Raw genomic sequence first — 287,385 nt, 5'->3', positions numbered from 1 at the left:
AGTATTTTTAAGGCAAAATTGATGAACAAAAGAGAGGTGCCAAAGCACTATCCTCGCCGCCAGTGCAGTGGCGGGGCTCCAAGGCAGACGATCGGCGCTATCGGCGTATGTGGACGGCGGAGGAGCGCTGCTGGTGAATCCCGCACGGGGGACGTCGGCGATACCGCGGCTGTCGGTCAGACCGGTCACTCGGTGACCGAGGGCCGTCGGTCACAGCGGTCACTGCCCGCCGGTCACTGTGGTCACTGCCCCCGCCCCCAGTCACTCGGTCTCGGTCACTCGGTGACCCAGATCGAGACTCGGTGACCAGACCCAGACAGCTCGGTCACTCGGTGACCCAGACCCGCCGGCCACAGCAGTCACTGCCCGCCGGTCACTGTGGTCACTGTTAGCCGGTCACAGTGGTCACTCAGTAACTGAGGCCCGTCAGTCACTGTGGTCACTGCCCGCCGGTCACTGTGGTCACTGTTCGCCGGTCACAGCGGTCACTCAGTAACTGAGGCCCGTCAGTCACTGTGGGGGCATTCCACGATAGATCGTACCACTTTTTTCCAATTTGACACCCTCATCTCTCGGAATTTGACGAGAATTGGTCTCAATGGTAATCAGGGGCTCTGAATCCACCTGTAACAATTTCAGGCTAATCAGATAAGTATTTTTTGAGTTATAGGGTACCTATAACATTTTTTGGATCTTGCTTTGCAGCGCTAAGTTTGGCGTGCTGTAATTCTAAGACGGATTATTCAAATGCCAAATGTTATACCTATAACATTGAACTTGCAATGAAACAGAGATTAATATGTATTTTTGAAATTTCGAAAAATACGCTATTTTTGATATATGACATATCGAGTTTTCTTTCATTTGTATTTTTTGGACTTTGGGAACAAATTTTTTTGAATTTTTATTTCTTTAAAAGAATATTTGGCTCATTGTTAAGAAGTATGCAAAAAATTAGGAAGGTGTTCTTTCTATAAATGTATTTATTTTACGTCACGATAACGGTTTCGAATAGTGATTTCGGGAGGGAGCTTACAAATGGCGTGGTAAAGCTGCCTAGTGACATCACGGGTTACTGAAATTTCAATTGAAGTCTGAGTCATCTGAAAAAAAGTGAAAAGAGGGTTCATCCAACCCTCTTTCCTATAAGCGCGAGGGTGAAAAGGGCTGTTTGGTTCTGACATTGTTTTGAAAGCCAATGACCATAGCTGTCCGAGATGAAAGTTACAGGACGCATCCATGGTATCCTCCAGAGGTCTCACAACTTGTATACCTATCTGGGAATTTTTTTTAAGGTTACATGAGGTCAGGTCGGTCACGTGACATCATTGTTATAAGTCAATGGGGAAATATAAAAAACTGTTATTTTGGCGCCGAGAATGATCTAAAACTATCTCACGTACATGGTATCGTGATTTCATGCACTCCTTGCAAAGTCCAATGCTTCACTTTTGCATTGTTAACCTTGCGTGACGTCATTTATGACGTCACTAGGGTGGTACGAGTTTTTCATCAATAACTCCCGATCAAATGGAGCTAGAGAGTCGCGGAAGCCACCAATGGACTCGGGAAGACCTTCCGAATCGAATGATATGCCATATGATACCCTTTGCCCAGCTTCGTGACCTGAGGGGCTCTGACCTGACCTTGACCCGAGGTCAACTACTTAAGTTGACCTCACCCTAGCAAAAAGTATACCATTCGATGCACCTGAGCTAGGCGAACACAATGATGCCAAAATCGCGGCTCTGCGGCCATTTTTTGCGAAATTATTTACTAAAAACCGAACCCGTAACTTCAGTCACTTGACCTGACCTCAGACCCTACCGGTTAACCTGAGACCTTAAAATCGGGTATCAATCGCTGCGACTTGTAATGGCACACACGCTCGTTTTTTCCACGAGGCTCTAGCTCTATTAGAAGCGAAACGGCGTGCTGGGGTCGTATCGACCCCTCCGAAACCCATTTTGTTTGCGGGAAAATGAGGAACTTATAGAAAGAACACCTTTCTAATTTTTTGCGTGTCGATTTGCAATGACATGAAGTTTATTTTGAAAAAATAAAAATGTGAAAAATTTTGGTCCCAAAAGTCATTAGAGGCTGATTCATTGCAAGCTTAGTGTTGTTTACTGTTTGTTGGTTGCTCAACCCGTTCTTGAGTTATAGGCCATCAAACTCACCGTTACAAACCGAAGTTAAAAAAATGTAATGCAATATAACTCAAAAAGTTTTGATCTGAGAAGTCTGATATTTTGCCAGGCGTCTTTGGGGCCTATGATTACCCCTAGGACCGATTTTCATTAAAATCTGAGAGATGAGGGTGACGGGCCTGGTACGATCTATCGTGGAATGCCCCAGCGGTCACTCAGTAACTGAGGCTCGTCAGTCACTCGGTAACTGAGACGCAGTGATCATTCAGTGGCGAAGACTATTTCCTCCTACCCAGAGGCCACCAGTTCCTCAAACACCCTGATAAGACATGTTCCTGTTCGACCCCACATGCTTTAGAAGCAGGTGTTGTACCGCACTAAGGACAAAGTGCCAAGAGGCTCCTCGACGTCCATTCAATCTCGTTGGAGATGTTTCACCACGATAAAGACGACTATCCGATTCTGGTCTGTATTGAGCATTGCATGATTAAATACAACAATAAATACCAGTAAATATTAAACTATGACCATGGCCGGCAGTCAAGTCATGGAATCGCTTGCTCCATTCTATTTACATCGCACAGTTGTACACTCGCATCAGACGCATATAAATACCTCTCACAGTACCAAAACTCTTATCAACATGCACACGGAAGCGCCGAACACCGCAAAACAGACCACACATTGCAGGCCTTCTACATCTTAAAGCACATCATCGCCTGTGGAATTCTACGCTGCGGGGTTCTCGCGAGTGGTCCATGTGACCCGACGGCGATGGCAGAACATCTCTTGACATTATGTACATTTTTCAACAACCCTCTTGTCTGGTAGCCTCTCGGGCGAGACGGGACATATGGTCAGGTACGAGACCAGGCCGCGGGAACGGAGCGGCCTGGCCAACTCCGCCCTACAGACAGCGCCGAACGCTGCAGCAAGACAGCCCTGCAGACAGGGGAGAGACGGCCTGCAGACAGCGCCGAGCGCGGCCGTGGCTCTTCGTGACCGTCCAGCCGGCAGCTACAAGCACACTTGCACATGCAGGCCGGCGTCGCCGGTTGTGAAAGCGTCGAACACAGCCTACATCTGTATCAGTTGCATGTGCGGCCGCATGGTGGCGAGTGGCCCCGGCCCGCCGAACGGCCACTCCCAGAAAACCCGTTAGACCGTGTGCTGTGCCCCTGATAGCCTGCAGTTGTGTCACGCGACGACCGCCGCCGATCCGAGGGCCGATCTGGCGAGCGGCGTGCCCGTCAGGCGAGCGGCCGGTCGGCCGGGGCCCACCACCCCGCTGCCAAGTTCAAACAGCGTCCTCGGTGCCCGGCACGGGCCCACGGAGCGGCGCAGCGCACCGGTCGGTACCGTCGGCAAGTTCTGCCCGAAAAGCTCGTGCGCTCGGTGGGCCGCAAGTGGCCCTGTTTGCCGGCGGCCCACACGAACGGCGTCTCCTGAAATCAGCAGCGCCGCCGCCGCCGCCGCCGCTGCACGGCCGGCACGCCGCGGCGTGACGCGCCACGCCAAAAATCCCCGGACCACCGCCCGCATCGCCGCCGCCGGCTCCCGCGCCACGTGGGGGGGGGGGGGGCGCGGGAGAGTTCGGAACAGGACTTCCTCGTCCCCCCAGGAGTAGGTGACGGCGCGGCACGCGACCCCGCAGTGTCCGCAGCTGGTACAGCTCCGGGAGCACATCTGGAGCAGCCCCCTGCGGCCCACGAGCGGCGGGTCGGAGACCGCGGGTGCGGTGGTCGGACCGGGGGTGACAGAGGCGCCGGAAGCGGCAGGCCGTCCCGGACACTGCGGCTGGTCGTGGGGTGGGTGGGGATGGGCGGCGGAACACCACGGGGCACGTCCCGGAGGTGGGGCTCCAAAGACAGGCACGTGGGGCGCAGTGGAATGCCTGGCACGGAGCGCGCCAGTCGGGTCAGTGCCCAACAGCCACCGATGTGGCATTGCTTTGAAAGGCTGCGTTGAACGCAAGTTTGTTGACAATAACGTTACCATATTTGACAATGAACATTTAAAACGCTAGCGCAACGTCTTGGGAATATCAAACTCTCCCAGTTTGTCACACATGTCTACAAAAGTACACGTTTCATGCAACACCTACACAAAAGTTGCGAAAAATCAATTACAAGCGCGTCCACGTTTAGCGTGTGGAAGTTTCCTCCACACGTGCGTTGCTGAGATCGGACGCGTTTCCGAGCGGCGGCGGCGGTACCGCTGTTTGCCGGCGCGCGTGGCGTTCGCACGCTGTTGATGACGTTGTGCTGCAGCGTATGTCGGGAAAACAGCGGGGTCGGCGGCCCTGCTCGCTCGGTCCGGTCGTGACGGCGCTGATAGAGCAGCGGCTCACACTGTCCCGACTCGAACCACAGCCACCGCGGCAGCATTGACGGCCTCCGGCGGAAGCGGCCTGCTCTGGACCACTCAGCGGGCACGCGACCTGCCCTCCAGGCACTAAAAAGGCACGGGATAAGATACCGGCTGTCCACGGCCTGAAGCTGCGTCCGCGTACAGCAAGAGCGAGCCATGGCGACTCCATTTTCAGTTTGTCCGAGTGCCAGTCGCTGCCTCCGCAGTCGCTCTGTTTTGGTCGGTCGCTGGTTTGCGCTGAGTCCACCGCAGATTCCGGTGCCGGACGCGCGAGTCCAGAGTTCAGCTGCGGCGGCCGACCGGGAGTCCCTGAACGACTCCGACTCCGACTCGGCTCGTTCAGACGAGGGACACATCCGGGGGCGTCTTCCAGTCGGCGTTGGGCCCGAAGGCGTAGACCAGACGGCGGCCGACCACTGGCTCCAGGATGCCCGGCTTGTAGTAGTATCTGCAACGGACGCCTCCGGTCAGAAACGGTCACTGTACCCACAATGACCAGCGGACCGCGTCAGTGCGCGGCATGTGTTTCAGCTCGCTCTATACACAGTGACTCAGCACTTCGACTGCAGTAATGCTGCAGGTGTCTGCACATGAAACGAACACGAAAGTAAATAATGCAAACGAACGGCAGGGAACGCTTAGTTCTGAACACGATGAGGGCTGCAGAGCATGTCATAAAAGTGACAAAATCTTAGCAGGTCTGACGTCCATTAGCCTCTGCACTCATAGTGGCGTTCACGTGTTTCTTGCTCTGCTCCAGTTATCTGGTTTTTCTAATTTCCAATAGATAAGAGTTCGAAATCAATTCGACGAAAAGAAACCCCACCCAGCCGGTGCAACACACCCGGTCCCTTCTCAATAGCTTCTCCACTGACCACTACCGAACGGCGATCGCAAGAAAACGAAACGCAGACCGGGCCACTTAGGAGCGAGAACTGGATCATTTCTTCTCAAACTGTCGCAACTTTCGCTATTCACAGGTGACGGTTGCAGAGCACGGTGCAATGCCGAGCACCGACCGGACCCCAGTGCACGTGCACAACTAGACAAACCAAACTGGTCGCTGGGCCCGTGTCAGTCCTGTCCTAACATCGGGTCGGATGTTGCGGCGGCCCGACCGAGACGTCCGGTCCACGTCGCTCGCACCGCGGCCCGGTTGCGTGTTGCATGCTGGCTCATGCGCAGGGTGATTATCATGTTCGGAAATGCCATAATGTAAGTGGCATAGAGCGTGGTTACGGAAAACGCACACCTATTTATCGAAAAGGCGTTAGGCTAGTGCGAAATCTGACTGACTCGCCTCGCCGCCAAGAGTCGGGTTGGCCAGGCCAAGGCCGGGCAATGTGGGCGCCGCTGAGCGGTACCTGGCGGCGCGTGCCGGCCTATCTGCGGGTCGAACGGAGCCTCTCATGGCCCCCTCTGTTTGCCGGGCCGGTTCTCGGTGCAGTGTGCATGCTGCGGTTCGGAGTGACCACCTGTGGTCGGCCGACAGCCAGGGGCCGCAGAGCGGTGAGCGGGGGGCGCACGGCGCGGCCTGCTGGGAGCCGAGCCGCCACCGCGGCCCGCTGCAGGCGCGCCGATAAAAAACCTGGCCGGTGCGGGCGCCGCCTTTCTCCGTCTGCTCGCGATGGACACAATGGCGGTCCTCGAGCAGCGGCCGGCGACCGGCCGGCCGCCGCGAGACGCCCGCGTCCACCACCCTATCTGATCTAGTTGCATAAATCGCCTTTTTGCGGCCGGCGGACAATGACGTTAAAACTGGAGCAGCGGCAGCAGCAGCAGTGCCGGCTGGTATGAGCGGCTATCGCGCCGCAGTTGCAACATGAACTTTTTGGAAGCACGCTGGAGCTCGGTCGTGTCAACGGCGCGGAATGCACCGACAGGACCGGCGGGCGGACACGCAAGGACACTGCACGGTGCCAGGCGGGCAGGCCGGTCCACCGGCAGCTTTCACGGCCCGTCAAGGCTGAGGCGCCGGCTAAGGAGTGAGCTGACGCCGCCCCAGTTCGCTGCTACAGACGCCTTGGCGGCCACAGCAGACCAGCCCAATCGGGACCACGATGCCGTGAAAAAAGCCGGCATCAAATAACAGTTGACTCATGAGCAGTGCGGCGTCATATTCGATGGGTTTTCCATTGCCCTGGAGCTGATGAGTAATAATGATGTGGGAGGCTTTACCGTCGGCAGACCGTCTTTAGTGGCACGGAACCGGAAGACTTCTTAGTCAAATGGAAGCGTTGTATGCAAAACGGAGTCTTAGCGATGTGACAGAGGCTGACGTAACGTAAGCTGAACTACCTGCTCTTGGGAATTCATGTGTAAATCCTGAAGGGCCTGAATTACACGGCGGCCACAGCTCAGTCGTGATGGGCAAACCATAGCCTATCAGATAGTTGCGTGCTGCTGCCCTTCTTGGAGCAGCCTGATCCCGCTAGACTTAAAATAAACGGTGCTTCCCTTCACCGATTAAATCATCGCCCGTTCACGGTACAGCTGTCGGCGCCAGGGCCGCCCTTTGTTTTTCGGGTGATCCCTCTCATGATCGCCAGGATGAATATCGCAGCACACACAGCACACTCAGACTCAGCGTCATCCTACGACAATCTGCAACGGCAATGCGATACCTATCGCCTGAGAGCTAGACGAATAATTGGGTAGTTACCATCGTCCCGAAATAGTGTCATCTGCTGTTATGTGCCATGTGAGTCAACCGTCACTGAAGTGAAGCCGCACTATCTCTGTGAAACGTTTACACGGAACCGCTGCCCGCACCCCCGCACTCATCTGAACTGATAGGCACCGGTGAGGCACCAAGGATTTACCCGCCCCAGGTCAGGGACAGGGGAGGCATGGGGAGGAGGGGGGCCGAGGAGACTATCAAACCCGACTACACCTGAGCCTCCACACAGGGCTAGTACCCGCAGACTCAGACACTTGGCCGAGCCGACAGAGCTCATACAACGAGCACCTCAGGGTACTACCCGATAGACGAAGTTTACCAGTTCGAAAGGCGTCGCTGAGGTTCTCTTCGCACCAAGGTAGCCAGGGGATCCCCAGCCGTCAATGCAGAGTACACACAATGACTGAGCACTCCAACAGCACCGAAACCCCCTTCCACCCGCCGCCCACCGCCACCACCGCTAGTCACGTGGCACGAGGAAGACCCTCGCAGGAGGCGCGCCGACCAGCCAGCAGCAACCAAATGAGACTGACGGCGACCGTTTCCTCATAGGAAAACCTAGCCGTTCGCGTGAGTGCCATGGTGCTCCCTCACTAAAGGGGTTGGTTGAGGTAGGTCGGCAGCTTGGCGTTTTCCTTGTAAGCTTCACAAATAAACAGTGCGCAGCACGTGGCCTTACCTCATCGCCCTGGAGAGCTTTTCGTAGGTCATGTTGGTCTCATAGCCCTTCCTGCTTCCCCAGAGGCGCGCCACGGCCTCGCTCTGGACGAACTTGAAGCGTCCCTGCTCGAAGTCGTCCCACTTGATCATGGAGGGGTTGTGGGACTTGTCGTGAAGCAGCGCCAGCAGAAATTGCCACAGCTTTCCGATCTTCGGCTGACCTGTCAGAGGGAGCAGAGGGGTCAGGTTTGGAGAAGGCCACCAGCCGTTACACATTCAGGTATTGAAACTATAATTTCTAACCAAACTGCGATGACTACCAATTTGCCTGCCGTAGACAGCTAGAGATTATGTAAGGCTAGTTGTACCTATACAACTGTCGACTTGATTCCAGGTCAGACCCAGTTCTCACGCGGATGATTGACAAAGGTAATAGGTATTGAAATTCTGGAATCTTGCGTGGCCTGCGGTTCTGCGCGGCTCCAGGTTGCAGCGCCTCAGACATGTGTCTGTTGTTGCGTCACCTTTCACCCGACTTCCGCCGCGCACAGGCCGGATTATTACACCACGCACCCCAGCCACGCCGGTGCACGCGCACGCAACGCACCACCCGGCACTTACACGTAAAAATGCGGTAATTAAAAGCTCACAGATTCGACGCAAACAGATTCTGAGGCGGTGCATGGTAGCCGGGAGATAGGGTCACGCTGTTTTGCTTCATCGGTATTAATCACGAGAAATGCCCGAAGCAACTGGCGAAAAACGCTTTGTGTGGGCAGGCACGCTTGATAGTGGTAGCCGCTTTAATCTGCCATGTCAATGTCAAGTCAAGTTATATGAACATGACACAATCTGTGTTAAGAGATATTGGAGACTAATGTCATCAACTCATTCGGTAAGAACGATAAGAAAGAGCGCCGTCACATGTCAGACCCATCAGCAGTTTTGCGACCAATACCACAGCAGTAAGAAAATCCCTTCTAGCGAGATGTGTGGTTAACCTCAGAATCTCACAATGGTTAGAGGAGATCATTTTTAAAAGAGACATCTCAAGCGTTAATCGGCTTACAGCGTAACGCGTGTAGTACATTAAGATCTTATCTTGAGTGATGTGATCTCAGCTTTAGTTAATGTCGTTACAAAAGGCAACACGCGCCAGGCTTCTTCTGCAGGAGAGAACAACCAAGGATTTTGAAAGAAGACGCACAAGTCATTCATGGCTCCCAGTACCACTACGCTTTTTGGCGTGAGAACCATCACATTCCTTATATACAGTGAATGAGTGAATGAGTGTCGCTCGTGGATATACACAAAGCTAAAACTAGCAGAGTCAGTTTCATTTTCAGTCAAGTCTCTTGACCTTCAAAACGCTGACCCAATTATCCCTTACACGGATCTACCCACTCCGAAAGTGAAAGAGCTTCAGCATAACATACTCAACACTTTCTACTGACTACTGCCGTGCCTTTTCAGAATGCCCGATCCGATTCGCCGCCATTCGCGATTCGCGGGTAAAGCCTAAAACGTTCACAGGCCACGCTATTGAACAACATTAACTATATAAGCAGCCGAGGTGCCATAGCCCTTGACACGAGTGAGTTAGCCACCTAAATCAATATCTGACTCTGACGGTACTCATCCGCTGCCGAGGCAGACGTAACCCTGTTATTCATATAATAAATGCGAACTTCGGTTATTGTCGCCATGATGCCCGATTGCCTATTGTAGTCTGTACTGTATCACCCATGCCTAAAGCGCCCTCTGACCCGTGAGACCTCATACGCCGGCCAAGCTTCACGGGGCTTCCCGTCGGCCGGGCGAGCTGTTGACTTTCGCCGAGCTGTATGTTTGTGTGTGTTGACTGAGCCGACTAAGAGCTTTGGGACGCTGGTGCGGGCACTCGGAGCCCGATAGATGTGCTAAGCCCAGACGGGACAGACATTTCGGGACTCAGATCCCATATCCTAGACAGCACAGACATTCATGGTTCCGACAGCAGACATACTGTCCTACAATGACCCCGCGACACCACTGTCGTTCATGTAACACGATATCGGGACAATTACACACAAATACACATTACACGGCAGGATTGCTCAGATTTTGGGACCCAGGTAGCAAACGACAGATGAATTGGACCCAGCTAGAACGGACATAGTAAAGTCTAAACGCGAGAAGCACGGATCCCAAACCGCGTGGACGATCATGGGTTGACAGTTCTATTAGCGTTCTCCGCTATACTCTTTAGTGACTTCACCGACTCTGTTCTGTGGCTGAAGTGAGCTAATTGTATACTGATCTGGTCAGGGCGGATTGGAGGGAGGGGTGTTTGGATGACAGCTCTCTCGGTACTCGAGCCGACCCCGCGGGCACAGTCGCGCACGGGCGGTGACTTGCGGTTACGTCCGGCGTCCTCAGCTCGGCTGACGTAACGGGCGGAATGACACGTGCGGCCGAGGAGCTACGAGTTACGACGCGATGAAATAATACTGAGGTTTACATCACGTCATAAACCTCTATGTACAGAGATCTGTGATCACGCATATGACAGAAGAGGTGAGTTCAGCTGTCATTTATCACTTCACTAACAAGAGACCCCCTGCAGGTTAGATGACCTAGGCTATGAGCCAAACAGCAAACTACAAATGAATCCAAATACCTCAGGGAAATTGTAAAATTTTCATTGGTCTTCTACGAAATCACTTTTCCAGGCTCTCAATTATAGGGCAGGCTCAAGTATGCAAATGACCACCTGACCACCAATTGACCACTTGGCCACGCTTATCACGCGTGCAGGATGGATCACACCAAGAGAGAGCTGCTAAACAACTCGGCGCAGGTCTTCCCAAATCCCATTATAGTCTGAGGCCGTAGCCGACCCTCCAATGACCGTGGCCGTGCCCACCTCTATGACCGTGGCCGTGCCCGCCGTGCCCGTCCGCCGCGGCGAGACGGTGGTTCCCGGCCACACCAGACCAAACACAGTGAAGGAGAGGCCTGGCGGGCGGGTGGGCCGGGCCGCGTCCCTGTCCCGGGACGGTACCGACTTCACTCCAACCTGGAGTGGTCGACACAAGAGCCGACTCGAGCACGGAACGTACCGGGAAGGGTTATAGAGGTCCGGCATGGGCCGGAATGGGAAGCGGACTGAGTGTTGTTGGACAAAAGAGATAGGGAGGGAAACTACCCCGACGTCTGGCATTAGCTGTTTGCTGATTGTTGTCAACTTTGCTGGCTATCGTATGATTTGTCAATATTTGAGCCAGAGAAAATAGAACAAGCAATGTTAACACAGCAAGGTTTAAAGCTTGCGGGTGAATCCCAGTTTCAATTCAGTGCCAACGTGTCTGGGACATTTTTTCACTTGTCTTTTTTCAAACCCCCAACCCGTCTCTCTCTCTCTCTCTCTCTCTCTCTCTCTCTCTCTCTCTCTCTCTCTCTCTCTCTCTCTCTCTCTCTCACCTTTCTGTCTCCGGTTCCTGCGTCGGCTGCCACCGGCCTCAGCTCCGGCGAACGGCGCGCGGCCCGGTCTCTGGACCCGCACATCGGTGAGGGTGTAGCGCGCGCCCGGCGACCTCAGCGGCCCCGGGAAGAAGGCCGGGCTGGTGGCGCGCGGGTCGCGGCCGCTGGTGGCCGGCGGGCTCCAGTACTGCTGCGGCGGTGTGACCGACTCGGCGCCCAGCGGCCGCGGCGGACTGGGCTCCCGTCCGTCGCCCCAGGCCGGCGGGCTGGGGTCGCGGCCGTCCGCCCAGCCGGCCGGCGGCGGCTGGCTGTAGTCGGTCTGGGCGGCACCAAGCAGCGGCCGGCCGGCCGGCTCCGGCGCCGGCGACCACAGCAGCGGCGCCGCGCCCGGCGGCGGCAGCGCCCAGCTCTCGGCCGCGTACGAGTACGACTCGGCGTAGCTCGGCTGGTGGCCGTAGTAGATGGGCGGGCTCTGGTAGGGCTCGACGTAGCCGGCCGACGTAGTCCAGGGGGTGTCGTGCCGCTCCGGCGGCGCCGCCGAAGGCTCGCACGTCTGTGGCTCCAGGCGCGAGTCGTCCAGATTTGTGACTGCACCAGAGGGAAAGGAGACAGTGGGTTAGACGGGAGCATTTCAATGTCAGCCACCTGAGCTTTGCTGGTTCCGTTCCTTGTGCGAAGTAAATACAAATACAAATACCTATCTGAATAGGGATCGCCATCAAACTGATCTTTGAAAATACGTGTATGTATGTTCAAGGCAGCGCGAAACAAATGCCATAAAATCAAACGTTTTAAGAGTGTGACTCACTCGAATGACTGGCGGTGAAGCGCGCTGGAGCATCCAGAGTTGTTGTAGCCTCCACTGGTGTTAGGTCTGAAAGAAAGACATTTGTTAAATGGTGCAATTAGGAACCACTTAGCTTCGGAACGAAAAAGGAACAGACAAGTTATTCCTCATACATGTCAATACAATTTATTTGCCGCAATTGAAAGGACTGGAGAAAGAGGGCGAACGACAAAAGGGAATCACGGAAGAGAGAGAGAGAGAGAGAGAGAGAGAGAGAGAGAGAGAGAGAGAGAGAGAGAGAGAGAGAGGGAGAGAGAGAAGAGGAAAGGGAAGAGAGATAAACAATCATTTCAATAATAAGTTATGCAGCCGGCGTCTCAGCGGGTACTCACAGTGGGGCTGGGAGTGGCCTGGAAAGTACTCAATGTTGACGTCCTGGAGATCCGCTGGCAGCATCATCAGGTCATCTGCAACACACAGAGGCACCGGACCAGTCAGCAGAGTCAACAGCGGGGCTAGTCAGCGCCGCTCCCCGCCGGCTCGCTTCATCTACCCCAAACAGGGTGGCATCGGGACTGGAGAGACACTGTGGGACATAACGGCAGTGGTTCACGCCCTACCACATCCCGATAACGCACGAGTGAAGCGACTCTGCCCCCTACAAATCGGTGTGGTCGGATGAGAGGATTAGCGACTTGCGGAGAGCCGCAGACGCCGCCAAGTGCCCCCACCGTCCCGTCCTGCTGTCGCGGCCGGCGCGTGCTCCCGGCGGGTTATAAGATTTATGGTCGGCATCCCGTCTGGGACAGGTGGTCCGGTCGGGTCGGGTGCTGACTCGCGTGGGAGACCGTGCTGGTGGTGTAATCTTCCGGTACTTCCGGGCGGTAGACCAAGAGGTGTCACTCGCGATGGAAAGAACGGCTCTTTTGAAAGAGTACCGAAGTGAGGAGCGGTCGTCAGAACATTGGAAGCGGACGTGCTATGATTAAATTTAATTTGAAGCTGAATAATATTTTAAACTTGCATGCATGCCCCAGTGACTCACGTATGCCATACTCGTTAATATAACAAGCGCTGACTCGTAGACATCATTCAGCGGTACGTTGTACCCCGTTCAGCTCGGTACATACAGGACGAACAGGGTGGGAACGGTGGGCGCCGCCAACGACTCTTGTTCCTCCCTGTAGCAACACCGGCAACAGAATTTCCCGAGTTAACCGGCCATTTTTTATCATTTTCCCGGCAGTTTTTCTTGTCCGGCCTTGCTATCTTGTCTGTCCTGCGATGTAGCGCCCGCAAACAAATGACCGAGCATCTGGTGACGATTGTGTAGCATATGCAACTCATTACTTGTACCGGGAACACAGCGCCTGACAAAGGGACACGTTTTTGTCGCAGGCTTCATGAAACGGCTCGTTTTTACGCGATGGTCGGCCTGATATCGTGTTCTCCACGGAGCGGCCGCTGGGAACGGCGGCAGAGGTTGCAGATCGGACCGACCGGCCCCAGTCTGACCTTCGCCGTGACTGACTGTTTGCCAATGTTCCACCGCCAACACCGGCCCAGCCGCGGCGCCGAGCGAAAACGGCTCTCTGCCGGCGCTGCAGTGACTGACAACTTAAACAAACTAGGTACACATAAAACACCGCATTTTTCAATAATATGCAAAAGTTGCTGATCAATGATGGCAACTTTGCCTAAAGCGCCTACTAAAAGCCTCGAACAAAACTTATTCAAATTTCACTATGAAATCAGTGATTCAGTATAGGAAGAACAACTGAACACTTTAACCCGCGAGTTGCTGGGGGGGGGGGGGCGTTAAACGCCCCCACTTTGTTCGCCGGGCCATAGCATAAAAACGGCGCGCCGCAGGCGCGCCAAATTTTGGGTACCTGTAGGGAATTGATTAAAGTTTATTGTGACAAAGTTTCAAAAAAATCAGTCGGGAAATTTTTGAGATATCGAGGTTTTAGTGACGTCATGATTTCTGAGTTTTCGACCAAAAACGGCATATGTTCAAAAAATCATATAAAATCACAGAATAGACATACAGACATGCCGTAAACGCCATTAGACTGCCAATACCATGAACAATCAAATGGCAATCTTCGATTATTGATTATCGTTCCGCATTTTCCAAAATCTTGAACTGAATCTTGGCAATTTCTCGTGACTACTTCATGACCATGATACATGTATTTCTTAAATTGAACTTTTTTAGCCAAACACGTTCACATATGATACAATGAATGCCACCATCGTGTTCTACGCCCCAAATTACCCATAAAACACGCGTCACAGGCTGCGAATATCAGTTTTGATTTTCGGGGATATGTGCCTGCCCGGTTGACCTGACCTTGACCCTGACCTATGCTTGACTGACCCCTACATGGAGCTGACACTCTTGTAGGCCTTATATGATGGATTGTGCACCGTTTTGACAGAGTTTATGACGAGAGGCGCCCATTGCGAAGTCCTGAAGTCCATGCTACTGAAAGCCCGATTTTAGGTGTTTGACCTGACCTTGACCCGACCTGTGACCTCAGAATTCAACTTTAAAGTACTCATCTGAAGCGTCTCGTCGCGTTCTTTCGTTTGCCGCCTCGTGCGTTTCGCTGCACCTATTGGTTCTCGAGTTATCGGCTGGGGGCGTTTAACGCCCCCCCCCCCCCCAGCAAACGGTGGGTGGCGAAATACCCCAGCAACTGCCGGGTTAAGGCATCTTTGTTTCCAACTAGACTTCCGAAATGCGGTTTGTGCGAGCATCCAACCACAGCAGCCGAATGACTACCGCTAAACCAGACAAAAGCAAACATCAGTGTTCTTTTAATAGACCATGGGCTCCTGTAACAATCGTGCACCGCAGGGTGCCAAAACGGTCATCGGAACTTCTCTGTATGCACAAAGGCCTCCTTAATGCAAATGCCGGCTAGTCAACAGGCTGCCGAGAACGGGCGAGGCTCGATGTGTCAGCCAAACTTGAGCCGTGCCCGCCGAGATACAGCGGTGACCACAGGCCAGACCTGCTGATTGTAAACACCCCGAGGCACAGAGGTGCCAACCGTGCCAGTGCGGCACACAATGCACAGAGTCGAACCCTTTTGCAGCAGTCAGAGATCAAAGACACTAGGCAAGTTACATTTGTGCAGTAACTATGGCTTCCAAAAAGGGATCTAGAGAAGAGACAAATTGACTAGGTGAGTGTAAAAATGGATCAATTAACATCAGCCACTGACCCTAAGAACGTGTGTCTGTTTGGTGGAGTTATTCACCTCTGCTGACCGCAGCGGCGGCAGCTGGCCGGCCGGCACCGGCTCACACCTCTCGCTGTCCCGCTGGACGTTGGCCGGCACCCCGCTCTCCCGCTGGCCGCGCTCGCAGAGTCCACTCTCACAGACAGCGTCCGCACCCGCAGACGGAGCTCACGCTCACGGTAGTCGTGCACGACCAGAGAGCTGCAACTGACCCCGAGCCAACACCGTCGACACGATTTCAGCTATCGGTAAAATTCCGCCCCTGGCCGGAGCCCAATTTCCGTGTCTCTCAGGGAAAGGCCGCCGCGGTGATGAGCTGAACGCGGCATTTACCTCTGTTCATTGACAACTGTTGTCAAGTTGTCTGCGAAACAGTGCCATAATCGCACCACACCTTGGTTAGTTTATTTTGTGCATTTCCGGCCAAGTTTGTGACGTTCAGACGAACGGATTTGAAGTCATTTCCGTTCAGCCCTGAAGTTGGAGGTCACAGTTGGGTGAAAATGTTTCATCTGCTCAGCTCTGAGACGTGCGTGCCGAAGGGCGGGGCCATGCGAAGGCCTTCAAGAGAACATTGAAGGAGCCCGACACGCAGTTAATCAGCTAACCCGTCATTTTTGCCGCACACGCGCCGAGTTCGTGGCTCCGTGGTGGGACGGTCGTGCCGCGCTGCAGTAGAGCCAGCAGATGTAATGGATCAGGGATCGGGGTCGGCCAGCCGGAAATTGATGACGTCATCGGGGTGCAGTGATCCCTGAATCACACTGGCCTCGTGAAACAAGCTTAGCGTTTCACTTGCTCAAATAATTATACGGTTTGTTCTGAGATCTGAAGAGGTTATGCTTTAAAATAGGACAACCAATCGGGCCAAACATAGAAGCCCACTCGCCGCAACAAAGACATTGTTTGGTAAAAATGTGGCATAAATGAAGCAGAACTAGAGCACACAGCTTTCAAGAAGAAATGAATTGCATCGCACAATGGAAGAGCCACTGTTGTCTGAATAAAAATCACCATTGAACACATCAAAACGTGGGCATTGTGAGTCGAAATTCACACACTCGCTCGGCGCTCCCCGTTGTATTTCAGTGGTTACTGGGAAATCGGCACCGTTACCGTTTTCAGACGGTCGGCAGTGGGCCTTTGGACGACTCAGGGCGCCGCTGCGGCCCGCTAGATCCCTCCTCCCTCCCCCTAACAACCTCCGACACCCGGCGAGCTACCGCCGACCGGTCAGCCACCCAGCGGCTTGCATCAGTCGGATTGCGGAGAGTTGATCCGAGCATCGCCGCCATAAGTCGAGCGGATATCCCATTACGGAGGATCACCATCGTACCAAGAGGGTATCCCGAGGTGGTGAATCGCTGCCGTACCGAGTGGATATCCCAAGGCGGTGGATAGCCGACGGATCCGGCCGATATTCCATTATGGGCAGCGTAAACAGAGCAGCGTGGTGTGGTTGCGTGGCTGTTATTGAGAAATGGTGAAAATCGGTAAAACTCGCCTTAAATATTAAACCAGCTGTATTAATGCGTCATAAAAGTGGAAAATTTAACAGTCGCATGACTAGATCCCCTTTGATCAGCAGTATTTCACGATGCAGAATCCTCTTTGATCAACGCTGTTCCGCGATGCAGCATGTCAACTTTAGAGCGACATGATCTCTCATGAGCCCAGCTCTGCTGGGGCTGATCCTCGGTGTCCTGAAGTCACCATCTGATGCACCTGCGCCCGCTGACACAGCCGCTGACACGGCGCCGCCGGGCCGGTGCCTGTCGCCGACTGTCCCCGGCCGGCCGCCATTGTGGGCCGTTTTTCGCGCGGCGTCCCAGCTCGACGGCCGGCCATGATGTCGTGGCAGCGAGCGTGTCGCCGCGGAACCGGTCCCCGCCGCTCGAATCTGGGGCTGGGAATCGGTGTCGGCGCAGCTCCCAGGCGGGCGGGCGGGCCTGACTCACAGCCCGCCGCCCTAATGGCGGAGCGGCCGCGCTCTAATGGCCGTCACGACCCGGCGCTCCGTGCCGGCCGCTCGGCGCCGCACTTTTGACAGCGCCTTTTGGGGCCGGATCAGCGGCCGATTTTTGCGCATCTGAGGCCTGAGCCGCCGGTATGCCGGTGACAATGTCGGGCTTTAGTCATAATCCGGCGAGCGCTCCAGTTGCACGACTGTGGGCCGGCCGGCGGCCATAGTTCCCAGCCTCGGCGGACGCCATCCCGGCCGGGGGCCTGACGTCAGTGGCTGCGGAGGCTCCACACAGGGCAGCATCGTGCAGTCACCGACCGCATCACATCTGCACCGAATTGTTACATCATGATTGTACATTGTGTGGCTGCTTTTGTGACTGCTTGCAACAAAATGGTTGGTTAATCAATATGCAAACGCATCTTATTCAACAAAAGAAAGTCTCATTCCTTTTAGCCGTCACCGGGTTCAGCATTGGTGCCATAGGTAGGTAGTTAATTTGGGTACTTCTGTCTGATTGATATCAATAATCGATCGACAGAAATGAGACAGATATGATACAATTTTCATTTAATATTGCAAGTTGACAGCGTTTGGATGGCTGCTTCGAAGTTGTTTTTGCCGTCATATGTGTTTCGTATGTAAAATGGGACTTCCAAAATGTAAAGTGTCCCTTTTCCTAATATCTTGCACTTTATTTTTAACTTCAACAGCTGAAGATCGGAGTGCTTTGCGGCTTGGATATCTTGTGAGAAAATAAAATCGAGGAAAATGAATGCAAGTGGTAAACGCATAATAATCATGAATTTTACGCAACATAAACATCATTGAAATATCTATAAGTTTATTTTTCAGGGATACCTCGCCAAAACCATGCCTGCTCATTGCTCGATCATGTTTTCATCGAGAAACAAAAAATTAGCGTGCCAAGGTTTGGGAGAGCTGAGCCCAGTCCAGTTTTCTGCAGCTCTTGTCATGCTCTAGGTCTGCACCGTGTGATTAAGCAGTCGGCATTCCCAGTCCACTGGCTTTGTCACCGCGCTTGCGTGCCACCCTTTGGGTACCATGCTGCATGTCGGTGACACAAAAACCTTTCAGACGGCACGCAACCATTTTCTGGGCCCGAGCCGCCGGCTGAGGACCGAAGGCATTCCTGCTGCGGGATTTCGAGAACAATGATTGTATATCTTGCCTGCAGTGGACAGGTCTGTTTTTACGTTTGACATTTCCGGGCGCGGCTGACGCCGCGACATGACCGGCCGCCACAAAAGTCCTGAGATCTGGAGCGGGCGCGGGGCGTGCACGGGCGGCCGGCCGGACGCGGCGGCAGGGTGCGGCTCGCCGGAGACGCCGATATCTCGCTGACAGCTAATGTCACACGACAGAGCTGTACCGCCAGGCACGTGTTTACCCGGATGCAGAGCAGAGATAATTGGACCATTTTAGGCGCCGCCAGATGCGGAGATAGCTGGCTGGTCGGTCGCCGGGGAGAGCTCATTGGCAGTTTGTATTGCAATGGGTATTGCTTTCATTAAAAAACTCATAATCAGCATTGAGCCAGCATCCAGCAACATGATTTATCATTCGGCATGGAACGGCACTACTTCAAAAGGGCTATGTCATAATAATTTGTTTGATGTCGTCGATTTAGAACAATTGGTACCTGAAGGAAGCCGTCAACAATACTTTTTGGAAGCTTGGGAGAAGAAAATATGAAAAGCGCTTTCTGAGAGTAAATTTACGAAATTCGAAGCTAATTGGTGAAGATGGAGAACTTATTAGGATGTTATTGGAACAAGCGGTCAATTTCGTCGCTGCTCTCAATTATCAGAGCTTGTGTCTGGCGTGGTAGGCTGCACCGCACAACATATATGTAGGCCGGCACAGCCTACCACCTGCAGTTTTCTTGGATTCAGGAAAGCGCCATGCGGTAGGTGGCACACATCATGAATAATGAATCTCATGAAGTTCCTTATCGTCTTGAATCGCAGTCATCGTTGCATCCAAACGTCATCTAGATTGGAAATCGCATTCTGCAAATTGTTCGACCGCTATGCAGGTCGCCAGGTGAGAGTACGCTACCAGCATACCAAATACTTTTCATGATCGGAACCGACAAAGCAGAGTTGATCAACCATTGAAAGTCCTTGTGAAATACCTACAAAATGACAAAATGCAAAATTCGATTGCGCCGTCCTGAGTCGACCGTTCTTTGTCCGCCCGTTGACCGTGTGAACGTCCGATAGACAGTGCATGACGTGGCAAGGGCATTGGCGTTGGGTAACGGTCGGACGGTCTACTGACACCCGCAGCCGAGTCCCGGCCCGCCCGGCCCAATATGGCCACTCAAAGAGTGAATGTCTGTGGCCGTCCTGCACGCAAGACCACCCGCCGGTGACGTCATTGGGATGGGACCAATCAGCGGCGCGCTCTGGAGCTGACGACACGGCCGGCGGCGCATCACCGACGGCCTTTCCCAGAACACGCACTGAAATGACCAATGGGCTCGGATCCTGGGACACTGTGGGAAATTTCACGCTGCCTGACCGTGGGATTTGAGATGGCGGCGGATGACAGGGGGCCGATAAGCCATCCAGCAAATGTCAAGCGAGTACTGCTCACTAAGACAACTAATTCAGTTGACAATTGACAGAGCATCAGTTGACAGTTTGTTTTACACTTAAATATTTCTGTCAAACCTCTGCAAGTGAAAGGCATGCAAATTACGCAGATTTGGCAGAGCGCAATGATATATTGAAAAAGGAGCCTGAGTTTGTGCTCCCAATTGACCAGGGGTAGGCTCGATTTATAAGGAAACGTCTTAAATACAGGTTGTTCATTAGAGAATGACGTAAAGTTAGGCCTCGAGGGGAGGGGGGGGGGGGGCACATAATATACATTTTAACCCATAAACAGCACATACTGTTTGCTAGCAGTATATGTTGGTCAAATCGTGCACCGCAAACAATGCCTATCAATCAACCCAAAACGAGGCAGTTACATAATCACGCTGCCACCGAGCACTCCAGTTTAATAAGCTGGATCAGCACTGAGCAAGTTGAAACGAAACCCCCATTTCTACAGAGTTGTATGAAGGGTAGCTGGATTGCGAAAGGAGGGGGATTTTATCAACTCAGAGGTGAGTCAGAGAGAATACGGAGGTCACGAAGGGGCATGAACCGCTCTGTCTTTGCCAGCTCACCTCTTTGGCCGGGGTAATTCCAAATCAATGGTTATTAGTACAGATTTGGCCGGTTTATTACACAATGTACAACGTCAAAGCTTATGGTAATTTAATGCACGGAAAGGTCGGAGCGGTCTCTTGTGAGGTCTCTTTTTACTGCGCATCTATTTGAAAACATAAAGGAACTGAACTGCGATAAAAATACATTGTGCTGGATTGTTATATTAAAGAACTGGGAATAAAACCGTTTTTAAACATGGTAACTAATGTATTATACCGGGCCACTACTTTTCATTTTGCAAAACCAAAAGTGAAAATTTATATGAAGGTTTATATAAGTTTCCAGTTCTAAGCTGTTAAAATATGAACATATGTATGCCGATCACTAAATTCTTTACTCAATAAGACAGTGGCAAAGTCTAACACTTTGTTTTATTCGCAGTCCGTAAAATCACATATTTCTTCCCCTATCTGGGCGCAAGAAGTACGTGAGACACCGAAATTTTTTGAAGCAAGCCCGGAGCGTTAGGAAATAAATGCAGTAGGTACCTTGTGTTCAGACTATTAAAAGCTATTCTGTAAAATAAATGCATGCTCGGAGATGAGCTAAAAGTAAGTGACATTGAAAGATGAGTTCCTACAAAAATTGCAATCGAATAAAACGAGTTAGCTCATCAAAATAACTAACAATGCGAATAAAGGAAACAGCAGCAGGACTGAGACATAATAGCCGTTTTCACGACGGGTTATCCGGCGAATGCACCTGATTTGACCAAATCTGCACCAAATTTCTTTAACAGCAAATATCTTCATTTTATGAATTTATTTCAGTGTTTTAATCGATGATGCTCTCTGATAATATGACAAAGCAGGCATATAAGCAATTAGTGCAACCCTAGCTGATAGCTGCTAAGAGATACACTGAACCTGATTTGACCAGATCTGCACCTAATCTGTACCAGATGTGCACCAAATGTGTACCAGATGGCCGTCGTGAAAACGGCTAATGTGTAGCCGTCTAGCAAATAAAAAAGTGATATCCAGCAACACACATTGGCACATTTGTAGGTAAGTGTCATAGTGATGTCATGTCATAAGTCAAATTATTGAGATGACTTATTAAGATGGATACATGTGTCAAAGGTATTACAAATATATCGGTCAATTCTTGTGGTAAAATACATTATACAAATACACTCGCCTAAAAATTGTTTAACAAACAATTTAAATCGCTTATTAGTAATAGATATATATTCAAATTTCATCCTCTAAGCCATAAAATTTCACCACTTAAGTAGCAGAATTTGATAATACCAGTAAAACGCCTTTTGGGCGAAGAACGAGCGAGCGAGATAGTGAGCCCTGCACGTGCGGAAGGGCGAGAGGGTACTTCCAACGGACTTGTGCAAAACACCCTTCTAACCGGTCGCTAGCGGTGTGCCAAATTTGAACGCAATCGGCCCAGCCGTTCCCGAGATCTGGAAGCGGCATTCTGCACGTGCGCACGTGCAAACGGGGTCCAAAATGACTTTTGCACGGCACCCTACTGACCGGTCCCCAACCGTGTACCAAATTTGAGCGCAATCGGCCCAGCCGTTCTCGAGATCTGGAAATGCCCCCTGCACGTGCGCACGTGCAGTAGCACCCGAACCGCAACACATGGAATGCATTGCCTGGTGGGTGCCTACCTGTATGCCAAGTTTCAGCGAAATCGCCCCAGTAATTACCGAGTTACTGAAATGGGAACAAATTTGGCACCTCTTCTTTTTTATTTTGCACGTGCAGTGGGGGTCACTCACATAGATCAATAGTATCAGACCTTTGGTAGAAGGGATGCAGCTACCCTATAAAAATTACCGCAAGACAATCGCTCATGCCGCTGCTGAGATATGGGCCTCTCAAAATCATTACTTTTGCAAAACTGCTTGAACACCCTTGACTTTTCACGTGGCACGTGCCACGACGGTCACTGAGATGTATCAAAAGTAGTCAATTACGGGGTAGAAGGGATGGGGCTACCCAGCAAAAAAGACCGCAGGCCAATCGGTCCAGCGGTTGCTGAGATATAAGCCTCTCAAAAGCGTTACAGGCCGGGCCGGGCCGGGCCGCTCATACTGAGATTTTTCCGTTATATCGAAAAGACTTCGCTTCGCTCGCTGCGCTCGCTCGCTCGTAATAAAAAAGGATTTCGAAAATTCAATAAATGATAAAACTGAGCATGCACATCATATCTGATGCACATCACATCATTCCTGCCCAGATATGGTGCACAATGCACATCATATCACATCATATCTGGGCAGGAAACCAGATATGATGTTAGCTAATCAAAAAACAAAAACATTTAGATTCATCTCCAGTTTTTCACCACGCAATGCCTAACACCTACAATTACCAGGTGTAGAAGACATCAAACATCAAGCAGCATTCAACATTAGCTGGCATAGCAGCTTGATTATAATTGACATATTTCCAATAAAATAAAATGTAAGGTCATGACTAGCCAAAATTTATACCATTTGCACCCAGTGCCGAATTATTTTACCTGAAGTTTACTCCAGAAAGACTACAAATACTGACTGAAGCATCAGCTTCTAAGATCAAAGGGCGACCGGCACTAGCTCCGCGAATACCTGAGCAGACCCACAAACCTTGTGATCACCTGTTTCAAAGCGAGCGGCCACACTTCCACTTTTGTGTGAAAACACGTGTGCGTGTGCGTTGCACAAGTCGCCGGCGCACGCGCGAGGCTGCAGCGGCAACCGAGTGCACGTCTTTGCCGACTCCGGCTTGCTCGGAAACAAATAATTGCCGATTTTGCGGCGTGCAAGTCTGCCGGTCGGGGGACCGGCGGTCGGTGTCTGAATAATGACAGGGATCGAGAGGAAGTGGCGCACGCCCCGGGGTCCCTCCCCTCTCAGAGTCGCACGCCGTTCGTCACACGTGCCCGAGGGTGTGACGCTTCCTCGTGAGGTTGTATCGCACCAGCCGGGAAAACGTAGCACACAAGTCTTGATGTGACACCTTCCTTGTCACGGTAAGTGGCCACCTCACGAACCTACACTGGGGCGTCGGCGACAGGGCCCCCGATGACCCAGACTAGTCACTGACCCCACCCGGGTCGCGTCACAATAACCGCTCGGGATCGTGTCAGCGTCACGTCACGAGACGCTCGTCTTACCTGCCAGTTCCGGACGACGCAGCACCGTCAGCGTCATGTGGTGACTGGCGGGGTCGGTCGGCGGCGGCGGCGGCGGCGGCGGCGGGCGCGCGGCGCGGTCAGGCGGGCTCGGCCGCAGCAAGGCGTCTGAGCGGCCGCCGCGCCGCCGCCGGCCGCCAGCCGGGCCGGGGGCGGCGGCGGGGGCGGGGCCTGCGCCGCCCGGCGCTCAATCAGAGCAGCCGCCGCCGCCGGATCAGGTCGGGCCGGTGTCGGGCCGTGGCGACACTCGCCGCCGACAGACGCACTCGCCGGCTCGTTAGCGCCGAAAATAAACAGTGCGTGTCGATAGATAGCCTTCATGGTGACCGCTCCAGTAAACGAACACGCGCCGGGCTGAAACCTGAGCGGCGCAGCGCGACGCGGTGGGGAGACCGGCCGGACGCCGCGGCCATTTTGTTTGTGGAGAGGATGCGCGGGCGGCGCACTATCGGCGTAATCAGAGCTTTGTGATAACGCCGCAAACAGACCGCTGGCGCCGGCCAAGACGAGGGCGACAAGGGTCCGTGTTAGTGAAGGGGGTGATGAAAGGGTGAGAGGTCTGTTCAGACCGCGAATCTCTCCTTGATTAGAGCACCGACGGAGAATGGCGTGAGCCGTGAACTCTTGGTTTCCCATCAAACGATGAAGGTAGATCACTGGCGGATCCAGAAAGGGAACATCGAACGATGTGATGTAGGGGAGCGGGCACGCATAACTGCTCCAGTCTCCTTGTGTATAGGGGAGATTGGGGCAAAGCGGCCACCCGGGACAAAGCGACTTCCCGTCGTCTCAGCCCTGCACAACAGGCGTCAGCTCCAGTTTACGGGTCTCAATTATGCTTCTCTTCGCGGTAGTTCGAATGAGCCAGACCGGGGTTTTCGACTCGTCGCCATTTTTCCGTCTGAAAGGCATATTTTTCCAGGATACATTTGCATTTATTATCCCTATATTCTTGCGCTTTTTAAATGCTATACCTATTCTTCCGTAACCGTTTGGAAGTTTATTAATTCTCATTCCTGCATTGAGTGGTCATCGTACATGTTCTCTGCCAATTTTAATGCGTTTTGCCCCACTAAAAACAGAACTGGAAGGTTTTTGTCTCGGATGGTAGACGCGGGGCAAAGTGGACGGGGCAAAGTATAGACAGCTTCTAATTCCAAACTTAGGCAACAAACGTTTTTGATGCTGAAATGTATCGTCATGCGTTCACCTTGGCCACTTTTCGGTTATATAGCAAGGTTACCCAAATAATGCAATTCAATGTTTTTCCATTAATGTCCTTGCATTGTTTGCACCTACAGGTGAACGAGGGCAAAATTAACATCTTTAAAACCTTTTTTTACCATTAAAAACTTAAACCCACATGAGGCAGCTATCCTGCATCTCATATTGGGGCAAGGAAGTCGCCGGTGTCCGCTTTGCCCCGGGGTCTGAGGCAAAGTGGCTAAAATGCATAGGCTTATCCCTCGCATGTGTGCGGCGTTTGCCGGCGTCTAATGTGTATGGGGGGGGGGAAGGGGGTCGGCTGGACCCCCTGCCGTTCGGCCCCTGATTGAGCTAGAGTCTCGCAGAAAAAGCTAGCGCGTTGCCCGTGACGAGAGGAAGCCGATGATACCCAAATGTAAGGTCCTAAGTCATTGGTTGACCTTCCAGGTCAGGTCAATGACCCAAAGTCGGGAAAATCGGGAGCTGCTAGAACTTCGTAAAGGGAATCTGTTGAGGGGTTTTCGGGGCGCTGATCACGAATTTCATGTTAGTTTTGATCACAGATGATGTCTTCATGCATTTAGGCCAAGTTGGGTCAGGTCAGGTCAACCAGTAGGCGTCCTGCCGGCTATCCATAGTAGGTGTCAACTACCACTAACGGCGTCGTAACATGTTACGAAGGTACTAAAACTACTTCGTAAATGTTCAAATGGATGCTTAATACGAAATCAGCCCGAAAAACTACTCTAGAAACATGTAAAATTCGAAAAAGTGACCCGAGGTCATCAAGGTCAATGACCTGACCTGACTTTCAGGTGGCCTTGACACCCACCGTAATGCGTGGGACGAACATCATAGGTATCACATGTTTGAACACTAGAAACCACGAAAAGACTGCTGACGTTTATAATAAAAAAGACTGGAAACGCGCGGCAAATGCGAGCCGACATACGCCGAATCGCGATTCCGTCCAAAAATAGTCTCGAGAAGTAGGTCACAGGTCAAAGGCCATTTGGGTCAGGGTCATGAAATTTTCAGGGTAGGTGTAACGATTTATATACTCTGGGTGTAATATTGATTAACGCGAGGGTACTGAAAGTTTCGTCACAATCAGCCGCTTTTTACGCGAGTTATTCGCGGAAAGCCGAACGGGGTCAGTGTGATCCCCTATGTATACGGGCGAGGGTTAAATTGAATCACCACCACTTTTGCTGAACAGTGAACACTGCTACGTGGGAGTGCTATAAGAGTTTTGCGAAAGATGTGGGGTAACCCGGGGCATGACAACTGCCGGAACGCTGCAGACATGCCGCCTGAAGTAGGATGGGTCTCAAGCCCACACTTCGAAAAGTGCACCCCGCAGCCTAGAATATGCTAGTCCGCGAGTTGCTTGGGGAGGGGGGGGGGGCGTTAAAAGTCCCTACTTTTTCGCCGCGCTTTAGCTAAAAAATGGCGTGCCGCAGGCGTGTTAACCTGCGCCCTGGTGGGGGCTATTTTTGCCCCCCCCCCCTCCAGTCTTCTTTCGTTATCTCTAAAACTACTGCACGATCATCGCGAAAATTTCAGTACCTTCCCGTACATCATTTTCACACATTGCGTCCAAAAGTTTTCCAGAGCCCATGATAGGTTGGCCACAAATGATGTCAAAGTGATGTCATGTTCGGCAATTGTCGACCCCCCCCCCCAAAAAAAAAATGCGGGAAGAGGTATCACGCCTATAGCTTGGAAGATAGAGAAAAAAGAATTAAATCAAAAAGATGTGAAATTAATAATAGTTAGAGCCAAAAAGCAGACTGAGCCGTAATGAATAGGAACATTAGGGCCTAAGAGGAGAGGCGGGAGAATTGGGACGCAGGAGAATAGGGACACGCTAATATCTTTAAAAAATGGTCTGCATCCTTTCACAATTTTCGCCTTTGCCACTTGAATGTGTCGTGCAACATTTGAAAGTTTCATCAACCCTTTCCTGGCCGTCGATTGCGCTGTGCGGGTTGAGCAAAAAAAAAAACTGCTTTTTAAGTGTTATTCTGAGTTGTCTGTGTATTTCATATGACAAATTATCTTTCTTTCAACATGTCACGTTGTGAGCTTAACACCGTCTTTATGCGATGCTAGTTTGCATGCTCACGCTACGTAACTGAGGAATGACGAAAAATGCGTGACTTAATATGCCGGTGTTGTGAGAGAATTGGGACACTAGTCCCAAATGGTGCAAATGGTGCAAATGGTAAAGGGGTGCAAAAAGATGTGTTTGCACCTCATTTTTTTGGATAGGGCTGCAGCTGCATCCCTTGTTCACAAATACAGCAAAGCGAAGACCAGAAAGTCTTGCTCCTGTTAGGAGAATGTGCATTCTATGGGAACACCGTCACCGTCTGGCCTTTAACGAAACGGATTGTGTGAAGATAAGTTCTAATGTATCAAATGATTGCCTAGGCATAGACACGACAAATAAAGTTCAATATAGAATCATTGTTCCAATACCAAATTTTTATGCATAGGCGTAGGAACAGGGGGGGCCGGGGGGGCCAAGGCCCCCCACTTTTTAGCCATTTTTTAAAGTAAAATCTTTATTTTTTATTTAAATACAAAACTAAGAGGAGGAAATGATTCAGCAAGGTGAGATGAGCAACTGCAAAGAATTTCTTCATAGGGGTATTGGGGCTCCCACAAAGTGACATTGAAGTTTCGCTGCCCCCCCCCCCCACTTTTCGTGAGGTTCCTACGCCCATGTTTTTATGTGTCCCATTTCAGCCTCGTGCCTGTCCCTTTTCTACTGCGTGTGTCCTACATATTCTCCTCAAAATGAATGGTTTTGTTTTTGTCCACATATGTATAGCCACATCATTCCAGAGACTCGGTATTTCATGATGGCATGGTGCAGAAAAATCACCGACCTTTGAGTTGGTGCTGCACAAAACAGCTTGGCTACAATGTTTTTCAAATAATATGGTACTGGTAGGGTTGCTTATAAGTGGCCCTTTCCTAATTGCGACCTACCTCCCTACAGCCAAAAAAAAAGCTGGTAAGAGAATTCGGGGAGAAAACAATGTCAAAAGGACTGCCATACATTGCTTAGCAATCGCAATCCTTTTCCGGTTATCGGTGCCTTTGTTGAGACGTTTTAGGTGAGTTTAACTAAAAAGGCCATTTCGGCACCCTTAGCCGGCCCCGTAGCTCAGTTGGTATAGAGCGTTGGACTCAGCATGGTGAGAGCAAGCGTTCCCGGTTATAACAGTCCGGGTTCGAAGCACGACGGGCGCTTAACGTTTATGGGCTTCCTGATAGGTATGGTTGCGGTTGGTGGCAGGCCGTAGCCAGGCGAAGTCAGCGAGGGGACCGGCCGTGCGCGGCTATGTGCGCATGTTAAACTTTGGATTCCAAATTCTGCCATAGAACCGGAATCGCGCGATCGAAGGGTTAGAGGGCATTGTCACCGCAGCAAGCTTCGCTCAGCAGCGGTTCTGTCCTTGTGAATCCTTCCTAGCAAAAGATTCCGACTAAATCTATTTGAAAAAGGAGCATTTTTCACCATTACTATGGGGGAACCCATACACCTATTAACGACCCTCCCCGGTCGCTAATCGTTACGAGTTCTATATTAGTGTTTTTGCAATGGTTTGCCAAAATGCTCACAATAAATAAATTTGTGGATATTGGGACAGAAAATGAATAGATTGTGATAGGAAAATGAACAATTTCTCCGAAAATCAATCCAGTAATACAGTGGTACCCATAAAGCGTGAGCAGCGACGATTCAAATCCAGGGGGTCGCTAATAAGGCATCTTCCCCTACCTCAATAAAACTTACGAGAAATTAGTCCCAATTCTCCCGCCTTTCCCTAATTATAAAATGATCTGCTCAGCTTTTGTTCTGTCCACTAGCTTCATCCAAACAAGTGCATTGCACAGTTGGATCTAACTTTGTAGAAATATCAAACGAAAGGAAAGTGTGCTCACCTGGTTGGTGTATTTTCACGCGGGTTGTAAAAAACCGCAGCACCACTTATAAGGCTCCGCTTATAAAGCTCGCGGCCGTCTTTCAACTGCCTGCACCGGACGTCTCTTCTCCAAGATGCTCTCTCTCGGGTGAGCCGCCTCTCGACTGGCCTGACGACAGCCGCCTCACTCTGCACAGATCAACACAGGCCGAGCTACAAACACCACCGCACGCCGTCCGGGGCCGTCAATGAGTGAGTGGCCTCCTATCGGTGCTCGGCAAACATGGCTCGGCTCGACACAGGAACCTCCCGGCCAGCGCAGCCGCACGGCACAGCAGCACAGGTAATTTCCGCATGTAAATTGGCCGAGATACAGACTGAGAACGGACTGTTTCCGACAGAGCGTCCGCAGCCCGGGGAGCGCCTGGACATCCAGAGGCTTTTCCGGCGCCACTTTCCGCCAGGACCACCCTCGAAAATCATCGAGTGTGACAATATTTGAACTAAGTACCACTTCATTTCTATACATTAATTGTTTGACAGCTAGTGTTGGAGCTATCAGCAGAAGATGTGATGGCATTAGCCGTTTTCACGACGGCCATCTGGTACACATTTGGTGCACATCTGGTGCAGATCAGGTGCAGATTTGGTCAAATCAGGTGCATTCGCCGGATAGTCCGTCGTGAAAACGGCTAATATGGATTACTGTTGCCTATGAGAGATGTCAATCGTCATTTTAGGTTAGCACTAGTAAAACTGATCTAATCGACTTCCCCATTCAACATGGTACGTAGCTGACGCCACATCTATCCACACACGAGTGTATTCAGTTGATAGTGATTCGTAAGTACTAGCTGACCTCGGTCCTCTGCAGGACAGAGATCAGATATCATTTCATTTATCATAAGTTGTTTGTTTTTTGACAGCTCACGACTCACGTCAGAGCTACAATGGGTGTTGACAGTAATTACAAATTACAGCGGATGTTGACAGCTGTAAAATAAATCGTTAGTGCTTATCAAATATAACAGTAACACAAACATTGATGATATTCAGTTTATATTGAGTCACCATCCTCCGAACTCTTCTCTCGGGAGCTATCCGAGCTGCAAAACAGCATGGTTTGACTTTCGATTGCGCTGTAAATCATTAGGGTGCGTCAAACGCTGGGTCTTGTTGAAAACGCTGAATACGGCGCGCAACTTCCATTTGAGGCCAAAGAGGAGAAACCTTTCATCGGTTTCTCCACTTCAAACGCGAACGATTACAAACTTTGTAGTTTTTACGAGCGAGCGAGCGCAGCGAGCGAAGTGAGTCTTTTCAATATAACGGAAAAATCTCAGTATGAGCGGCCCGGCCCGGCCTGTAACGCTTTTGAGAGGCTTATATCTCAGCAACCGCTGGACCGATTGGCCTGCGGTCTTTTTTGTTGGGTAGCCCCATCCCTTCTACCCCGTAATTGACTACTTTTGATACATCTCAGTGACCGTCGTGGCACGTGCCACGTGAAAAGTCAAGGGTGTTCAAGCTGTTTTGCAAAAGTAGTGATTTTGAGAGGCTCATATCTCAGCAGCCGCTTGGGCGATTGGCTTGCGGTAATTTTTGTAGGGTAGCTGCATCCCTTCTACCAAAAATAGGATACTCTCGATGCATGTGGGTCACCCCCAGTGCACGTGCAAAATACAACAATAAGAGGTGTCAAATTTGTTCCCATTTTAATAACTCGGTAATCACTGGGGCGATTTCGCTGAAACTTGGCATACAGGTAGGCACCCACCAGACAATGCATTCCCATGTGTTGCGGTTAAGGTGCTACTGCACGTGCGCACGTGCAGGGGGCGCTTCCAGATCTCGAGAACGGCTGGGCCGATTGCACTCAAATTTGGTACACGGTTGGGGACCAATTAGTAGGGTGCCGTGCAAAAGTCAGTTTGGACCCCGTTTGCACGTGCGCACGTGCAGAATGCCGCTTCCAGATCTCAGGAACGGCTGGGCCGATTGCGTTCAAATTTGGTACACCGCTGGCGACCGGTTAGAAGGGTGCTTTGCGCAAGCCCGTTGGAAGTACCCTCTCGCCCTTCCGCACGTGCAGGGCTCACTATCTCGCTCGCTCGTTCTTCGCCCAAAAGGCGTTTTACTGGTTTAGGTAAAGATCGCACAAAGACAGCTAATAAGCAAATACTGACGTAATTATTGATGAGTTGGGGTCGGAAAAGGCGCACAAGTTCATGAGGCAGGGTCATAGAATGTTCATGCTGTCCGCTGTCCAGCCTCGAGAGGCGAGTTGTAAACCTCGTGAGAGTCGGTAGCGCCCTTTGTACATAGTTCAAACCCATAGCTTTCAGACTGGTTTTTGATTCACCTTTTTTGGATCGATTCAATCATTGATTCATTTGATTTTTGTTTGATTCAATCACCGTTTGATTCCTTCAAAAATTTGGTGAATCGATTCCTTTTGATTCAGAGAATCAAAAAACAATAAAAGGAATGATTCACGTTTGATTCAGCCAAATTTTTTCTGAATGATTCTTTTTTGATTCAATTAAAAAATAAAATATACAAAATATCAGGGATAGTATTGTATTTGTTGTGTTCTTTTTCTTGTCATGTAATGGTAGTAGTGTTAATATTTGTTGATAATGAACTATGTTCGTTCACTTCAATTTTTTTTAAGTTCATGAATCATTAATTTTTTTTTGATTCAATCAACCGCGGGCCTGAATGATTATCTCAATTCCGCTGATTACCTGCTGCTCAAACTGGGGCACGAGTCGTATAGACAACAGAATTGTTAACCCGCACCGGGCCGGTGCTCACTGCTCCGCGACTTCCGCGCCGGACAGGGAGGGGGGGGGGGGGTCTGAACACCCTCTTTCCCGTCTAACTCGGCATAGGCTCGAAAGTCTTTTGAGGGCTCTCAGAAACCGGCATCGGACCCCAAAAAAACCAGTATGGAGGCCCTCCAAAGCCGGGATGGAGGACACAGGAGCCGATGTTTAGCCTAAAGAGCCGGAGAGCCGGTATGGAGGACTGAATAGAGTAAAGGGGTCTCAGTGGGGCCTTCAGGGGCAAGCGTTTGAGCCCCAAAAGTATGTGTGGGGTCTTAGAGGCATGTAGACCCCTGGGGTATGCACGGGGTCCCAGGAGCTCGCGTGTGAGCCCAAATAGGTATTCGGCTGGCGGCTATACTAGAACCAGCATGGGGATTCTTAGAAGCCGCTTAGACCCACATTTCATGGGTCATGAGTCCCAAGAGTCGATGTAGGGGCCATAAAAGCCGGTGTAAGGCCCATGGCCAAACAAGTTCCGACATTGAGACACTCAGAGGCCGGTGACGGGGCACCAAGAGCAGATAAAGTGCCTCAACAAGCCGACATGGGGCCTGAGAATCATTGTGGAATTCCAAGAGCCTGCGTGAGCTCTCGGAGACCTTCGTATTTCGTAAGGTCCACAAAGGTCGCTGGATCCTCTAAATCTGAACTCTGCGGGGCCCTCAGACACCAGCATGTCTCCTGGCACCTGCCTGCGTTGAGTTGAGACCCTCCGAGGCCGTCGTAGGGTTCTTCAGAGGCCAGCGTTGGCCCTAGAGGCGTTCGTTAGGCCCTAGAAGCCGTCAAGAGAGCCCTCAGAGGTCAGCATGGCCCCTGGAGCCTGCCTGCGTCGAGGTCCTCAGAGGCCGTCGTGGGGCCCTCAGACGCCAGCGTGGGCCTTTGGAGCTTGCGTTGGGTCTTAGAGACCATCTTGAGGGTCCAGAGAGGTCATCGTCAGGGCCCTCAGCCCCTCAGGGGCCGTCCTGGGTCCTCAGAAGTTGTTGTGAGGGCCCTTAGAAGCATTCGAGAGATCATCGGAGGTTGTCATGAGGGTCCTTGGCCATAGTGAGCGGGTCTTCATGGGCCATCAGATACCTTTGCAGGGCTCTCAGAGGCCTTGGTAAGACCGCTAGAGGCCATCGTTAGGGCCCTCAATAGACCGTTGCAGGGCCCTCAGATGCCAGCATAGCATCAGATGCCTGGTTGTGTTGGGGCCCTCAGAGGCCGTCGCTGGGCCGTCTGAAGCCAAATGGGCCCTCAGACTTTAGTTGGGTCTAGGGTCGTCACGAGGGCCCTCAGAGACCGTCGTAGAGGCCCTCAGAGGCCAGCGGGGCCCCTGGAGTCCTGTGGGACCCTCAGCGGTCGTCATGAGGGCCCTTAGTGGTCGTTATAGGGCCCCAGGGGACAGAGGTCGTCGTGAGAGCCCTCAGAGATTATCGTAAGGGCCCTCAGAGGCCGTCATAGGGGCCCTCAGGGGCCAGCGTGGCCCCTGAAGTCTCTTCGGGCCCTGGAGTCTCTGTGGGACCCTCAGCGGTCGTCATGAGGACCCTTAGTGGCTGTTGTAGGGCCCCAGGGGACAGAGGTCGTCGTGGGAGCCCTCAGAGATCGTCATAAAAGGGCCCTCTGAGGCCGTCGTGGGGGCCCTCACAAACGCGGCTCGGCACACTTCTAGCCGGTGTGGGGGCCCCAAAGACTAGCATGGGGCGCTCCTGACCATAATTGGACATCCCGGATGATTCCACATCAGTTTTCGTTTCCCGATCACTGGTTTTCAGGAGAAAATGTATTGGATGGTGCGACGGGCCCCTTGTACGGATTTTGGGGGTGCAAAAAGATATGTTTGTACCGTACCCCCATGTTTTTGATGGGGGTGCAGCTGCACCCTCTGCACCCCCTATTCCGCCGCCACTGGTAGGGGCTAGAGCTGTCACTGGAACAGGGAAGCAACCTTGGAGGTGTTAAGAGGTGTTAGGAAGTGCGACTGGAACAGATCCTATGACGCGTTAATATATTTGTAGTTTTACACGGTTTATAAAACATGCATTTTTTGTTTTTTACTACCAATATTGCGGTATCGGTTATTTTGTATTTTTTGTTGATTTCTGTTTGATTTGAAAACACCCTGATTTAATTTTACAAATATTTCCAATTCAATTATTCCAAAAAAACCGCATCTTAGAACTCAAAGGACAAACAATGACCCCTTTAATTATTTGACGTCATTTCACAACAAAATTCGAGTATCCATGGTTGCTCAATATCGAAACCTTGACTGAATATTAGAGCGGAAACAAGTAGCGCCCTCTTTCCTGCGTACCTTTGTGGCGCAAGCGTTTCCAAGTGAGATACTATGGCTATTATTTATTTATTTGCCAATGATATCCCACTTCTTTGTTATTCGTATAATTTCGCTGATGTTACTTGACGGTGTTCTGTTCCTAATATTTGTTTTGCACCCCGTTAATCCTAAAACTTGAACAAGAACGCGTGTTGTTTTGTGGCGATTGTGGCTTGCGTTTCCTTCATTGATGGATGGCTATTCTCCTTAGAAGCGTGTAGTTTGATGCCAGCAAAATGTTTCAAAATTTATATTTGAACATAAAATATCTAGGAAGGCATGCATCAATGTGCTATTTTCATCCCCATTATATTTAAAATAAAATATAGCCAGAGTGAGAGGGCTGTTCATAGGCCTTGCGCATGGTAGGACCACACACAGGCTCTAAGCTCAGCCCACTGCCGCCTGAAGTTATTCTTCCGTCAACTTTCACAGCAGCTGCTGTGGTCTGGTGGGACTGGCCACTGCATGCAGCAGTGTGACCATTGGTGGATTTAAGGGGGGGGGGGGGCAACCGGGCCAAAGTCGGGGCCAGGGTGCTAAAACATGATTTGCCCCCTTTCCAAATCAAATTCCCCCTTTAGAATCTTTTCAGGACTGCAATTCACAAAAATGATGACATGCATGAAGCTAAGTCTGTATTCTCTTAGCAGACGTCGCCCGAGCTGCCATATCCAGTTAGGTAGGTTGGTAGGTTGTAGGTTGGTAGGTTAGGTTGTAGGTAAGGTTAGGTCAGGTTAGAATATGTTTTGTTACATATTTAAACGTGAAAAGACAATTGTTGCGCATGTGAGGCGTAGTTATGGCAGCTTGGGTTACGTCTGCTAAGAGATGACCGCAAAGTCAATAAATCCTCACTCCCTATTCTACTTAATCAAGTATATGAAAAGCTGGAAATTTGGTTATCGATACCTTATGAGGCCCGACCTTTTGGCCGACTTTGGCCCCTCCCTTTGAAAACGGCTGGATCCGCCAGTGAGTGACATCGTGCTGTCTACCCATCCCCTACCCCCATGCCTGCTGCACACAGCACTCGGCAGGTTACGGTGCCCATGCTCAGTCCCCAGGTTTTGGAGACTGCTTAAGTTGCCTTTTAAGAATGATAATTAAAATGCCACATTTGCAATGTGCATTTATATCAATTAAAGCATCATTGCATGCTCAAATAAAAAAGGAATCATGGTAAACACTTACCAACACTTACTTAACATGCTAAAAAAATCTAAGATTATTTTAGCCAGCGTACCATACCATCACTCCCACTCCTCCCTCGCCATGGGAGGCTTTCTTCTTGAACCACTATAATTCAGTTTTAATTTCAGAGGATATCAAGGACTGTAACAATGTTCCACCTTGTTAAACTGACACCGCATGCTTAGATATACTAAGTAAGATTTGTTAAGTAAGCATGGTGTTTTGTTAAGATTTGTCCTCCCCGTGGCCTAGTGGATAAGGCGTCCGTCTCCTAACTCGGTGGCAGCGAGCTCGCGGCCGGGAAGCTCCACGCCGTTTGACCCGCGTTCCTATATTAAGCCAGCTGGCAACTGGCGAGACAGGGCCACGCTAGACCCGGGAGGACCGTGCCGCCATCTACCTGCGGCACGTTAAACTTTCGATCCAAATTATCAACGGTGAACCGGGCGCGGGCAAGGCGGGGTGGACGTGGGTCCGTGGTGTCATTCGCAACAAGCACTGCTTAGCGGGGCACCCGGACCCATAGCCACCCATTCATCCATTCGGACAAAATTTCTAAAAAAAAGATCTAGCAAGTTTTTCGGTAATAAAATGATGCTAACCGTACCTAACAAAACATAACCAAACCTAATGAAACCTATCCAAACATTATCTGACCTACAGCACCATTACAGCAAGTGATGTCATCAGATACATTGGTATCAAATTTATCAATGCCTCTGCATTCATTGATTTATTATTCAAAGCTGGGCCCTGTTTCACCGGTGATAGCAGCACGCTACTATCAAATTGCGCGAGCTGACGTAATGTGATGACGTCACACTAATGACGTTTCGTGTACCGTAAAACGGGGCTATAAGGGACAGTGGGGTTATAGGGGACAAATTTCGGGAAAAAGTTTTGAGGGATCTGGGTAATACAGTGAACGAGAAACAAAAGGAAATAGATATATAATATGAAACACTGATGTCTGGACATGCATGCCACATCACCATTTCCAAGATGCTTGTTGTTGTTCTCATGCTATGAGCTTTTGAAAAAAGTGCCAAATTCGCAACAAAATTGTAACCCCAAAAACTTTGCTTGTGGAAACACAACCACGGACTCTGGGACCTTCACAAAGGTATAGTCAATGACCACATGTATCCTGAAGATGCCCATGAAATTACATCCATGTACCCTCCTTGCCTCATCCTCATTTCCACTTTTTTTCTGTTTCAGGTAGATTTTGATGTCAAAAAGGGGCTTTAAGGGACACCGTCATTACCAGTCAAAGCGAGGAGTTAAAACAAGGAAAACATATTCGAAAGATGTAATCATGAAAGCTGTGGATGCAGTGAACAGAGGGATGCCTTTCAGGGTAGCTGAGCAGAAGTTTAGGATCCCAAAAAGTGTCATGTAGGCACAATAAGGCACCTGCTACCTGAAAACCGGGCCATCCCACATTCCTTGGAGAGGACAGAGGATGTCCTGTGGTGTACCCCTTCTCAGACATTGTGCAAAAGATCCAAGAACCCAAATACCTCACCAGGGGAATCATGGAAATCAAAGAGGTCAAGGAATACAATGAGTGAGCTGATATCAAACACCTCCAGCTCCAAGGAGCTGCCAGAGACTCTCTGCAGTCTTCTGGTGGATGGTGTTCTGGAGTTCAGAATGGCAGGAGAATGCCTCATTATCAAGTGGTTGTACTCATATCATTTGTGTTTTGATAATAACACATTATTATGTTTCCATATTTGAGTTTCCTTTATGGTATTTATGTTGAAAAAGGAAGTTACCTTTTCCGTCCTCCATTGGAAACTTTGATGGATGCCAATCCATTGTATGTGCACTTAAAAAACAAATATTTTGCACAGGAAAGCAGTAAACATTTTTAAAAACATAGTCTGTGTCCCTTAAAGCCCATTTGATGGTGCTACTAGAGTTTAAAAGGCCATAACAGTGCTCGTCCCTTAAAACCCCGGTGCGGGGCTATAAGGGACAAGCAACAAAAATAAAAAAAAATCATACATCTATGATACCAATAAAATGCATATTATGCCAAAAGACAGACCTAGTCAAGACCTGAAAAGTGACAAAGTTTGAAGCCTGTGTAAGCAATAACCTTTGAATGACAGGTTGTCAAAGTCAAAACCTGTCCCTTATAGCCCCGTTTTACGGTAATCCGTGAGCTTTTTCATAGCTACGTTTGGAACAGAGTTGCTGTCTCGTTGAATGCGTTTGATACATTCGCACGGCCGTGAAGATGTTAGCAGCAATATTTGATGACATCACACAGATTGACGACGGCATGGTTTATTGATGTTTCCATGGAAACCCAATTTGACACGTGTGATAGCAGCGTGCTGCTATCACCGGTGAAACAGGGCCCTGATTGCATGAAAGCATAAACAGCTTGGGTGACTAAGCGGCAGTGCGAATGGTAGTTTGATTCCAAATTGATTGACGTCAAAATATTGTAAGCAGGTAATGATTGTTTGTCATTCTTCACCAACCAAAAATAGTGTTCATCATATGCTGCTATTTTTGAATTAAATGCAGGATTGCTGGGGTAATTATAGTACTTGTAACCAGAATGATGCTTTTCTGTGACAGTACAGCTCAGACTAGTTCTACTTACAGGAAATTTGACAGCTGCCACACTTGCCAATTTTAGACTTTTTAGCCACATATGCTTAATTTCAACCACATGTAAAAATAATCCCTGCGAAAATTCCAAGGCAAGCATGGTAACATTTCTCATACACATTTTTTTGTGCCAAGTAAGACAGCACAGCCTAGACTTAAAATAATTGCCGCAGGTGATTTTTGTACGCTTAGAGTCGCACTATTTTGTTTTGTTAAAAACTAGGTACCTACTAACTAAGTTCATAACATTAGTGCATAACATTAAATGTTATGAACTTGCATGGAGCTGTCTTAGTGCTGTCTTGAGTATGGTAATATTTCTGAGTACTGTAACATTTAATATTCAATGTGAGCTAAATATTTCAGATTCAGAGCTTTGTCCGGCCATGATCTTCAATCAACATGCTGACAATTTTCCCTATAATATAAGGAATATTCTTGCTGGCATATCTCAGCCTCACATTAGTCAACCGCACATACTATTAAATTTGACTGATAAGCCAAGAAATGCCAGCATGCCCTCAGCCTGCTGATCAAAAATGGCGACTGAACAGTGCCCAGTTTGGGGTGCAGCAATTTTTCACCCCATTTTACTCAGCAGCTCAATTTCCTACGTTTCAGTACCTAGTGCAGGCATTTCACGCACCGCATTTGTGGTTGCATAGCAGCTGAATTGAGCTCAATTTATCACTAATTTACAATACCATTAGACACAAATCTGCCATGAAGCAGGCATGGTGGCAAGCCTGTCCAGGTCCACACACCTATCTACCTTATTCATTTATCAATAAATTTAATAGAGGCACGCTGTAGCTTCTTCTCTGGTTTCACTAACGTTTTTTTTTTTTGCAGGATGTTGATGCCCAAGAAGGACCGTGTGAAGATCTATGAGTACCTCTTCAAGGAGGGGGTCATGGTGGCCCAGAAGAACCCCCACCGGCCCAGGCATCCCAATGTGCCCGTGCCCAACCTGTATGTGATGAAGGCCCTCCAGGTATGTGATGTAGACAGACTGCATTCTTTCACACGATTCTAGATGTAATTGACGAGTGTTTAACTTAAAATGATTTATGCATAAAGCATTGCTTATCGTAATGTGCAAAGTTTGAACGTCTGTTGGCATGGCTTTTCTCTCTGGGGTGTGTCTGTGTACCGTAAGCGATACTTTTTCCAGTGCGTTGAGTACGGCTCGTCGCATTCTCGACGGGGCGATAATTAAAGCCTGGAACAGAATTACGGCTGCTGCCGGCACCCGATGGGAGTCGTGTTCGTAGCGACTCCCGCTGGCCGGCGCTACCGACACCCGACAATCGTACCGCGCAGATGTCGCCTCTGCTGACGCTCCGCCGAGGCCCGGCTGACGGTTTGGTGTTGTGTCGACAGAGCCTGAAGTCGCGCGGCTACGTGAGTGAGCAGTTCGCGTGGCGCCACTACTACTGGACCCTGACCAACGAGGGCATCACCTACCTGCGCGACTTCCTCCACCTGCCCTCGGAGGTGAGAGGTCGCAGACGGCCGCTCGACGGCAGACTGGCTATTGGGGTTGTGTGACTGTGTAGTGCGAAATGCTAGGAGATTTCATTTGCTTTGCATACGATCCATTGACGTTAATTTCTGGGGAACTTACACATGATGTTTGAAAAGTAGTGGACTGATCCGAATGAAGTCAACTCACATCTGAAAGCTCCGTTCACAGTCGCGTTTTGTGCCTCCTCGGCGCCCGATCTGATCCGCTGTCCCCCACTCACCCTCAGATCGTGCCCGCCACCCTGAAGCGGCCGACGCGCGCCGAGACGGCGCGGCCACGCGCTGCCGCCCCCCGCCCCGACGGCGGCAAGATGGAGGGCGACCGCGCCGCGTACCGGCGCGTCGGCGAGGGCGGCCCCGACAAGAAGGGCGAGGCCGGCGCCGGTGCCGGCCAGATGGAGTTCCGCGGCGGCTTCGGCCGCGGCCGGGGCATGCCTCAGTGAGGGGGGACGCGGGGACAAAATACACAGCCAGACGGACCATTGAGCGCAGTGTTTCGGAGGGGGGTGGAAAGGAGTGGACCGTGGTGTGGGCCGTGAGGGATCGGTGACGATTGGTGGAAGCTAGAGAGGGCTGTGGCCTGGGGGGACAGATGTGACTTGTGGGACAGGGTCGAGGGCGGAGGTTTACAGCACCGGGACCAACACAGGATAGGGGCTGGATATCGACTAATGCTGTTTGCTGCCTGCTAGGAACATGGAGCTTTTTGTTAAGATACGCATAAAAGCGACGGTTTTGGGTGGTCGCAGTGGCTACGATAACTTCATCTTGGATCCAGAATGCCTACGTCCATGTCCCGACTCGGCAATGGGGTTTTGGCTGGGAATCTCTGCGATCTTCCTGCTAAATTAGTGACGAAGAGCGAACACGACATGGGAATGTCAGCCCCAGGTAAAATTGCTGAATACGTTACACGTCCATGCGAGTTTCCTACATGCAACGTTTTGTTTCCTGGGTGCAATTTTTCGGGTGGAAAACTCGAGCTGTGATTCCCCATCCTGAGACGTTGGCGGTATATACCCTGGTTGGCGGGGCGGATGGGAGTATCCTCGCACTGGCAGTGGCCACTGGTCAGGGATGAAAATGCGGTAACAATTAAGTTACGTTGTCCAAATATGAATATAATACCCAGCGACAGCTAACCGATTCAGCTGCGAGAGCGTGAGTGCGTGTATCATCTCTGTTACTTGACACTCGCCCAGGCGATGGCTTCGTCACCATCACACTCGCACTCGCGGTTTTCCATGACGCGTCACCGCTCCAGTGTGCGAATCTCACCATCGCGTGATCGCCACCGACGCGTCCGTCTTTGATGGCACCGACGGTCGCGACGGGGAGCCGGGAAATCAGGGCGGGCGCCACTGAGGTGTCGTCCTAGTGCCTCCTCCCCTCCCCCCCCCAAGACACAGTGCAAAGCGTCTTGCTGTGCTGAGCAGTCAGTCTCATGTGCGTGCTAGGCCGATTGTCAGTCTCGTTTAACAGCGATCACATATCGGAGAGCAATAACTTTCTGGATTACACAACCCAAATGCAGGGTTGGTATAAACATGCACTTACGCTTCTCAGCTCAATGAACACACCCATTTGCATATGTACAGTTTTATTATCCAAACAACTCGTTTGCAGAGACCTAGCAGAAATTCAGGCAATGAGAACGTTGTCAACATGAAAAGGCAAGACCGCCTGCGATCGAGACCAGAGTGCCTGAAGAAGGACCCTCCTCCCAGCGTTGAAACACATGCGAATACCCATTCCTCGCCAGACATTCATATTGATCCCTCACTGGAATTTCACGTGATTCCATACACCTCATTCACACAAAAAATAAATACTGGTCCGACCTCGAGCGTGATTTGTTCGCCAAAGTGATTGTCTGCGAGCGGGTAACCAGTCAGCAGCAAGATCATCTACTAAACTACACAACAGGTAGAAACGCGCGGCTACTCTATTCGATCATATGGCGTACAACTATGAACACACCTCTGGACGTCCGCAGGAGCATTGTCACGTCGACAGCAAGTCAGCCTCTCCCTCGAAACGATGAGATCAATAGGAGACTTGCTCACCGACCGTGCGGCAAGCTCGCGCGCGCAGCGAACGAAACAAGGCGCGCACGAGAGCGCGGACCGCGAATTGCCGAGAAGCGGCGGGGTGGCACTGAGTCGCGCCAACCCGCCGCCAGTAGAGCCCTGGACCAACCCGGAAGCGCGCCCTCCCCGGCACGTCTGAACACAGTCTGCAAAAGCAGCGGTATGCACAGCGGAGGTATACACGACCGCGCGGCCCGCCCGGCGAGCGCGGCCGCGCGGCAGAGGTATTCCATTGTTGTACTGAGGCTAGGGAATGACCTTCCGCGCCCGCGGCGACGCGCGACGTCAGCCCAGCACCTGGATGATGTCGAAGTCGACGGGCAGCCGGCGGCGGGGCTTTTTGCTAGTGACGCGGCGCGGCCGCCGCCAGCCGCCGCTGCCGCCGTCCAGCCGCACCAGCTGGTAGCGCAGGTCGCCGCTAGAGGCGCTGTCGTCGCTGGACGGACTGCTGCCGGCTGGCTCGTCTGGCTCGTACCGGAGCAGGCGGGGCGGCGGCCGCGGGCACTGCGGACTGGCGCGGATCCGCGCCGGCAGCCGGCGGGTGCGCGCGCGCGGCCGGGTGCACGGGCCGCCCGGAGGCTCCGGGTCGCGCAGCCGCAGCCGCTGTTCGGCGATGATGCGCGCGTCGTAGCGCGTCATGCCGCGCTGTCGAAGCTGGTGGACTGTCGCCTGGAGCCGGTCGCCGCCCGTCGGTGACGTGCTGCCCTCCTGGCGTCGACTCGAGTGGCGCAGCCGGTACCCGTCCGAGGGGGGTGTCGAGCCCGCCGCCGGCGCGAACGCCCCCATCTGCCGCCTGCGGGTGGTCGGACGAATCAGTCACAAGTCTGATGTGTACTATGGGAACGATCTGAGTTTAAAAACGATACTTAGCAGTTGATGCACACAAGAAATAGAAACATTTAAACCGTAAAAGGTAACCCAACGAGCGTTCAAACCTCGCAGCCATACGCTAGAACACAGATAACAGTAGTACTACTGTTATCTGTGGCTAGAGTAATAAACATTAACGTGACAGTGTAAATAGAATACAAGTCTCGCCGTTGCTCACCTCTCGCACGTTTCGCACTCGCAGTAGCAGTTGTTGTCGCCGAAGAAGTCGCTGCCGTAGAAGCAGGTGATCTCCTCGCCGAGTTTGATCTCGCGGACGGTACGGACCGTGGCCGTGTTCCGACCAGTGGCCACAAACTGACGGGCAGCCGGGGGGACACACGCGGTCATGCATCGGAAACACAGGGAGCCAATACAAAACACATGACACCATTATCAGCGATCGGGAAGAGCGACACATATACGGTCAAATGTCAGCCAAAGCGAGAATGTGAACAACACACATGGCAGCCAAGCGAATGGACAGGTCTCACGATTGCCCACCGGATAGATCGTCAGGAAAAAGGTCAACTATCGGCCAGGCAGAGTAGATTAGACACGGTCAGCTTTATCGGTCAGAGATCGGTCAGATAATTAAAAGGGAGTTGTACGGAATGCGGATGCTTTAGTTCCGGTCCATGTATGAAGCAACTCTGATTGAAATCCCACTTCCAATGAAGATACACATAATCATGCCGAACCAGGCTGATAGCTGCAACGACGGAATGGGGTTCAAATCAACTCACCGTGCAGTTGGCGTTGCAGTCGTGGTTGATGAAGGCGGCCGGTCCCAGCCACAGCTGACCGCACTTTTTCCTGGTGCTGAACATGACGCTGAAGTCGTTTTTGCCCGGCTGGAGGAAGTGGTTCTCCTCCTCCTCGGACAGCTCGGCGATACAGCCCACCAGGTACTGGATCTCCTTGTTTCGACTCCTGACAGTGGACAGAACACGTCCAATTTCACAATGTGGTCTGCTACCACAAGCACTCACGGTAGAAACAAATCCTGCACCATATGACGTGAACACCAAACAGCCACCATAACATGCGCTTCAATGGCTAGGATGGGGACAAAACACGTCATATTCTACTGACCAGGGTCGTGTGGCGCAGACCCGCGCGCCGGCGTTGTCCTCCATTGAGTACCGGGTGCAAACCTCCAGGGCCACGCCCGAGTCCTCGCTCAGCACCGCCAGAAACTTGAGCACCTGGCGAAACCAAAACCATTCCAGTTATCGGTGGCGTAAGAACGAAAGATAGATCAAAACATAGGGCACATAATATGTAATGCCGTTTTCACTGTAGAATGGGATAGAGGGTTCCAGAAGCTTGGACGTTAGCACGCACCACACGATATTGATACGAAACTCCGGTTGTAGATGGCAGCACCATCGCCCGAAACGTGTCTACCAGTATGGAATCCGTCTTTAAAGGGACCCTCCCACCTTCAAAAAAGTTAATGAATTGGCATGAAAGTGATGTCGCTCGGTTCAGAAAGAGCGAAAACGAATATGTACCAAATTTCATCGAAAAATATTCACCGGTTTTCAAGATATTAGACTTTTACTTTTGTTTACTTTTTGGGATCTCCGCTGTTCCTAGCGACTTTATTTGAAAGTGCGGCATTTGTTGCGCGCAAAGCAGCATATGGGTACCCGTCAAAATTCGTGGAGATTTGGGTCGATATTTGTCCCACAACTGATTTTCTAGAAATCATTGCCTTTTCATAAACCATGCACCCTAGGCTGTTCACAGTTGAAATGATTCAAAAATGCCATTGCGCATGCGCGTAAAATGGTCCGTGACCCAGAAAAAAATAAAATTTTCTTCTGGGTCACGCATTATCAAACCAGATACATTCACTCACCTCTTGCGCGATATATCCCCCTTATCGGCAATGACCTTCTCCACACGTAGGCGGAAAGACTTGCATGTCTTGATGATGTAGGTGGGCAGAATTTCTCTTCTGGGTCACGATTTTTTTCCTGGGTCACGCTAAAATTCGTGACCCAGAATAAAAAAATGCGTGACCCAGGGGAATGGTTTTTACAGTTTTCCGAATATGGCAAGTTTGTTATCGAATACTAATCTCCAAGTACATCTTATCTGGAGTCGTGTTGCACGCAGCAACACGACACTGTGATTCTTTTCGACACTTACCAGCGACAAGCCACAAGGGCGTGTGACCCAGAATAAAGAACTCTTATGGCACGCAGGAGATGATTTCCCCTGGGTTCGCCCAGCCCAACTGACAGTTTTCAGTTTCCGCCCCCGCTCTCTGCGCCTTCGCGGGATAGGACCATATGCAAGTCTGCAGACCCTGCTTACCCGGTCCGTAATGCTTTGAATGAGGAGCTAAGTACCGTGACCCAGAAACAAACGTGACCCAGAAAAAAAGTTTGCCAAAAACCGTGGGACAGACGTTTTTGCGTTGTGCAGTTTTGCTAAATTGTATAACCAAAAAATAAGAACCATGAAGAGAAATTTCAATGTTTTTGCTATTCACAACGCTCAATCGCGCTCAGTTATCTCTAAAAATAACTACACAGCAGCTCTGTAGATTTTTTTCGCAGGTTGTGGGACAAGCTAAAATACATAGGCACACAAAAGCACGGTTTTGGAAAGATGTCCAATTTTTTTTTTTATGCCACTTGGCGTTGCCTTTTCAACGATTTTTTTCTTCAATCAAATGTCCAAATCTCGCGTACGAACCCGTGTTACGCTGAAATAAGCTCATTTATTGACGTGAGGCATTATTGAAATCGTGGGACAGCATATCTCCACGAATTTTGACGGACACCCATATACCACCGCGTGCTACCAAACGTTTTAGTAAAAGATTTAAAAACTGTTAGACCTCCGCTGACGTCACAAATTCTAAGGGGGCATACCAATGCATTAGCCCCTTAGAATCCGAAAACTGCAAGTTTGAAATTCCATATCTCCGAATTAAAGCATTTTTCGATGTTGTGAGTGCCCAAACCGGTATTTTCAGGCCATGGCCACCAATTTGGCTATCTCAACTCAAAACTAATGTTAAGGTGGGATGGTCACTTTAATGCAATTCCCCTGAAAGCCCCGAACATGCCGATCGATCCTTTACAGCATTCCGTGTCGATCCGTAGCTGCTAAATTCAAAAGAGGTGATTTAGCCAATCAAATGACAGCACGAAAGCACTAACTACAGTTCGGTCAGGCAAATGTATGTAACTGACGGCACAGACAATTAGTTGTTACATCGGCTCAGTACGCACATGTTCTCTGAGGTCGTCCATGTTGACGCGGTGGTTGTAGAAGGCCAGCAGCTGCTGCAGCGCGTTCGACCGGAACAGCCGCTTGTGCGCGAGCTGATAGTCCTGGTCGCTGCAGAACGCGTCGATGATGGTGCGCAGCTCGCTGGTGTTGAGCCGCGGCGGCTGGTACCTGAGAAAGGGAATGTTACGTGAGTTCCATTGGCCTCCTGAATCCTATACCCATCCTAAAGGAGTGAAATTTATCGTATGAATCGTAAATATTTTTTTTTTAGATAGCATAACTATAAATGTTAAACAATATTTCTAATACAGAGCCCCGGTTGCTTGCACACCACACATCTGAGCTCCAAACTATACCGCCCGGTATACCTCCGGTGACTCACGTGGTGCACATTTTGTGCGTGATGAAGCCCAGGTAGGGGTCGATGGTGAGCGCCGTGGCGATGTCGTCACAGTCGGACAGCTCCTGCGGCGTCAGCGTCTTGTTGAGGGCGCCGCCGGCCAGTCGCCGCTCCGGTTTCCGAACCACCATCGTCTCAGCTGCCTGCCGCGGAGAGAGACCGGCTAAATCGGGAGGTTCAACTAGTACTAGACCTACGACGACGTACAACTACAGCAATGAAAACATCTTGGATGTGCTCAGCTCAGATCGAATGATTGCAACGTGATGGCTTGACCGCGGGTCCAATTTATCGTTCGAATTTCGAAGCGTTTCCACGAGAACAAACGTGATGCTGGTCAAAGCAGTATTGCCAAAAGCTTTGTGTCACAAGAATAATACAAAATGTCCTAATAAACCTCATAATCGTTTTTTTCTGGGGGGGGGGGGGACAATTTTCACCCTCACAAGGCCAGGTCACTGACCGATGAGCAAATCTAAAAGCAAATAAGTCAAAAAGTTATTTGACAAGTTCTGAGTGTCGCTACATGGCCCAGGAGGCAGGTTAGGGAGGGTGTTTTTACATCACTGCATAGATGTAGCTATTATGATCAGATCACTGCCTTGACTTGGGTTGAAGCTTGTTTGTATGGTTGACAACATTCACAAACTGTTTCAAGCATTAGCATTGCAGACAGCTTTTTCATAGATAACTTTCCTTTTCAATTATTTGCTTTCACCCTGAGCTCTCAGGTAATTTGCACACAGGAATCAGAAAAATGGGTGCCTATTTCATAATGCCTGTTTTACATGGTAGGTAGCTACCTGTTCCTCAGCATCTATCTAATGTTCAGGGATGTTTTAAAACTTCCATGTGATAAATTCAGAATATGTGCAGCCAAGACAATTTTTTATTTCCTGTTCCTCTAGTTTTCAAATACTTATTTCAGTACCTTACTGGTCATCTTCATTAGTAATTGCAATGCCACTGATAAATGATGTTCTTGACTTGTCTGTCAGTGTAAGGTGCAGTGCGAATTTACCACAGTGGTGTAGAATTTGCATTGGTCAGTGCACACTTTTAGAAGTACCATGCTGAAATGCTGTGCTGTTGCAGCATTGTCTGAAGAAATGATGGAGGGACACAATACCTAGGAGACACAATGCTAACAAGGTTGGCCAAAGCAAAATGGACTTTTTATTGCAATCTTGTCTTGTAAAAGCAAACTTATAAACTCTGTAGCAAAAGTTCAAGGATTTTTTTATGGTGCAGAAGATGCAAATTTCCAGCCTGCTTGGTGCAGGCTGGTGTGGATTGGTCAAACTAGCTGGTGTGTCTCATTGACCGTGTTAGCCATGCTTTGCAGTCTGGTCACCCGTCACAGCCTGTCATGACAACAAATCAAATGATTTTTGAAAGGTACTTATTGAATAAGGATTTATTATCTAGTAATTTGGGTCATTATTCCCAACATTCATACATAAATGTTCAGTTCACTTACAAAAGAAAATATATGCAACGCAATAAGAAAACATGCCAAATATTCAGTTGGTATCCCACAGATATTTAAAAACTATTCCACTAAAGAATATTCTTGACAGATAAACAAACAGTATAAGAGCAAGAACTTGAGCACTAATCCGCAGAATTCAAAATGGCCCGTGATGTAAAATGTTCGGACGGTTAAGGTTCCGGAATCCGAACTAAAACCCAGTGGACCGAAACACGAGGAACAGATTTATCATTTTCACCTAATAGACGTGTGAGGAATGATTATCATACAGCGAAGTAAAGTATTAAAATCATGCCTACCTAAGATTCCACGGCCAACGGTTTTCTCGCAGCGGCACCGTTTGAATTTTTTTTTTTTTTTTTTTTTTTTTTTTTTTTTTTTAGTGGCCCTAACTTACGTTACCGGCCTCGCTGATTTGTATACGGACATGCGTCAGTCGTGTTCACATTTACGATGGTGACTAATTTGCTGCCAAAAAATAAATAGCACGTTATTTTACGCAGTTAATGACACACGTGACCGCAATTTGCATTGAAATGAGAGCATAATGATGTAAATGTCAAACAAGGAATAAAAAAGGAAATAGGCCGACGAATAATCATCAACGAGTTTCTTGCAGCCGCGCCGTTTTTACTCTCTGTTCACATTTGACCATAACGCACTAATTTGCTGTCAAAAGCCAAATGAGAGCTATGCTATGTTGATTTTACGTAGCCGCTATGGCTGACCTCAGCTGCACGATGGCGTAGTCTGCTTTTTGTCTTCGGAGAGGCGCTTAGTTCCGGATCCAACATTGCCCATGTTAAAAAACTTTTCTCTGTGTTACACACAATTAGGCTGACCGCTGAACTGACTTGAATGGCTCAGTGAACGATAGCGGCTTACATAAAAAGGTAAATGCATGCTGATGCTTCGTAGAGTGCGTATTAATTCAACAATCAACTGCTCAATGAAGCCATCGTTAACCCGGTTTACATAGCATATTTGACGAGGCTCTAGCTCGTTAATTTGGCGATAATTTCGATGCAGTGGTCTTCAAATATTTAGAGTGGATCATTTTGTAAATTGTTCAGCACAATTGGCTTCTTTTGCAACATCACGGACGGAGATATAAGCTTGCAACAAACCCTATGTAAACGCGTCTAATGAGTGTCGACGCAACAGCAAAGACGTATCGACATGCTACCAGCCTCGCCCTGGCTCAGCCATATGGCGCGCCCGCGGCCCAGACTAACCCCGACCTGACAGTCATGTGGTCGCGTTAGGGCAGCCGCCACGTGGCCGCCGCTGCCCGTCTGCTCGCGACCCTTTCCGTCTGCCCGCCTGCCCCCCGGGCTGTTGCCGACCGGCCGGTCAAGGTCAGCCAGCTGACCTGCACGTCTCCCCCGGGAGGTAGGCTAGCCCGCTGGGCTGTCACCCGGGGCGGCGCGGCGGTCCGCGCCCCCGGCGGTCGGCTGGGTCGGGCAGAGAGCGGCAGCGCCGCGGCGCCTGGCCCGTTCAGGAACCGGGTGGCAAACTCAACCCGACCCGCCCTGACCCGAGCCGTCCTGATTATAGCCTGAGATGTCGAATCGGTTTCAGTTTTACCATTCAGTTTCATTTTAATGCATTTTTGGTGTAAAACGTTTGTTGGTTCACGTATTGATTGAGCTACCTACTATTCCGTTCAACATGGAAATGCGAGGTAGACGGCGCTTCATAAGTCGGAACGTTTGATGCATTATTATTGTTCGGAGACTGAAAGACCCGACAAATCACAGTCGTTCTGGCAAAATCGACCGATTCGACAGTGTAGTGCCCGTGTTTACCGTTTATATACCCGCATATCGTATACCACTTACGTTTACCGTTATAATGCATTCTTCTCCCGGCCAGAACATCGTGTAGTCAATAGCCGCGTTTACATAGGGCTAGTTGCCAGATAGTGGAATTCCGATACCGAGACATTTCCACTAACGAGACATTTCAGGCAATTTCCGGTGGTTCTACTAGCGGAATGTGCCTGAAACGTCTCGTTAGTGGAATAAATGTCTCGGTATCGGAATTCCACTATCTGGCAACTAGCCCTATGTAAACGCGGCTAATGCTCGGAAACTGATTGGCCCAATCCCATCACCGTCTTATCACCACCGTTTGTGCTTATTTATAGTGTATTATATCCCACTCTCAGCCAGGCAGCATCTACTTGACACTATGACCGTCTATAGACCGTCTATATAGGTATACACTGTATATCCCTCTCTCAGCCAGGATGGTGCTGTGCTGTGAACGTTAACCGCTCCGGAGACCGGTGTGCTATCATGAGCACAACAATTGAGCAGCCCGCGCCCCCCCCCCCCGGTCGGTCAGCCCCTGGCCGGTCAGACCCGGCGGCCTGTCAGAGCGGTCACATCAGCAGCGGGCGCCTCCCTGTTGTCCGATGCCCGGCACGTGGAGCCGGAGGGATAGGGCGGGCATCGCCTTGGACAGCAGTCAGGCCGACAGAGCGCAAAACTGTGCAAAATATTTTACAATAAAACAACGACTATTACATTACATTACGCTGGATACACTAACAGATGTATCGAGTTATAAAATTGATACGAAAATGGCTGAAACTCTTATCGGTGACTGACGGCTGTCCAAAACCCATGATACGATGCTATTTTTAAGCATTATGGCCTAAGCAGTATGCACTATATAAGGTCATGGCTTCTAAGCTATCATTTACGTACGAAACCTATCCACGCGTAATTGCCCTACCTATCTAGTATCTACCACCAATTATTTCACTGCCAGAGTAAAATAAGCAAAACCATTTAGCATTTAGTCTTACCAAGATTTGCCACTGACGAATTTCGAATCCCGCATTTATTGCTACCGACTCATTTTCGCAACATTATTTGAAGACCATACAAAAATGAAAATTGAACTACTACCATATTTTAATGACAAAATTACCAAAACAAATATACCTACATTTTTTTAAGCGGGGATATTCGTCATTGGAGAACGATCGCATGAAGCTAATGAACAGAACCTGTGATTTACCCAAGGCTATAGAACTCCGATTTACCTATCTCATATCCCCTGTGAACGAACCACCCACCTAACGAAACTGCAGGCAGTGAGTTCTGAGCATCTATCCTAACAAATACTCCAGAGTCGCTTACATTATTAGGCAATGTTGTCATATGTTCTACTTACATCAGGTACCTACATATTTTTGCATGTTACTTAGTGTGATTGGCCAATAGGCAATAAATTATCAAATGTTTCTTTACGAAAGGTAAGGCTAATCCTCTGTTTCAAAATATGAAATGAATGAAAAGAAAGTTATGAATTCAAACCATTCAATAAAAACAACTTACAAAACATGTTAACATACTAGGCTTACCAATGCACATTGCACATTGTAGGCACCCAAATGACGCAAGACTCGCACACTGTTAGAACAATACGAGATTGAGGTGGTCGAACACAAAATATAAATGCATACGCCTTACACATCGCACAACATGGGTCACACAAATCTTAAACATTCCACAGAGGCAGCAAAATACACGAAAACGTCATCTGAAGTCAAACTATCTGCTATCAAACACATGAGCACATCGAAGAGGCAACACCTGGCGTGGCAACTAATCAATCGAACACGCACGCAAAAGTATACACAAGATGAATACATGGAAAAATGGAAACGACTTACGAGTTCCATTTACCGTACCTTTGGTTCGTTGTTGATACATCTTGCTATTTTAAATCAATGCACGAAACCACTAAATATAGAAATGTGCGACGCACACAAAAACGACCGTTTGCAAAAAGAGCTGCGCGGAAATACCGAAATAGATACCACATACCGGAAATACGCGCGGTATGTGGTTACTGGCTCGATGTGACGCAACTATCAGCCAAAGAAAAAGCCACAGCAAAAACGAAAGACGGAAAACGGTTTTCCCTAAATCAGGAAGCCGCAACATGTTTGAAACGCTTCTTTTCAATGCTTACGATTTCATTTTTGGCTTCTTACATGGGTCACGCATTCAATAAAATTACGACATTGACCTCTGTATGCCCAAGTCTATATATGGTAGGAGGTAGGTATACAGATGCAGAGGTCTACGGTCACTAATACCTAAACCTATAACTAATGCCAAACTTTGTACCTACTATTTTGCAGAAGCATCGTATGCAATGCTTCTGCTTTAAATTCATCGTAATACAAGATATCACCTAACTCTCTAAGCACAAAACAACGTATAAAACATACAAATGAATTCTTAACCATAAAAAAATACTTAAGAGCATTCAAATAAAAGCTTCCATGCACCATGCCAACACGTCAATATACAAATCAAATATACCTACTTCTCGCACATATTTTAATAATTCTTAAAGGTACTTACCAAGAAGTCGCTATTTTCACAATCACTCTGCATTCCTTGTTTGATCAGAGCACACACGAATCACACAAAAACATTGCTTAGGAAACGTTGTCACGGCTTCTTCAAAATCTTCACCGTAAAGTAAATTGTCGCAGAAAATAAATAGCAACGTAAATGCGACGGAGTTTACGTACGCTGCGACGGAATATGTCAAAAAGTAGAAAAAACGTATTAGCATGTGTAAATGCGAAGGTTTATTTTGTTTCCTTTTGAGGATCAGCAGATCCAAAAATAACACATCCTTCGGCTTAAAATGAAGCTGAAATTGCATTTTTATACTTCATAAATCGGCGCTGTCTGTGCGATTTCTACCGTCACTCAACTATATACTTACGTAAGTCTGTGTTTGTTGTTTGTCTGTTTCTATAGGCAGCGTGCGTAGCGCATCATTTATAGTGTTATATGTCAATTGAATGAACGTCGGTGTACGTGCGTTTTATTCTGGCGTTGTATTGTGATGACAATATTAAATCTAAACCAATTAGAGCTGGTAGGAACCCCGGTGATACGATAGGATTGAAACGAAAGGCATTAATGCTGAGGATATAGGATTTTCACTTACTTACCGATGTAAGATTATACACACCGCATCCGGAAGTCGCTTCTTCAGTAGTCTTGTAGGCATTACCAAAAAGACTCGTTTTAAAATGAAGCCAAAGATACGCGCATCAGCCGTCATAAATGAAATAAAAATGAGTTACACAAAAAAGGTACGTTTAACTTCAAAACATGGCCGAGACAAAACTAGGTTGAAAGAAATTCAATCGTTAAGAAAATGCTAAAAGATCATACAGGTTTTCTCAGTAACCTTCCATAATTGGCACACAGTCAACGAATTAGCACCAGTACCTACAATTATAAAAAATGGTGACAAATAGGTGTAAAAAAGCGCCGAACCCATTCCTTCAAACACAAACTACGTCTCAGTACCTACAAATAATTATAAAAAATGGTGACAAATTGGTGTAAAAAGCGCCGAACTCATTCCTTGAAACACAAACTACGTCTAACTTTGCTTGGATGACGACAAACCCGTAAATTTTAACTGTGCTGAGTAGACTAAATGTCAGTCCATATTTTGATTGCGATGAGATAAACGACCCGAGGCTAGCAAAAATTAGACATCTAAGAGAAAAGGTAGTTGGAATTAGCGGTAGCCGGAGTTGCAATGCTTCAATGCCGCTTGGTGCTCAGCGTAAACCAAGTCTAACCCAAAACTTCTTTTGTGATCACTAACGGATAGTGCCACATCAGATCACCCCACAGTGATCTTCCCTATTGGCATAACACTCTGGAGTAATTGGATTTGTAGACGCAACGGATTTGATAATAATAGAACACAGATTATAAAGACGTCGTTAGCATACTACATACAGGACACGATCAATTTCATGCAAAAGACGAGATGCCAGCTCAATACATCTTTCCAAATTCATCATAAGTTAAGCTGATCATACGAGCAGAAGCAGTATGTGCTACGATATAAAAATTACTTGAATGAAACAAGGCCTTAGCTCAGAGCAACTGGTGGTTGGCAACATTGGAAATATGCGGGCGAGCTGACACCCATGCATGTTGACTGGCTGGTGATAAAAAGTTGAACAGCAGACCAGCCCACTAGGTAAAAATGTACCGATTTAAATAGGCCTGCCTGCTTACGAGACATTGAGACAAGATAGAGGACTAGCTGGTGAAGTGATATGACGACAGGAGACTTGCTAGTGGCGAGGTGTGACGACTTAAAACAAACAAAGACGAGATGTGACCACAGAAGGCTAGCTGGTAACGAGACGTGGCGATTAAAGACCAGTTAGTAGCGAGCTGTGGCGAGATGTGAAGACATAGGACAAATAGACTGCTAGTGACGAGATGATACGACAGTAGACTGGTTGGTGTCGATCATGTGACGAAGAACATGAGTAGATTGGCTGGAGAAAAGATGAGATAGATGGCCATAAGATGTGACGACAAAAGACTAGTTGGTGAGCAGATGAGACAACAGCAGACTAGTAGACTAGCTGGTGACGAGATGTGACGACAGTAGACTGGCTGGTGACAAGATGTGACGACCGTTTACTGGCTGGTGACGAGACGAGACAGCACAGGACTGGTAGAATGGCTAATGACGAGACGTGACGAAAGAAGACCAGCTGGCGACGCGGTGTGACGACAAAACTAGTACACTGGATGGGAACGAGATGTGACGACAGCAGGATAGGTGGTGACGAGATATGACGACAGAAGGATAGAAGACTGTCTGTTGACGAAAAAATTATAACAGAAGACTACCAGGTGACGAGAGATGACTGGCAGGTGACGAGCTGTCCTGGATGGTGACGAGATAAGACGACGGAAGACTAGAAGGCTGGCTGCTGACGAGTTGGGACGAAAGTGTCTTGCTGATGACGAGATGTACTGGATGGTGATGAAAGGCTACGATAGTAGACTTGCTGGTGACGAGATGTGACGACAAAGATAAGCAGACTGGCTGGTAACGAGATGCAACGACAGAAGAGTAGACGGTGACGATATGCAACGACAAGACAGAACACCAGTATGACTGGCTGGTGACGCAATGTGACGACAAAAAACAAATAGACTGGCTGGTGACAAGATGTGGCGACAGAAGACTGGCTGGTGACGAGACGTGATGACAAAAAACTAGCTGGTGACGAGATGTCACTAGAGAAGACTAGACGGTGACGAGATGTGACGATAGAAGACTAGTGGACTGGGTGGTGACGAGATGCGATGACCAAAGACCAGCAGAATGGCTGGTGACGGGATGTGACGACAAAAGACTAGACCGAGACGAGATGTGACGGCAGAAGTCTAGTAGGCTGGCTGGCGACGACAGAAGACTGGGTGGTGACGACATGTCACGACAGAAGACTAGAAGACTGGCTGGTGACGAGATGTAACGACAGTAGACTAATATATACTAGATGATGACGAGATGTGACGACGGAAGGCTAGTAGGCTGGCTGGTGACGAAATGTGACGACAGAAGACTGGCTGGTGACGAGATGTAACGACAGTAGACTAATATATACTAGATGGTGACGAGATGTGACGACGGAAGGCTAGTAGGCTGGCTATTGACGAAATGTGACGACAGAAGACTGACTGGTGACGAGATGTGACGGCAGCAGACTAGCTGTTGACGAGATATGACGACAAAAAACTGGTTGATGACAAGATGCAAGGACCGAAGACAACCTGGTGACGCGATGTGAAGACAGAAGACTAAACGGTGACGAGACTTGGAAGGTGTAGAGTACTAGTAAATTGACTGGTGACGACGCGTAAAAACAGGAGGCCAAGTGGTGACGAGATGTGCGCGACACAGAAGACTAGCTGGTGACGAGATGTGACCACAGTTGAGTAGCTGGTGATGAGATGTGACGACAGAAGACTAGCTGGTGACGAGATGTGGCGAGAAATGATTAAACGGTGACGACATGGTAGTTCATGTTATCTGTGGTTGGTGACGAGCAAATGACAACAGAAGACAAGCTGGTGTCAAGATGTAACGACAAAACAGTTGCCGGGGGCGACTGTTTCGAGGTGGTGACGTTCGAGGTGGTGACGAGATGTGACGACAGCAGGCTGGATGAGATGTGACCACAGAAGACTAGCAGACTGGCCAATGACGCGATGTGACAACAGCAAATTGACCGATGACGCGATGTGACGCCAGCGAGTTGGAGGGTAACGAGATGTGACGACAGAAGACTGGAAATTGGAAGCCTGGCTGATGACGAGATGTGATGACAAGAGACTAGTAGACAAGCTGGCAGGTGACAATATGCGACGACACTTTACTAGCTGGTGACTAGACGTGACGACAGAAGACGAGTAGACGGTCCGATGACGGGATGTGACGACAGAAGATTTGACAGTGACGAGACGTGACGACAGAAATCTAGGCAGTGACGAGATGCGACGACGGGAGATTGGCTGATGGCAAGATGAAAGGACAGAAGACTAGATAATGACGAAATTTGACGACAGAAGACTAGCTGGCGACGATATGCGACGACAGAAGACTTGACCGTGACGAAATGTGACGACAGGAGACTAGTAGACTGGCTGACGACGAGATGTGACGATTGAAGACTAGGAGACTAGACAGTGAACGAGATGTGACGACAGAGACTAGTAGACTGGCTGGTAACGAGACAGGAGGACAGTTTACGGCTGGTGACGAGACGTGGCGACAGAAGACTAGTTGGTGACGAGATGTGACAACAGACCAGAAGCTGATGAAGAGATGTGGCGAAAGAAGTCTGGTATACTGGCTGGTGACGAAATGTGAGGAGACGACTAGCTGGTGGCGAGATGTGACGACATAAGACTAGCTAGCGAAGATATGTGACGACAGAAGACTTGACAGTGACAAGACGTGACTACAGGATTCAAGGTAGTGACGAGATGTGACGACGGGAGACTAGTAGACTGTCTTGTGACGAGGTATGACGACAGAACGTAAGCTGGTGACGAGATGTGACGACAGAAGACTAGCTGCTGACCATATGTGACGACAAAAGACTGGTAGACTGGCTGGTGACGAGATGTGACGACACTATACTAGCTGATGACGAAATGTGACGACAGAAGTAGCCGACCCGATAACGGGATGTGACGACAGAAGACTGACTGGTAACGAGATGTGATGACAGAAGACTTGACGGTGACGAGACGTGACGACAGAAGTCTAGGGTAGTGACGAGATGTGACGACAGGAGACTGGCTAATGACAAAATGCAAGGACAGAAAACAATATAATGACGAGATGTGACGGCAGACGACTAGTAGACTCGCTGATGACGAGATGTGACGATTGAAGACTAGGAGACTAGATAGTGAACGAGATGTGACGAGAGGTGACGAGATGGGAGGACAGTTACTGGCTGGTGACTTGACGTGGCGACAGAAGACTAGTTGGTGACGAGATATGACAACAGAACACAAGCTGGTGACGAGATGTGACGACAAAAGTCTAGTATACTGGCTGGTGACGAAATGTGACGACAGACGACTAGCTGGTGACGAGATGTGACGATAGAAGACTAGTTGGTGACGAGATTTGACCACAGAAGACTAGCTGGTGACGATATGTGACGATAGAAGACTGGTAGATATGCTGGTGACGAGATGTGACGACAGAAGACGAGTAGACGGCCTGATGACGGGATGTGATGACAGAAGACTGGCTGGTGAGGGGACGTGAAGACAGAAGTCTTGACGGTGATAAGACGTGACGACAGAAGTCTAGGTATTGACGAGATGTGACGACGGGGGACTAGTTGATAACAAGATGGACAGAAGACTAGATAATGACGACATGTGACGACAGAAGACTATTAGACTGGCTGATGACCGGATGTGACGATTGAAGACTAGGAGACTATATAGTAAACGAGATGTGACGACAGACCACTGGTAGACTGGCTGGTGACGAGATGGGACGACAGTTACTGGCTGGTGACGTGACGTCGCGACAGAAGACTAGTTGGTGACGAGATGTGTCGAGAGAAGATTAGTTGGTAACGAGATGTGACAACAGAACACAAGCTGATGACGAAATGTGACGACAGACGACTAGCTGGTGACGAGATGTGACGATAGAAGACTAGTTGGTGACGGGATGTGACCACAGAGGACTAGCTGGTGACGATATGTGACGACAGAAGACGAGTAGACGGCCTGATGACGGGATGTGATGACAGAAGACTGGCTGGTGAGGAGACGTGAAGAAAGAAGTCTTGACGGTGAATAGACGTGTCGACAGAAGTCTAGGTATTGACGAGATGTGACGACGGGAGACTGGTTGATGACAAAATGGACAGAAGACTAGATAATGACGAGATGTGACGCCAGAAGACTAGTAGACTGGATGATGACGAAATGTAACGATTGAAGACTACTAGAAAAATAGATAGCAAACGACATGTGACGACACACTACTAGTAGACTGGCTGGTGACGAGATGGGAAGACAGTCTACTGGCTGGTGACGAGATGTGGCGACAGACGACTAGTTGGTGACGAGATGTGACGAGAGAAGACTAGTTGGTGATGTGATGTGACAACAAAACACAAGCTGGTGGCAAGATGTGCCGACAGAAGACTAGTATACTGGCTGCTGAGCATATGTGTCGATAGAAGACTAGCTGGTGACGATATGAGACGACAGAAGACTGGTTGGTGACGAGATGTGACGGCAGAATAATGGTTGGTGACGAGATGTGACGACAAAAGACTAGCTGGTGACGAGATTTCACGACAGAAGACTAGCGGGTGACGAGATGTTACCACAGTAGACTGGCTGGTGATGAGATTTGACGACAGTAGACTAGCTTGTGACGAGATGTGTCGACAAAGGACTAGCTGGTGACGAGATGTGACGACAGAAGACTAGTAGACTGGTTGATGACGTGCTTTGACGATTGAAGACTAGGAGACCAGATATTGAACGAGATGTGACGACAGATCACTAGTAGACTGGCTGGTGACGAGATGGGAGGACAGTTTACTGGCTGGTGACGAGACGTGGCGACAGAAGACTAGTTGGTGACGAGATGTGACCACAGATTACAAGCTGGTGACGAGATGTGACGACAGAAAACGAGTAGACGGTCCGAAGACGGGATGTGACGACAGAAGACCTGACAGTGACGAGAAGTGACGACAGAAGCAAGTCTAGGTAGTGACGAGACGTGACAACGGGAGACTGGCTGATGACAAGAGGCAAGAACAGAAGACTAGATAATAACGAAATCTGACGACAGAAGACTAGCTGACGACGAGATGCGACGACAGATGACAAGTAGATAGTAAACAGGATGTGACGACAGACCAATAGTAGACTGGCTAGTGACGAGATGGGAGGACAGTCTACTGGCGGGTGACGAGATGTGGCGACAGACGACTAGTTGGTGACGAGATGTGTCGAGAGAAGATTAGTTGGTGACGAGATTTGACAACAGAATACAAGCTGGTGGTAAGATGTGCCGACAGAAGACTAGTATACTGGCTGGTGACGAGATGTGACAACAGTTGACTAGAAAACTGACTGGTGAGGACATGTGACGATAGAAGACTAGCTGGTGACGATATGAGACGACAGAAGACTGGTTGGTGACGAGATGTGACGACAGAATAATGGCTGGTGACGAGATGTGACGACAGAAGACTAGCTGGGACGAGATTTGACAACAGAAGACTAGCTGGTGAGATGTGACGACGGAAGACTAATAGACTGGCTGGTGACGAGATGTGACGACAGAAGACTAGCTGGTGACGAGATTTGACAACAGAAGACTAGCTGGTGAGATGTGACGACGGAAGACTAATAGACTGGCTGGTGACGAGATGTGACGACAGAAAACTAGCTGGTGATGAGATATGACGACAGAAGACTAGCTGGTGACGAGATGGTACCACAGTAGACTGGCTGGTGACAAGGTTTGACGACAGTAGACTAGCTTGTGACGAGATATGTCGACAAAAGACTAGTCGGTGACGAGATGTGACGACAGAAGACTAGTAGACTGGTTGATGACGAGATGTGACGACAGAAGACTAGTAGACTGGTTGATGACGAGATGTGACGAATGAAGACTAGGAGACCAGATAGTGAACGAGATGTGACGACAAACCACTAGTGGACTGGCTGGTGACGAGATGGGCGGACAGTTTACTAGCTGGTGACGAGATGTGACGACAGAAGACTAGCTGGTGACGAGATGTTACCACAGTACACTGGCTGGTGATTAGATGTGACGACAGTAGACTAGCTTGTGACGAGATGTGACGACAAAAGACTAGCCGGTGACGAGGACGATATGATAGACGGTGACGATATGACTGTGACGATATGATCTGGCTGGTGACAAGATGCGACGACACTTTACTAGCTGGTGACGAGATGTGACGACAGAAGACGAGTAGACGGTTCGGTGACGGGATGTGACGACAGAAGACTTGACAGTGTCGAGAGGTGACGACAGAAGTCTAGATAGTGACGAGACGTGACGACGGGAGACTGGTTGATGACAAGATGCAAGGACAGAAGACTAGATAACGAAGAAATCTGACGACAGAAGGCTAGCTGGAGACGAGATGCGACGACAGAAGATTTGACCGTGACGAGATTTGAAGACAGACGACTAGTAGACTCGCTGATGACGAGATGTGACGATTGAAGACTAGGAGACTAGATAGTGAACGAGATGTGACGACAGACGACTCGTAGACTGGCTGGTGACGAGATGGGAAGACAGTTTACTGGCTGGTGACGAGACGTGACAACTGAACATAAGCTGGTGACGCGACGTGACGACAGAAGTCTAGTATACTGGCTGGTGACGAGATGTGACGACAGACGACTAGCTGGTGACGAGATGTGACGACAGAAGTCTAGGTAGTGACGAGATGTGAAGACGGAAGACTGGCTGATGACAAGATGCAAGGACAGAAGACTTGATAATGACGAGATCTGACTACAGAAGACTAGCTGGCGACGAGATGTGACGACAGAAGACTAGTAGACTCGCTGATGACGTGATGCGACGATTGAAGACTGGGAGACTAGATAGTGAACGAAATGTGACGACAGACTAGTAGGTACACTGGCTGGTGACGAGACGTGGCGACAGAAGACCAGTTGGTGACGAGATGTGACATTAGAACACAAGCTGGTGACGAGATACGACGAAAAAAAGTCAAGTATACTGGCTGGTGACGGGATGTGACGACAGACGACTAGTTGGTGACGAGATGTGCCACGACAGAAAACTAGCTAGCGACGAGATGTGACGACAGAAGACTTGACGGTGACGAGACGTGACGACAGAAGTCTAGTTAGTGACGAGATGTGATGACGGGAGACTAGAAGTACTGGCTGGTGTCGAGATGTGACGACAGAACACAAGCTGTTGACGAGATGTGACGACAGATAACTAGCTGGTGACGATATGTGACGAGAGGACTGGTAGCCTGGCTTGTGATGAGATGTGACGACACTATACTAGCTGGTGAAGAGATATGACGACAGAAGGCGAGTAGACGGCCCGACGACGGGATGTGACGATAGAAGACTGGCTGGTGACGAGATGTGACGACAGATAACTTGACGGTGACGACACGGGACGACATAAGTCTACAGGGTGTTTCCCTAAAAGTGCCAAAAAGGGTAGGTACTGGTGATGCAACCCGCTTAAACCCATGCCGGCTTTGTATACCCGCTCATTGCGGGCTGGCGGGTCGAAAAAAAGAGCACCGCTATGTTACCAGCTCAGACGAGCATGATTTGATTTTTGACGGACTGATGAAGACAACTGATGGCGAAAAAAAAATGAAATAAGCATAAATAATATTTGATGAAATGGATAGGTGACCTTCCTTCATAATTTACAACATTTTGTCAATTTCATTAGCATAAATTATGCATAGTTATTTAGTTACGGTTTTTAATTTAACGAAGGAATTGTTCGGCGCCGTTCTATTCCTCTTAAAATTTCCATTTGTCTATTGAGCATAAAATGTGTTATGAAGTAACTTTAGGATTAAAACGTCTTCAACTGGTAGTTTGCGTAAAAAGGTGGACCGCAATACACGCCCCAGAAAGCAAATAGTTCTGCAAAAATCAGTTTTGTCTCGGCCACGCAAATATCGCGGTAGATCGGAACACTCGGGAAAAATAGATCGGGTGCACTTCAAGAGGAAACAAAACCACAACGTTCAGTAATGCACGTCTCCTACACCGAAAAAAAACATTTATTGATGACTTTAATCTAACTTTTTAGGATGGTTATCTCTCGTTTAATTCTGAGCCCATGCACCCTTATTAAAAGCAAATTTTTATACTCTAGACTGGATTTGTAAGCATGATGGCCGACGGCAAATTGGCACGCGTGGGTACCAAAAGTCCTGTCATTTCGCTTTAAAATGGTTATATATAGCCCAAAAAAGTGGTTGGGGATGCTGACAGGAGAGGTGCATTACCGAACTATACAAAACGGAGAATCCCAGACTACAGCGCATAGGACATATCTTTTTTAATAAAAAAATATGTTAGTGACTCAAGTAAGTAGTACAAGTAACCTTATGTTAATTACTTGACTCGTGACCGGTCAGATATTGGTACCTATACAGCTTCATATTGATTTCCATACCGTTCATACTTACTAGTGGTGTCAATCGGAACTTGAATCTTCGGAATTCCGATTTTGTCCAATGTCCAATTCGGAATTCGGTTGGACAATGACAGCAGGCTTTGGACAACTTTAGACAATCGCTTGCTACACCTCAACATTTGTATAAAGTAATTGTGTTTAACATTGATTGGCTATTAGAAAGCTCAGCTTTCTAACACTTTTGAGCTGGTAACGATACATTAAAAGCAAATTAAATAACGGTGTTGAGTGTAAACTATTGCGTAGATGTCGGACATCTTTGGACAAATGGCTGGCTTGGACATTTTTGGACGGACAGTCGACGTAAGTATTGGACATTGGACGGACATTGGACATACGTTTTCTGAAATTGACACCACTAATACTTAGGTACTATAAAAGTATCTTAAATCGATCATGTGTTATAAGTTTAAAACGTTATTGTTATTCCCAAATCACATACTGATATGCATCGAACTATATTACCTGAGTTGAAATCACACCTTGTGAGTTATTATCATTCACCAATCACCGAATTTAACCCGCGCCCCACTGGGGTCTGTGTAAAACACGCCCCACTGGCGGGGGGGGGGGTCTATTCATAGCCCCCTCCTAACTCCGAAAATACTGGGCCGATCGTCAAAATTCAAACAACATCTGATAGCCCCGGAAAAACTGTCGAGCGAAACCTAATTTCATTGACCTCAAGGTCATCCATGACGCCACAGGTCAGGTCAAAGTAAAAAATAACGATATTTGGCTTGTTCACTTTTTGGGCTCTGGCCGCCGTCTTACAAGTCATATCAGGCTGATTTTTGGTTTACACACTCGTGAACAGATGCTTTAGATACCCTGAGGGTACGAAACTTGTACTTTGATTTTCAGGTCAGGGTCAGGTCATCATAGGTCACGGAAATCTTATGTCATAAGTCGTTTTTGTTTATGGTCCGACTAATGTTTTATGGTCCATTTAGGCCATAGATTTCGAATTCGGTGTCGCCTGTGTCATTTGAGGCCATTTTCATCTGAATATAGCTGAGGTCAGGTCACTTTCAGGTCAAAGAAGGTCAAATTTCAATGTTGAAATTTTTCAACAAAAAAAATGTCTTATCAGATGCAGTTTGAGCTCAGGAACACGATGGTGCTATTTATATTGGTGTACGATGTCAAATTCGTACAGAAAAATTGATTTGAAAAATTTAAAATTATGAAATTTTTGCTATAATGCGTATAACTTGGCCATTTTTGAAGCTATCTGGCTAAAACTTGCTCGAGTAAGTTACAAGCATGTGTTCTATCATATATACCGTTTTTTTCGAAAAGTCAAAAAGTTTTTGACAAATTACAAATTTTACAAATTTTGAATTTTAATGTATATAATTTTCGAAATTTTCAAAATTTTGAAAATTCGAGATAACAGTTTGATAACGCAGCTCATTCTGAGTCCTCTCATGCAAAGAAATTGGATTTAGCTAAAAAAACTGAGCTCTTGGGAGCGATTCCCGTGGTTCAATGTTTTGCGTCGAAATCGGCCAAACATGACGTCACTCTCACGTCATTTCCGGCCGACCTATGATAGATACGAAGTTCAAATTTTGGTCAAATTGATGCAGCTGAAGGTACTGAAAGTTTGGCGGCAATACGGTCAAGCGGTTTAGAAGTTATTGCAGAAAAACCGGCGGGGGCTATGAATAGCCTCCCCCCAGTGGGGCGCGGGTTAAATTATGGTTGCCCTCTGGACCGGTCTGGATCCACCGTTGCATGCATGCAGGACAATAAAACGATATCGAAATAACCGCCCCGACAATGGTCGGGACGGACTGACCGCTTCATGATCCGACGACTCCCTGGATCCAGTCGTGGCCAGTGCCGGCACCTCATCCAGCCGTAGGATCTTCGGCCAGCGGTCTCAGCGCGGCCCGTCACACTCACCACACCAACACGACACTGCACTGGTCAGTGGTCACTGATGAACACTGACCCACCGCACTCCACGTCCACCCAACCCGCCCAGTCACTCCGAAGTAACTTGAACACAAACACAGACACGAATCAACACCCCATTTACGAAAATGCCGCGCCTCGAACCCAATTTTTGCCAGCAGAGCTTCGGTGACCCGACCTCAACGGCCTCTAGCAGACAACAGGGGCGATTTTCCCGCCCGCAGGCGTACCTCGCCGGCCGGCCGCTAGAGGCGCTGCGCTCGCATGCGAGGTTGTAGGCTTGGTTATCGGCCTTCCATTCATCTTAGGACAAAAAGCTTCCATTCCTACTTGCGAAATACGATTCATGTTTCGGCTAAAGGTAAGAGAGGTTCCCAGCATTTCGTTCTATGCGTATATTGTTGCTCGAAAAGGTGCAGCTACGCAGTGCCGCTTATCTTACGTCAGGAAGCAGAAGTGCACGCCCTAGGGGTGGGGGTGGGGGTGAGCGAGGGGGTGGCAGCCGTGCCGGGTGGCGTGATCCCCCCGCCCTCTTCTCTCCTCCCGGGCTCTGCCAGCATTGGGCGTCCAGCTTCTCCAGCAGTACCTATGTCTATGGCTAATACGGGCGGAATCGATGATAAGCTTATGTAGTTAGAATTCACTTTTTTAATGATCAATATGGCATTGATATTGCGTCGTACATGTTAAATAGAGTAGTTCAGCCAAACATTGATGATCGATTTCTTATTTCCACCATGTAGGTAGAACTTACATACGTGACCCTGTAGGTATAGTGCGACCACAAACCCAATACCTATCCTCTCCCCCATGGCCGAATTTAATGTGTATTGTGTAGTTTACCGTCTGATCCTCGGCGAACTTCTCCAGTAAATTTTCTGAGTTAAATGTCTGGACACTGTATGGTTAAATTGTCTAAAATTGTATGGGCACGCTGAGTAGGCTTAATAAATGCTAATAATAATAATAACCCTGCTTACTGTCAATTACCTATACGTTCGTTGACAGCAATGCTGCCATCCTCTCATTCTATGGATATTTAAGCAGTAGGTAATTAGTTTTCTCACCGGTCACTCTGGTGGCTGATCAGTTAGCTTGCTGTTATTAGATAAAGGAGCACTCCCACTCTTACCTCATACCTCCACCGCTGTCTAGAAAAATAGCTATCTTCTAATGTTTACGTTCGATGGTCGCTTCATCGCCCCACTGTCGAATAAATCGAACTTTTCCTCCAGACCGGATTAATTACACACACACTGATGTGCACGTATATAAACCTGCGTCGGCATGCGGGCCGGTATGCCGTGAGGCACCACGCCGTAAGGATGCTCCCAGATGGATGAAGACATTTACACACAACTATTTAAAACGTGTTTTCAATGACGTTCTTCACACCAAACATGCTGTTATTAAGTGCTGATATCATTTATTGCTTCTACCAACATTTTGAAAACAGCACACGGAGCAAAGCAGTCCATATCGTGGCAAATTGCACAGTATAGCGACAGGAAGACATAGATACTGCAAACAGTTATTCCCTTATAACAAACAACCACCATGATGCAAAACGCACATACACCGACCACATCAACAGTCTGGAGGCATCAAAAGGTCGGCCGTACATATAAACCGCATCATAAGTCGCAGTTTCACGAGCTTCTACATCGTCTGCCGTGATTTATTGGCAAAATGCACGAAACCACGGTTTCGGGATTGCAGAGTTACTCCTCCCCCCCCCCCCCCCCAGTGGCACTTGGATAACTAGACGCTCGTGCTGTATTTACTTTACAATAGTGGAAATTAAAACTAACTAGTTAAAAGAGGAATGTATCGAATAAAGCTTACACTTATCCCACAAGCAAACAGTTGATAACAAAGTGTTGCTATAAAACGAAAACGCAGTAAATCACAGCTTGACCCCTCCGGAGAAGTTACTTGACTCTCCATAGATTTCACAATCATTTCGACTCCCATTCATATCTCACTCTCCTCTCCTTCTGTTCGTCTTGTCTAGAGAACCACCAAAAGTCAATATCAATATGCATGTAAAATCGCACACAGTATCATCGACGCATCATTCGATATCACTGTAGGCTGGGCCATGATCGCTCTGCCCAGTGCCCATACTTCTTCCGCCACACGATCTCTCAGATTCTCGACGTCTCTCTCCCTCACGCGGTGGTCGGGTCAAACGCAGCTGCGCCGTGTCGCCGCCAGGCGGCTCTGGTGACTGCGCGTTGCTGGAACCGGTCCGAGGCGGCCAGTACCCCGGCGCCGAGGTACGCGGCGTGGCACCGGTACGCCGACGCGTGTACCTGACAGAACATAGACGGACAAACGTCAGTCAGATGAATGGCAATTGTGTGAAAGCTACGTAAATTATGAAAGATATAACGATATTGTAGCCAGATTTAAAGATTTTGTTACGATGCTCTGCATAATTATCTATCAAACAAGGAACGAAACACGACATTTTTAGACACTATGTCGGTACCGGCTCGTGGCTATATTTTTAAGCAATGTAGAAATATCGCATTGTATCCATGTTACCAAATCATAAGGTGATGATACCGGCTTCGGACTCTTTGTTGATTTGTACTGACCCGCGGTGTGAACGGTCCGGTGGCGAGCTGGTCGAGCTCCAGCTGCAGTCTCTCGGCCAGTCCAGGCAGCTGGGTCACCCCTCCGGACAGACAGACGGTGCGCAGCAGCTCCCGGCGACTCTCCACCGGACACGCCTGGGGGCACAGGTCATAGGTCATTAATCGCAGGTCGGGTCACAGGACAGGTCGCATGTGAGGTCAAAGGTCAGGTCAGGCCACAGGTGAGGTAAAAAAGTCAAATGATTGTAGGTTAGATGCATCTACCGCTTAAAACCGACGAGGAGAGTAAACATAATTTTAACTTTACATGCGCACCAGAGTAGCAAATGGGGCGTTTTCGAACGCCTGGCCGTACCTCGATGGCTTTGTGGACCAGCTCGTGAAGTCCTGGCTGATCCAGACCCCAGATGTGCGGGCTAAACAGGCTCTCCGGTGCCTGGAACCTGCCAACGCCAAGCTCGATCTCCCTGTAAAAGAGGCAAGCGGCGTGTTAGATACTTACGATTGAGCAGCGCGACAAATAAAAAGGTTATCTTCTAATTTCCCGAGACTGCTGAATTAAAACACCATCCAGTATCCACGTCCAATCAAGCATCCAATGAATGTCGCGGAGCTGGCACATCCGACCGCTATCACGACCACACCACAATGAATGTCCTTAATCCACTCCCCATTCACTCCAGCTGGCCCCCATCCTGTACCCAAACGGCCACACCATTAGCACACTCGGCACTCCCACCCCGTTCCCAATGCTCTCTCCCAGCTCCTGCACGCTCCGCCCGCCCCTCTGACCTCCAGTCGGAGCTGTCTCCCAGCAGCTGGCTGACCGGCAGTGTCCTCTCGAACGGCGCCGGGTTGGCCGCACACCGACGCACGTCCTCCTCGTACCGCTCCGAGACGAAACAGAGCCGCTCGAAGGCGTGTCGCAACAGCAGGGACTCGACCGAGCCGGTGAGAGAGCGCCTCCTCTGCAGGAGGAACGGCCGCAGCTGGTCCCGCAGAGCCGAGCCGCCGTGAGGGAGACGAGTCACGCCGGCGGGAACGACCGCGCCTGGGGACAGATTTGAGGCTATATAACGGTATTGGAATAGAATGGGATCATTGTCGCAGATGAAAATATCTCTTACGCACCTCGTCAAATTAAATTATTTTTTATTAGAATAGCGTAATATTTTTATTTCTTTTCTTTTTCCGCGTACCTGGTCGCCTTACGCAAGTATTGTAGTCCCTATAAGTTTTAGCAATGCCTCCTGACTCCCGCTTGATAACTCACCGTCTATGATGGGCACCACGTCAGTGCTCTCCCCCACGTTGACCACCAGACCGGTGGTGACGCCGTACGCCGCCAGCGCCGCCTCGCTCTGTTCCACCACCGCCAGGGCGCGCACACCGAGCTCCTCCAGCAGCAGCGGCGCCAGCTGAGCGGTCACTGCCGACCTCAGTCCGTGCGGCACGCTGAGCACCATGGTGACCTCCCCGGAGAGCTGCAGCCGCCGCAGGGCGAGGTGGACCAGCGCCGCGGCGGCCGGGACGTCCAGCCTCCTCCGGCCGGCCGCCGCCGAGCGGACTGGGAACCAGAGGCGGCCGGCAGCGCGCGCCGCGGGCCGCAGCGCCGCTGAGCCCACCGCCAACGGCCGGCCGTCACCGGAGCTCACCACGGCAGCCGGGAAGAACAGCTGTGGCAGCGTGGCTGCGGGAGAGAGATGCAGAGAGCAAGGTGAGACAGAGCTTACGCTAAGAGGCCAGACGGGAGTATGATGAGCGAACCCGGCTGGTCACATTAATTATTTAATTGGACAATAGATTACCACAATACGTGACAGATTATGTTTATTTATGCAAATAAGTCCTAAATAGCGCACATCAATCACAGCCCGGTTCGTTTCCCACTCACGCTGGTCCAGTAGCAGGCCCGCCCGGACGGCCGTGCTGCCAAGGTCGATGATGACCCTCCGCTGGGCCGACACGGGGTTCGGCGGCACCCGCACGGGCTGGACGTAGGTGGCGCTGGCGTCGTCGGTGGTGTGGGTGAGCAGGGCGCGGTGCCAACGGTCGGCCTCCTTCCCGCGGGCGCAGCGCACCACCATGAAACGGTCCACCTGTGCAGAGATGGGATGGTTAGATATGTCACACAGAGTAGCGATAGGAAAGGAACGGGTGCACGGCTACAGAATTCCTCGCATTGTAATCGTACTCTTTTTTCACATAGGGAATTAAGTTTTTAATTCATCTCTGCACATGTCCAACTGTTTCGGCTGCTTTGTGATAGACATCGGTATGGATGTATTTCACTTACCCCGTCGTACAAGCTGAATACGGTTTGCGGTACCTGGAACGAGAAAAAACATCAAATCAGCATTTTCTCGGGAGATTAGCACTGCCTGGAGAGATCCGAAATAATGCTGATTTTTTTGTACTACCATCAGATAATTAAAACAGATGCTAGTTATGTGTTCTAAAAGTAAACTGTAAAATGCATTGCAGTCCGGGTCTTACCCCGTCGTTGGTGCCGAACGAGGAGCAGTCCATGAGCTCGACTCGGCCTCCCATCAGCCGCAGCACCAGACTCGGCTTCTCCGTGACGTTGTTCTGAAAATAAAATAAAATAAACTTAAACTGAGCGCACGCCTGAGCCTCTGCTGAGAAGGTCATGTCATCATTTGTGGCTGATATGGTGTTGACTGTTGATCAGTGTTCCTGGTGGTGCCTTCCTATTGCTGATCTGTCGTTTATTTTATTGCGGCGTCAGTTGTCTGATATCCAGCATTTTTGTCTGAATCAATATTTTATTTTCCTTAATCCTGATAAATCTAATAAAAAACATACGAATCCCAAGCGAAAATGTTTAAATTCATAACAGTCAACAGTCTAGTAGCCGTTCAAACCTGATAGTAGTAGAGGAAGCCGTCCTTGGCCTTGAAGTAGCGTCGTTTCCATGCGTTCCAGAAGGTGGCCTTCGTCATGCCGGACGGCAGCTTCTCCAGCCAGCCCTCGATGTTGGTGAAGCGCAGCTTGGAGTGGGAGCGGCCGCTCGGCTGCGGCACCTCATACAGCACCTTCAGCAGCTCGCTCTGGTTGAGAAGCCAGGTGGAAGAAGGACGACTTTGTTAGAAACGTAAAGAACAACACCCCACCTGCAGTCGGCATGTTTGATCAATCAGTTTGAATGACGTTGCCTGAAAACATTCTATACGATCAGGAGAGATATCTCGAACTCTATCGTAACAGTCATTTAATACAGCGTCCAACCAATGGCCCTTGACTTACCGGGTCCCAGACGTCGGTAGCGATTCCCGGCTTCACAGTACGTTCGTCCACCAGCGGGAACTTATCGAACACGGTCTCCAGCGGTCGGCGATGGGTGCCGCCGGAACGACTGAGCTCCCCGAGGGCGGCCGACAGCACGTCCAGGGCCAGCGGGTCGCCGGCGGGACGGGGCCGGCCGGCGCGCCGACCGATCGACCCCGACGGGTTCCCGGCCGACCGCTCGAACTTGCTCTTGAGCGCCTTCACGGACGGCAGGAGACCCTCCAGGGGCGACGAGCGGCTCTCCGGCGGATCGGTGCTCGCTGATAGCGTCTGCTCGCTCTTCATACTGTCGCTGTCATCGCTCGTCTGAAAAAAAATCCAGAAATATAAGCTAAATATGTTTGTCGAAAGGCTAGCATAATTTGCTTGTGACCCATAAATAAGAACTTCGTACATTTACCTATTAATCTGACACTTAAATTTTCACGCGACATACATCGTGCATGGATATGTGTTTATCACTGCTCTAACAAAGCAATACCGCTATGAGGAAATAAACTACAAACTTGTCATGCTGTTCATACCTGCGACCGTCTCTTGTGTTTGCGCTGCCGCATAGTTTCTGGGTAAATATCGATGGAGCAGTCCTTCTGAAGCGGTCCTTCGGGGTCATCGTCTTGCATCAGACTCCGATGGCCACCTGCAATGCGAGAGGGCCGTAGGTGCGTTTTCCTCTGGAGAGCTTAGGATTGTGTTACATATTATAATGCAATTCGAAGACGCTACACTTCACGTCTTAGCCCCATCTACTCGTACGGCTAGCCAATGGGTGTGTGCGACGTGCATATTTTATTGCTCGCCAGTGCATTCCACCTAACCCAGACACACCAGCCATCCATCAGCGCTTCGGTTCAGTAGCTCCGTGACACTTCCCAAATTATTCGGTCGTTACGACACGCCCGTGGCGGAGGATCCCGCAGCAGATAGCGATTTGTCAGTCACTCCGAGTGACACACTTGTCCGGGGCGTCTGGCGGCGCCCGTGCCCCGGGGGCGACCGGCGCACCAGGGCGGAACAGGACTCCTAATCTGGTCTGATCCGAGAGCACGGAGAGGTTGAAATGGTCCCATCCATTGTGGATGGGACGCGCACTGCGTGCAGATGCGGCAGCTGTGCTCAGATTTGAGATACTCAGCTGTTAAATGGAATGCATATGGATAGGCAGACCATTGGGCGGAAACAGCGATTAGTGATTGACGCATTGGTCTTTATTTGTCATGCTTCAATAGTTTGTTCGTCACGCACACAACTTTGCGTTTAGAGTGCAGGGCTGTTGCACTGTCAGGGGTTGTTGCCCCGATCAAACACCGATGTCGAAATGACATTGCCATACCTAGTTTCGCTCCTTTCTTTGACATTGGGGCGATAATAAAATAAAAATAAGACATTTTTATATCTATTCTAGCCAAGAAGAAATAATCCTAGATCAGCTTTGCTTGGGGTTTCTACTAAGAGCGTTGGTGGGTGCACCAGTCTCGAGACCAGCGGTTCCGAGTCCCCATCATGTCCCGCCGTCTGACCCACCTGAGCTGGACAAGGTGCTGCAGCGCTCCAGTGACCCGTTGGAGCGCAGGTCGCCCTCCGCCGAGCCGATGCCTTCGGAGCCCTCCATGGAGGCGAGCGAGGCGGCCGGCTCGGCGTCCTCATCCTCCTCCTCCGAGGTGGTGACGTAGTCCTCCTCAGCCTCCTCGACAATCACCTCCAAACCTGAGGACAATTCACATACTTAATTATCACCCCCAGACCTAGGGATAACACACGGTATACACTACACACCATGGGCCTCCTCGACAATTATCTCCAGACTTGCGGACAACACACAGTAAATCCCATCAGACAATAAAGACAATTGTCCAGCTGACTTTTGGATATGGGCTAACTTGAACATGCCTGTTTTCCCTTGCCATGCTTCGCTCTAAGTTTCAACTGCTTTCGAATTCCATTAATTAAGCATCAAGTAATAACGCAATTTTCCCTGCCAAGTATCAAATACTTGGAGAGGTGTTCGTCAGATTATCAAATACAAACGAGCAAATGATACTGAAAGTCGAGTTCATACAAAATAGCGCCGTACAATTTTAACGGTAGTGGGACCGGCATTTTCAGTTATACGGCGCCACAAAATTAATGGCGTTATATGTGACCACAACCAGTCAATAAATAGCTACAGAGGCCCTTCCTTGACCTATAATGGAATCCCTGTCGGCCTCTTTGTTCTCTCGAGTAGAGCGGGATATCAAGGAAATCAACTCTGAATAGCTGGCGGTCGCTCGCTGCTCAGCGTTCTTTGAGGCTGGAGGACGATTCCAAAGAAGTCATTAGTTAACGTCACCGTTCATTTTTACTTGCCATGCTGAATTTATCAAGGAATCATTTATCACGGAGTGGAACTACCGACAGGTGTGACGTTAAGCACCGTTCACCTCGACGACTTCACGGTTACACTTTTGTCGTGTGGATGTGTCTTTCACGTAGATGGGCACATTGGGCAGGCACTAATCTACTTAATCACTAAACACGAAGTAAGGTTACGGTACCTACGGCTTTAGCAGATACAGAATCCCCAATGGAGTTTTTTGGTCGGCAGCGCCTCGGCCCCGCCTACTAGGATTTGTATGATGTTTAGGTATATGGAATAAAGCGAAAGCACCCATTTCACACATGTCCTTAGTTATTTGTCTACAAACATCAGTATGGCAAATCACCGGCCCATACTCCCAGAACGCACCTGGCTCCTCGTTGTAGTGGCTGCGGCCGTCTGACTCGCCGAGCCCCTCGTCCAGCTGTTCGTCCAGCTGCTGGTCCGCCTGCTGGTCCACCTGTTGGTCCGCCTGTTGGTCCAGCCGGTGGTCGGCGCCGGCGCCCGGTGCGCGGGTCTGGCCGAGCGAGGTCTGCTCCGGTAGAGGGCTGACAGACAGACCCGGCGCGCGGTACGGACCGCCGCCGTGGGTCCCGTGCCCCCCGCCCCGCAGACCGTCACCATCGCGGTCTGTCGGGTGGTGACGGAGGGTTAGGTGGTGGTCAGGTGAGGTTGGGTAATGAAGTGTGAAGGAAGTACCAGTGATATCGAAGACATAAGCTGAAGTGTACAGTTCGGGAAAAAACTCACGTCCAAAAAGATATAACCCTTACGTCACATTGTGGCGTCATTTGGCTTGCGTTTTGTCGAATCATCTGACCTGTACTTGTCTTGTCGGATCATTTTGAGATCTCAAGGGGATGAATTTGGTCTTATTTCGCTGCAGTCGAGATATAACGTCCCCTCATCTGACATCATGCATGACGAAGTCACTGCCACCATACCATGAGCTGGGCTCTTGTCTATTGTCTCGTGGACGAGTGCCCATCTTTACCCTTCACACTGAGACCCGCCTCATCCCTGCACTGCATCCCTGCACTGCACTTAGTCATGGTAGCTGACCGTGAACAGCGTCTGTTCACCGACCGGCAGACGAACTGACCATAATTGCATAACCTTGTCGGTCGGTCAAACAGCTGTGTAATAGGAAAATTAAATAGCGTGAAATTATGCATGCCCCTGAGCCATCAATTTTTCTGCGGAATAAATCATGCATGGTTTGATGCACCGAGGAAGTTCCAGTGTCGCTGGGATTTTGGTGCGCTATCATAGCCGATAAAAGTCTAATAGGTGTATTGAAATGTACGTAGGTACCAGACGTTGCCAACAATGTACGAGTGGATTCCAGCGAATGCGTCGCTTGCATAAAACTATGGAACAGTCTTAAGTTCAGATTCTGGTTTCAATTTAGCCTTGTATACCTGATATGGTTTAAATGGAAATGATACGGCAGGATCAGTACTTCCAATAAAAAAACCAAAAACTATGTAATAACAATAGCAATAACGACCAATTAGACCTGCAAGCAATCGCACAAATTCAGTTCCCATTGTAAGCTCACCATTGCACTCATAAAGCAAAGCTAATTAGTAGCAAATAACCAGTCAGCATTGGCCATTAACCCGCGCCCCGTAGGGGGGGCCGAAACGGCCCCTCCCTGTCCTTTTCCGTCGATATCTCCTAAATGGCTGGAGATATCGCCACTAAACTTTCAGGACTCCTCCGGGCATCAATTTTACACATTGTGACCAAATTTTTTTCAGAGGCTATAATAGGGTGGCCACAAATGACGTCAGAATGACGTCATGTTCTGCCATTTTCGACCGAAAACAGACCTTCGCGAGAAGACCTGTCAGGCCTACAGCTTTGAAGATACAGGAAAATGATCAATACATAAAAGGTGTAGAATTGACAGGGCTACAAAACTGTTATCTCGGATTTTTGAGATTTTTGAGTTTTGACCCCCAAAAATCAAAAAAGCATTTTTTTATATATATTAGCCAAAAAATCCAAAAAGTTTTTTGAGTTTCGAAAAAACCGGAACAAATGTGATAGTACCTACCGTCTTCTATCTACATACTAAATTTCAGATCGATACCTCCTTTTTTAGCCAAGTTATAGCGAAAAAAACTGTTCAAAAATGATGACGTCAAATTTTCAAACTCAATTTTTGGCAATTCTAGACCTCGTAGAGCAGAAAAAAGACCACCATTAGACTCCCCGTGACGAGCTGCATCGAATCGATACCCATTTTATGCAAAAATATCAACTTTGAAATTTGACCTAATTTGACCTGACCTTGACCTGACCTTCACCAAAATGTGACCCAGGCTGGCCCCAAAGGCTGCCTAACCCACATAATCGCATTTGTCATGTAAAATGGACCATAAAACATGTATCACACGACACTTTCATATTGTGACCCCCGGTGACCTGACCTCGCTGTGACCTGACCTGGTATCAGTGACCTCAGATAGTAAAGTATGTGTTTGACGAACAATTTACCATCGATGGTTTTCAATAAATTACCAATTTACTCGATTTCACAACACATTTCTTGAAATGCCTGTGAACGGTGAAAATCCGACCTTTGACCTGACCTGTGACGTCATCGGTTTGACCTAGGTCAATGAAGTTTAGTCACAAGGTAGTTCCCCGGTGGGGCTATCGAACACCGTTTGAATTTTGAAAATCGGCCGGTAAATTTCCGAGATCTTAGGGGGGGGGGGGCCGAAACGGCCCCTCCCCTACGGGTGGTAGGGTCCGCCGATAGCCCTACGGGGCGCGGGTTAAATGTTCCAAATCCACAAAAGCGTGACGGGTCTGGGGTGCTGGACCGGAGAGCAATGACCCTAGAATACCCTCAGTCTCGTGATAGAGAATACATAACCCATGAAGACCAGTATGGTTTCGTCTCGTCGAGGAAAGTAATCCCGGGAGCACCGTTCCATATCGGATATCGAACTCAGGAGCACCGTCGCATCACCAGCCACGTGAACACCGCTCTGTAAGAGCTGCATGGGGCACCGACCCCAGGAGCACCCTCGCATCATCAGTGACGGAGTGCGCGGGGTGCCGCCGTCCATACCCGAGACCCGCTGTTCGCCATCCGGCCGGCGCCGCGCGTGCGCGCCCAATCAGCCATCGTGCGTCACCGGCCGCACGGCGGCACGCTCTGATGTGCGTTGGGAGCTGTGGCGACAATCGGAGCGTGCAGAGCGATGTTGGCACTTTGTGTTTCCGCTAGGAGATGACCGCAAAGCAAATGGAGCGGATCTAGCTCCGCACCATTCAGGGCAAAGATACTATTCGTACCGTAAAGTGGGGCTATTTGAGACAGTGGGGCTATTTGAGACAGTATTTAGAATCGCTATAAAATGAAGACCGTTTGATTTTTATGTGATATTTTTGCTCAGGAAGGTGTGGAATCGAGCAGTAAATCGCCTGAGCAAAAATTAGGCATAAATTTCAAACGGGTTTTATTTTATTACAATTTTAAATACTGTCTCAAATAGCCCCACTGTCTCAAATAGCCCCACCTTACGGTACGTTCACCTTTTTTTCGTGCTGTCGGCTGCTGATAAATGCAGGAATTCATAAACATCTTCCCGCCGACCGCCGTACTAGACAATAGGCAATAGAAATGGTCTGTTATAGTCACCATGGGAAACATGGAATCCTGGTACGGCGATATGCCTGAAATAATCCCAACGCAGCCGTGCACATGCACGCGTGCAGGGACGCAGCTTTGCACCGGTGCATCATCACAAAGGCGTCCAATTATTCACGTCGGAACGGCCTCCGGTGGGTCATAATCCGGCGACTGGTGAGGTCTGACCGCGGGCCGGCGAAATGGCCGTAACGGTCCGGTGGCCTGGGGTGCCCCAGGGCACGGTCTCCTCTCCACACTGAGCCGTCGAGGGGTGTGGGAGGCAGGCTGGGATCCAAACTACCGGCCGAGGCAGAGCCTAAACGAGGCAGAACGAGCGGGAATAACGGTGGACTTTGGATGGACGGCAGGGCGAGGAACTGGAAAAATCGATGGTTTCGCAGATATTTCGAGCTGTCAGAGGTTCGATCCTACGGTCCGATCTGATATATGATTGATGAGTATTTGATCGGCTAGTGAACTGTGGTTTTCTATTATGGCGACTTTACACACACTTTACAAGCATCATTTTAAATGTGAATAAAGATGAAACAAGTTCTGTGTTATTAATGCTGAGTGAGTTAGGACCAGCATAAAATGCAGTATCGCGGGTCATTGAACTATACGTCTCATCTGTGAAAGATCCCGCAGGGCGCGGCATTTACGTCCTGTGCCTTTAGAGCCCGAACTGTCATGGGATCGTCAAAAAGGTAGCTTTTGCTGACTGTGACGTGGTGTGGAGTCCAGCTCGTATGATCACAGTCGACTCACATATACCCGACACACGCCCTGGTAAGACCAGCCCGGCACTGGAATTTACGGTGAAAGGGTTCGCTGTTTGACGCTACAGCAAAAGGACATGTCGATGACACGTCCGATGAGAAAGCCGTTTTGCCGCTCAACCTGTCACGAGCTGATGTGTGAGTATCATTAAAAATAAGTCAAGCAGCACTTTGTTCTTTCGATGGACACTAAACTAGCCCAAGGTACTTTGTTGAAACTGTCTCGGCCCGATCTTTCATTATTATAGAGCTTTTAGTTACATGTACATTTTATGAATTGTAAATGATGAAAATAATTGTGTTCCCTGTCGGTATCTCACCTGGGGAGTTGTCCCTCCGGCCGCCGAGGTCTCCATCCAGCGAGTCCTCGTCCCAGTCCGAGTCCGTGTCCGCTGAGCGGGAGGTCCCGTCACTCGTCGGCACCGCCCTCGGAGTGTCGTACACTCGCGACTTCCGCGGTACGTCGTACTCGGGGGCGACCTCAGCCGGGGTCACACCGTCGGTCAGCGCTATATTCTCGTACGTCGGCGCGCCCGACCAGTGGACGTTCTCGTAAAGCTGGTCGTGTTCGGCAGGGCGGATCTTGCGACTGGGGTTCGCTGGGTGGTCGTAGATGACCTCACAGGGGCCGTGCGGGTCGACGGGGCCGACCCAGACGTTCTGGTAGCAGCCGGGACCTGTCTCTGGAGGGCCTCGGCGGCGGGATGGTGGGTTCCCTGAGCTCCCGATGGATATTTTCGTACCGAGGGATCTGTTGGATTGAAAGGTTGGTTGAAAGGCTGATGACAAGAGCACATTCTGGTAGTTGGCCTCGGGGAGGCGCGACGAGGATTGTTGATCACGTTCCATTCTTAAACTGCTTCGTCGGCCCACACGGAGCTCTTTGACTGACTCGAGAACCTCCTCTGCTGAAGGAGCTCGCCGAAGGATGTACTGGCCTCTCTGCTCTCCGTTGGGGCCTGTGACCAGAGCAGAGACACTGGCTGTCCTCAGGGGCGGCGCGGAGAACGACGACCGGTCCAGGCCGTTCTCACAGCTCCTCGCTCGGGTCAGTCCCTCACCACGGACTCCGACTCTGCTGGAGTACAGCGGCCGACTCGGCCGGCCAAACGCGCTCAGGTCCTCGCAGCTGCGTCTCTGGTCCACAGGGAGCTGCAGGTGCGGCCGGCGCGGTGGCGGCACCAGACCCGTGTCGCTGGAGCGGCGCTCGAACAGCGGCGGCCGCTCGTCCTCCCAGTCGTCTGCTCCCCACCGGGGCGGCTCCTCCCAGCGCAGCTCCCTGCTCCGGAGCGACTGGCGGATCCTGGCGGCTGCCGTACCGCCCAGCCTCCCACCTCCGCTCGTCCCGGGCGCCGCGCTCCCTCCCGCTCCACCTCCGCCCGGCCGCTGACCGGCTCTGAACAGGGCTCCTCCGCCGTCCGCCGCGCCGCTCCCGATCGGCGCCGCTCGGGCCGGCTCTGACGTCACTCGGGCCGACGGTGACGTCACACCGCCGAATCGGCCGGAGCCGAACGAGGCGGTACGGTCGGAGGAGGAGGAGGCGCCCGAGATGCTGCCGTCGGAGTCGACGCTGCTGGTCCGTCGGGCCGCCGCCGCCGCCGACTGGCTCATGCGCGCGTTCAGACCGTGCGCGGCGCGCTGGAAGAACGAGAGATTGCGCTTGAAGGCGTCTCCGGTCTCGGCCTGTGGCTGTTTCGGAGCAAGGTCCGAGAGTGATTGACTTCTTGATGCTGGCTGCTGACGGCGACTTTCATACAGTGTGTATTTGGAGTGAGAGTCTGTAGGTGTCTTGGACGTTGAAACAGACGTTGACTCGTGGGATATTGTGGATCGTCGTTGCGGAACATGCTGAGGTGCGGGAGGAGTGGGCTCGTAGCCTTGTGACGGCCTGCGCTGCCGCCTGTGCTCTGTAGAGGAGACCGCCTCCCCGGGTGTCCTTTGCTGGCTGTGTTCAGACGTCTGCGAGGCTGATCCGTTGACAGGCGCATTCTGTTGTCTGCTGTTATCTGGGGTAGAGTCGGAGGCGCCTTCATTTTGGAATTGCTGACGGGATCGCAGAGCTTGCTGAAACAGAAAAGGGAAACGTGTGTTACGTTTTATAATTAGTTGGTTTCGTTCATGTGAATTGTCGATAAAAAACGGCGTGAATAAATTCGACAGTTCCCAGCATGAGCATCCTAAGTGTCAAATTTTCGAAATTGAGTTTTTGTAACATTCGACTCAGCTCGTCGAGCTGAGTCGAATGGTATAAAAATCTCAATTTCGAAAAGTTGACACTTGATGTTCTTGCTGGGAACTGTCGATTAATTATCAATCATCCTTTCACGTCGATAACTAAGACTTACGGCCATAACAAAACACCCGACTGCACCTCCGCCCGGTCTCGGGCTGCGGCCTGAGTTTGACCAGGATTCAGGATCTCGAGGCGAGGAGTGGTCTGGCTGGCTGTGAATAATGCTACAGGCCCCAAACTTCAAAACAAAGTAGGTTACCATCAGATATACAGCTAACACCGCTAGCTGCACTTACACTGACCACTGTCGCTACTCGGTATGCATGCGGCGACTGGCTCGAAATGGATACTGGATGTGAACACCTGAGTTCACTGCACCCTTCCCTCCGGTGACGTCATTGGTACAGAGGGGCGCCTCTGCCCACCGGCCCCCGGCGGCATTTAATGGGGACTTCAACGCGGCAGAGGATCGCACCACCGTCAGCTGGCGTACATATAACACCGCGCGGTGATCGGTTAGAGTAGGCGATATGACCGCATCGGTCCTCCCGGGTGATTACGGCCAGACCCATTACTCGTAATGTGGTCGTCACGCCTCGCTGACCTCCGAGGATCGTTCGAACTAATTGACGAACAGGTTAGAGGTGGCAGCCCTAGACCGTTGTCAATGACACGATGTGTCGATAGAATCCAGGAAGATAAGACAACAGTCAACGAATAGGTTTGTTCTTTGCCCTTTTTATGGCAAAGAGCGAAAGAAAAATAACATGAAGTAGCCGTCATTCGCCTAAGTATCATAGACAGCCTCATGCTGGTGACTTCGGCATCAAAGCAATGACATACGGGCGTCGCTTTCCGAATTTATTGGTAGGGCTTTCATGGTTAACTTCAGGATACCAAAGCCATTCGTTCGTACCATGCACCGCCATGGTTAATGTTAAAATTATGAAATTATTGATAGGGATCGGGCTCTAGCAAGTCTATACAAAGCGACACCCATGCAATGACACCTTCCTACTGGGATTGTGAGTAGTGACTACCAAAACGACCACCTGACGCCTTATATCCCGGCGAACAAAGGGTGGCGGACCGCCGCCGCTGATGACGCCTGGCGTCACGGAGCGTCACGAGGCGTCACGGAGCGTCACGGGGTGCCACACGATGTCAAAAGGAGTCCGGGATGGCCGACGGGACGTCACGGTGACCGTCACGACCGACTGTCACGGATTCCGTGACTGATGGTGACGGAAGTCGAGCGGAATTCGAAGTGGGATTGTCAAATGGTACTGTTTGATTTTGAAGTCCGGAACTAGTATACTTTATTAGAAAGAGTTGGAGCGGCAAAAGATGAAAAACGGTAGGGATTGAAAAATAGATTTGGAGTTACTGGACGATACTGGTGTGCGATTCAATGACGGACGGAACAGAGAGAAAGTTAAATCATGCGATCAATGGACGACTCCTGCGCCGGATTGAATTTTCATGTTTCGGAATCAAGTGACGTAAATATATACCGCATCCAAAATTACTTTGCAGGGCGTCCGGATTTAAAGAAAAGAAACTCAATCGATTGCTGAAAATGATTTGGTGGAGATTCACTTCATGGAAGATTGAATAAATCCATGTTATTGACCATTTCACGTTATCTTACGCTGCATTCATTAAAGCATGGAGTTAATCTGAATGAAGGACGTGACGTTATAAGAAGAAATTGATCTTTACGTGAGCCGCTATGAGCGTGAGCTGATGCGCCATGAGATGAGGCTATGATGCGACCTCGTCACATCGAGTGACATAGCGTTATTTCCCTGCCGCGCTGTTCCAAACAAAACGGCGACGCCTAATCACAAGACGATGACTAGCGGTATTGAAAAGTGTCGGTTGAAGCAATGTCACTGTAACCCGAGCGCTGTAATCATTAGTTTTCGTGACACTTCAAACAAATGATACAATGCGAAGTTCATTATACCCTGCTAATACATGCAATGAACAGTGAACACCGAATGTCACCGTCAGGAATACTCGTAGACGATCATTATTAGATTCTAAACAAGATGCTATTACAATGGTGAGGAAAATCATAGAAAATTAGTTCCAGGAGCATGCTAATGCCGCTTGTGATAGCTTCCAGTACTACGGTTTGGCCTGTGCCAACCGGTAAGAAGTCTGCATCTCAAATTCCGCAAGCTCAAATGTTACGAATATAACAGTTTGGCAGCATATCGAAATGTTCATTATTCACATCTAAAAAAGAGAATCTGGTGATAGGAAGCTCCCCTGCGACACACCATTCCCTGCACCGTTCCGGTCTGAGCATTTGGCCCGGCTGGACAGTGGCCCGGGTGCCGCTGCGACCCCTCCTCCGGTGCTCAGTGATCCGGAACGGCCGGACGACCCGGCACACCGGTCCGACGCCGGCTCCAACATCGGCCTCATCAAGTCGGTCACCGGCGCGGTGGGAGGGAGGGGAGGGGAGGGGAGGGGAGGGCTGCAGCGTCCCGTCCGTACCGGACCCACCGCCGAGCGGCGCGTGAAGTCAGCGGTGACGGCGGAATCGTGGGCGGTTTGCATATCGTGTCACGAGTGGTCAGCGCAAATGTCGAGGCTCATTAAAGAAAGAACAGTTGCAAGTAAGAGGCAGAAGCCTTACGGCCCTATTATACGGCCTTGGACAAAACCAAAAGGAGCCGTAAAAAGTCTTGGAATACTATATCCGGAATGGGATTTAATAAATTACTGGTCGCTCACCTTTATGATGAAACATGAAAATACGAAAAATGCGTGTAAGTTAGCTGGAATCGGAAATTGCACTATTAGCAAATGACATGGCAGGTGTAGTTTACTAGCGCTCCCAGATGCTCACAAAAGTAAATAGGTTGAGTGATATGTTGGCAAAGTTACATTGATAAAGTATATGGGCTTACAGCTGCTGGTCGGTTATTAGCAGCCATTAATATCAATAGACGATGACATTAAATGCCTCCAGCTACATAACAGCAGAGCTGATATACCTACATAAGAAACATCATAATCGCCTCACTGGATGGCTTTAGTAGCACAAAGATGCACCATGCTGCACAGTGCACAGCTGTAAGAAGTAAGAACACACATCAGGGCTCAAGCACAATTCTCAGAAACTGCAATAGAGAACACAACAGTAACCAATCACCGTGGTGCTGCCTTTGTGTGCGCGGCTGCAGTCTCCCCGCAGGAGTGATGTTGTTATGTGAGCCGTTGCAGTCTTTCAGGGCTGAACCTTTTCTTACGAATGCGTGTTGTTATCTTTCAACATGACGGCTCTGTTTTGTCGGCCATTACAGCATTTCGGCATGTCTGTTTTGCTTTGAGTGTTCTCTTTCAGGATGACGCCTCTGTTGCGCACACTCGGACATTCGTCTAGCGCAGTCAACTTCTTGTATGCGCTATCGTCATCATCTGCTGTGGTAATTCCTGTGTCCTAAAAAGTATCAACACTCTCCAAAGCAAAACGTTGCGCTGTTTGCATACTGCTTGTCTCTGACACATACTTCTCCCATCGTTTCCTGCCTAAAACGACCGCATGTCTTCTTGTATTTTGTTTTTGCAGAGCGATGCCAGACTGCCATCCTTCATCCCATCTCTTTGGGCCGGTGCACAGAGCTGCTGCCATCTATATCACGGCTACTGGTAGCCAGCAGTGTTAGTAACTAGTAATTGTCCGTGTGCAGCGCTGGCCTCTGTCATGTGGAAGACGAGATTCACTGATACACCATCGGCCAGCAGGTCAATTTTCACCGGCGATATAAAAATGTGGGCCAGATGAAGCGACTAGCCGCCGTTTTACGGTGGTGTAATGAAGCCGCGAACCTGGCAAGGAAAGCTCTGTGAATGTCGTGACACGCCGACGTTATGTCCGGAACTGCGGCAAATATCGGCACTTCCGTCCACCCTAAGCCGGCCGATAAGCCGTCAAAAGTGCTCTTTGGGAGGCGTTGAACCCATGTTTTACTGCCACTGTGCAGATGTGGAGATAGACTTCGAATTGGTGTTGGTATAGAGTTAAGAGGGTGGAAGGTGAGGCGCTGAATGAGCAAATTTCGTTACCAAGGGACATCGGCCACCAGAGTGCCTATCACAGGTGTGCTTCAAGATTGTCTGATCATTTGTATGAGTCTTCGTAGCTTTTAGATGATTTTGATGGCCACTTATCTTATGTTCTAAAAAGGAAAAAGCAGCTGAAAAAGTGCATGCTTAGCCATGTGCGTGACATGCTGCGATAAATGGTCCAACTCTTTCCAGGTAATGACGGGACAATTTTTCGACAAATGACACAACCCGCGAATGACGTCACCCACCAATCGCATCCGAGCGCGATGGCACGTGATAACGCGATGACGTGATGACTTGATCACGTGATCGTCGGCGCGGCGGCCGGGCCGAAGCACGCGCGCTATAATTTGCTGAGAACACGTGCCGGGAGCATTCTGAGTAATGACTCCGCCTTCCGCTGCGCCGCGAAATCGAACGGAAGCGGCGTGACCTGTGCGGCGCATGATAGTGACCTTACGCAGTCCCGTGTCAAACCAGGTCACCGCCGCTGAAAGGAATGTCTCGCAATGGCTGGGCGCAGTGGCGCTGAATGTGGGGTGGCGTGCCGCGAACCGCATCCGCAGCCAACAACAAAGACGTCCCAGTGTGAAAACGAACGCGATTAGGCAACCACAGGGACGGTGCAGCACTGATGGCCCGATAGTGCTGCCGAGACCAACAGGCATGAAAATAAACCGCAATGTATTTGCTACCGTTTTTTGCACGCTATTTCGCAAACCCAAGCTGAAGTGCAATTATTGTTTTCCTGAGTAGTTTCATCATGTGATAATGAAATATGCTAAGTTGGGTTACCTAAATGGGCATGTGTGGTCCTGTGTTGCCAATGATGGCACTAAATAAAAGCCATCAGCTCAATATCAATGTTAAGCAAGCGGCAAGCTTCGATATAATTACTACAGAATGGCATGGCTATAAATATTGAGCAGGTTTCAGGAGATGATGCTTTAATAGCACAAACATTTCGGCTCTTGATAGGTGTTAGGTGTAACGGAACCATACCATTACTCTCGTAATGCAATTAATTTTGTAGCAAGCCACAGACTTCTCCAATATAGAGAACAGTTCATATATAGAAATGTGAGTAAGAAATGTGTTGCAAAACATGAAACATAGCATTTACAGTTTAATCTGATCCCATCAGTGTCATTCATACAATTTGACCGTGGTCAACTGCCCAAGTCCATTTCCACAGGACATGAAGAAATCCTTTGCATACGAGAGTCCCGTACCTACATCGCATGCAATCGCGTTAAGCAAGAGCGACGCCCTTGAAACGATACCAGTGTCCAGTTACGCACTGTTGTGTACGTAGTTATGCAAAGCATAATCACTTGCTGCGTTTATAACGTTTTACTAAAAACGATATGATGTTAAATGAATTCACATTCATGTTACCGATCCTATGTCAGAAGCTTTCTGTAGAAAAGTAAATATATATCGCGAACTCGTGCCCCACGCACTGGGGGGGGGGGGGGCTATTCATAGCCCCCTCCTGTTTTTCTGCAATAACTTCTAAACCCCTTGACGTATTAACGCCAAACTTTCAGTACCTTCGGCTGCATCAATTTGACACCTTGTACCAAAATATGAACTTCGTAGCTGGCATAGATCGGCCGAAAACGACGTCAGATAACGTCATGTTCGGCCGATTTCGACGCAAAACATTGAACCACGGCAATCGCTCCCAAGAGCTCAGTTTTTAAGCTAGATCCAATTTATTTGCATGAGAGGACTCAGAATAGACTGCCCTATCAAACTGCTATCTCAGAAATTCAAAATTTTGAATGTTTTGAAAATAATACATATTAATTTTAAAAATTATGTTTTTACCTTTTTTCAAAAAGTTTTTGAATTTTCAAAAAACCGGAATAAATGTGATAGAACACATGCTTAGAACCTACTCTTGCATGTTTTAGCAGGTATCTTAAAAATGGTCAAGTTATACGCATTATAGCAAAAATGTCACAATTATAAATATTTTCAAATCAATTTTTCAGTACGTATTTGACGTCGTACGCCAATATGAATAGCACCATCGTGTTTTTGAGCTCAAACTGCATCCGATAGACACCTTTTTGATTAACTTCAAAATTTGACCTTTTTTCCCTGAAAGTGACCTGACCTAAGCTAAATTCAACTCAAAATGACCTCGAATGACACAAAAGACATCAAATTCGAAATACATGGCCAACATAGACCATAAAACATGTGTCACGTGACCGACGCATGATATAATATTTCCGTGACCTGTGATGACCTGACCCTGACCTGAAAATTAAAGGACAAGTTTGGTACCCTCAGGGTATCTAAAGCATCTGTTCACGAGTGTGTAAACCGAAAATGAGCCTGATCTGACTTGTTAGACGGCGTCCAGAGCCCAAAATGTGAACAAGCCAAACATTTACTTTGACCTGACCTGTGGTCATCGGTGACCTCGAGGTCAATAAAATTTGGTTTCGCTCGAGTTTTTTTCCGGGGCTATCAGAGGGGGGTTATGAATAGCCCCCCAGTAGGGCGTGTTATACGCAGACCCCAGTGGGGCGCGAATTAACTACTCCGGCGTGAGTTAGCCCTCTCCCGTATTGGTGTTTTTCCAGCCGCGAACGTATAAGGGGGGGGTCCGTTGGACCCCCCCCTTGCCGTTTCGCCCCTGATCGAGCTAGAGCTTCGCGGGAAAAACGAGCGTGTTGCCCGTGACGAGAGGAAGCCAATGATACCCAATTTTAAGGTCCTAGGTCATTGGTTGACCTTACAGGTCAGGTCAATGACCCCAAAGGCGGGAAAATCGGGACCTGTTAGAACGTCGTAAAGTGTGGCTGCTATGGGGTTTTTCGGGGTGCTGATCACGAATATCATGTTAGTTTTGATCACAGATGATGTCTTCATGTATTTAGGCCAGGTCGGGTCAGGTCAGGTCAGGTCAACCAGTAAGGGTATTCGTAGTAGGTGGCAACCGCCTCTGACAGCTTCGTAACATGTTACGAAGGCACCTAAACTACTTCGTAAATGTTCATATGGTTGCTAAATTCGAATTCAGCTCCAAAAACTGGCCTAGAAACATGTAAAACTCGAAAAAGTGAACCGAGGTCATCAAAGGTCAATGACCTGACCTGACCTTCAGGTGACCTTGACACCCACCCTAATGCATGGGGGCAACATCATATCACATGTTTGAACGCTTGAAACCACGAAAAGACTGCAAACGCGCCTCTAATGCGAGGCGACATACGCCGAATCGCGATTCCAGCCAAACATGGTCTCGAAAAGTAGGTCACAGGTCAAAGGTCATTTGGGTCAGGGTCATGAAATTTTCAGGGTAGGTGTGAAATTGATGAACGCGAGGGTGCTGAAAGTTTCGTCGCGATCGGCCGCTTTTTACGCGAGTTATTCGCGAAAAACCATGGGGGGGTCCGTTCGACCCCCCCCCCCCTATACGGGCGAGGGTTAGTACGCACCGTCGTCATTTTTTTCTGTATCACGGAATGTATGTAAATACGGTGATCATTCACTACGTTTCCATGACACGTCTAAATCGATTTAGCGAAATTTCACGTGCGTTTTTCTCGGAAACTATTTACCTTATGCAAAAAATGAGCGTATATATCGTTTTAGCTAGCACCTAATCCTATATTTACATTTTTAAATTACAAATGCTATGATGGAGCAAATCCATTTTTCAAAATCGGCTTAGATTGTGCCATGGAAACGTAGCCATTGTTGCGATTTGTGGGCTTTCGACATTCGGTCGACTGGATTGTGGTCGTGTTTATAGTTGTTTTTTTTTGGGGGGGGGACTCATTGTGAATGCTTTTGGAAATATAACACAGGGACCTGGGGACTTTTAATAGCTCTGAGAATTAGGTGACAAAAAGTTCACTTAATTGCGAAGCGCTGATCATCCGTAGAGTTATTGTCTTTTTAATGACAAAATGTCGAAGGAACACAATAACGTAATCAATAATCATGCTCTCATTTCCGCTACCATCGTTTCGTTTCGTGTGTTATGCGTAGCCAATACATATATACGCAAAAGTACAAATATATCACGTACAAGTCCCATCGACTAGTTGTAGTTGCTGCCGAAAAAAGTCGCTAAAATCCTTAATACTAAAAAGGTTGAATCGAGAATAGAATGAATAGAATAGCATAGCAATATAGCAATAGAATAATAGCAATAGAATAGCATGAATAGAAGAGCTGAGACCAAGCTAAAGTGATTTCTAAAATTAAGCAAGTTAGAAAACTTCGACAGTTAGAAAACAAATACATTTCAAGCAAGCAAGTGAGCATGGAACCATTGATCATAATAATAACACAACTTCACAAGTATTAAACAACATTTTGATAGTTTGTTATCGTATCATGTGTTGCTTACCGATTTTTGGAACGGTGAGTATGCACACGCGTAGTACATAACTGAGAGCCGATGCAGAGCAGCTGCACAGTGTAGATATGTGCCTTCTAATCCTCACGACAAACAAACGCCCTCACAGAAGCACCACTGCCAGCACCGGCCACCTCGGGCGGCGCCGTAGGTCACCGAGAGCGTCGTTTTGCACCGGTATCACCCGCCACCGCACTGACCCGACTGGCACACCCGCCACCGCCGCCACCCGCAGCTGTGTTGAAACACCGCCACAGAGCCAGGGAAGCGAGGGGATGTGGAGGGCTTTCTAACACTCAAAGAGTTTCTCGGATGTCCGTAAGTGATTGCAAGCCGCAAATAGCCGTTCTTCAATTCCTCTCACCGTATTAGAGCTATAAACTGAAACATGAGGTAGGTATGGTGATGTGCTTGCTGTAGGTCAATGTGTCATTTCATGCATGTCAAGTGTTTTTATGTTACTTTTGACTTCTCTGTGCCAAGCAGACAGAAGTTTCGCACACACAAACGACAATTGTTCACAGCCCTTGGTCACGTTTTGCGAATTTATCAAACCGGCGTCAATTTTCTAGATGACTGCATAATTTCAACCTTAGGTATGTTCGAGTGATATTAGCGATTATGTAAGTTATGGACGAGCCGCAGGCTAAACCATGAAATGAGTCGTTGACACCACGACGATATAAAACGATTTAGCAAACGCATGGCCATTTTGCAGTCCTGATTAAATTTGCAGCCTGCTTTCCAAGCGGACGACGGAGACGTGTGAAATTGAACGTCTTGATTGCCCACATACTCGGACACGGCTCTAAAATTCAGTCATGAATTCACTCTTTCACTCCACCTCCTATACAACGATTATTGCCACTTGCAGCATGTCATTTCTTGCTACTCGTTTGGAGCAAAGGGAGTGCACACGAATAACTATAAATGGACTGTAACTGCCCCCCCCCCCCCCCCTGCCGGCTCATCTCATCAGGAAGATGTTCTTGTCACATGCAATGGCGAGTGGCGACAGACAAAGCGCTCTTGCAAACGTGAAATCGGAAAGCGAAAGCAGGAAAAAAGACGACGGTGTTTGGTTCTGCCAAGAGTGCGGCGTAATGTAACAAATATGGTCGATAGCTTTATATCTAGGTGTTATCAGAAATATAATTTAGTACTTTTTGCACGAATTATTTTCTGCAATACCTTAGACCCGAAGTGTTAGAAGTTTTTGTAATGCCATCGATTTTCTATCAGCATGACAACTGAATGCAAGCTTAATGAGCTACATCTAGTTTGGATGTAGTTGTGTCGAGCAGAAGCATCAGCATCATGAAGCGGTGAATATGATAGGTAACCAGTGCTGGCAAGGTACTGGAAGTGGTGTTATGAGGGCAGGGATGTGACGTGTTGCCAGCTGTGAGAACGGGAATGTCTTGGAAAATAGCAGCACGATTTCGATGAGAATGTAGGGAAACACAGGGCGACACGGCCACTGGTGACCGACGACAAAGGACGACATGAGCTGCACGAGCAGAGGACGGCGCGGTCGGTACAGGACGGCACGGACGACCAGTGTCCAGTGGCACAGGACGGCTCGGGACGGCACGAGTGGCACAGGGCGGTACAGGATAGTATGCGTTCCGCATGGGTCCACCAGCGGCAGAGGGCGGCACGGGCGGCGCGGCCGACCCACCTGTGAGAAGCAGCGCATGCTGCGTCCGCAGAGGCGCGTCAGGCGGGCCTGCGACGTGCAGAGGGCGGCACTGAGTCGGTGCCGGTGCTGGTCTGTGGCCGCTGACGAGTCCAGCTGCTGCTGCAGACTGTCGAACGTCGCCTGCTCCAGCAGCATCGCGTCCTGCAGCAGCTGAATCAGCTCCAGAAGACCCTGAAGGCAGGGATACAGGGATAGTAAATACACTGACCCTGATGGCAGAGGATACAAGGTTATCAAAAACACTGACCCCGACAGTACCGTCAGTACCTATACTTGGACAGTGGACACGAAGCCAACAGCTACAGAGACCAACATAGCAGCTACGTGCCCGGCGCTACATACAGATAGCACCGGGCGCGTAGCTCAGTAGATCTGTTGCAGACTCCGGTGGTTAGAAAATGGAGCCACCGGGTGTATTACAGACTCCGGCGGGACGGAGCCGCTTTGGTAATCCTGCTATCAGGCAGCGCAGAAAACAAAACTGCTGAATATCCAGCTGCGGTAAATGGGGAACGGATCGAGTGTCTTTTCGAAGGGTATAACGAGCCAACACTATTTTACGCTATAACTATCACTTGAAAGGCGATCCGTCATAGATAAATAAAGCCATTGTCAAACTTGTGCATCATTTTTAACTTTAAGCGATGTAATGCAGATAGGAACATGCGCAAGCACCTCAACAGCCGGAATCAAGTTACCCTGAGCCAGCTTACGAAACGACTCATTCACGTGATCCATTCGTGTGATGAGCAATGCATCAGCCATGCAGTAAAATCAACGGGCAATTTTCCTTATTACAGCAGATAGACCAACCAAATACAAACAATGTAATTACGTTTACCTCTGAGGTGGTTAGCATTTCCTTGTTTATTCGTATTTCTATCGAAACTGGCAATGAAAAACGTTGGCTTATTATCATTGAATATTTTGTTTTATATAAAACATATGCTTTCATAACGAGGACGAAACATGGACAGTAGTTATTAGGCAGATATACACAGGTGATACTACTGGACTACAGTAAATACGCTGCATATACTACAGGAAATTATATACTGCAGTGCATACTGTCGTCAATGTAGTAAATCAATATGCAAGTAAGCGAACGCCACACCATCGCATATTGACAACAGCGTGACGCGAAATTCATGGAAGAAATCGTCAAACAATGACCCGTCTCTCCGTTTGTTGGTGGACGGCCCCTCACGACACGTTCCATTCGGGGGCACGGCTCTGGAGCTGAAAGTCCGCGGCTAACGGATGGACCTCATTGTTCCTCACGCTCTCGGACCTCCTGAGGAGTGGTGGTCCGATCTGCATATAAAAGAGTGTTTTTAACAGCTTAACGGGTGTGAATACCTGTCGTGCCTTTGGTAGGTGATGCTGAAGCGAAGCACTGACTGATATGAATGCGGGAACGGGAGCCATGCGACATGTCACGCTGTTTGCGCTGCAGACTGCACCTCAATTTGCAAATGCGATGCTGTTAAGGCTTGCATTTTTGGTGAACAACCATCAGCTAAAGGACTAATCGTACCGAGTAAGATGAATGAGAAATTGGTAGTTGCTATGCAAATTTGTCTAGGTGAAATGCGGTTTTGGCGTACTGTAGCTTGTTCATGGGTAAGGCGTAGCTGCATAACGTCTTTATTGAATCGTTACCACTGAATATTCGCTTCCAAGATCTACATGGCTTTGGCAGGCAAAATCACATTGTTAAATTGATAGCTGATGCAGCTCAAAGTGCCCTTTCTCCAGTGTAGTTTCCTAAGGGTGGTTTCTTGCCTGTTTTCATGTTGCTTATTTCCAATTCAAGTCACCCATAAAAAGCACATCCCGTTCTTTTTGCCGTTCGTTCTGCATACATTTCCCGGTTGACTCACCCTGGGTGACAGCTGCTGAAGCACGTGATCGAACTGCTGCTCGGTACACCACATCAGGTGCTCCTTTCCATAGTCCGGCAGTTCGTACGTGGAAGAGCTCTGGAACCACAACACAGCCGTCAGACAGGCGATAACTAATGGCGTGATATCGCGGTAAAAGTAGGATGGTGATTGCGTGTCTGCGTGCTTCATACGATAAAATAAAACTCGTCTTACATCACATGCACGTTTTGAAAAGAAGCGTGAAATGGGAAAGAAAACGAGACATCCACATAAAACGTCACCTGAAGATAGCATTGCTGATTGCGGCGATGCAATGTCGCTCGGCCCCACTTCAAAGCCGTTTAACCAGCTTGTGTTATCAGGAAATCAGTAGGTACTTAGCATTGTATGCTGCGACCAGGTACGCTCCCAACCATACTCAAATGAGCCAACACTTTGTTACTGTCGTTTCTAATTGTGTCTGCCTGTTTGTCAGGCTTCTCGCGGCACAGTAGGTAAGTGAGTAGATGAAAAGATAACGCTGACAGGGAAATGAACGAGCAGTTGGAAAGACAGGTGGGAAAGTGGTCCCGGAAGATGGGAAAGTGAATAGGGAAAAATAGGGAGGTGGATGAGTGAAATGGACAAACGAAGAATGTCACGAAGAAGGGATGAAAACTGACAATGGCCGTCTAAGGAAGACCATATCAACATTTTTTCATTACAGCGCTGACTGCCATTGTTAGTTCTCAGGTGAGACAACTTTGGAGAAAAGGCACACAAACATATACCTACCTATGTAAATTTTCTGTCTGATGGGTGGAACGAATCCGACAAGAAGGCCGCAGATAGTTAGGTAAATGCGGAAGGAAATATGTGCTAAATATTGTAATTTTCGAGCCAAATTTAGCAATCACTGTAGTTATGAAAAAACGACTGTAGTCTTCGATTGGACAACCTGGCATTAAAAGGCTTCATGTCAGCATTTCAGTGCCATATTCAGCTATTAACCCTCGCTGGCCGAGCGGGGAGGGGGGGGGGGGGGGGTGGCGGGTGCCGCCCCCAATAGGGATTTTTTTCGCGATAGCTCCGAACACTCTGGCGATAGAAAGCTGAAACTTGGCATACCTGACCTTTGATTCAAGCCAAACCTTTTGGCACCAACCGCATTTTTAGGTCAGGTCAGGTCACTGACCTATGACGTCATAAGTGAACCTCTGCAAGGTCTTCAGATGTCGCAACTTCGCAACGCCCTCACTGCCAGAGGAGATGTCACAGGGAAATAAAACTTGCAGGATCTAGTATCCATTATGGTTCTCACAACTTGTATATCTCGGATTTTTCCTAAAGGTCATATGAGGTCAGGTCATTTTCGTGACCTCACCATAATAAGTCAATGAGGAAAAATGAAAACCGCTATTCTGGCACTGGGAACGATCTCCAACTATCTCAAGCACACAGAATCGTGATTTGATGCACTCCTTGCAAGGTTAGATGCGTCACTTTTGCAATGTTGACCTTGCGTGACGTCATTTATGACGTCATCAAGGTCATATTTGTTTTTCGTCAATAACTCCCGATCAAATTGAGCTAGCGATTCGGGAAAGCCACCAATAGACTCAGGAAGACCTGCCGAATCGAATGATATGCAACATGACCTCTTTCGACCAGCTTCGTGACCTGGGGGTGCTGACCTGACCTTGACCTGAGGTCAACACCCTAAGTTGACCTGACCCGAACAAAAAGTATATCATTCGACGCGCCTGAGCAAGGCGAACACGATGCTGCCAAAATCGCGGCTCTGCGGCCGTTTTTTGCGAAGTTATTCACCAAAAACTGAACCGTACCTTGGGGCACTTGACCTGACCTCAGAGGTCACCGGTTGACCTAGGACCTTAAAATCGGGTATCAATCTCTGCGTCTCGTAACGGCGCACACGCTCGTTTTTTCCGCGACGCGCTAGCTCCACCAGGGGCGAAACGGTGAGGGGGGGGGGGTCGTAGCCCACCCCCGCCCCTCGGCCGGCGCGTATGTAGAAAACCAATAGGTCCGGCGAGGGTTAAGTTACAGTAAGCTTTATGTTGCTGTACAGCAATTAGGTGCTATAAATATCTAATAAGTGATTCCAAAAAATATATCCCGATAAAAAGTATCGGAGGAGCTAGACAAGACGAGCTGTGATTAAACAACCAAGGCGGATTATATGTCAGCCAAAAGGGTGGGGAGACAGCGAAAGGAGAGAGGAGAGGCGGTGACAAACGAGCAGCACGTGAAGCAGCGGTGCTGCGTCAGCAATGACCCACGGCTACAACCCTCGCTGTCCTCCCGCAGTCCTATAGCTCGCTCTGCGGCAGTGTCTTGCCCCGCACAGCCCCGCTCTCTCCCCTGCAGTCCTCGCTCTCCCCCACAGCCCACTCGTCGCACCTTGTCTCCTCGCAGTCGGTATAGGTATGCATGCATTGCACCAGTCCAGCAACACGGCCGTTCGAACCGTTACGCGGAGGGAGGTGAGCGGGTGGTCCCAGACTCCCCTGTCCGAGTTTTCCCTGCACACAGCCGAGGCGCAGGGTTCGCGCTGCACAACATAACGGGCGTAAACGTGCCGCGAGGGTTCCTTATCGTCGGGAATGGCTATGCTAATATGCACTGGAAGGGGAGAAATGAATGCTGTTTGACTAGTGAGTGTGAGCTCTGACCTGGTATTTGCATGCGGTGTGTGGGAGGTGAGTGAACAGACACGTGCACGAGAAACAATGCGTTACGTGGGGGTGAATATCCAAGATCTATGTTACTTGCAACACCAGCGAATCCTATCCGTTGTGAGCACTCAAAATATTGATACCACGTTGAAGGAAGATATGCCATGGATAGATAACTATTTGGAAAGCACAGGCCTAGAAGTTGGTACCTAAACAACAATAATAATAGGAGCGTCATCATTCGACCATGATAGCAAAATAAATCTTAGCTTGTATTCTAAAGAGAAAACCGGCGCTAAGCTACCTAATGATTAGGTATTATGTGTTTAACGAAAATCCTAAGCATCTTTTCCGTTCAGCGCAGAGCTGGGTTAAGGACTGGACTTTCGAGAGTCTCCAGACCGGGCGACATTCCTGGTCGGCCTCAGGTCAGTGGTCACTCACCGACTCAGAAAGCCGGCCGTCCAGGCCGGGGTAGAGGCCGGCCATGGCGAGCGAGGGGTCACCCGTGACGCAGAAGTGTCACCGGTGATGCAGAGGGGTCACCGGTGACACTCAGGGGCCAGCAGTAACACCCAGTGGCCGAGAGGCGTGCCGTGCGCTCGAAGGGCTGCTTCAGAGGTTGAAGGGTGCTACGCAGATAAAGAGGCAGCTACTGGTCTTGGCACTGTCGAGTGAGATCCGATACTGAGCTAAAGACAACCTGGATTGAGAGCCGTCTGCATATAATGAGTCAGTCTTGAGGAGTAATCCTGATCCAAGAGCTTGCAAACGTAAACAGCCTTCAAATCAGCGCTCGGTTGGCTATTCTAGGCCACTTCGTGCTTGATTTTTAGTGTCCAGGCTCACCGATGATATTTACCGGGAACAAAGCTGCATTTGCCGACGCTAATGAGGTCCATTGTCCTGTTTATAGGATGCACTGCGACACTGAGCCACGGCTTGACACAAACACGCGAAGCTTGTCCCTGCTTATCCTGTTGTTCTTGCTTGTCCAGTTGTTTGGTATTCCACAATGTTGATTTGTTGAGTGTCGTTTGTTGATTTGTTTTAAGCTGATCACTATGCAGTCGATACATCTCTGTCCATATTACGAGTTCTTATTCAACACACCACTTCTCTTTGTCACCACACCGGTTCAGCATCACCGAATCACCACCTCCGGCACTAATCGCTTCCAGGTCACCGAGTTTCGTCAGTAACTCATCACAGGTCCTGTCGGCTGTCACTGTGTCACTGACATGTCACCGAATTGTCACCGCGCCGTCACCGCACCTCACCCGGTCACCGCAGCTCACGGGCCAGCCACCCGACCCACTGTCCGTCTGCCTGCCAGCCGCTCCGCGGCTGCGCCGGGCCGGCCCAGGTGATCCGGTCGGTCACGTGACCGGCCGTCAGCTCCGGCTCCGACCGACCAGGCCGGTCACGTGACTCACTCTGCAATGCAGACGGACCGGCCGCTCCGGGCTGGTTTGTTCGACTATCGGGCCGGCGAGCGAGGTGGGTCACCGACAGCCGGGGGGGGGGGGGTCAGCTGTCATCTGCATGTGATGACACTTGGGAGAAACTCGTCCGGCCGACGGGTCTGGTCCGGAAGCATACTAAAACCTTGGTATGAAAGGTGTCGGGTTGAATTAGCTCGGCGCGTTGAACCAGGCGAGCGACAACGGTACCTGACTGACTCGGGGCCAGAGCAGCACGGCTCAGGGTATCAGTAGAATATCTAGGGTCAGCATTGTTCAACCATGACGGGTAGATCGGGTATCTGAGGACGCTTCATTGTTATTATACGACAGGGGTTAGTATGGATTGGATACTCGAGTATGCGCATACGCGAGCTTCCGTGAATTTAGAGGGAATGATTGAGAGCGCGCAGACATGAAATTCATTGGAAATTCTCAAATGTTCTATAGTATAGCGGTGTGGAAAAACATGACGAAAAGTGAGCTTCTGTTGGAATTTGAGGAGGCTCCCATTCCTTTATATGCTAGAAATTGAGCCGAAGCCCATGCGCAAAGCCAAACAGATCCTGCCGATCAGCGATGGACCGATACGACGTTTTCTTGTTAGCTAATATCCCCTTGCATATTTTACATATCCAACTCATTGTAGGTATAGGTAAAAACGGACTCGGCGCTCCCCTGTCCTTATTTATCCTGCGACTCGCTGCTTCCATAACAACAGAGGCTGGTATGTGGAAACGGGACTGTATTTTCTGTGTACACACGTCACATTTTTACCGATACGTGATCTGACGTTGGTGAGGTGCAACGCCCAAAATACAGTCCATAAGAACTTATGTCAACCTTCCAGACAAGGTGTAGTGAACTGCTATCAATGAAAACAAAGTAGGTACATACATTCCTAAACCGGGTTTTATAAACAGCATTCACGAGTCACGAGTCATACCATTGTACAGTACCATTTTCACCGATTTTCACACGCACAGATAATACGTAGGAGGCAGCAGGGGTGGCGGTGGGGATGCGCGCGCTCCGTCCACCACTGTGACCGGTCACCGAATAGGCAGTCTGCCGCGCTCCGACCCGCGAGGTCGGGCGCGTGACGTCATAACACAATCCCGCGCAGCGGGCCGCCCGATAAAGCCATTTTGTGCGAGGCCCATGGCCTCGCACGAAATAAGCATTTATCCTGCGACTCGCTGCTTCCATAACAACAGAGGCTGGTATGTGGAAACGGGACTGTATTTTCTGTGTACACACGTCACATTTTTACCGATACGTGATCCGACGTTGGTGAGGTGCAACGCCCAGCCCCCCACACCGAAACACCGAAGGAGCACAAAATAAACCGCAGCACAGTGCGTCGAAAACGCTGACAAATATAGGAACACAAAGCACGCTGCTACATGCGGAAAAGGGGAATCACACATGTTACAGGCTGGCATTGCGACGTGTCGGAAAGCACCCAGAGTCGGAAAAAAAACTCCGCGGCTACTGGAATACTGTCAGCAGCCGTGTCGAGAGCTCTGCCCGTCGGCGGTGTTGCCAACGGCGGCAACACTGTGATAACTGTGGGCAGCCAGCCGACAGCCGGACGTGGGTGCTTTTCCAAAAGTGAATCAATGACATAGAAATGCGTGGCACATGCAGACTGTCTGTTATTCAGAGAGGAATTAGAAGAAAAAAAATACTGCCTACTGGTGAACCTGACTTACCCATAAGGGCAATACCCAGGCCAATGGGCCGTGTCGGTATCTCGCAACGAATGACACCGCGACCGAACGGGTCGTGTCGGCATCCCGCACTACCTACTGGTGAACCTTCGTTTCGTTTCGTGTATTGTTGAGACCATCCCACCGCGGCTATTCGAGTCTCCCGTCATACATGTGTAAAAGCAAAGTGACGCTAAAATATCGACAAGTTGTGCATACACATAATGCCACGTTACACACGATAAAACATATACTGCGATAAAAACATGATAAGAAAAGTGGGATGAGCTAAGCGTGAGCACATGACTAGGTGATGCATTCCCTTACTGCCAGTTTGAAAGCACGGTAGGTAACCTGACTTATCTAAATCTAAGGCCGATACCGCGGCCAATGGGCTGTGATGGTATCTCACAACTAGAGTGATACCGCGACCGAACGGGTCGTTACGGCATCTCGCAACTATAGAGTGATACCGCGGCCAACGGGCCGTGTCGGTATCTCGCAAATGGAGAAATGACAAACCTGCGGACGTGCGACCAAAACGACATTAATCGTGCCGGTGGTCGCTGCAGTTCAGGTCCAGAAGAGCTAAGGTGACGCCGCATTCGGACGTCTCCGGGCAGGCCGTGCTAGAGGACGGTATGGCCTCCAGCACGGGTTTCTTAGCGAGCTACACAGCTGAACTGCGTCGAGCGTGACGGCTGGGGCTGCGCTGGGGCCGCCTGTGGCAGCAGGCGAGCTAACGTGATTCCCGCTGCCAGGCGAGGTGAAGGTGTCCCAGAAGTTGTAGCCGGAAGTGAGGACCGACGGGCTGCTGTGATCTGCGCAGGAGGCAGCCCGACGGCCGGGGTCCGGAATGTCGGCGCGCGGGTGTTGCTGGCAAGTGTCGGCGAGCCGGGGTGCTGGTGACGTTCGAGCGGCCTCTCGTGCCTGGGCCGCTGCTTTGTGAACAATCGTCGCCGCTGGCTGCCAGGCGGAGAGGGCTGCCTCGGCGCACGGGTTGCGAAGCGTGCCACTGCCGCCCGGAGACGTCCGCCTCCAGCTCCGTGCTCGCTGGGCCGTTCCGGCGTGGGTCCACAGCCTCGTGCTCGGCATGATCGGCGTATGAAAAGGAACAGACGTAATGAGCACACATTTATGCTGAGAAGGCAAGCAAAGAGCCTCGCATGCCACATCGCGATGAGCTGTATACTTCAGATATAACAGAGAAACGTGCAAGTTAACTGTGCACTGATACTGAGATTTTATCCGCCAAACTGAACGATGAAACCAAAAACAACAGTCCGTTTTACGGACTACGGTACGAGACAAGCAGACCTGGGAGCCCTAGGGATACAGGCAGGGGGCCGCTAGTATCCACAGTTATATGGCAGCGATATGGTTAATGAGGGCTTGCAGGCGACGCCAGCCGTCCCTTGACGGGTGGACGCCATCCCTACCCATGAAAAAAACAGCGCCCATGGGAGCTCACGCATTGCGATGAGAACGTCTGCCGGGCAAATGGGATAGGCAACGACTACCAAGTGTTACAAGGTCATCGTAAAAACTGGCAGCGGCAAGTTAGCATATAAGGGCGGCGGGACGATCAGGGCCATCTATAGAAAATACCCTCCTAACAAGAAAACAGAGGCGGATAGCAAGTGGCGATGGCTTTTGCCCACGTAACAGAAAGGTAATACCAGTCCAAACACCCAAAAATTTGTTACTTTCATTTGAAGATTTGTGAAACATGCAATATGCAGTTATATTAATCAACGGCAGAGGACACTTAGGCAAACACGTTCTGGCGACAAAAAGACGCCGAACTGCTAAGCAATGGATGATTTCGAAGATGTACATAGCCTTCAAAAACCCGCAGTACTAACAGCGAACTGATGCTTAAAAAGGGTTTATTCATTTACTTTGATCTTTTTATGCATTGCATACTTTATTATCTGTCAATAAGGTCTTCGATTTGATATCGATGCCGATAGCCAAATTACATTATTATTTTTTTTTTTTTTGGGCTGCCAGGGGTTAAGGCAACCGCTAACGAAGGGCAACACTAGTCCAACACTAGTCCAGAGTACCGATCACCAAAACTGCTCAGGAATGAGACAGCGATTGTGGCGCAATTCACACGCCTATTAATATCCTTAGGCCTCTTTACGATGTGCTCAAAAGTGGAGTGACATGTCCCTGGGGACGAACTCAATGGGCAAAGCTAGCCGCGAGCACGAGAAGCACAGGGCTGAAAAGTAAGGAGAGGACGGATCTCAGATGTCGCCTCGGCCGTTCCCTTTATAATGAGGCTAAACGTTGCTGAGATAAGCGGCGAAATAGACCAAAGAAGGATTGGAGACAAATATGCAATATTAAGCAGACAGCGAACGCTGATGTGTGCAGTATCGATAACAGGAGCGAGGCCACCCAGGAGGTGGCGGGCAAATAGAAAAACTAGCAGACAGCGCACTGAAGCCTGCGCTACGACGACACATGCCGTCAGACCGAAACGTCGGCAGCCGGCCGGAGGGGCAACATGCTAAAGGCTAGGCAGTGCACGGCCGAAACAGCGACGCCAACCGGGGAAATACCCATAATTGACGTATTCAGCGACTAGCACTGACGAAAGCTTAGTTGGCTAGCCGATAGCCCCGTATTGTCCCAGTGGCCAGAACATAAACCGCCCTTCCTCAGATAAGAAGGCAATGGCGGCATAGCCGTACGACCGGCTCACGGGCCGAACGGTCAAATTAAGACGGCGCAAGTCATACAGCGCACTGAAGTCTGCGCTACGGTCAGAGACACATGCCGTCAGACCGAAACGTCGGCAGCCTGCCGGAGGGGCAACATGCTAAAGGCTAGGCAGTGCACGGCCGAAACAGCGACGCCAACCGGGGAAATACCCATAATTGACGTATTCAGCGACTAGCACTGAAGAAAGCTTAGTTAGCTAGCCGATAGCCCGAATTGTCCCAGTGGCCAGAACATAACAGTCCATTCGATGTCGCCGGTGTTGTTATCGCCGCTACAATCCGTCGACAAATCGACGCGGACACACTGCCGGCACGCACTGCCACCCGCGGAGGTATGGGCAGGATATGCACCGTCTCGGCACCGGCGGCAGCTATGCCGAGGACCAGGTCCTCGAAATACAGGCTGAGAAGCCTAGGGCTGAACTGTGGGCTGGCCACATCATTGCCTCCGACATTGACCAGGACGTCCCAAGGCTGCCTCAGGTGCACTGTTCTGATCGCCCAGCGTCGAAAGTCCTCGTTGCTAAGCCGCGCACCTCTTCAGCCAATGGCCTGGACGTCAGAGTCCAGGTCGCACAGATATCGCGCCCAGTGCGCGTAACTGTCTCCGAGCACCAGTAGCATGCTCCTGAAAATAGCATTGTTGTAAGGAAGAATGTTTACGTTAATACTTGGCCGCAAAGATCGGATCATTGAAATAAGCGGTATCACCAATGTGGGCACCGCCAGCCTGGGTGAGGTGCCACCGATATTAAATCCGGAGTGAGCAACTGGGTGTCTCAGACCTCGTCGCGACGGTGAATACCGACTGGGCGCACAACCACAGACGACACTATCTTAGTGTACAACAGTCCGGGTAAAAGCAAAGCACCAGCCAACCCCCCATATAGGGGAAGCACACTCGGTACGTACAAATGCCAGACGACACTAGTATAGTGAACAACAGTCTGGGTAAAAATGTAATACCATGATCGGAGAGGTGAAGGGCCAGTGGGATATACCAATGCCAGACGACACTATTATCGTGAACAACAGTCTGGGCAAAATCCTCGGCCATTACCGTAGAAGTGTAACACCGGTCAGTACAGACCAATGCCAGACGACACTATCATAGTGAACAACAGTCTGGGTAAAATGTAATACCATCATCGGAGAGGTGAAGGGCCAGTTGGGATATACCAATGCCAGACGACACTATTATCATGAACAACAGTCTGGGCAAAATCCCCGGCCATTACCGTAGAAGTGAAACACCGGTCAGTACAGACAAATGCCAGACGACACTATCATAGTGAACAACAGTCTGGGTAAAATGTAATACCATCATCGGAGAGGTGAAGGGCCAGTTGGGATATACCAATGCCAGACGACACTATTATCGTGAACACCAGTCTGGGCAAAATCCCCGGCTATTACCGTAGAAGTGAAACACCGGTCAGTACAGACCAATGCCAGACGACACTATCATAGTGAACAACAGTCTGGGTAAAATGTAATACCATCATCGGAGAGGTGAAGGGCCAGTTGGGATATACCAATGCCAGATCGTGAACACCAGTCTGGGCAAAATCCCCGGCTATTACCGTAGAAGTGAAACACCGGTCAGTACAGACCAATGCCAGATGACACTATCATAGTGAACAACAGTCTGGGTAAAATGTAATACCATCATCGGAGAGGTGAAGGGCCAGATGGGATATACCAATGCCAGACGACACTATTATCGTGAACAACAGTCTGGGCAAAATCCCCGGCCATTACCGTAGAAGTGAAACACCGGTAAGTACAGACCAATGCCAGACGACACTATCATAGTGAACAACAGTCTGGGTAAAAGGTAATACCATCATCGGAGAGGTGAAGGGCCAGTTGGGATATACCAATGCCAGACGACACTATTATCGTGAACACCAGTCTGGGCAAAATCCCCGGCCATTACCGTAGAAGTGAAACACCGGTCAGTACAGACCAATGCCAGACGACACTATCATAGTGAACAACAGTGTGGTTAAAATCCCACAGGCATTATAGTAGAAGTGACGCACCTGCCTGGATATAGACTAAGTCCAGACGGCACAGTTATTGAACAACGGTCATGGTAAAATCCCAAAGACATTACCGTAGAAGCGAAGCTACTATCGGCAGAGAATTGCCAACGATATTAGGTATCGTACTTCAATTTCATATATGAATATGTTCTGGTATATATGGGTATCATTATCACATATTAACAATTATCAAGATTACCTATTACTGTAAAATTATTGCTAATAGCATCGCAATTGCTTTAAACATTCAATGGATATGGTCACGCTGTGGCCTAACCGCCTGGCCTCTGCGCCACCCGCCCCACACCAGCCGCCGGCCCACCGCTGGGCCTGGGCCGGCTGGGCCCTCCGGCGATGTCTGGGCGGTGGCTATCAGCCGATGCGCCCGAGGGCAAACAGCCCGGGCGTCTGGCGGGAAGTGCGCATGGTCCATGGACCATGCACCGTTTGTGAAAACAATATATCATTAAACAATGGAGTGTGAATTGGATTAGCAGCTCTGTAGCGTGAGCTGATACCAGCACACAGCAGCATTTCATGAAACTGCATAAAACTATGGCAAAATAAAACTGATATTAGGAAATCGAAACTTTTCGTTTTACAGTTCCGCTATGTAATACCATTCGAGGCGGTGGAAAAAAAACTCATGATATTAATCCGTACACCGCTATTCCGACAGCCAATATCCGTGGTCATGGGAAAACAGCTAAACAGAACAGAAAACAGTATGGGCTAGCCATGGCCACGGCATACACAAAAATTGGTTGAATGAAAGCTTGGGTGACCTAGGAGGGACGAAAAATTGACCGAACAGGAATATCTATTATAACATACCGCGTGTCGCGCACAAATCATTTCCCTCGCTATGATGAGCCGGTAATTGCTTCAAGCCATTAAAACACCACTCTGGCTCTCACCTTTGCTCGTCGGACGCGAGGTCGGTCCTGCTCCGATGCGCGCGCTCCGTCCACCACTGTGACCGGTCACCGAATAGGCAGTCTGCCGCGCTCCGACCCGCGAGGTCGGGCGCGTGACGTCATAACACAATCCCGCGCAGCGGGCCGCCCGATAAAGCCATTTTGTGCGAGGCCCATGGCCTCGCACGAAATAAGCATTTATATGCTGGCCATGCGGCAAAGGGGAACATCATCTGCATTGGAGTGGGTGCCTGGTGGTTTTGTGGGCTAGAGCAAGCCGCAGGAGGAAAGAAAAGTGGAAGGAAAAAACGTCCGACCGATGAAGCCATTACCGGTCTGACCATGTCTGCCGCCACGCCGGCCGGCCGGCTAGTCAAGACATATTTGAATGCTTTTGCGATAACTGCTTAGGTCTGGGACAGATTCACACAACCAGAATGAATTTCGATGTGCTTACTAAGAGTTGGCATATTTATACATTCGCCCGTCTTTCGCCCATTTGTTTGTCGTCTTAAAACAAACATAGACTTTAATTCGTATGCAAGTATGCAATGATGCGATCATCATGTGTTTCAACATATATAGCATGATTCATGTTATCTATGGTTTCAACAATCAACAATAGCAGGTAAATGTGCATTGTGCAACAGCACACATCTGGAAAAGAGAAATTGCCTCACCAAACATTGTGCCGAAAGGTGGCGATGAATTTTCGGATGACACGCGCCGCCAATAAACCGGGGGAATTTTAATTTCTATTGATCTATTCGTGGAGGAAAGTAATTGTGCAAAAGAGAGCTCAGAGGTGAAACAGGCATTGATGGTCGGCTAATAATGCTTACAAATGAATGGTTTTAGCGCATATTTTCGATGTACGGTAGAAGGCAATGGCCTCTCATCCCCTCCTCCTTCTTCACGTTCCTATACTTATGTATTTCCAGTGCTCAGATGGTATCTGTTACGTGATCGGAAGGATCCCTAACGCATTCAGAGGTCCATGCCAGGCGCTCAGAGAGCCTGACTGCCACGCTATCAAGGGTATACATCGGTAGCTCAGGGAATTACTCAGTACCTAACTCAGGAACCTCGTGGTAGCTGGAGAGGGGGAGGGGGAGCTCATGGGCCCCTCGGCAGCTTAGGGGCCTGCAACTCAAGGCACTCAATGACTGCTCGGTAGCTCAGCTGATGACCCTCGTTTGCTCTAAGGTTCCCTTGTTACCTCAGGTGGCCCCTGCCACGCGCTCAGGTCAGGGTAGCTCAGCAGACCCCTCGGTAGCTCAACGGACGATCGGTAGCTAAGAGGACCCTTCAGTAGATTAGGCAGCCCCTGGATGGCGCTGGGTTCCGTGGTCACAGTTCGAGGGAGCTATAGACACGTGAGGTTGCTGTCCGTTCCGTCCACACCCCCAGCTCTCACTACCAGACACACTACCAGAGCGCCACCTGCCGCGGCGCCCGACTGTGCCACCATCTAGTGGAGCGCTGAAGCATTAGACAGTCGCATCTAGCGTCTGCATTTCTTCAGTCGGATCAATTTGGAGTGCATACGGTATGTACTACCATTCTTACCGTAACATTAAAATGGAATATCACCGGAACGCTTCGAGACATGACTGCCTAGAAAAGACCGAAAAACGCACTTCATAACACTTATAATTTTACAGCGAAATACCTACCTACATATCAGCCACTGGCGTTACTTTCCCAAATTAATTTTAGGATATCGAAACGGCTCACTTCACAATGCGACAGCTTATGATGAGCTACCAAAATCATTTCTTAAAACAACCGCCAGCCTTTTGAAAAAAAACATAAACCACCATCCCATAGCTTCTCAGTGGTTCCACTCAACAGAAATGATTGATGGGGCAGAGAGAAGCTGGCCACTACTGCAGATTAGATAACAGTCGTCACAGAAAAATGTCCGCTATTAGTCTCTTCTAGTTAAAGCCACGAAAAACTGATGCCGACACAGAATACAAGCACCAAACAGATTAGCAATTGTAGGTAGGCATCATGACATGAAAAGGCTTATGTTTCTCCATGACACCCGAGACACTTGCCTTCATCCTTACCTAAGTATTGCATCGGCTGAATTGGTGCGTGGCAATATTCATCATGGGGTCTAAATACCCCTTATGCAACAACCCTAAAAACTGCCAACAAAGCATTTCGGCAACTGGGCCAGCTGGGATACCGGCCGTAACAGCCCGGATCAAGGTAACCCCACTGGCCCCTGTCCGCCGGCGCTGGACCGGGGCTCACTAATTGGACACGTCCAGTGGGCGCTGCAACCGCCGCCGGGGTGGAGGTACACCTTCACTAACTACCCGCGCCGACACGGAGCCGGCGCCCTGTCGGCAGACCGCCGCTCACCGCCGCGGGGCACCGGAGGTCAGTCGGGGTCCGCTGAAGGTCGGCCGGGGTCAGCGGGGTCAGTCGGCGCCGGGCCGGCCGGCCGCCGGGCCCTCTCCCACGCCGGGGTAGCGCCGGGCGCTCTACCCGTGGGAGACGGGCGCGGCAGGTCCGGGCGAGTCATGTGCGACAGATGTCCCCTGATGGGCTCTCCAGGTGACGCCGTGCCAAAGGACCTGTTCCAGGACGTGAAGCCTAATTGTGGGATTGTAAGGCTCGCGCGAAGGCTAATTTTAAAGTCGATGGCTATATCTGCAAGTTAAATAGCCATCCAAAAACTGAGGATGGGAATATTCTGTCGGACAATTTACGCAGTCTGCCTTCCTCCTAAAAGCTCTAATAGTGCTTTTGAAGCTCCGTAGGTGTCTTCGGTGTAGGGGTGTTCGACCGATGTCTTCATGTCATTACACATCACGATCACTACTAGACCCCTCACATGATGTGACTAGTGGGAGTTACTTCAGTTACTGATGATCTCCTTCTTCTATTCTCCACGCAACCTCAGTGTATTGGTGCTACTGTTTTGTGCGCCGCTGGAGTCTCTCGCCGAATGCCGCACGGCTATGGTTGCCTGCTGTATCTCGACACGAAAGCATAAATTTTTCAACCCATGGAATAGGTATCATAATAAATGTGATTATGGATGATGATGGGTGAGATCCTGAAACAGACGTTTATGGTCCGCATTCAAAGTGTCACCAAGTGGGCGCTCTGCCCTTGAGTTAAAAATGGCCTATTTCTTGCCGCTTCAGCAAAGCACATAGTCATCCCAAGCAGACTGAGCGAGCTACATTTTCCTGAGATGCTGGCCTGTTTTTCACAGTCGGTTGCTATCACGGCAATCACATAATTTTTAAAAGATGTAGCTGGTTTGTTACGGCCCTTCCTGGTCACCGACTCGTGGCCCTGTGTCATTGTTTTCGTCACGGCACAGCGCACTGAAGCGGCGCCCGCCCGCGAGCCACCCAGGATGACACGCTCCGAGTCGGTCACCGTCGCATCGCCTGGACTCGCCATCTCAATACGCGGGCCGACAGATATAAAATGTCGGAGGTTTGAGGGATTTTCTTTTAATTTCACTAAAGCAGGTGGTCCTCCACTCGTGTGTAACCAATGAAGAGGAAATAGGCCTCAATTTGTCAAAAATGAACGCATGCGTCTAACTTGAGGGCGATGAAGCATTCACCCATGACCTTTCGTGTTTATTACATTCCGTTACGAGGAGCGACCAAAGCATGGACTGTGACAGAGGTCAGCCACCCGTTCCACGCAAGCCAAGACACATGTGACCGCAGGGTGGTCGTAGTCGGTCGGAAGCCAAACGACAATATAAGTGGAAGTTCGAAAGGGTGCGTGCTCACGGAAATGTGCGGCTTACCACGGAATGGTTGATTTATAGCGGATCGTGTTACTTATGGCTGTCTGATGATATCAAACGTTAGGCTCAAAACCAAATTATCAAAAGAAGCATTAGAAAAGAGTAGCCCTTACCTGAACCTGATGTGATGATGCCAGGATCTCTGACAGTCCGCCGAGCAGCCCCTGGGGAACTTCGGTTTCAGAGTCTCCTTGATGATGATAATGCCTCTCATGAAGAAGCTGTTCGTTTCTCCTCCTGGATGTCGTGCTCTGAAGTCCGTCTAAGCCGTTTGTCTGTCTTTCATATCGAACCTTGAGGCGATGACCGTGACGACCCAACTGTTGGAGTTGAGTGTAACTCAGAGCACTCCACTCGGAGTTATCGTCCACCGATGTCTCCGGTTCGGTCACTCCCCAAGATGTCACCGCTGACTCGTTCCTGTCAGTACCGCGCTTGGATTCCGACCAGCCACTGGGAGACGTAGTCAGTGAGCCATCCCAGGAGTCCCACGAGTCCTCGCATTCTTTCTCACTTTCAGCTGCTGATGTTCTTTCCCCATGCGTGCGATTTTGCAGCCGAGGCCAGCCTGTTACATTAGAGGCGGCTGCATCAGGGAACATTCTCACGCCGTGCATTGTTTGCGATGACTCATGAGCCTTGTTATCGCTCTGAATTACTCTATTTGAGGCTGAGTCAGCGGAATCTGCTGAGTTAGACCTGTCTTCAGCCATGTGGTTCCGTGTCTCTGTCTGTGATCGGCATGGAGAGCTGCTGCTCGCCCTCGGCAGGACGGTCACACGTTTAGCGTCGGCAGCTAAACACCAAGTGGGCGTGACCAGGCAGCTGGCGCTCCGCCGCAGCTGTCGGCTGCTGGGTCGGCTGCTGTCTCCGGCAGCTGCCGTCGACTGCTGCTGCTGCTGCTGCTGTTGTAGTTGTTGCTTCTGCTGCTGCTGTTGCTGCTGCTGCTGTGGAGGCGGCGGCGGCGGCGGGCTGAAGACCGGACGCCTTCCGTCACAGAACACAGCAGTCTGGCCGCCGAGAGCTACCGTCGTCTGCCTCCGTCGCGGCGGGCTCAGACTCCGGGATCTCCTCTGGACTGACTGTCGGACTGACCAGTCCCAGTCGTCTAGTGAGCTTTGCATGCTGTCCGAAGACTGCTGGCTCGAGTCTTCTGTGCCCAGAGAGTCTGAAGCTCCTGTCGCCACCAAGCTGTCCGTCGAGAGGTCCGCGGTATCTTCTCTGACGTTCTGCGAACTGTCCTGAGAAGGATCTGTCCCACGCACCTGCCGCTGATAGAGAGCGGCGGCTGCGGAGACGTGGGTTGGTGTCACTTCGGTAGTGTGTCGCCTCGCCAGCCGCCTCCCCGCCCGTCGGCCGTGGAGTCCGACCCGGGGTAGTGACACGGTGAGTCGGGTCACACCCGTGTCCTCTGCAATCACACTCGACCATCGGCGCAGCGCCCGCTCGCGGTCCGTCTCCCTTACAGCAACAGAACTGTTACCTTCTCCTATCGATTCATGTCTCGGTCCGTCTACGGCATCACTTGTCCTCAGCCTTCCGAGATCAACGCTCTCAAACTCCCTGCTATCTTGCGACTTGACTAGGTCACCACCACCTCCGTTTGTCAGCTCACCAAGAGGTCGACCCAAAGAGTCACTACCTGTCGATCCCATCGCTCGCGCAAACAAATCGGGAGCGCGTGGGTCGACCGGGAAGCGTGTCAGACACGGCACCCCCTGCGGAGCGCAGTTCGCAGCCGTGGGCTGCAGTTCGTGTCGAACGCGGGTTTTCTCCAATAATGAGCTCCCGGCGGCGGCCGATGAGCGTGTTCTGCGTGCTTTATGCCGTGGGCGTTCACTTTCGCCCAGTGTCGACGCCGAGCGGCGAACGCGGCGCGCCCGGGGGTCGGCGGTGTCGGCAGTGGAGGAAGACAGGCTGGGAGAGAACTGAGCGGGGGAGAACAGTCCGGAGTCCAGCCGGCGCCGGAGCTGCACCAGAACAGGCCGCCGCCCGTGGCCGGGCTGCTCGGACGGGTCCGGACTCACGGAGCTCACCACATGGCTCAGAGGCGTGACCTCCGACGGCGATACGGTGACCTCGGACGGCGCCGTGACCGGGGAGCGACCCCGCCTGACCTCCGTGGCCCAGCTGTCGATACTGGGAGTCCGGCGGACGCAGGCACCTTTCAGACGAGCCTCCAGCGTTCCGAGGATGTTTTCCCTTCTTAGAGGTGTCGGCTCTTCACGTTCGTCCCAGTCGGACCCGTCAGTGCCGGACCCGGTCACTCCAGAGGAGCAGAGGCAGCAGGGGAGACGCGAGCCGCCGGGCGTGGTCGTTCGGGTCTTCATCGCACGTGCCGGCCGCGTGCCAGCCTCGGTCGTGACGGCGCGCGCTGTCTGAGGTGGATTGTCACCTCTTCCGTCCACGTATTGGGAAAGGGACAGCCACTTGAGCATGGTTGGTGAAAGGGGCGTCAGTAGTGGAAACTGGTGCGCGATCCTCAGCACAGTTTAGCTGGCTCTGTCCCTTCCATTGGCTTTTGCTCGGCGTTAATTAACTAACACGAGTACAGCCTGGTTGCGCGCCCCGAGCCCTTTCACTAGCGAGCACGACCGCAGGCCCGGCAGAACGGCCGAGCGCGTGCACTTTGACCTCTGACCTCGGTGTCAGACACCCGTCAGCGCGGCGTTCGGTCGCTCTCCACCGCTGTCGGTCTCCGCTGGCGCATCAGCTGGTGACGTGTCAGGCACGCTTGTGACTGACACAGTGTCCATAGGCACGTGCCATCACCACGTGACGACACGCGCAGACCACATGCGAAGGCGGTGAAGGGTGACCAGCAGCAGAAGCTGGCTGCAATGACGGACGCTGGCGATCGGACTGCGGTGGAGAGGTATGCCAATGTCGAGTGTCCTTGGCAGTTCACGTCACTGCTTCGTGTAGTGATGTCCTGTAAACATGAAGAGAGGAATGTTAATTGCTTGTTGCAGTCAGTGTGTGGTTAAAATTAGCAAGAAATCAGCTGAACCACGTACCATGACAACATAGTCCTAACTGGAATTAAACAAGAACCAACGGCTATGTTATCACGCTGTTGATCTGCTTTGAATGCATTCTGCTATATTCATGTCCCTTGTCCAGTATACTCGGTGTGGATTACTAGTGAGAGGCTTGTAACCCGGAAAGTCATCGTTGGAGTTTTCAGACACGGTACCATGCTAAATCACGGCAATGTTGTCTCACAATTTACTAAATAAACGTCTCCGGCGGCTACTGCGTGGGACATTTCTGACACCCGTGGAGACACCGCTCGATTTCCATATCCGCAGGCTCCTTTTCGCTGAGTGTTGGGTAAACTGTTTTCCGTGACAAGTGGCGGCGACCACACGGTTCGCACAATTTCGGCGCGCCATTTTCGGCTATTACCGAACAGCTTGGCAGCGCGGCGGCGGAAGTGGCGCTTTATAGTGCGCGAGACGCCTTATAAGAGTGATAGGGTTCAGAGGGCGGTTTTGCATGGTTAGAGTGAACTTCAACTACCTGGCTCAACATCGCTTTTGTTTCGATAGGTATTATATTTCGATATGCATTTATTCATGTAGGGAATTCATTGAAGCTGCTAAAATCAAAATCCACTAGCTGCAGCTAAAACTAAAAAGCATTCGACTGATTTATAAAGCAAAACACCATAAAATCCACGCTTCGGCGATTGCTATCTTCGTAGGTACCGATATGGTATGCCATTTAAGCTGAAAGTAGGAACGAATGAAGCAGAGTGAACCTATTACCTGCACGCTTATCAGACAGATAGTTCACACCGCTGTCAAAATAATCTTGCATGACATACGACCATGTTATCACCCAGCCTACTTGAAGCATACATAATTGAAAAGTAAGCGTCCATGAGCCCATATCTCCCAACAATTACACATGCATCTAAGCCGCCATTGTATGCAGTAAAATATGAGTGACCATGCAGACATTTGTTTCCCAACGGCAGCCTGCAGTAGCAATGTAGGTACTAACAAACTACGGCTTGATTTTACCTTTTAGATTCGCTGCGCGCACTGCGCAATCAAATCTGATTGCACATAATGGTAGCGTTGACTATATAACAGTTGTTCAGTGCTGAACGTTGTCGTCTTTGCGTGGAAGCGAAACTATATTGAAGCAATCTGCTTTGTTTTATGCGACGCAATGCTAGTGCAAAATAGAAATATTTCTGCGAAGCGATAGTTTACTAATTCTGTCTTTCTTCTTGAATATTTGGGATATCTGGCGCATCCGTCTAAAAAAAAATATAGGTTGAAATGACGCCGTTCGACGAATCATGCTGGGAAACTTCACAGAACACTTTTGAATGCGACTGTTAATACCAATTGGCGGACTCAGTCCACCAAGCTAATAAAAATGATTCAGGATTCAATCGAGACTTTCGAACCAAAGATCTATCATCAAAAAAGTCGTTGAAACCGTGTAGGTGAAGCGCAGGTTTGTCGGTAGGTCGGTAGGTAGGTCCGTCACACAGATATGAGCCAGTACCTACATATTTTACTGGCATTTTGTTATTTGTTGTTTCGCGGTGCAAAAAAGTGTTTGGCAACTTTCCGTATAGTCCTTTAGCTTAACGTTTAGTGTAACGTAAGTACACTAACCCTCGGTTTTTCGCGAATAACTCGCGTAAAAAGCAGCCCATCGCAACGAAACGTTCAGTACCCTCGCTTTAATCAATTTTACACCTACCCTGAAAATTTCATGACCCTGACCAAAATGACCTTTGACCTGCAGACCTACTTTTCGAGACCATGGCCTCGTTTCATAAAGCGAGTCCGTAACTTACGCCGGTTTTTGGGCTTATATTGCAAGTGCATGTGAAGCGATAAATTTATTTCCCCTTTTCCCTTCTGTTCTTGCTTGCAAGACAAATAAACTCAACGATTCAAATTATCGTCATCGCTTCACATGCACTTGCAATACAAGACCAAAAACCGGCGTAAGTTACGGACTCGCTTTATGAAACGAGGCCCATGTTTGGCCGGAATCGTGATTCGGCGTAACGTCGGCTTGCATTAGCAGCGCGTTTGCAGTTCTTTCGTGGTTTCAAGCGTTCAAACATGTGAAATGATGTTGGTCCCATGCATAAGGGTGGGTGTCAAGGTCACCTGAGGGTCAGGTCAGGTCATTGACCTTTGGTGACCCCGGTTCACTTTTTCGAGTTTTACATGTTCTAGGCCAGTTTTTCGAGCTGAATTCGAATTTAGCAACCATATGAACGTTTACGAAGTAGTTTTGGTGCCTTCGTAACATATTACGAAGCTGTCAGAGGCGGTTGACACCTACTACGAATACCTGGCAGGACCCCTACTGGTTGACTTGACCTGACCCGACCTGGCTTAACTGCATGAAGACATCATCTGTGATCAAAACTAGCATGATATTCGTGATCAGCACCCAAAAAAAAAAAACCATAGCAGCCACATTTTACGACGTTCTAACAGGTCCCTATTTTCCCGAATTTTGGGTCATTGACCTGACCTGGAAGGTCAACCAATGACCTAGGACCTTAAAATTGGGTATCATCGGCTTCCTCTCGTCATGGGCAACACGCTTGTTTTTTCCGCGAATCTCTAACTCGATCATGGGCGAAACGGCAAGGGGGGGGGGATCCAACGGACCCCTTCCCCCCTATACGTTCGCGGCTGGAAAAACACAGTACGGGCGAGGGTTAACCCTCGCGGACCCGGGGGGGCTTTTTTTCGCCCCCCCCCCCGGCGAATATTTGCGATAGCTCCTGAATGCTTAGGGATAGAAAAGCGAAGCTTTCAGCACCTCTTCTCCCATCAATTTGACATCTTATGAAGTAAACAATTTGGACCTTGCTTCATTGATGACGTCACAGGGTCGATTTTTCTACACCCCAGCGCGGCAAACTTCGGCTTCACAGACGTAACCTTCAAATAGCTGCTAAAAATAGAGTTTTAGAGATAAAGACAAATTACGAGCACGGTTGTGTAGCGTTTGACCTAGAGAAAAATCGAAAAATAGTTTTTTGTGACCTGAGGTCAGAGGTCAGGTCAACGACCCCGAGCTGTGGTTTTAGTTTTTCGCAAATAACTTTCACAAAACTGGTCCTAGAGCTACGGCAGTGGTACACTCGGGGGCAGATTGATGTTCTACAACTCTTTATCCACCGGGTTCCTATGGCTCAGCATTGGCAGCAGCCGCCTGGTACCGGTAGACTGTGCCGCTTCACTTACTTGTCAAGCGGCACAGCCTACCCACACCGTATGACACCGGTCTGGGTCGGTGGTTGGAAGGCGATGTGGGCCGCCTGTGACGTCAGCGCAGCGGTGAGGGCCGAGCCCGGATGCATGGCTCGGGTCGGCGCGGCGCGGCGGCTGGCGAGGGCTGGGGAGTGGGGAGTGAGGTGGGGTGGGAGCACGGACCATCGCGCGGCTGAGCGAGTGTAGTTAACTTTCGCGTCTCAAGGCGCCAATTATTCTACCTAACAATTGTGCTAAAGCAGTTGTTAAAATGTCCTATCCCCAAGACAGCGCCTATCATCATACTTGCCATGCACATTACGACACACTTAAACGTGGCATTGGGACAGCCGATAGAATTTATATCACACGTGCATCGAGTTGCGGAGCTGCATTGTTTTTAACAGATAAGTATTAAGGCCTTGATTGAGCTCATTGGTGTCTATTATTTCGCACAGCAATCGTCCAGACACGTGGGAAATGGGGTTTTTTGGATAGCGCGGCGTCCCGACTTTAAGCAACTCTTACTGTTCCTCTAATGTGTGGTCGCAGCCACCAATAGCAAACCGTTCCATCTAGCAACAAATAAGTCGCGCACCTGGGACGGTTCGAACCGGGTTTCTCCAGCCGGTCACCCTACGACGCTAGCGTGTATCCACTGAGCTGCCGAAACCAACGACCACCCGCCGCGGTCAAACGCGATCAAATGTCACAATGCTGTCATTGGCGGTCAGCGGGTGAATGTCATTTTGTTTTGTGCAGATAAGGACCATTTTCGGTAGCTCAGTGGATGAACGCTCGCGTTGTGATTTGGCCGGTAGGGGAAGCCCGGTTCGAAACCCCCTGAGTGGCCGAATCTTTGGCTCCTAGTTGGAACGGTTTGCTACTGGGGGCTGCGACCACATATAAGAGCAACAGTGATAATCGCTTTAAATTTGGGCGTTGGCTGCTAAGCTACTCATAACCCAGTTCCCACGTCTCTGGACGATTGCCGTGCGAAACAATAGACACTAATCTGCTCAATCAAGGCCTTAATACTAATATGTTATACAAAATATAGCTCCGCACCTTGATGCACGAGTGACATAAGTTCTATCGGCTGTCCCATTGCCACGCTTAAGTGTGTCGTAATGTGCATTGCAAGTATGATGATAGGCACTGTCTTGGGGATAGGACATTTTAACAACTGCTTTAGCACAATTGTTAGGTAGAATAATTGGCGCCTTGAGACGCGAAAGTTAACTATACTCGCTCAGCCGCGCGATGTCCGTGCTCCCACCCCACCTCACTCCCCACTCCCCAGCCCTCGCCAGCCGCCGCGCCGCACCGACCCGAGCCATGCTTCCGGGCTCGGCCCTCACCGCTGCGCTGACGTCACAGGCGGCCCACATCACCTTCCAGCTACCGACCGAGACCGGTGTCATACGGGTGGGTAGGCTGTGCCGCTTGACAAGTAAGTGAAGCGGCACAGTCTACCGGTACCAGGCGGCTGCTGCCAATGCTGAGCCATAGGAACCCGGTGGATAAAGAGTTGTAGAACATCAATCTGCCCCCGAGTGTACCATAGCATTCGCCTTGTCAAGCCACGTCGAATGATAGATATTCTGTTTAGAAAAGGTCAAGCTTTATGTTGACCTCATGTGACCTCGAATGACCTTTGGTTGACCTTGATACATGAAAGGTCGTTGATGATGGATTCGTACCCGCTGATCACGAATCTGGCATCTATTTTCCTCTAAGTCTTTATTTAGAGCCTCCGGATGGTAAATAGGTATGTCTTATTTATTATTACTAACTTGAATCAGTGAAATAGCCTCTAGCAAGGACAGTCTTCTGTGACCTTGACCTTTGAGCAGCCTTGTATCGTAAGATGAACCACAAATAGGGACCTGATAAGCCTCAAAACATTTCAAAACATCTTGGAAGTTATTTAGCACGCAAGATGTACGAAAAAGCGCAAAGTTTGAGGTCAATTTTGAGCATGACCTTGACTTTGACCTTTGATGTTGAGCACATTTTCGGAATCCTCAGATTCTTTTCCTTCGTTTGACACCCAATTTTGCCGGTTTGATGCATCCTGCCGTCCTCTAGAACGCTTACTTTGAGATCACTACACATGTGCCGGTTTTTGTCTTTGACCTTGACCTCTGACCTTGAAAATTGACCTGAGGTATTTTGGGTGCTTTAGAATCGTCCCGTAAGGACCTTTCGTTTGGTATCGCTTTTGTTTGCGTAGCTCCCTTATTTACGGAGTTAGACAGGGGGCGAAAAACGCCCCCGGGCTGCGGTGGTTGGTATTACCCCCCGGGCCCGGCCGGGTTAATGTAAAACGGTTCAGTATATTCTAGGTACCTATCTATCACAATCTTTCACGTCTTGAGCCCTAAAAGCGTGATTTTAATTGAGGATTTCAAAAATTAAACACGTACCTAGTTTTTAAAACACTTGCTCGCATTACCGAATTGTAAAAAGGCTAAGAAAAGGAAAGTCTGTGGCCAACAGTATTTTACACTCAACTCAATCAGTACTGCGAATGTTGCAGCGATATTTTAAGCTTTCTCACTGTTACCTCTGCAATTGCAACACACGTACAAATGCCGACACACCGGAAGAGCCCATGCCATCCCCACGCCGGCACCCATTAGTGGCTCGTGAAAACGGGTGGCGTGCTATTCGCTGGTTATCTTTCAACTAACCGTTGCGTATGTTGGTCTCCCGACCATGGTCTGTGTTATATCACAATACGCGTCCAGTTGGGGCTTTCTGTGCGCCCGCCCACGGGTCGGTAAAATCTGAGTCACGTCCTGCGCCCGGCCTTTCACACGAGCTAGCTCACCGACTTCACACCATAAACAGACGACACATGACAGACCGCGGACCAAACTGCAGGGACACGGGACGGAAATTGTCGCTTAGAGAGGGAAACTGGTTCGGCCGCGGCTTCCTCACCAATACGGAACTGAACCCACCTTACAAAGCGGGTCTTTTATACTTACTAATGGAGTTATCTTTTATCCTCCTTCGTCAAGTCTTATTATCCTGATCTCCATATCTTATCCTCCAACAATCCTCCAAGGCTCTAAAGCGGTGAATAATTTGGAACGCGCATTATATGTATCTGGATCTAGAGCACCTATAGGTATTATGTTCATGTGCATTTTGGAATAGCTTGAACTGGTGTGCTTCTTTATGCATTCTTATAGAGTTATCGTGGTTAAACAGCACGGCTAACAAACAGTGTATGATACTACCGGTAATTGCACTGAACACTATACCGGGTTGATGGCTTTATTTATTGTTGTTCCTACAAGTGTAACTTTTAAAGTTCTTAAAAAATGGATAATTATTTCACTCACGTCTCAGTTATGCTCCGTCCCTCCGTTGTCCGCAGAGTCACCTGAGTCGCCGTCCGCCTCCGCCCCCACCTCTCACACCCCTCTCCGCCTTCCGCCGCCGGCCGGACACCGATGCACACTGACCAAGTCGGCTGCGTCGGCGCCGTCGCCGAGTGCTTTCTCAACTGGAGCGGCGCGCGTGCAGGGAGCGGACCGTCCGAGCGGGGGAAGGGGGGGGGGGAGTCGGAGCGACCGCCGGCCGGGCACCGCACCGGTTCCCGTGCCGCGTGCCGCGCCGCTGCCCGTCGGCTCCCAATCGACGACTATTGTTCGCTGCGTCGAGAGCGGCGACGTCAGATCGCCGGCGATTAGCGTTCCGTTTGCAGTCGGGATGAATCGGTGCACCGTTCAGGAGACAGGCTGTGTGCCTCGGCCGAGACGACATTGTTATGGAAGAGTCGGTCAGCGCGGCAGCGTTTCGCTTTTACAGGTTTGCAGCTGGTAATGAGTGTTGCAGCGACCCCGAGAATGCAGGCCGGCTTCGGTGAGTGGACATACAGATTTTCTCAATTAGCATTGAATGGAAAACTAGCACTAACTGAACTGTAATCAAGTCTCGATGAATGACCTCTATCAGATGCGGATAAGCTACATTGCTTATGCATGCCCATTGCCCATTGTTCGTGTTATTATGCCATGCGCCAAGTTACGTCTGTGATGCATGGTAGTCGGTTACCCGTCCATCGACCTCGATGCGTCATGATACTGATAAAATCGGCTTGGCTTGTTGCGAAATATGTCATAACTCAAACTGATGTGAGCAAACAAACGGCTTGAGCGAGTACCTTGGACAAGGACAGCTTTGACATCAAGTGATGAAAGTTGAACATACCTATGTTATAAGTATATTGATAGAGACCAGTATAACGCCTTTTGGGGCGACTAACGGAGCGAGCGAGAGGGTGAGCCTTGCACGTGCGAAATTTCGAGGGGTACCTCCATCTGACTTGTGCACGGCACCCTACTAACCGGTCTCTAGCTATGTGCCAAATTTGAGCACAATCGGCCCAGCCGTTCTCGAGATCTGGAAGCGGCACCCTGCACGTGCGCACGTGCAAAATGGGTCCCAACTGACTTTTGCACGGCACCCTACTAACCGGTCCCTAACCATGTACCAAATTTGAGCGCCATCGGTCCAGCCGTTCTCGAGATCTGGAATCGACCCCTGCACGTGCGCACGTGCAGCAGCACCCCAACTCTGGCACATGGATATGCAGTGCCTAGTGGGTGCCTACCTACATGCCAACTTTCAACGCAATCGGCCAAGTAGTTACCGAGATATTGCAACAATTACAAAAGTGACACCTCTTCGTTTTGCACGTGGCACGTGCATAAGGGGTCACCCACATGCATCGGGAATAGTCCAATACTTGGTAGAAGGAATGAAGCTACCCTACAAAAATTACCGCGTGTAAATCGGTCAAGTGGTTGCTGAGATATAAGCGTCACAAAATCGTGACCATGGCCGGCCGGCCGGCCGGCCGGCCGCTCATACTCAGAAATTTCCGTTAATCTAAGGAAAGACTACGCTCGCTTCGCTCGCTCCGTAACAAGCACCACTTGTCTCTATCAATATATGCCATGGTGTGTTGTATGTGCCATGCCATTGTGTTTTAGAAAAACACGGAACTTTGTTCCGTGTTTTTCTATACGCTATAATAGTGCTACTTCCATAAAAAAGTTTTATACTATATTTGCAGATAATGCTTTTAAGCTGCCGCCCACAAAGTACCTACAGCGGTTAGCGACTTTTTTAACAAAAAAAAAAGAAGAAGAAGAAGAAGAAATGGGGGAAAGTGGGCATCCACCGTCTAATAAGCACATGCCACATGTGCGATGTGATGTATATAATCAGTTATCAGGGATCGTTGCTCATCATTCAAGTCCTGATAACCATTGATGCCCCTTACATTCGCCTTTGGCCAATTATCATCTAACTCGTCAACTAATAAAACGAGTGCTACTTTCATATGGCCCTTTGTCATTGACCTCGTATACCTACAACATAGATAAAACATTTTTTGATAAACTTTGTTTCGAGAACAATTGCAATAAACGGTTATTCATATAATCTTTATAACTGCGGCAGCTATTGCTAATTCGCCTTTTTAATCGCACTTTCATCACAAACGAGCTGACGCGTTTATCACTCGGCCAATCGCTACCGTTTGTGTTAGACGACTACCACATGCGGAACTTTATATACCGTGGTGGTTGTAGCTATAGTCTGTTTTTTGTATCTTCTACCTTCACTCAAAGATGTTTTGCTCCTCCAGCACGTTTTTAGGGTATAGTTTTCAAATCTCGACCGCATGGCCCACCACTCATTGCAGGAGTTTGTTGCTCGTGTTGGAGTTCGCCTTCGCTGCGCAGTTAAAATCGGAAAAGAAACCTTTACTAAGCTAGAGTATCGCTTGTATTATCGTTACCACGGTTTATTGGTACTGACTACCTTGCTGACTACCGACCTATACACAAGGACGTTTTGCTGTTCATAGGTACTTGCATTGTGCAAAGCGCTCTTGCTAAGAACATTTAAAGAATAGTTTAAAGCTTGCACTTCCTTTTCATTGGGCAAAAGAAACTAAATGTGTTTATGTTCTGCCATATTTTTTTCATATGCTTAATTTATGTTTTGCTTTATTTACGTTGCGATAACTTTTACACCGACGAATAACAAAATTTTCTTAATTGTCTTCTATCTCGCACTCTTCTGAGATGCAAAGATAAGGTCTCGAGTGTTCATAGCTAAAAATCAAGAGTTCAAGTTATGATGGGTCAATAATCGAACCATTTTTAATGGTTGTATGTGTATGAAACTTATAAAATATTAAAACAAAGTACTCTTAATCTAATTTTCCATAAATGAGAACATTTAAATATTATGTTTAATTAATTAAGAATAAACCTCAACGTAGAAAGAAATAGGACTCATCATGCCTCACTAATGGAAGATCGGATATCTTTTCCTCGCGTGTTCCAGAAAAACTTCGCTCCTTCGTCGCTCGGTTTTTCTGTAGCACGCGTGGAAAAGATATCCGATCTTCCACGAGTGAGCCATGAGGAATCCTATATCTTTCTATGTTGAGGTTTATTCTTAATTGATGAAATATTATATTTTAATGCATTCATATATGTAAAAAGAGATTCAGAGTAGTTTGTTCTTATTTGTTAAGTTTCATCCATAAACAATGTCGTTCGGTTATTGACCCATCAGCACTTGAATTGAACTCTTGATTTTTTGCTATGAACCCTCGAGACCTTATCTTTGCATCTCAGAGGGATGCAGAGATAACAAATTCTTGTCTTTGCATTTCAGAGGAGTGCGAGATAGAAATATCCCTGCACTGTAGACCCAATGGCAAATAAACCTCAACTAGAAAGATATCCTTATCTTCCACTCGGAGTCATGAAGAATCCTCTATATCATCTGACATGACTTTTTGAGTGACCGCTGGCATTCACCAACGCCTTAGGGCTTATATTATGATACACAAATGCAAGTAATAACAACAATAACACCCACGTATGCATTTTTCGTATTAAGTATATTGCGCTGAAAGCATGACGGAGTTGAACTGTGCCACCACCGTCGGTGTTTCTCCGCGCCTTCAATACTTTTCTTTCTGGTATCCAAGGAAGTAAGTTCTTTATTCTGGCGATATTCTTTGGTTGTGCTCCTTCTTCACCGACTTATTTCAGTCACCTAACCCACATTTCTTTTCCTGTGAAACGTTGAAAGAAAACGTTACGATCATTTTGTCTTGTCTGAGACCAAGGCTATTGCCCTTCTGTTGTTTGAAAACATAACTAAATTATAAAGGGATAATTTTGCCCGAATGAAAATATGATGTCACGTTTTTATGCAAATGCATTCCACTTGACAAAGAACATCGCATTTTGATTAACGGGATAGGCCAAGGGGACAGACGTTCGATCTTGCGTTCGAGATAAAAATTGATTTGTCAGCGGTGTTGATTTAATTAGATGTTCGCTGGAGCACGTGATTAGAGAGTTTACCGTCTTTGAGTGAAGGTAGAAGATACGAAAAACAGACTATACAACCCCAATTTTTAAAAGTACAACCCCAATGGCAAAACTACAACCCCAACATTGGAAAATTAAGAATCAGCCTGAAACACATGAAAATGAACAAAATATGTATTCCTACAGAAGCAGATAATTGAGATATATCAAGAAAGTGAAGATATCAATAAATTAGGACATCTTTTTGAATTCCAGATGCTAAAAACATTGAAAGTGCTCTGTTAACCCGCGCCCTGGTGTGGGTCTGAGCCACCTTCGCCCTGGTGGGGGGGGGCCAAAATGACCCCCCCCGTCTAACTCGAAAACGAAGAGGGCTAGGAAGACGCGGAAAAAAGCAAACGAAAGCCCATAACAAGTACGTTCGAAAGTATTTCGGTCATTTTTTCGCTAAGGTCAATATTGAGGTCGCTAGAGGTCATCATAGGTCAAATTTCAGTGTTTTCGGTGTTGCCGGACATATTCCGCTGTAGCTCGGAAACTAGAAGAGCTAGAGAGCCGCGGAAAAAAGCAATCGATAGCTCTTTTCAAGCTCTTTCGCCAAGGTTCGTCAGATTTGACCTCAGCTCAACGGTTTGGCCTACAGAGGTCATGCAAGGTCAACTTGGCAAATTTCGTTGAAAATGTTTTTAACTATAGCATGCATTCACGAGAAAATAGAGAAACGATTCATGCACCATCGTGCTTGGCTCGTCGAGACGCGTCGAATGATATATAGTTTGACCTCGAAAGGTCATTTTGAAAATTTGACCTCAGGTCAAGGTCATGACCTTACCGAAATAGGTCATGCTGCATATCATTCGATCCGCATTGACGAGACAAACACGATAAACGTCGAACGGAGTCTCTATCTCTATTCAATAACAAGTAAGTGCAGAAAAACCGCTGGTGACCTCTGGTGACCAGGGAGATGACCTAGCGTGACCTCAGCGAGGTCACAAGCAAATGGTTTCACATGGGCTGTGATTTGCTGACCCAAGACACTTCAATAACGAAATATAGGAACAATCACGCCCGATTTAGCTGAAAAACAACTACTTTTCGATTCTCCCGTTGACTTATAATGGGGAGCAGCGATGACCTGACCTGACCTTAGGTCACATTTATAAAAAATCCGAGATAGCCATTTTGTAGAGCTGGGTGACATCTTCAAGTACTGTAAATTTTACATCGATCGGATAAAAGCTGTGCCTTTGAGAGAGCTTTGAACTTTTTTAGAGGTGGTGTCAGTTTTGGTGACCTTGTGACCTGACCTGACCTGACCCGAACCCCCCAAAAAAGGATATGATGTAAAAATGTTGAATAAACAGCTATACAAAGTTTCAGGGCGCTAACTCAAGTGGTTTCTGAGTTATCGCTGAAAAACCACAGGGGGGGGCCAAAATGGCCCCCCCCCCACCAGGGCGAAGGTTAAGAACATATTATTCCGCTGAGATAGTGAGCAGAGCATGACATGAAAGTTAATCACTTCACACTTCTTAAGCATACTAAGTGAATCATATTGAAAGTGTTCCAAAAAATCTTGGTATATGTCAAGTTTAGGTCCTAACTACAATTGTGGCGCTTTTGATACGAATATGAAACAGCAAAAATTTTAGGTTTTAGGTTAGGTTAGGTTGTAGGTTTGTAGGTTTTAGGTTGTAGGTAGGTAGGTTTGTAGGTTAGGTTAGGTTAGGGTAGGTTTGTAGGTTGTAGGTTGGTAGGTTATAGGTAAGTAGGTAAGGTTAGGTCAGGTTTGATTATGTTTTTTTCTTTTATTTGCGAGACAAATGAGTATCATTTTTGGATTCAGGATGTCAAATAATGTAAAAATATGAAAAATTTATCAATGAAATCTTCTTAGGACTTAAACTTGACATTTACCAAAATCTTAACATGTAACATGAAAGTGTGAAGCAAAAAAAAAACCATAACATTCATCATCCTTTTGCAGTGGCGGATCCAGCTTAGAGTTTGGGGGGGGGGGCAAACCATAACAATTTATCGATTCTTTCCATGCCTCGTCCATAGGCGTAATATTAAAATTATGCCGTTTGGGAGGGGCAAATGCCCATTTCGCCCCCCCCCTGGATCCTGATCCGCCACTGTACTTTTGGGTTTTCTCACTAAATATTTCATACCTGTGGGCTGTGCTTATCAAATAGATAAGCATAGATGAAAAGTTTGACACAAAACAGTAAGCCTCAGAAATAAATTAACCTAACCTAATCTCCCACCCTATGTAGCATTCAATCACGATAATCATAATATCAAATACATTTCTTAAGTGAAATATCACTCTGTTCGCAATTTTGTCAGTTGGCACAATACCACCAATCAGCACGAATATTTGGCTAAAATGACGACACTTAAAGCCAACGTTGACGACCATAAAAAGTAAAAACCAAATGTAACGGAAGTTGGCACAGATTCAGCACAGATTCAGCACAGCACAGATTCGGTAGGGGGAAAAAAGGCCCCGGTAGAGGGAAACCTTTATGACCCGTTTTTCCCTAGAAATGACGTCACAAACGGGTAAAAAACCACACCAATCGAAAGCTCTCGTTTACCCAGACCCAGTCCTGCAGGAAAATTTCACTTTTTTCCCATAGGGAAGTTTTTACGGGAAAATCAAAATTTTGGGTCAATGGGGGGTCCCCTCCAATTTCGTTCAAAATCGGCACACGGGTGCCCCACCACCAGACGAGAAACTTTCCCCAAAACGGTCCCCGTTGCATCGACGTTTAAGGCCCGTAAAGCCCCCTAGACTCGTAAAATATCCGTAAAATCGCCTTTGTACGGACAAAAAAGTGGTGCTGTGGTAAAAATGGGTATCAATCGAAAGCTCTCGTTTACCCAGACACAGTCCTGCAGGAAAATTTCACTTTTTCCCCATAGGAAAGTTTTTACGGGAAAATCAAAATTTTCGGTCAATGGGGGTCCCCTCCGATTTCGTTCAAAATCGGCACACGGGTGCCCCACCACCAGACGAGAAACTTTCCCCAAAACGGTCCCCGTTGCATTGACGTTTAAGGCCCGTTAAGCCCCCTAGACTCGTAAAATATCCGTAAAATCGCCTTTGTACGGACCAAAAAGTGGTGCTATGGTAAAAATGGGTATCAATCGAAAGCTCTCGTTTACCCAGACACAGTCCTGCAGGTAAATTTCACTTTTTCCCCATAGGAAAGTTTTTACGGGAAAATCAAAATTTTGGGTCAATGGGGGGTCCCCTCCGATTTCGTTCAAAATCGGCACACGGGTGCCCCACCACCAGACGAGAAACTTTCCCCAAAACGGTCCCCGTTGCATTGACGTTTAAGGCCCGTAAAGCCCCCTAGACTCGTAAAATATCCGTAAAATCGCCTTTGTACGGACAAAAAAGTGGTGCTGTGGTAAAAATGGGTATCAATCAAAAGCTCTCGTTTACCCAGACACAGTCCTGCAGGAAAATTTCACTTTTTCCCCATAGGAAAGTTTTTACGGGAAAATCAAAATTTTGGGTCAATGGGGGGTCCCCTCCGATTTCGTTCAAAATCGGCACACGGGTGCCCCACCACCAAACGAGAAACTTTCCCCAAAACGGTCCCCGTTGCATCGACGTTTAAGGCCCGTAAAGCCCCCTAGACTCGTAAAATATCCGTAAAATCGCCTTTGTACGGACAAAAAAGTGGTGCTGTGGTAAAAATGGGTATCAATCGAAAGCTCTCGTTTACCCAGACACAGTCCTGCAGGAAAATTTCACTTTTTCCCCATAGGAAAGTTTTTACGGGAAAATCAAAATTTTGGGTCAATGGGGGGTCCCCTCCGATTTCGTTCAAAATCGGCACACGGGTGCCCCACCACCAGACGAGAAACTTTCCCCAAAACGGTCCCGTTGCATTGACGTTTAAGGCCCGTAAAGCCCCCTAGACTCGTAAAATATCCGTAAAATCGCCTTTGCACGGACAAAAAAGTGGTGCTGTGGTAAAAATGGGTATCAATCGAAAGCTCTCGTTTACCCAGACACAATCCTGCAGGAAACTTTCACTTTTTCCCCATAGGAAAGTTTTTACGGGAAAATCAAAATTTTGGGTCAATGGGGGGGTCCCCTCCGATTTCGTTCAAAATCGGCACACGGGTGCCCCACCACCAGACGAGAAACTTTCCCCAAAACGGTCCCCGTTGCATTGACGTTTAAGGCCCGTAAAGCCCCCTAGACTCGTAAAATATCCGTAAAATCACCTTTGTACGGACCAAAAAGTGGTGCTATGGTAAAAATGGGTATCAATCGAAAGCTCTCGTTTACCCAGACACAGTCCTGCAGGTAAATTTCACTTTTTCCCCATAGGAAAGTTTTTACGGGAAAATCAAAATTTTGGGTCAATGGGGGGTCCCCTCCGATTTCGTTCAAAATCGGCACACGGGTGCCCCACCACCAGACGAGAAACTTTCCCCAAAACGGTCCCCGTTGCATTGACGTTTAAGGCCCGTAAAGCCCCCTAGACTCGTAAAATATCCGTAAAATCGCCTTTGTACGCACCAAAAAGTGGTGCTGTGGTAAAAATGGGTATCAAGCGAAAGCCGTTTTGGGAAAAGTTTCTCGTCTGGTGGTGGGGAACCCGTGTGCCGATTTTGAACGAAATCGGAGGGGACCCCCCATTGACCCAAAATTTTCATTTTCCCGTAAAAACTTTCCTATGGGGAAAAAGTGAAATTTTCCTGCAGGACTGTGTCTGGGTAAACGAGAGCTTTCGATTGATACCCATTTTTACCACAGCACCACTTTTTTGTCCGTACAAAGGCGATTTTACGGATATTTTACGAGTCTAGGGGGTTTTACGGGCCTTAAACGTCCATGCAACGGGGACCGTTTTGGGGAAAGTTTCTCGTCTGGTGGTGCGGCACCCGTGTGCCGATTTTGAACGAAATCGGAGGGGACCCCCCATTGACCCAAAATTTTGATTTTCCCGTAAAAACTTCCCTATGGGAAAAAAGTGAAATTTTCCTGCAGGACTGGGTCTGGGTAAACGAGAGCTTTCGATTGGTGTGGTTTTTTACCCGTTTGTGACGTCATTTCTAGGGAAAAACGGGTCATAAAGGTTTCCCTCTACCGGGGCCTTTTTTCCCCCTACCGAATCTGTGCTGTGCTGAATCTGTGCTGAATCTGTGCCAACTTCCGTTACATAAAAACCAATCCTGTGCGACAATTAGTGCTGATAATCTTACTGACAGGTTCGCGAACAGTGCAAACTAAGTCACATGTAAGCCAACATGACGCATTTGATACAAACGCAAGGTTTTGGCGACGTCTGTCAATTCAGCAGCAATGAATATCAGCCTCACAGCAGCATATTTCGGGGTCTTTCGATTTGGCTGAAAATCGGTATCCAGGGCCTCCTCGATGCGCTGATTCCGAAAATAAGCCTCTTTGGGGTGGTATTTTGCACCGTTAACGAGTTAATGACCAATTAACATTTTAAAGGAAAAGGGCCACCTTTAACATGGGGATTGAAACTGAGATAGCCATCTTGTAGCCCGTGTCCGAAAACCTAACTGTCTACTTCCTTACGGCCGATTTCGGCCTCCATTCGTAGTTATCGGCAATTTTAAAAGAAAATACGCCAGGAATGCGTCCTTATCCCAGGAATGCGTTCTTATCCGACAATACAGCCACCCGCGGCGAGGCTTTGGTTTTTTACCAATCAGCTCCAACCAGCTCAGCTTTAACCAATCAGCTTATTTGACACAATCCGACGAGTCTGTCTTCTGAACGCTGATTGGCTGGAGTGTGACGTCATCGCTATGCCATCATACAGTAGGTGCCGTAGAGAGTATCAACATAGTACCAATATGTTAAATAGTTTTAAATACTTTTTAGCGAATTGTGCACTTCTGGCACCAGTTTTAAAAAGAAAAAGAAAAATAATAATGTCAAAATGAAAAACAACGATATCTTCATATTTCACGAAGGTGGCCCTTTTCCTTTAATGGGAAACGGCGGGGTCTTTCGATTTAGCTGAAAATCGGTATACAGGGCCTCCTCGATGCGCTGATTCCGAAAATGTACCTCTTTGGGGCAGTATTTTGCACCGTTAACGAGTTAACGGCTAATTAACATTTTAACTGGAAACGGCGGGGTCTTTCGATTTAGCTGAAAATTGGTATACAGGGCCAGGCACGTAGCTAGGATTTGGCCAAGGGAGGGGCGGAGGAATCCCGGGGGCCTCCTTTCTACAGAGGGCCTCCTCCCTAAAGGGGCCTCCTTTCTACAGAGGGTCTCATGCCTACATAATTACATACAACATAATGCATTCACTTTTGTTCAGCTTTCATATGGCCAGCGCACTGGTATGTTTCTTACCGCACTGGTACTGGTATGTTTCTTGTGATATGCGTAAGAAACATACGCAAATCACAAGTCACCGAGTGGCATGGTAACTGGCAAAAAAAAATCTCGGGCGCCGGCGGCGGCGGCGGTGGCGGCCGGACCGCAGCAGGAGGGGGAGGATCTGCGAGGAATGGGTGGATGACGGTCAGAGTAACACTTGGTTTATAATCAAATATCGTTCAAGCGCTTAACCGTATTCCGGGAGGGCTCTGAAAGACTCTAAATCAGGCGGGGGCCTTTTTGGCCCCCGTCAGAACTCGAAAAGCACGAATCGTAGCGACAAACGGCAACGGCGTTTGATAGTCCGTTGAACGACTTACAACTTTTGTAAACAACTTTTTTGGGTCAGGTCAATATTGAGGTCGCCAGAGGTCATAACAAATAACATGGTTTATAATGGCATACATAGATAGGTCAACTTCAAAATCTGACCTAGGAAGGTCACACTGGGTACCAATCGACGCGTCATGACCAGGAGAACAGTTTGGTACACTAACAACTAGTTAGCCCCATCATGTCGTGATTTATTGGCTAAAAACTGTTGATGACCTCACCTCACCTCAGATGATCCTTCCCGGTGCCCCTGTCAGTAAATGCCACCTGGGTGCTTACAGATCAGATAATCTGACGTAATTCAGAAAGAATTGGGTGGTTTTGACTCGTTTTCTCGAAGCAGGACACAGTTCATTATATTTTCCAATAGGCTTGTCACGATTCTGACATGACTGACGTCTGCAAGATTGAAACTATACGGTTATCAATTATTTCTGTGTGAATGATGCCACGTTTACTTGCTGTAAGTAAAAGATGGTTTCGTTAGTAAATTTTAATAGGTCCAGGTGGTTTGCTTCATTTACGCCGTAGATGAAACAAACAATCGATGGATATATATTGATTTCCCGGTCAAATAAATTATTATGAGTTGTGCGAAGCATGGCTATGGGAATATCACCACGATCTGATAAATGGTTTGGGTAATTGCATCCATCGTAAAAATACCAACACAGCCACAGGCATATATTACAGAAATGGGCTGCTGTGTTCATGCATTAACCCACGCCCTGCCGGGGGGGGGGGGGGGGTTTAAACAACCCCCCTGCAGTTTTCCGTGAATATCTAAAAAAGAGGCGGTGCGGCACACTTTATCCTACATCATTTCTACATATGTTGTGAAAATTTCAGACCCTGGTCACTTAAGGTCAGGTCAACAGGTGACCAAATGACCTCACTACATAAAAAGTTTCAATGTCTGCCAAAGCTACACGGAGTGACCAAACGCTTTGAAACTTTTAGAGATGCAAATGCACAAGAGCGACAAAATGCACAAAATGTATGTCTTGGAATTTGATATCGATGACATAAGGTCAGGTCAATTTTGCGACCTGAAATTGAAAGTCGCCTTTTTAGACGGAAGTCATTATAAACACTCTAAAACACTGAATTACTAGTATCTTTGACACATTGAACATGAAAATGGCACCCGTGACTCCTTTTTATAACCCTGATGTCATCTCAGGTCACCAATGGTATCTGACTGTTTTTCGCGAATAACGTTTGATAGAGGCATGCTAGAGCGATGAAAACACCTTAGTTGTGTTTGGCTTGACGATACGGATGGACTGATATGGAACTTAGCCCTTATCGGTCAGGTCATGACCTTGAACTGAGGCCAAATTTTCAAGTTGACCTTTCAAGGTCAATTGATAGGTAGTTCATTCCACACGCCTTGACGAGAGGAACACGATGCTGGTAAAGGGAAGTTCGCGCAAATTTTGAGACAAAAGTTATTGCCGAAAACTGGTTTCCGAAAATATCGGCTATTTTGGCAGTTTTTGCCCACTGCAGGTAAAACCGCTGACGGCAAAACCGTTGACGGCACCCGGCATGATTTCTCTGAGCGCATTTATACAACTAATTTGTCTACATAGGATAGGGCCTTCTGTTTACAGAGGACCTCCTCCTTACAGAGCCCCTGTCCCTTCCTACAGTGGGCGGCGACGCGGTTGGGAGTCTATTCTGTACAGTTTCCTGAGTTCTCAGTTCTCACTATAGTGAGAACTGAGAACTCTCTATGTATAGAGAGTAGCAGGGACCAGAATCCAGAAGGTAATTTGCTTACAGTGGGCCCCCACTCCATGTACTTAATATACGACGCTGTCTGACTACCGGGGGCCTCCTGCCCACAGAGGGCCTCTTATCTACAGAGGGCCTTCTCTCTAGTCTCTACAGGGACCTCCTCTCTACAGAGGGCTTCCTATCTATATAGGGCCTCCTCTCTTCAAAGAGTCTCGTCTCTACACAGGACCTCCTCTATACAGAGGACCTCATCTCTGCAAAGGGCCTCCTCTCTTCAGAGGGCCTTCACTCTACAGAGGGCCTCCTACCTACAGAGGACCCCCTTTCTACTGAGGGAGTCCTCCTCTACAGAGGGCCTCCTCTCTTCAGACGATCTCCTCTCTACAGAGGGCCTCCTCTCTTCAAAGGGCCTTCTGATTTCAGACGGTTTCCTCTTTACAGAGGGCCTGCTCTCTACAGAGGGCCTCCTTTTTACAGAGGGCCTCTTTTTTACAGAGGGCCTCCTTTTTGCAGAGGGCCTCCTCTCTACAGGGGGTCTCCTCTCTAAGGGGGCCTCCTCTCTACAGAGGGCCTCCTAACCACAGAGGGCCTCCTAACCACAGAGGGCCTCCTCTCTACTGAGGAGTCAGAGGGGCCCTAGCGGTCAGACACAGGCATTAGTGGTTATTCACAGGAGATGAGAAGGACCCTAGCTGCCACTTGTCAGGCTGGTCAGGGGGCCCTGATTGTTCTGACGTCATTTTTTAGATCCCCGCGTGAATTTCGTTCGCCTCCGACGTGATTTTGGCCAACGTGGGCCTTCGGCCCACGTTTGATTCAGGCCGAAAGGATTCAGGCCAGCGTGGGCCTTCGGCCCACGTTGGCCTGAATCCTTTCGGGGGGCCTCCTGAAAACCCCAAGGGAGGGGCGGGCGCCCCCTCCGCCCCCCCCCCCTTGGCTACGTCTCTGTACAGGGCCTGTTTGATGCGCTGATTCCGAAAATGTACTTCTTTGAGGTAGTATTTTGCACCGTTAACGAGTTAACGACCAATTAACATTTTAACGGGAAACGGCGGGGTCTTTCGATTTAGCTGAAAATCGGTATACAGGGCCTCCTCGATGCGCTGATTCCGAAAATGTACCTCTTTGGGGTGGTATTTTGCACCGTTAACGAGTAAACGGCCAATCAACATTTTAACGGGAAACGACGGGGTCTTTCGATTTGGCTGAAAATCGGTGTACAGGACCTCCTCGATGCGCTTATTCCGAAAATGTACCTCTTTGGGGTGGTATTTTGCACCGTTAACGAATTAACGGCCAACTAACATTTTAGCGGTAAACGGCGGGGTCTTTCGATTTAGCTGAAAATCGGTGTACGTTCAGTGTCTCAGGGGCAGACAAACAAGCCGTTATGTGTTCCTAGCCATCGTGGCTGTGAAGAGTATGCGTTTTGTTTACGATTCGCCAAACAATGCATCAAACATTGCTCGTTGAAAAAAGAAGATCATCTAGTTAATTGAAGTATTCGGTGATATGAAAAGGCTGTGGCATTTATTATTTAATTTCCTCAGGTTGAGATTATTTAGATCCAGTGTTATGTTGCTTTGCGGCATTGTGTTCGGTATGTTGTCCTCGTTTGCAAAATATCTCATGTCTGATCAGTCACTATTCCGGTTTCTACTACCCGTTTCCGTAATAGACGTATTCCAGACGACAGTGGCATTAATATACAAAGATGGACTCGTTTTAAGTTTTCTAGTCTAAAAATAACGTATTCCTGTTTAGGTCTTCGTTGTCAATTGCCACGAGTGGCTTAAATTGTTACTCGTAGGGAAAGAGCCCTGCTCCAATACTGAGTAATGTTTGTGTCAAATGTGGAAAGAAACAAGTATTCATAGGTACTGTGATTTTGGGCGTTTACCTACCGTTTCCGAATCGCCACGACCAGTACCTAGCGGCGGAACACCCTCAATTAAGGGGGGGCACTGTCGACTTTTGGTCCCATTCTTTCCATGCAACGCCCATAGGGCTAATGTTAAAATGCCAAAATCAAAGGGGGCACGGTTCCCCGGTGCCCTCCCCGTTCCGCCGCCTATGGCCACGACCATGGTGGCGACTGGCGATACCCGCCGAGTACCTACAACCAGGCACATAGCCAATGGAGGGACGACAGGGTCAGCCGTCTCTCCCTGGAGATGGACCACTTTTATTTTATTTTTTATTTTTTATTTTTTTTTGTAAATGAAAATGTGGGCCCCTCCCGAAAAATAGTGGGCCGAATCCGGGGACTTTTCGGGTTTTGGTGGGGGTATACCCTGGGCTCCGGCAAATACAACCCCAATGGAAAACAAAAAGTTCCACCTCTGACGACTACTGTGCATTCAATTTGAGTTATGCTGACATAAAAGGCCTTTTGTTCGTGTGCTGATGATATTAAACTAGTTTCTTTTTACTGGGATGTTGTTCAGCTACATAGGCATCTCATTGTGAGCGATATTCCCTAAATTTCTCCAATCGAAGCTTTTAACGGAGTGGTCGGTAGGTGTAAAACGTAGCTGACTGGCTACTATCATCTGCAGGTAACTTATGGCGAGAGTCATAATATCAACTATCAAGGTGTATTAACCATTATTTGAAATCGCATTCTTCCACAGACCGTCCGACAACTTTCACAAAAATGAAAAGGAGCTCGAACGCTCGGCACTCAGCAATTGTAGCTGACGTAAAAAGGCCACAATAAGATAGATATTCGCGATTCGGATATACTGGCAGGTTAAATAAAAGGAAGTTGAGTTTATTTGTTTTAAATAGGTATATAAAAAAGACGGATAAATCTTGTCCACTTGTAGCTGTGTTCACTTCACAGTTTTGCAACTGCAATGTTTGACGGAATTGAGGAGAGACAAGAGACGCGGGTCCAATTATGTGAGAGGAGGAAGCTTATTGGAACATGGACACCCAAACCCAAAGATTAGGCTTTTAGGTAAATATAGGCAAGGCCGTATATAGGCCTATAGGTCCAAAATGGTGAAAGTAGACCCAAACGTGGAACGCAATGTCAGTTTCGAAATACAATGGTTAGTAACATATTTTGTTACTGGAGCTCTCGTGCTGTGTTGTACCAAAAACTGGAGCTATCGAGCTTCAGCTGCCGAATCATATGACAGCGATACACGACTTTGCTAGGCTTATTTGACCTATACCTAACGCCTAGAGGTTATAGGTCAGGATCACTTTCGATGATCCAGGGACGTAGCCAAGGGGGGGGGGGGCACGGGGGCCATGCCCCCCCGTGAAGGCGAAAAATGAAATAAAATTAAATGAAAAATAAAAATAAATAAAAATATCTGCACCACATACCCAAGAATTGTGGTCCAAATCCGAGGAGCTTTCCTTTTTTGGGGGGGGGGGGGGTACGACACTAGACCGCGACCTGTGGGCTGTGGCCCCTCCCTGAGCGAAATCCTGGCTACGTGCGGCGTGCCTGCGATGGGCCCTCAGGCGAGGAACACATAGAGACGACTTACGAAAGTGACAAAACGATCAGACGAAAATTAGATAAGCCCACTTCTGCGGTACCCCGACTTTTGACCTTTCATGAATGGGTCAAAGTCAAGTTTTTCACAGGCTAGAGTCGTCCCTGATAGTAGGCGGGGAAGTCATAGAAACCAATTAGAATACTATCAGCCAAGTTAAGGCACTCAAGCGGCTCCCCGACATTTGACGCCACTATTTCGAAACCAAGAGTGAAGTCCTGAAGTCAGAAGTAACTAGGTAAAGCTTCTCCTCACTGTGAGGAACATTTTTTTTGTGTGCCCTAAACTTTGTGAATACCTACCTCATCGTAACAGTACCTTATGAATTGTTCTACAAATATCGATTTGAACGTAAATGTGAATGTACGTCACATGCCATTTTTCCATCCTAGAACGCACATGGAGGGGGTTGCCATCCCCCCGCACCATTTCGTTCCTGTTGGAGATAGCAGTGGCGGATCCAGGGGGGGGGGGCAAAATGGGCATATATTGTCCCTCCCAAACGGCATAATTTTAACATTACGCCTATGGACGAGGCATGGAAAGAATCGATAAATTGTTATGGTTTGCCCCCCCCCCCCAAAAAAAAAAACTCTGAGCTGGATCCGCCTCTGGGAGATAGAGCTTCGCAGTAAAGACCAAAAAGATTCTTTGGGAAGAGACAAATCCAATGATACCCAGTTTTACCTTCTCAGGTCAGCCATTGACCTTCCAGGTCAGGTCAACCTAAAAAATGTTGCTGTTTTGGGTCACCGTTGGATATCAAGTGCGCTGCTCATCATATACCGATGACGATGTCGTTTTGTGGTGCCAAGCCAGCTAGAACCTCTTTAGACTTTGTCACACTATCCGACCAGGTTTTTGCTGCTGAGGTCATTTCAGGTCAAGTTAGGTCAATGTCAATGATATGTGTTTGTATGTCTGTGTGTGTCTGTGTGTATACTGATGTGTGCACCGATTGTTTATGTGTCCATGTTACATGAGATAATGAAATGACTAATGAGAAGCTTTTACCGAAAGTACAGTAAAAAAAAACTTCACGAAAAGTAAATTCAGCTTGCCTAAAACGCAATGCTGTAGATGACCTAGGTTGACCTTGACCCTGACCTTGAAATCTGTATATTGTCAAACAACATGTTCCATGATAGGTGGGAGGTAAGTTAAGACTGGCAAAAAAGGCCGAAATCAAAGTGTCAAAGCTCACAAGACCGCATGGATTTAAGTTGTACTCTTCATAAATTCAAATTAGCTGTGGCGTTCATTTCTGTTGTTGCGCAGCTGCGACAAAATTACCTATGCACAACGCGCATGTATGCATGTATGCACATAGCACGTGTAATTTGCCAGGCCACACAAATTGGTGCATTCCATATTTCAATTTTGGACAAAATATTGTAAAAGGCAACTAATATGATTTGCAGTTTCATTTTTATAACAGCGGCTGGTATTTTTATCGCAATTGACGAAGCGAATTGAAAAGGAGGTCGCTAAATTGCCTCATTCCCTTATATAAGAAGGAGGTTATATAGCCTTGCCTCATTCGCAAAGATTGAGTTGACATGAGATTGAGCCCCCTGAAGCCCCCATTTCCTTTGCCTGCCTTTGCCTAATAAATATTGGCTGTGTAATCCTTTTACAATGTTGCAATCATGTTTCCAAGAGTCATTTGTTTAACATTTCGTTGTATCTCAATTATCCCTATGTGTGCATGAGGGACACCAAATTGAAAGTGCAATGAATCTAAGATCAAGATCATCATCTTCAAGTTAAGATGAAGAGGATTTGATTGTGAACATTTTGTGGAAGAATTTAATGATTACAATGGCTAAATGACCACCAATCATCAAAATTTATGAAACCCAGCAAGCCAGCTACCCTTCACCCACCCTGACCCAGCATCAGCATGCCATTTCTTTCAACCCCTTTACTTTAAAAGCTATGAAAACTGGTTCATGTTGATGTACCCCGCGTTCGATGTCTCTCGGACGGCCAAGATTCTACGCCGTCCGGCCAATCACGTTCCATAACCGCAGCCGAGCCCCCGCTGACCTTGGACGGGATTGGCCGGACGACGTAGAATCTTTGTCGTCCGAGAGACATCGAACGCGGGGGTAGTCAACCTAACCTTTCTGTGCAATTTATTGCGGCATATGTCACTATGCATACTACACTTGTACATACATTTCTTTAATTCTGTGCCATGGCTGTAGGGCAGGCTGTAGGGAAGATATTTACCACAAACCCCAGGGAAATATTCACAACAAATGAAGTCCTAATTTGAGTGATATGAGTATGTTGCAGCATCAGTATTCTCCGAGCAATATGAGAGTTCTTCAAAATCACCTGTGGTTTACCTTGTATCTGTGCTGTGGTCATAGGTGGGCATCGTTAATCAAAAAGTTAGTTTCGTTAATCGTTAATCCGTTACCGTAAAATGGGGTGTTAAGGGACAGTGGGGTGTTAAGGGACAGTTGCATGGGAAAAACTTTGAGTCATATTAACTTCCTAATTTGAGAAGGTTCAATAAAAACTTCAGTGTGGTAGTTGACACTGTTTTGCTCTTGACCATAGGACAAAATGCTATGGTTTTTCATGCAAGTGATTTGGTTCAAAAATGGATTTGAAAATCATGCTACATTTTCACAAAATTGAAACATCTCCAAAACTCTGTGTGTACCTCATAAACTAGTGGGTGTACAGGGAAAATGAATGCATAGGTGTATTGTCACATGTATTGCACATGTTTCCTGAAAAACATGTGCAAATCCACCCATTCATTCATCATCCTCTTCCTCTTTTCCGGATACATGCATATTTTGAGGTGGAAGTGGGGTGCTAAGGGACAGGGAAGAAAAAATAAAAAATAAAATCTAAATATAATTTAATAAAGTTTTCTTTCAGTAGGCATGGAAAACACCAAATTCCACATAAAATGCTGGCAAGTTCATGCTTTTATCTCTAACACATCTTAAGTTATGTAACAAAACATCTCAACACTCTCTTTTACAATGATGGGTCAATGGAGACTGATGTATGTAAATGTGATGTCATCATAAAAAGGCCAAAACAAAGAGGGCAACATAATGACAAGTGACTAGCTTCAACATGGGTTTTTATTGATGACAGAAGATTACTTTTTGGTTCTGTTTACCTTATAATTAGCAATTTCCACAAGCGTAAACAGCATTACACGTAATTGGCTAAAAAGGTCATTAGTGGTGAATGAACCTGACTTGTTTTGTGACAGAATATGCAAAACATTTCAATAAATAAATTGTGTGCCCTTCCACACCCCAATTGTGGGCATTTGATGACCATTTCTTGGAATAATATAGGTGTCCCTTAACACCCCACATTGGGGTGCTAAGGGACAGTGGTGAAAAATAATAAAAAATAATATGCAGGTATAAATCTTAAAAACTTTAATGTGGCAGGCATGTAAAGCACCAAATTCCACATAAAATGCTGACAATTTGATGCTTCTATCTCCAACCCTTCTTGAGTTATATAACAAAACACCTCAAAACTGTCCCTTAACACCCCATTTTACGGTAACTAAAAAGTTGGTTCCGTTAAACGATAATCCGTTAATTCACAACAAAAGTAACGGAAGTTACTTTTGTTGTGGACAAGGGACTTTTGTTTTGGATCTCGAAGGGGTCGGACGTGTCCATCGAGCTCCCGAGATTTCCATTTACCGTCCAGATTCTATCAGCCAATCACTTCCTTCCTGTGTGACCTTGGCATAGAGCGCGGCTTCGTAACGACGTGCAACTTGAGTTTTGGAAAGAAGCTTGTCCAGTTCAAAAGTATATCAAGATAAATTCCAAAAATATCTGTACGCTCAATCATGTCGATGACCCGAACTCCACCGCCAAAACTTCAAATGAGAACACGATCATCACTACAAGTGGATAACGCGCCACCATCGCCGCCGGGCGCGGGACGCCGTGAGGAAAACACGGAAGCGGGAAAACGTGGTGCTTCGACAAATGAAAGTGGAAGTGCAGGTAATGGTAAAGTGATCGGGCTGCAAAAAGGTGACAAGACCCCGGGCAAGGCCGGGGAGGCCCAGAGGGATTCAGGTGAGACAAATGACCCCATTTCTAACACAACCGCAACTAACCGCGAGGAGGCAAAAGGAAAAGAAGTAGGTAAACTGAATGCCAGTGTCTACACTCCATTTGGTAGCATGACGAGCATTAGCCGCTCTTCAAGCGACACAAGCGAGTCAACCAATGAATCTGCTACATGCCAGGGTGGCCCCGGAAAAGCCTTGTGCGGAATGCAGGTGTTGGATGGGGATAAAGCCGTCCAGTGCGACTGGTGTGAATCCTGGTATCACATCAAGTGCCAGGCTATTCCGAGGAAGGCCCACGATGCCCTTGTGAACTACAAATGTTTGTCATGGCTTTGCGATGCATGCAAAAAGCAGGGGCCTGGAACGGGGAACAGGACCGATCCCACTCAGTCACCAATCGGTAAGGCAGACGCACTGCAAAAACTAGAAACAAAAGTCCAACAGATGGCTGACTCAGTGCGCGAGCACATGAAGGTCATCGTTCAGTCCATCAAAGAACAGGAGAAAACTACCATGGATCACTCACACCTTCTTGAAAGAGTCTGTAAAGAGCAAAATGCCCAGAGGGAGTCTTACGCTGACATCGTTCGTGGAACATGCGAGAAGGTGGTGAAGGATGTGGGTGCAAAAATTGACATCCTTCCAACCCAGCCCAAGACTGACCACAATGGTCTATCTGAAACCACCAATGCTATGTCACGAGTGTTCGACAGCTTCATGGACAAAGAGAGAAGAAAACTAAATGTAGTGGTACATAACCTGCCAGAACAGGAAGGGGAGACGCTGTCTGAGAGAATGGAAAAGGACCTTCACCTCTTCAAAGAAGTAATCAAAGAAGGCATGAGCCTAGTCATCAGGCCAACTAAGGCATTCAGAGCTGGCAAAAGGAGTGACGAAAGGCCCCGGCTTCTCATTGTTTCTCTAGACAGCATTGATGCAAAAGCAGAGGTACTGAGGATGGCTCCACAACTCAGACACCTCTCAACATGGAAGAGGATCTATGTCACCCCTGATCTCTCAAAGAAAGACAGGGAAGAAGGAAAACGGCTCAGGGAGGAGTTGGCTGCTCGAAAGCTGGCAGGGGAGGAGCACCTGACTATCAGGAAGGGGAAGATAGTGAGGATGAACAACAATGAGGCTACTCATTCTCACCCAAACTCTTCGACTCACCCAGCACCCAACCCCAACCCCAGCTCAAGCACTTTGAAACAGGCTGACAGACCTACGAACGCCCAGCCTAACCGAACAGAGTCAGCACGGCCACACGCTGACAGCAACCAAAATTGACTATATGGGTCGGGTATTAGTGGTCAAGCAAAGCAAATCAAAGTCATTTATACTAATGCCGATCAGTTAATCAACAAGAGGGACGACCTGTCTATGGTAATTGCACAGAATGAGCCTGATGTCATTCTCATCACAGAAGTTGTTCCTAAGGCCCAGATTCTTCCTATTCACCCTGCTCTACTGGCCCTCCCCAAGTACAACATTTATGTAAATGTGGACCTGTCAAGACCCAATCTCGGGGCGAGTGGACAACGAGGTGTGTGCATATATGTAAAGGAGCACCTGCCATCTCATGAAGTAACTCTTCAAACGAACCCACCCACATCCATGGAGCAGATATGGATTATGATCGACCTTCGCAATGGGGACAAACTCTTGATTGGGTGTATTTACCTGAGTCCGTCCGGAGACAGACATCTGGGCATAACTGAGCTGGATAGAAGTCTGTCACTGGCTGGAAATTTGAGTCCTTCTCACATTCTGGTAGTCGGAGACTTCAACGTTCCACAGATTGACTGGGCGTCCTATTTCTCAGACGAGCCCCCTGGACATCATTCTCATGCACTGCTCTCATGTGTGCAAGACCATTTTCTTACCCAGCATGTCACTGCACCAACAAGGTATCGTTTAGGTCAAATCCCAAGTATGCTTGACCTCATCTTCACCAACGAGGAAGGGATGGTACAGGACTTGCAGCACTCACCAGGTCTTGGCCATAGTGACCATGTCATTCTGGAGTTCAGTCTGAAATGTTACACTACGAAAGGGATCCCAATCGGTCCCCATCTGAACTACAACAGAGCCAACTACAATCTACTGAGGAGTGTGCTCCAAGATGTGGACTGGACTGTGATGCATGATAGCAACGTGCATCGCGCCTACCACTATTTTGTGAGCTCCCTCAGAGAGGCAGTTGCTCGCACAGTGCCGGTGACGCACCACAGACCTAACAAGAACCTGTACATTGATAACCGAGCGCAGAGGCTCAGGCGTGAGAAAAGCCTGCTTTGGAATATGTATGCTCACACCAGGGACCCTGTGGACTACGCCAGGTACTGCCGATGCAGGAACAGACTGAGAAAGCATACCAGAGAGCTGAGACGTACCTTTGAGTTCAGACTGTCAAAAGAGCTAAAGGACAACCCAAAGGCCTTCTGGAAATACTCCAACTCGAGACTCAAAACCAAGGTTGGCATTGACGCCTTGAGAGATGAGAACGGATTGGTAATCAGAGATGACGTCACAAAGGCTAGCATCCTGAACAAGTACTTTTCTTCGGTATTCACCAACGAGGATGCCTCTGTTATACCATCTCTTGCTCCACCTGGCCAGTCACTGAACCTTCGCGACCTGACGGTCACGGCCGACATGGTTAAACACAAGTTGATGCGACTCAAGAGCTCTAGCTCCCCAGGGCCAGACAGAATCCACCCTAGGGTCTTGATCGAGGCGGCTGCTCAGCTGGCGGTCCCACTATCCATCATCTACAACAAGTCCATTCAGTCTGGCTGTCTTCCAGACGACTGGAAGCTTGGCACCGTAGTACCTATTCTGAAGAAGGGGGACAGGCTGGACCCAGGCAATTATCGCCCAGTGAGCTTGACTGCAATTCCTTGCAAGGTACTTGAATCCCTGATCCGAGATCATCTCATGACTCACCTGGAAGAAGCCAACCTCCTATCGAACCACCAGCACGGCTTCAGACCACAGCGATCCTGCATGACCCAGCTTCTTGAAGTGCTGGATGAGTGGACCAAGTGCATAGAGAATGGCGAACCAGTTGATGCGGTGTATCTCGACTTCAGAAAGGCTTTTGACTCTGTGCCACACCTGAGACTCCTGAATAAACTCGAGGGATACGGTATCACAGGAAGGTTAAAGGGCTGGATTGCCTCCTTCCTATCGGACCGGCGTCAACAGGTGGTGATCAGAGGACACTGCTCGCCTTGGGTGCCTGTGACCAGTGGGGTTCCTCAAGGGTCAGTCCTCGGGCCAATGCTGTTCATCATATTTATCAATGACTTACCCGAATCCGTGCAGAGCTCCATCAAGGTCTTTGCAGATGATACCAAAATCTTCGGAACACCATCGTCCACTGGAACAAGCTCAATCCAGCGAGACATTGAAGAAGTGGCCAAATGGTCGGAGAAGTGGCAACTGCCGTTCAATGAATCAAAGTGCAAGGTCCTTCATCTCGGCCCTAGGAATCCTGGGCACTCATACACCATGAATGGTCTCCAGCTGAATACGGTTGAAGTAGAGAAGGACCTGGGGGTTCACCTGGATTCTGACCTGAAGTTTCGTAAGCAGGCCGCGTCTGCAGCTGCAAAGGGCAACCAAATGCTCGCACTGATAAAAAGATCGTTCATTTGCATTGATGCGACTACCCTGCCGATTCTCTTCAAAACGCTGGTACGACCCCATCTAGAATATGGGAACCTCATCTGGGGGCCCTTCAACCGAGCTGATCAGAGGCTGATTGAACGAGTGCAGCGGAGAGCAACCAAACTGGTCCGTGAGCTAAGACACTTGCCCTACCAGGAACGCCTCCGGCGACTCAAGCTCCCATCACTATATCACCGAAGACGGAGAGGAGACGTAATCGCCATCTTCCAGATTTTGACGGGAGGAGTCAACGTTCGGCCGGACCAGTTTTTCGAGCAGGCAGTCTCATCTGTCACCAGAGGACATGCTCTGAAGCTGCTGAAGCCTCAAGCTGCTTCAAGACCCAGGAGACACACTCTGTCGGTCCGCGCCATCAACGACTGGAATGCGCTTCCTGCCTCTGTGGTCCTCTCTACGTCTGTCAATATCTTCAAAGCCCGTCTCGACTCTCACTGGGGTGATGCATCCTTTGACATCCCAGCCCAAGATTCATGACTGTCTCTAGTAAGGAGCTCGATGAGATCAGATCCCTACAGGCCTTATAGGCCTCAAAATTCTGTATTGGTAAGGTAAGGTAAGGTACTTAAGTCTGTTAATCGTTAACATTTTACACGGTCGGGTAATAAACAATATTCTGAGGACAACTCGACCAACCTACGCTAACGGCTACGCGCCACTCACTTGTCGTAGCGCGGTTCTGCTCTCGAAGACCTGCCAACAATTGCGCCTGCTCGGTGACGGCATGTATAAGATATACCTATTTATAAATATAATACATGGTGATGATATGTGTGATGCGAGTTGCGACCGATTTCAACCTGCGTTACCGACGATTCAGCCCGCCTGACAAACAGCTCTACCCTTTCTCTCCGCCTCTCAGCCAGGCAGTGTTCCAATGACAGGCGTGTGCATCACAATTTGCAACGTATATTGCCGCAACACACTGAATACCAGAGATGAGGCGCACACAAACAGCTCAAGAGGCGCACTCAAGTAACTTGTGTTCTTGTGTTCGCAGCCTGCGAGCACAAGCGGAGCGGCAATCACACTCGGGGGGGGGGGGGGGGGGGATTGCCAGTTGCTCTATAGGCTACACCTAGTAGCTACTCACAGGTTTGCTGCGAGAGCACGGTTTCCTTTCAAGAACACCAGGCGCTCGATGTTTTCGTCTGACAGGGTAGCCCGTTTTGCTCTTAGAATGTCTTTCCCGGTCGAGAACATTCGTTCCACTGAGGCGCTGGAGGGTATCCCGTATGGGTATGGAGGGTTTCATACACACCAGTAACTTTACAGTAAACTTTTTGCTTCGAAATAAAAGTAACGATTAACGGATTAACGGACTAAATTTTAACGATTAACGGAGCCGAAAAGTAACGGAACTTAAACGGTCCGTTACACGTGGAAAAAATTAGCGAGTCCGTTAATCGTTAACCCAAAATTTAGTTCCGTTAATTAACGGGTCAGCGATTTAACGGACTTGCCCACCTATGGCTGTGGTGTTCTTTTTTGGACTCCTAGTGTTATGCATTGTGACTGAGGGGGTACTATGATCACTAAAGTACTGACTAGTACTGAGTGGTAGAAGGTTCAGTTCCCTTACCTTTGAACCTAACTAATCATGAACATGCCTCTGTGTTTCAGCAATAGCTCATTTCTCTTTACAACATTACCATCATGAAAACATCTTATTATTAGAAGCAGTAACTTTTTAACTGCAAGATGCCTACATCCAGCAAGATTTTCAAGGGCTATAGGGCTCTTGGTTTTGTAAGCAATCATGTGCCGTTGCTTGTCAGATACATACATAAGAGAAAAGAGAACTTAATAATTACATGCGTTGGGAAGTCTTTCCACACTTATGCAGTAAGTATACAATTATCAAATCACAAATGAGAAGTCAGGAGCATGTTTGAGAGATTATCAAGGTTGAACTAATTTCAGCTTTTTATTGCTTGGTCTTAGTATAGTTGCAACTCATTTTGATACAGTAGGCATGCATCTCACTGGCAAAAACTGATTTCACTAAGTCAGTGATCACCCCACCCTGTCCCACTGTTCATCAGGAACCACCACCCTGTCCTGCAGCGCAGCAGCGGTGACCTCCCCACCCTGTCCCACAGTGCAGCCGGCTGCAGCTGCTCAGTGTCAGTGACCACCCCACCCTGTCCCACAGTGCAGCCGGCTGCAGCTACTCAGTGTTAGCGAGCTACAGTGACCGCCCCACGCTGTCCCACAGTGCAGCCGGCTGCAGCTGCTCAGTGTCAGTGACCACCCCCACCCTGCCCGTCAGTGAGCCGCAGTGACCACCCCACCCTGCTCCACAGTGCAGCCGGCTGCAGATACTCAACTTCAGTGACACCCCATCCCGTTCATCAGTGAGCTGCAGTGACATACCCACCCTGTCCCACAGTGCAGCCGGCTGCAGCTGCTCAGTGTCAGCGAGCCACACGAGGCCGACATTGAGGTCATGGCCGCCGACCGAGCGCTCGTCTACACCGCTGTACGGCGCACTGTGCGCGCGTGGAGGCGAGGCACTGAGGTGGGTGTGCCATAGTCTGAGGCTGAGGGCGCCAACACATTAGACGTGATATCGTATAGGTATGCTGGGCGTGCTTTGTCTTATTAGTCGTGTTCAGTGAAGTCTATATATTGCTGTGCGCCATAGGATTATTACCCTGTTACATTTTATTTGCCGCCGTATGCTTTCGTCACCGACGTCTAATCGTATCTCCCTACCCCAGCTGGTGCACACCTACCCGGAGCACAGTCAGCCGGTGCACCTGCTGCTGCCGTTCGGACCGCACCTCATCACTGTCGACACGGACAGCACCCTGCGCGTCTGGGACATCAACTCGGAAGGTGGGCTGACACGATGGTAGTGCGAGACAACTGGGAAACTAGGGGCCGTATTCACGTCGACTTCGTAAGTCGATTTTCTTTCATAAGTATAATTTGGTATTCACGTCGACACTTCATAAGTTTTTATCGACGGAGTTCACGTGAATAAAAAAATGACTTAAGAAGTAGGTCAAACTTAAGAAAATTCTTACGAAAATGATCGACGTGAATACGGCCCTAGGTCTTTAGTTGGCTATTCGGTTGCTCTCAAACTGGCTAGACATTGTTCTCAAGTTACTTTTTTCGGTTCATGCGTGACTATGCAGAATAGCATCGACAAAGGGCACGATAACTTGTTTTGGCATTGGCATCGTATTTAGGTGTTAGGAAATACCAGTCCCGATACGTCCCAATACCAACTCTAATAATGTGAGGAATATGCTGATCGTCAATATATCTGCATCACCATCACTCTCCCTTTGTTTCAGAGCTGTACACCGAGCTATCATTCAGTAACTCGTCGTTTCGTGTCACGTGCCTGGCTCACCCGAGCACTTACCTGAACAAGGTGCTGCTGGGTAGTGAGCAGGGCAGTCTGGAGCTGTGGAACCTGCGCACTTCTCGGCGCGTGCACACCTTCACCGGCTGGGGCGCCGCCGTCACTGCGCTTGAACAGGTGATATGTGGTGCTGGGGACGCTCGGCTCGCTCGGGCTTATTGATAGTCGTTGAATTCGGTGTGTACTTAATTTTTGAAATTAAGTGTTTTCTCTTTTGAAGCTTGGTGATAATTGTCGCCAATTGAACTGCGCAATCAATGTGTCCCTAAAGCCCAAAGTTAGCTCTCCAAACTAGCATAAATCATTTTGATCGAGCTTATATAGAGCGCGAATCGGGGACCCCGTCTGACCCTCTAAATTACCCCGTTGACCTGACTCCCCCCTTCCCTCTCCTCCAGGCCCCGGCCGTGGACGTGGTGGCCGTCGGCCTAGCCAGCGGAGAGATGATCCTTCACAACCTGCGCTTCGACGAGACGCTGATGCGCTTCCAGCAGGAGTGGGGCCCGGTGACGTCACTGGCTTTCCGTACCGACGGCCAGCCGGTGATGATATCCGGCAGCACACAGGGTGAGTGACGTCACTGGTCTTCCGTATCGACGGAATAATCTCCGGCAGTATTCATATCTGGGATCACACAGGGCTGGTACAGAAAGTTGTGTCATTCGCCGACTAACGGCGTTTGTCGGATCACTTTATTTTGCAGAGCATTGTACACCGAAAGGTCCGTCAGGTCACATGTCCTGCAGTGTCCTAGCTCTCCGTGCCACCTTCATGTCACGTGACCTTCAGGCTCCTCACTCCCCGCATTCCCGTTCAGGTCACGTGGCGCTGTGGGACCTCGAGGAGCGGAAGCTGCTCGGTCAGATGTGGGAGGCACACCAGGGCTCCGTGACAGGCATGGCGGCGCTGCCGTCCGAGCCACTCCTGGTCACATCGTCACCGGATAACTCGCTCAAGGTAAGCCCCTAAACACATCATTCATGTCTAATTTCTCCCCTGAATGCCCGTCCTTAGTGCTAGGGGGTTCCAGACTCATATAGAAATACATAATTAATTCCCACAGATTTTGATCACCAAATCTCCTCTCGGGCGCGTGGGGCGGCGGCTCCCGGCGGCTGTTTCGGGGCGCTGTGGGCGGGTGTCCCTCCTCGTGCGACGGTCGCTGATGTGCAATGAACGCGAGACATTGATGACTGATTGTGTGAGAATGTATGATGCGTACGATGGAGTGTAGTGTAACTGTTTGAAAATGCGATGTGTGTGTGTGAGCGCGCGTGTGTGAGTGCATGTATGCACGTGACGCTAATAATAGTGCACAATAATTACCTGATACGCCAAGAATTGTTACGTGTGCGCGTGCCAGTATAAGTGATTAAGAGTGTGTGTTTGTATGTATGTGTATAGTGTAACGCATAGGTACGAGTCTGCACGTAAGCTTGTATGTTTGTGAATGAGTGTGCACGGAGAGAGGTGCCCCGAGTTAAGCCTTGAGCTTCTGCACCAATCTCCGATTTACTCTTTTGTTCCAGTACTTTCTGTTCAATAAATATCATCATCATCATCATCATATACGTATCGGCAGTGACTGATCTGCATGCTTCATCATTTGCCTTAGCTTCGCTTTTTTTGTAAAAGTCACCCATTCATTGTTTTCCTTTTAGTGTTCAACATCATCCAACATGTCGTCTTTCTAGTAGCCTAGACAATTTAATGAAATAATTGTACATATAGAGCGCATGATCTTACTTTCATCGCGCACATAACTCATTTATGCTCGATGACGCTCATTGCTGATTCCTAAGTACTCATCATTTCCACTTCCCGTCCCTGCCCAGGTGTGGATATTTGACATGCCCGACGGCGGCGGCCGGCTGCTGCGCGCGCGAGGCGGTCACTCGGCCCCCTCCACCTTCATCCGGTTCTACGACGATCGGGGCAACATCCTCAGCGCCGGCCAGGACAGCACCATCCGCGTCTTCTCCTCCGAGAACGACGCCGTTAGCAGGAGCTTCGGCCAGGCCAGCTACAACCGCAAACTGTCCAAGAAGCGGCGCGCCGGCGTACACGACACGCTCACGATGCCGCCCGTGGTGTCGCTGGCTGCCTGTGAGTGGAGGGGTGGCTGGAGCGGGGTTAGGGGGCTGACACTGGGAGGGTGGGTGGGTGTGGTGGGGTCGACTGCGGTTGAGTCACTGCACCGGGAATGGGATGGCGTGGCGATAGCTGGAACTGGGAGGGAAGGAACAGGTCGAGAAGTTGTGGTACCGTGACGTGATTAAGTGGGTGGTGGTACCTACCACCCACTCAATATGGAAAATATGTATGTATGAGATATGGAAAATTGCTGATCGAGCTTATAGTTATCTGCCAGCGTAATGAAAGTCCGGAACTGTAGCTGAACGGCCTGAAATGTATGCGGATTCTTGAACCATAGTCTGCTCGATTTAGGCTGTACCCTTTATGTTCCAACTCCTCTAACCAAAACACCCTCCCTCCCCAGCGACGGTGCGAGAGAAGGAATGGGACAACATCGCCGCAGTACACCGTGGCGTGGCTCAGGTCACCACCTGGTCGTTTGACAAACAGCGGATGGGGGAGCACCGGCTGCTGCCCGACCGGCTCGAGGGTCGCGCCGGACGCGCCGCCGCCGCCACCGTACGTAAGACAAGGAATTTAGTGCCCTGTGAGATGCTAAATTAAATGTTTACGGTATGAAAATAGTACCAACAATGATTGGGCGCTGTCATATTTTTGGCGTCTCTGTGACCTGTGCTACCGCTTGTTGAGGTGTTGTGACGTGTTTCTTTGTGGTTCATTGTCGCGATTGCAATTGACTATCGGAATGTTGGAATGATGGACACCCTGATTATGCTTCAACAGTGACATTGGTTGTCTGTTTATCTGTGTCTGTTAGTGCCTTAACTGACTGATAACGTTTCCGCATGGGCAGTGTGCGGACATCACGGCGTGCGGCAACTTTGTCGTCATCGGGTACAGCACGGGCCACGTGGACCGGTTCAACATCCAGTCGGGGCTGGCGCGCGGCTCCTACGGCGACCCAGGTCAGTCGAGAACGGGGAACTTCGGTCCGGTCAAAGGGTATCGGCCATCGGGTGGTCCATGTAGTCACTATTCGCCATCTAATCCATCCCTGTGTAAAACATCACCACTGCGATCGTGTATGCCATTGACAAGGAACTATCTCCTCCATGAATTTTTGTTCGGTTCACACATTTTAAAATCTTCGTACTGGGTGTTTCATTTTTTCTGGCTCATGTGACTCCATCATCTGACCTGTGTGACCTGACCCCAGGTCACGAGGGCGCCGTGCGGGGCGTGGCCACCACTGGGCTGGTCCACCAGGTGCTGTCGGCCGGCGCCGACAGTCAGCTGAAGTTCTGGCGGCTAAAGACGGGTCAGCTGCTGCACTCACTGACCCTGGACGCGCCCGCCGCCAGGATGGTCCTGCACAGGGAGAGGTATGACCAATGGCTGCTGCGCTAATAGCATGACAGGTGCGGGGACTGCTGTTATAAAACTTGTCAATACCTCTATGACGCAAACTTCTTGTGTTTTGGTATACACTGCAGACAGAACCACATACCTCACCCCGGTACTTAGCATGCGGTTTGTGTGAAAAGATACAGTAGACTGAGCTATGAAGTTTGACTCAGTTAGTCTCGAATGACAATTCTCATACTTGTTAACCTTCCAAGCTATCAACTTGCTCAGTCTTGAGCAGTACCATCACCCCACTAACCCTCCTCCCCCCGTCCCCGCTCGCAGCTCCCTGGCGGCGGTGGCTCTGGACGACTTCTCTGCCTGTGTGGTGGACGCCGACGGGCGCCGGGTGGTGCGCCGGTTCGCCGGCCACGGCGGCCCCCTCACCGACCTCTGCCTGTCCCCGGACGGCGCGTGGCTCCTCACCGCCGGAATGGACTGCTGTGTGCGCGTCTGGAGCCTGCCCCAGGCGGCGCTGGTGGACGTCCTCCGCACAGACACGGCGCCCACCTCCGTGACGCTCGGTCCAGCCGGTCGTCTCCTGGCCACCACACATGTAGACGACACCGGGGTGTATCTGTGGGCCAACCGGACGCTGTTTGACTACGTTAGCCTGCCGCCGCTGCCGGCCGACTATGTGCCGAGTGTGGCGCCGGCGCCGGGCAGCGCGCCCGATGACGGCGTGGTGCTGACGGCCGCTGACGAGGAGGAGGAGGAGGAGGAGGTGAAGGTGGACGTGGAGGAGGAGTACGCGTGTCCTCAGCAGCTGGCCGATCAGTTGGTGACGCTCTCACTGCTGCCAGAGTCGCGCTGGGCGCACCTGCTCAATGTGGACGCCATTCTGGTGAGTATCTCCACTCTCCCGGCGAGTTGGCTGACGGGGAGGGGCTGAAGTGCTGGCTGAGCCTCACAGAGTCGAGTTGGATATATGAGTTGATGTGGGATACGTTGGCGATACACCACGAGCTAGTGATCCACGTGACTAATGTGCTAGGGAAGTTGTTTGATACCTCGATAAGCGACAGCATGATTGGAGCTCCAAAGAAATCGCCTAAGAGCTCTAACTTTTTTATATGCTTACGTCTCGTATCATTTCTTTCTCCCGTCCGCAGAAACGTAACAAGCCGAAGGAGGCCCCCAAGGCGCCCAAGTCGGCGCCGTTCTTCCTGCCGACGGTCTCTGGTCTGGAGACTAAGTTTGACCTGTCGGACTCGGTAGCGGGGGAGGGCGCCGCCGACTCTGAGCGGATCCTGCACCTGGGCGCACTGGCTCCGGTCACCGAGCTGGGCCGGCTGCTGCTGAAGGCGGAGACCGGAGACGACGAGAATTGTGAGTACCGGGGACGGGGGGCGAGGGGCGCTGTGAGTACCGGAGACGGGAGATGAGGGATGCTATGAGTACCGAAGACGGGAGACGACGAGCACTGTGAGTACCGCAGACGGGAGACAAGTGACTGCGAGTACCGGACGGGAAGTATTGTAGACAGTAGAAGCTAAGAGTGGGAGACGAGGAGAACTCGTGGTACTGAAGATAAGCGATCAGGGGCATTGTGAGTGCTGGAGACGGGAGACGAGACGCTGTTAGTAGTGGAGACTCGGAATTGCTGTTGTGGGCATGGAGCTGGGACTATTGGAAAGCCGAGAAGCTGTTACGCTGGAATATGGGAGCGATCCGCGAGAGAACTGGCAATACCTAACGACAAAGATTATTGGTGGTGACACCCAGTTTCAACAATTTGTCATGTACGAGAAATGGCTCAGCTTACTTTATTTTAGTAAGCTTTCCGGCAAAATGGATTCCACTCATGTTGTCATCCGGATTCATTGGATTCTACTCCTCGACTCAGGATATCTGTGAAATACGGCAGTGGAGGATATCTTGTCTCCGTCGCAACAAGCAGTGCTATTTTCGCGACTGTCATGAACTTCAACAGATTCCAGAGTTAGTGCAACCTTTCCACTGACCTTTCCACAGTTTCAACTCTCATCCAAGTGTTACAAATGTTTGCTGTGGACGCTGACAACTATAAATTTGACATGTTTGCCTTCATTTACTGCTGGCATTTAGATTTTACCGGTTGCATGTAAATGTTTTTTTGTGACCCTAGCAAGTTTTGTTCAGAGATGTAGAGATTTTGAGTTATAAGTAACAGAGGTTTGTTTTGTTATTTCGTCTCCCCTTCCACCCTCGTCAGTGGTAGAGCGTTATACCCGAGCTTCGTCTGCCGGCCACGGAGGGCGCTGGCTCCAGTCCCGACTCCACACCGACCGTAGGTATGCTCGGCTCCATGTGCACTATACATGTCTCCATTCAACACAATGGATGGATTCAGACATAGTTCCATAATGTTTAGGAACCAACTATTTCAGGCACATTAGATTCTAGACTATGAACATTGCGTGATTGAGTTGCGGAATAAGCGGAATAAGCAGCAAGTAGCACACTGCTACTTGCTTGGTAGGACACGTCGCAATACAATGATGGTTTTAGTGTTTGCACGTTAAAGATGTTATCCGCTGAGCCCAATTTTCAAAATTGGTTTCCGCTTTATGAGTTTTGTTGATGTTATCAGTGCAAAATGACCTTGGTAGTTGGCGCTCTCAAAAGCCCCAATAAAGAAACATGATTTCTGTAGGGTGTGGACTTTAACCCGGCAGCTGCTGCGGTATTTCGCCACCCACCGTTTGCTTGGGGGGGGGGGCGTTAAACGCCCCCAGCCGATAACTCGAGAACCAATAGGCGCAGCGAAACGCACGAGGCGGCAAACGAAAGAACGCGACGAGACGCTTCAGATGAGTACTTTAAAGTTGAATTTTGAGGTCACAGGTCGGGTCAAGGTCAGGTCAAACACCTGAAATCGGGCTTTCAGTAGCATGGACTTCAGGACTTCGGAATGGGCGCCTCTCGTCACAAACTCTGTCAAAACGGTGCACAATCCATCATATAAGGTCTACAAGAGTGTCAGCTCCATGTAGGGGTCAGTCAAGCATAGGTCAGGGTCAAGGTCAGGTCAACCGGGTAGGTATATATCCCCGAAAATCAAAACTGATATTCGCAGCCTGTGACACATGTTTTGTGGGTAATTTGGGGCGTAGAACACGATGGTGACATTCATTTTGTCATCTGTGTACGTGTTTGGCTAAAAAGTTCAATTTAAGAAATGCATGTATCATGGTCGTGAAGTAGTCACGAGAAATTGCCAAGGTTCAGTTCAAGATTTTGGAAAATGCGGAACGATAATCAATAATCGAAGATAGCCATTTGATTGTTCAAGGTATTGGCAGTCTAATGGCGTTTACGGCATGTCTGTATGTCTATTTTGTGATTTTATATGATTTTTTGAACATATGCCGTTTTTGGTCGAAAACTCAGAAATCATGACGTCACTAAAACCTCGATATCTCAAAAATTTTCCGACCGATTTTTTGAAACTTTGTCACAATAACTTTCAATCAATTCCCTACAGGTACCCAAAATTTGGCGCGCCTGCGGCGCGCCGTTGGCCCGGCGAAAAAAGTGGGGGCGTTTAACGCCCCCCCCCCCAGCCACTCGCGGGTTAATAAAGCTTAAATTAGTTTTGATTTATCATTTACATATAGTAACACCGATATATGGTCAGTCGAAATGGTGCATTCAACGGTCACGACCCCCACATCCGACACCCACAACTCAGTGTCACGCTGTAACCTGTCTCCAGACGACCCGCTCCCCTTATCCGGCGCCCAGCTCCATCACAAAGCCAGTGGGCGGGGTCGATCGCACGGGTGTATCGTCATGCTCGGCGCGGCCGCCGGCGGCGTTATGCCGGACCCGGTGACAGATCACTCCCCTGGGACGTACCGCCGCCGCCGCCCCTGTTCCGCCGCCGCCGCCGAGGGCCCGGCGCATAATGGCAACGATGAGCGGACGACGGCGGAGACGGCGGTAGTGGTGGGCGGGTCTTAGTCTAGGTCCATGCAGGCAGGTGTAATAAAGGGTCGAACGATTTCGCTGGGTGGATGTTGCAGCAGTAGTGGCTCATTGAACGACAGCTTGTGATGATGGAAATCATGGGGATGGGTGGGACGCGAAAAGTCGGAGAGTTGCTAAACCGGTGTGTGAGGTTTTCTGCGGTTTGGGTCCTGTTCAAAGTCTCGCTGCATTTGAATTGAACGTGGTTTGTCGCTTATTTGATGTTTGACGCTCTTGAGTGGCTCAAACAAAAGCTGTATTATTTATATTGACCGCTGCGATTTTCGGGGTAATGCTCGGCACATTCAGTGGAGCTCAGCCTCAGCCTAACTAGTTTGCCCATTTTTTTGGTGCATGTGGTTTACTATGGCCGAGATGCCCTGCCCACTGCCCAGTGAAGGTCTGTCCCGGAGTCTGAGATTCCAATCCAGACAGACAGTCTGTCCACTCTGGTGGCTGAGGCCAGTCCTTCCCTCCGATGACCTGAAGATAACGCGACCTTAAAGGTCTGCTCGCTGCTGGGTTAGTAGTCCGTTACTGGCTTAAGCCTGAGCTACACTATGCGTGACCGTCCAGGAAATTACGTGCGTGATCTGCAGATCCGTGATTGCGAGACTTCCTTGACATCGATTTCTGCGATTTTCCAGAATTTCCGTGAATTATTGTATGCTGACGTAATAATAACAACTACCCAGTAAACATGCCGACGTCGGCCCGACGTCGGGCCGAGGCTCGGCCCGACGTCGGCCCAACGTCGGTTCAACCTCGGCCCGACATCGGCTGGACGTCGGATATGCCCGCATGTTCCGACGTCCAGCCGAAGTCCAGCCGACGTCGAGCCGACGTCGGGCCGAGATCGTTTGCCGAGGTTGACGAGATCGTTTGCCGAGGTTGACGAGATCGTTTGTCGTTGGACCGACGGGGCCGACGTCGGCATGTTTATTGGGACAACGCGCCAAAAATATCAACCGGCGGCGGGATTCGAGCCCCCCAGTCGCCGACGTCGGCATGTTTACTGGGACAACACGCCAAAAGCATCAGCCGGCGATGGGATTCGAACCCCGTGTCCTTCGAACGCGAGGTTAGTGCACTAACCACTACACCACACAGCCAGCTAACGAATTTGGTTTGTTTTGTTGGGTTATGCCCTTTCGGTCTGACAAGATCATTTCAGAGCCGGAAGGATCATAGGATGGAGACATTGGTCTTCTTGGCGAGCACCCTGGGTCCAGTTCATATAGAGTCCCTGGTCCCATTGCTGTTACGTGACACTTATTGGAAAGGGCGACCCCACAATGGATTCATATAGCCACTCTTACACACCTGCACCAACGTTTCCCAAAGTGTCCCTTTGATAAGTGGCACTTTGGCAAAGTGACACTTGCCGACTGGCCTTTCTATATGAACTGGGCCCGGCCCTGGTGAGTTGCCGGGGCTGAGCCTGACCAAAGGATAGGCCGAGCAGCCCCCAAGCACTCACCGCACCCGGCTACGGGCGAGCTCGGCTTACGGGCAATCCCAAATGGGATAAAGTTTCCCGTCAGGTCCGGATCAGGGGGTTGCGGCGTTGAGGAAGATTTGAGTTTCCTGAGGATATTTTGAATACAGAAGCTCTTTATGAAACATGAAACATGTATTTTATATTATTTTAACGGTCAAAACAGCGGCCGATGTCGGTCCGACGTCGCCCCGACGTCGGCCCGACGTCGGCTGGACCTCAGCAATTGATCTCGGTCCGACGTCGGCCCGACGTCGGCTGGACCTCGGCTGGACGTCGGAACATGCGGGCATATCCGACATCCAGCCGACGTCTTGCCGAGGTTGGACCGACGTCGGGCCGACGTCGGCATGCCAATGCCGAGTTGCCGACGTCACCCCGACGTCGGCCGACGTCGGGCCGACGTCGGCATGTTTACTGGGTAATAAATGTTTTCGCAACAAACGCTTATTAAGTTTGCTTTTTTACTATTTTATTAATAATAAGTTAATTGGGTAATAAAACATCAAAAACACATGAAAATTGAAGAAACAATTATTAATTACGTCACTTGGATTCATACGGTACGCCACGAAGTGCGCCAAGTCTCATATCACGCAATCACGCAGATTCTGCAAAAAAAGTTCGTAGCTCTGAACTTTATATCGGTACGACCGTACGGAACATCCTGACCGTCCTGACTATCCGGCATTTCCGTACTGAACGTCCGGGATTTCCTTGACTGAATCTGCGTGACCCCAGTGTAGCCGACCCTGTGTATTTCCTATCAGCTGAACTTGACCTGCGTACCGATTTTCTGCAAAACCCGCAAACTCGCAGATCACGGACGTAGGATCCCGCATAGTGTAGCTAAACCTTTAGGCTGGTTCCTCAGTCCTCACCGCATGGTTTTTGGTGCCCATTTACTGCTTTGTTCGCTCCTCTGCCTTCTCTGAAGTTCTGTCTGAGCTGCCCTTTCACCAGCTCCTCCTTGCTTCTGGATGCACCGGAATGGACGCTGTTTTACGGTACTCTCGACCGTGCCGCTCTGTTCATTGCTGCGCCGACGGGGTAGTGTTCCGGTCGTCTGTGGCTTTGTCAGCAGTTTGTAGCTGTTGGGGAATTGGACTGTCCTCTGTTACGGCAAATGTCTGTCTGTCTGCCCACATACCTTGCCCACGGTTTTACATGGGAACAACTTCAATAACGATGAAATCTTTGGAAACCCATTACTGGGATGCCATTATCCATCTAAGTAGCTGCAGGACATTTACCAAAGCGCCCACCTGAAACATTACGGTATCATCATACGTCGTCTTTTCCGTCGGGATAATACCAGCATTCACCCGGATCCCGGGTAATGGGAGGACCGCACGGGTCTGAGCCGCTATCACGTGTTTGCCAGCGGTACAGCCTGAGCTATTTGCCGAGTTACCGTGCTGCTGCATCGTCCGTCTAATCTCCCCTCAATGGCTGCGCCGGCAGCTCTTCAGCGCCGCGAGTTTCTGTTGCGTTATCGGCTTGCAAGTCGCCGTTTGCCGGGGAGCGTTTTGCGGTGGGGCCGACGCACGCCGATCCTCCGCCGCGGTCTCCGGATGGCTGCGGTGCGGAGCCATCAATATTGCACAGACCGCCGGCAGCTAGCGGCGATTTATCCGAGGGCCGGCGCCGAAATGCGATGCGGGCATGCCGCCTCTGCCGCCCGGTTGATCGATGCGGGAATACACAGGCGTTCGGACGGACCGGCTCTTCTGTGAGCGGTGCTCGCGGCCCGGCGGCGCAGTCTGAGCCGGGACTCGCTGGATTTAACAGCCGACTTGGCCACAAGTGTCAGCAGCGGCTGACCGGTCCAGAAGCGGGAAAAGATGTGCTGGGCTGGAGACCGAACCGACAGCCTTGGCTGCTGCGGTTCCGGCTGCGAAGGAAAGGTGTAGCGTCTGTGATGAATATATAGAAATAGTCGTGGTCCGGTGATGGTGCAGACACGGGCCCGGTAATGACGCGGACGCGGGATCTGGTAACCGCTCTGACAAGTCCAGTGACCGGGCCATGTCGCCGGGACCGACCAGTGAGCGGCGCGGCGAGCGACACCACCGACCCGACCGAGAGAGACGGCCGGAACGGGAGGAGTCTGGTGTTAATGGCCGCTTTGTCTGGCCTGAATGGTCTCGGGGGCTGTTCCGCCTTATTTCAGCGGTCCCGGACCAGACGACATCGTTCAGTGGCCTGTCGCCGGCCGGCCGGCCGACCGCCAAACTTGTGCACGGCCGGAGATACCTTCAACGGCCTACTTGGGTACGGCTGTTCGGCAAGGCGGTCGTAATTAAAACAGTTGGGCGGCACGGCGGTGACTGAGGAAGTTAGTGCGCTCTGAAATGTCAACCACCAGCGTAATCATCATCACCATTGTTAAAACAGCTTTTCTCTAATGCGATATGGAAATCGAATCTGCTGGTACCGAACGTCTTGTGGCGTCTGTCCGATTCGGACCACACATGCTATGACGGTCATTCAGTCGTATAATGTCACGTCATCCGGCATCTTACCGACTTCTGAGCCAGCTGGAGTCGGGTATTGACTGGGGTCTCCTCCCGTCGGTCCGTTCTTCGGCCCGTCGGTCCGTCGACCGTCGGTCTGACCTTGCAGGGTCGAGGCGGCACGAGTGGCACAGGCTGAGGCGAATGGATGGTTACAGGATGAATAGAATTCAAGGGACTCGTCTGTGGGTAGACAGACCCTGGGGGACGTGATGATCATAACGTTAATTCACTGGCTTTTTTGTGATAATGCTAGCAATGTCACATGTTCGAATGTGGATCGTTTGCGAGCCGTCGGGGTCGTGACCAATCGAAATCGCTTAAGCTGAAGTCTCAGGCATATTGATAAACGTCGTGTTCTTTCCATTGCACAATACCACGAGGCCTGTATGGCTGCCTGTATCTACCCTGGCGTGCTTCCCAGATCTGTTTTCTCCAGGGGGAGGGTAGGGCAGTGTATGGCTAATAACGACTGCCGTGTCGGGGGGGGGGGGGGGTGGATAGCGTGACGGGCCCGTGTTGTCGTAGGTCCGCTGCGGCGGTATGTCCGGGGAGGCCCAACACATGACATACAGGGAGAAATGAGGCGGACCGGGCCCCGAGGTCGGGGCCACGATCGAAGATCAAAGCTGGGCTCACGGCCGGCTGCCGGCGACATTCAGATTACTTATGGCACAGGGCGCACGCCGTGCTATTATTAACACGGCGCCAAATGCGTGGCTGGTGGTTATTGGCTGTATCGCCGCGGCACTCAGTCTCCGATCGGCCGTCCGTTGTTGACTCGGCTGGCTGGAGGTGGCCGCCGTTTGGGTGACGCGCCCAATGATGTGCGATGCCGCCGCGCGCCGGCCCGTGCCTGTCGATGGTGACAGCCCGGGGTGTTTTCGGTCGGGCCGTGGGCGCGCTTTGACTGGAGGATGTGCTTTCAGAATATTGAACATTGTTGAAATATTCAGTCAGACCGCCGGCGAGCGAAAAACAACCGAGTGATTGTCAGCTAGGAGAATTTGACGATGTCTGTGTGGAGCCTACACTCAGGCTTATTACTTCCTTCCGGCCTTCTGACCGAACAGTGGGCCTCTGTTTATTTGTATCCAATGTCGAGTAACATTGGAGGTTTGCGTAATACTCGTGTTTTGGTTGTGTTCAGCTTCCGTTTTTACGTTACATTATTTGCGTTGTTATTAGTTTTCATCGCGGTTGTGTAGTTTAAAAGCCGTAGTTTTCCATACAGCGGCTGAAAACAAACCCGACTGCGCTGTCACTGTTCCTCAGCGAACTGACACGGCCTCCACAGGTCCCGGTGGATTCGTATTTCATATGGACGTCTGTGTCTGGACTGTGTCTGAGCCCCGGGCTGCCGACCCGAGTGACCCCGGCTACCGGCGATCCACCCGGTGACCCGGCCCGGCAGTGGCACCTTGATCTCGGCTCTCCGCCGCGCCGCGCCGTACCGGCCACCGACCGACGGACGGGGCTGGCCACCGACCCAACGCTGGAGATGCTGCGGGACGGGCCGGCCCGCCGGAATCTTCACAAATCACTCACTGTCGACTGGATGGAATTAATGATGTGTGAACGGGCAATATGTCTCAGAAACGCTGGCTCAGATAGACAGGATTTGACAGTATCAGCACGACGTTCATATTCTTGCAACTGGCTTTTGATGCCAGACAGGCTGATGACCGCATTGCTTCATGGAATGTCAGCAAGGACACCTTCCCGATTTTCTGATCCATTTCCCTGTAGCGGTGATATCCGCAGATGTCCATATCCGTGGTGTGTGACACACCTGTATGAAGCCGGAGATCCGGCGTCGGTATATCGGTGTCGGCGTTCCACGCACCGTTTCACAGGGTCACGGGTTCCCAGAGATCGTTCCGTGGGGTCTGTGACTTCACCGAATAACGGCCTGGGAGGGGACAGGTGGCGGTCGGGCGGGGCGCGCTTGACGTCATAGTTTTTAGAGGTGAGAACTGAGAGCTTTCGTGAAAAGTGGACAGTCTACAGTCCGCACGGTGTCCTAAGTCCGCCGGGGCAATTTTGTGTATTTGTTTGCTGTTTTTTTTTGTGTGTGTACGTATGCGGGTAATCATGATTCTCAGATTTTCGTGCCGATCTTATATGGACCCACCAAAGCACTGTCTACTTGGGGCAATCAGTCTGTCAGTTGCCCCGCCCCGCACTCGAGTCCCCTCCCCCTCTGCCCCGTCCCCACCGTCTTCAATGTCCCTGCGGGGTCGTTTGCAGCACGGTCCATTAGTCCGGGGTCGGTACTTTAGACGTCGCTGTACGACCATGGTTGCGCTGTCGGGCTGGCGGTATACACTATACAGATCTGCTAGATGAATGCGCCGTGGAGGTTGACGGGAAGAGTCGGCTTGCCTTTCCTCACTCTTGGCTCTTTCTGGACAGTTCTGAAATGATCGCAGATCGTTAACGATATGCTATTAGAGTGAAATTTCCCATTCACTAGTAATGTGTATCTTCGTTTGCAGCAAGAGAAAAAATGCAAGACGATGTTTTAGGTAATGTGTGATTCGCATATTAATTATTTCAGCTGCCCTTTCCGACCTGTCGCGAAGGTCGCGGGGTCGCTTCCGCCTGTCACCTGCTCCATACCTCGGCGTTCCTGTGTGAGCCGCTGTCGTCTCCTGTCTCCTCACCTCCAAGCCGTGCCAGAGTGGCCTCTCCCCGTCTGTCCGTTTGTGTGTGAGACTCCGACGTCTGTCAACATCCTGCCATTGTTGTCAGACCGTCAACTCGTTCCCTCGGCCGGGGTCTGGGCGCCGTTCACGCCCCCGTGGCCCTCTCGGTCCGTACCGACACGGGGCTCCTCGTGCGCCGCCGGAGCGCGACTGGAGGGGGTGCTCGACGGTGTTCCGCACGGACGGGCCGCTCGGCCGCCGACTAGCACGTCTGTGTGTCGACAGAGCGTGACCGCGCGTCTTCTGGGGCTGGCTGCTTCTCTTGGTCTGCACTCATCTCGGTGGTAGGAACGCTGATAGGTCAGCCCTGAAGGGTGTGCGTAGTAGGTATAGATAGCCCCCGCAATTGCTTAATCGGTGCTGGTCCCTTTTATGATTATGTTTACCTGCGCGCCTTTACATTTAATATTCATTTAAATGCGCACCGACTTTAATCTTTTGGACATAGTTCGAGGTTCAAATAGAATGCCACAATGAATAAATCTGGACTTATTGAAGCGTTGCTAAATGCTAGTGTTTCGCGTCGCATTATTTCGTAGTTGCGAGCGACCACCACTACCGCCAATAGTGTCACCAAATATCGCCAGTTTGCATAATCGGCCTAATCCGCGTATTTGCCGGCGCCCGTATCGTGCGTCATTTGCTACATATCTGCGAGCGTGGACGGCGGATCTGAAAACATTCCTCTAACTGGGGTCGGTGGCGCGCGCTAACGATGGCGTGCCACCAGCCGGGCGTGAGGACGATAGCGCGCGCCAGCGCTGACGTCACGATAGGGGTGGACGGGGAGATGGGACACATGGGACCACAGCGACTACTCTGAGGACTGTTTTATGGTGTGACACCGTTGGCCGCGATTATTTCGGTTCTTTGTGCCTCGGCATAGCGTCATGCTGCATTACGCTCTAAGACAAGGCCCATGCCTTTACATATACTGTACTGTAACTGGCTAGCAAAGTTACGGCCTTGTAAAATAAGAATGAAACGATTTCGAGTAAATCCCCATGCCGGCCATGAATACGGGCGGTATAGGTTTCGTACTCGAAGAGACGACTCTGTAGTTGTTCCCCGTTGAGCGCCGATGAACTACCGTCGCCGATTTTCCATCACACTGGCTGCCGCTGCCGCCTCTGATCGCCGAGGCTGATGTAGGAAACTAGCCCCGCTCCCTTCCGGGTATATGAATGAGATGGGCGGCGTCTCAGAGCGTCCTGATGACTTTGGAACGGCCCGTGTTCGAAGCTGTCCAATATTGTGCCGCCGTGGTCGGGTGATACATGGGGCGGTGGGGAAGGGGGGGGGGGGGGGCTGTCGGCTGCTGTGGCCGGGGTGTCATTCAACAGAACTTAGCTCGTCAGGTATGAGTGTTCTGGGAGACAGTTCACACGGCGGTGGGGAGGAGGGGGAGGGGTCACCGTCAGTGGCGGTACGGAGAAGGAGAGGTGTATCTCCGGGGGGGGGGGGGGGCTGATTCGGTCGGTCTCACCGTGACGTTATAAGTCTCGGAAGCCGGTGACGGTGGCGGCGTGGAGGTCCGCCGGCGTGCGAGCCTCCCCAGCTGCCGGTGTGGGTCGGACCGGACGGTCTGGGGACGAGCCGCCGCTCCACAGAGACGTATGGCCGACACTGGGTGTGATTTATCGGCTGACAAACGAATTGACCGGGAGTCATCCGTCTGACAGTGCGGGGTGCGCTGTTGAACGGCGCCTGACAGCTTAACGATTCTTATTGTCACTAGTAAACTGCTAATGTATGCTTTATGGATGTTCTACTGTTGAATACCTTTGGTATTTATCTCGCTATTGAAAATAAGACTAATGCAGCGGGCTTGCGGTTGGTGAGTTTTCCTAAATAACTTATTCGGATATTTCCACAGCATTAAGGATGCTGGATGGTATGTACGCGATATGTGTCCCTGATCTTCCCCGAGAGCCGCCACGCCCTCCTACATTGCGAATGGCGTATGACGTGTGATTAAAGTCTGCAACAATGTTTTTTTTTGTGCTGGCGCAATAGGTTCTTTGTTAACCTCGTTATAATGCAAAGTAAATTTACTGTGATTATCGCGCTGGAGACCGTCATTCAAACTCGGCTGTGCAACTGTCAATGTGACAAAATTGTACGTTTGACTGTGCATGACAGAATAATGGCCCGTCGGCCGTCACCATCTACAATTACGCAAATGTACTGGCGTGTGGGTGACGGGTGTTTTCGTCACCCGCGTTTTAAGTAAGCTGAGCTCTGTCCTGTGTGCATATTTTGCCTTCGTTGGTAGGTTAACACCATTTTCTCTTACGATTTTTCTTTACATCCTAGGTTATAAAGGCAATTTGCTACACCACTGAGGTTCCGGTCGGTATCTGTACAAACCGCGCTGTTTCCTCTGATCCAAATTTGTGCTGAAGGCCCCGTACTTATCTTCGACCTTGCGCGTACCGTTGCTCTGATTGACGGCATGCTTTTTTTGTCCTGCAGATGACGCTGTCATGACGCTGCTGAAGACCTTCGGTCCGTGGCAGCTGGACTCTGAGCTGCGGCAGCTGGCGCCCGCGCCCGGCAGCTCGCCCAAGCTGCTGCGGCTCTTCCTTATGACGCTGCATCACCAGCTGGACTCGTGCCGCGACTTCGAGCTGGCGCAGGCCTACCTCGGACTCTTCCTCAAGGTGAGGACGGTCACTGCGGCGGATGATCCAATCGACTCTGCTTTTGTGCCTGGGACAGGCTCTTACGCCTATTTTGACACAAAACACTGTGAAATATTGGATTATTTTTTTGCGAAATCATGAAGAGGTTACCCTCAGTCAGTTACCTAGCCTTAGCCTGAAGTGACCTCCTCTATTCTCCCTCCTCTCTCCCTCTCCTGTTCTCTGTCCGCCTCTGCCCCGGCCTACCCTGCGCGTGGCCTGGCGTGCCGGTATATCTCCAGGTCCGGGAGCAGTGATCGGCTCAGTGGGGCAGCCATCTGCCGCCGGCACCGGATTATACCCGGTGAGGGCTGAGCTGATATCGGGCCTGGCCGGCCGGTGACCGGGCTCTGACCGTTCACCGACGGACCCGGCGCTCCACAGAGGGTGGCCGCTGACCACTGACCACTGGCCACTGAACAGTGACCACTGACTACTGGCCGCTGGCCACTGACCATTGACCACTCACCACTGAACTGATAAACGATAAATATGCAAAGGTGGTGCAATGGAGTTGAGGGGGCTGCCTTGGTTATCCGCTAGAACCTGTAGCTTTTTACATAAGCGTAACCTAACATAGGATCCATATCAGCGGGTAGGATATTGATTTTGCTGATATTGACCTTGAGGCAGGCTTATGTTGTTTTCCTGTTTGGTTTTATAGGTTACGTTCCATTTGCTTTGACAGATATTAGCTACATAATCCGATACATGCGATGTAGGTATTGAGAGATACATTAGCGGTCAGGTTTTTTCCGCGGCGCCGGTCAAAGTGCGTCTGATGGACGGCTAGGGAGCGCATCTTGCCCGACAACTGCGCGTCAATGTTCTGTCGTCGGGCAGCCGGCCTGAATCCCGGGCACTGAGGCGGCGGTGTGTGCGCGGCTGTCCAGAAGTCGACGACAAGAAACTCGACACGGGAGCAGCGCGGTGCGGGCTCTGATCTGCCGGCCGGGGCTGCCCGGCTGCTGACCGGAGCTGCCCGGCTGCGCGGCGCGGCGCCCCAGGCCTCCACCGTTATCAACTGATGGACGGCAATGGCCGGCGGCGGCCGACCCGGCCACCGCCGCCGCTATTGCTGCACATTAGCTGTCTTCGGATGCCATCACAGACAATAGATACCGCCGAGCCCGCCGGCGACTGCACAATGATCGCTAAATTGCGGAGGAAATCTCAATCGGGCCGGCGATTATCGATACGATTCGATACGATAATGTCAGAGAATGATATTATTGTATGGCTTCATCCGAGCCATCGTTTCAGCTATCAGCAGCTTTATTCTTTGCTGCCTGGGGGCTGCTGCAACGTCTGGAAGGCGTATTTTTATCTCCGCTGTTATCTAGGGTCCCGGCCGGCCGGCTCTGACCCCCTCCCCCCTGAGCTCCCCCTGGGTACAGAGCGATGGTCGCCCCGCCCCACTCGCCTGTGATCAGATGACGGGCCGTGTCGCGCCGCTGCCCCCCACGGGTCATCCCGTGACCCCTCCCCTGGGACGGGGGACGGCGGGGGCGTATCGGGCAGGCTGGGTCAACGCAGAGTCTGAGGAGTCTGATCCGAAGGAGGTCATATTTTGAGATCAATATTTTGAGATGACAGTCTCAAAATATGACTTGGCGTTGGCTTTTCAACGAATGCAACACAGCAGTCGGCTCGAACCGGCTCCGACCTAACACCACGTTTCACGCCTGCTCCGCTAAGGCACGGCACTGTTGCTCGCGGACGATGTCTGCACTGCTCTGTCATCGCCCGGTCGCCGTAGCGAGCCGTAGCCGCCATAACAGGGTCGTAGTAGGGCCGTAGCCGCCGTAGCGGGCCGTGTCCGCCGTGACGAGACCGTAGCGGGCGTGGCGGCGACTCTGGGGACCGGATAATTGTGTGGTGGTAGGCCACGCGGGCCGTCCAGTGATGGGCACGGGGACATGACTGCCAGCAGCGGCGCAATGGTGCAGAAAAAAAAACGGCAACTGAAGGTCAGGAAGTATCGATACGTGATGATCGTTTTCGCGATATTGGTGGCAGTTTTTTATTTGAATGTCATTTACACCTATTGTCCTCGCTATGGATGAGTGAGTTTATCAAAAGTGATGTCATTTGATTAATCTTCTGCAAGTCGATTTGTATCGAAAATATAGCAAATGTAATGTAACTAACGTATCAGATCATCATTTGGGTCAATTGATTGTGTAGTTGGCTGGCACGGACACCGCCGATTTCTGGATTATCGGCTATAACGGTCGGGTTTACGGTCGGTTTTGTGGCTGTAGGTGCAGTAAACTGGAATCATCACCCGTAGAGTCTGCGGTGGGTCGCGTCTACAGGTGGGCCACAGGGCAGGAAATTGTCACTTGTGCTGCCATGTGTGGTTTGATGGTGAAACTGGGAGCGTTTGAGTTAACATCATTTCGGAGCCTTATTCTTAAATTGTATGCATTTACATATACTTTATTTACGGTGCAATGCATGCAAATGGAAACACAACTACGCAGTACCCTTTAATCGAAAATAAAATTCCTTTTCAGAGTTTAACGTGGGTTAGTCAAGTGGGCAACTTCAGGATGCCCTGGAGACAGTCCTATACCGGGAAACACGGGCCGTTCTGCAGATAAGCTGCCGGGGCGGTCGGCGGCTACATTGAAAGGGCGCGCCAGGATATGAGCTGCGGGGACCGGCACTGCCGCCCTCCCCGGAGAGAGGGGAAGGGGAGCGACGCCCTGGCGGCCGCACCGCGCCCAGCCGCGCGTTGTTTATCATAAATGATCAATGGGTGGGTCGCGTCTTATGAAATTCATATGGGTGTTTCATAAATTTCTGCGGTGTGGAGGTGGCGCGATGCAAAGTCGGCGGTGAGCCGGCCATCCGTCCGTGTCGGTTTTCGATATCGGCGTGCGGAGGAGAGCGATGAACGCTGAAGGGTGATGGACGCCGCGGTCGCGTTGGGTGTTCGCAGAAAACGCAGCTGAGAATAGATGGCAGATGTCAGGTTAGGTGAAAAATTGAGAGACGCTGACTTCAATTGTTTTATTATTCTACACGTCCATTTAGTTCACATCCTGTTGACATGCAATGTTTATGCCAAGGAAGCTCATGAACTCTTCCTTTCTCTGGCTTTCGGGTGAGCAGTTATTCCAAGCCACCTGCGTGGTTTCCCTGATTTTGCCATTTCATAGTGGTCCACTCACAATTACCAATCTCAATAACCACCTGGTTTCTCTGCGGCGATGCACTGGGCGCAGTGACCGCTGCCTTGGCGATGAACCAGGAGCTCCGTCTGGGGTGCCGTGCCATGATAGGATCGCCGTCTCCCTCCTAATGGGAGCGGATCCCGCGGGACCCCGTCGAACGGGCGACTGATTGCTATATCGGGTCGCCGATTTGGGTCGCGCAATATGCGGGGTTAATAGGTTAATACCGCTGTCGGTGCCGTGTGACAGGCGAGTTTATGGCGTTTTGTGTGCAGTACGCTGTGTGGGTGGGATGGTCCGTGTACTTTGTGCCATTTGTGTCTGTCTGACTGTCCTTTGACCGGCTCCATGGGGAGGAAATATGCATGGGCGGTCGGCCGTGTGTCGCTGCGCTGTCTTTGCCGCAGAGCGGTGCCGTGCGCCACCATTGTCGCGCGCCGCCGTTTCGATAATAGCGGGCCGGTCGCGGCCGTGTTTGAACAGTGCATCGTCGGCGTGGGAGCGACGACACCCGGTCGGCCCCCGCCCCCGCCCCCGCCCGCTCGGCGGCGGCGCCGGCTTATCGTCTCGTAATGTGTGTCAAAGTCGAACTGCCCCCGCCCGCCCTGGCTCACACTCCCGTGGTAACTCGGCCAGAACTGTGAACCGGGAAACTGAGGGGCCGGCAGCAGCGGCGGCGCAGTTCTAATGATATCGGTGGGATGGGAACGGCCGCCGGACGGAGCCCCTGGCGCGTGGGGATGGTACGGGAGAGGGGTGGCCAAACGGCAGGACCCAAAGACAGGGAACGGAGGCGCCGCCTTGGAAGGAGCTGTCCTTCGCTGGCGTTCCAAGGAAAAGCTGCGGGGCAGAGATGTGGCATGGTGTTATAGAAAAAAAATATCGCTGTAAAAGCGATTGGTTTTACGGACCTTATTTCATATTCTATTTACTCTTACATGTTGACTGCTTCTGGAATTTCGTGGTTCCTTACTGCGAGCATTTACTCTAAGTTATATTTTTGTACCGTCTGGCGAAACATGGTAGGTATATTTGTCGGTGGTGTGGCTGGCATAGATAGGCACAGATGAAGTTTTAAATTCTAAATTTAATTTTGCGACGCGACTGGGAATACAAATAGCTCGTACCGAAATGATATGGCGACCACAACAGTTCCCTTTCACCATTATGTCTCTACGTACAGGTCTCGCGGGTTTTAGCGGTAGGTTTTGCACCTATAAAATTTAGTGTACTTCAGGCTATATCTTCGTCGTCTTAAGCTTTTAAGTGTTGAAGGTGCGATCGACTTGTTGGGTAACAAGCCGGCCATGATCGTGTAAAATGGCTTCATCGTAGTTCGATTAGTTTCTGAGATATAACCGGAAATGTAAAAGTGCAAAACCTACCGCTTTATCTCGCGAGAGCCGTACTCCATGAACCGCCCGCATTCCTGAGGACCGCACAGCCTCAGCTCCACAGCCGCGGGGCGTTTCAATGCGGTGCCGATTTGGTGTCCCGGCCGGCCGGGCAGACGCCATCCAATCGTGAGCCGATGACGCGGCCTGCCCCCGACTGGCCACCGCCGCCGGCATGCCAAGCGGGTCAGTGCCGGCGCGCGGCGCGCGGGTGCCACTGATTGCCTGCCGGGAGCCACAGCTCATGAGCCGGGCCGCGCACGGCGAGGAGAGCGGGGAGGAGCGGCGCACCAGGACAGGGGACATGTTACTTACGAAGGGGCTTGATTGCTGTATTCGACGAAATCTGAGGGCTAAAATGTCTTCATAGTACACAGTACCCAGTGCTCACTTTAAGTGGGATAGTTAGGACTCAACATGACTCGTGGAATGACCCCTTTCATCGTGTGCGCTGTGTATGAGTGTGTATGCTCACAATCGACACTCTTATTCACAAATGGTGTTTGGAATCGTTAAATCGCTTAACATTCTCATCGGGTAATTGATAGGACTCTGTGACTGTCCTTTATATTCAAAGGGTCGCCACCCTCCTCTATTACATTTCTTCTCACCTTAGCCATTCCTTTACCCGGCTTTGATGACAAAGAGCGGGTCAGGTGATAAATTACGGCGGTGGCTTCGTAGGAGCCAGCAGTAAATATGACTGAACGAATTATTAGGATAGTTGATTTTGTGAAATACGAGAAAACAAGCTAGGAACCTAACCTTTGGTCTCCATTTTTAGTACACAACCTTAGCAAAAATTGCGAGGTCTCGTATTTATTAATTTTTTTATTACATTCAAAGTTTTGCCAGCCTGTTCAGTGTTCACGCTTGCTCTCGGTTTTCGGACGGAGCCGCGCTGTTGAGCCATATCGGAGATATCTGCGAAGCCGGTCTTTTGCCGGCCGCCTGGACCGCATGGCAGCTGGGCTCTATGATTGGGTCCGGACGGAGCGTTCTATCGAAGCCGCGAGCACGGCCGTCGCCATGCCGTGCCGGCTTTTGACCGAATTCGAAACGTGGTGAACCGCTCTGCCGTAAGCGCTGTACTTGAGACAGATGAGGTATTAAAGGCGCTCATAATGCCGGCGGCGCCCATAAAGCCTCCTTAATGAGCGCGCTGCTCTGGTGGGACCCGCCGGCGGCGCCCAGCGATGGCGCAGGGAGCTCCGTGCGCCCGGTGACGGCTCGGCGACCGGGCCCCGACCTACTGAGGACCGCTCAGCCGCGAAATGGGCGCCGGCTTTCAGCGGCGCGCCGCGGCCCGTGCCGAATGAGTCATCAATCGCCGGGCGCGGCGCGATGCACGTAATGGGTGGGGCGTTTGATACGCGTGAGCCGGCCGGCCGATCACTGGGACGGTGCTCAATGGTGTGAGATGAACCGGTGTATGACGGTGTCACCGGGGCCGCCGGGGTGGGAGTGCGAACTGGTACTGTATCAGCCAGGTGAAACCTGACTGTGAGAGCCTGTTCGGTTTTGGTATGTGTTTGCAACTGATCTCTCTCGCTCTTTCTCCCGGCAGCTGCACGGCCCAGCCATCAGTGAGAGTCTGGAGCTGCGGAATCTTGTGGACAAGCTGAGCACCAGCCAGGCGGCTGCCTGGGAGCGTCTCCAGGGTCGCATCAACTCGGCACTCTGCCTGGTCAGCTTCCTCAGGTCGTCCACCATCAGCTGATGACGGCGGTGTGGCCGCGCTGTCCTCTAAAACCGGCGGCGGCCACCGATTTGGCCAGGACAGGGGCTGCGCTCGATATCTGACGCAAGGACTATCGGCCTTTGGGATGCCGGCGGCGCGCCGGGCCACGGCCGTCTGTGGGAAGTGTTCGGCTGTGTCGGGTCCGTGGAAATACACTGGTGTGCGACAATTTCCTAGTCTGCTCTGAAACAACTAGCGGTGTGCACGTTGCAGTGAATTAGAACACGGCTACGGCGTACGTAACTAAAATCACTTTTTTCGCTTCCCTTATCGTTTCGGGTGAACAAACATTTAGACGAATGCTGGCATTGGCAAAGTAATGTTATATAATATCTGACACGACAATGCTCACTTGTGGAGGTCTAAGCACTTAATTTGCTGACATCTTGGGTTTGCACTGATATCATCTGAAGCAGTTCCTCTCGCCCATCTACATAATTCATTTTTCAACTACCAACGTTAATACAGCGACAGCTATCATTCTCATCGCAAGTAGGAATTTTTCACGCTGCTTGCGATGTTTGACGATAATGTAAAGCCTACGTGTTGCACAAAAATGTGTGGCTTCCCTCGAGCTCATTGCATGCCTTCGGGCGAGAAATGCATTTCTTGTTGTGATGTCGGGGTCGCTGGTATAGCGTGGGATGTTTTTTTCATAAGATTCGCGGCACTTTTATAAGGAACTGCTGCTCAATTATTTGACAGCTTCATCCTATTATTTGTGCAATCTAGTATCCTAGCTGTAATGAAGACGGTGGTGCTGGCCAGGGAAAAGGGGATTGATCTTAGCATATCGAAGTCCTGGAATCTGGATGCGAAGAGGTGACGAACGGACAAAAACGATAATATATCAATGCAAAGTTATATTTTTATCCAGGGATTAATATGACAAAAGTCGTAACCTACAATAATAGGCCATCCTTTTTGTACTCTTTGCTCAAAAAGCATATTAATTCGTCAATGCAGGCAAGTTTTAGTGACTTGAGCCGCGTTCGCCAGGACGGCGTTGAGCCTGTAATGTATTGTAGACTGTAGCGCCTGGAAGGTAGGCTGTACCGCCACACACGACTGGGAGGTAGGCTGTACCGCAAGACACGCCGCGGCGCCGGCTACTCTGAGTAAATTACGTTCCGCCCGAGTCTGTCGCTTCTGTTTGATGGTCTCAGATCAAAGTATAGCTTGCCATTTCATATTGATATGCTACTTAAAATGTGATGCATAAGTGACATCCCGTCAATCCCCCTCGTCCTCTTTTCTCCATTCCACCAGGAACCCGCCGCTGTCGCTTCCGCACGTGCCGCGTGCTCTGCTGTCCCCGACTACTGCCCGGCCCACTCCCCTCAATTGAGTCGCCGGAAACCGGAGAGCACATTTGGCTAATAATGTCAACGGTATCGGTTGGTGTCGGGCCGACACCATATAATATCTGGTGTCGGACGGCCGACCGCCGGCAGCGGTGGGAAACTGGCTGCGCGGCCGGCCGCCGGCCCGCTCTCTGTTGTTGACTTCCCTCCAGGCGCCCACTTTAGATTGCGCACGTGATTGGTAAATATTGGGTGGGTGCGCCTCTCCATCGCCGGATAGCTTCGGTAACCGGGTTGAGATTTACACTGGCATCTTGGCCCAGAGACAAAATGAGATTCGCGCCGCCGTCCTCCGGGCACAAGGCAGCTGAAGCCAGGGAAGTTGGGTGTTGCGCTCGGTCGCCTATCAAGGGCTGGGAAAGTTTGATGCATCTACAGAGTTTTCATGTTGATGTGGATAAGTTTGGCGCTGGTGACAGGTCAGAAATTGGCACAGAATTTTGACGCTTACCGAGGTCAAGTTTACATTCAAATACGCTCCAGCGTGCATAGTTACATACACACTACACATGTTCTAGCGTGTGCATTAGTCATTCGCCTCTAAGCAATTAGGTAACAATGATATATCTACAATCTACGTCATGTTTATGAGCAATGCTAGTGTTAAATAAAAAATCTGGCAGTCTCTTGCCGCCTGCTTATTATCATCGTTCCTTACGTTGAGCCAACAAAGCGAACGCATTGCATATTGCTGGTACGGAAAAGCCTCGTGTCACTTTAGAGCTAGCTGCTTAGTGCTTACAGGCTACGGCTTCCTGTTTATGACTTCCGAGCCAGTTTCGCCACGCTTGTAGCCTGCAGGGTTAAGACAACGTCAGACTTAAATGAAAAATGCTACAAAATATGAACATAATGTTCCAGATTTACCTCTGAAATAGAGTCACCGAAATGACAGGTGGCGGTGTGCGGGCCCACTCGGCTGCGCCCGTAAATTATGTCCCGCCAGCTTATTGAAGCCGTAGATCATACATTAATGGTCGTGCACGCTCCCGTATAGCTCATGGATGCAATTACCGAGTCTCCTGCCGGTGTTACGGCACTGCCGACCTGGCGGCCGGCTGCAGTGTGAATGAAATGAAACGTCTTGATGACTGCCAATGCTCTTACGGTGCAGAGCGCTCAGCGCTGCCCATTCGGTTTGCACAATGGCATCGCCCACAACTCCGCTTATAGCGTCCAAATGTCAGAGCTGTGTGCGGGAATGATTCCACTACGCGCATACGCCGCTGAAGAACGTCATGTGACACAATATGACGTAATTATGGATAAAAGTCACATGTATGTATGTGAGTTCATTGTAAATTGTTATCAAATGGCTACGGGCCGGATCCCGTTTGTTGTGGTATAAAGGTTTTAAAGTCTATGTAGTTATTTCCGGGATGTTGGCGAAGACATTGTCAGAGAACTGCAGAAAGCCTCCTGACAAACGAACGGAGCTGTCGCAAATGCTCGGCCGGGGTATGCGCGGAATGCCGAGGGTAAATGTGAATTATGATCACAAATAACAAGACGTGCACATATTTGATACCCAACATTACACAAAAATGGGGACGATAAAAAAATTGAAGTAAATTTAATGTTATGCAATTGCACTTGGGATGAAACAGTTTTAGCATATACTGCTTCCAAACGACACACAAAACGTGTGTAAACGGGTAAGACATGCACATTACCAGCAGCCTGTCATAAGGAGTACTTTTACCTTACTTCATTTCAATTGTAGTGGGATCAATATTACGAAAGTAATGTAAATCCAACCATTAACCATTATATATTTAGTATTCATTTTGCCGACAGTTCTTGCCGCGATTCATGAAAGGATTTATGTAGATATAGGAAATAAACTGCATGGTTAGCACCCATTACGTTGATGAGTTTCATGGTGAAAAGCATACAGCAGCACGAACTACGGGTGCCCATGTTATTAATAAATAACGTATAAGGGGAAATAAAGAGAAGCGTCGAGGCAGTCGTTGGGTATTCAGCCTTGTTGCATAAGTGGGCAACAGCTCCGTGAGTTACGTTAACAACCGCGATGGTCATAAGTCTTACGTCGCGTGGGCTTCGCTTGACAGTTATTAAGCCTTGCTGTTGGTAAATAAGAATCTTTCACGACATATGACATCGGACGTTAGCGCTGCACCCACATCCAGCCAACGTTTATCCGTCATTTGTTTATAATCACACTGTGGAGGCGAGTGATGCGTCTTTTCTGAGTACCTCAGTCAGTCTCAATGCCTCTCGCACGTCCACCTTCCGAGCGTTCTCCTAGGTATAACTTCCCGCGATGGCTCCACATTACCGCTCCCAGCGCGGGGCCTCGGGTGCCTCTGCTGTTTATCAATGCACACCTCCGAGGAGAGGACAAGGTGCGTCTCCTCCGATACTCTACCCGTCTGACGTCACCACACCCTGCCCTCGGGCTGATCATTTCCTCCCCACTCTGTCCGCCTGACTTCTGCAGCCTCGTCTCGCGCCAGAAAAACGGCGCCAAGAGACCGGAGCGGCCGGCGGCGATCACGACCCGACGCGCCAAAACTGTCAACAGGCGCCAAAACCGTCAACAGACCGTGCGGCCGTCTCGGTGCTGGAGCGTCCGTCGGTGATCGGTCCAGGGACCGCCGACGGAAACAGATCGGCTCGATGGGCTATTAGAGCCTGCCGCGAACTGCTACCGCCCAATGCAATGCAAGCATGCGACGATTTCACTGAAGACACTTGACTAGACTATTAATCGATGTATGTACGCCGCACCTGAACCTATTGTGTTGTTCGAGCGTTGATAACTCGCTTCATTGACGATTACCTATCAAATGAAACTTTGTGATCAAATGCCTGTATTCAGGCTAACGACTTTAATGATAAGCTTAGTTGAAAAGTTCAATATCAAAAAGCAATGTTCTCTCAACGAAGTCAACCAGCCTGTGAAATGTGGTTTGATCGCCTCGGCATATGGCTAGCAGGATCTGTTTGGAAACTGACAGGAAGACTTTAACAGATCCGATAGAATCTGTGTGGATTTGAAGAAACGGTGTTAAAAACACGCATCGGTGCGTAAAATTTAATATCAGAAACCTAATTTTCCACCATGAGGCCTCATTTAATTAATTTCTCTCTAAGACGGGACCCAACGTCTATTTTGGGAAATATTCAAACTTTGTTGAATGTCATGAACGCCTACACATACTTTCTAAACATTACAACTCTACCCCGAGGGTGGAACTATAGGGGTTTTAACCGGACGTGCGTTCCGGGAACACCAGCATTAAATAATAAATCTTATGAATGCACCTGCCCGCTGCCACTGTATGCGGCCAAATTCACGGGATTACCATTGCAGAGTTCACTGAACGTGCAGTGGCCCCTTCTGTGACAAAAGATAAGCACAAATGCCGGTCATTTGGAACAAACCAACTCCCACGGACAGGCGTGTTATTTTACAGTGAGTTACGGCGCTGCCTTGGGGTCAAAGCGGCGCCGTTCATATGTCATCCTTCACGGTGCGCAGGGGAGCTGCAGGCCCGGCGGGTTCTCCGTACGGACATCATTACACAGACGTATGTGGACTCGTAACTCGGCACTTCTCAGAGCACGATCGGTAACAGAACAGCCATCAGTTTATTGGTACGAGTTCAGACGGCGGCAGGACTAGGCCCGCGCACCGCTCACGGCCATACTCCGGCCGTGATGAACTCGCCAGTTCCAGCGATATAAGAGACATCCCGAACGCGCAACCTTGGCGATGTAGCTCACATGCCGAACGCATCCCACATGACAGTATGACCCGGCCCCATGTCGAACGTATGTACACACTGAGAACTCCTGACAATGTAGCACACCTGCCAATAACATCACTTTAGACGATATAGCAAACTTTCCCGAACGCTTCGCCCCTGGCATGTAACTCACATCCCGAGGCCATCACTTTCAATGATACGAAACATGCTGGATGCTCCACATAGCATTCTGAAACGCACAACGCCTCTGGAAGCCACTGAAGAAGTCACTCCCATGCAGATAGAGGATGCGTTCAAAGATGCGACATAAAGATGCTCTGGGGACACCGTTGAACGGAGTTTACATAGTCCATGATGTCCAAGACAATGAACAGCCGCGCTTTAGTTTGAAATGATCATTTTCACCTGTCGCAACGCCGTTATGGAACGTTTGTCTCACTTTAAAGAGGTGCCACAGCTCAATGAATACCATCACATTTCACTCGTGCACAATCAACTGGTCGATATTGCCAAAGGTATCATTTCCCACACACAAATGTCGTCAAATCTTCTCGCACATAGCATCGTCAGAGATCTTGTGACGTACATAATCGTGCGACCTCGTCACCTCACACATAATATCTTCTGGGTAGCTGGGGTTTCATCACACAGACTCGGTATTTTTTTTCGGCAGCCATCGCTAATCTACTGTAAAACATTGCACAAATAGCGTACAGTTCCTGGGCTCTTGGACCCCTTAGCCTAAGGGTTTCGAGGCCCCTCGGCACACATCCCTGTCGAAAAGTTATTCAATCTCCCCAACAGATCACATTACTACCCTCTTCGGCCCCCGCATTCACATGACGACAATCGCGCAATGAAGATAGTCCCAATGAAGCGCTCACATTTCCATACCATACCAACAGCTCCCCATGAGAGACGGAGATAGATCACACCACACCTCAGTTTCCGTAATTCTCATCGGTCCGAAGGCTCTCGCTGATCAGCTGGTAGAGCACCTTCAGTTGGGCGACCTCCGTGAACCAGCGAGGTCGCACTGCCCTCAGTCGGGCCAGCACGGCCACCGGGCTCAGGTCACCGGTGGCTAGTCTCTGACGGTTCAGCATGTCGGCAGCCACCAGCAGGGCGGCCTCCTGCTCCGCTCCCCTGGGACACAGAGGGAGAAGGGTCAGCAGGGATGGCAGCTGTGGCTTATTTACTGGAAACGGTGGACAATGGAGATGCAGAGAAGGAAGAAGGAAGAGTAGAAGGAAAGTCAGAGTACTTTGAGGCTAAATGAAGGACGTGACATGAGACAAAGAGCTCCATGGTACTGCAATGCGTAACTAAATTCTGCCAAGGAGTCACGTTGAGAACCCGTTCCACTTCCAAATCCAATAACAGAATGGCACAGTAGGTTCGCGAGCTACCACTCACGTCACCTGCACAATAGAAATACCTCATCATCATATCACCCTCAGTGAACCAGGTGATCCTGCGTTTGCCCTATTTATGCCAGAAATCGTCAGTCAGTCAGGTTTCCCCAGTCGTTTGTGCCCCGCATGGTAAACACCTGGTTGTCGGCTTGTGTCCGGTCGGCCGCGCTGGTTAGCTAGTGATTCGTCAGCCGACTGTCGGAGTCCAGCTGTGCTCCGCAACGGGCCGTGGTCTGGTACTGGTCAAATAATGTCCCCCCCTGTCGCCCCCCCCCCGCCCCCCGCCGGGCCGACTGTGTGCAGCGGTCCAATTTACCAGTAACACCGGCACAGTGTGAGGTCAGGCTATTTACGCATGGAAACATAGTGGGCACCTGTTTAAGTGTGACGCAGTGCAATGTGCCTTTCATGTTTCGCTGTGTTCACGAATTGCCGCAGTTGCAGCAGAATGTTGGGACGAAGAATATACAGCAGCAAACGCGCTGCAGTTCATATGGAGCCACAAAGCAAGACGTCCCTTGGGAACAAATATAAAACTCAACACCGTCGAGTTCATGCCAGAAATGCAGGAATGCGGCTTTCTATACGCCTCTCTCTTCCATCGACCTCATTACACCTCCTCCCCAGCTCCACTGTTCCGCTTGTTCCGGCTGCGCCGCTGCTTGTTCCACTGTTCCGCTCCATTGTTCCGTTTCCTTATTTCCCTCCTTTTTTTAAAAGAAATTTTGTCCGAATGGTTGAATGGGTGGCTTTGGGCCCTGGTGCCCCGCTAAGCAGTGCTTGTTGCGAATGGCACCACGGACCAACCACCCCACCTTGCCCGCGCCCGGTTCACCGGTGCTAATTTGGATCGAAAGTTTAACGTGCCGCAGGTAGATGGCGGCACGGTCCTCCCGGGTCTAGCGTCGCCCTCTCTCGCCAGTTGCCAGCTGGCTGAATATAGTAACGCGGGTCAAACGACGTGGAGCTTCCCGGCCACGCGCACGCAACAGGTCTCATGCGTTGGGGTCTGAACTGGGCCACGGCAGAGCAGCCCCACAACATCTTCCGCCCCTTCCCCTCCTCCGCATATGCACAAACACGGCACAGAGTACCCTGCTAGCAGTAAAATACACCTTCTCCACTGAAGACAGCACCCTCCCCACAACAGACAGCACCCTCCCACAAAGGAGAGAGAACCCTCCCACAAGGCAAAGAGCCTCCTCTCTATCGGTCACGGACTAAACTGGACGCAACAAGCCGAGTCGGTCAGGTCAGCGGCAGTCGGTGCCACTTCCGAGAGGCTGGCTGATGTCTCCAAACTGGTCCTCAGGGAGGCGTTACTGGCGGACTGAGTGAGACGGCTCGTCGCGATCCAGAGCGGTGGACTGGACGGTGGATGGAGGACGGTGGACGGTGGACGGTAGACGGTGGACGGTGGACGTTAGATGGTGGACGGTGCACGGTGGACAATGGAGTATGGATGATGGACGGTGGGCGGCGGATGATTGATGGAGACGCTGAACAGCAAACGGCGGAGTTTGGACAAGTGACTGGTGGACAGCAGACAGTGAACGGAGGACAGTGAACGGTCACATCATCTTATCCATCGCTCCTCTCGTTCGCCATGCATTCCTCCGCTCTCCACCACTCAACAGCACATCTCTGATCCCCCAGCCGATCGGTATGGACATTTCACCGATCTCCAGCCAGCCGCCGATCGTTCGGTCGGTTTTCCACTCATGACGTCACCAGGCAGAGTCACAGGACCGGAGAGCCGGCCTGGCGGCGGTCCACAGAACAGTCGGGTCTATTCTCCGGGCGCGGCTGGCCAATTCAATCCGCCAAGATGCCGTAAACGAAATGAGGAAAGGCAGGCCAAACTTGGACCAGCATTCGAATGATCGGGGATATTTGTATTGAAGCCAGTCTAGTGGTTCTGTGTGCATTCATACAAACGTTGCATCAAATGAAACAACGCTGTTTTACAAACATGATACTCGGACGACTCGCAGCATCATATCTTTTATCGGCCAAAGGAACTCATCGCATCATGCTGTCATGCTTGTAAGAACAACGTTATAAGGCTTACGTTGCCGGCGGCTTGCAGCTGATGGACGGCTTAGTTTTTACGGAGCAAGCGAAGCGAGCGTAGTCTTTCCTTAGATTAACGGAAATTTCTGAGTATGAGCGGCCGGCCGGCCGGCCGTGCGGACGCTTTTGCGAGGCTTATATCTCAGCAACCACTTGACCGATTTACATGCGGTAATTTTTGTAGGGTAGCTTCATTCCTTCTACCAAGTATTGGACTATTCCCGATGCATGTGGGTGACCCCTTATGCACGTGCCACGTGCAAAACGAAGAGGTGTCAGTTTTGTAATTGTTACAATATATCGGTAACTACTTGGCCGATTGCGCTGAAAGTTGGTATGTAGGTAGGCACCCACTAGGCACTGCATATTCATGTGCCAGAGTTGGGGTGCTGCTGCACGTGCGCACGTGCAGGGGTCGTTTCCAGATCTCGAGAACGGCTGGACCGATTGCGCTCAAATTTGGTACACAGTTAGGGACGGGTTAGTAGGGTGCCGTGCACAAGTCAGTTGGGACCCATTTTGCACGTGCGCACGTGCAGGGTGCCGCTTCCAGATCTCGAGAACGGCTGGGCCGATTGTGCCCAAATTTGGCACATCGCTAGAGACCGGTTAGTAGGGTGCCGTGCACAAGTCAGTTGGAGGTACCCCCTCGCAATTTCGCACGTGCGAGGCCCACCCTCTCGCTCGCTCCGTTAGTCGCCCCAAAAGGCGTTATACTGGTTATTACGGAGCGAGCGAAGCGAGCGGAGTCTTTCCTTAGATTAACGGAAATTTCTGAATATGAGCGGCCGGCCGGCCGGCCGTGCGGACGCTTTTGCGAGGCTTATATCTCAGCAACCACTTGACCGATTTACACGCGGTAATTTTTTTAGGTTAGCTTCATTCCTTCTACCAAGTATTGGACTGTTCCCGATGCATGTGGGTGACCCCTTATGCACGTGCCACGTGCAAAACGAAGAGGTGTCAGTTTTGTAATTGTTGCAATATCTCGGTAACTACTTGGCCGATTGCGCTGAAAGTTGGCATGTAGGTAGGCACCCACTAGGCTCTGCATATCCATGTGCCAGAGTTGGGGTGCTGCTGCACGTGCGCACGTGCAGGGGTCGTTTCCAGATCTTGAGAACGGCTGGGCCGATGGCGCTCAAATTTGGTACACGGCTAGGGACCAGTTAGTAGGGTGCCGTGCACAAGTCAGTTGGGACCCATTTTGCACGTGCGCACGTGCAGGGTGCCGCTTCCAGATCTCGAGAACGGCTGGGCCGATTGTGCTCAAATTTGGCACATCGCTAGAGACCGGTTTGTAGGGTGCCGTGCACAAGTCAGCTGGAGGTACCCCCTCGAAATTTCGCACGTGCAAGGCCCACCCTCTCGCTCGCTCCGTTAGTCGCCCCAAAAGGTGTTATACTGGTGAACTTAAAGCAAAGTACGTCATTAACCTTCATGGAATTTTACCTTGAACCGAAAAAGTATCGCCTTATTTGGAGCGATGATGATGTAAATAGGTGAGAGGGAACTTATACACTCAATGGTTTTCTGGGACACAGATCCAAAACTTCCTAGAGATACCTAGGGAATCGGACCTTCAGAGAACCAGGCAAAGGCAGCATTATCGTTCCTAAGGGGAAACTAAAACGGTCTTTGATCCATAAACATGCTCCAGTATTGCCTTTTGACCTTTCTGCCTCTGGGAAACCCGGGCTACCGGTCGGTGGAACTTGGTGCCTCCGAGAGACTGTGTCTGGCCGTGTCCCCTTGGTCTCGGCCAGGCAACTAACTGGCTGCACCAGTCAGAGGTTTCTGTCCCGACCAGAGAACCACACGGCTGTAACAGTTGGTGACGCCTCCATATGCCAGATACCTATGTGATAACCATCCCGGCTGGAGCAGTCGGTGCTTCCCGTAGCCAGGCAACCAAATGGTTGCATAGGTTTCTGTCCAGGCTGACAACCATCTATCTCGTATCAGTGGCTGTGTAAGTCGGTAATTTCCGTCCTAACCTTACCACCAGCCGTCTGCACCAGCAGCCAGCCGCTCCCGTTCCGGCCATCCCGCCGCTCCAGCCAGCTCTGTCGGTAGAGGCCGTTTCACACCGGCCGACAGCCGGACAGCCGGCCGCTGGCCAGCCGCTCACACATGCACTCAGCGGTGTAAACATGCCGTTAGCAGCTCGGGCGGCCCTGAATGCAGGCGGCCAGAGGATGTCCGAGCGGAAGGGGGAATATTGTGCCTCAGACAGAGCGATATATGGGGCGAGACTGACAGAACAATGACGAGGAAGTGGCCGATAATGTGTGGGAATGGGTTGTCGGCGGGAAGGGAACAGAGAGGCTGTATGTGGATGTAAAAATGTAAAAAATACGCGTATTGGGTGCACGGACATACATACAGCCAGTGTATGACTATGTTTTAAGCATGTGGGGGAGTGTTAGAGCAGTTAATAGAATTGATAGTGACAAAGGTTCAACCGTTAGTTGTGCACTTGAAAATGGTGTCCCATTTATCACCGGCAATCAGTTGCCTGGAATGGTAGGCTCCCCCGCATCACACATGTTGAATGACAGGCTCAGTCTGTCCCTGCCACCCATAATGATGTAGCGATTGTAAGTACTACACCACACGGCGTGTTTACACATAGGTTTCTGTGTTTTGTGATTTTTGCGAACTACCCGCATTTAACTCTTATTCCCAACGACGCACTTGTAATTAGCCGGTATTTCCCATATGTCGTATTATGTGACTCTTATTGCCCATTAATGCATATCAATGCAAAACATTCAATGCAATGATGTGGTGCTACCGTCGACGACTGAACCAATGAGTCGACCATTTTGAACTTTTGCGAATGCAGGTACTCTCTGGTTGCAAGGTAATTGCAAGTAGTTGTTGATTAAAGGCTAAGTGACGAAACTTTCTAACAGTAATTGCGAACTTAATAGGATTCTCTTTGCGCTTTAACCAGGAACAAAGAGGGTTTTAGCAAAAAGAAATAACATTAAGGATACGTTGCATGATGTATGCACGTTAGTCAATCCGGGAAAGACTATGGACATCTTTAACATGGGTTATGAAGTACTGCGACTGAATTATATTACAGAGCCGTGTGTTCAGACACAGAAATAACAAAACCATCTAGCAACCGCACTTCAAGCTCGGGAGGGCGAAATTTAATCGGCGAGCGGTTCGATCAATTCTGTCCGGATTGTCTGCTTCCCAATTTGCCGGTGAATTTATCGCGTAGCCACCGCGCACTGCTCCCCATAGATCACCGGCCACTCTGCGGCGAGATCGGGCCGTTCCCGTCTCCCGCATCTGATCTGGCGGCGCCGCCAGGAGGGCCTCTCATGCGGGCCGGCCCATGCGCAGCCGGCGCCGTATTCATGTCGCGCGCTGGCGGCGGTCATTAGAAGTCGTATACACGGTGATGACTGGCCGTTGAGCAGGAGCGGCCCGATGATGGGTGCTGGGGCCGTCTGACCGGCCGGGCCGCGCCGATATGAGGTTCCCCGGCCCCGGAGGACCGTCCGGCGCATGATACACGAGCGCAGACTCCAACGGGAGCACTATGTTCTCAAATCATACCGTCTTCAGCCGACAACAGAGTAATGCTATCAGTCGAAATGGAGCACCGCCCGCGCCGTCTTCCATGAAATTTGAATAAATCGATCGGCAGAAGGGCTCGCAGCGGCGTAACGCGGCCCGTGTGGCACCGCTAACCTTCTGACGGCCGGCGCCGCTGAAACACGGCCGCCCTCTCCGCCGAGATTTGTAGCCCTTCAACGGGTAAAGAGTGCCTCTCGTTCGGTATCTAAATTCTGCCGGCGGCCGGAGGGTTCCGTTCAACGAGCCGGCCACATTTTCAACAGGGCGGAAATATTAAATATGGGCTCCATGCATTTCTCAATAAGGGTGCATATGACGCGTGATATGAACGAGAGGAAACGGCATATAAAAGCACATCCACGGGGAGCATATTGCCTGGGGAAGTGTCGCGAAGACTAACGCAATTGATACAGTTCACTTACAGGTAGTTATCAGCGGATACACATTACACATTCCCTGCTTTCTTGAGACTCTGAAGTAATGTGTAGCGACCTAAGCCGTTTTCTGAGCGGTTGGTAGGTACGGGGACCCGCAGTTGCTACTGTACAGCGACCCTGAGTAAATTGTCCCAGCACCCTCACAGGGAACAACGGTAAGCTGTCAGAGGGCACGCACAGAAAACCTCAGCTACTCTTGTACAGGTACTGGCAGTCGATATCAATGTTATCGGTTGTTACTGGACAGGACAGACGGCTAAAGTTGGGGTTCGTGTACAATAGCAACTGCGGGTCCCCGTACGAATATGTGGTGCTTATTTGTTTAAAGGTTACTTAGGTGTACCAACATTTGGAGTTTGCATGGTAGCCTAAAAGATATCGCCGGAGCTCAATTCCTCACATTTGAATGATACCAGTCCAAGCATTTCTGTTTATGCTGTCTCCAGCCCAATTCCAAAGAGGTAGGAAAATCCATACAATTCGAGCATCTATAACTAAAAAAACGGGTCACTGCACACTCAGCACAGTGCTGCCCCATCTCTCGCCGATGACGCCACCCACTGACGTCATCAGATGACGCCACACAGACTCACCTGGTGACCACCAGGACGGTGGGGTGGGTGTTGGGCCGGACGGCGGCCGCCTGCCGCAGCAGATACTGACGAACACCGCCCGCCGGGCTGCTGGTGTCCAACAGGATGTACCGCACCTCTTGTCGGCTCCGGCCCGCGCAGCAGGCGCATAACGTGCTCTGTGGAGGGGGGGGGGGGGGCGTCAAACACTGACAGCACGTACCGCACCTCCTGTCGGCTCCGGCCCGCACAGCAGGCGCATAACGTGCTCTGTGGAGGGGGGGGAGGCCGTCTGAAGATGACAAGCCATCCTTAGGTCGGCTTCAAGTGTCAGCGAAATAGTATCCCGGCTAGTTCGATAACTGCAAGTTAATGAAGGCATTTCTTTTTTTTTTTTACCTCAGCCGTCATTGGGTTTTGCCTGTGGCTGACAATGTCTAAATAAACAGCATCATGTAGAGAACTGGAGAAAGACACGCATACCAAAAATGATAGCGATCGGGTTTCAAATCCCTCAGTACCTCCCCACGCGAGGTTCAGCTCCACCTTCTCCATCTCTCCTCTGCGACCTGAGCCGGCCTCGGCCTCTCCCCCGAACCTCGTCGGTCCATCGGCCACACCATCTCGCCACCGACGGTCGGCCGGATACGGGCCGATTTCAGCGCTCCGTCGCCTCCGACGGTCGCCAATCCACCGGTGTGGCCGAGCCGCCGGGCTGCGCGGCCCGCGCGGCCCGGCTAATGCCCTTTGTCCCAAGTGGACTGGAGGTGCTCCCCGGCCCAGTCGGACTGTCAGAGCGGGATGATGGCTGATGCTGCCGGGCTTAGAGGGCGGCAGGATCACTGAGACGGAGTAACAGGAAGCGTTATGGGGGCGAGGTATTGGTTTTGATGGTTTGAACTGGGTTTGTGACGATACATAGACCTTTATATACATATGTATAGGTAAACAGGGGATATAAATGAGGTAGGAGTGTTATTATGTCTCTCTTTAAAACTGAGATCACTGTGACTTTTGAAATATTGGACGGCAACGTCACATATTCATAGGCAGAAATGAGCATGTCGTGGACGTAAGGTGGGCGTAATGTGAACGTAAGGTGACCGTAAGGTGAACGTTAGGCGGGCTCATAACCGGTGTCGGGCGGTCGGCGGCGGTGCGCCCCTATCGTTAGCGCTGTCGGTGGCCGGCCGAGAGCCCCGCCATCGTTCAGAATGACGCCCTAAGCCGGCCGGGCGGCGCCGAGCCGCCGCGGCCGCTGAGCGATGGACGATAAAAACACGATCACCGCGCCGCGGGCCACGCCCGACCGGAAACGGCAGCTCTCAAACGTCCTCCCGCCGCCGCCGAGAGAGCGGAGAAAGACGCGAGAAAGACAGCCGCCACAGGCGAGACATGTTTGGAATTCGGAGAGACCACTGATGGGCGGACGAACCGGTGTTTCTGAGAAGTGAAAAGGCGGTTGTGATGCTCAGTTGATGGCGATTTAGTGCCCACCACGGGATGTTTTAGCCCCCGATGAGAACATAACAGTCAGGCTGATATGAAATTGTTCTTAGTAAATGAACAAAATATTAAATACACCTAATCTTTACTTAGAATGGCTGGTTTCAGTAAATGGATGAGTAATAAATTTCTGCGCTGGAATAAAAACAAAATGATTCAAGTTTTTGGTCGGCCAGGTTACTTGGTTTTGATACATAGAGCTAAATGGGTACGGACGCTGCTACTTACATAAGTGCTACCTTCAGCATAATGGGGTCGCGCCATGATGAAGACGACACCGTTGACTCGCGTTTCATGTTTTAGTTGTCCCCGGGCCCTCGGTTGCCGGGGCCGGGGCCACATATTTTGTTTGTGGGAGTCCATAACTCGCCGCTGACAGCGGCAGACGATCGTCAGGGGATGTCGGGGAGGAGAACGGCATCAGTGCCGCCAGCTCGGGACTCTCCTGAATTGACCTATGGCTGCTGCTAGGGAGGGATTAGACTGACCTGACCGGAGCAGCAGCAATCATTTAGATATAAGTTGGTTATATGCGCTACCGGACTTGTTCGTTGGACCATAGAACAAGTGATCATGAAACGACATTCTGTCTACCATGCATGCATAGTTCACATAGCATAGGCAGTACACCTAGGGTCGAAGATCATATGTAAAACATGCGGGTTTATCGTAAATAATCTGGGTGATTTCATATGATGCTATCATGGCATTAACTTATCGAATGTCTCCACTAAACGGGCGACAGTGTGAGCCCTCATAAAATGTCATCAGCTTCACTGTTTGCCTCATGCTTCAGCCAGTTGGAATATTGAGGAACTTCAGTCGCCTGACACTTTAAATCGACAAAGTTAGCAACTAATCGCTCTCGCTCAAGTGGCCATTGATATAATGTTTCATGACAGCGCTGGATGATAAGAATATCTTTCGTTATGTGATGTTAACCCCTGACCTTTTGTCTTACCTCGTCGGTCTACCAGACGCGAGAGGAGATTCAGGCGTATATTTTGGTGAGGCGACAGCAGGTATTTACGGACCAAAGACATACAATGTAAGTCTGGACAAACGTGGACTCACCGTGATTCTGTGTGCGGGTGACGGCGGCGGCAGCAGCAGCAGACCGCCGGCGGAGTCGGATCGCTGCTGGACCTGACACCCGGCCAGAGGCGCTGGCCACTCGCCCGGGGGACCAGTGCCGTACTCCACCTTTAGGATAACAGGGCGGCGGTCAGCGGGACGGTAGGTCACGGGTCACTCACCAGTGACCGGTCACCCGTCACGGACCCCAGCTGTGGGGCAGGGAGGGATCAGGGTCAGCGGGACCGCAGGTCACAGGTCAAACAGCAGACTCGTATCTTGGGAGTGAGGCAACGAGGAGGCTAACAACGGGAGCACACGGGTCATGGTGCGGGAAGATGAGAAAGAACGAAAACTTCGCAGTAGCCCTGTGATGATAGTGAGTCCGGTGAGGTTCTGGTATCGGGAGTCACCTAAACACCAAGAATGCTGACATGGCCAGTCCAGGATGAACAGTGAATATCCTGCAATCGTTCACTCTGAAGTTACACCCACTCGAATGCTTTTCTGACACGAAAAAAAAATTAATCGGGCGCCCACTGCTCTAAACACAGCTGTCTCAGGTTCTGACGGATTACCGCCACGTCAGATTGGGCCATCAGGATAAGTAATTTACGCTAACTTCGACTGGCGCTGCAAGTTAGAGCGGCGGCTAATTTCTCAATTGGTCGTCGGATGCGGCGCGCGGAGGGCAGACTGGAGGCGAATCTGCCGGAGCTCATCTCCGCCCTCGGATAGTGGACAGTCCCGCGGGGGCGTCACACGGAGAGAGAGAGAGAGAGAGAGAGAGAGAGAGAGAGAGAGAGAGAGAGAGAGAGAGAGAGAGAGAGAAAGAGAGAAAGAGAGAGAGAGAGAGAGAGAGGGAAAGAGAAAGGGGAGTATCTGTACGCCATCTCCATTGGACTGAAAGTCTCCCGATATACATGTACCAGTCTGAACGGTTCCCTCAGAACGGAATCTAATCAAGCTCAAATATCGCTCAAATTGGATCACCATTTATCCATCTACATGCCATCATTATGTGATCTGAGCTGCCCGGAATAATAAGCCACAGCTTAGACATGGATTAGCCTAATTCTAACATTTGTAGCAATACGACACCAATGCAGCTTCATAAACATTGGGATTATATTTCTTTAGTTTTGTAAACGCCGCTGGTAATAGCTGTTTTTCCACTGCTGAGGAGCAGAACTCTACATAAGTGGACAATTGGTACGTTACACGAGTGGGTCCCAGGCCAATAACATTAAACGATGATCCGTTATAACCAATGACCAGCCCTCAATTTGAAACCCCGGTGGAGCAGCGGTGTATGACAGGAATGATTTCTATAGACATTCGCCATTATTTGCCAAATCTCAAAGGTCGATTTCGTACGGTCGTACGCAAACTCCGAAGCGCGGGTGTATTTCTCCCTCATACGGAGTAACACCTGCCTTCAGCCAGTCAAGTGACCGGGCCGCCAGCCAGTCAGTCGGGGAGATTGAACACTGCCGAGGTCTCCCTGCAGAGAGCGACCCGGTCACACCTCCTCGGCAGAGTGAGAGGGAGAGGAGAGGGTAGAGGGGGAGGGGAGCGATCGCGGCTCGTTTCTCGCAAGGCGCCGCCGCTGAATATTGCACGTTTCACTCTTGCGGTCTGGTGATTCTGGCGCGTCGCCGGTTAATAATGCAGCTCAGAATGGTCATCGAACGTCGGTCGGTGCCCGCGATGGTCCTCAGGTCAGCGCCCTGTGACCGGTCAGTGGGCTCCGTGAGGAGCCAGGCTAGGTTTGGACCGGTCGGAGACTGACGCTGTCACCGACCACGGTTACCGCATAAAAACACATCTACTTGTGTTTGAAGGGGCAAACATAATTATAGTTACTTTATTGGTCGTGCCACATTAGTGACGTCGACTTTATATGTATGATACGCCGAATTAAGACCAGTAAGATGCAATCAAAATAATAACTAACACCGACAAAGGATCACAAAATAATAAACCGGATACAACACAACTAAATAAATACCAAAACAGAAAAGACAGTTCATTCCTGCCAGTCGTTGTAAGATTCCTAATTAGTTCGAACAAAATTAATCCACTGAAGTGGCTCGGAGGACGGTGTTTTCTTGTGAACTTTTGAGTCAATCGACATCAAAGCGAAAGAGACTGAAAGATGTCGGATGGAGGATCGACGCGTCGTGACTGGAAACCAGTGCTGCTCTCGACGCATATCTGAGGAACCTATCTCATATGAATATGTAATTTCACTGTCATTTCAAATCATTTTATGAGTGTCGTTGAGGTTAATTCGTTTTATAAAATTTCCAAAGGTTCAAGCTCCTTTTTTTGCAATAAAACCAGAGTTAAATCATAGTTTAGTCAATCATTTCGCCAACAGAAAACATCTTAACTGTTCCCAGCTGCTCCTTCAGGCAGTTGGATCTCAATAAATGGTTCCATTTTTCACGCCATCGATGGAAAGCGATTTCTAATGCCGTGGCACGCCAGCATCGTTTGCGCCAGAAGACGGATTATGCTAACAGTGCGCCATAAATCGTAACAAACGGGCCGCTACAAAAACAAACACCTTAACTCAGTCACCGGAGAGCACCGATCGAGGTCTGTGGCCCCAGACGGTGAGCTGACTGCAACCTGTTGACGCGGGGTGCACCATAAAAAAGTCAATAAAGCTGCCGGGATTACCCGCACGTACCTTTCCGTTAGTGAAGCGAACTATGGTGTCCACTCGGTGTTTCCTGACGATCTGCCAGAAATGCGCCGAAGAGTCGTCCTCTTGGAGGAGGTAGGTCGAGTTGAAACCCGCCACTGTGGTTGGCTCGACACTTGCCGTATTGCCTAGCGGAGTCGATGCAGTGAATGTAAAAAATCACTTTCGCTAAGCTTTGCATCAGTACATACAAGACAAAGCCAAATCACACAGCACTTCTCAGATAACGTCTCAGATATAAAAAAGACCCTGTAGTGCTGACCAAGACTCCACACCCAGACGCGGCTGGGTGCCCGTCACTAACCGTTAGTTTTTGAGCAGCCGTTGGTGCCGGCGTGGTGCCCATTAGTGCCGGCGTGGTGCCCATTCACCGCAACTCCACCGTTCTTCTCCGCGGCACCGTCCACCGCCGCCATCTCCTTCCAAAAGCCGGCATCGGCGCCGCGCTGCAGGTCCATCACGTACCCGGCGAACATGTGCGCCGGAATCGCCTCCTGGCGCCAGTCGGGCTGCGCCGCCTTCGCCACCACCGGCGGCCGGCCGCGTCGTGAGCGTCGTCTAGAAGCAAACCACCCTGGCAGTGAGCAGTAATCGTCTCCCAGAAGTGAGACGATGTTTTTAGTCCGTAAGATTCTACAGGACATCCGTCGTCGACATCCAATGAATCCGGATTACGAGAACTGGCTTATGAGGTTCACATAATATTTTAGGCACATGTTGGCTTTCGAGTTGCAGTTTGCTCGAATGTTCAAGATAAATACGATGTTGAGATTCTTCTAGGATACATTAGCCTTAAATGTCGGCGTTCCGGTACTGAGGACCCCTCCCGGGAGTCTCCCGAGTCCTGACATCACGTCCGAAGAACATGAGCCGGTCCCACATCGCCCCAATCGTGCCATCGCCAGCGGCCATTCCAAAGATCACCCGTTCACCGGAAATCACCAGATCAATCTCTAGTTCATATCGGAGGAACTCCAGCTGCTGCAGCCGGTAATAACAGCCCCAGTGACGTCATCACACAGAGGTGCGTTGCCACCGGCGCTGGACACACACTCTGTGGTCAGCTAATCAGTGGCTCGAGCTGCGGGCGCGTCTGACGTCCACAGGCCCGTCCTCGCGTGACGCGTGACGCGTGACACTGTGATGACGTGACGCCGCGCCGGCGACCTAACACGCAGGGCCGGGGGCGGCAGACGGGCCGTGATTCCCCCGGGAAATGCCGAGAGTCGAGCCGTGCTGCAGACCGGTGCAGACAGACTGGTCGATTTGACGGCCCCGCCGGGGATTATCGGCCGATTACGGCGTTGCGTCATTGCCTATGCAATGTCATCATAGCGATAAGCTAAGTAGGCAGAACCGATTAGGTACGAAATATGGTTTGCACTAATTATTTTGTAGACGGAGTTGATTTACGATGTCTTCCGGAAACATTGCATGCTAATTGCGCATTGAAAAATTTGAACTAGCTATTATGATTTATTTTGGCTTTATACTCTTGTCTCGTATGGATAGCTATTCTGATTCCCATTACGTCAGCGTCTCCCTGTTGGTCCAATGATGGCCGAGCTCACCTGCAGAGGAAGATGACGATGCCGGCGACGAGGACGGAGACCACGACGACCCCGGCCAGCACGCCGATACCGATGGCAAGGCTGGAGTCGTCCTGAACCGGGTGGATCAGACGAAACTCGGAACAGTCTAAACAGAGAGCATCAACGGGTCAGCGGGTAGAAAGCGCGAGGAAAGGTTTGCAGTTATAATGCGGAACTAGACCTTATTTTCATTCTTTTTTATCACTAATTTACCTCTCTGGTGTCGACTGACATAGGCGGCGAAACGGGGAGGGCACCGGGGCACCATGCCCCCCTTTGATTTTGGCATTTTAACATTAGCCCTATGGGCGTTGCATGGAAAGAATGGGACCAAAAATCGGCAGTGCCCCCCCCCCTTAATTGAAGGTGTTCCGCCGCTACTGTCGACTGACCTGAGTTTCTGCGGGGCAGCAGGACGCTCCATGGCTCAGTGAACTCCCCGCGGTACACGTCCGACTGACTGTACCGGCTTCTGCGGACCGCCTGGATCTTGAAATAGGTCATCCCCGGGTCCAAGTGGCGCATCAGAATCTGAAACAGCGACCGGAGACAATGCTAATCGAACCTTAGAGTTAAGTGTAGTAAATAGACTGCTTGCTAGCCAGTAATCAACTAGTTTTGTCCAAGATAAACGAGCTATAACAATAAATTAAGCCCATTATGTGCAATAGGAGCCTCTTCCTCAGTCGCAACCATTTTTGGTAAACAACTCGCATCCAAGAAGTCAGGAAGTTATGATGGTGTCCTAATCCAGCACAAGCGAGGCTCGTTTTCCGGCGGCGCTGGCGCCCCGGGGCGTTACATATAAATGGTGCCCGGCCAGAGCTGCAGCTGCTGCGGCACCACGAGCCGGTCTGGGGCGTTCATCAGCCGCGCGCTCGCAGGTCACTGGCTTTATCTGCCATCTGAGGACCGTTGTGATGCCTGAATCGCGGCCCAGACAACGAACAAATTACTCTGGCCGGCCGGCCGGGACGGCTGGGCCGAGAACTCAGCCGGACCCAGGTGCACGGTGGTTGGGGTCAAAGGTTGACCAGCGCCACGACACAGTGGGGCATGACTGATTGTTAGGTCACGACAGATTCCACGGCTGTGTTACACTTGGGGTCAGCCAATGCCAATCACAGAGCCCCTATATGACATAAAATTACTTTATCCATTTTCAAACGTTTCGACTTTATTCAAAGCCATCTTCAGTGTTAAGATAGACAAGTACACAATTACATGCTGACATAAATATACAAGCAGTCGATGCAGGGTATCAGTCGATGCACATCACACACTTCACAAAAAAAGACATAAACATCATTCGTGTTGATTCGGTCGTCTTCCTACAGAACGATATCTAGTTTAAACGCAGATGATCGGTCATTGATGGTCGGTTTCGCTTCAAATATGTGTAAAGATTCTAAAATTCGTAAATTGAAGTTTGAGCGTTTTTGATCTATGATTTTGAAATCGTCTATACTGAAGGGGGTGTCACATGCTAAAGAATGATCCCGTACAGACGATGCTACTGGACTGGATAAGAGTTCGCCCGTTCTGTGTGATCTACCCCTGTGTTGGCAAACACTGCTGTGGAGCCTAACATAGGTAGAACCTATGTAAGATCCTTCACACGAAGGACAACTGAACTTATAAACTACAGCAGATCGACACATTTTAGGGATAGAGTCCTTGAACTTGAACAGAGATCCAAAATCATAGATCAAAATCAAAATCATAGATCAAAAACGCTCAAACTTCAATTTACGAATTTTAGAATCTTTACACATATTTGAAGCGAAACCGACCATCAATGACCGATCATCTGCGTTTAAACTAAGTATCGTTCTGTAGGAAGACGACCGAATCAACACGAATGATGTTTATGTCTTGTTTTTTTTGTGAAGTGTGTGATGTGCATCGACTGATACCCTGCATCGACTGCTTGTATATTTATGTCAGCATGTAATTGTGTACTTGTCTATCTTAACACTGAAGATGACTTTGAATAAAGTCGAAACGTTTGAAAATGGATAAAGTAATTTTATGTCATATTATCAGACTTCTATTGATCCTGAAGCCATCACGATAGCCCCTATATGGTTGGAACTTGGATGCATGCAAATTAAGAAACCATACGAATGGCGTAATACACTACATTAAAAACTTTAGTCCATCGGAGGCTGCTTTACTGTTTCAGTGAGCAATTTCAGTATCTCGTTTACAGTGTAGCTATCTCAAATAAGCAAACTTGTTGGAGTAAAAATCCCATTAACATAAAAAAGTAAAAAGGTTCCCGACATTTTTCGTCAGCTCTCAGCTAAATCTCTAAGTGTCAGTAGCTGCGCAATACCGTGATAGCATATCTGTCGCTCACTTGTGAAAAACCAAAACAGCGGCTTCACGTCCCTGGCTAGATGGACGCTGATGACATTTCGCGGCGGCCTATATAACCGTCCAACGGCCTCCGCTTTTCACCGTCGCCGTTCTACGTCCCTCCCACGGCCGCCCATCTTGATACTATCGTCAGGCGCCTCGCTCTGTCGTCACGCTCCGCTCCTCGTCGAAACGACGCCGACGAGACCGCGACAAGTTGTTGAGAGAGCGGGCCGTCGCCGGTGCGCGGCCCGGCGTTTAGGAGCGCGCCGTGGCTGGCGGCGCTGGTTAACGACCTCATCTCGGGCTTACAGCGCGGCGACCACCCTGTTTTTGTGGCATAGCCTCGCAAACCGGCTCGCTGACAAATAAAAAGATGTTTTAGTGGCGATATTTCTGACGTGCCAGCTGCGGCGGCTGGTGTGTTGGTGGAATTTCGGCCAGCGCGCATCTGTACTGGTCGATCGTAGTACATCGGTTGTAAAAGGAAATGTTACTCTAGAGACAGAACATGATTGGTTTTGTTCGTACGCATCTGTTGGTAAAGCCTGTAACTGAGGGCAATGAAATTGTAAAAGTTTTCTGTTAAAATCCATCAAAATATTAAATGAAAGTAGCCATGAAAGAGATCAACGAAATTGCTGCATTGTTGTAACCTGTAAGTATCATTTTTTCCTATATTGCTGTTTAAAATGCAAAGGCCCACCATACCGGTGTGACGGGATGAATTTGAGGCATACAAAGACAGGTCCTGACGGTCAGCCCTTTGAATTAGTCAGAGCTATATAGAGCTCATAGCTCTCACCCCATTGCGTGATAGCGCGCAGTCAGATGTTGTTTGCACCGACTTTGAAAGCAGGGTGTTGTCGCTGGCAGACTTTGTTCTAGGTCAGAACACGCGAGCCTCCAATGAAAAAGAAAGATAGCTCAATCGTTTTCGAACTGAAAATGAATACATTTAATCCATAGTGTTTTGCATCTATAACATCTACATCATACATGCATGTTGAATATACCCTTGTCTTTTTCATCTATTGGCTTGTTCTGTTCTGTGGTGGTTTTGGTAACTAATAAGGAAAATGTATAGGCATCTTGCAACTTTTACATCTACTGATTCCTAGTTTACGCTCGTAATGTGAATGGTATGAACAATGAATATATCCTCATTATGAATCTTGTTCCGTTATCCGATTGAAATCTGTTTGACTATTCATTAAACCTCATAGCTCTGCAAATGCCCAGCAACAGTCAGTAAACCAATCCATTTAGTCTAGTAGGAGCCTAAGCAGCCTTAATTGATGGGAACCACTCTCATGCAACCCTATTCACCGTCATGACACATGGCATACACAGCGCCGAATGCATAAGCCGAGCTCATAACACGACATTCAACAATGCACTTTGCCCTGATATGAATCTGAAGTTCTTAACCTGTTCAGCCGGGACCGGGGTCAGCTCCCATATATCCTCAACACACAGGCACGGCCGTTGGTCAGGGGCTACCTCAGGATCAGCTCCGAAAGGCGGCCGCCCAGACCCCATTATCACACGACGGAAATTACATCTGGCCGCGGCTTTAACCGGGCGGCGACCCACCGTGTGCTCGCCGAGGCCGGCCGGCGTTCCCGTCAGCGTGTACTTGGGGTGGCGCGCGTTCCTGTAGCCAATCGTGAAGAAGCTGACGGGCGGAGGACCAGGCTCAGTCGGGCCCCTCCAGCGCACCTGGGTGGCCCCGCTGTGCACACAGGTGATGCTGAGGATGACGGGCCGGCCCGGCGCCGAGGTATCGGTCCGCAGTCGGACCAGACGCTGTCGGCCGGAGCCCACCTCTGTGGCGGCGGACACTCCCACCGTGTACTGGGTGTACGGGCCTGTAATGGACAATGGAGGCCGTCAGAGAGAAGGGAACGGGACGGAGAATATGCACCAATAGGCGCAAAAGAGGGATTTTTGTCACTGTCGAGCACTCGCTCCTCTCATAGGAGCCGTGTGCGTGACAGATCCAAAGGCTTCTCAACACACACGATCACCGACTGGTCCGATCAACCTTCTACTTATCACATATACACTTGCTTCTATTTCATTTAACTTCAATGTATTTACTTTGACAGATACGTGTATTTACTATAACTAGAAAGCAAAGCAGTATAGGTAAATCTTCGCTAACAATGCAAAATAAATATTCCGTAAAAAAATAATCAAATGGCCTAACGACGATACGCTACTTTCGAATTTGCAGTTCCTCGGGCGTGGTCGATTATTGGTTGTCGGCACAGAGGCTAAATGAACTAATAACTGTGCGGATAACTGCCGTGTCATTAATAAACCTAATTACTATGTCGCCCCGGCCCGCTCCGTCCCTTGACAAAGTCATCCGGAAGTTAGACGGCACTGACCGGCAACGAGCATTAATGGGTCGATGCGTCAGAAAAGGTTCTGGCACTCGGCACCACTTTCGCTGCCATTTAGCTACTATTTGATTAATTATCGCCAAAAATGGTAGTCTTGAACGTTTGGAAGATAGCATATTGCAGGGGTATCATTTAAGAATCATTGAATTAACCCGCGCCGGGCCGGTGCTCTGAGATTCCGCGCCGGGCCGGGGGGGGGTGTCTGAACACCCCCCTTCTAACTCGGCTCCTGGGCCACGTAGCGACACGCGGTAAGCGGCAATCAAAAGAACGTCCAAAATAAGGACGAAAACACTTCGGTCATTTTTTGGGTCAGGTCAAAGGTCAGGTCACCAGAGGTCACCAAAGGTAAAATGTTGACTATTTCAACATTTTGGAAACTGCCAACGGCTATCTCGGGAACCGATAGAGCTACAGCGCCGCGGAAAAGCGCATTCGATAGCCCCTTTTACTGACCTTTCTGAGTAATGTTCTCAGATTTGACCTCAGGTCAACGATTTAGCCTCCAGAGGGCAAAAACTCCCAAAATAGCCGTTTTTACGAAAAACGTTTTTTTCGGCAATAACTTTTGACTCAAAAGAGCCATGACATTACTTTTGCCAGCATCGTGTTCCTCTCGTCGAGACGCGTCGAATGAACTATAATTTGACCTTGAAAGGTCAACTTGAAAATTTGACCTCAGGTCAAGGTCATGACCTGACCGGAAAAGGTCATGTTGCACATCAGTCGATCTGCAACGTCGAGCCGAACACATCTAAGGCGTTTTCAGCGCTCTAGCACGTCTCTATCAGAAGTTATTAGCGAAAAACTGTTAGATTCTGTTCGTGACCTGAGATGACCTCGGGGACATAACGAGGGGTCACAGTTGCTATTTTCCGGTTCAGTGTGTCAATTTTACCTACATCTCGATGTTTGAGAGTGTCTAGAATAGCGTTCGTGCAAAACAGACGCTTTTCAATTTTCTCCCATTGACTTATAATGGAGAGGTCGCAAAATTGACCTGACCTTAGGTCACCGATATCAAAATTCCGAGATCAACATTTTATAGATAATGTTGCTTTAATCAATCGCTGAAAGTTTCAAGGCAATCTATGAATCGGTATAGCTATGACGAGCATTCTTATTTTTTCTGAGGTGAGGTCACTTGGCGTGACCTGGTGACCTGACCTAAGGTGACCTGAGTTTGAAATTTTCACAACATGTGCGAAAAAGATGCACAAACAAATGTACCCCCCCGGCCCGGCGCGGGTTAATATACCTACAATCAAAATAATTCGCTGAAATGGTAATCGTCTCCAGCACGGATATTATTTCAATCAGCTTGTAGAATTGGTGTTGACTATTCGCAATAACATAGAAGAGAAATTTATATCTCGGTATTAAGACTTCTATTGTCACCATGTAATATGAACCTAAAATCTGGAGCATTTTTCCGGCCAACCCGGTAGATTTAGGCTGGCTGATTTAGCCGATAACATGCCAGGTCAACACAGTCACTGATTCCGATGCTGGAAAGTTGGCCGGTATCCGTTTAGCTTTAGTGCTCCAGTGACATTTGGAAATTGGAACCCCTAGTGTGACTATAATCTCATAATTAGCTAATTGTATATGGGGACTAACAAATCGTGCGTGACCCATAATCTCTCAGCAGAAAAGTTCACGATAGAAGTCCGTGTTTCAAGTCAGCAAAGTTTGCTACCAACTTGAAGTGTGCTGGGCCTTCCGTCGGCCAGTCAGTTCAGGCGACGATCGGCCAGCGCTCCGATTTACTGGGCCAGAGCTGCACCTATAGTTACACCGCATCGCGCTGCTGCTGAGCTGGTCACTTGGTCGTCCTCTTACCTACAGCTTTGGAAGCCAAGAAAGTGCGCTGTCTGTACTTGTATCATTGGTTATCTGGGCACTAATATCCAGTGCAGGTCGACAGATTATTCACCCTTCAATTCAACTTCAATTGTCCACAGAACACCGTCACATCAGTACCACCTCTCATCGGCGATCTGTTGTTCTCTCCTCTCAATATTACGTTTCATTGGTCATATCTAAATAACATCCGCCGTGCTAGGTGACAGCCGATGCCGGCACCTTTGGCAATATGTCGTGTCGCCGAGCCATTAAGGTGGGAGTGACTGATGACTCGACATTTGTCCATTCCTGGAGAAGTCACGCCAGTCGTCAGCCACACCGCAACCACGGCGGCAAGGAAAGGTTAGGGGAGGGATATCAACAACATTTTCGTTAGTATGAGTATTCCCCTGTCGGTCAGGCCGAGATGCGGAAAAAATACTGAGGTCAAAACTACGAGATTTGGCCATGCACCAGGAACAGATGCTTCTGACCTCAACAAGCAAATGAATGAATGAATGAATGAATGAATAAATGAATGAATGAATGAATGAATGAATGAATGAATGAAAATGTGTACATTGTGGGTGTGTGACGTAATTGCATGTACACTAGATCATGCCCATTTCTGTGTTTACTGAATCCAATGTTTTAGAAGGTTGAGCTTGCAAGTCGAAGGCATGCACTAGTTCAAATCCCACTCTAGAATACACACGAAGCACGCTTCCGCAATCCGCTTCCGGTCAATGTTTTGTGATGACATTCGGTCATTGATGCAGCTGAATGTGTTTATTAGGCCAATTCATGGTGTGAATGGCCTGTTAATATCCTTCATAAAAACGCCATGCTGTAGCAAATTTAATAAGCACATTGCTAATATCCACAACAGCACAATTGTCAGAATCCCGTAAGTGATAACGATTTTTGTGCTTATACTGCACTGTAGTGAGTTGGTAAAAAAAGATTCAGAAAGCGCACCTTCAGCCTAGAACATAACCATTCTGGACAAGTAGATATAACATCGATAACCCGATTACATAGGTATTGCCCACCTCTTTTTTTCTTTTTTTTTTTTTTGTTTTAGGTTAGGCCCTTTCGGTCTGACAAGACCATTGCAGAGCCGGAAGGATAATAGGAATTAGGGGGAGACATTGGTCTGGGCAGACACCCTAGAGAGTCGCCGGGGCTGAGCCCGTCCAAATGGACAGACCAACCAGCCCCCCAAGCACTCTCTGCACCCGGCTACGGGGTGCGCTCCCTCGGGAGCTGCGGTGCCGCTCCAAGGGAGCAGCCCGCATGAGATAAAGGTGCCTGTCCAGCCCGGAGTGGGGTTGCGGCGTGGAGGAGGAGGATTTCTGTATCCTGAGGATAGAAGCACGGAAAGGCCAAAGCCCACCTCTGTCTTACTGCAGAGTTTATACTGTTTGCTCGTAGCGCATATAGCAAGCCTGAAATGCTGAGTTCCGTTCCATTCAAGTTTGTGCTCACCCACATAGTCGCGTAACTAAAGGAAGCCTTCTCACTGAGTTCGTCACTGCGCCCGACACATTTTCGTACTGACGGACTCCGTCACTGCGCGTCCTCGCTACTTACGGAGTCCGTCCACCTGGTACTGGACCCAGGTCTCCTCGGTGGCCGGCACCCGGCGCAGGTCAGGCTCGCCGCCGGCGTCCCGTGTGATGTTCACAGTGTAGTAGAGCAGCACCCCGTTCCTCTCGGCAGGAGGGGTCCATATCAGGGCCGCCCACGTACTGCCCACACTGGAGTAACGCACCGTGGCCGGCGGGCCCGGCGCTGAGGAGAGAGGAAGGGCAGAGTCAGAGTCAGAGTCAGAGAGATGAAGACAGGGGAATAGCAAGGGCTTGGAGATGGGTAAATCCCTGCACTAGAGCTTCAGCGTCTGCTGCTATTTTGCAAAAGAGCCTGGGTTAACCATCATCTGCGTGACAAAGTCCCATAAAATAAGCAATGTATTTAAAAGTAAGCCTACTCGAATGCATCAAAGGCCCTGCCGCTGTCAAGGCATTCTATCACGTACATACTTACTAAATTAAACTGCTGAACTAGTCAATTAAGCCAAAGCTGCGCTAAATAGTCATTTGTATCAGCCATGCCCTCTGCATTGTGACATGAGATTAGCAGAAATTAGCCTAAACCTAGAAATTAACAACCTGCCTCGTCCGGTGATCCAACTCGATTCGCGTTTCACGCTCCAGCCAACTCTTATCTCATATCCTAATGAGACCCTCTCGGGCCCAGCCACCTCCATGCAAAGCGGGGCTAATCTTGGCCACCCAGCCGATTGCCAGTGAGGCTTTATTAAATCTTTAGCAGTTGACTGAATGCGACCGAGGTTTTAGGAAATGGCCCGGCGCCGCTGGCTGCTGGGGCCGCCTTGCGCGCGTGAATTATTCAGCGGGCCATTGACAGTCTGAAAAGTCGTGCCGCGGTCCCGGCTCTGCTGGCCCGGGTGGGGGCTCACTCGGTGCACCAGTCACCCGCCGCGTCACGACTGTGACGGCTCGTGATGGGTTCGTGACAGACCGTGACGGTACCACGTCAGACGGACGGATACGAGCGGTGACGGGCGCTGCCTCCGCGCCGCTCCGAGGCGCGCCCAGAGCCCGTGAGGCTGTCGACGGACGGAGTGTTCCGCGGTGGGTCGGTAATGTCAGGTGTCACTTTTGTTAAGAATCCGTCCGTTCGTTGCGCCGGTATAATAAAAGAACATACATGGATTTGACCTCAGTGCTGTATTGTGGTGCACCAGCTTCGACACCAACAGGCAATGCAATCTCGAGAGGCAGTCACCGTATCACCAAACGATCGGGTACAATTGTGATATGGCACAAATCATATGCAACTCATTGTTTACTCTCATGCGCTCACGGCGGGGCTCACGGACTGCCCCTCTAATTTCGCCGTGAAACGTGCACCCAGGCGAAATGCACGGTTTTAAGTGACTTGGGAATAGGGAGCATTGATGATGCAGCATAGACGGCGTCAACGAGATACACGTCTGTTATCTGCATCATGCAATGCTCTTGTCTGGATTTGGGTGCCAAAAAAGGTTAGGTGTCAATTTAGGCCGAGTGAACCTCTCAAGAAAGGACCAACAAGTCCGTTTCCTGCACTCGGCGGCCACAAGTGCTACGGCCCGGAGAGCCCGGCAAGGCTACTCTGGAGGCTAACGCACATTGCGACCGACCCGGTCCAGACGAATGCTGAGACACGAGTGGCCCGCTCCTCCCGGACAGACCGGAGGTCACTGCGGGTTACGTGACATGTGAGCGACCGCCAATCACCGCGCGCCCGAGCGCCGCGGCCCTATGTTTGGCGGGCCAAACAGTATGTTTGGCCCGCCAAACATACTGTGCCGCACGGCCCGCCGGCGCGCCGGCGCTACCGTGGCCGTCGGCGACACGCACGCGGCGAACAGTTACGACCGCTAGCTACAACATAGATTAATTGCGCGAAAACATATACAAACTCAACAACTATACAGCTGATGATATGACAGACAGCTATAGATCAGACCTCACCAATCGCGTCATGGGCTGTAGAGCAGCCGGGACGTAAAGCGTGTCATAAATCGACAACAGATCTCGAATGGATATTTATATCGTGGTTTGAGCATAGCATCGCTATTGCATTCGGGTTAAGACACCCTGCTTGACATATCTCTTTAGCATGTCTGCTAGCACACTGGAAGGTGTCACTGTGCCATACATACATAGGCGTATCCGCAACGACGGAGCATCTTGGAATTATGGACATCAGATTCATGCTCCATGACATAAGGGAAGTTCTAGTAGCGTTCATTTCATCTCCGACATACCAGGTTAACATTCAGTGGTATAATTCACGTGTTACCGTTATTTACCCCGGAGGAAATAAATGTTGGAAATAGAACTGTGAATGTATGTAGTCCATTTATTAGACGAGCAGGGGCAAGCAAGAGCAACCATTCACCGTCTTTACTAGTGTATAACTCAGGATGTTCTCCCGCTAGTTCGAATAATTAAATTCAAGAAGCGAGTTCTCCGAGTTCGATGAAACTCCTATGCTACTTAAACGGCATTTTATTGGGCACTTTTTGTCATTATTCCCTACAAGTTGGCACGATTGCCGTCTGGCCGGCCGCGGGGCTGTCCGAGGCGGTCTCCGGCCGCGGACAATCCACCAATTACCCAACTTGGCCGCGCTAGTGGGGGCGACACTGCTCCGGCCGCCGGCGCTGTAACCGACGGCACGATCAGACGGCCCGGCGGCAGCTCAAACGACCGACGACACGGCCATTCCGACGATGGTGAGCCGCTCTAGCTCCGCTCGAGATGGAGCCGGCTCGGTGGCGGACGGCCGAGCGGAGCGGCTGGGACGCGGCGGTCGCGACACAGCGTTTGCATTGCGATGGATTGGCCAAAGTTCTGCCATTTTGTTTTCGGCCACCTGCCCTGTGTGGCTGCAAAACTCACATACGTCCGCGGATTGAAAATTCATTGGGCAAGTTGTCAAACTGTCCCACACAAAGTCGGCGTCAGTCGTATTAATTATTACAGAACTGGAGCGAGGTGTGTGCGCTCTAAATGGCTAAAGTTGGTGCTCTCCGCTGGTAAATGGTGTCATCAAGGGTTATGAAATGTCCATTGGCCTTCCAGCTTCGACAGTGTAGTGATGCAGTACTTGGGCACAGCTGCTGGAAACTTTTTTCACGGGAAACATCAAGTTATAACATGTTGATGTTTAGTCATGAGATTGAGTCATTAAGTCATCTTATTCGGTGATAAAGTTATTTATTAAAAAGGTAATGTTCCAATCTTCCTCGTAGAAACCACATTCTTTACAAAAGGTATCTTGCTCTTTCATAATTTCAGAAGTTTGCTTTTGAATAAGAAAGATGACCTCTGGCTCTGACCCTTCCCACTGACTTTTGACCCCTGTTCTCTAACCTCTGACCCCTTCTTACTGACCTTTGACCCCTTCTTACTGACCTTTGACCCCTTCCCGCTGATCTCTGACTCCTGTTCGCTGACCTCTGGGCTCTGACCTACCTGCCTGCTGGGTTCGACCTGTGACCCGGGCGACCGGCCCCAGTCCGCGCGGGTTCCTTATGGACAGACTGAAAAGGTACTCGGTGAACGGCTCCAAACCCGTCACCACCAGCGTCTGGAACGGCACAGAAACATAGTCTAACGGCCGAGTCTCACCGCTCGTCAGCATCGGACAATCATGAGACACATATGAGTAGCTTCCGACCTACAATGAGGCGAAAAAGAGTGAAAATTCGTACTGCACTGCCACAATGTAGCAATTAAGACCACTCATCTCCATTAATATCTAATAACTCATCTCCTCGTCTCTCATTCATCTCCATCTCATAAAATAAAGCTGTAAGCAAGCATTCTACATCCTGCGGACTCCAATGTCAAACAATTTATCACATAAAGAACAGCCTGCTTACTGCTTAGCATCATTTCTCTGAAGCAAGATCTACTTTGAATGCGTACTTGTACTCGTACGTTCCTCAGATTTCGTAGCAACTATATCCTCAGGAGCCGGATGGGCTCACATCTGCATTTCAAAGCACTATAATGATGTAAGGAAAATTAGCAAAGAAACCCGTCTAATGCAATCCCGTGCTGATTGTCTCTTGAACTGGCACTGAAGGGCCATCGAGAAGAGCCAGTTGCAGAAGACAAAGGTGAGTCATTTTATAAGACGAGGCCATTGCTCTAGGAAGTGGTGAAAATTAGCCCCATCAATATATGTGCTTGTTAGTTTGTTACAATTGTAAAGCTTCGAAAGTAAGGTAGGCTTAATAACGATGAGGATCGTACTTGCGTACTAATAATCATCATAGATCGCAATTGCGCACGGCGAGATCGCTTCAAAGGAAGGCTGCACTGATTCACCCTGGTCAGTGGGGGAAACTGGGTGAGACTAAATGCTTACTTCGAAATCTAAGCTGCGTTGCGGCATTGGCGGTTATGTGCGGCGTGTATGCCGCATGATTAGTAAGCGGCGACCACTAAATTAAAAACTCAATAGCTTTGACCTGTTTTCAATGGATAACACTGCATACCAAAAATGTCCATCGCTTTCGTCATAGGATATTTAGATTTAAATAACTAACTTATCTACATCATCGTTTTGAACCAAATTAATACTTTCAACTTGACCCTCGCCCGTATTGGTGTTTTTCCAGCTGCGAACGTATAAGGTATAACCCCTTGCCGTTTCGCTCCTGATCAAGCTAGAGCTTCGCAGAAAAAACGAGCGTGTTGCCCGTGACGAGAGGAAGCCGATGATACCCAATTTTAAGGTCCTAGGTCATCGGTTGACCTTCCAGGTCAGGTCAATGACCCAAAAGGCGGGAAAATTGGGACCTGTTAGAACGTCGTAGTGTGGCTGCTATGGGGTTTTCCGGGGTGCTGATCACGAATAGCATGCTAGTTTTGATCACAGATGATGTCTTCATTCATTTAGGCCAGGTCGGGTCAGGTCAGGTCAGGTCAACCAGTAGAGGTCCTGCCGGGTATTTGTGGTAGGTGTCAACCGCCTCTGACAGCCTCGTAACATGTTACGAAGGCACCAAAACTACTTTGTAAACGTTCATGTGGTTGCTAAATTCGAATTCAGCTCGAAAAACTGGCCTAGAAACATGTCAAACTCGAAAAAGTGAACCGAGGTCACCAAAGGTCAATGAGCTGACCTGACCTTCAGGTGACCTTGACACCCACCCTAATGCATGGGGGCAACATCATATCACATGTTTGAACGCTTGAAACCACGAAAAGACTGCAAACGCGCTGCTAATGCGAGCCGACATACGCTGAATCGCGGTTCCGGCCAAACATGGTCTCGAAAAGTAGGTCACAGGTCAAAGGTTATTTGCGTCAGGGTCATGAAATTTTCAGGGTAGGTGTAAAATTGATCAACGCGAGGGTACTAAACGTTACGTCGTGATCGGCCGCTTTTTACGCGAGTTATTCGCAAAAAACCGAGGGGAGTCCGTTCGACCCCCCCCCCCCCCCCTTAAGGGCGAGGGTTAACTCACAGTCCGAACTCCGAACAAGTTCGGTCTTGTTTGTGAATTTGTCGGAGCATCACCTAAATCTAGTAGAGATGATGGAGGGAAACTAGGCTTTTAAGGAGGGAAGGGAGTCGGTGACGGTCAGGGGCACTACAAGTAGAGCAGTCATAAGCTGGTGACAGGGCTGACATACCATGTTTTGATAGCATGACTGAAACAGACTTTTTGGGTAGCCAGGAAATCGCATGCGAGAGCCTATTGAAATTCTTACATCGGCCTTTATATGCACCAGTCGTATACAGGTGCGGGATTTGGCATACGATTTCCAGACAATCGAAAGACTGTTTGGAGCCAACGAAGGAAGGAATGAGTGAGTACCTACTAAGTTGAAGGCATTAATTTGGTTCAAAATGATGATGCAGATAACTTAGTTATTTAAATCTAAATATCTTATGACGAGAGCGATTGGCATTTTTGGTATGCAGTGTTATTCATTGAAAACAGGTTGGAGCGTTTAAGTCTTTAATTTAGTGGTCGCCGCTTACTAATCATGCGGCATACACGCCGCACATAACCGCCAATGCCGCAACACAGCTTAGATTTCAAAGTAAGCATTTAGTCTCACCCGGGGAAACTGTGGTCAAATCTCCCATTTTTGGAAGCCTTTCATTTTTGGAAGGGCCTTCCATAAATGGGTATGCATTTTCCAAAAATGGAAGGCTTCCAAAATTGGAAGGCCTAATCTCAGTGTTCCAAACTGTGATTCCCATCCTTTGATTTAAGTTACGGCCTCTTTAAATGTATAACATTAATAGTTGATTTTGCCATTTATGATCGCGTATTTACAAATTGCAACCGAGCTCCGCCGTGGGGTAAGGTGGGCAGGGGTTTTCGCACTACGGCTGCGGTTGAACTACCGTCTGTGGTAGAAACTTCAGGATGATGGCGCGTTTCATACGAAATCTGGCGCAATGTTTATTTGCTTCTGAGCTTGTATTGTTATTGCTGTGAACTCTCGAAGTGGGAGTGTTTCAATAACAATTTGTGGATTATTTGGGTTTCTTGATATAAAAATCGAATAATATTATGAAACATTGTGTGGAAACTGCAAATACTGATATTATCAATTGCTTAGTTTGGGAATTGATACACATTTTGTAGAGGTTTGTCTGGCAAATGGTGTAACAAACATCAAGCCTATCATGATCTGAAGCTGTTGTAACAAATCGAAATTGCTTTGATGTTTCATATTACCTTGTTGGAAAGACTGGAGCATGGTTCAAGATGATGTGTAAAAATTCAAGATTTGTGCAAAAGCTTATGACTGAAGAGCGAAAACTTCTATATGATGGCTCAGTCAAACGTGGAAATGGACGACAAAAGTAGAGTTCCAACATTCCAGCATGTGAGAATAACTTCAGAACTTTATAGTTCTTGTAGCATTGCATTCTTCTTTTGCACAGTTCTAGGTTTTGTTAGGGTATTTCAATTTCAATGTGTCAGTTGAGATATAGGTGGATTGCAGACAAAATTTAGAATCATTGCATGGTAGATAGGTACTTGTTCGGTAAAAAGGTATGTGATGAATGCCAGGAGAAAGTTTTTTATGATTAAATGTATGTTCATTGTTGTACCTACAAAAATGCAAGCTTACCAGCACCTAGTTTGGCTAGTTATTGAATCAAATCGAAAGTATTTGCTATGAATGTAAATATGTACCTGCAAAGTATGTCAATAAATTTGTGTGATGTTGACCAGAGAGCTGTATCATCTGGGCATTTATGTTGCTTCTTACATTAGGTGTTAAGCATAGTAATTATGGATGAACTTTGTGCCAATATCTTCAATTCACAGTGTATGTAGCATGTCTACAACCCTCACTGATCCTGCTATAGCTATAGGCATTTGACTCCAGCAAGACCAAGGGCATGAACTTCACAGTTGCACAACCTTTTTCATGTACCACCAGTCACTTTTTTCATTAAGGTGCACATGGCAGTGTACACAATAATGTGCAGAGGGCCTACACAAAAACAACATGATTAGTGTGCACTATGATGCACAGCATTGTACCCTGATTAATTGAATATTCTGATCACTCAACAGTCAGAAGACCATTTTTGAATGTCACATTTACTATACATCACTTGTCAAACAAGAGCATGATGACACACATTTTGACAAGCAATCATGGTAATATTCCAATAAGTTGGACACCTCCCTGGGCATCATTTTCCAGGAAGGTACCTCTGCAGGTGTTGTGGTAGGTTAGGTTGAATTGGGTTAATTTAGGTGAAGTAAGGCGGTTAGGATCAGGTCAGACCGTAAGACCTGATCAGGTTGATTTTAATCTTTCATTCTAATTTGACATAGATACCTATTACCTATGTTTTTGCTCCAGACTGAACTTCATTAGGTAATGAGTTCATTTTGTTTTGTTTTTTATCTGTCTTGTTAAATGTGTTTTTGTCTCTTATGTTTTGCCCCATAGGCAAGGTTGGAGCTTTTCCAGGAAAGGTGGTGCTGGTGGGGCAAAAAGCTGTCAAACCTGCAATGCTCGGTTGATAAGTTAGATTATGTGCAACACTGAATCAATTCTTTTAATTACAGAACTAACATTTTGAATTACACAGACATTTCAAAGCTCCTCAATGCAAACAACATACTGGTTTGCTAAGCTACGAAGTTCTACAAATAAGCAAAAGTTGGAGGGGTAGAACGCTATTTTTTCTCTGACAGCTTCGTAACATGTTACGAAGGCACTAAAACTACTTCAGTACAGGGTGTAACGAAATTATCCGGACACCTATTTTTTCGCCATATCTGTTTGCACAGTTTCCTAATCCTTTCTGATGTTAGAAGTGGGATTGGGAATATTGATGAATACGTGCCTCTGCTATCGGTTTTCAACTCAGCAGTGACCTGACCTTGTCATGTGACTGTTGCTCTGAGTAGGAGTCGATTCACAGACGGGTTCACATGGTAGTTTTCGTCCAAGGCAGTTGCGAGAAAGGGATACAATCTCTCCTTTCGTGGTAAAATTGCATGGCGGCATCCACGGCGTCATGAGCCAGAAGCTGGTCTGCCAGCAGCTGGACATCAGCAGCAGCCAACTGCACATCTGCCTGAGGTGTAATAAGCTGGGACTTTGGTGGCAGACTCAGCCCGGTCGCGACCACAAAAGCCGCCCTTTGTCAAGTGGTGAGGAGAGTCATCAAGATAGCGGCAAGGAAATGGCACCAATCAATCCGCAAATTGACTCGAATTCTTACCAAGTCAGATAATAAGAGATCCCATATCATGGTTTACCGCTACCCGCCCTTTAACTTGGTTCTAGTGCCCTTCAAACTGAAAAAGACAACGAAACTGACGGGAAAACAACCAGTTCACCACCTTTCGCCTCACGCCAGATCGCGTCCACTGGTTGAAGAATGATAAGGGTGAGGTGGTCTGGTTGGATGGGTAGCCGTTCGAGCTGTATTATCCTTTGAACCGTCAAATCGGCCATGTATGGGCGGCCAGCCGCTCGAACTTGCTGGCCTTCGCCGCCGTCAAACATCCGGATAATATCCAGAACTGGAGCATGTTCGGCTGCCTAGCGATCCTCCAATAAGACATAGTGTCACATAATACCGCCATCAACGTCAAGAATTACCGGGGAAACATACTGGCCAATGAATAGTCGGAGGCGCTCAACCAGACGGTATAGGAGGGCTCGGTTTCTGAACGCGCACTGATGCCTGATTCAAGCCACGCTGTCTTCATGCGGGGCGGCGCGCTACTTTTTCTACTTTTACTTTTTCTAAGTCCCTAAAAGAATGGGAAGTGATGCCGATAGAACCTTCAATCATTCTGGGCTAACGCTTATGACTTGGAAAAAGTCGCGATCCCAATTCAATCGAAAACCTGTGGGCTCTTGTTCAGGAGGTGACTGAAGAGACGCCCGCCACAAGCACCGCCCAACCGCAGGCACAGGTTTAGACGGCGTTGGTCCGCATCAAAGCCAGTGTGCTGGAGAATCCATTGGCTAAAATGCTCCAAAACATTCGCCACTGTGTTTTTATGAAAGGTGGCTAACTGGCTACATGCTCAGTCAAAATAAAAAGTACCAGAATGTTTTGCTTTTTAATTACAGCGGGAAGAAAGATGTCCGGATAATTTCGTTACACCCCCTGTAATGTTCAAATGGTTGCTAAATTCGAAATCAGCTCCAAAAACTAGCCTAGAAACATGTTAAACTCGCAAAGTGAACCGAGGTCATCAAAGGTCATTGAGCTGACCTGACCTTCATGTGACACCCACCCTAATGCATGGGACCAGCATCATATCACATGTTTCAACGCTTGAAACCACGTGAAGACTGCAAACGCGCGGCTAATGCGAGCCGACATACGCCGAATCGCGATTCGGGCCAAACATGGTCTCGAGAAATAGGTCACAGGTAAAAGGTCGTTTAGGTCAGGGTCATGAAATTTTCAGGGTAGGAGTAAAATTGATAAAATCGGGGGTATTGAAAGTTTTGTCGCGATCGGACAGTTTTTACGCGAGTTACTCACGAAAAACCGATGGGGTCCGCTCAACGCCTCCCCCTATACGGCCGAGGGAAAAGCGCAACCAAAAAGGCAAAAATATGCACATGCGATAACCTATACTGCGAAAAAAGTGCATCATTTTTAACGTCGCTGACAAATTGTAATTACCCCAAGCTCAGGCAGATGAATGGTAGAAAATACCCCAACTGAAATACACTACGGCGGAAATAAAATACCCTACGGCGGAGCTCGGTTGCAATTTGTAAATACGCTTTATGATCATTGATATAAGGAGAAGCAGCAAGTGCTAGTGTTGGTAATACAGGCATGCTATGTCAATGTACATAGTGATATAATAGCATGGTGTCCTGGTGCACTGCTCTCTTTTTCTACTTCTAGAGGACACATGGGAATTCAGAAGAGAAAACAGGTGGTCAATAACCAACCATGTTGAAATTCGGTCATGAGTGGTTTAAGCTAATGTTTGTATCTTGCTGTGATCAGTGATTCGCCCGGCCGCCGGCTGAGCTTCCCGGCCGACGCGCGGCCGCTGTATTGCGGCACAGCATCACTCGCTGGAGCGGGGCTGTGCGGCGCGGACTCGTGCAGTGATTGGTCGGCTGCTGACCACGTGATTGTGAGGCGAGGTCGGGTGAGGGCGCGCCGGCGGAGGGCAGTCGCGCAACGGTCCTTGCTGCGGCTGGGTGTGTTGGGCTCTCGAATCTATATCCGTTTGCGGGGCGTTGGCAGGCTCGTCTGTGGGCAGTCTGTCGGCGTTCCCCGCGGCGCATATGCGTTCGAGAATCTAAATTGGAGACTACGTCTGTCGGCTAGCCTCCACCCCACACCCATTTTGTCCCGACCACCAAAACACAGCGCCATTGATGCGGCAGTTAAAACGTGAACGTCTGTGGGCTGATCGTCTGCTGCTATTAATGGTGCTGTATTGAAATTAACCATTTAGCGTGCCAAGTACGGGCGCTCATAATTATACGGCTGTGAGCCTATTAAAGGGTTGGTAATTGCGGGGTAGCGCTCGAGCCTATCTCGAGTATTTACTTGTACCTATTTAAGGATCGAGTCGGCACTGTGGCCGCATCTGTTTATTGCGATTGGCGACTCCTGAAGCGCGGACGGCAGGGTCACTGTTTTCTCCGGTGTTTAGAGCTGGGTTTGCCCGGACTTTGATTAAAATACATCCGCTTGGTGTATTTATAACTTTTTTTTGGGTTTCATTCGCTACGCATTCGACTTGGAATCGCAACATAGTCCTCCGGGCCGGATCATTTATTCAGTGGAGGACACAGTCCCCATGGCTACCGGACATTTAATTTGTTGAGTCCACTGGGTAAATTGATGGTTTGTTTTGAACATACAGTCCACTTTGTACTTTGATTTAGTTCCCATTTCACTCAAACATGGAGGAGCTACTGGCTGCTAGGTCGCGTCTCCGCACAAAGGCTACTAAAGCGTGCAACGATCTCCGAGCCTACAGGGAGGGAGATCGGAAAGCGCTAGACCCGGATCAGCTTGCCCTAAAACTCCACCACGTGGAGAAGATCCAGACTGAGTTACAGGGCATACAGGTTCAGCTGGACAAACAGGGTCAAGCCGATGAGACAAATCATGTTCAGACTCTGGAGGATGAGGCTTTCCTCGGTTCTCGCCTTTTGACTCGCCTCGAGAAGGCAGAGGAGGCCCAGTTCAGGGCAGAGTCGATGAAGGCAGCTGGTAGCGCCGATTTGAAATCATCTCTCACCGTGGCGATCCCCACATTCGATGGTGATGTGATGAGATGGCCCGAGTTCTGGGAACTGTTTTCGATTGCTGTGCACGACAACCAGTGCTATGCCAACGTGCAGAAATTCGTGGTCTTAAAGTCGCATCTTGCCGGAGCGGCATTGAGGGCCATCCAGGGCATCCCAGTCACGGGTGACGGGTATGTGCAGGCGGTGTCAGCTCTGAAAGCGCGATTTGACCTCGAGAATGTGCGACGGGAGACTCTCTTGAAGGAGCTGATGAACATGTCATCAGTCCGCTACGGTGACTTGAAGGCCATGCGATCCTTCATAGATCACCTGTCTGCGCACACGAGAGCTCTCAGCACTCTGGGTGTCTCCTCAGAGAGCCTATCCAGCCTGCTGCTGCCCATGGTGAAGGGCAATATCCCCGAAGACTGGCGTCTGGAGTGGGCCCGGCGATCGAGTCACCACTTTGATGACTTCCTGGTGTTTTTGAAGGAGGAAATTCGGGTCAGAGAGCTTGCTAGGGGCCCGAATGGTGAATGCTCTGCTGTTGACCCACCAGCAACGTTCTCGGTGACCACCAGAGACCTCGACTCTGAACACCTGGCCAGGGAATGTCTGGGCAGTCCGTGTGCTGAGCGTGGCCGCCAGCATCACTCGCTGTTGCATGATGCAGAGTTTGCGGCGCAGCGCTCGTCCTCACCTGTCTCCGAGTTGAGGCCTGACCCTGAGCCACTGCCGCCCACTGAGCCTTCTGCTTCGGATACTTGTGCAGAGGCTGAGACGCACGGTGTTGAGCTGCCCAGCCGTCACCGATACAATGTCAGCTCTACAGGAAAGAGCTTCTTGCAAACCGCTGCTGTTGTGGCAGCAGGTCCCAATGGCCGCACGCCGGCACGTGATTTCCTTGATGGAGGATGTGACGCCTCCTATGTCAGGAGCTCCCTGGCTCAGGAGCTGGGACTACCTGAGAAGGGCTCCGACACATTTGTCTGCATCGGGTTCCATGAGAGAACCGAGCAGCCTTGTACCAATGATCGAGATCAGGTTGACCTTGAAAGTCGTTTCGGTGGACCGTCAGTCAAACTTGACATGATGAGCACAGACGTGCTGTGCTCACCGCTCCCAACTGCTCAGCCACCTCGGTTGCCGTCTGAGATCCAGACGGCTGATGATTTCCGGGGTGGTGAGGTTGACGTCCTTGTGGAGGCTGATAACGTGTATCAGGTCGTCCCACGGGATCAGTTGGAGGTTGCTGACGGGCCGAGAGCCGTCGAGACGATCCACGGTTGTAAAGGTGGAGACAATGGTGGTCCCCACATGAGCCAGTGCGTTCCAAGTCGGCACGATGCTGCCGACCTGGACGCGAGCCCAACTGGCATCGGTGATACCGAGCTGAACGACTCTCGCTCCAACTCACAACTGATGTGGGGTGAGAAGCTCCATGAGCCGCCCCCGATCTGGGGCTCTGACGAGAGGCCGACATATGGCCGCCGCTCCCGGCCGTCGTGGTGCCGTGAGGCGCCCTCGATCGTCGCCCCCCGACCCATCCCGTCGGTGCAGAGGAAGCACCCCGGCGGGATCTGGCGGTGGCATCGGTGGCGCCGTCGACGGCGGATCCACCGCAACGCGCCCTTTTACATTTGACCTTCCCAGATATGTCAAATGGAGGTTCATCCCTGAGGCTGCCCCATGGTGGGGAGGCTTTTGGGGGGAGCTTCGTGGGGCTGAAAAGACTGATTAACCAGAAGGCGATGCCCTGAGGCAGCCAAAGTGAGCCCACGAGGCTAGTGTATTATTAGTTAAGTTAGGTTAAGGTTGGGTAAAAAGGGACAATTTGTGAGGGCAAATTCAGTCTGGCGGCTGAATCTGTGGCCATTTGGCAGTGGCCCTGTTGCCATGATTGCCTTGCTTAGTGACTTTGTTTCCCCTTTATTTACGGAGTGTTTGTTTCTTTCTTATTTTCAGTGTTTCCCACCGACCGTGCGTCCAGCGCTGCTGGACCCCCGTGGCTGCCGCGCCGTGCTGGGACCCACCGGTGCTGCAGCTGGGCGTGCCGCGTTTTTCGGCACGTCGGAGTGACCGCCTCTCTGCCCGAGGGATGCGGCGGTGCGCCCGTTGCTGCTGGGCCTGCGTGGCTGGCACGTCGGTCCCGGTGCTGCGTCTGGAGGTGCCGCGCCTTTCGACGCGTCGGAGTGATGGCCTCTCCGCTCGAAGGATGCCCGAGCGGGCGCCGAAGCCTCGGAGCGCCGATGGTGTCGTCGCGGCTAAGAGGACCATGCGAGTGAAGCGGTACTCTCCCGAGTGAATTTGAGTGGAAAAAAATGTGGTAACCCCCATTTTTTGGTGGGGAGAATGTTGAAATTCGGTCATGAGTGGTTTAAGCTAATGTTTGTATCTTGCTGTGATCAGTGATTCGCCCGGCCGCCGGCTGAGCTTCCCGGCCGACGCGCGGCCGCTGTATTGCGGCACAGCATCACTCGCTGGAGCGGGGCTGTGCGGCGCGGACTCGTGCAGTGATTGGTCGGCTGCTGACCACGTGATTGTGAGGCGAGGTCGGGTGAGGGCGCGCCGGCGGAGGGCAGTCGCGCAACGGTCCTTGCTGCGGCTGGGTGTGTTGGGCTCTCGAATCTATATCCGTTTGCGGGGCGTTGGCAGGCTCGTCTGTGGGCAGTCTGTCGGCGTTCCCCGCGGCGCATATGCGTTCGAGAATCTAAATTGGAGACTACGTCTGTCGGCTAGCCTCCACCCCACACCCATTTTGTCCCGACCACCAAAACACAGCGCCATTGATGCGGCAGTTAAAACGTGAACGTCTGTGGGCTGATCGTCTGCTGCTATTAATGGTGCTGTATTGAAATTAACCATTTAGCGTGCCAAGTACGGGCGCTCATAATTATACGGCTGTGAGCCTATTAAAGGGTTGGTAATTGCGGGGTAGCGCTCGAGCCTATCTCGAGTATTTACTTGTACCTATTTAAGGATCGAGTCGGCACTGTGGCCGCATCTGTTTATTGCGATTGGCGACTCCTGAAGCGCGGACGGCAGGGTCACTGTTTTCTCCGGTGTTTAGAGCTGGGTTTGCCCGGACTTTGATTAAAATACATCCGCTTGGTGTATTTATAACTTTTTTTTGGGTTTCATTCGCTACGCATTCGACTTGGAATCGCAACAAACCAGGAGGAACACAGCTATAGTCTTGACAAAAAAAAAATGGTTTAAACTATCCCTCATATAAATTGAAGATTCACGCTCCTTCCATAGAAAGTAACACGAAAAACGGCGCACCAACGCCTATTTAATTCGTCCCATATTCCGGGAAAACATTGAAAAAATGACGAGACCTCTACCCAAATGTTCGGCAAAAGCCTTAAAGGGACCCTCCCACCTTAACATTAGTTTTGAGTTGAGATAGCCAAGTTTGCGGCCAGGCTCAGAAACCACCATTTATCCTGGTCGCAACCCCCGCAGCTTTATGGTGTTCAAGAAATTTCTTCCCTTTACTTGCAGGGTGGGACCAGCGTGGTCCCTATCTCTTAACCATTACGGGAATCTGATGACGTCATCAGGCTTTCGAACGTCCGTCATTAAGTTTGACTAAAACGTTTTGTAGCACGCGGTGGTATATGCTGCTTTGCGCGCAACAAATGCCGCACTTTTAAATAAAGTCGCTAGGAACAGCGGAGATCCCAAAAAGTAAACAAAAGTAAAAGTCTAATATCTTGAAAACCGGTGAATATTTTTCGATGAAATTTGGTAGAGATTCGTTTTTGCTCTTTTTGAACCGAGCGACATCACTTTCATGCCAATTCATTAACTTTTTTGAAGGTGGGAGGGTCCCTTTAAAAATTTGAAATCAACCACGCAATATGATAATAAATGCAGAAAACAGCAACAAATACATGTTTTACTCGCCACTACCCTCCCGGGGCCCCCGCACTCCGTCCCGACAATTCCGCACTGTAAACAAAGTCGGCGGTATCAAACAAGCATGGCCCATCACTAAAGTACTTTTAAGGATATTTACTTTTCGTTTTTGATGCTTTTTGCTTACAAAATGTTTGATATAGACTTATAAAACCATCGATTGTGGGTAAATCTTTGTCAATTTTCCACGACTCATTACTTTGAAAAATTACATAAATTACATCCACGCTAGGATTTAGACATCCACGCTAAATTATGTACACTTCACTATGGCGAATTGAAAGCGACCAGGGGCGATAGTCGCATTTTCCTCATCTTCGGCGGAAATCAGTAAGCTCCAACATATGCGCAACATTTTCTATATTTGGGTACGATGACGTCGTCAGCGTACCCATTTTTGGAAGATGCGTACCCAAGTATGGAAAATCCTTCCAAAAATGGAAGGCTTCCAAAAATGGAAGATTTGACCACAGTTTCCCCGACTGTGGTATCTTTCCATGTTGTTAAGTATAACCCTGCCGGACGAGCCGCCGGCTGCTTACCGTGGCGTTCTGCTCTGTGATGAACAGCGTGTGGTTGGTGCTGACTGCTTACCGTGGCGTTCTGTTCCATGATGACCAGCGTATGGTTGGCACCGGTAGCCGGTGCGCGGTAGGTCAGCTGGTAGCCGAGAAACTCTCCGTGCAGCGTGCTGGGATCGGCCTGCATCCACGAGAGCTGTACCGAGGCGGGGCCGCGACTGACGGCGCGCAGGTCACCCACCGTGCCGCTCGGAGCTGCGACACAGAGAGGGCACCCAGTGTTACGGGTCGCCAGAGGTTAGACAGGGTCAGTGGGCAGCAGAGGGGTCAATGGAGGTCAAAGAGGGCCAGCAAAGGATATCGGAGATCGGAAGCTTGGAAGAAGTTACTGGAGGTCAGAAAGTCAAAAGTACTCACTCTATAAGTCAAAATGCTAAAAAAAAGCTCAAATGCTGAGGTCGCCCGTAACGTACAGGCACTGGGCGGTCGGCTACCACCAAACATTTTCTTGGTTTTCGTGGTTCACTTTTGTGTTCCAGCATCTTTGGTTGGCATTGTTTGTCTAGTAAGATAGTCAGCTTGTCAGTTAGACGCCAGATTTGTGCCAATTCCTTACCCGGAAACTAAGATGGATAGAACAAAAAATAACTTTCAGAGCCTGAAAACCCTGTCCAACATGCTAGGAATGTAAAAGAAACATTGTTACTCAACGTGACGAATATCTAACTTATCTATAAAGCGAATACCTAAGCTCGTATGGTTGCTCGGAATCAAAAATTTCTTCAAAGCCTTTTTTACAAAGCCTACTAATAGGTTTAATTAAGTTCAAATACGACATTATCCAAAAATGCATACCAATAAGTAAAAAGTTACAAACACCCTTTTAATGACCTAAATTTGCTCGTGTGCCGGTCTTAGTGTGAGGTTTCAGTAGTATGTAACCCCGCTGACCGCTCGGACGGCGACGCCTGGCCCGTATGTATGCGCTGTATGTGTGTGCGCGCGCTGTGTGTGTGCCTTGTGTGCCATTGTGACGCGGCAATTGATTCGGGCGACGGCCAAAGAGCGGCGACCGCCAGCCTGTTGTTGGTGTGTCACCTGATGGATGACCGGCTGGTGCTCGGCACCGCCTCGTCAGGTCACTTCGTGGCCACAGCACACGACAGGCGGGCCAACAGACGGGGGCAGTCAGGCGCGACCAGCAAGTTAACCAGGCGGGACCAGTCAGTCAGTCAGTCAGTCAGTCGGCCAGTCAGTCAGTCAATCCCGTCAGCCAGCCAGTCAGTTAGTTGAGACCAGCAACTTAATAGCAAGTCAGTCAGCCATACGGCCAGGTGGGAGATCGGAGAGTCATGCGGGCGATGCGAACAAATAAACGGACGAGTGCGGACGGGTGGACGGACATCCCGTGTGTCAAACAGCATTATCCGAGTCTAACGACCCAATCCACCGGCTCACACGTCAAAAACGTAGCATGTCACGCCTCGCCAATCGAGTCTAACCGTGCCTGTCGGGGCCCGTGACTGCAGTTAACCGCTCGCCGAGTCCACCACACGCCAGCCTGTACCCCGTTTCTCCATATCGCCGGCTCAGTCCATGCGTACACCGAACCCACTCACCATTACCAAGCCGGCAGTGTCCCAAAGTGCGCTGCACTTGGCACGGTCGATGCGAGGGCTGTTATTCATCAGTAAAGTGCCATTCGACGGCAGTGGCCATCGCACTATTGTGTCTGTAGCGTCACACTGACTGCATAGCTCTAAGGTCGACACCGAACGATGTCGTGCTCGGTGTAAGGCAGCCCCACCCCCGCGCATTCTATTCGTGTCGACAATAGCAAACTCACCTTCCAGTTTAACAAACAAACTGATCATAGCTAACACGGTAATTGAAAGAAAGTGTTTGAACACGTGAAGGACGGTGTTTCCATAGTGTAATAAATAACAAGTGAAGACACTTCACCAATTTATAATGCAAACTCGTGTAACAACTTTTCTTCACCTGGGAGTGGGCTATGTAGCTACTCACGCTGCAGTATGACGTAATAAAACGTCATAAAACGTCACTTCCTAAATCATTGAACGCTATCCTCGGCCTACATCATCGTCTTCCATGCCCCGTCATAATGGATTTTTTAATTGACTTAGACATGAAAACCCACGTTTTTTATTCCACTAAACGAAGGTAAATAATCCCAGTTTCTTACAGAATGCCTTGGTGGACACAAAATCAGAGGACATCGATGTGCCACAGCCCGATGAAAGTCCTTCTCGATCTAAGTGCGCCCCAACATGTTGAACATCGTATCAGCATTCACTCTATTCCGTAACGTTACTCTCGAGAACCCACTGTTTTTATTGCATGTATGGTCGCTTACTGAATACAATGTGGCAGAACCGGTATGAAAATATTCAAAAACAGAGGACATCATAAGACCACCGGCTCCTAAAAGTGTAGGGTATTTTGACAACGTCCCTAAAATATTACCCATTTTGATCGGTCCTTTGATTGACATGGACTCGAGAACCCATGTTTTTTATTACATTTAATGAAAGAAAATAATCATATTTTCTTATAAAATGCGTGAAAATATTTAAAATCAGAGGACATCGATGTGCCACAGCCCGATGAAAGTCCTTCTCGATCTAAGTGCGCCCCAACATGTTGAACATCGTATCAGCATTCACTCTATTCCGTAACGTTACTCTCGAGAACCCACTGTTTTTATTGCATGTATGGTCGCTTACTGAATGCAATGTGACAGAACCGGTATGAAAATATTCAAAAACAGAGGACATCATAAGACCACCGGCTCCTAAAAGTGTAGGGTATTTTGACAACGTCCCTAAAATATTACCCATTTTGATCGGTCCTTTGATTGACATGGACTCGAGAACCCATGTTTTTTATTACATTTAATGAAAGAAAATAATCATATTTTCTTATAAAATGCGTGAAAATATTTAAAATCAGAGGACATCGATGTGCCACAGCCTGATGAAAGTCCTTCTCGATCTAAGTGCGCCCCAACATGTTGAACATCGTATCAGCATTCACTCTATTCCGTAACGTTACTCTCGAGAACCCACTGTTTTTATTGCATGTATGGTCGCTTACTGAATACAATGTGGCAGAACCGGTATGAAAATATTCAAAAACAGAGGACATCATAAGACCACCGGCTCCTAAAAGTGTAGGGTATTTTGACAACGTCCCTAAAACATTACCCATTTTGATCGGTCCTTTGATTGACATGGACTCGAGAACCCATGTTTTTTATTGCATTTAATGAAAGAAAATAATCATATTTTCTTATAAAATGCGTGAAAATATTTAAAATCAGAGGACATCGATGTGCCACAGCCCGATGAAAGTCCTTCTCGATCTAAGTGCGCCCCAACATGTTGAACATCGTATCAGCATTCACTCTATTCCGTAACGTTACTCTCGAGAACCCACTGTTTTTATTGCATGTATGGTCGCTTACTGAATGCAATGTGACAGAACCGGTATGAAAATATTCAAAAACAGAGGACATCATAAGACCACCGGCTCCTAAAAGTGTAGGGTATTTTGACAACGTCCCTAAAATATTACCCATTTTGATCGGTCCTTTGATTGACATGGACTCGAGAACCCATGTTTTTTATTACATTTAATGAAAGAAAATAATCATATTTTCTTATAAAATGCGTGAAAATATTTAAAATCAGAGGACATCGATGTGCCACAGCCTGATGAAAGTCCTTCTCGATCTAAGTGCGCCCCAACATGTTGAACATCGTATCAGCATTCACTCTATTCCGTAACGTTACTCTCGAGAACCCACTGTTTTTATTGCATGTATGGTCGCTTACTGAATGCAATGTGACAGAACCGGTATGAAAATATTCAAAAACAGAGGACATCATAAGACCACCGGCTCCTAAAAGTGTAGGGTATTTTGACAACGTCCCTAAAATATTACCCATTTTGATCGGTCCTTTGATTGACATGGACTCGAGAACCCATGTTTTTTATTACATTTAATGAAAGAAAATAATCATATTTTCTTATAAAATGCGTGAAAATATTTAAAATCAGAGGACATCGATGTGCCACAGCCCGATGAAAGTCCTTCTCGATCTAAGTGCGCCCCAACATGTTGAACATCGCATCAGCATTCACTCTATTCCGTAACGTTACTCTCGAGAACCCACTGCTTTTATTGCATGTATGGTCGCTCACTGAATGCAATGTGACAGAACCGGTATGAAAATATTCAAAAATAGAGGACACCGTAACAGTACCGGCCCTTAGATGTGTAGAGTATTTAAACAAAGTCTGTATTATACGAGTCATTTTGATCGGTCTTTTCCTTCACTTTGACTTGAGAACCTATGCTTTTTATTGCGCGAAATGAATGAGCTTCATCACATGTTCATTGTTCCTATTGAATGCATTATAATATGCAAAATCAGGGGACATCGATGCGTTTCAGCCCGGTGAAATGCCCAGTTGATGAATAGCTGTTTGGCCCATTTTAACACTGCGTCGGCATTTACACAGCATCCGAACGATATGCCTGATAAGAGAGCATGAATTCCTAGGTATTGCGAGCTATGTATGCATTGGTGCCTGTCCAGTGTTCATACGCTTTACCCATTGTGGCATAAAGAAGACATTCTTAGCTTATAAAGATATGTAGTAAAAATAGGTTTTTGGTCTTCTCATTATTTTTAAGTGGTATTACATTTCAAGTTGCGTGTAGAGGGATTTATTTTCAGTGTTTTGTCGTAAATAAAAGTGAATTAGCTGTTAAAACCAACCTTATATAACTACAAGCTTGGATAGTAGTTTCTTGGATTAGAAGTTTTCACTACAGGGATGAAACTTTTGCACTACAATGACGAAAACGTCATCAATCGTCATCAGATATCGTTAATTTTCTGAAAGAGCACTTCCGGCAGAAGAAAACGCATTACACAAAATAATCGAAGTGTCTTCACTTGTTATTTATTACACTATGGTGTTTCGTTTCATTTTTAAAATGTAGGTATGTTTGACTGATGCACTGTCATTCGCTCACATTCAGAAAACATGTCTAGCAAGTCAATCAGGGTTTACTTAGGACACACAGTCAGCCGAGTTAAAAAGTTACTCTGACCAGCCAGTAGGATCATACAAGCTATCAATAAAAATGTGCGGTGGTTTTTCTTTGCTGATGTTGAACTATAGTGCTGGCGCTGGCCCATAATGCCAACTAAAGAAGCTAATGAATCGATGATACAAGCTTATTACAGTGAACCCACTAGGTAGGCACTAAATGTTGCAAATAATATTGCTACGTGTAGTTCGTATGGATGTCTATTGTCTAGATTGCGTTACAACTGCATTATTTCATAGATACTCATCACTAGAAAGCCAGCGAAGGAAAATCGCAGGTAAACGTCACAAAGAGCCATTCTAAAGCGCTGGTAAGCGTTGGGTACAGGGTCTGACATTAAAAACAAAGCCTGTAGCTGATGTCCTTCAGTAGCCTGTGAGAAGCTGTCAGCTGTCGTGTTATCTCCACAATCACAAACTTCGATAGCTGCTGCGCGAGGACACCATAGAACAGTGGCTGGGAATGATAGCGACACACCTATAAGCATTGAGCCATTAGGTGGGGTGCTTTTGTTCCACATAAACGCAGCTGAATATGTGTAGTTAGTTGGGCAACCAGCATTCATGGCATCCGATTGAAAGAGATAGTCGTTCGGCTCGTCCCGCCCCTGGTGGGTAAAATGCTTTATAGAATGTTATTTTACATGCATAGAAAATGGATAATTTTTCTTCTCTTTAATTTTATCGTTCTTATTCAGCCTGGATTTTAATCAGCTGCAATAGCAAAGGACAGCGAAAATGATTTCTCCAAACCATCAAACAGCGAAATTCCTGTTGATCTGATCGATCTGACCATTTTTGGCGAGGACCTAGCCCACCAACCGATGACTGACGGTGGAAAACAGACAGCTGTTTTATGTCAATGGGGCGCTAACTCGACCCCAATTACGACACGGGACGGATCCACTCTGGGATCAGAGATGGGATGGATGGCAGGTGATTAAAACTCCATGCAACAAAAAGGTGTTAAGGGGCTGAGGATTGAGGAACTAAAGGAGGAGGACACGCTTCAAGACACAACCAGATGGACCAGATGAACAAAACTAACCATGCTCCGACTGCTCAATATAAAAAAGGTTGTGGAACTAGCGGAGTACCTACGCCGTAAAGTTTGCAAGCTTCAAACGCATACAAAGACAGTACAGGAACTTGAGTAACATTCTGAAAGTTTGGGCGTCAGTTGCATTAGATTACGTCATAATTCATGCTGGTCCATTCAACAATATGATGTGAAAATGCTTCCTTCCATCCCGGACAACAAATCACCACCTTGCCGGGCAAATTAAGCTCCAGCTAGGCTCGTTGACAGATATTTGACATTCCCGTCGGAAAATGTCGTTGCTGAGTCAAATGAATGTCAATTTAATGAAAATGGCTTCTAATGGAAACATTGTTGACATAACGGAAATAAGTTTATCAAAGAGGAGTTTCACACAACACAAAAAAGAGGCAACATAGTTAGAGGTACGATAAGCAAAAAGTGTAGCATGTATGGTAATAATGCGCCTGCAGCACCTACATAGCTTGAAAATGATGCACCGAGATGGAATAAAACACGTGTTGCCTTAGCTTTCCCTTACACCAACGGTGTTATGGCCTCCGCGATTACAACGAATCATGCGGGTGGAGCTAAAACTGCTACATAATCTGAATGTAGGTCGTCCGTGCGGGGCAAGGAAAAATGAAATAATAAAATAACAGCATGCCACTGGAATAATTGAAATCCTTCCCGTGTGTCATCCAAGGTACATCCATTAATTTCTTTACCTGCATTCTTAAAGATCATCTGTTACGCTGTACTTATCTGTGCGTGTATAAAAACTATCACATAAAAGGCATAAACCCATTGACACCCACAAAGTGACGATGAATGCACACACGGCAGACACATAAACTTAACGTGACAGGCGGCGCCTTGCGACTGAAGCACGGTGGCAAACGAGGAGCTATGCGGTGGCACCATGGACATAGACGCTAAATGATGACTGGTCACGGAAAGCAAGGACTGTTTGAATACCCGTTACGGCACACTTAACTGCCCAATGAGTATGACGGCAAAGAGATGCAAAAGACCAACCATTTTGACAGTATGAACTTATCAGCATATGCTGATGAAATAATGTATTATTTCACTTGATGAAAGTGTCTTTCTTGTGATGATGACACTCTCTCAATTCTATTAAACGGTTCATTTGAATTAAAGGGTAACATGTGTGTACTTTTCAGGGTAGAATTAATAACTATCAACCAACCACAAAATGTTCCATTACCGAGCCCTTTAACCCTCGCCGGCACAGGGGGGGGGGGGGGTTGATGCAACCCCCTAAGGTTTTTCGCGAATAACTCGCGTAAAAAGCGGCCGATCGCGACGAAACTTTCAGTACCCTCGCATTGATCAATTTTACACGTTCCCTGAAAATTTCATGACCCTGACCCCAATGACCTTTGACCTGTGACCTCTTTTCCGTGACCATGTTTGGTTGAAATCGCGATTCGGCGTATGTCGGCTCGCATTAGCCGCGCGTTTGCAAGCTTTTCGTGGTTTCAAACGTTCAAACATGTGATTTGATGTTGCTCCCATACATTAGGGTGGGTGTCAAGGTCACCTGAAGGTCAGGTCAGGTCATTGACCTTTGGTGACCTCGGGTGACCTCGGTTCACTTTTTCGAGTTTTACATGTTTCGAGGCTAGTTTTTGAAGCTGAATTTGAATTTAGCAACCATTTGAACATTTACGAAGTAGTTTTGGTGCCTTCGTAACATGTTACGAAGCTGTCAGAGGCGGTTGACACGTATTACGAATACCCGTCACAACCCCTACCGGTTGACCTGACCTGACCTGACCCGACCTGGTCTAAATGCTTAAAAACATCATCTCTGATCAAAACTAACACGATATTCGTGATCAGCACCCCGGAAAACCACATGGCAGCCACACTTTACGACTTTCTAACAGGTCCCGATTTTCCCGGTTTTCGGGTCATTGACCTGACCTGGAAGGTCAACCAATGACCTAGGACCTTAAAATTGGGTATCATCGGCTTCGTCTCGTGACGGGCAACACGCTCGTTTTTTCCGCAAAGCTCTAGCTCGATCAGGGGCCAAACGCGAGGGGGGTCGTACCAACCCCCAACCCCCTTGTGCCGTCGAAGGACGCAAAATGGCCTGTGCCGGCGAGGGTTAAGGTGTAAGAAGGACAAGAGCACCAGCTGCTGCCATCAGGGCGCACTGGGCGGGGCGCGGTCCAGTTCCCACCCTGACAGTGTCACCTCCCCTCCGATACGTCCGCCTCCCCCTAGCCCGTTTGTAAAGTGATCCCATGGAATTGGAACGTCTCTGCAATGGATGGGATCGGTATGTTGCGGTCACGACATTTGCATCGGAAATACGGGCGATTTGGACTTTGTCCCACTCTGGCCAACTTGGCTGGTGGCCGCCTCCTCAGTGCTATTTGTCCAGCGGTCTGAAGCCGCCCCGGATGAAACACTAGTCCCCAATCCAGGCCCCTGATCGTAGCTTCACGGCCGGCGACGGCTCAGCTCTCCGCGAGCGCTGCGTCGATGCGTATGTGCGCCGGCACGGTGAGGGGACGATTTTGGGAGAGGTGTCCACGATGTGGTCTTGGTGTCAATATGTCTTGCATGGATACCTTCTCAGACTACTGTACTTGTGAAGCACACACCTATGAAGGTAATCCAAAAAGCGTAGCGAAATATTCGTGCAATTGATGCTAAGGCCGTTATTCAGTAAAAATGAAGGCAATTGCTGAGTTTGAAAGCTGGCAAAAATAGGCAGACTCTTTCCTTTTCTTCCTTTCTCGTCCCTTCCGAGATCCCCCTCCCTCCCTCCTCACTCCCTCCCTCCCTCCCTCCCTCTCCCTCTCCCTCTCCCTCTCCCTCTCCCTCTCCCCTCTCACCTTCTCGTAGCGTGTTGACCGGGTAGGAGGAGGGTCCCGGCCGGCCGGCGCCCACTGCGTTCACCGCAGTCAGACGGAAACTGTAGACCGTGTACGGACGCAGCCCCGTCACCTGGTACGTGGTGTGGTTACTGGCCGTGCGCAGAGAGCGGTCCCACGGGCCGCGCTCCGTCTCCCTGTCCGAGAGCAGAGAGACGTCGGTAAAACAGACAAATGAGACATAACCATGACAGCAGGAGACAAGTTAAAGTGTACCGATCAGTGGATACCAGTTATTTGAAAACGGAGCTTCTCTTTCCACAACAGTCGGCAAGCATCGCCGTCTATCCGATCCAAAAGACGGCAGGGGGGTGAAGTGAACGGCATTACAGTTTAGACTGTACGATATAAAACATGACCGTGGCTATTTATTTAGTCGCGTTTTTAAATTTTAGGGTCAAGTTAGTGAAGCATATGTTGTTTTTTTTTTGCATTACAGACCCATTTCATCTTGCATGTAGCATGCTTGAGGGCATTTTTTAAATGCAATTGGCCCTTTGATCTTGGCTCGACCTTTCATATTGTTGTTCTCGTGTGTTCATAAATATGCAGTTTTCAATTTAAAATCACTTGGATTCTCAAGAGCAGAGTTAACAAGCCTCTCTCGGATTAATCAGGGCCACTGTAAAATTATTTGTAAGTCGGAATCAGCCAGTCAGCTGTAAGAGCGTCCAACTCGACAGAAGATGCTCGTTCGGTTTAGCCCCATTGAAGAAATCACTACCTACTAACATCACTCTAGCTCCGACTTGAACTGCAACATATACATATGAGGTTGCATATGAATTTAGTGTCATAGTGCAGCCGAGCCCCGTAAGTTAGATTATATCGCACTGCAGCCGAACGCTGTGAGATAGACTGTACCGCAGTACAGCCGAACGCCGTAAATTAGACCGTACCGCAGTGCAGTCGAGCGCCTGTTTGTTAGACTGCACCGCAGTGCAGCCGAGCGCCGTGAGATAGACTGTGCCGCAATACAGCCGAGCGCCGGGGAGTTAAACTGTGCTGCAATACAGCCGAACGCCGTAAAGTAGACTGTACCGCAGTGCAGTCGAGCGCCGCGAGATAGACTGTGCCGCAGTACAGCTAAACGCCGTGAGACGGACTGTGCCGCAGTACAGTTAAACGCTTCCGCCAGCCCGAGATTCAAAGCACATGTTGCCAACCTTTCCTTGTTTGGGACCGAATAAACATGCCACAGGCTCTAATCAGTCGATGTGCATTGGTCTTTCTCTATCAAACAATGCTGCCCTGTTCTCATTCCGTCCTGCCTCTCCAGCTGCGATTGTTGTACGGCTGATGGTGGCCTGTGACGAAAAAAAGTGTAACAGAACCCACGGAAGGCGGGTGGGTGACACAAGAAGGACGTCCGGTACAGAAACGGAGCCGGCTGCCTAAAAAATACCTCGCTCTGAGGCAACGATTATTTAATAGCTGTTACTTCGTTCATGCAAAACGTTCTGTTATAGAAGTCTCGTTCTCTCACTAGATACCTTCCTTGCTATGCTCATTTCCTTTTTCAGCTAATACTCTACCTCCGTTTCTCAGACCGGTGCCTTCACCCTCAGCTCAACAACTCTGAGCCTCTGCCTTCCCTTTCAGTCTCCTTCTGGCCTCTATCAGTCCCCTCCAACCCCCTCCAACCTCTCCTTTTCTCTCTACCAGCCCTTCTCCGCCTCTATCCGCCTATCGCTGCTAGGCCCTCTCCACCCCTCTCTATCAGCCCCTCTCCACCCCTCTCTATCAGCTCTCTCCGACCCTCTCCACCCCTCTCTATCAGCCCCTCTCAGCCCCTCTCTGCACCTCACCAGCCCCTCTCTATCAGCCCCGATCGGGGGCCAGATCAGGCGGCACCGCACTCCGGCCGGCCGCTTCATAACCTGGCACGGCCTGCCAAGTGGTCGTATAATTAAAGCGCTCCGCATATATAAGGCGCCGGCGCGAGTAAGGCGGCAAAGGAGGCGGTGACGCCGGCGACGCAATCCGCCGCGCCGGATTCGCCGCCTGACGGACGAGCGCCGCGCCGCGAGTGTCTCGTCAGCGTGCCGCAGCCGGTAATGGGACGCAGCGCAGACAAATGCGCCATGTCAAGTCCGTTGTTGGCGCGTCGCAGCGTATGAGTTAGAGAACAATAACAGGGAATTTCATTTATGGAGATAATCCTCTTGTTTGGAGTTGGAGAGAAAAGAATGGTGGTATAAGAATATGTGAGTCTGCTTTTGAGTTACTTTTCAACGCGGCTTAGAAAGAACGGATTGTGCAACATCCCAAAGGGCGCATAGTAATTGGAAAATGGGAGAATGGGCTTGTTGCTAAGCTTGTTTATTACGAAGTAGGACATAAACAAATTAAAGCAAAAGGAAGGCTTCCGTGATTTCCTGCCCTTCCTGGGGCGGACTTCACATTCACATCGTATTTTTGGAGAGTGTTTTGCATTAAGGACGTTGGTATAAATCTGTCGCCAGGATTCCACTAATTGAAATAAAAGGTTCCTTATTTGGTGCGGGTGCGCAGTTTATCTTTGTGACAGATGGCTGAACTCGGAGTGGTAAGTCATTTCCTTCCTGGGAGGAGAGAGAGACAGAACCGGCGCAGAAGTGATAGCGACAATGCGGCGACCAGGATGAATGTGAATCAGGAGGGTGATTAAGTACGAGGGTAGAAGGCCGTCATGAACAGGCTCGTTATTGTGTAATCAGCTATTCTGTTGTCACGGATTCGTTTTCTTTTTCGAATTTTCGCTAAATGTTAATTAGTCATGACGGATTGATAAAAATTGACAGTAAGAAAGCTTCAGGGAGCGTTCCAATGAATAATTGACACAGTGCGTTACGGCTTTGAATACAATTTTCCCTCCAGACAAGTGTGATCTATGACAAGATAGGTGTGATCTCCACATTAACTGTTCCTGATCGGAAGTGACAATGACAACGGGATCACCGTCAAACGGTGATCGAAATCACATCGACCTGATCAACTGCATTCTCCTTTCCCTTTTCATGCCTCATCTTCCATTCACCCTTTGGCACATTCTCACGTCAGGCCACTACACCCTTCGACGCAAACCTGCAGTTCACTATCGGCTCAATTCCGCCTTAACGCGCACTTGTCCATGCAAACGCGCCTGCCTATCAGAATTCCAGCGGCTCGGCCGGGAGCGCCGACGATCCTCGGATAGTCCTCAGCCCTCGGTCGTCAGCTAAAGATCTGCGCGTGGGCCACCAGCCGCGCCGGCCGGCCGGCCGTCATCGGGTTTTAATATCGGCTCACTGCGACCGACCGACACTGAGCGCAGTTTAGTGGGTGTCGCCGTGGCGTCGAGACATGACAGAGTCGGAATGATGGTGATTGTTTCTAGAGGAGAGAGTTACTGGAATCGGAACGAGCATCGAACTCCCAGGTCTTGAGGATACATTGATGATGAGCTGTCATGAAATCCATGAAGATCGGGTACTTACATACATAATGAACTGGCGACTAATAATTAAATGTCTACTCACCTGACGTGGATCAGGTAGTGCAGCACTGGGGAGAAGTTTGTGCGACGAGGGTGCGTCCATGAGATGTTGACTGTTCGTGACGAAAACGACTGAATCAAGGGGCGGCCGGGGGCATCCGGCGCGTCTGCAATAAAAACATAAACTTAACACAGCGCCACACAAATGGAGAGTCATCATTTGCATGTAGGTACATATCTGGATATATGGAAATAGCGAACGCATGAAGTATGCGTTTAATGCTTACCTTGGGCATCAAAAGCAGAAAACACAGTTGCGTTATATTTGTTCAGAGTCCAAAATATCTAGTTCTAACTATAAAATGGTTACTGAATGAATTTTCCATCAAACCAATCATATTTTAGGTTCTGGAAGCAAAAAGATGCGAGACATTCGACCACACTCTAGAATATAATCATTCCGTTCTCTCTAGGGTCAGGGTTGCCGTAACGGTAAGCGTTCCGATCATATTAGCTGGGACTGGGAGAGGCAGGCTTACAATGACTTCGTAACGTCGCGACTCACGAGACAGTTAGCTGGTCCTACAACACCCACCGGGCACCGGCCATCCGCCCAGTTCATGCCAGTTTCTTTTGCACAATGCAAGAGCAACCCCAGCCATTCTTCTCTACACCCGGGTGTAGAGAGGGGTGCACCCCTATATATGGCCTTGTTTATATAGATATCTTATTCCGAGCCCTTCTCTTCAACACCAGCCGTCTCAGTTCCGGGTGGTTTCCCGCGGTGTGTGACCTTTAACCTTCCCCTCGCCATTGAGCCGCACCACTCACCTTTGACCTCTAGTCTCACGGCTCCCTTAGGCTGTTGTCGACTGTTGACCAGACAAAAGTAGTCGCCGGTGTCAGAGGCGCGGGTGGCGTCAATGAGCAGTGCGTACGTCGTCTCGTCCAGCCGGAGCCGCGGTTTGTCCGGCGTCACCTCCTCTGCTGTCCTGTCTCCGACCCAGGCGTAGGGCCTCGTCTCCGCGCCGCGCTCCGAGGCCCCCGACCGCCCGCCGGCGGCGGCGGGGGCGGGGGCGGGGGCGGCGGGGGCGGGCTGGACGCGACCGTCCCGGTACACGATCAGCTTATGTGGTGATCCGTCAGCACCGACACTGGGTCCGCAGCGGCGACACAGCCACGTCAACGAAACGACGAACGGCGACTGGCCCAGCCCGGGACAGGGCAGCGTCACCGGGTCCCCGGCCAGCGTCTGCACAGTGCTGCTCTCCAGATCCCGGCTGTCTGCGGCACAGAACGACGGACAGGAGAGTCAGACATGGAAGCCGGACAGGAGAGACAGACACGGACACCAGGGGACCCTGGACAGGGCTGGCAGACGCGGACACCGGACAGGAGAGTCAGACACGGACACCGGGGGACCCTGGACAGGGCTGGCAGACGCGGACACCGGATGTGAAGGTCAGGCGGCCATCGGACGGAACTCGGACGGAACAGTGTGTCATTCATGAAGCTTACGAATGAGGTTTATGTATATAGCCAAGCCAACTTTACCCATTGCTCAGGGCTTTCAGATAGACAGACACCTCACACCACCGTGATCTTGGCTTCCTTCGTTCTTTTTTTTTTTTGAAATCATGAGAAGAGAAAAACGTTGGACATAGTAACCTCGGAAATGGAGTTCAATGTCGGACAGTTGTTCCACTGAGCGGCCGTCTCGGGCGGATTTTCGTTCATATCTGGCGTGCAGCTGCGACGCACCAGTGCTCATCGTCGCTCCCGCGGCGGATCGTCACTCAAATCCTACCAGATATTGGATCTCATCTGAACTAAAGTCTCTCCCTCCTATCCGATTATTTATTCTAATTCGGATTGTTCTTTAGTCGTCGTATTTTCTACGTTTTGTTAGTGATGATAGAATAAGAATAGCCTCTTTGACTTCGGTCATAGATAGAGGACGGCCACTACGAAGTAAATAAATAAATAATGAATAAATGATCTTTTACGTTCTAGACGTCCTTAAATAATATGAAGCATACATATTGAGATTGCATAAAAACAGAATATTTAATTTTTCCATGCAAATTAAATGTTAATTCATTTCCATGGAACTTGTGTCATAAAGCTAGCACAAACTTTTAATGGCAGCTCGGAAAATGGTTTAATGGCAGCACAGAAATTCGATTCGTCATGCTTGAAGGGAAAGCGATTTCATACAGATGACAATCAGAAATATAGAGTAACTTAAAAATACGGCATAAAATCAATCAGGATCGTCCTTTTTTCAGCCCATACCTTAAGCTCACCATGACTACATAACCAAACATTGCACAGCAAGTGCACGGTGAAGAGCTATCTACATGCACGAGCTATCAAAGTCTTTTTCCTTAACCTAGAATCGACAGCATGAGATTCTTACTGAGAATATGCATGTGCAATCATATACGCAGCTACAGGCCGGGCCGTGGGCGCCATGCAGCTGCTGGGCCGTGGTCGTCATAAAAAGGGTCTGGACCGCCACGTCTGCCAGTGAGTGGAGGACACATACCCTCGGAAGACGAGCCACCGCAGCTGCAGCCATGGACCGCACACTGGCTCTGACGATTGTTCTGCTGTCGATAAGCGCCTTGTTGAGTACGTGAATGCCTCAGTGTACGAATATAGAAAATGGTGATAGTGAATTTGCTTTTTGAATGTGATGAAAGTGAATATCTTATATTTTTGTGATTGATCTACTGAGACGGTTTACATTAATCAGGGAGATACCGTTACACTCTTACATGCTCGTTGCTGAACTTATCTTATGAATTCAATCTAAAGTCACTCTCAAAATATCTCTTTGCGTGTATTTTCGCTTATTTTGGCACGGCAGGCATTCTTGTAAACCATCACTCAGTCTTCCTATTTCGACTGTATCCAGGTGCACTGAGGGGCCAGCCGACCACAGAGAGCCCGTTTCAATGCACCTCCAAAGATGGACTGTTCCCTGACCCCGATGACTGCCACGGCTTCTACGAGTGCAACGATTACATTCCGTGGCACTTTGACTGTCCCAGCGGCCTGGCCTGGAACGACGCCGCCCACCAATGCGACTACGACGCGTGAGTAGCTATGAAACAGCATTAGTACCGACGACTGACTATTTACTTTGCTTTGAATTGCGATAAAAAACGAAATATCAAAATAATGAGATATTAATCGTTCAGATGATTTCAGATCACCTCGCGAATCAATCACCTATAATGCGTATGAATAATAAGCTGATAAATTCATATTCAGACCACGTTTTTAGCTCGATTTGAGTTGCCGGTGTCGCTGTGTGTGACGGTGCACTGTCAGCCACCTGCGACTGTCCCACGGGAGGCCGCGGCTGAGACGCTCTGCTATCTGCTCCGCAGAAGCTGTCCATAGCAGGGCCAGCCTGCTGGGGAGGGGCCCAGCTGGGGTCACCTCCGGACTATCTGCCTTCTGGGGCGGCCGGCCGAGACGGTCAGGGGCACCTACAGGGACAAATGTCGGTGGAAAAGCGCCAATCGACGGATCGTGATCAGATGACGTCTCAGGCTGGTGTGTTTATGCCTGATGTTTTGTAAATATGACTTTAATGCAAACTGCATCGCATAATGATGGTGCTGTTGACAAAAAGCTGAAAACCAATGTGGCGATGTGTTGATATGTGAATATACATAAAATTATGTTATGTCTAATTATGACGTCTGTGGTTTGGATGAGCTCTCGAATAACTCGCGCCGTGCTGGTGGTCTGAGTTTTCGCATGGCGTGCTGGGGGAGGAGCGCTTTTCTTTACCACTTTTCCCGTCTAAATCGGCCCCTCGGCCACGTAGCGACACACGGTAAGCGGCAATCGAAAGAGTGTCAAAAACAATGAGGAAAATACTTCATCTCCTTTTAGTTCATGTCGAAGGTCAGGTCGCCAGAGGTCATCGAAGGACAAATTTTGTCTATTGCAAAAATTTTCAAAACACCGACACCTAACTCGGGAACAAATGAAGCTACAGCGCCGCGAAAAAGCACATTTGATAGCTCTTTAAAAGGCCTTTCTCAGCAACGTTTCTGATTTGAACTCAGCTTAACGGTTTTAGTTTTTGCTCCAGAGAGCAAAAACTAAAAATATCCGTTCAAAAAATATGCAATAACTTTTCTCTCAAGAGAGTCACGACATTCATTTTGCCAGCATCGTGTTCCTCACGCCAAAACGCGTCGAATGAACTGTAACTTGACCTTGAAAGGTCATTTTGGAAAATTTGACCTCAGGTCAAGGTCATGACCTGACCGGAAAGGGTCATGCTGCATATCAGTCGATCTGTATCGTTGAGCTGAACACGTATGAGGTGTTTCCACCGCTCTAGCACGTCTCTATCAAAGTTTAAGAACTACTGCTGACCTTCATTGACCTAGGCTGAGATGACCTCAGGTCACAGGTGTACACAGAGGGGCCACAGGTGCAATTTTTATATTCATTGTGCCATTTTTACCCTTAACATGATGTTTGAGAGTGTTTAGAACGACATTCTTCCAAAAGAAGCGCAGTTCATTTTTCTCTCATTGAAAGGAGAGGTCGCAAAATTGACCGGATCTTAAAGTGACCGTCCCACCTTAACATAAGTTTTGAGTTGGGGTAGCCAAATTGGTGGCCATGGCCTGCAAATACCGGTTTGGGCACTCACAACATCGAAAAATGCTTTAATTCGGAGATATGAAATTTCAAATTTGCAGTTTTCGGATTCTAAGGGGCTAATGCATTGGAATGTCCCCTTAGAATTTGTGACGTCAGCAGAGATCTAACGATTTTTAAATCTCAGACTAAAACCATCGTTAACACGTGGTGGTATACTCTGCTTTGCCCGCAGCGTCTGCCGCACTTCGAGGCTGCCAAATTACTGCTTCCAAATAAGTAGCTAGGAACAGCGGAGATTCCAAAAAGTAAACAAAAGTAAAAGACTAATATCTTGAAAACTAGTGAATATTTTTTTTTTTTCAGTGAAATTTGGTAGATATTCATTTTTGATCTTTCCAAACCAAGGGACATCACTTTTACGCCAATGCATTAACTTTTTTGAAAGTGGGAGGTTCCAAGTCACATATATCAAACTTCGGAGATATACAGGTTATGCATACCTACTGTTAGTGTTACCAATCACTGAAAGTTTCAAACGATTGCTCCGTCGGTGTAGCTGAACCAATGAACCTTGAACGACCTAGCTCCGAAGTTTTCACACCATGTGCGGAAAAGATATATGAACAAGTGTGCCAAAAATAGCGGCGCGTATAGCCGCCGGTTTTGAGATATTTGCGGAAGGTCTGAGGGAGGCGTAACCCCCTCCCCCTTCCCCCAGCACAGCGCGGTTAACAAAGCAGTTTCGATCTATGCAAATAGAGTTGGAGTTACAGGGGGTGTAGAAAACAGGTAGATTTTCTTACTATTGTCGGCTACCAGTAGTTTGTCGTAGTAGGTAGTTGACAATGAAAGACGCATGTGGGAAGACATGTGAAGACATAAATGACAAGCATCACCGCATGGACACTTTCATTGCTGAAATAAGCGACAACATATGCGAAGCAGCTGTGTTTGTTAAATTCAGCAGCCTCTTCTACATATGACACTGATTAAGAGCTTCATCACAGGGACAGCGGCGCTTCGTAAGCAGGACATTAGCAGCTGCTCACAAAGTCCGGCAGTGTGCATGTGTCTCGAAATGACCAGCGCAACATCAGCATGCTTTAGGGACGATACTGACTAGGAGCAGTCTATTTAAATGGAATGCTGAAGGAGCCCTATGTTACTTACATATTGATCATGATCACGCACCAATGCACCAGGGCGAGCTGCTGGTCCATAGTTCAATGGGAGCTGACAACATATACCTCACTCTTTATACGGCTACTCTAGGCGCAGTGACCACATCCGTTCTTTTGTCCAGATGATGCTTGTAGGATTGATAATACGAGTATACGATATCGTATACAGTTTAAAGACCACGCAGCGTTCCGACAGTTTACAGCTTGATGCCAAATGGATTTGTCGAACGAAATAGATAATGACATGTCTATTGCGGGGAAGTAATGTACGATAGTAATCTAGCAATATCAGTGAGATGACTTCTGCTTAACTGGCCAGAATAAGGTCGAAAATGATCAGCCAGGCTACAAATGATCGTGCCTCGTAGTCCTAACGTCATTTTTGGGGTGAGTACTGGTAGGAGGTGGAATCCCTCGGCTCATTTGAGACAGTCAAAGACGATTCACTTATCTTTCTGAACCTGGCGTCATCCATACATCTACATAGTTAAATAGCCACAGAAAGATAATTGAGGCTTTGCCAACACGAAAATATGACTTTCAAAACGATGCCAAATGCTCTGAGAAAACGATTATGTGGATAGCTGGACAGCATCTGGAGTCCCATAAACAACAGATTTTTTGTTGTCAACCGTCATGAGAACCCGGATGCTGCAGCCTGATGCAGATTGCAATGGTTGAGCACGTCGTCCGTGGGTGAATCGCAGGTGGCCAGACGCTAGTGGAGCACACACACATACAGACGGAGGGTATAAAGGATGATATCGCTGTGCCGTCGGCAGTGCGCCGGCCAGAACTGCAGCTCGCAGCGTCACCACACAAACTGCCAAAATGTGGAAGACTCTGCTCTTGGTGATTGGCGCCCTTTTCGTCTGTGTGGCCTCGGGTGCGTGGATTTTATGCCTTTACTTGAATTTAACATTCATGTGTTTTGTAGGGTGGCTTTGGATATTTGTTTTGCCTTTTGTTATGACGTCTTACAAGGCTTTAATCTATTTAGTACATCACAGACAATTACAATACAAAAACAATGTAATATTGTCTGTGAGAAAAACGAAATGTCTGACTCTTCTAACCTATTTAGTACAATTGCATCATTGGCTGCTGGCCTTTAGTCTAAATCAAGTGATAAGATGTTAACTGTTTTATTGCTTATTGTTTTATTGTTTTATTGCTTTTAAACAAAATCATAATAATAATACATGGTTCAATAGTATATATTTAATCGGACCGCCTTCTCGGTATACCAGGTATTATTCGGTGTCCTTAGCCATGAGGGCATTATTTTTGTCAAAATATTAACCGAACGAAGTGAGCCTAATATTTTCAAAAATAACACGAATGAAATGAGTGTCATTTTTCTATTTAATGCACGAGCCAGCGAGCGCATTAAATATAAACACCCTTGGCAAGGCACAATATAGTCGGATAGCCCGTGACGTCAGGTTCAGAAAGATAAGTGAATTAGAGATAGCCCTCCGATGCTGCAAAAATTACTCGTGCTATCAAGATTTAACCATACTTTTTTAACATGCGTGAACGGCGCAAAGTTGATATAATTGTAATTATTACATAGCCGCGTTCATCTACAGGTAAAGGCAACTTGCTATACGAGGAAAAGGCTTTACTGGTTGCTTGCCAAATGGCATAGCATGAGTCACGAGGTTGCTGTCAGCCGCATGTATATGTGTGCTTCTTTCTTGTAGGTAATTGTCACAGACGGAGGGTAAATTACCATCTTATAAATCATGTAAAAATTATTGATGCATAACATTGCTTCTTATTCTCATTGTATTCCAAATTACCATATCAAGCTGAATAATGAATATACTGAACTTCAAAGCTACCGTTTTCTTGAGCAGACGACCATATTCAAGGCATCATTACCGGTCTCATTAAGGTTAATTATCCGAGTTATGAGAACAGAATTCATCAGTCGCCAGCCTCGGCTGAAAGTGAGCGACATTTTGTATCAAGTATGCTTCTGATTCAGACCTTCTTCGTCTGTCAGAAATTACAAATGCAATTCAATTAAACGGCTGATTTTGCAACAACCAAAACATCAAAAGGAAAAAAATAGAATTTTTGACATGTCGTTTATCATGTTCGAATCTATCTAGTCTTTGCCATGCTTCGTTGAAAAAAAAACAAAAAACAAATGCAATTCAATGTCAAGCTAAACGATTAAATCGTCACACAACAACATAGCCAATTATGCAATAAACGCAATACGCAAACGCAAACGCAATAAACATGATGTCAAGACAAAGCATTCCCATCAACAACAAAAAATCCCATTGATTACATACATGTTGATCAAACGCATACCGCAAAAGAAGTTCTAAGAACAAAATGTAGGTACGCACTGGTAATAATGACATGTGTTCCACACACGCTCCATTCACCAATATAATGCATTTCACCCCTACTGTTTGTTTCAGGTGCCAAGATTTCGGCCACGTCACCGTTCCCCGACTTTGACTGTCCCTCCGAGTACGGCTGGTTCCCGGACCCCGACGACTGTCACAGCTTCTTCGAGTGCAACTACAACTACCCCTTCCACTTCACGTGCCCGGACGGCCTCGCCTGGAACGACGCCGCGCACCAGTGCGACCGCGACGAGTACGTTACAACGCAATCGGAGCACTTACCTCGCACAAGACTAGCCGGTCCCGACCCGCAGAAGCCGGTCCCGTAGCTCAGTCGGTAAAGCGTTGGACTCCGCGTGGTGAGAGCCGCGTCTCGTTTATAAAAGTCCCGGTTCGAGGCGCGACGAGCGCTCGGTGTTCATGAGCCTCCTGATAAGTATGAATACGGTTCGTGGCAGGCCGTAGCCAGCCAAAGTCAGTGAGGGGACCGGCCGTTCGCGGCTATGTGCGTACGTTAAACTTCGGCATGGTGTGTCAAAAGTGGAAATAGCCGCCCAGCTTTAGTTCGCCAGCCTTGTCAATAGATGGCAGTACCACAATATGGGCAGCGGATAGTGCAATTGACGTCAAATTTTCGTTATCTGCTAAGAATTGAATGGTGGATCTTTTCATGCAAGAATCAAGTAAATCGGTCCACAACTTTTCTAGCAACAGAGATATGAAGTCAAACACCCTGCCAGACGGCGGCGCGGCGGCCGGCGGCGGCCGTCACGCGCCGCCTGGGAGACTGGCGGCGCTGAACGGTTCCGACTTGGCACTGCACTAAAACCTGTTAACTGCTTGGAATAGTTATTATAACAAAATTTTCATTCAAGTGAGGAATAACCAAGGGCAGGAAGTGTGTATGCTTGTGTGCGTACTGTGTAAGCCAAGAAACTGCATTAGCAGATACTCGCTAATATTAGATCCAGCCAAGTCCAAACGCATTCAAGGGGATGTGTTCCTGATGGGTCAACAATATTTATCGTTCGAGGGCGGATACAGTTTTAACAATACAAAAAATATTTTTGCACAGCTCTATTCCTTGAATAATTCTCTTCAACGCCTCATTCCTAGTTAAGCGAATTAGCCCACCCTGGTTGAATAAATAAGGCGATTTCGCCACAAGGTCGCGGAAAACCGACCGAAAACGGCCGCGCTCAACGTTAATTTGGGCATGCAGACTCTTAAAAACTCGCATTGGGCGGGTAGGGTTTCCAAGGTATTGGCTCCAAAACACCGTATTCGGCTCCCGAATACGTCCAAGTGACCCGCCTCGTTCCTAGTTAAGCTCTAATTAGATCAAGTGACTCATAAGGAGCGAAAAAGCGACAAAAAGCATGCATTCCCCTATGGCGGCGGGCTGCCGGGTTGCCAGACGGCGCACCGGCTATTTCCACTTTTGACACACCATGGACTCTAAATTCTACCACAGACCCGGCATTGTGCGATCGGAAGGTAGAGGGCAGGGCCAGCACAACAAGCTCCACTTAGCGGGAGCTCTGTCCTTATGAATCCTCCCATTCAAGAGGTTCGGACCTGGTTCGGACTAAATTTATAAAAAGACAAATGTGAAAAAAAATGTTTTCATTAAAATTCGATGATTTATTTATTAGCAATCATTCTTTATGTTTTGTTACGTTTAAATTTTGTCGGACTGACTTTTATTTGCAAAATGCCAATGATCGATACACTATGTACACAGATCGATGCATCAACCCGCACAATGATAATTTTTGTTTTCAGATAAAACGTAAAATAATCCTTTACAACTTTAAAACAGCAGTATCTACAATAATATAATGGCCGAGTATCTCATTTTCAATTACTTTTATCAATATGCTCCTCGCCGGAGTATTGGGTAACAATGCCGTAGAAAAGCTTTGGAATAACATGATTAATTTTCCACCCGTCCTTGCCCTCACTGACTTTGGTTGAGGCAAGACACTCAGGTCACCCGCTGTCAACATGACTATTGACTATCTTCCAACGTGTTTGCTCTCTGACTTGCTTCCGCTTTCTTTTCCCGACAGCTCTTGCAAATGAGATCAGGACAAGACCATGAAAGACCCGACGCCGGAAGTATTGCCTACAATGTATGATGCCTTTGCAGAGGCCACCAGCTCCTGGGACGATCGGAGGCAAGAGACTGCGCCAGCATTCAGATCGATGGAGATCGTGTTTTGAACACATTGTTGGAGTTATAAGTGATATAACAGCTTTATAAATAAATTCTTTGAAAGAAATGATGGAGTAAAATCACCAAAATACACGGAACATATCACAAGCATGAGGTAAAATGTTTCAGAAAGTATGAGCCCAAACAAGAGCCCAAACAATAAAAAAGTAAAGCATTATTAAATAAAAAGCGATAATATGTCACGGACTAGCAAGATAGTGATCATAATTAGCCATGTGGTGCGACTGAGTCCGTCATATCAGTCGAGAGCTCAGCAGCCACCAAGGTGCCACCAGGCACCGGCAGGCACCAGCGGTCTCGTGACATAGTGGTGCCGTTAGACACCCAGAAATCTCCCAACAGGGACATGGACAATGGGTAATATTCCATGCAGTTCGTCTGCCACAGCAAAAAGATAAAAAAAAACTAAAACAAATCACTCACGCCTGAAGGCAGATGGGATAATGGCCGTTTTCACGACGGGCTATCTGACGAATGCATCGAATTTGGCCACTAATATGTGCCTAAGCTCTTTTAGAACAAAATCTTCATATCATGAATTTATTTCAGTGTTTTAATCGAAAACTTTGTCTGATAATTTGAATAATGAGGTTAAGTATCTGTGCAACCCAAACCAACAACTTTTAAGAAACACAAAGAACCTAATACGACCAAATCTACACCAAATCTGCACCAAACCTGCATCAATAGTGCACCACATGGCCGTCGTGAGAACGGCTGATATTCGTTACGAGAATGATACCGCGGTTTCCCACTTAGCAGGGTGCATCCCGAAAACAATGTTTATCCACGAAAATTTATATAAAACGCTCCGGAATCCATCCATTTCATTTTCACAATGCTATCTCAAGGAAGTGAGAAGTAAATGGCGTAATTGGGAGCAAAATTGGATCAGTTCCCGTCGCTACAGGTGCACTTCAAAGAAGTGACCAAGAACGCTTAAAACCGCGATGTTGCGCTCGTAGGAAGAATTTAACGACCACAACTAAGTTTTTTCTTCTGAAGATAAGCCTGCACCCTATGCTTCAGAGAAACAGCAAGCGAAAACGACACATCAATTGTGCTTTGCAGCAGTGCGTCACTGTTCTTCAGCGCCTGGCGTGCTTGAATTGCTTTGCATTACTTGGTTGTCGATGCATTACTTGAGCGTTCTGGCCATATGTTTCCATACAGAGTTTCCGTTTTTTTCCTTAACACAAATAATTTTTACTTCATTCATCCTCGGCATTGCTATTAACAAGCTTAACTAAAACTCCCATCTCCGATGAACATTGCAGTATTTGTGGACACCCATTTTGGTTCCATAATCCATAGGCTTTTTGCGCAGCTTGCATGAAATCGTCAACCGGGTCAAATATAGGTGCTATAGGTGAGATGAGGGCTGTACATACATTGGTTGGAATTTGATCATACATTATCTAGAGACGAGCTTTTATAACATGCAAAAAAAGAAACACATACACACACCAACCAAACTTCACCTTGGAATAGCACACAGATGCTTAACCCGCGCGGGGCTGGGGTCTCCAGCCGAACGCGCGGGGCTGGGGGGGGGGGGTTAAATTTTACCCCCCCTGTTATCTCCCGAACTAACGGTCCGATTTGGAAAATTCAAACGCCAATCGAAAGCTCTCATCACGAACTACTAAAAACATGTACTTAATTTAAAGTTTGAGGTCAAGGTCAAGGTCAGGTCAAGGGTACAAATTGCAAGTTTCTACAGTATCGGCCTTGCACCGTAGTTGCCGAAGAATGGAGTCATGGACTGAGACTCATCGCCCAAAACGTGTTCTTAGGCTACCAAGACAATATTCGTTGCATACAATATCATTCAGAGGTCAAGGTCAAGGTCAGGTCAGGTCAGGTCAGGTCACCAAAAAACAAAATATAGAAAAGGCATGTGCGACACATGTTTTATGGGTCATTTTACTCATAGAATTCAATAGGCACACTCCAGGCGCGGATACAAGGGGGGGGGGCCATGGGGGCCATGCCCCCCCCCCTTGGCCGATTTTTTTTTCAAAAATAAAATAAAAAGTTAAAAAGTTAAAAAGCTGAAAAGGGGGCCTCCTGAAAATAAAGTGGCCGAAATCCGATGAGTTTTTTTTTTAACCTACCCACTTAGTTATTTCTTAGAAGACTAGCTGAGAAGACTTCTTTGTTAGAAGATTGGTAAAGCTTTTCATAACTTGGAGGTCTCTTATACTCACAGAGATGACCACTTTTACAGGGCCTCCTAACCTGCACAGAGGGCCTCCAAGCCTGCACAGATGTTGAGATGTTGCCTGAACAGCTAGATAAGCTCAATAGACGCAGTTTTTTTTTGGGGGGCCAACAAGTGGGAAGATGGGGCCTCCAACAGGTGGGATTATGGGGGGGCCTCCTGGTTTCTAATGGCCCCTCCCTTGGAGATTTTCTGGATCCGCCCCTGGCACACTCAATAAGTGATATGGACCACTTCTGGATGAATTTCAGGTCAAGGTCAGGTCAAGGTCAGGTCAAGTGAGGTCAAATTTTGAAGTTAGTTGTTAAGGCCTAAAAAGGTGTCTATCTGATGCAGTTTTTCACGGCGAATCGAATGGTGCTATTTTTGTTTCCGTACGAGGTCTAGAACTTCCAAAAAAGTCATTTTTCAAAAATTTTGTGTGTCGTGACGTCATAAAATTTTGAATAACTCCCACATTTTTGAACCGATTCTTCTAAAATTTGGTATGTAGGTGCACATAGACCACTTCTCTGACATATATTCCGGTTTTTCGATAGACTCAAAATTTTGGATTTTATAATGATTTTCCTAAAAAAGTCAGTTTTTTGAAAAAAATTTAGGGCAAAATCCAAAATTTTCAAAAAACCGAGATAGCCATTTGATAGACAAAGTAAAATTACGTATAACCTATTTTGTTACGTCTTGATTCCTTTAAAAATGAAGATGTTAGCGGCGTTTGAACTTTTACCGTTTTTGAGGCGAAAATGACGAACATGACGTCACTAAAACGTCAATTTCTCAAAAATTTTCCGACGGATTTCGCTCAAATTTTCAGGGAACGTGTCAAATTGATGTAAAAAAAAGGTACTGAAAGTTTGGCGGCGCTGCGCGCCGCCGTTTTTGAGATATCGCAAAAATTCGCGAGGGGGGTAAAATTTACCCCCCCCCAGCCCCGCGCGGGTTAAGACAGCAACATGATGCAAATGAGGCAATAATTTTCTTTTCAAAATCAAATAGCGAACATAATCGATAGTAAACCATTGGTGTCAGCCGCTGGCCAAATTCTCTTGCACACCACAGCCATGCATTTATCGCCCCACTCGGGGTGAAAAAGTCTGTGGCGCGGGAACCGTTTCCTAATGTTTCCCACGGTAGCTGGGCAGACAGCGGTGCGTTTCCTAGAGCCGATGTACGCACAGGGGGTGCGTCCGGCCGGCGGGCGGGGCGGGGGGAGGGGGAGCGATATATTGGCCGCCGGCCCAGAGACCTCCTCAGTGGTCTCACAGTGGTGGTCAGACGACAGAGCGGTATCCACGACTACACGATGGCGGCGAGACGGGCTCTCCTTGTGTGCGCGCTGCTGGCGATCGTCAGCTCCAGCCTCGGTACGGAATACACAGACGGATTGTGTACGGAATACAAAGACGGATTGTGTACGGGATTCACAGACGGAGTGTGTACGGGATTCACAGACACGGACCTCGCCGGCATTGTATTGTGACGGAGATTTTACCATTTAACAGGCAGCCGTATACTGCTACATTCATTGCAGGCAGTATACGAACGACTCTAACTATAAGAGCACTGGAATCTACAGTGAGGCCATGGAAGACCAAGGGCAGCCCACAGATGCCCGGATGGGCTGCCCTTGGTTTGGCAGTGCAGGGAGTGGAATGGAGATCCAATATTCGCGATCAGTGTGGCCCATCTTGGGGAATGTCTCTCGGTTCCCTCCCTCTTTTTTAACCCGCCTGAGCCGCCAGTGTAAAAGCAAACCGCAAATCCGCCAGTTTCATTGAAGGATTTCAATGCTGGCTTCAGCTTTCCATTTCCCAATCTCTGCCCAAGACGTTAGCATTCTTTTCAAGATAGGCATCTGAAATTGATCATATTAATGGCGCGCACATGCAGCAGACAAGGTCTTGCAGTCACTTTTTCAGTAATATAATTCATTCTTTAATGTTTCGAATTGTAATAGGACTTAGGAGTGGAAAGCCTTGACATTGCAACAGCACACAACAAACCTATTTTAGTATTACCTGAAACATTCCGTGCAACAAAGCAGCCACAAATGTGCTAGTAGATGATAAATTTGTTCCAAAGGCTGGTTGTGCCTCGCACTTCATAAATTGTTTGATTATTATGATCAATGCAGGTGGCGGCAGCCTTGTCGACAATCAATTGCTTTCAGTGTTGTTTTGTCATTTGTAGACATGGTACCTATTAGTAGGTAGCGGGCAAAACAAAAAGCTAAAAGACGATAACCCGTAATAGCTTATGTATGTATATGTATGTATGTATATTATGTATGTATATATGTATATTATGTATGTATGTACATCCTGAGTTACTATCCTGAGTGATTTTGACGAAATAAGTTTTCTTGTTGACCTTGTCTCACTTTTGAGGGACAAGTGTATTTTTGTGTTGAAAATGAGATAGACGAATAAAATTGCTACTGTCTCATCCAATTACTTATAAAACTTTGGCTTATCGTTGCGTCTTATGTTCGCTGATTTGAAAGAAAGAGAGGGTTTGACCCATAAAGTTTACATTTTACAGCCGTATAAGAAAGCGTTCCGGTACTTTTGATGTCATTTTGGGCAAAATTGTAGCAGCCAATTTGGCTTCTAAGGTAGCTGGAGAGCAGAATCAAATAAATTTCGCATCCTATCGTGTATCTAATTGCCTGTACCGTGCAGTTCCCGAATCGTGAGCTCCGCAAATGTCAGCTAAGCATTTTTTATAGCTAATCGTTACGAGGCCAAAAAGTCTAAAGAAGTTTGTAGCTGATCCTTCAGGCGATGAAGCGTTTAGTCGTCATTCTATGCACTACAATAGCTCATCACATTTTCAAGCTGGTTACCATTAAAGTTACCCAGAAAATACACACACGCAGAATGAAACAATTTAGTTGACACGACTCTGCCTTGTCGCACTGGCATGGTATCTAAAAACTTGACCGCAACAAAACTAGCTTTTATGAATGTGCACTCTTGTCAGGATTACGATGCGGTGTTTCGGAGCAGACACACCTTCGTATCACCCCTCCATTGACACCAGATCTGGTCACCGCTCCTCAGGCTCTCAGTTCGGCTCTGTGGATGGGACGACCACCGAGCCTCCGTCGTTCCAATGCAACTCCGAGTACGGCCTGTTTCCCGACCCGGACAACTGCCACGCATTCTACGAGTGCAACGAGTTCATCCCGTTCCACTTTGACTGTCCGGACAACCTGGCCTGGAACGACGCCGCGCACATGTGCGACTACGACCCGTGAGTACTAACCGTGGCTACAAAGACAGCTTACAGACAGCAGATTATAATGTAAAGAGTAGGTGTGGATGTCAGTTTCGTAGTAAGTAACAAATGGATCTTACAAATGTTTCGATTGATAGCAAAGGAAATTGGCCGAGTTGATGTAGACATCTGTACCAAAATTATCCATCTACTTGTAAATAAACATATTTTCCGATCAAGAGAAAATGCATAACCTAGCTTTATAACAAGCTGGCCTTGTGGCCAAAAAAAAAGCTGGCCAATTTTATGTTCTTCTTCGGAGAGGCGCTTTAATTTAAGCGATGCTTTTGCGCCGATCCCTTATTTGCTCTGTACATTTATTTGATCCTTGTTTACTAAAATACACTGGAATTGTGGACAAATAGCCGACGATGTCATTTCTATTTAGGTCTGAACAAATTCATGTGTTCTTTCAGGACTTGCAAGTAGATGACTGAAAACGAAGAACGGAAGATCGCCTGACTTTACTGGATCATCAGCAACTTTTGTGCGAATGACACACAGCCGTCGCCTGCTTTAAACGGCTTTGGGTATAGCGGCTGACGCTGAATTGTCAGCTCGCGTATTAATAGCTCCGTGAGGCAGAACGGCTGTTTCTTAGAGTCAGACGATATTATTGTGAAAATAAGCGGTTTTTGTGCTGAAGAGCCTTTTGAAAACCCAAAGTTTCAGCGTGATAAAGGCAGGCATGTAACTACGACGACGACATAATAAACTTTTACATATATCGATACGTTTATCTAAGCACTATGATCGGTTGTGAAAGTTGACGGCTTTCCCAGTCACTTTGCGAGGCAGTTGAATCGATTGAAAGGTGACACGACATTGTGTCGATTGAAAGGACGAACGTCGCGGGCTGTGTAAAAAGCAGCGAAGCGCCCAGCCGTGGCTCGAATGCGAATGGGCTCGCCAAATGCTCGACAGTCCCCAGAGTGTTTCGTGTCAATCCGACGGAGACGCGGCAAATAAAACTGCCGAATGTGGTCTCGTAAAATAACACCTTACAGAACAGAGGATGAATAAATGTAGGGGTGGGGGATAAGTAGGACGAAGAGTAGGAGGTTAGGTGAGTGTGCGTAGACGCAAGGTGTGAAATCTGCGAGTTCAGATCTGACGCAAGCTCCATAGACACCATCCTAATTCCCAAGCACCATTGCCACGCAACCTATTCAGGTTAGTCGGCACTTGCACGATCGAAAACATACTCAGAACGGCCACTGCTACCACTTAGCGTTAAATATACATTTTCAAGAAAACGGATCAAATCATGTCACATGTTCCGTTGGCTAATATTGCGCAATTGTGTTTAGGAAATGTACGATTAACACGTTATGTAGTTAATGTACGTCAGCCAAGCTGACCACTGTTCATGCCTTTCCTTGGCTCGTTTCTTAGGAATTTAGCGAAAGGAACTTACCTAATACGAATCCGGTTGTGATGTGCCTGGTTACGAAGATGACGAGCACACATAGCAGTTTGTCCATCATTGCTGGTCTCCAGCGGTCGTCAGACACAATCCGCCTTTGGACGCCAAACAGCCCTTCGAAGACTTGAGCGACGGTCACGGCGCGGGTGGGCGCTGCAGACGCAACACCATGTGACAGCTGGCTGTCTTCAGATGCCGTCACACCTGGATAACGTCACACCGCCGGCCGACCGGCCCGGTCGAGATGGCCTGGGGGCAGCGACACGAGCCGTGCATGAATAAAGACGAGAGGCAAGAAGAACGGCGAATACTCCTATTGCAGCGTGAATGAATAATACATTATGAATTCCTTTATGAGATTAACTTGTTGTTGCACACTTTTCTCATTTCATTAGCTGTTCACATTTGTTGCACACTTTCGTGACGGATTTTTTTTTTGTCAGCAATGTTCATATCTTACTGCTGCTGAGCTGCAGAGCACCGTGCAATTCTAATTTAGCAATTAAAATAAGGATAGGGATTTTAATAATGATCTTAAGAATAAAACTCTTCATCATTTTGACAATGATTTAAAGATTCTAATAGCAATTAAATCTTCGCAATTAGGTTCAATTGCAAAGAAATTATACATACCATTATAACAACATGTAACATTATAATCGTTTTCTGTTCCACATCAACATTGAACTGTAACGCTTGCGCCATAAATGTATGAACAATTAATATAATTTCCGGTCCAAGCGCTCAATATTAAGCAGCCCTGTGGGCAAGTATGTGTGCGAAATTTCACCGTTCATTCTATCAAAATAAATGGTCTGTTCGAATGCTGCTTTCGTCGTCTGCTAAACATCACGAAGCGATAAATCATCAATCCACTCGTCAAACAGACTCCTCTGTGGATGACTTCAGTCTGCATGGACAGCGCTAATTTCATTAAATGAGCCACTCGTAACTACACCGGTGTCAACAAACCAACAGTAAATCGTGGTATAGCTCCTTAATTTCACCAGTTCTCTGTGTTCGATGCGCTGCAGTCACTATTATCGCTGTCGAGTGCCAACCTTATCACCCTGCAGCCCGGTCCCGCGACCCCGGTGTGGCTGGGACTCGACTCCGAGTCAAGCGAGACGACACAAATGATGGTAAGGTGGCTCTGAGTTCTGACCCTAGCGGCGACCATCATCCACAGCACTTACCCAGGCGGGCATCAACAGAGAGAGATAGAGAGCGAGAGAAAGAGAGAGAGAGAGAGAGAGAGAGAGAGAGAGAGAGAGAGAGAGAGAGAGAGAGAGAGAGAGAGAGAGAGAGAGAGAGAGAGAGAGAGAGAGAGAGAGAGAGAGAGAGGTGAGGTGAGGTGAGGTGAGGTGAGGTCAGGTCAGGTCAGATTCGTGCGTCCACAGCGCACCCCACATGGTCCGACATCGCAGCTGTGGCAATCGCACCCCAATGGGAAAGACACGCTAATGCAACTCGCGCAACTGGCCGTCCCATTTTTCTTTCAGCCGCGGACCGAGCCGAGCCACAACAGCGGTCTGCGGTATACGGCCACTCTGCGGTCCACCCGGCCCAGGACACACAATGCAACACTTACAGGCACCTGAAGACTGCACCACGACGAGCGCTATTGTTAGCACCAGCTGCACCACATGGTGGCGATCTGCCTGCCCGGCGGCTGGTGCCGGGACGCACTGAGTGTCTGCCGGTCACCGCCGGTCGCTAAATACTGGTGACCTCCGGCTCCCCTGGGGGCTACACCAGTCACACTGGCGACATGTCGGCGACAGTTCTGACTGGCACTGCGTCACGAGCTGTGCGGAATAACTGCCTGATCATCCAATACCAGCAACGACTTGTCCGAAAAGGTCAGTTTATGCCGAAAACAAGGTGTATATTCATATGGTTAAACACATCGATAATGTCTGGCGCCAGTGGCTGGAATGTGTACGGAGTGGGTTGTGCGCATCCGCTCGGCTGCATTCTTCGCGGGTCAGCTAGCCGGCAAGAGCGTAGCCTGCTTCGAGTCAGCGCTCAGATAAACTAGTGATGTCAATTACGGAAAATCGGAATACCGATACCAAACCAAATACCAACCAAAACCACGGGAAAATGCCAAAACCGAACCAACTTGGGAACATGAGGGAAATACCAACTTTTTACCGATTTTTTAGCCTCTTATACATTAGTGGGGGTTCATGATACCAACAAAATACCAAACACATAAGGATTGAAATACCAAATACCAAGTTGGTATCGGTTTGGTATCGGTATACCAAAAAGTCGGTATCCGATTTACATCTCTAATGCCTACCTACCTACTTTCAGCGCAATCGGCCCAGTAGTTGCCGAGATATTGCAACTATTGCAAAACTGACACCTCTTCGTTTTGCACGTGGCACGTGCATAAGGGGTCACCCACATGCATCGGGAATAGTCCAACACTTGGTAGAAGGGATGAAGCTACTCTACAAAAATTACCGCGTGTAAATCGGTCAAGTGGTTGCTGAGATATAAGCTTCGCAAAAGCGTCCGCACGGTCAGAAATTTCCGTCAATATAAGGAATGACTCCGCTCGCTTCACTCGCTCCGTAATTATGTCACTTGGTGCTTCTTTGTTTGGTGTGCTTATCCATGGGTCAGGTCAAATGAGGTCAACTGAGTTCAAATGACGTTTGTGCCAATAACTTGTCACTTAATAAAGATAGGTAGGGGAAGCCGGGGGAAGCCCGGCATAGTAAGCTCTTTTTCATTTTTATTACATACCATACGTGCTGTATAAAATGTTGATATCCTGCTAGCTAGCTAATTTCATTGGCCGTGTTTTCCCAAAAATTCAGTTTCGTGGAATAAGTATAAGGTTGAGAAAATCGAGTTTTAAAAAAGTGTTGATTTTTCTGGGGTAAGCCCGGCATAGGGGTAACGCCGGCCACCTCCCCAGCGCTTTACAACGAGTTGATGAAACCATTATGTGTTTTTTAGATATTAACGGAAAGTGAAATGTTAAGGTACTGATTAGCTCTGGACATCTTAGAGTTTATGTCACTACTGGTATTTTAGCTAGCGTCTACTACATATACAGTACAGGTCGATGAAAATCGTGATGCAAAATTGACAAAAAATGTGTATTTCAAAATTCCTTAAAATTTATTTTTCTTTTTACCGCATATTGCATATCATTCGACTCGGCTGATGAAGAAGAACACAACAATACCATTTTTGAAGCTCTAGCTTCATTGTCTGTCGCGTTATCTGCAAAAACGTAGTTTGACCCTAGTTGACCTTAAGTGACATGACTGGCTTTGTCTATGATAACATGTTTATTTTCGAAATTCATCTTTGATCTAGGTGTAAACCAAACCTGCTCAGTACCTATTAGCTCATGGAAAACAGTGGTTTAGTGGCATTGCTCTCGGGTGGGGGTAAGCATGGCCACTCGCCCGGGGTTACCCCAATGTGCTAATTTTTATTTTAGAACAGCGATATTCGAAAAAAATGTCATACTTTAGCCAGCCTGCCTCGTCACCCCTCACTACAAACACTTAAACGGTCCTTACATAGCATTCGTATAAGTATTAGTACTGTATGGTATAACATTAACAGTGCAAGATATCTCACTTTTTAGCTAAAAACCCTTAAAATATCATTTTTGCGCTATAACTTTAACAATATGCAATTTTTGTCAGCCTTAACATTTTGCTGGCGTTACCTTAGCTGCCACGCTGAAAGGACAAACAGTTGAGCATTTTATTGTGAATAATTTAGCCGGAAACGGGGTGGCCGGGCTTCCCCCGCGCCCGGGCTTCCCCCGGCTTCCCCTACACTTTTCAAAATGGTATCATTCTGTTCCTCTTCAAAAGCCGAGTCGAATGATATGCAACATTGAGCATTTCGGCCATTCGTAAGACTTAAGTTGTACTTAAGATGTGCTTAACTTTTTAAGTACACTTAAGCAAGCAAAAAAGTATATCATTCGACGCGCCTTGACGTGCTGAGTTCACTGGTGCTTGCTCTATCTTAATTAGATCAAAAGTTATAAGCGAAAAACTTTTGACCTGTTTTTAGCGAAATTTTTACATTCATGCCCCCAAACCCTCCCCTAAATATTGACCTAGAGCAACCAAATTTGCACAGGGGTGAGAACCCCAGAGGGCCCACCTACCTACCAAATTTGGTGTTTCTAGGTGCCATAGGAGCCAATCGCGAAGGGGGTCACATCGACCCCCTCCCCCCAGGCCGTGTTATGAAAAATGCCCTGCCAGGGCGAGGGTTAAAATTATGTCACTTGTTTTTTCTTTGCAGATGAGGAGAACAATACCTCAATCAAAACGTGTCAAAAGACGTCTCTGACCCCAGCGCTCGGTCATTCTGCGTGCTACCTATGCCGCAGTCTGGCTCTGCCGCGGAGATGCCGTCAGCCGTGGTAGGCTGGCCCGCCGTACACTAGTGTGTTGCGGTACAGTCTACCCGCCAGTGCACCGCTCGGACGACGAACGGCGCGGACTGCTCAATGCTCATCATCCTATACAAACAAACGATAAACGAATGTTTTATAAATGCATGTTTTAAGTTCCTAGGGAGCATAGAAAATAAAACCGTTACTAGAACTGCGTTCACTGACCCACGCCAGTCCGGACATTCCTTTTACAAATAGCCGTGCGTCCAGTTAAACACTCCATAAATCCAACTGTATTACGGCTAGCGCAGAGCGGGCACGTATTTCAGGCTGCCGACCTGCCTCTCAGCGGCGCTCTGGGATGCTTGGCCGACGAGTCCTGTTCCGAGTAACTCACCGGCCTGCAGCCATTCTGCTATCAAGCTCACGATTCATAGCCCCAATCCGGCAAACTGGTGTGGCCCGATAACACGGCACTGTAACTGCCGCGTGGCGGCCTGTTAGTGGAGTGCCCGGCTGCACGGGCGGAGACTGTCCTGTCACATTCGGACCACACCGGACAGCGCGTCCCACCCGGCCCAGCCGACTCGCCGGCCCAGGGGCGTGTGTCGGGGCCGTGAGAAACCGGAGGACCCTCTGAGCGCTTGGCCGAGACCCTGACCCTTCTGGGGTCTTACCTAATTTCAAGGGCCTTCTATTCAGTGTTGGATGAGTGATGTTGTTTAGTAGTCAGTGGATATCTAACTATTCCAGGTACAGGCGGGGCCCGCTGCGCCGATTACGGGTGCCGCCGCGCCGGTCCGCTGGGGCAGTGCAGGGTCACCCTCGAACCACGCCGAATGGCGCACCCCACCCTCGGCCAAACCAACTCAATGATTACATGATGGCCATCCACTTGGACCTCGCCCATTTGTAATCCGCTTCAAAAGGGGATATATCAGCCTAATGGCATCGGGCCGGTTAGTGGTAGTTTCGTTCCGACTGCCGGACGTAACTGACTCGAGTGGGACATAGGACAACCATTTGGATGCATTTCCGATTAAGCCGCGTCCACGATATGACAGAGACCTTTGCTACTTGATTAAATGTGGTCATGTCGGCGCGGCGATGCCCACTCAGTGTTACTTTAATTGGCTGCTTTATGCAACCATAACAACAGGTGCGATATAGTGACGAGGGCGCCCGATTTCCAAGCAACATACAAGACAGAAACGACGTTAACTATGCTTATGAGCTACTATCAGGTTCATCGCAACAAAATTGGACTATGCTTTGCATAAAGATCACCCGTGAACCGGGCGCGGGCAAGGTCGGGTGGTGGTCGCTGGGTCCGTACAGTGTCATTCGCAACAAGCACCAAAAAGCGTGGCAAGCGGGACCACAGCCACCAATTCATCCATTTGGACTGATTTTTTTTTATATTAGTTATGGATTCTGGAAGGAATTTTCCATCGGCAAAATATAAGATATTTAGGCAACAGTTCACGATTCAGCTCTACCTAGCGCAGTACTAAATATGCAACGCTAAGCCAAACGTCAAATCTCTCACGCAGCACTTTAACCCTCGCCCTGGCAGGGGGGGGGGTCGATGCGACCCCCCCTAAGGTTTTTTGAAGATAGCGTAAAAACGGCGGCGCGCAGCGCCGCCAAATTTGGCACAGCCTATGGGGCAACCTTTTTACATATGACCTGAAAATTTCAGGTCCGGGTGACCTTGGGTCAGGTCACCAGGTCAGAAAAACCGGTACAAGGTCATGGTCAAATTTCAATTTTCTTTTTGCACCTCTCCAACTCACAGTTTTTGACTGATTTCCTTCAAACTTTCAGGATGTGCTAAGTTCACCGAGTTGTATAACATATAGTCCGGCTTTTTTGAGGTCACTGACCTGAGGTCAGTTAGAGGTCATTACGTCGTAATGTTAAGCCTATGGGAAAATATTAAATTCGGAAAATACTGGAGATATCCGCTTCGTTCTATCATTTTTGTGCTTTGAAACCACGGTACTTAACAGCAGGTCACTTGGTGCTTCTTTGTTTGGTGTACTTATCCATGGGTCAGGTCAAATGAGGTCAACTGAGGTCAAATGACGTTTTTGCCAATAACTTGGCACATAATGACGCTAGAGCTTAAAAAATGGTACCATTGTGTTCCTGGTGATCAGCCGAATCGAAAGATATGCGATATGATGCAATTTGGTTAACTTGAACTTAATTTATTAATTTAAGTTTACTTAAAATTTAAGAAAAACTTTAAGTACACTTAAGCAAGTTAAAAAGTATATCATTCGACGCGCCTTGACGTGCTGAGTTCACTGGTGCTTTTCTTTTTTCTCTATCTTAATTAGATCAAAAGTTATAAGCGAAAAACTTTCGACCTGTTTTTAGCGAAATTTTTACATTTATACCCCCCAAAACCCCCCTAAATATTGACCTAGAGCGACCAAATTTGCACAGGGGCGAGAACTCCAGGGGGCCCACCTACCTACCAAATTTGGTGTTTCTAGGTGCCATAGGAGCCAATCGCGAGGGGGGGGGGTCGCATCGACCCCCCCCCTGCCAGGCCGTGTTATGAAAAATGCCCTGCCAGGGCGAGGGTTAAAGTTTAAATCATCAAATAAGGGTTATGTCACATTGACAAAATCACGCAAGATATTGAATATGCAGCTGGTGATTTCAATTTACCTAGTCCTAGGCCACCATCACACAGATGACAGAACCATAATTCATAAATCAAAATCCTCCGCCATTTCGACCCTTCTCTTATCGTCATAATAGGCAAACGTCCTTCCCCAGATTTTACAACAGATGATTACAACGAAGATAGGCTCGCTTGCTTGCCTCGCTCACCTATAGGTGGAGAATTGTGCCGAACTGTGGGTGCTCGGGCTCAGCCGATCCACAGCCGCCCTAGCGGTGACCTCGACCCGCGCCGTTCGTCGTGGCTCCAAAGCCAAGCCGGCGCGGAATTGGGAGCGGTCGAGCCCCCATAGTCCAGCAAAATTATCCATCTATGTCGCTCACCCGCTCGTGAATGATGACGGGTACCGACTAATTATTTATTCAAGTCGTCATGCTTTCCATTCTGAGTTTACAGTCTTCCGCGGTCCCTTCTTTCGTTCCCACAGCCTGCATTACGATCTGAACAACTCGAGCCCATAACAGCCTCATAACAGTCCCACGATCTTATAACCCGTATGCACCACCTAACACGTAACTAAAAATCATCTTGTAAGGAATATTTTACGTCTGAATTCATAATTAACCATATAGCTCCACCATTCATTAGGTAGTTATCAGTCTTAACCTCATCAATTACCAGCCAGCTCTCCCACATTAACTAGAGTACATCCCTATTCTGTCTCACCAGTCAAGCCCTCACATATTTCCCAAGTCCAAACCTCCCATATTACCCCCAGTTCAGCCCTCAGCCCCTAACCTGTCCCTTCATTTCAGCTATTCTCCTAGTATAGCCATTACCGCTGTCTCGCCAGTCCAACCTTCCCAAATCGTCAGTCCGCCCTCACCTGCCCTCCAGTCCAGCTCTCACGCCCGCGTGCCGCCGACGCGGGCCGCCACGTGTCGCACCTCCCGCCGGCGCCGGCACCGGTCGACTGACGACCGTCGGAGCCGACGGGACCGCTCACAACGGTCGTCGCTGCGCCGCCGCCGCCGCCGCCTCGGGCAACAGGCCGACGCGACGGTGCCGATACAGCCCCGGCGGTCGGTCGCGACCGGGGCGGCTCCGCATGTCGGGGCATCAGGTGACGACGAGATCGGCCGGCCGGCGACTCGAGCTGGCTCAGATGCTTAAGGTGTAATCCGTTGGTGAAGTGACATTCTTAGGTTGTGCATGCTTCTTAAATTGAGCTTCTGGTGTTATTACGACTGCGACGTAGTACGTTCCTTAGAAAACGCGACTTGCTTAATTGTAGAAATATTTATTTTGATTAACCTCGCAAAATGAGCCCAAAGCTATACAGTCAAGATTGTCAAAGAAAGCCGGTTTGGCGTCATATCATTAATCATTGCATTTACACGGCAGAGACTCGCAATTCAGGCTGATTCATTGTGTGTTTTGGCTTTCGTTGTGAGCTGATCAGCGATTTTTAACGCAGCTGCAAAATACTGGAGCGGGATATGAGGAAAGTTTGGCGGTCCTTAGGGTGCGCTGCGCTCCACCTTAGTGAACAATAAAACGACTCCGAGCAGTGGGCTAATTAATTTAACTGCCGCAAATAACAGCTCTCTCTGGACTTGGATTCGGTAATGAATCAACGACTATAAAACAGGCACCTGGTCCCGCTAATTTCCGTGGCGAGTTAGCGCTTGAACCAGGCAAACAAGCAGCTTTTAGAGGCGCAGAGGATGCGTCCATTGTCAGTGAGGACTGAACGTGCAGGTAGGCAGGTAGGCACCCTAATAGTATGCACGCAGTAAGCCTTTTAGTAGTCAGGTTATCCCTTTGAGATAGTCGTGTAGTAATCTTGAGGTAATCATGTAGTCCATCTTATGACAGTAATGTATGTAGTCATCGTTTAGATCTACATAGTCACGATTAGATACGTGCATCCTGCATTTTTCGGACTAATCTCAGGCAGCTTTTGCCAAATTGTCAGGGAACTCAGATTTGTTTTTCAATAGAAAACACAATTCTAAAGAATAGTGTTTTAACTATTGACAACAAACCTTCGGTTACGATCAATCAACACATGTTGTTAACATGTGTCGGACATATATCCGAACCCAATAAAAAAAAAAAAACTTCAAACATGGCTCCAGTGAGCAGTTCAGTCGCTGAGACTGAGCGGAAAACCGGATGATGTTTCAGTTTCACCAGCATTGAGACAGAATGCACAGTAGGGTAGACCGGGGCAAGTCGCCCCGCCGAGGTAAAACGCCTCACCGATGTTTCTCGGAACTGGCAGAGTTCTGGGGAAACATCCTCTCTTCTATAAAACGTGTACTATATGATCATTATATGAGCAGACTGGAAAGAAATTGTGATGACTCTTTCGGGAGATATAGCCAAAAATGTGTTTTTTGAGTGATTTTTATGTTTTGTGGTCATATTATGCATCATGGCGTTCTTTTATGGTCCACATCAGGCTCACGACTTTTATGTATTTTGAACAACTATTGTCTAACGCTTATCATGCCGGGTTGGTCCGTGGTAAATTATGTCTTGCTGGAGTGCAAGGCGTTGTTCTCTGACCGAACTACGTGATGGGGTAAAACGCCCCAGTAGGTCGCGGGGCAAAAAGCCCCATGGGGCGTTTTACCTCATGTGTTGTTCGGGCTACCCACTTTCTAATGTTCGGTAGCTGGCGAACAGTAAGTTTCTATGCCATTATGTGTATTTTTCTCAGCAACTGGATGGCAAATGAAGTATTTTGTAAACATTTGCATTGCAATAATTTATTATTTGGTCTTATGAGGCAGGTGAAAAACCTGCTCATACAATAGTGTCATAGCTGAACACCTGACAGGATGGAATGTGCTAACTTCAGTGCCGTGCCTCCAGAGGTCTAACGGACCTCTCACATAAGATTTAGCCAACTACCATGTTAAATCTTTAATCTAAAGTATGGGGCTACTTGCCCCAGGCAGTGGGGCGTTTTGCCCTGGGGTTGGGGCAAAATGCCCCATTTGCAGTTGCTTCACAAATCACTTCCTAGCTTGGAGTCCGATCATAAGTGAATGAATTTGAGGGGTGCAATTTAAAGTAAAATGTCCAAAGAACGCATTGAGCAAAAATTTGGCCTTCCAGCTAATGTAGGACAAAATTTATGTAGCAAAATAAATTATCTGGGGCGTCTTGCCCCAGGCTACCCTATACACACAACGCACAGTGTTGTATGTGTTCGCACATTTCTAAACAGTAAACACGTATTGATTATTAGGTGAATCAGTATCGATTTGGGAAATTATGCTCCTATGTAAACAACCCCACTTGGACTAAAAGGTACTGGATATGGACTAATTTTAAAAACAAAATGTATCATCATCTTTTCCCATACCTGCTACATTGCATGATTACATCGAGACATCCAGGCATTTAAACGGCACGTGCACTGTACCACACTTTTCAAAGTTTAATGCAATGCTTTAATATTACCAGCCGCAGGGGGGGTCCGTCCCTTTACCGGGCCATAGGAGGAAAATTGCTACCAAATGCTGCCAATGTGACGTCACTGGGATGGTCGAAAGCTGATTGGTCGCTGAGATTCAGGCGATGCTGTCAATTCTGGCGCACCGGCGCAGTGTTTTCCAGCCGTTGCGTGTATTGTTATACGGAGTTTGAATATTATTTATTTGATAATAATATCACTTTTTATGCGTTTGAAGATCGGAAAAGCATGCACATAAGTGGCATTCACACACTTGTCGTCTCAGAGATCATGAAGAATGACCAGCTTCAGCAGTTCAGCTCAGGTATTCAATTAATTCAACTGTATAAGCATGAGTATCATAGGCAGATCAGCCCCGTTTCAGTTCAACCCGGTTTAACCTTTTTTGTCATTTTTGGCTTTCAAAGGGAGCATGATAAACTCATATTAAGTTGTAAAATGCCTTAGCATTTTAATGAGAAGGAGAATGGAGATGGAATAGTTGTAAATTGTTTCGGAAGTGGCTAGCTTCTATAAATATTAATGCTTTGTGAAAATAACTTATTTGTCAAATTAAATAGTATAAAATAACAAATCAATCTATGCTTACCTCCCAGACTGGAAAAAAATTCACACACTGTCAGATGCGTCAGGGCCCAGGGGCTTTCGAGTTTCGGGTCTCAAAATTCAGCGCAAGTGATTTCTCACCAAAATTTTGGCACATCTTTTGTGCAAAGTTGAAGCTCATTGTTATTTCTTTTCAATATTAGTTGCCAGATTTTATAATTGTATCTAAACTTTCAAATTTTGGATGCAAATTTTGAATTTAAAAGGATTTCTGACATGCTTATTGTTGAAAATCCCATTCTTGTTTATGTAAATGTTATGTAATTGACATTTGCTAACTAAACAAGCTCATCCTTGTCTAATGTCTATATATTGGTTTCTATTTATACCACCTGTGCTACTACTAATTTCTATTTGTTGAGACTATTTACCTAATGCATTTGCTTCATATGATTTTACACGCAGACGCACCTGTGCATGGAACAGTAATGCCAGACCCAAATTCAAAATATTAATGGAAAATTGTGTTATTTGCTTGTTTCACCTGAATTCTGAGTCAGGCCTGCAATGAATACATAAATATGAAATAGGTACATGTTTTGAGGCTTCATATCAGCACATAGAAAAGGCAATCGAAGAAAAGGCACCTTTGGGCATTGATTATTTTTGCTTGCCATCGCCTAGTCAATTTTTTCATGTTGTATTCTGTTAATAAACTTGGTAATGTGTTTTGCAGGTCCGGGGCTGGTCCTCTGGCGTGCAGGACGGCGAGGAGTGGCTACCTGCACATAACAACACAATGACTGGCACCGAGCTGAGGGTATAAAATCACATCATATCGACTTCAGCATCTGTCTCCCAGCTTTGGAGACGTCGCCCGACTCCCGAGTCCCTGAGTGGCGAGCGCCAGTTTCCGAAAGGAAGTTGAGGAAGGCGACCCGAAAGCACCCGCTGGGCTGCCGACACTCCTGCGCTGCCAGCAGGGCGTGCTGCGCAGTAAAGCCTCGCTGCGTGGTCTGTACGACATCCGACACCGGCACCCAGACGTGCAGTTTCTGATGACATCCCACCTCAACCAGGGCTGCCCCGAGAATCTGCTAGTGCTGACTGCCTGCTGCTGAGGCCGACCTGCCGGACCTGTCGCCGCCCTGGTGAGCCTGAGCCGCCCTGGGACCTGCTGCCACCCCAGCGGGCCTGCCGCCGCGTCTACGCTGCCGCCCTGGTGAAACAGGTCCGTCGTCGCCCTGCCGGACCTGTCGCCGCCCTGGTAACCCTGCTGCCGACCTGTCGCACTTGCCACCGCCCTGGTGAATCTGCTGCCGACCTGCCTGACCTGTCGCTGCCGTGGTGAACCTGTTACTGACTTGCCGGACCTTTCTCGCCGCCTTGACGAGCTTGGGGAGTCTGTGCTGAGGTGCCACCGCTCTGTTTCACGTGTTATGTTGCCCGGTTCCTGGCTGTCGCGGAGTCAATCGGCACATTGTGTTTGAAGAGGCGACATCTTGTACAACTTTCCGACAGTTCGGAGCATTTTATTGTACCTACTCAAGTCGCAAGAGATTAGGCTTGTGCCTTATTTGTCCTCTACCAATCTGTCCAATATGTTTTTTTTATAACTACGATTTATGGTATGACATAAACCGGTATATTGTGTACGCATTTGGTTCGTTCCAGTCAGAAGTTTGGAATGTGTACATATACTTGTGTTACCTACGGTACAATTTCGGTTTGTGCAGTTCACACAACCTCTCTTAATTATGGGGCGAAATAGACGCAAAACCAGGGCTGCGGAGTCGGAGTCAGGGTCGACAGTTCTGACCGGACTCGGAGTCGATTTTGGAAACCGAGTCGGAGTATGGGTCACCGAAAATCCATCGGCTCCGCCAGGGCTGCGGAGTCGATGGATTTTCGGCGACTCCGACTCCGACTCCGACTCCGACTCCGGCTTTAAAAAACCAGCTCCGACTCCGACTCCGACTCCGGGCAGAATTGTCGACTCCGACCGACTCCAACTCTCGACTCCGACTCTGCAGACCTAGCAGGGCTGCGGAGTCGACATATTTTCGGTGACTCCGACTCCGGCTCGGGTTTCTAAAATCGACTCCGACTCCGACTCCGCAGCCCTGGCCGCTCCGCAGATCTGGCAGGGCTGCGGAGTCGGAGTTAGAGTCGGTAGGAGTTGATTACCCAGCCCGGAGTCGGAGTCGGAGTTGGTTTTTGGAAGTCGCGGTTGGAGTCAGAGTCACCAGAAATCCATTGACTCCGAAGCCTCGCGCAAAACTATGGCGATTTTCATCTACGAGAGGGCCGCCGATGTGCTGGCCGGATCACCGGCGGGGCGTACGTTGGCTCGGTCCGATCCCAATAATGTGGCCAAATCTTTGGTTCGAGTAACAGCTGGTCCTGATTTGCTTCACTGAGGAAACATCACACCGTTCTGCCTTGCATCGGACATCAAAACTGCACTAAAATCCGCTGAAAACGTATTTAAACGTCCGTCCTCCATAATGGCTACGGACGGCGGCCGGCGAGTTACCATCCCAGTGACGTCACTCGGGCCCGGTAGGGGGACGGTAAAAAAAAGCCTGATGACCATACCTGGTTATATGGCCTTGACCAGCCGTGTGGTTCAAGGGGTGTGGGTAAACACGTTGAACCACACGGCTGCTGACGTCACTATCATATAGTTGTGAGCTTTTTGGCAGGTATGGGAAACAGCTTCCAGCCCTAAGGCCGGGAATTCAATAAATGTCACCTCGCTTTTTTTCAGCAAAATCACCTCGGGCCTAACGGCCCTCGGAGTTTTCGCTAAAAAACCTCGGTGACATTTATTGAATCATCCCGGCCCCGGGCAGGAATATATTCTCCCACCCGCATCTTGATGGGAAAACGAGCCCTTCCTTCGCCGTTTCAAATAAGTTCTCTTTTATGTATTTCCATCAAACTGTGTGCATTATTCCTTCAATCAGTTTCACACACTTTAACGAGAACAATCGCCAAATTCACTGTGAAATTATCAGCTTGATTGGTATCTGAAAACTTGTCTAATGAGATGGTTTTCTAACAACGCTCTAGTTTTCTTTCGATACGCCCACAAATTTACTCAAGAGCTTGCTACTGTTTATGAGCGAGACCAATTCATACTTTCTGTATAAGGATTAGCTGATATTGGAACACTTTGCTCGATGAGACCGGCATTTTCCTGTAAACGGACTTGGCCGCGTCCCGAGGAGTTCAGATTGCGTGTCGGCTTCTCGAGAAGCGACTTAGTGACCCAAGTTTGGCTCTGCATCGAGGCCGATTTTCATTAGAACTTCTTCCCGCCCCATCGACGCGACTGTTTCCAATATCTGGCGCCAAGTTTTCTCCAGGGCCTCCCTCCATCTCATCAAGGCTGTTAAGCACACTTAAAAATGTTGCAATTGATGTATTTTGCAGCAACCAAATAGGCCATTTGGTAGTTAGAACCCAATGTACAACTGTCACAGGAGCAGAAATTTATGTGACTTTTGTAGTTACTTACACGAATAACGGTACTTGAAGTCTTGAACGTACCATGCAACCATCACTTGAGATCCATTGCTGTTTATACACATTACACATATCCCCACAAACACTATCACGGTTGGGGAAAACAAGTAAAAAAACACACAACGGCGCACCATGACCGTAAGAACACTCATACATGAGGCATCAATACTTCTAGACATCAGCTGGAACACGGACTGATCCAAATCCGTCTGAGTTACGAATCGTCCAACAGACAGGTCTCAGCTGGCCCTGTTTAGACACACCTTACCGAGGCCCAAGTCATAGACCTGTCAGAAGCCGTCCTTACCAGGGACACTAGCATCCACCACAACACGCTGCAGTATGAATTCTAGCGTCGGTCGGGACACACCCTGGCATCAACAGGCAGCAGCAATGACACACAATGGGATACAAACCAAAAGCGCCCGCGCGTCCTCGGACAAACCAGAGCCACGACACAGGCAAGTCGCGGCCTGTTGATTAGTCGGAAGTATACGGAGACTTACACCAGTGAACGGTGTCGTAGGTAGAAAACCGATCTGGTCCGCCCTTCCACGGGCCACGTGCCACGTCCCGATCGTAAAGCCACGTACCAAGACACAATGTCCCAAAATTTGTCTATTTGGGTGGGAAACGACATCCAAATGAAATTCATTTTCCACTCTCACCACCATTTTTAAGAACAATTTTCCAATCCGAAGTCCCAACCAAGAAAACATAGATTTTGTACCTATAGAAAGACAGTTGTGTGGATGCCCAATTAGCATCAAACATTCTACACCCCAGAATAAAATGCATGCTTTTTGTCATTTCTCACTCCTTTTTTATCTAATCGAATCAGCAGTTTTCCACTCTCTCCCCTCTTTTTGGTGGGTAATTTTCCCCTCTGACACCCAAGACAAAACTCAATTTTGGGACACTGCCAAGACATGGCCATGAGAGCCACGTGCCATATTTGGCCCAAAAGCGTGCAGCAGTGAGCTGCCAGCCTCCCATATGAAGAGGGCAGCTGTCAGTCGTCCGGCAGTTCTGACCATCCACCGATCTGAGGAGAGAAACAAAAACTTCAGCAACGGTGGCCATCTAAACGGGACACAAAGTCGGCGGCGGGCATGAGACAGGCGCTTGTGGGTCGCTGAAGACCCATTAAATGGTAGTCATTCAGCTTCATCATGAGCGTCGATGTTCAGCAAAAAACAGTTCCCTGTCCTTGTTTCCTTATCCAACGAACAGAGCTAATTTAATTTACTGCAAACCTCTTACGAAAAAAGACATCTTCCGGGAACCACTAAACTGCGCAAAAGAACTGTTGCAAACTGCTGGGAACATCGCTATATCAACTTCCTTCAGCAGACAAATCACCGGGAAAACCATCATCTCCACTCTCTGACGTTCATCATCCCACCTTCCCCGCTGACAATCCAAGTGAAACCGCTCGGCAAAAAAAATATGTTCGGAGGCGGGCGGACAGACAGACGGACAGACAGACAGACGGACAGACGGCAGCGGGCGGACAGACGGACAGACGGCAGCGGGCGGACAGACAGACAAACGGACAGACGGACGGACAGACAGACAGACGGACAGACGGCAGGCAGCAGGCGGACAGGCGGACAGACGGACGGACGGCGGCGGACGGAGGGCCGCCCAGAGGCGGAGGGACAGAGTGCGGCGACAGGCGCTCGTTGTTGACACCGGACCACCGGTCGACCGACCACCTGGCCCCGCCGCTCCTCGCCAAACGACCAATTTGGCCAAGTTGGCGGCGGAGCGGGCGCCGCCGGCCGGGCCGCCAAGTTGGCTCGTTGGCCGCCGGTCCGTGTTCATCTGTCTCCGAGTATTTTACTGTTTAGCCATCAGCTCAGGGCAGGATGGAGCGCGGCAGAAGGGTGGCCGGGTTCATCCAGGGCAGAGGACGGGAGGGGCAGAGGAACGGAGAGCTCCGTGTTGTCCATAGAGAGGCGACGAGTTTGACATAGTTGCAGCCGAAAACAGCCCAGTTCTTCGGCGGCGGAATTCCACGAAGGAGCTGCAAGAAGTCTTCAGTTGACTTAATTTGAATGACTATGCATTATGCAAGAAAGTTTGGTCCTATGAAGGGACTGTGAATTACAACTTCGAGTTATTTAGATGATTCTCATGGCCCTCCAGCTGTGTTGAACCTGGTAAAATCGTCCTAGAACATACTAATTTCGTTTCTATTGCAATCCGGGAGTATCAGAATAATTTACACAAAAAAATGGTCCTGAAAAACCAGCATTCTTCAACGGCAAAACCCAAACCAGCCTTTCACAAAGACACTGAAGGCGATTCTAATGCACTCGACCAGTCAATCTTTATGAACGAGCGCAAGGAGCAGTCAAATGCCTCGGCACTCTAAACAGCCCTGGTAAATCGTGTCGTAGGACATGGCTGTCTCTGTTCGATGCGCTAATGGAAGTAGTGACGGGACACTTGGGCCATCCTGTTCGAATTACGCTGCACCCCGACACAATGCATCCTCAGAAGTGGCCGTTTCACAGGCCGAGTACTTGACCCCCCCCCCCTCCCCCCACTACCGTTCCGACTCGGACACCCACAGTGACCCGTCGCCCACGGTCGATCAAAATCATGCTTCCATTTGTCAACGTCATGCGGTGATATTGAATGCATCATGCGATGCAGCATGCATCAAATTTCCATCGGCGCGATTTAGTGCATGACTGGCCGTTGGAGAGATACGTGGGATTATGCCGTAAGATGAATCGACACCGGGGTCAGTTTTATGGGGCGGTGCCGACGCTGCCCGACCGGCCAATAGGCGAACACAACGGGACGGATATCTCCACTCTTGAGGGTGAGGTAGAACATATCACAGGTAAATCTAACATACCGTGCTTTTGTATATAAGGCATTCGGCATGGATTGACAAATTATCAGCCCAGTAAATTAGTGGAAATCTTTCCTAAGCCCTGATACACATGGAGATGTTGCCGTCGCACGGTGGCCTTTTATGCTAGAATTCCTTTTTGTGGTCTAGTATCAGTCTAATAACACCAGTAACATCAATAGTATCTCAATAAAGATCGCCATATTCAAACGAATACGGCCATTGTGCCAGAATAGTTCCGTGGGGAAATACCACGAAAATGACTGGTGGGATGCGGCCGAATATAGCTCTATATTAGATTACTTCCGGCGATGACCACTATCGAAGAAGCGGAACTAGGTCCAGTGGGAGGCTCTCGGTGGCCGCTCGGGGTCCAGAACAGAACGGAAGGAAGTCACTGATCTTGGAGCCAGGAGAGGATACGTCCAGTCTCCGAGACAGCTGCTTCCGCGGGGAGACCGATGGCCTGTGCCCAAACAGATGAACGGGAAGCGACGTGGTTTACTTTTCTCTACTCTGGATAGGAAGGCCAATGTTTGACACATGTCAACATAACTCCTTCGGTCCAATGTTCTATGCACAGAGCTCGTTACTAACGGAGTGGTCCCACGGTAGTTCAGCAGGCTTCAAAGCATCATATCCGCAGAGCAGTTACAATGATTGACATCAGCGGTACAGAATAACAAGAATACATGTTGCGATAAATCATAATCCATTGACATATTGGCGGCTATGAGGCACGATGGCGTTTCCTTTCATGGACGGCATCAATCGGAGCCGGCCATCAGCCGGGGTCGGATTGAGCCAATGTTACAAATCGACACACATCTCGCGAGGTCGGCCCAGAAATGGTGGCCTCACACTCTCAGCTGGGCCCCATCCGGGCTGATGGCACGCAGTAAAACCACTATTCGGGCAGGATCATTTGCCGATGATGAAGCGACGTTAAATTCGTGAGAGCTGTTGGACCATGATGAAATCGTTCATAGCTATCGCTATCAATTGACAGAGTCGTTTGACTTAGCCACATATGTGTGCCTTTTGGATGTTAGTACTGAAATATGCCGCCTACATCATCTATGAGCACAACTCTAAAGTTGTTCAAAGGAATATACGTTGACGTGTTTCACTTTTAGCTTAGAATACTGAAAACGAACTCAGTCCTTACCGTGCGATGGGTAGAATGAAGTATCAACATACCTAACCCTTGACCGCAACAGGTCTGTATGCATGCTGATCACAATGCGATGACAATTTGAAACCGAATGATAAATAAGATACCCGACAAAAATAACACGAAGGGATACATTTGGCTCCCACTGACACAAGACACTCACTGGCACAAAGTGTTGCATTTGATATCCACTGATACGAAGTGCTGTATTTGACTTCTAACGCTGCTGGGGTGCCCCTGGTCCTTCCCCGTCGGTCCAAGAAATGAGCTCACCAGACTAACATTAGCTAGCGCCGGTGTGTGCCGCTAGCTAATGGAGCAATCAGACAAGTTCGCCACCCCGAATGGCGTCCGGGGTTTCTTCAGACGGCGCGCGGGTGAGAGGTGAGCGCTGGCCCCGCCGCGCGCCGGGGGTGGGACGAGGGATGGAGTCACTCTCCTCCTTATTTCGGTAGGAGACGGAGACGGTAGATGTTGGGGCCGGCAGGGAAAGTCTTCATGCTCAGCTGAGGTGGAGTTTGAATTTGCGATAGGTTAAGTCAAAAGTTCGCTAGCTCTAAAACAGTGTCTCTTCAAGATTGTTATATTTATTAAACCCAGAAAAGTAAAACATGTGCCGATTATCCCAAATGGCTGCAAGTCAAGTCACCAGCCACCCTCACGGTCACCCAGAGCTCAACAGTCAACACCCGTCCGCCGTCCGCTTGCCCCTCCTACCCATACCCACCAGCCCACTTCCTGGTGCCGATCCCCACCCTCCGGTCCAACCTGCAACACTGGCACGTTCCCCCAATCCCTAAAACCCGTGCTCATCTTCCCTGATCCTTCCCCTGCCCCCCCCCCCCCACACACACACACATCCCGAGGCCTGTCTCAGTGACGACACAGTCGTCATCGGGCCTCTTTCCAGACACTCGGCAAACACGACCAAACGGGACCGGCGGGATGATGGCAGACGTGAGCGCACACAACAGCACGGGATTCCTACCAGAAGGTCGATCAGTGACAGAAGTGTGCCACGTCTTATACGTGCACGAGCGGATCCGTACAGAGATATTACACATAATCCAAATGTAACTACGTTCTTGGACGTAGCAGGATGCAAGGCAGGATATCTAAAAAAAAACTGCAGTGTATGGCTATTGAAACGGGCCATTATTTACTGTTTAGAAGAGATCTAACAAAAATACCATCGTTTATTTTCGGCTTCATGCTGGCTCAGCAGCTGAGTCAAAAGGAAGACGATTTCAATATGGTCAACTGCTGAGTGGGCCTTAGGCTCTGCACGATCTGGCTATGGATGCTTGCGTCGACATATTCTCCAAATGGCGAGCTCTAATCTAACATCAAAGCACTGAACCGGTCCAAGTGGCCAAAGCCCCAGCTGACACCTGAGATATGCGTTTGCATCTGTGTGTCAGTGGGGTAGCGGGAGTCTACGAGCGATGTGTATACTTGAACTGTATGCATACACCGTGTATGTTTGAGTACAAATACGACAAATGTTTGACACAAACACTGAGGCTTCTTGGCAACTTGCATACGAAATTAAGGTTGCCCTGCAAATTGCACAGTGGAGCTCGCGACTGCAAAGTGGGCAATTAATCACTTCGGACTCTGGGAAATGTCAAAAGGGTCCGGTCGCCGATGCAGAAACCAATACCGTATGGGTGTAATGGTGCGCCATTAGCTGACTTTGAAAGGCACGGGGGAAGACACAAGACACAGCTTCACCAGGTGACTGTGATAGCAAAGCAGTAATTGTAATACATCGCAGTCATTTGTATACGCATTCTAAGTGAACATCTGAAAGGGTTCTCAGGGTTAAAAAAAAACAGTCAAAGGGTAAGTGCGATATAAAACTGCGATAAACTGCGAACTGCGATAAATAAAGAAATAGCTGGTGTTCAATTATTGTCTTTTATAACTATGGTAAACGTGTCTTTTATAGCTATGGTAAATGCGATAAGAAAGATCGATACGGATTGGACTATATTATCACTCACAAAGTTAAACCCCGGCAGGACCATTCCATCTTACCTTGTCACAGTCACGTCGTAACAACCACGCCGGCTGGGACGAGTGCTGTTACGTGTCATCGTGCTACGGTCGCGGCTTTTTGTTGAGCGGACTGGCAGCGTCGGGCAGCGGGGAAGACTGGACCACAATCTCCTCAGAGTCCAGTGACGAGTTCATACTGAGAAAAGACGAGAAATCGCAGATGATACATCAGAAAAAAAAGTTAAAATACGTGCACTGCAGATGACATGTGTCACATGTCACATGTCACATGTGAGACAGCACAAATCAGTGCACTTTGGCACAAATGGGTTGCGCAATGCGCATATGAGAGATACATTACCACACATCAGCCAAGATATATATATATATATATATATATATATATATATATATATATATATATATATATATATATATATATATATATATATATATATATATATATATATATATATATATATATATATATATATATATATATATATATGTTACAGGGAGTATGCGATTTCAGTTAGTTTGCAACGACCCTAGGGTGGTTGTAACCTCCCTGAACGATCAGTTTGTTTGCAACGACCCTAGGGACGTTACAAAATAACTGCTCGTTCCGGGACGTTGTAACGAAACTAGGGTCGTTGCAACCTCCCTAGTTAGTATGCAACGAACCTAGGGTTGTTACAAAATAACTAGGGAGTTTAAGAATTCATCGAGTTTTGTTTCACAGGAGGGCCGTCAACAATCTTGACCAATGAAAATCTTGTTCAATCTACATAGTTCAGTATAAAAGAAAAGGAGAACAAAATTTGAACATTCAGCCAAGGAGTATATGTGGTGCCCGGGACAAAGCACGTAACTGTGATAATGTTGGCTGCATTATATCGCCAGCATATGCTTACATGTAGAAAATATAGTTACTGGGGTAGGTGTGATGGATATCCGTCGCTATCCGTTTGCAGGTTATCCCTCACACTTTTTGGGGTGCGGGGCGGATAAAACCCCTCGTTTTATTTCGCGATTATCTCGCGCTAAAAGCGGCCGATCGTGACGAAACTTTGAGTGTCCTCGAACTTATCTACGTTACTGGTTACACATTCCCTATACAGTTCATGATCCTGAAACCAATGGCATTTGATCTTTGATCTGATTTCTGAGACCATGGTAGACCGAAATTATTTGCCATATATGTTAGCGCACATAAAATTGCGTTTCCGTACTTCTATTGTGATTACATATAAACGTGCCAACATGTGAACTGATGGTTGTCCCATGCATCATGATGGGTTTCAAGTTGAATTGTCAGTTGTCGGCCAGGTCAAGGTTATTGACGTTTGGTGACTTCGGGTGACTGTTTCAAATTTTACGATTTTAATGGATTTTTTTAGCTTATTTTGAATCCAGCATTCGTTGAGACATTTGAGAAGTACGTAGGTATAGTTGTAACGCCAATGCAACTTGCTACGAAGCTGTCGCTGGTGGTTTAGGTACACCTGCTAATATAAACAGGTTGTGCGGGTGGGACGCTTTACTTGACCCAAACTTACCCAACCCAGCCTGGCTTTATCCTCGCCCCCCCCCCCAAGATTTTTTTCGCGATAGCTCCGAACACGCCAGCAACAGAGAGCTGAAACTACGCATACCTGACCTTTGATTCAAGCCAGATCTCGTGATATCAACCAGATTTTCAGGTCAGGTCAGGTTACTGACCTATGACGTCATAAGTGGACGGTCCTCAGATGCCGCAACTTCGCAACGCCCTCAGTCCCAGAGGAGTTTTTACAGGGTGATGAAGCTTACAGTACGTGCATCTTCTAAAAGTCTCACATTGTACCTCTAGGATTTTTCCTAAAGATCACATGAGGTCAGGTCGGTCACGTGACCTCACCACTAAAAGTCCATTGAGAAAAATGAAAACTGCTATTCTGGCGCCGGGAACGATCTCAAACTATCTCAAGCACACGGATCGTGATTTAATGCACTCCTTGCAAGGTTAGATGCTTCAATTTTGCATTGTTGATGTTGCATGACGTCATTTATGACGTCACTAGGGTCATACGAGCTTTTCGTCAATAACTCCCGATCAAACTGAGCTAGCGAGACGGTTAACCCGCGCCCCGTTGGGCTCTGCCGAGCAACGCGCCCGGTTGGGGGGGGGGGCATTTTGCCCCCCCCCCCCTAAGATCTCGAGAACCACGCAACATAGCGACAAGCGGTAAACGGCGTTGGATAGCCCCAACGGAGAACTACCTTGTGACCCAATTTTATTGACCTAGGTCAAACCGATGACGTCACAGGTCAGGTCAAAGGTCCAATTTTCACCGTTTACAGGCACTTCAAGAAACGCGTTGTGAAATCGAGTAAAATGCATTTCATTGAAAATCATCGATGGGGAAATGTTCTTCAAACACATATTATGCTATTTGAGGTCACTGATACCAGGTCAGGTCACAGAGGTCAGGTCACGGGGGGGTCACAATATGAAAGTGTCGTGTGATACATGTTTTATGGTCCATTTTACATGACAAATGCGATTATATGGGTCAGGCAGCCTTTGGGGCCAGCTTAGGTAACGTTTTGGTCAAGGTCAGGTCAAGGTCAGGTCAAGGTCAGGTCAAATTAGGTCAAATTTCAAAGTTGATATTTTTGCATAAAATGGGTATCGAATCGACGCAGCTCGTCACGGGGAGTTCAATGGTGGTCTTTGTTTGGCCGTACGTGGTCTAGAATTGCTAAAAATTGAGTTCAAAAATTTGATGTCATCATTTTTGAACAGTTTTTTCGCTATAACTTGGCAAAAAAACGAGATATCGATCTGAAATTTGGTATGTATATAGAAGAGCGCTGGTACTATCACATATATTCCGGTTTTTTCGAAATTCGGAAAATTTTGGATTTTTTCTAAGTTTTTCTAAAAAAATCAATTTTTTGAATTTTTTTTGGTCAAAAACCAAAAATTTTGAAAATCCGAGATAGCAGCCTTGTAGCGCCGCTTTTTGTCTACTAGACCATATAAAGAACTTTGAAATTGCTTGATAACTGTAGATTTGGTGAGCGTTTCAAGATTGCATGTTTTTTGCTCATTTTTGCTCGAACATGACCTCAGTTTGACCTCAATAACTCCTGACCTAAGGTGACCTAAGACTTGAAATTTGGTGTGAAGGTGTCAAATTGATGCCCGGGAAGGTACTGAAAATTTGGCGGCGCTGCGCGCCGCCGTTTTCTTGCTATTCAGGAAAAACCACAGGGGGGGCCAAAATGGCCCCCCCCCCAACGGGGCGAGGGTTAAGCCACCGATGGACACAGGAAGACCTGCCGAATCGAATAATATGCAACATGACCTCCTTTGACCAATTTCGCGACCTAGGGGTCTTTGACCTGACCTTGACCCGAGGTCAACATCTTAAGTTGACCTCACCCGAACAAAAAGTATACCATTCGATGTGCGTAAGCAAGGCGAGCACGTTGATGCTAAAATCGCGCTCAGCGACTGTTTTTTAAGAAGTTATTAATAAAAAACCGAACCCGTGTCTTGGGTCACTTGAACTGACGGTCACCGGTTGACCTGAAACCTTAAACTCGGGTACTAGTTACTGTGTCTCCTAACGGCACACACGCTCGTTTTTTCCGCGACGCTCTAACTCCATCAGGGGTGAAAAATGACGAGAGGGTCATACCAACCCTCCCCCCGGCCGGCGCGTATGTAGAAAACCAGGTCCTGCGGTGTTAACTCTCGCCCTTATTGGTGTTTTGCTAGCCGCAAACGCACAGGGCAGGGGTAGGTTATGGGTTGACCTTCCAGGTCAGGTCAGTGACTCAAAAGTCAGGAAAATCGGGACCTGTTAAAACTTTGGAGAGTTAGTTTGTTACGAGTTTTTTTCGGGGCGCTGATCACGAATTTCATATTAGCTTTGATCACCGATGATGTCTTGATGTTTTTAGGCCAGGTCGGGTAAGGTCAGGTCAGGTCAACCAGTAGGTGTCTTGCTAGCTGTCCATAGTAGGTGTCAATCATCACTGGCAGCTTCGTGACATGGTACGAAGGCGCCAAAATTACTTCTTTAATGTTCAAATGGGTGCTAAATTCGAAATCAGCTCCAAAAACTAGCCTAAAAATATATGAACCCAGAAAAAGTGAACTAAGGTCATCAAAGGTCAATGACATTGACCTGACCTTCACGTGACCTTGACACCCACCATAATGCATGGGACCACCATCATTTCACATGTTTGAACGTTTATAATCACAAAAAGACTGGAAACGAGCGGATAATGGCCGTTTTTACGAAGGGCTTCCTGGCGAATGTCCATCTAATTTGCACAAAACTGCACCAACTGTGCACCTAATCTGCGCAAAATGTGCACTAGATGGCCGTCGTGAAATGCTCCTAAGCTGAATGTTTAAATTTTGTTCTCTTTTTCTTTTAGACTGAACTGGATTAGATTGAACAAGATTTTCATTGGTCAAGACTGTTGACGGCCCTCCTGTGAAACGAGACTCGATGAATTCTTAAACTCCCTAGTTATTTTGTAACAACCCTAGGTTCGTTGCATACTAACTAGGGAGGTTGCAACGACCCTAGTTTCGTTACAACGTCCCGGAACGAGCAGTTATTTTGTAACGTCCCTAGGGTCGTTGCAAACAAACTGATCGTTCAGGGAGGTTACAACCACCCTAGGGTCGTTGCAAACTAACTGAAATCGCATACTCCCTGTAACATATATATATATATATATATATATATATATATATATATATATATATATATATATATATATATATATATATATATATATATATATATATATATATATATATATATATATATATATATATATATATATATATATATGTGTGTGTGTGTGTGTGTGTGTGTGTGTGTGCGTATGACGTCTATTTCTGCCACATAAGCTTCTTTTTGCCTTCGCAAAAAGGCTAGAAACAAGTGACGTCCGCTGCATTCTCGTCGCAGCGAAGCCTTCCCAGAAACAAGTCTGTTGAATTACCGGTGACCGAACTGGGCCAGTAAATAAATCCCTCGCGTGGGAGTCGGCAGCAGTCTGACGTCCGACCCAAGCAGAGGTCAGTGCCGATTTGGGGCTGGCGGCCTGTCGACGGGCGGTCTATCATTTCCCTGGCGGACGCCTTGACACGTCGGTACTGGCCGTTCGTGCGGGCTCATCGGCCGTCTCCTCACTGGGGGCGGGCTAAATATCACAGCAGGTCACGGCCGGACGAGCCGAGGGGCGCCAGGAGAGCGGCGCTGGCCAGCTGCGGAGGCGGGTCCTCCTCGGCAACCACCCAGACGAGTGGTGACGCGGGTGGGTGGCAGTGACGAATTCAGCGGAGAATAGGAAGTGTGGAGACAATCAATGAGCCTAATCAGACGAGTAGGAAGATTGGACAGAAATACTGTGACAGAAAAACAGAAAAACAAAAAAAATCAAAGTGGGCACACTAGAAACACAAAAGTTATCAGTGTTGATGGCCCAGAAATTATTCATGGCGGTACCCGACAGTTTTGCAGAGTCCGTAAAAGTTAGCTCATGCCATTCTGTCAATACCAACTGCAATTAACCTCGCTGTAACAGCCGCCGCCAGGCAACACAGACGTCCGCAATGTGCAAGATAAATAAATTATGAAGGCGTAACTTTGGGTGAACCTCAAGTTTAATTTAACAATGGTCAGTACTTTTACTTTCATTGTCCTCAGATTCCTAGCATTTCGAGCATTATCGTCGCATTACAATACCAGCAACTACTTATGCTTTATTGTCAGCACTTTCCTAGTGCTCCAAGAATTATTCTTGTATCATGCACCCATCCATAATTCCTTTATTCTTTCCTCTCTAACTAACACGAGACGGGTTAACTGCATTCGTCACCTTCATATCCCTCTTTGCATGTAAGCTCGCCATGTGTCTCTTACCCACATTCCTTACTGCCTGTGTGTCTGCCATGTCTGCATCCGTCATCGTCGATAGTCGACATTCAAACGTCAAGGTGTGTTATCCAATATACGCCTCATTATCACGTATATATGCCGATTGCCCACAAGACGTATCGTCTCCACCATCGCACAAGCTCATTGTTCATGGCATCAATGCATGCTATCGTTACTGTTATCCTTGTGGCGAAGACGTCATTACGTTCTTCAAAACCAGCCAGACTCATCTTGCGAGCGAGCGCAACTGTGGTCCCTATACCTGTGCATGCGAAAAGAGAGACCCCTGCTGACTTGTGGCGGGTCACCCACCTAAGAAGTCACTTACGAGTACCAGCTTTGCAATCTGCCCAGACGTTCTCAGCGTGTAGAAACGGTCCCGGTGTGCAGCAGCGCGCCAAACACGGTGGGTGCCCAGCGATAGGTAAGCGTTATAGGATCAGACGTAGCGGAGCTACTGTACGTGCAATAATGGTGAAAACCCCTGTATACTGTATAAACACATGACAAGTGCCGATACCGTCGGTCAGATGCTTCAGAGCAGTCAGATTCGAGGTAGAGGGGATGGGATGAATCCAACAATGGAGATCACTACCTAGTCAATCGGCGTAAAAGCTGCTGAAATATAGCCATCTCAAGAGCTCTAGCGAGGCAGGCCTGTCGGCCGGTCGCTAATGCTAAGGCTTTCCGAAGAATTCGCGAAAAACTCGTTTCGCAGTCACTAATAAAAACACATTTAGCCCATCCTCTGACATCTACAAAAACATCACATTCGCATCAAATGTGGCAGGATAAATCTACGTCGAGCTCCAATGAGAAGCGTTCAGCAGAGACGCACATACACGTGACCGACTTACCCCACTAAATCATCAGCCGACTCAAAGCTCATGTTGGGGTAGGCGGACATGTCGATAGTTCCACCAGGCCCGACAGAGGGCAGGCCAGTCGGCGTTTCAGCCAGAATGTCCACCAGTAGACTGTGAATGCAAACGAGCAGTTAGCAACGCAAGATAGATACGAGCAATACAAAAATGAGTAAATAGCACAGCCGATGACAGTATCTGACTGCAACATACTTTAACACAAAACAGGGGCTTGATGGGCTTCAAAAAACACGAAAAAGACTACGCATCTGAATCTGTTCCACATCTTCGAATTTCGAAACATATCTAGATCAAAAGCGAACCACCCTACTCCATTTCAGCCCACCCCGAGGCAGTGTAAAATTTTTCCGGTATTAGCCTGGAAAATCACAGTTAATGAAATCTGCTAATTTTTCATCCTGGCTCATAATTTTCATCTTTCAACACAAATGCACCAAATCCTTATTCAAATCGGTTAAAATGTCCCAAAATAATGTTAGAAGGTTAAGAACTGTACCTATCATGAAAACCACAAAAAATATACATGATAAATTATACGCACCTTCCTTTCCAATCAGCAATGATAGTAATGACACATGGAAATATCTCAGCACAGTGTATGTATCATGCGCTTCGTGATTGCCTCGATTAAAAAAAGAAACAGAACAATAAAAAGGTGTAGGTAAGTGCAGATAAATACACTCGATAATACAATATTATCAATCAATCGGATATATTATAAAATATATGTAAATTTGATTGATAATATTGTATTATCGAGTGTATTTATCTGCACTTGCCTACACCTTTTTATTGTAAAAATCAAAATGTCCGTATGTATGTATGTATGTATGTATGTATGTATGTATGTATGTATGTGACGCGTCAGTCACGCTTGGCGGGCTATTGCTCCGGAACGGTGCGGGCTACGGGGGTGAAATTTTGAACGTAAGTCGGACGCGTGCATCTGTTTGTCGTATCAACTTTTTGAGGGGGTGCGTGCAGCGGTGTGCACGTGGCGGGCGCATCTTTGCGGGATTTTGGGCCGCGGCCGTCGCCGATCAGAGAGCACGCGCATTAGCCTCAGTTTCTTCGCTTGCAAAACTGAGCGAAATCAGAGCCGGAAGGTCACTGACCTTTGGCAATGAATACCGGAACAGAGCACCGCCGGCCAGGAGGAGACGCCAGATTTATTCTGGCCATAACTCGGCCGCTACTGGGCCGATTTTAACGAAAATTGATTTATTACGCTGCACGTAATGCTGTCCCTCTTTACGCTGCGCGTAATGCTGTCCCTCTAGTTACATATATAAAAATCAAAATGTCCGTATGTATGTATGTATGTATGTGACGCGTCCGTCACGCTTGGCGGGCTATGGCTCCGGAACGGTGCGGGCTATGGGGGTGAAATTTTCGACACAAGTCGGACGCGTGCATCTGTTTGTCGTATCAACTTTTCGAGGGGGTGCGTGCAGCGGTGTGCACGTGGCGGGCGCATCTTTGGGGGATTTTGGGCCGCGGCCGTCGCCGATCAGAGAGCACGTGCCGTAGGCTCACTTTCTTCGCTTGCAAAACCATGAGCGGAAACATCGCTGGGGGTCATTGACCTTTGGCAATGAATACCGGAACAGGGCACCGCCGGCCAGGAGGAGACGCCAAATTTATTCTGGCCATAACTCGGCCGCTACTGGGCCGATTTTATTGAAACTTGGTTTATTACGCTGCACGTCAGGGGCGCCGCCACGGATTTTTGACTGGGGGGGACGGACTGACCGACTGAAAACCCAAAAGTAGGCATTCTTACCGTGGCTTTTTCGGCCCGATGCATTCAAAGTTTAAAGCAAATATGCCACTTTTAACATTGGGTTTTGAACTGAAGTAACAGTTTTGTAGCCTGAGCTGAGACAAGAACAAATCAGGAGCTTTTATGGCCCAACGATCACCCTAGCCAAAGATATCGGTATCGATTTTAGGTTTGAAGACTTAGGTTTTGAAGACCCTTGCCGAGGAATCCATTCCCTTACGGAAAAATACCAGCCAATCAGCATTCAGCTGGTTTGAACTACTCTTTCTGGTTTGTGCATGAATCGGCGCGAAGCGCCGCGAAAATTGGCCAAAAAAAAAAACATCAGGCAAAACTGCTCCAAAATACGAATTTTGCAGCCCGTTTAACAAGTTTGATACCAGAAAACTTTAGGTCAGGTCACCAAGTCAAGTAGTCAAGTCGCCTCAAAGTTTTGTGGCCCTGTCAACGGTAGGTATAGCTTATTTCTTAGAAGCTGAAAATTTAGTGTCGTGTGACTGCAGAACTGTGGGGTCGGAGCCGGAATTAGTCGGAGTGAAAGTTTTGGCCAGAGTCGGAGTTGAAGTCTTCGAAATTGTTCGGATTTTGACTCCGAGGTCGGATTGGTTTAAAATCATGCTCTTGGCTAGTTAGACGAAATATATTATGCCCGTTTTCTGCCAGTCGTGTTATGCGACACACGTTGATCACGATATCAAAAATCGGCAGTTCCGCGATGACGGGTCGGATAAGAGCTGGAGATTTTGTTGGCCGAGGTGGCAGGGGTCAGACCAATGCATGTAGGCCCATACCCCATATACTGAGTATCTAAACCTCCTGGACCCTCTCAGATTCGGCACCGTTCCATCTCTTCCATCCTCAGGACAGTCAAATCCTTCTCCTCCACGCCGCGATCCCCTGCTCCGGGCTGGACGGGCAACTTTATCCCATGCGGGAATGGCTCCACTGGAGCTATAGTCCTTTGCCGGGTGCAGTGAGTGCCAGTGGGCTGGGCTGCCTGTCAATTGGTCGGGTTCAGCCCAAGTGGCTCACTGGCGTGGCTGCCCAGACCAATGTCTCCCACTGATTCTTTCATCCTCCCGCTCTGAAATGGTCTCATTGGACCGAAGGGCCTAATCAAATTTCGAGTAGGAAAACAACCAGTAAAACGCCTTTTGGGGCGACCAACGGAGCGAGCGAGGGGTGGGCCTTGCACGTACGAAATTGCGAGGGGGTACCTCCAACCAACTTGTGCACTGCACCCTACTAACCGTTCCCTACTCCCTAACCATGTGTCAACTTTCAGCATAATCGGTTCAGCCGTTCTCGAGATCTGGAATCGACCCCTGCATGTGCGCACGTGCAGCAGCATCCCCCAACTGTGGCACATGGTCAAGGATATGCATTGCCTAGTGGGTGCCTAGTCCTACCTACATGCCAACTTTCAGCGCAATCGGCCCAGTATGTTACCGAGATATTATAATTGTTACAAAACTGACCTCTTCGTTTTTCACGTGGCAGGTGCATAATGGGTCACCCACATGCATCGAAAATAGTTCAATGCTTGTTAGAAGGAATGAAGCTACCCTACAAAAATTACCGCATGTAAATCAGTCAAGTGGTTCCTGAGATATAAGTCTCGCAAAAGCATGACCACGGCCGGCCGCTCATACTCAGAATTCAGAAATTTCCCGAAAGACTACGCTCGCTTCGCTCGCTCCGTAATGAGTTTGGGGGGGACGTCCCCCTTCCATTCTGAGAGTGGGGGGACGCGTCCCCCCCGTCCCCCCCGGTGGCGGCGCCCATGCTGCACGTAATGCTATCCCTCTTTACGCTGCGCGTAATGCTGTCCCTCTAGTCACATATATAAAAATCAAAATGTCTGTACGTATGTATGTAACGCGTCCGTCACGCTTGGCGGGCTATTGCTCCGGAACGGTTCGGGCTACGGGGTGAAATTTTCGCGCCGAGTCGGGCGCGTGCAACCATTTGTCGTATTAAATTTTGGTGGGGGTGCGCTCGGTGGTTTGCACGTGGCGGGCGCATCTTTGCAGCATTTTGGGCCGCGGTCGGCGCCGAGCAGACGGCACGCGCCTTATGCTCAGTTTCTTCGCTTGCAAAACTGGGTGAAATCAGAGCCGGAAGGTCACTGACCTTTGGCAATGAATACCGGAACAGAGCACCGCCGGCCAAAAGGAGACGCCAAATTTATTCTTGCAATAACTCGGCCGCTACTGGGCCGATTTTATTGAAAATTGACTTATTACGCTGCGCGTAATGCTGGACACCTAGTTACATATGTAAAAATCAAAATGTCTGTACGTATGTATGTAACGCGTCAGTCACGCTTGGCGGGCTATTGCTCCGGAACGGTGCGGGCTACGGGGGTGAAATTTTCGCGCCGAGTCGGACGCGTGCAACCATTTGTCGCATTAAATTTTGGTGGGGGTGCGCTCGCCGGCCTGCACGTGGCGGGCGCATCTTTGCAGCATTTTGGGCCGCGGCCGGCGCCGATCAGAGAGCACGCGCCCTAGGCTCAGTTTCTTCGTTTGCAAAACTGAGCGAAATCAGAGCCGGAAGGTCACTGACATTTGGCAATGAACACCGGCGCAGGGCACCGCCGGCCAAGAGGAGACGCAACATTTATTCTGGCCATAACTCGGCCGCTACTGGGCCGATTTTAATGAAAATTGATTTATTACGCTGCGCGTAATGCTGTCCCTCTTTACGCTGCGCGTAATGCTGTCCCTCTAGTAATGTCTAAAAATTAAAATCAAATTAATTTATTGCTTTTGTATAAACATTCCCTGAAGAATTGCATTAAACTAGTTCTACAACTGAATGATGAAATTAGGATGAAAAAGCATTAAAAAAGCCAGGCTGAGGATGAAATTTTCCAGGTAACCGCGGGGATCTCTCACGCCTTCATGAAGTTTCCAAATCATCTGCTGTTTGGATTAGCATGTTAATGGATCGTTCTCCATGTTTGCTGAAGATATAATCGAAAAATATTGAATATTAGGAAAATTATAGCTGTTTTCTTACAGAGTGTCCGAGGATGAAAAATTCTTCGATTTTTAGTCACCAGTCGAGAATGCTTGTAGGGAGTCTAGTCAATATTTTTATGACTGTAATGCATTTTTTAGAAGATAAGACACTGGACTTCGTTATAAGATGCATACAAACTCTTAGATTGCTGTTGATATAAAAATATTGCCTTTCGAAAATGAACAAAAATTTCATCCTCGGACTGGTGTCCAGGCTGCAACATGGACGCAAGCTATCTCATGATTTGATGAAAGATATAGCAAATACTATACATATGTGACAGCCTCGATCATTTTTGAACTGTGTGGTGCAAGTTTCTTCCGATTTGATGCCATGCAGGCTGGGTAATGTCTCGAGGGAAATTGCACCTCTTACGGTGTCGGGGGCCGGGTTCGGTTTAACCCTCGCCCATGTAGGGGGGGGGGGGTTGGTGCAACCCCCCCCCCGCCAAATTTTGGGTACCTTATGGGGCAAACCTTGCGCATCTTTAGATGAAAAAAAGTTGACCGGGTCATGTCAGGTCACGGAGTTATGACGTCACAAAGGGAACAGCCTCCGGCCTGATCTTCACAAACTGAGTGCCAACGCCCGAGGTTTCCTGCCGGTGGTACGAACATCGGTTGATGGATCGTGATGAAACTTCCCATGCATGTTGGGGCAAGTATTGGCTATCATATGGTATAAGAAACTTGACCGGGTCAGGTCAGGTCACGGAGCTATGACGTCACAAGAGGAACAGCGTCCGGTACTATTTTTGAAAAGCGCCCGAACCACTATTTTGCTAATTCTTGTCACCTCAATGGGAATATGCAGCAATATTAGCTTCTATAGGGAGCAAATGGACCTCCCAAATCCAAAAATACAATCAGATTTCAAAAATTTAAATTTTGATTTTTCGAATTTCTGCCGCCGACTGTGACCTTGCCGACTTCCGGCGCTCCCAACGCGCCATTTTTAGAGCTAGGGAAACGAAATGCATACCAAACGATAGAGAATTGATCAAGGAACACGATAGTGAAGGTTTCAAGTCGATATCTCCCACCGTTTTGCCGCAATCGCCGCCGAAAGTTGAAAAAAGTCTATTTTTCCGAAAATTTGACCTTTGACCGGTCAAAAGTAGGTCAACTGTTGACCTAGGACCAAAAAATATACCACCAATCGCGAGATCTCGGCGAGAGCAATCCGTTGGTCTTTTCCGCTAAGCTCTACGACGCTCCGTTTTCAAACGCCAAGGGGGGGGGGGTCGCACCAACCCCCCCCCCCCCCCCTGCATGGGCGAAGGTGGCAGATCGCCGTTTACGGGCGAGGGTTAATGCAACGCAATTATTTAGTAGCCGCATTTGCTGGCGCCAGCGTGACAAACTACGGCGCAAACAACGCGTCGCGTGCCTTCCGTTTTCAGAGAGGGTAATGATCAGGATATATATATAAGCAACGTAATGATAATGCGTCGCTGGGTAGCTCTCTGAAACCTGGTAGGTATTTTTATTTTCAGAATTATTTTAATTTTACATTGTGAAGAAGTTTTTCACCTTCAACTCGAGCACTTTCCTCTCAGAGAAGATGGTGCTGATTATTGCCCATAACTTGTGAATAATGACCATACTGATACGATGAAATTTTAGCCCATTTGCTTATATTTTCAACGTGTGCCCATCTAAAACAATGTTTTATCTAAAACACGTTGTCATTCTTTTCATCATAGCACCCGTTAGTGTAAAAATCATCATTGCATGTTAAGATCGGTCAATTTTTTTCATCACTGACTGATAAAAAACAAAACTTTTTTCATCTGCACAGGTAACGGTGAAGTAAAAATTTTACACTGCCCCGAGGCCTCTATTATAAGATACAGTTACCGATAGACCGACCAGGTTGAATACTGCAACGAATGTGACGTCGTTCTCACCTATCATCGAGCGCGATGCTCTCGACGGGCGGCTGCCGGTCGGCGGTCATCTGGTCGTAGCTGGCCCGCAGCTGGTAGTTGGTGTCGCGCGCCTGGCGCAGCCGCTCCACCACGTTCGGACCGTAGTACTCCGCCAGCTGTCGAACGCTGCCCACCCCAGAGTCGACCAGCGTCCGCTCCAGCGCGTCCTGGGAGGAGACGGGGGATGTCAGTCAGTCAGTCGACCAGGGTCCGCTCCAGGGCGTCCTGGAAGGAGACGGGGGAGGGTCAATTAGTTCAGGGTAATAAGAGGATACGGAGGAGTCATTAAAAACAGGGCGTCCTAAATGGGGCAGCAGGATGGTAGGAGGAGGTTACGGCATGACATAGACGCGATAAACAGTAATAACTGACAAACTCAGCGAAAGGCAGAGTCACGTCCAATCCTTCCTTGTAAGTAATTATCAGAACTGTATCAAACAACTGCTAATATGAACTTTTTGCTCTCATTTCTCCCACCCTCCCCTAATATTGAGCCTCACCGCTGGATACCTAACAAAACACTTGTGACGCCCCCATGACACCCCAAGTCCGTCGGATCCCCGGCACCTTCCGCTCCCCGCCACTGACCACAAAGCCGTGCGGTCCCCGCTCCAGCTCAGAGTCCCGTGTCTGTCGCAGCATCAGACACAGCGAGCGAAGGAAGTTGGCGGTGGCGTCCGCCAGCGTCCCCAGCACCAGGTCGGTCGACGCTGCGGGTACAAGGGGAGACACGTCTGTGTCACGAGAGTTACTGACAGAGGGTATCGGGAACGGCCACTGCCAGGCCATCAAGGGGTCTAACGTGTGGAGATCCAAATCTATTGGTGCAGGAAGCAGGAGCGCAGAAACGCTGCTAGTATCGGTGCGGCCAAAACAAAAACTGAAATGACCCTATTATGGATTTGGCAGATCAAAGGGAATAAAGGTAATAGAAAGATGTAATAAAGAAAGGTTGCGTCATTACGTCAAAGAGCTGATCGGCAAATGCCCGAGATACGATTACATAAACAATTCTGTAAGAAGCAAAGGTTGTTAATAACTTCAATCGCCAGCACCATGGATCTCAAAACAGTTTCTTCGTCCAAGAGCGCACCGGTCGGGTCCGGCGCCACTACCCCTGTCCACACCACTCACTGTGGAATCCGGCGTGAGCCGCAATGGCGCCGACCGAGCGCACCATCAGGTCACGGCACAGCTCCGCCGGGATCTCGGGGATGGCCACTGGACTGCCGCGGACGAACCCGCTGAAAACGTATGGAGCGGTGGGGGGGGGGGGAGTGTGAGCGGCAGTAGCGGGTGGTGTGGCGTCAGTCGTGACGGGCGTGAGTAGATGGGGCGGGGTCAATGGAGGTCGTGTGGGGTGTGTCACTCAAAAAGACGTGAAGAGAGGACGGGCGTTGTCAGTATGAGGGACGGGAATGGTCATATTACGAGCATTATATGTCTGATTTTAAGCGCTGTGTCTCATAATTCACAAGGCAGACAATTGTGAATTATGAGACACAAGCACACGTGAACAAACAAGCGTGAAATGACATTAAATGTCAAATATACAATGGAGCAGCTTCACAGATCTAAAGGTCTTACCTGTCTTTGACTTCTGGAAAGACGGTGAATTTCTCCTCCAGCTTATCGAAACACTCTGTTAGGTCCACTGGTGTCAGGATCGAATCGTCGACCTGTGATGGAAAGAAATATGTGATTATCGCACAGACTGGAAACAGAGACACACCACCCAGCTCCCATTGACCAGGCATGGGGGATACCTTCAGGTACTGGGTGTAGTTAAAGCCTCCAACTTATAATTGTGTGCATTAATGTAGCAATGAAAAACAGCTTTCATAAAACTCAATATTATTACCACACCAGTTGAGTAAAAAATGTAGCCTCAAGTTTGCTGAATTCCAACATTACATTCATGCAGAATCCAAACTCCAAACACTGGTGTCTTACGACTATGGTCCACCAGCTGACTCAGCAGTCAGCTGAGTCATGTTATCAGGTCTTCCAAGTTCTAACCAGGTCAAACAACTGAGAAATATTGGTGTCCCCATGTCCAGGCACAGGACTGCCAGTGAAGCTGAGTGTGACTGCCCTCAGAAGGTCTCCTTCTGCGGGCGCCTGTCCACCTGAGAGGACCACTGACCGTGGAGGAACTGGCGACTACCCTGCTGAGCGCTGCATTCTGCCTGTCCAGCTGAATGGTAGCCAGCACCAGTGGATCCATACGAAACGCAGCCACTGCTGGCTTACTGCAGAAACAAGAGATAGGATTAGTACAGAACACACCATACAACATGAAGGATACAGAATATGAACCAACTCAAATTTTGTCAGAGCATAGCTTTGGCAAACTAATCACTTGTCTTAAAACGAACAGGTATGTTGTCATTATACTGTTTTTCCTACTCAATACATATCATACTGCAATAAATTTACTAAAGCACTTGTTTACTTCGAATCACAATCAACAAGACACGAAATGACTTTTGATACAGATAACAACAGATCAAACAGGATCAGTGAAGTATAGATATACTCACACATCTTGTTCAGCATTAACATCAGCTGGCTGGAAGAGCTTCGGGCCCTCGACCACCAGGTTGAGCTGCAGCTCAGCCAGCCGCTGCAGCTCCTCTGGCCTGAGGGCCTTCAGAGGTGGTGGTGGTGTCTCATACTCTCCCCAGTGCTCAGATGTGGACATTTTGATGCACTGGTTGGTGGCTCAGGTAACTTGAACTTGAACTGGCAAAGGCAGCTCAACAGTCAACAGTCAAGCATTTGGTAGCCTTTATGTCACACCTGAAAATGAAGACAAATTGTCATGCAAAGCAGGTCTACGCAAAGCTGCTGTGCAAACTGCAAAGTAAAAAAGTTGTATCAGTAGGCGGAACTATGGTCAAGCGTACCCATTTTCGGGAACGCATTTTCGTTCCCATGTTTGGGAACGATAAACCCAAATATGGGAACGCCATGTAGGCATTATTTAAAACAAGAAAAAGAACCGTTAAATGACGTCCAAAAAATATAAAACGATCGTGAACCGCCTGATATTTGTCTCAATATTGTTGGGAAAGAGTTTGATATTGTAAGGCCCATCGTAGTTTCAAATCGTTCGCCTATTTCTAAAGCAGTCCATCATCCGGGCCGCGGGCCCAAATTTGGGAACGCTCTCGTACACTGGCGCTGCAAGCGTTCCTTATTATGGGAACGGCGTACCCAAAATTGGGAACGATTTCACCGACGCCTTTCAGGGGCTCTTTTCATTAACAAGCATCACGTCCAACGCCGCAAATTATTGTTAACGCAACAATCATCAGATGACCTTTCCGGCAAGACCGTCGCATGTTTCGCCCGGTCTTCTGCGCTTTTATTCCCGTCGATCTCGCAGCGGGCACGCCCCCCTCTGCAGGATTACGTAATTCACAACGCTCAGCGATGTTCAACAAGGTCTTCCATGCCTATATCCACCGTCCGCGCCGAGGGTGGAGACATGTCAAGCACCTGTCTGTTTATCACCGATAGTTGACGAGCACAAGTAAGTATCCAAAAATGGGAACGCTGAAATGTTTCACTCTCAAAACACCTAGTCCCAATATAAATCTACTTTTTTCCTTTCTTAATGAGTGTAAGTGGCAAAAGGCCTGGTAGGATGGGCACGAGAAATGATCGAAATCAGCATGAAAATTATAAATAAGGCACATAGGGCGACCTGCATAAAAGAAATTCCCCCAAAACGATCGTACCCCCAAAATACCGAAGGCAAAAACCACGCTCATGACGCTCCTTAACCCTCGCCCGCACATGGGGGGGGGGTGGTTGCCACCCCCCCAGGTAGTCTTTCTGCTCTGCACTCAACATTTTTAGAGCTAGAAGGCTGATTTTTCGTATAGCTGCTCCTCTATCCTTTCTTGATGTCCACTGAAAATTTCAAGTTTCTGTGATTTTTGGTTTCGGAGATATGACCTTGTTTTTCAGGTCATGTCATGACCCAAATGGCCAATTCTCAACATCTTGCGTTTGCCATGGGCCTTATGAGCTTTTGACACCCTGATTTCGGCCTTTTTTGCCAGTCTTACCTCCTACCTATCATGGAACATGTTGTTTGACGATGTACAGGGGTCAAGGTCAGGGTCAAGGTCAACCTAGGTCACCTAAGATAATTGCGTTTTAGGCAAGCTGAATTTACTTTTTTTGAAGTTTTTTGACTGCATTTTTGGTAAAAGCTTCTCAGATCATGATTTCATGTAATATGGACCCAAAAACAATCGGTGCACACATCAGTATATACACAGACACACACAGACATACAAACACATATAATTGACCTTGACCTAACTTGACCTGAAATGACCTCAGCAGCAAAATTCTGGTCGGGTAGTGTGACAAAGAGGTTCTAGCTGGCTTGGCACCAGAAAACAGCATCGTCATCGGTATTTGATAAGCAGCACACTTGATATCCAACGGTGACCCAAAACAGCAACATTTTTTAGTTTGACCTGACCTGGAAGGTCAATGACTGACCTGAGAAGGTAAAACTGGGTATCATTGGATTCGTCTCTTCCCAAAGAATCTTTTTGGTCTTTACTGCTAAGCTCTATCTCCAACAGGAACGAAATGGCGCGGGGGGGGGTGGCAACCCCCCCCCCCATGTGCGTTCTACAGGGTGTCTCAAAAGTTCGCTTACAGGTACCAGCCATGCTTTTTTGTCAATAATTCTGAATCAACAAGAAATTAAAAGTCGAAATTTCGCATGGGCATTGGTGACAACCTTCCTCAAGCAGTCTCATTGTTTTCAAGTGCATTCGACCCTTCATGAGCTCACAAAAAGGGTTCACCTCTGACCATGAGTCAGGCACGAAAATGTAGGTTGCAAAGTCGGGTATGTTGTGAAACTCTCTGTTTCAGGAGTAATGGGAATGGTTAAGTCGGAAATGACACATGGCTAAGTGTCGGCGAGGATGAGTGCAACATGATGATCATCTCATAAAAACGGTGGCTAAAACTTTTGAAGGACGAAACCATGCGAGACTAACGGCGTTTTGAACGACCCTCGCACGACAGCAGACTCGTGTTCCGGAAAGCAGCTGAAAATGCGGTCATAACTATTGAAAACTGGCAAGAAGCTCACAGACAGAGGTTACCCATTTTCAAAAAGTGCAGGTCATCGTAAAATAAAGGCAAATTATAATTTAAAATTGTTTATAATATATATAACGCTAATTTTTGGGGACAATAACACAAAAATCGTCAATGCCAAGGACACCTGACCCTCCAAAAGTGTCAGTTATTGTAAAAATTTTATCTAACGAAGTTTCAAGAGGCAGATCTGCAGCGAATAATTTTCTTTTAAACACAAAATCCCGATAAAACCACACAATGGACAGGTTTGGGCCGTTTACAAAGCAGAACCTCTCCCGAGGAAAACACTCCGCAACCGAGCGAAGGTCTTGGCATGGGGAATGACGAGCGCTTGGAATTTGCAAAATTTGCACAATGTGTCTGAGAAACAGACGTCCGACACATTCTGCTACCATATGATGCGAAAAATTTACTCCTGGCACTTCCCGTTTGTTCAGGACTGGGGTCGTTTTGAAAAGGAAAATGGCGCTTGGGATGTCGGCGCCAGTCATTCATGAAGGAGTTAGCGCCAGAGAATGCCTACAAAATACTCATGAATGGTGTCGATGCAAGCTGTCGGCTTTCATGGAAAATCAGATGTTGCCGGGGAGCTAGTCAAAACTAAATCCGACGCAGAAACTGCAGGGGATTCCCCTGCAAGAGCTTGAAAGCTGGTAACCTTTTATCAGCCTCCGGCAGCTGACGGAGCAACAAAAATCGGTATGGGCAAATATTTTTGGAGATACAACAAAGGGGTTGGTTTCTAACCTTCTTAATCAGTTGTCAAAGCATGCATATTTGTCTAGTGTACACACAGACACCAAAACCTTATACTTTTGGCCGGTTCTTATATGCTTTATCGGCATGGGAAATGTGTAAACGAACTTTTGAGACACCCTGTAGGATGGGAAAATGGCATGTGCGGGCGAGGGTTAAAAGCAACGCTAAACAGCTAGCATCCAAATAAAATATGTCTTTCAGGGTTGATAAAATACAGCTGCATAATTTTAAACCACTTAAACTGAGTTTATAACAGTAGTTCGGTAAATTCACTCGCGTTCCACGCGGTCGTCCGCCCCGACACCAAAAGTCCACAATATTACCTCGGGACCGTACGCGTCTTCGCTTGCATTTGTCAGGATCTGGTGTCGATAGTATGAAAGTTCATAACCAGGCAAAAATTATTATAGTTGGACTCAAACTAAAAAATGCTTCATTTTCCTTAAAATTGCATGCTAAATGTCGTATAACCCATATTTCCACCATTCTGTCATTTTTAAAAAATCATTAAAAATATCATTCCACGGTCAATTTCCTTGTTCCACGGTCAGATTAAAGATAACTTTATGGAGATTTAGTAGAGACGTTAATTAGCATGCACTTTTTTGAGACGTGATGCACTAATGAGTTTTAGTGCGCGAACGGCCGAAAAATTGCCTTCCGTTGTCATAAATGGGAACGCTCGTTCCCATATTATTTTGGGAACTCCGTTCCCAAAAATGGGAACGTTCCTATATTTGGGTACTCATGACCATAGTTCCGCCTACTGGTATGTTACATCAGGACTATTTTTCAGCAGAGCCACTTTTTGTTTTCTCGCATATTGAAAAACTACTGGACCGTTCTTGACAAACTTGGTAGGTATCAAAATGATCAGAATTTCATGCTGAATACAAAAAAAAATATTTCACATTTTACTACTATAGGAAAAGAAAATGTACACACACCCTTTTAAAGCTGTAGGCACGCTGGGTCCGCCGCTACAACCCAGCGCTGCCATGACCCAGTAGAACCAAGAAAGCTGTATGTGCACACATACTGCCGTATATGCACACATACAGCTTTCTTGCATGGCTTTGAACTGGTCAATTGCTTCATGCATCCCGGCTTGCAAAGGCTGGCGCGTGGCGCACCTACGCCTGTTTTGTTTGTTCCTCATTGTTTCCCAGCACTTATGTCTTTTTTCAAAAAAGATTAATGGAATTATTTTGTAAACCAATCTATATTTTAAAATGCCATTTTCCCAGACTAAATAGTTCATTTCTCTCTATCTAATGACACCAAAATCCCAAAATCAAGAATTTGACTTACCTACTTATTTCTTACTTTGTACGGCAGAAAGACAAGGTACTTTGAATTTGCGACTTGAGACTTGAGAGTGGTGATTTCCTCCTTTTACAAGCTGTAAAAACTGAAGAAATTCACACAACAAAAACATGACTAGAAAGAACACATCAATCCAAGCTTGAAAAATGAAACCACACATTTGACATTGATGCTTGTTTTGATGTTTGATACTTGTTTGATGCTAATCAAAACACACATGGATAAGTGCTTAGAATCAGAATGAGTAAATTTACCTCCAAACTTATGCTTATGTCAGCTTAAAAAACTCATAACTAGCTTGAAAAACTTCAGGCTCAGGTCAAGGTTCAACAACATGAGTTGGAGTCAGAGTAGAGGACCAGGTACACAGCAATAGCATCCAACTGTGAGAAGACTGTGGAGGTCTTGTCATCGTCTCCCGTATCAGTTTAGCTCTACATGACAAAAGTCACGCTTTAAAACACTAAAAATAAGTTTAAAAAATACCTTATTCACTTCAAAACCGAACCCGCTTCACATAAGTGACTAATATATGGTCTTGGTCTTGGTCTTGGTCGTGGGTTAGGGCGCATAGCCTCATCGGGCTCAGAGCGTCCGTAGATGTCTTGTTGCCACTTTCATGTCTTCAGAGTTGGTAGGTAAGACAATGGAGTACTAAGCGTGGTAGTGGAACGGAAAGACAACAGCGTACCGGATAGAACCAGGATATAGTATTGAGGAATATTTCCAGTGGCGAACGTGGCGTAGGACAGTAGTTAATGTTAGTAGCGAACTATAAAATATGGTACTAATATAAAATATAAAATATAAAATACTACTAATATATGGTAGCTCTGGGTAGCTCTCAATAGTTGTCTCCACCGCGCCAGATTTGTAGCATATTTTCCTGCCATATTAAAGTATTTCCTTTCTGATATTCGTAGAATGCGTTTGTTTTACAAATGTTGGTGGTGCGGGCGGCATAAACGGTCGAAACGGTCCGACACAGGCCATGATTTCCATACAAAGGAATCTTAAAACTGTCATTAGACATAACAGTGTTTATCGGCCATCTATCAAATAGCATAGCCTCATCCACATAAGCAAGAGTTGTCCTCTGATAGTTGGCATCTACGTTGTGTAGTCAACAGTTCCTATTCGACATGGTCCCTCGGCCCTCAGGGCTCAGATCATGTCTTTTTAAGCGGTAAGGCCCTCGGAGGGTGTCGTGAGGGCCTAGGCCAGAGATCATCGTGGGGCCCTCAGAGGCCAGTGGCACTGCACGGTCTCTGGAGCCTACGCTGAAGGCCTCAGAGGCAGTCGTGGAGGCATAGGCGGCGGAACGGGGAGGGCACCGGGGCACCGTGCCCCCCTTTGATTTTGGCATTTTAACATAAGCCCTATGGGCGTTGCATGGAAAGAATGGGACCAAAAGTTGACAGTGCCCCCCCCCCCTTAATTGAACGTGTTCCGCCGCTACCGCGTGGAGGTCCTTTAATTTTGGAGGCCGGCGCGCGGCCCCTTGGAGCCTGCTTGGGAGCCCTCAGAGGTTGTTACGGAAAGGTTGTTGAGGGCCGCCCTTCAGAATTAACTGAAAGGGCAGAGCTGGGCGCGTTCCTCGATTTTCGGTAGTGCGTTAGCGTTCCTGCGTTCCTCCGGCCGCGGTTAGTGCGTTCCTGGAATAGCGTTCCTCAATTTTTTTTCGCTCGGTGCGTTAGCGTTCCTGCGTTCCTGCGTTCCTCCCTCAAAAATACCGCCGAACCACGCGGCGCGGGTCCAACCAAACACGGGGCGAATCGATCACAGAATACCCAGAATGGCGACGTGGGGCCGAAAAGCAGCTCGACATCTCATTTCCGAATCGAATATCTGAAATACGTTTTACCAATATCATCCGTAGGGTTTTCAACAAAAATACGACCTGCTTAAAAACAATAGTTAAGTTAAAAGATGTATTTTAGTAAAAGTTATCATATTTACTTTACACATTTAATGCCTGAAACTGAATCGAATAGTAAACATCACCTCTAAAAATCTTTACACATTTAATGCCTGAAACCGAATCGAATAGTAAACATCAGCACTAAATCTAAGCAAGCCTTCCTCGATTCGACCGACAAGTGGCGCCTCTACCGGCAAACACACGTACTCGAGATTCAAACATTTGACACAGAGGTCATTGGCAGCAATATAATTTTTCGGGTGGTTCCGCAAGAACGCAGGAACGCTTCAAAATTTCGGGTGGTGCGTTCCTCTTACTTGCGTTCCTTTGAAAAACTTTGCGTTCCTGCGTTCTTGCGTTCCTAAAAAGGACGGTGCGTACGTACGGAAGAACGCAGGAACGCACTAAAGGAACGCACTTGCCCAGCTCTGTGAAAGGGCTCTCAGAGTCCACTGTGTGGTCCTCCGAGAAACTGAGCTGCGGCGCCCACAGAGGAAACTGAGCTGAGGGCCCTCGCGACTGGAGTCGCGAGGGCCCTCAGAGGCAGGGGCTGGCCCCCGGAGCCTGCTTGGCCTTTATGAAGAGTCTGTTGTGGAGGGCTGAGGCCCTGCCATCAGAGCCAGCCTGGGGCACCAAACCCGATGCGGGGCCCTAAAAGCCGGTCATAAACCCCAGAGACCGGCATGAAGCGCACATAACCGTATCAGACTTCTGATGATCCCACGTCATCTTTCGTTTCCCGATCGTTAATTTCCAGAGAAATGTATCCAATGGTTCGTCAGACATTTTGAAGGACAGTCGACATTTTAGGGGTAGTACAAAAATACTTGCACTCCTATTTTTGGATCGGTCCGGTTGGCGGCTGCACACCCTACACCCCTCTTTCACCGCCCCTTGGATAAAAAACAAGCATTACATAGATGTTAGGTACCGACTTAATGAACCGCTGCCGTTACCAGTGCTGGTACAGATAACTGAGCTAAATGACTACCCAAAGATACAAATGGAAACACTGTATTACATAGGAACATGATGATCGGATAATCACAAGCAGTACCTTCTACGAGTAAACGGTTATGTAGTACCCAACTGCATGTGCATTTACATAATCTCGTCGTTTTCTTATCGAGCTGTCATCTTTCATAGTTCGTCCTTCCCTTCGGTCGTTGGTGACCTTGACCCCTGATCAGCCGATTCACTGCCCGTGACGTCACGGTCAGCCGACTGCGCAGGGGCGGCTTCAGGCGGCGAGTCGGGTCGATCTTTTTTGGACGTGCTTGTGGAGGCAGACTCCGGCTGGGATGCTTGGGATGATTCCTTCTTCTGAAAATGTGACCAGGAAAAATGTTAGAATGAGAGCAGCGTGAAAACTATGTGCATCGCTGCTTTCACAGCTGAGTAAAAGTTAATTATTAGTTATCTCTCAGAAACACGAAAATAGGATGAATTAGCGTGGAAGAAGGCGGCAGTTTTCCGAATGCTATAAAAATACAAACCGGTCTGAGACTGGGGATGGCGTTGATCTTCTTGCAGGCTTTCATCCTGGTCACACAAATATCCTTGATGGTGGCTGCCGACTTCGGCTTCTTTCCTGGCTGGAAGGCAGCCAGCAGACCCAGACCCAACTCGTTTTCAAATGTGGCTGAAACAGGGATGGAATGTTAAGTCAGCATCATTAGCATCAAAGCATCGGGACACCTTACTCTGTGGATGTGTCTTTGTGCTGCTTAGGATTTAAACTCGCTGTAGGTACCTACTTCCATATATTTCCGTCTTTGTGATAACCGGGCCCCGTGGTTCATTTATTCGTGTGCTTTTTGTGAGGTAAAGCTTGGGCAGTCAGAAGGTCCCTCTTTGACCGATAATTCATGGTGATGCGTATTTAGATTATCCAAATTAAGTACAATGAGCAATGTCCATGAGACAAATGAGTTAGATAAAACAGGTCATACATACATCAAACATCGCTACTAATAGGTGATTGACGTCATATTGTCTCGCTCCAGACATCATTTATTCAGACGGCTTCGTTTTTCTAGGTGGTACCTGATAGCCGTAATAAACTTAGCTTTTTTAATGCATGGAATAGGCATGGCTTATCACTTGCGCGTGCATTTATTTCTGCCCTCGCAGGTGCCTCGAGCCCTCGACTCACCTATGAGGTCCTTGCAGCTCTCTCGGAGCCGGTCGGCAGGGAAGGCGTACCGACCGAGCCGCTGTTCAGAGCACACCCGGCTCAGTGCCTTGTCTATCCGCTGCTCCAGACTGCCCTTGGACGTCGTCTTGACAATCTCGTACATTTCTGCGCAGAGAAATACACTAAGTAGCAGCCGATTAATGCGGTTTCAGGTGTATCACTGCTCCTGCAGTTATGTGTTGTTCGTAATCGTTTAGAAAGTTTCCGCAATGGACCGTGTAACTAAGCAATAGCTTTAGTTTTTCGGCCTTCCTTTGACGGTCATTTTCGCTATAGCGATTACCTTTTCGCTCACACCAAAACATTTCATTTCTACAACCCAACTGTAGGTACCAAAGTAGCAGGCATCATAAGCAACTTCTTGTTCATAATTACATATAACTCCACAGGAGGATGTCTCCCGTAGTCGTGCCACTACTAACCTGTACTGACAGCGTAGCAGGTCTCGCAGAACACATCCCGCTCTCGGAGCGTCTCAGGCAGCTGACGACGGCCGGAAACGGTGTTCAAAAGCAGCGACAACACCAGCAGAAGCAGCAGCGGAAGCCGAGGTGGGAGCGACCGCCGAACAGCGTTTGTCGGGGCTGGTCGAGCCATGGCACTGGCCTGGCTGAAGTGAAGGTAAACCTTGGCGACTTGGGATTACAACTTCCGATGCCAGTTAGGTACGATCGACGACGACACACGCTTGGACACTACTTCCAGTGTACCCGCCAACGAGTAAACGGTTGGCTTCCGCAGCGTTGTCGAGGCCCCACCCCGGCCGACAGCGCCCCCGGACTGGCGGTGCCTTATCGCGGGGCAGGGCTACGATACAAAGGTGACACCGATAACGCCGGCACGGCACGCCGGGGTGACGTCACATCAGGAGGGACGTATGACGTGACGATGAGTGACGTCCTGCAGGGCATGAATTTCATGATGAATGACATTACGAGAGAGGGGATGAATATACGCTGCATGCAGGTGCTCTTCAATGTCTTGCCACCAATAAAAACTAGGTCCTGTATGTAGGCAAATGCACGTTACTGAGACGCGGGTTATTCTTTTATTCGGCGTTGGCGACCTTTGTTCACGAGCAGAGGTGTATGCAGACTACAGAGTTCTATGGTGCTGCTATGTATTTTTAGTATCTACTAGCTTACATA

General features: G+C 48.9%; 12 protein-coding genes and 1 long non-coding RNA gene across 24 annotated transcripts; 5 read left to right on the top strand and 8 right to left on the bottom strand.

Annotated features, from left to right (window-relative positions):
* Positions 1-2,605: 2,605 nt before the first annotated feature.
* LOC122384953 (proline-rich protein 36-like) lies at positions 2,606-23,796 on the bottom strand. Its single transcript, XM_043372813.1, has 6 exons — positions 23,692-23,796; positions 12,502-12,576; positions 12,131-12,196; positions 11,323-11,910; positions 7,880-8,081; positions 2,606-4,968 (listed from the first exon to the last, which is right to left on the bottom strand). The coding sequence occupies exons 1-6, from the start codon at positions 23,726-23,728 to the stop codon at positions 4,860-4,862; spliced, it is 1,077 nt and encodes a 358-aa protein (XP_043228748.1). The 5' UTR covers positions 23,729-23,796; the 3' UTR covers positions 2,606-4,859.
* Positions 23,797-33,919: 10,123 nt separating this feature from the next.
* Positions 33,920-39,842, top strand: LOC122384952 (40S ribosomal protein S10-like). The gene is made up of 4 exons (XM_043372811.1): positions 33,920-34,006; positions 38,682-38,823; positions 39,213-39,326; positions 39,584-39,842. Exons 2-4 carry the CDS (start codon positions 38,683-38,685, stop codon positions 39,797-39,799), a joined length of 471 nt encoding a protein of 156 aa, XP_043228746.1. The 5' UTR covers positions 33,920-34,006; position 38,682; the 3' UTR covers positions 39,800-39,842.
* Positions 39,843-40,939: 1,097 nt separating this feature from the next.
* Positions 40,940-47,813, bottom strand: LOC122384951 (histone-lysine N-methyltransferase KMT5B-like). 4 transcript variants are annotated; one of them, XM_043372809.1, is made up of 7 exons: positions 47,760-47,813; positions 45,951-46,111; positions 45,568-45,736; positions 43,409-43,521; positions 43,060-43,246; positions 42,495-42,631; positions 40,940-42,239 (listed from the first exon to the last, which is right to left on the bottom strand). In XM_043372809.1, the coding sequence occupies exons 2-7, from the start codon at positions 46,097-46,099 to the stop codon at positions 41,732-41,734; spliced, it is 1,263 nt and encodes a 420-aa protein (XP_043228744.1). In that variant the 5' UTR covers positions 46,100-46,111; positions 47,760-47,813; the 3' UTR covers positions 40,940-41,731. The 4 variants fall into 4 exon arrangements, with proteins under 4 accessions (XP_043228744.1, XP_043228745.1, XP_043228743.1 ...); XM_043372810.1 differs by lacking the exon at positions 47,760-47,813 and adding an exon at positions 47,699-47,714; XM_043372808.1 differs by lacking the exon at positions 47,760-47,813 and adding an exon at positions 47,449-47,640.
* Positions 47,814-65,568: 17,755 nt separating this feature from the next.
* On the bottom strand, positions 65,569-94,174 carry LOC122384970. Its single transcript, XM_043372839.1, has 17 exons — positions 94,130-94,174; positions 91,005-91,103; positions 89,101-89,292; positions 77,034-78,777; positions 72,652-72,912; positions 71,448-71,630; positions 70,448-70,563; positions 69,882-70,229; positions 69,500-69,685; positions 69,111-69,203; positions 68,911-68,943; positions 68,509-68,713; positions 67,888-68,304; positions 67,407-67,665; positions 66,970-67,081; positions 66,615-66,749; positions 65,569-66,326 (listed from the first exon to the last, which is right to left on the bottom strand). Exons 1-17 carry the CDS (start codon positions 94,172-94,174, stop codon positions 66,183-66,185), a joined length of 4,572 nt encoding a protein of 1,523 aa, XP_043228774.1. The 3' UTR covers positions 65,569-66,182.
* A 39,129-nt stretch (positions 94,175-133,303) lies between these two features.
* Positions 133,304-166,468, top strand: LOC122384950 (WD repeat-containing protein 36-like). 2 transcript variants are annotated; one of them, XM_043372806.1, is made up of 15 exons: positions 133,304-133,334; positions 141,369-141,590; positions 142,138-142,266; positions 142,469-142,586; positions 143,054-143,241; positions 143,523-143,691; positions 143,942-144,081; positions 144,960-145,230; positions 145,625-145,779; positions 146,075-146,186; positions 146,438-146,603; positions 146,911-147,469; positions 147,738-147,954; positions 159,774-159,961; positions 166,126-166,468. In XM_043372806.1, the coding sequence occupies exons 2-15, from the start codon at positions 141,447-141,449 to the stop codon at positions 166,276-166,278; spliced, it is 2,709 nt and encodes a 902-aa protein (XP_043228741.1). In that variant the 5' UTR covers positions 133,304-133,334; positions 141,369-141,446; the 3' UTR covers positions 166,279-166,468. The 2 variants fall into 2 exon arrangements, with proteins under 2 accessions (XP_043228741.1, XP_043228740.1); XM_043372805.1 differs by lacking the exon at positions 133,304-133,334 and adding an exon at positions 135,671-136,059.
* A 4,794-nt stretch (positions 166,469-171,262) lies between these two features.
* LOC122384969 lies at positions 171,263-185,672 on the bottom strand. Its single transcript, XM_043372838.1, has 6 exons — positions 185,645-185,672; positions 185,095-185,364; positions 184,776-184,918; positions 182,078-182,206; positions 179,519-179,676; positions 171,263-172,546 (listed from the first exon to the last, which is right to left on the bottom strand). The coding sequence occupies exons 1-6, from the start codon at positions 185,670-185,672 to the stop codon at positions 172,342-172,344; spliced, it is 933 nt and encodes a 310-aa protein (XP_043228773.1). The 3' UTR covers positions 171,263-172,341.
* Positions 185,673-186,357: 685 nt separating this feature from the next.
* LOC122384968 (protein sidekick-1-like) lies at positions 186,358-198,854 on the bottom strand. The gene is made up of 6 exons (XM_043372837.1): positions 198,837-198,854; positions 198,051-198,165; positions 194,593-194,793; positions 190,340-190,614; positions 186,775-186,913; positions 186,358-186,488 (listed from the first exon to the last, which is right to left on the bottom strand). Exons 1-6 carry the CDS (start codon positions 198,852-198,854, stop codon positions 186,358-186,360), a joined length of 879 nt encoding a protein of 292 aa, XP_043228772.1.
* A 9,931-nt stretch (positions 198,855-208,785) lies between these two features.
* Positions 208,786-248,651, bottom strand: LOC122384967 (protein sidekick-2-like). The gene is made up of 7 exons (XM_043372836.1): positions 248,587-248,651; positions 240,664-240,921; positions 224,145-224,597; positions 223,357-223,480; positions 219,818-219,993; positions 210,831-211,012; positions 208,786-208,803 (listed from the first exon to the last, which is right to left on the bottom strand). Exons 2-7 carry the CDS (start codon positions 240,731-240,733, stop codon positions 208,786-208,788), a joined length of 1,023 nt encoding a protein of 340 aa, XP_043228771.1. The 5' UTR covers positions 240,734-240,921; positions 248,587-248,651.
* LOC122384949 lies at positions 225,731-227,010 on the top strand. Its single transcript, XR_006257123.1, has 3 exons — positions 225,731-225,947; positions 226,234-226,414; positions 226,712-227,010. It is a non-coding gene; the product is annotated as an uncharacterized LOC122384949 (long non-coding RNA).
* LOC122384948 (major mite allergen Der p 23-like) lies at positions 229,876-233,827 on the top strand. The gene is made up of 3 exons (XM_043372804.1): positions 229,876-230,018; positions 231,574-231,754; positions 233,574-233,827. Exons 1-3 carry the CDS (start codon positions 229,964-229,966, stop codon positions 233,584-233,586), a joined length of 249 nt encoding a protein of 82 aa, XP_043228739.1. The 5' UTR covers positions 229,876-229,963; the 3' UTR covers positions 233,587-233,827.
* Positions 237,222-239,985, top strand: LOC122384947 (major mite allergen Der p 23-like). Its single transcript, XM_043372802.1, has 3 exons — positions 237,222-237,331; positions 239,030-239,222; positions 239,663-239,985. The coding sequence occupies exons 1-3, from the start codon at positions 237,271-237,273 to the stop codon at positions 239,673-239,675; spliced, it is 267 nt and encodes an 88-aa protein (XP_043228737.1). The 5' UTR covers positions 237,222-237,270; the 3' UTR covers positions 239,676-239,985.
* Positions 248,652-256,068: 7,417 nt separating the features above from the next.
* On the bottom strand, positions 256,069-282,899 carry LOC122384944. Of its 8 annotated transcripts, none has more exons than XM_043372796.1 (11): positions 282,606-282,899; positions 282,105-282,204; positions 277,436-277,694; positions 277,039-277,144; positions 276,480-276,571; positions 276,027-276,136; positions 275,481-275,602; positions 274,872-275,059; positions 268,126-268,245; positions 261,351-261,507; positions 256,069-256,312 (listed from the first exon to the last, which is right to left on the bottom strand). In XM_043372796.1, the coding sequence occupies exons 3-10, from the start codon at positions 277,594-277,596 to the stop codon at positions 261,414-261,416; spliced, it is 993 nt and encodes a 330-aa protein (XP_043228731.1). In that variant the 5' UTR covers positions 277,597-277,694; positions 282,105-282,204; positions 282,606-282,899; the 3' UTR covers positions 256,069-256,312; positions 261,351-261,413. The 8 variants fall into 8 exon arrangements, with proteins under 8 accessions (XP_043228731.1, XP_043228732.1, XP_043228727.1 ...); XM_043372797.1 differs by having other exon boundaries at positions 282,120-282,204; XM_043372792.1 differs by having other exon boundaries at positions 282,105-282,195.
* Positions 282,900-285,038: 2,139 nt separating this feature from the next.
* Positions 285,039-287,028, bottom strand: LOC122384946. The gene is made up of 4 exons (XM_043372801.1): positions 286,660-287,028; positions 286,196-286,342; positions 285,537-285,682; positions 285,039-285,363 (listed from the first exon to the last, which is right to left on the bottom strand). The coding sequence occupies exons 1-4, from the start codon at positions 286,832-286,834 to the stop codon at positions 285,181-285,183; spliced, it is 651 nt and encodes a 216-aa protein (XP_043228736.1). The 5' UTR covers positions 286,835-287,028; the 3' UTR covers positions 285,039-285,180.
* Positions 287,029-287,385: the final 357 nt, after the last annotated feature.

The sequence above is a fragment of the Amphibalanus amphitrite genome, unplaced genomic scaffold (genome assembly GCF_019059575.1).
Source record: "Amphibalanus amphitrite isolate SeventyFive unplaced genomic scaffold, NRLGWU_Aamphi_draft 000204F_arrow, whole genome shotgun sequence".
Classification (NCBI taxonomy): Eukaryota; Metazoa; Arthropoda; class Thecostraca; order Balanomorpha; family Balanidae; genus Amphibalanus; species Amphibalanus amphitrite.
The sequence above is the reverse complement of the archived record's forward strand: the minus strand, read 5'-3'. Positions and strand labels throughout refer to the sequence as shown.

What these genes read in the sequence shown, in the direction of transcription:
- LOC122384953 (XM_043372813.1), bottom strand. Translation starts at nt 23,728, where the DNA reads ATGACGCTGACGGTGCTGCGTCGTCCGGAACTGGCAG. An exon ending in CAGGAACCGGAGACAGAAAG is followed by an intron (nt 8,082 to 11,322) that starts GTGAGAGAGAGA and finishes TCCCTCTGACAG; the next exon opens with GTCAGCCGAAGATCGGAAAG. An exon ending in AAGCTCTCCAGGGCGATGAG is followed by an intron (nt 4,969 to 7,879) that starts GTAAGGCCACGT and finishes CGTCCGTTGCAG; the next exon opens with ATACTACTACAAGCCGGGCA.
- LOC122384952 (XM_043372811.1), top strand. Translation starts at nt 38,683, where the DNA reads ATGTTGATGCCCAAGAAGGACCGTGTGAAGATCTATGAGTACCTCTTC. An exon ending in ATGTGATGAAGGCCCTCCAG is followed by an intron (nt 38,824 to 39,212) that starts GTATGTGATGTA and finishes TTGTGTCGACAG; the next exon opens with AGCCTGAAGTCGCGCGGCTA. An exon ending in TCCTCCACCTGCCCTCGGAG is followed by an intron (nt 39,327 to 39,583) that starts GTGAGAGGTCGC and finishes ACTCACCCTCAG; the next exon opens with ATCGTGCCCGCCACCCTGAA.
- LOC122384951 (XM_043372807.1), bottom strand. An exon ending in ACTGCAACGCCAACTGCACG is followed by an intron (nt 42,632 to 43,059) that starts GTGAGTTGATTT and finishes GCTGCCCGTCAG; the next exon opens with TTTGTGGCCACTGGTCGGAA. An exon ending in GAGTGCGAAACGTGCGAGAG is followed by an intron (nt 42,240 to 42,494) that starts GTGAGCAACGGC and finishes GACCACCCGCAG; the next exon opens with GCGGCAGATGGGGGCGTTCG.
- LOC122384970 (XM_043372839.1), bottom strand. Translation starts at nt 94,174, where the DNA reads ATGGCCGGCCTCTACCCCGGCCTGGACGGCCGGCTTTCTGAGTCG. An exon ending in TTCAGCAGCTGTCACCCAGG is followed by an intron (nt 89,293 to 91,004) that starts GTGAGTCAACCG and finishes CCCTGCCTTCAG; the next exon opens with GGTCTTCTGGAGCTGATTCA. An exon ending in GCATGCGCTGCTTCTCACAG is followed by an intron (nt 78,778 to 89,100) that starts GTGGGTCGGCCG and finishes TTTCTGTTTCAG; the next exon opens with CAAGCTCTGCGATCCCGTCA.
- LOC122384950 (XM_043372806.1), top strand. Translation starts at nt 141,447, where the DNA reads ATGCCTACATCCAGCAAGATTTTCAAGGGCTATAGGGCTCTTGGTTTT. An exon ending in CTGGGACATCAACTCGGAAG is followed by an intron (nt 142,587 to 143,053) that starts GTGGGCTGACAC and finishes CCTTTGTTTCAG; the next exon opens with AGCTGTACACCGAGCTATCA. An exon ending in CCGTCACTGCGCTTGAACAG is followed by an intron (nt 143,242 to 143,522) that starts GTGATATGTGGT and finishes CCTCTCCTCCAG; the next exon opens with GCCCCGGCCGTGGACGTGGT.
- LOC122384969 (XM_043372838.1), bottom strand. Translation starts at nt 185,672, where the DNA reads ATGTGGGACCGGCTCATGTTCTTCGGAC. An exon ending in CACCCGCACACAGAATCACG is followed by an intron (nt 179,677 to 182,077) that starts GTGAGTCCACGT and finishes CCCCCTCCACAG; the next exon opens with AGCACGTTATGCGCCTGCTG. An exon ending in ACCGTCCTGGTGGTCACCAG is followed by an intron (nt 172,547 to 179,518) that starts GTGAGTCTGTGT and finishes TCTGTGTCCCAG; the next exon opens with GGGAGCGGAGCAGGAGGCCG.
- LOC122384968 (XM_043372837.1), bottom strand. An exon ending in AGGTCGAACCCAGCAGGCAG is followed by an intron (nt 194,794 to 198,050) that starts GTAGGTCAGAGC and finishes CTCTCTCCTCAG; the next exon opens with CGCCGGGCCCGCCGGCCACG. An exon ending in CCGGCCTCGGCGAGCACACG is followed by an intron (nt 186,914 to 190,339) that starts GTGGGTCGCCGC and finishes TCGCTGTTTCAG; the next exon opens with ATTCTGATGCGCCACTTGGA.
- LOC122384948 (XM_043372804.1), top strand. Translation starts at nt 229,964, where the DNA reads ATGTGGAAGACTCTGCTCTTGGTGATTGGCGCCCTTTTCGTCTGTGTG. An exon ending in TTTCGTCTGTGTGGCCTCGG is followed by an intron (nt 230,019 to 231,573) that starts GTGCGTGGATTT and finishes TGTTTGTTTCAG; the next exon opens with GTGCCAAGATTTCGGCCACG.
- LOC122384947 (XM_043372802.1), top strand. Translation starts at nt 237,271, where the DNA reads ATGGCGGCGAGACGGGCTCTCCTTGTGTGCGCGCTGCTGGCGATCGTC. An exon ending in GATCGTCAGCTCCAGCCTCG is followed by an intron (nt 237,332 to 239,029) that starts GTACGGAATACA and finishes ACCGCTCCTCAG; the next exon opens with GCTCTCAGTTCGGCTCTGTG.
- LOC122384967 (XM_043372836.1), bottom strand. Translation starts at nt 240,733, where the DNA reads ATGATGGACAAACTGCTATGTGTGCTCGTCATCTTCGTAACCAGGCAC. An exon ending in CACAACCGGATTCGTATTAG is followed by an intron (nt 224,598 to 240,663) that starts GTAAGTTCCTTT and finishes TCTGTGCCGCAG; the next exon opens with ACAGCCGGGATCTGGAGAGC. An exon ending in GGTCAACACGCTACGAGAAG is followed by an intron (nt 211,013 to 219,817) that starts GTGAGAGGGGAG and finishes TCTGTGTCGCAG; the next exon opens with CTCCGAGCGGCACGGTGGGT.
- LOC122384944 (XM_043372796.1), bottom strand. Translation starts at nt 277,596, where the DNA reads ATGTCCACATCTGAGCACTGGGGAGAGTATGAGACACCACCACCACCT. An exon ending in TAGTCGCCAGTTCCTCCACG is followed by an intron (nt 276,572 to 277,038) that starts GTCAGTGGTCCT and finishes TTTCCATCACAG; the next exon opens with GTCGACGATTCGATCCTGAC. An exon ending in TTTCCAGAAGTCAAAGACAG is followed by an intron (nt 276,137 to 276,479) that starts GTAAGACCTTTA and finishes ATACGTTTTCAG; the next exon opens with CGGGTTCGTCCGCGGCAGTC.
- LOC122384946 (XM_043372801.1), bottom strand. Translation starts at nt 286,834, where the DNA reads ATGGCTCGACCAGCCCCGACAAACGCTGTTCGGCGGTCGCTCCCACCT. An exon ending in CTGCTACGCTGTCAGTACAG is followed by an intron (nt 286,343 to 286,659) that starts GTTAGTAGTGGC and finishes TTCTCTGCGCAG; the next exon opens with AAATGTACGAGATTGTCAAG. An exon ending in GAGCTGCAAGGACCTCATAG is followed by an intron (nt 285,683 to 286,195) that starts GTGAGTCGAGGG and finishes TCCCTGTTTCAG; the next exon opens with CCACATTTGAAAACGAGTTG.